Below are 288,358 nucleotides of genomic sequence, written 5' to 3'. Positions count from 1 at the left end.
AGTCTCTACCAAAAAAAGTGTTACTGAAGGTAAGTAACTTATTCTTCAATATACATTTTCATGCCTAGATTTCATCATTGTGCACCGGGAGACCTGTGTATGGTCCAGCTGGATTGGTGGTATATACTCTGTAAAATCACACCATATCCATGTGACCAATCAGGATGAAAGGGGGTCGGTAATAAGAAGGAATGGAAACAGAAAGTGAACAAAAGGCAGAGGACAACGTTCTGCTAAAGCTGATGTCAATGCACATTCAACCATGGAATAAGGCAAATAGAGTGAAGTATAGCCAATGTCCAATCCAATTCAAAGAAAAAAAACACTTTTAATGGTATGTTGTTGAACAATGTACAATACAACTATTGCTTCTGTGGGAGCCTGCTGGTGCTGAAGAGAGCAGCAAATGAGTTGTTAACTTCTCCTCCCTCGAGCAGGGATCACAGTGAAGGGGCAGTGAGTAGCAGCTGTCATCTGGTGATGCTTGTTTGCACCTGTGGCGACCAACGCATGCATCAGCATCTGCACTGAGTGGCAGCTATCATCTGGTGATGTTCGTTTTCACCTGTGGCGACCAAGCGCTTGCATCAGCGCCTGCACTGAGTGCAGCTATCATCTGGTGATGCTAGTTTTCACCTGTGGCGACCAAACACTTGCATCAGCATCTGCACTGAGTGCAGCTATCATCTGGTGATGCTCGTTTTCACCTGTGGCGACCAAGCGCTTGCATCAGCGCCTGCACTGAGTGCAGCTATCATCTGGTGATGCTAGTTTTCACCTGTGGCGACCAAACACTTGCATCAGCATCTGCACTGAGTGCAGGTATCATCTGGTGATGCTAGTTTTCACCTGTGGCGACCAAGCGCATGCATCAGCGCCTGCACTGAGTGACAGCTATCCTCTGGTGATGCTCGTTTTCACCTATGGCGACCAAGCGCTTGCATCAGCATCTGCACTGAGTGGCAGCTATCATCTGGTGATGCTAGTTTTCACCTGTGGCGACCAAACACTTGCATCAGCATCTGCACTGAGTGGCAGCTATCATCTGGTGATGCTCGTTTTCACCTGTGGCGACCAAGCGCTTGCATCAGCGCCTGCACTGAGTGCAGCTATCATCTGGTGATGCTCGTTTTCACCTGTGGCGACCAAGTGCTTGCATCAGCATCTGCACTGAGTGCAGCTATCATCTGGTGATGCTCGTTTGCGCCTGCGGCGACCAAGCGCATGCAACAACATCTGCAATGTTAGACGGACCGGGAGGGTCGGCCGAGGTTACGGGGAGAGGTCTCCAGGGAGAGCCGTCTCCAACGACTGTACAGATAAGTAACTTCCCCCCCACAGACGGACACCACACAAGGTTGAAGGTTAACGAGACTTTATATGCAATTCTTAGGTTACGATGATGGATACAAGGAGGTCTGGACTCAGGGGTCCCCTCGGTTCTAGTCTCTGGTTTAGGAAAGGGGTAGCGGGACAGTCTTAGTTACCAATGAGTACAAAATAGCTCTCAATCCTCGAGCTCGGCGTTCTAGATGATCGGGCCGTGGAGGAGCCAAGCAGGTCCCGAGATGGATGAAGGAAGGACGACGGTCCGCGGCGGAGCCTGCAGGTCCCGGTGGAAGATGACGGTTACAACGGTCCGCGGCCACGCCAGCAGATCCCGACGACGATGAAGGATGAAGGTTACGACGACTGTGGCAGCGCCAACAGGCAGGACGATGGTGCACAGGACAGAGCTATGGCAGCGCCAGTAGTCCGTCCAGGATGAGTTCCTCTTTACGTCTCTCGACTCCAAGATACAACTGCCTTCCTGCTCTGGAGCTGCCCCAGTTATAGGGCTGGTGTGCTTTGATGTCCGGACCCTCGCACTTGGAGGTCGGGAGGTCCGGGATGGGGGAGTCCAGACACCCAGCAGGGGGGTGGAGCCAGCGCCCGGGGAGGCGATGGGCGAGCGGCACTTGGTGGGGGAGAGCCATCGGCACCTCTTTCTCCCATTGACTTGCCAAGTAGTCCGCTCACCTCCTGGGTGGATGGTGGTGCCGGGATGTCTGAGGCCGGGCCAGGCCCAGGGTTGAGGTCGATCGGGGGCCAGGCGGCCTCGTGGTGGAGTGTCCAAGATGGCGCCCCAGGATGGGCGCGTGGGCCGGCAGTGGATCGGACCCACGAGGTCGACATGCTCGAGGGCAGGGGTCCCTGAGGGGACGGAGGACGTGCAATGGTGGTGTGTGGTACTTGCGTGACCGGGCTCGGGCCTGGTTGGGCCGGGGGAGAGCGGCCCTTCATGTGGCCTGTCCAACATGCGTCCCCCCCAGCTGAAGGCGGGGAGAGTTACCCATCCTCTTGGGGACTCTCCTCGTCGAGGCGGAAGAACCGGGACAGGCCATCCGCGTTGGCGTGATCTGGCCCAGGCCGGTGTTCAACTGTGAAGTCCATACCTTGTAGGGAGATGGACCAGCGTAGTAACTTTGGGTTTTCCCCCCGCATCTGCATCAGCCACTGCAGGGGTCGGTGGTCGGTCTGCACCCGAAAGTGGGTGCCGAAAAGGTAGGGCCGGAGTTTCTTGAGGGCCCATACCACAGCGAAGGCCTCCCTCTCTATGGTGCTCCAGCGTTGCTCCCGTGGTAGGAGTCTCCGGCTGATGAAGGCCACCGGTTGATCAAGGCCTTCGGTGTTCACTTGAGACAGGACTGCCCCAATGCCCTGGTCGGAGGCGTCCGTCTGGACGACGAACTCCCGGCTGTAGTCTGGGGCCTGGAGCACAGGGGCGGAACACATGGCGGCCTTTAATTGTTCAAATGCAGTTTGACACTCAGGGGTCCAGGTGACTTTCTTGGGTTGGTTCTTTGACGTGAGTTCTGTGAGGGGCCCCACTATGGTACCATAGTCTTTTACGAACCTTCGGTAGTAGCCCGTGAGGCCCAGGAAGGCTCGTACCTCGGTTTGGGTGATGGGGGGCTGCCAGGCCTGGATGGCGGCAATTTTCAGCTGTAGCGGGGCCACTAGGCCGCTTCCCACCTGGTGTCCGAGGTAGGTTACAGACCCTTGCCCAATTTGACACTTGCTGGCCTTGATCGTGAGGCCAGCTCGCTGAAGGGCTTGCAGCACTGCTCGGAGGTGGTGGAGGTGCTCGGTCCAATGGTGGCTGTATACAGCGATGTCGTCTAGGTAGGCGGCGCTGAATCCTTCGAGCCCCGCTAGGACCTGATTGACGAGCCGTTGGAATGTTGCTGGGGCATTTTTCATGCCGAAGGGCATGACCGTGAAATGGTAATGGCCATCGGGGGTGGAGAAGGCAGAACGTTCTTGCGCCCGGGGTGTGAGGCCGATCTGCCAATAGCCTGCTGTCAGGTCGAAGATGCTGAGGTAGCGGGCAGCTCCCATTCGGTCGACTAGTTCATCTGCCCGGGGGATGGGGTGCGCGTCTGTTCTGGTGACCGCATTCAAGCCCCGGTAGTCGACGCAGAACCGGAGTTCTGGTGTGGTGCCGGGGGCAGCTGCTTTGGGGACCAGTACGACAGGGCTGGCCCAGGGACTGTCTGAGGGCTCGATGACCCCGATCGTGAGCATCTTGGCTATTTCTTCCTGGATGCAGGCCCGTACCCGGTCTGGCACGCGGTAGGCTCGGTGGCGGATAGGGGGGCTGTCCCCGGTATCCACATCGTGCACACACCAGGAAGTGACACCCGGGGTGAGGGAGAACAGGCTGGCGAACTGTGATAGGAGGGCTTGACACTCCTGGCGTTGTTCTCTGGTGAGGGCCTCTGAGAGCCGGACCCCATCCACGGAGCCGTCTTGCTCTTGAGTCCGTAGGAGGTCAGGGAGAGGCTCGGAGTCTTCTTCAACCCCAGTGTCTGTGGCCATCAGGAGGCTGAGCTCTGTTCGCACAAAGTGGGGCTTTAGTCTGTTAGCGTGGAGGACCCGGAGAGGGTTCCGGGAGGATTCCATGTCGATGAGATAAGTGGCAGGACCCTTGCGCTCTATTACTTTGAAGGGCCCCGTCCATTTGTCTTGCAGGGCGCATGGCTCAGTGGGGGACATCACCCATACCTGTTGGCCAGGTTCGAATTCAATGGATGAGGCGTTCTGGTCATACCATTTTTTCATGTCCTCTTGACTGGCCTCTAGGTTGGCCTTCGCTAGTTCTCTGAACCGCCGGGTCTGGTTGCGGAGGGTGAGGAGGTACCGGAAGACATCTGGAGGGTTCTTTAGCGGAGGCATCTCCCAGCCTTCTTTGACGAGACTGAGCGGCCCTCGCACTGGGTGTCCATATAGCAGTTCAAATGGGCTGAAGCCCAGGGATTTCTGGGGGACTTCTCGATACGCGAAGAGGAGGCACGGCAGCAGCACATCCCACTGGCGACGGAGGGGCTCTTCCAACCCCCCGATCATTCCCTTTAGCGTGCGGTTGAACCGCTCAACGAGTCCGTTCCCTTGAGGGTGATAGGGGGTTGTGAATCTGTAGGTGACCCCGCACTGTTGCCAGAGGGACTTCATATATTTGGAAATAAAGTTCGTGCCTCTGTCGCTGACGACTTCTCGGGGGAAGCCCACACGGGAGAAGATCCCCATCAGGGCCCGGCCGACCACCGGGGCTGTCACAGTTCGCAGAGGAACAGCCTCAGGGTAGCGGGTGGCGTGGTCCACTAGCACCAGGATGAATCGATGGCCTTGTTTTGTGCGTGGGTCCAAGGGCCCCACAATGTCTATTCCGACTCTCTCAAACGGGGTAGTGACCACGGGAAAAGGTTGCAGGGGAGCCTTTAGTTTGCGGCCGCTCTTCCCACTGGCTTGGCACGTGGGGCAAGATCGGCAATGCTGGTGCACATCGTTTCTCATTTTGGGCCAGAAGAAGTGGGTCACTAGGCGACTGTAGGTTTTATCTTGTCCCAGATTCCTGCCAGGGGGACATCGTGGGCCAGGTTTAACAGGAAGTCTCTGAAACGGAGGGGTACCACTAGTACTCGGTTGCTCCCCAGCTCGGCGATTCTTTGCTCGCTGTACAGCAGATCATTGTCCCAGTAGACCCAATGAGTTCCGGGGGTATCCCCTGCGCTTTGGGCGAGCGCTTGCTGGCGGAGTCCCTCGAGGGAGGGACAGGTCTTTTGTTCTTTGCGAAATTGTTCTTGCGTGGGCCCCCCTTCTTGAGGCCACTGGTCGAGGTTAGCGAGGTCGGTAGATTGAGCTGGTTCGGCGGGAATGTTACGGTCGGTGTTTTCGGCCGGGGCGACCGGAGGCGGTGGCGCCGGCCATTCGGGTTCTTCTGGCTGGTGGTTGGCACGGGCGGCCATGGAACGGGTGGTGACGCACGCCCAGTCTGGGACGCCCAACATCCCCAGGTGTTCCTTTCGCTCCACGGCGGCCCACGGAGAGCTTTCCAGGTCATTGCCCAGGAGGCAGTCTACGGGGGCATCGTCTCGGACCGTCACTTTCAACATGCCGGAGACCCCCCCCCATTCGAAGGGGACGCAGGCCATCCGACACAGGCTCTCCGAGTTATCGGCTGATCGTACAGGGCAGAGAATGTTCGGTAGATACTGTTCTGGGGCCACCAGGTGACAGCGGACGGCTGTTACACTGGCCCCGGTGTCACGAAGGGCTTCGGCCTGGTGTCCATTGATGCTCACCCATTGGCTGTACTTCTGGGTGTTAGCGGGTAGGGGGACCCGCGGGACCATGTCTTTCCCCCCTAAGCAGGCTAGAGTCATGGCGGCTGGCTCCCACTCTTGATGCTCTTGTTCGTACTCTTCCTGTTCCTCGGAGATCTGTTCTTCCCCTAGGGCTGCAGCGGCCACTTGGCGGGGTCTTGGGCTCTGGTACTGCGGGCAGTTTGGGTCGTTCGCATAGTGGCCGACTCGTTGACATCGGTGACACGTGACATTGGCTCTGTACCCCGGTCGCGCTGGGGTGCTGCCCCGGTTGGCCGGGGGGGTGGTGTTGGTAGCGGGGGCGACCGGGGCGTTGTCTCTTCCTCGCCCTTGGCCCCCTCCTCCTCCTCTGGGTCGGTGCTGACCATTGTTGTTCCGGTTCTGTTCGTAGGACCCATTCCGGCCCACTCTGGTGATCTCCCACCGGTCAGCTTCGGCTGCGAGCTGCCGGGGATCCGTTAACTTGCTGTCGAGGAGGTGTTGGCGGAGTTCAATGAAGCAATTGTTCGACAGATGCTCCCATACCATCAGGTTAAATAGTTGCTCGTAGGTCGTGACGTTGCTTCCTCGGATCCAGCCCTCGAAGGCTCGGCTAAAGTATGTTACATAGTCCACCCAAGTTGTACCCGGGATGCGGGTGCAGTCTCGGAACCTCTGACGGTACATCTCGGGTGTGAGACCATAGCGGGTGAGGAGGGCCGCTTTCATATGGTCGTAGGAGGTCATCTGGTGGTCCGGGAGCTGTAGTAGGGTGTCGCGGCCCTCATTGAGGAATCTTCCCCAGAGACCGGCTCCCCAGTCGCTTCTATCGATCCGGTGTGCAGTCATAGCGATTTCATAGGCTTTAAACCATTGCTGGATGTCGTCCTCTCTGAAGTATTCTCGGACAACATCCTTGGGGATGTGTACCTTTTTGTCTGTGGCCCCTGGGGTGGGGGGTCGCTCGGGCACCCCTGCTTCTTTATTCTGCTTGCGTAGGTTGATCTCGGCTAGGTTTCGTTCGTGTTCGTACGCTAGTTTTTTTTCCTCGAGCTCCCTTTGTCTCTGTTTCTCCTCTCTTTCTTCTCGGAGACGCAGGTGCTCTAAGTTGATTTTTTGTTCGGCCAACTTAAGTTCAACGTCCATTTTAAGTCGGGCCATTTCTAGTTCGTGTAGTCGGGTCCTTTCTCTTTCCTGGATCTCGTCTTGCGAGAGACCCGTTCTTTGCTCTTCCGGGGCCGTGGTCGTTTTTTCTACGGTGCTTTGATCAGGGGTTCCGGCAGCCCCGGTTTCTGCCCAAGATTCTAGGGCATGCTTAAAATCGTCCTTGGTACTCAGTCCGGTGGTAGCGATACCCAGTTCGATGCAGAATTGTTTAAGTTCACGATGGTTGTACTCCCCCAATTTCTCCATTTGGAATTTCTCGGTTGATCCGCTCTCTTTCGTGGTCATTGTGACTCCGTCGTGGGGTGAGCTACTCTCTGTACGTTTATGCGGTGATTCGGATCGCGCCGCTGGCCACCAATGTTAGACGGACCGGGAGGGTCGGCCGAGGTTACGGGGAGAGGTCTCCAGGGAGAGCCGTCTCCAACGACTGTACAGATAAGTAACTTCCCCCCCACAGACGGACACCACACAAGGTTGAAGGTTAACGAGACTTTATATGCAATTCTTAGGTTACGATGATGGATACAAGGAGGTCTGGACTCAGGGGTCCCCTCGGTTCTAGTCTCTGGTTTAGGAAAGGGGTAGCGGGACAGTCTTAGTTACCAATGAGTACAAAATAGCTCTCAATCCTCGAGCTCGGCGTTCTAGATGATCGGGCCGTGGAGGAGCCAAGCAGGTCCCGAGATGGATGAAGGAAGGACGACGGTCCGCGGCGGAGCCTGCAGGTCCCGGTGGAAGATGACGGTTACAACGGTCCGCGGCCACGCCAGCAGATCCCGACGACGATGAAGGATGAAGGTTACGACGACTGTGGCAGCGCCAACAGGCAGGACGATGGTGCACAGGACAGAGCTATGGCAGCGCCAGTAGTCCGTCCAGGATGAGTTCCTCTTTACGTCTCTCGACTCCAAGATACAACTGCCTTCCTGCTCTGGAGCTGCCCCAGTTATAGGGCTGGTGTGCTTTGATGTCCGGACCCTCGCACTTGGAGGTCGGGAGGTCCGGGATGGGGGAGTCCAGACACCCAGCAGGGGGGTGGAGCCAGCGCCCGGGGAGGCGATGGGCGAGCGGCACTTGGTGGGGGAGAGCCATCGGCACCTCTTTCTCCCATTGACTTGCCAAGTAGTCCGCTCACCTCCTGGGTGGATGGTGGTGCCGGGATGTCTGAGGCCGGGCCAGGCCCAGGGTTGAGGTCGATCGGGGGCCAGGCGGCCTCGTGGTGGAGTGTCCAAGATGGCGCCCCAGGATGGGCGCGTGGGCCGGCAGTGGATCGGACCCACGAGGTCGACATGCTCGAGGGCAGGGGTCCCTGAGGGGACGGAGGACGTGCAATGGTGGTGTGTGGTACTTGCGTGACCGGGCTCGGGCCTGGTTGGGCCGGGGGAGAGCGGCCCTTCATGTGGCCTGTCCAACATGCAATGAGTGCAGCTATCATCTGGTGATGCTCGTTTGCGCCTGCGGCGACCAAGCGCATGCATCAGCATCTGCACTGAGTGACAGCTATCATCTGGTGATGCTCGTTTTCACCGGTGGCGACCAAGCGCTTGCATCAGCGCCTGCACTGAGTGCAGCTATCATCTGGTGATGCTCGTTTTCACCTGTGGCGTCCAAGCGCATGCATCAGCATCTGCACTGAGTGCAGCTATCATCTGGTGATGCTCGTTTTCACCTGTGGCGTCCAAGCGCATGCATCAGCATCTGCACTGAGTGACAGCTATCATCTGGTGATGCTCGTTTTCACCTGTGGCGTCCAAGCGCATGCATCAGCATCTGTACTGGGTGGCAGCTATCATCTGGTGATGCTTGTTTGCACCTGTGGCGACCAAGCGCATGCATCAGCATCTGCACTGAGTGACAGCTATCATCTGGTGATGCTCGTTTTCACCGGTGGCGACCAAGCGCTTGCATCAGCGCCTGCACTGAGTGCAGCTATCATCTGGTGATGCTCGTTTTCACCTGTGGCGTCCAAGCGCATGCATCAGCATCTGCACTGAGTGCAGCTATCATCTGGTGATGCTCGTTTTCACCTGTAGCGACCAAGTGCTTGCATCAGAGCCTGCACTGAGTGACAGCTATCATCTGGTGATGCTCGTTTTCACCTGTGGCGACCAAACACTTGCATCAGCATCTGCACTGAGGGCAGCTATCATCTGGTTAAGCTCGTTTTCACCTGTGGCAGCCAAGCCCTTGCCTCAGCATCTGCAATGAGTGCAGGTATCATCTGGTGATGCTAGTTTTCACCTGTGGCGACCAAGCGCATGCATCAGCGCCTGCACTGAGTGACAGCTATCCTCTGGTGATGCTCCTGTTCACCTATGGCGACCAAGCGCTTGCATCAGCATCTGCACTGAGTGGCAGCTATCATCTGGTGATGCTAGTTTTCACCTGTGGCGACCAAACACTTGCATCAGCATCTGCACTGAGTGGCAGCTATCATCTGGTGATGCTCGTTTTCACCTGTGGCGACCAAGCGCTTGCATCAGCGCCTGCACTGAGTGCAGCTATCATCTGGTGATGCTCGTTTTCACCTGTGGCGACCAAGTGCTTGCATCAGCATCTGCACTGAGTGCAGGTATCATCTGGTGATGCTAGTTTTCACCTGGGGCGACCAAGCGCATGCATCAGCGCCTGCACTGAGTGACAGCTATCCTTTGGTGATGCTCGTTTTCACCTGTGGCGACCAAACACTTGCATCAGCATCTGCACTAAGTGGCAGCTATCATCTGGTGATGCCCGTTTTCACCTGTGGCGACCAAGCGCTTGCATCAGCGCCTGCACTGAGTGCAGCTATCATCTGGTGATGCTCGTTTTCACCTGTGACGACCAAGCGCTTGCATCAGCATCTGCACTGAGTGCAGGTATCATCTGGAGATGCTCGTTTTCACCTGTGGCGACCAAACACTTGCATCAGCATCTGCACTGAGTGGCAGCTATCATCTGGTGATGCTCGTTTTCACCTGTGGCGACCAAGTGCTTGCATCAGCATCTGCACTGAGTGGCAGCTATCATCTGGCGATGCTTGTTTTCACCTGTGGCGACCAAACGCTTGCATCAGCATCTGCACTGAGGGCAGCTATCATCTGGTTAAGCTCGTTTTCACCTGTGGCAGCCAAGCCCTTGCCTCAGCATCTGCACTGAGTGCAGGTATCATCTGGTGATGCTAGTTTTCACCTGTGGCGACCAAGCGCATGCATCAGCGCCTGCACTGAGTGACAGCTATCCTCTGGTGATGCTCGTTTTCACCTATGGCGACCAAGCGCTTGCATCAGCATCTGCACTGAGTGGCAGCTATCATCTGGTGATGCTAGTTTTCACCTGTGGCGACCAAACACTTGCATCAGCATCTGCACTGAGTGGCAGCTATCATCTGGTGATGCTCGTTTTCACCTGTGGCGACCAAGCGCTTGCATCAGCGCCTGCACTGAGTGCAGCTATCATCTGGTGATGCTCGTTTTCACCTGTGGCGACCAAGTGCTTGCATCAGCATCTGCACTGAGTGCAGGTATCATCTGGTGATGCTAGTTTTCACCTGTGGCGACCAAGCGCATGCATCAGCGCCTGCACTGAGTGACAGCTATCCTCTGGTGATGCTCGTTTTCACCTGTGGCGACCAAACACTTGCATCAGCATCTGCACTGAGTGGCAGCTATCATCTGGTGATGCCCGTTTTCACCTGTGGCGACCAAGCGCTTGCATCAGCGCCTGCACTGAGTGCAGCTATCATCTGGTGATGCTAGTTTTCACCTGTGGCGACCAAACACTTGCATCAGCATCTGCACTGAGTGGCAGCTATCATCTGGTGATGCTCGTTTTCACCTGTGACGACCAAGCGCTTGCATCAGCATCTGCACTGAGTGCAGGTATCATCTGGGGATGCTCGTTTTCACCTGTGGCGACCAAGTGCTTGCATCAGCATCTGCACTGAGTGGCAGCTATCATCTGGCGATGCTTGTTTTCACCTGTGGCGACCAAACGCTTGCATCAGCATCTGCACCGAGTGCAGCTCTCATCTGGTGATGCTCGTTTTCACCTGTGGCGTCCACGCGCTTGCATCAGCATCTGCACTGAGTGCAGGTATCATCTGGTGATGCTAGATTTCACCTGTGGCGACCAAGCGCTTGCATCAGCGCCTGCACTGAGTGCAGTTATCATCTGGTGATGCTCGTTTTCACCTGTGGCGACCAAGTGCTTGCATCAGCGCCTGCACTGAGTGACAGCTATCCTCTGGTGATGCTCGTTTTCACCTGTGGCGACTAAGTGCTTGCATCAGCATCTGCACTGAGTGGCAGCTATCATCTGGTTAAGCTCGTTTTCACCTGTGGCAGCCAAGCCCTTGCCTCAGCATCTGCACTGAGTGCAGGTATCATCTGGTGATGCTAGTTTTCACCTGTGGCGACCAAGCGCATGCATCAGCGCCTGCACTGAGTGACAGCTATCCTCTGGTGATGCTCGTTTTCACCTGTGGCGACCAAACACTTGCATCAGCATCTGCACTGAGTGGCAGCTATCATCTGGTGATGCTCGTTTTCACCTGTGGCGACCAAGCACTTGCATCAGCGCCTGCACTGAGTGCAGCTATCATCTGGTGATGCTCATTTTTACCTGTGGCGACCAAGCGCTTGCATCAGCGCCTGCACTGAGTGACAGCTATCCTCTAGTGATGCTCGTTTTCACCTGTGGCGACCAAGTGCTTGCATCAGCGCCTGCACTGAGTGACAGCTATCCTCTGGTGATGCTCGTTTTCACCTGTGGCGACCAAACACTTGCATCAGCATCTGCACTGAGTGGAGGCTATCATCTGGTGATGCCCGTTTTCACCTGTGGCGACCAAGCGCTTGCATCAGCGCCTGCACTGAGTGCAGCTATCATCTGGTGATGCTCGTTTTCACCTGTGGCGACCAAACACTTGCATCAGCATCTGCACTGAGTGGCAGCTATCATCTGGTGATGCTCGTTTTCACCTGTGGCGACCAAGCGCTTGCATCAGCGCCTGCACTGAGTGCAGCTATCATCTGGTGATGCTCGTTTTCACCTGTGGCGACCAAGTGCTTGCATCAGCATCTGCACTGAGTGCAGGTATCATCTGGTGATGCTAGTTTTCACCTGTGGCGACCAAGCGCATGCATCAGCGCCTGCACTGAGTGACAGCTATCCTCTGGTGATGCTCGTTTTCACCTATGGCGACCAAGCGCTTGCATCAGCATCTGCACTGAGTGGCAGCTATCATCTGGTGATGCTAGTTTTCACCTGTGGCGACCAAACACTTGCATCAGCATCTGCACTGAGTGGCAGCTATCATCTGGTGATGCTCGTTTTCACCTGTGGCGACCAAGTGCTTGCATCAGCATCTGCACAGAGTGGCAGCTATCATCTGGCGATGCTTGTTTTCACCTGTGGCGACCAAACGCTTGCATCAGCATCTACACTGAGTGCAGCTCTCATCTGGTGATGCTCGTTTTCACCTGTGGCGTCCACGCGCTTGCATCAGCATCTGCACTGAGTGCAGGTATCATCTGGTGATGCTAGATTTCACCTGTGGCGACCAAGCGCTTGCATCAGCGCCTGCACTGAGTGCAGTTATCATCTGGTGATGCTCGTTTTCACCTGTGGCGACCAAGTGCTTGCATCAGCGCCTGCACTGAGTGACAGCTATCCTCTGGTGATGCTCGTTTTCACCTGTGGCGACTAAGTGCTTGCATCAGCATCTGCACTGAGTGGCAGCTATCATCTGGTTAAGCTCGTTTTCACCTGTGGCAGCCAAGCCCTTGCCTCAGCATCTGCACTGAGTGCAGGTATCATCTGGTGATGCTAGTTTTCACCTGTGGCGACCAAGCGCATGCATCAGCGCCTGCACTGAGTGACAGCTATCCTCTGGTGATGCTCGTTTTCACCTGTGGCGACCAAACACTTGCATCAGCATCTGCACGGAGTGGCAGCTATCCTCTGGTGATGCTCGTTTTCACCTGTGGTGACCAAACACTTGCATCAGCGCCTGCACTGAGTGCAGCTATCATCTGGTGATGCTCGTTTTCACCTGTGGCGACCAAGTGCTTGCATCAGCGCCTGCACTGAGTGACAGCTATCCTCTGGTGATGCTCGTTTTCACCTGTGGCGACCAAACACTTGCATCAGCATCTGCACTGAGTGGCAGCTATCATCTGGTGATGCCCGTTTTCACCTGTGGCGACCAAGCGCTTGCATCAGCGCCTGCACTGAGTGCAGCTATCATCTGGTGATGCTCGTTTTCACCTGTGGCGACCAAGAGCTTGCATCAGCGCCTGCACTGAGTGACAGCTATCCTCTGGTGATGCTCGTTTTCACCTGTGACGACCAAGCGCTTGCATCAGCATCTGCACTGAGTGCAGGTATCATCTGGTGATGCTCGTTTTCACCTGTGGCGACCAAACACTTGCATCAGCATCTGCACTGAGTGGCAGCTATCATCTGGTGATGCTCGTTTTCACCTGTGGCGACCAAGTTCTTGCATCAGCATCTGCACTGAGTGGCAGCTATCATCTGGTGATGCTTGTTTTCACCTGTGGCGACCAAACGCTTGCATCAGCATCTGCACTGAGTGCAGCTCTCATCTGGTGATGCTCGTTTTCACCTGTGGCGTCCACGAGCTTGCATCAGCATCTGCACTGAGTGCAGGTATCATCTGGGGATGCTAGATTTCACCTGTGGTGACCAAGCGCTTGCATCAGCGCCTGCACTGAGTGCACTTATCATCTGGTGATGCTCGTTTTCACCTGTGGCGACCAAGTGCTTGCATCAGCGCCTGCACTGAGTGACAGCTATCCTCTGGTGATGCTCGTTTTCACCTGTGGCGACTAAGTGCTTGCATCAGCATCTGCACTGAGTGGCAGCTATCATCTGGTTAAGCTCGTTTTCACCTGTGGCAGCCAAGCCCTTGCCTCAGCATCTGCACTGAGTGCAGGTATCATCTGGTGATGCTAGTTTTCACCTGTGGCGACCAAGCGCATGCATCAGCGCCTGCACTGAGTGACAGCTATCCTCTGGTGATGCTCGTTTTCACCTGTGGCGACCAAACACTTGCATCAGCATCTGCACTGAGTGGCAGCTATCATCTGGTGATGCTCGTTTTCACCTGTGGCGACCAAGCACTTGCATCAGCGCCTGCACTGAGTGCAGCTATCATCTGGGGATGCTCATTTTTACCTGTGGCGACCAAGCGCTTGCATCAGCGCCTGCACTGAGTGACAGCTATCCTCTGGTGATGCTCGTTTTCACCTGTGGCGACCAAGTGCTTGCATCAGCATCTGCACTGAGTGCAGGTATCATCTGGTGATGCTAGTTTTCACCTGTGGCGACCAAGCGCATGCATCAGCGCCTGCACTGAGTGACAGCTATCCTCTGGTGATGCTCTTTTTCACCTGTGGCGACCAAGTGCTTGCATCAGCATCTGCACTGAGTGACAGCTATCATCTGGTGATGCTCGTTTTCACCTGTGGCGACCAAGTGCTTGCATCAGCATCTGCACTGAGTGACAGCTATCATCTGGTGATGCTCGTTTTCACCTGTGGCGACCAAACACTTGCATCAGCATCTGCACTGAGTGGCAGTTATCATCTGGTGATGCTCGTTTTCACCTGTGGCGACCAAAAACTTGCATCAGCATCTGCACTGAGTGGCAGCTATCATCTGGTTAAGCTCGTTTTCACCTCTGGCAGCCAAGCCCTTGCCTCAGCATCTGCACTGAGTGCAGGTATTATCTGGTGATGCTAGTTTTCACCTGTGGTGACCAAGCGCATGCATCAGCGCCTGCACTGAGTGACAGCTATCCTCTGGTGATGCTCGTTTTCACCTCTGGCGACCAAACACTTGCATCAGCATCTGCACTGAGTGGCAGCTATCATCTGGTGATGCTCGTTTTCACCTGCGGCGACCAAGCGCTTGCATCAGCGCCTGCACTGAGTGCAGCTATCATCTGGTGATGCTCGTTTTCACCTGTGGCGACCAAGCGCTTGCATCAGCGCCTGCACTGAGTGACAGCTATCCTCTGGTGATGCTCGTTTTCACCTGTGGCGACCAAACACTTGCATCAGCGCCTGCACTGAGTGCAGCTATCATCTGGTGATGCTCGTTTTCACCTGTGGCGACCAAACACTTGCATCAGCATCTGCACTGAGTGGCAGCTATCATCTGGTTAAGCTCGTTTTCACCTGTGGCAGCCAAGCCCTTGCCTCAGCATCTGCACTGAGTGCAGGTATCATCTGGTGATGCTAGTTTTCACCTGTGGCGACCAAGCGCATGCATCAGCGCCTGCACTGAGTGACAGCTATCCTCTGGTGATGCTCGTTTTCACCTGTGGCGACCAAACACTTGCATCAGCATCTGCACTGAGTGGCAGCTATCATCTGGTGATGCTCGTTTTCACCTGTGGCGACCAAGCACTTGCATCAGCGCCTGCACTGAGTGCAGCTATCATCTGGTGATGCTCATTTTTACCTGTGGCGACCAAGCGCTTGCATCAGCGCCTGCACTGAGTGACAGCTATCCTCTGGTGATGCTCGTTTTCACCTGTGGCGACCAAGTGCTTGCATCAGCATCTGCACTGAGTGCAGGTATCATCTGGTGATGCTAGTTTTCACCTGTGGCGACCAAGCGCATGCATCAGCGCCTGCACTGAGTGACAGCTATCCTCTGGTGATGCTCGTTTTCACCTGTGGCGACCAAGTGCTTGCATCAGCATCTGCACTGAGTGACAGCTATCATCTGGTGATGCTCGTTTTCACCTGTGGCGACCAAGTGCTTGTATCAGCATCTGCACTGAGTGACAGCTATCATCTGGTGATGCTCGTTTTCACCTGTGGCGCCCAAACACTTGCATCAGCATCTGCACTGAGTGGCAGCTATCATCTGGTGATGCTCGTTTTCACCTGTGGCGACCAAAAACTTGCATCAGCATCTGCACTGAGTGGCAGCTATCATCTGGTTAAGCTCGTTTTCACCTCTGGCAGCCAAGCCTTTGCCTCAGCATCTGCACTGAGTGCAGGTATTATCTGGTGATGCTAGTTTTCACCTGTGGTGACCAAGCGCATGCATCAGCGCCTGCACTGAGTGACAGCTATCCTCTGGTGATGTTCGTTTTCACCTCTGGCAACCAATCACTTGCATCAGCATCTGCACTGAGTGGCAGCTATCATCTGGTGATGCCCGTTTTCACCTGTGGCGACCAAGTGCTTGCATCAGCGCCTGCACTGAGTGACAGCTATCCTCTGGTGATGCTCGTTTTCACCTGTGGCGACCAAACACTTGCATCAGCATCTGCACTGAGTGGCAGCTATCATCTGGTGATGCTCGTTTTCACCTGTGGCGACCAAGTGCTTGCATCAGCATCTGCACTGAGTGACAGCTATCATCTGGTGATGCTTGTTTTCACCTGTGGCGACCAAACGCTTGCATCAGCATCTGCACTGAGTGCAGCTCTCATCTGGTGATGCTCGTTTTCACCTGTGGCGTCCACGAGCTTGCATCAGCATCTGCACTGAGTGCAGGTATCATCTGGGGATGCTAGATTTCACCTGTGGCGACCAAGCGCTTGCATCAGCGCCTGCACTGAGTGCACTTATCATCTGGTGATGCTCGTTTTCACCTGTGGCGACCAAGTGCTTGCATCAGCGCCTGCACTGAGTGACAGCTATCCTCTGGTGATGCTCGTTTTCACCTGTGGCGACTAAGTGCTTGCATCAGCATCTGCACTGAGTGGCAGCTATCATCTGGTTAAGCTCGTTTTCACCTGTGGCAGCCAAGCCCTTGCCTCAGCATCTGCACTGAGTGCAGGTATCATCTGGTGATGCTAGTTTTCACCTGTGGCGACCAAGCGCATGCATCAGCGCCTGCACTGAGTGACAGCTATCCTCTGGTGATGCTCGTTTTCACCTGTGGCGACCAAACACTTGCATCAGCATCTGCACTGAGTGGCAGCTATCATCTGGTGATGCTCGTTTTCACCTGTGGCGACCAAGCACTTGCATCAGCGCCTGCACTGAGTGCAGCTATCATCTGGTGATGCTCATTTTTACCTGTGGCGACCAAGCGCTTGCATCAGCGCCTGCACTGAGTGACAGCTATCCTCTGGTGATGCTCGTTTTCACCTGTGGCGACCAAGTGCTTGCATCAGCATCTGCACTGAGTGCAGGTATCATCTGGTGATGCTAGTTTTCACCTGTGGCGACCAAGCGCATGCATCAGCACCTGCACTGAGTGACAGCTATCCTCTGGTGATGCTCTTTTTCACCTGTGGCGACCAAGTGCTTGCATCAGCATCTGCACTGAGTGACAGCTATCATCTGGTGATGCTCGTTTTCACCTGTGGTGACCAAGTGCTTGCATCAGCATCTGCACTGAGTGACAGCTATCATCTGGTGATGCTCGTTTTCACCTGTGGCGACCAAACACTTGCATCAGCATCTGCACTGAGTGGCAGTTATCATCTGGTGATGCGCGTTTTCACCTGTGGCGACCAAAAACTTGCATCAGCATCTGCACTGAGTGGCAGCTATCATCTGGTTAAGCTCGTTTTCACCTCTGGCAGCCAAGCCCTTGCCTCAGCATCTGCACTGAGTGCAGGTATTATCTGGTGATGCTAGTTTTCACCTGTGGTGACCAAGCGCATGCATCAGCGCCTGCACTGAGTGACAGCTATCCTCTGGTGATGCTCGTTTTCACCTCTGGCGACCAAACACTTGCATCAGCATCTGCACTGAGTGGCAGCTATCATCTGGTGATGCTCGTTTTCACCTGCGGCGACCAAGCGCTTGCATCAGCGCCTGCACTGAGTGCAGCTATTGTTGGACAGGCCACGTGAAGGGCCGCTCCCCCTCTGCCCGACCAGGCCGAGCCCGGTCCCTCAAGTGTCACACACCACCACTTCACGTTTTCCGTCCCCTCCGGGACCCTTGCCTCTGAACATATCGACCTCGTGGGCCCGATCCATTACTGGCCCACGCGCCCAGCCCGGGCGCCATCTTGGACACTCCGCCACGAGGCCGCGTGGCCCCCGATCGACCCCAACCCTGGGCCTGGCCAGGCCTCAGACATCCCGCACCACCATCCACCCAGGAGGTGAGCGGACTACTTGGCAGGTCAATGGGAGAAAGAGGTGTCGATGGTTCTCCCTCGCCAGGTGCCGCTCGCCACAACCTCCCCGGGCGCTGGCTCCACCCCCCTGCTGGGTGTCTGGACCCCTTCATCCCGGACCCCCCAACCTCCAAGTGCGAGGGTCCGGACATCAAAGGGCACCAGCCCTATAACTGGGGCAGCTCCAGAGCAGGAAGGCAGTTTTATCCTGGAGTCGAGAGACGCAGTGAAGAACTCATCCTTGACGGACTACTGGCGCTGCCGTAGCCCTGCCTTGCGAACCATCGTCCTGCCTGCTGGCGCTGCCGCAACCTTCGTAACCTTCATCGTCGTCGGGACCTGCTGGCGTGGCCGCGGACCGTTTGTAACCACCATCTTCATCGGGACCTGCTGGCTCCGCCGCGGACCGTCGCTTCCTTCATCCATCTCGGGACCTGCCTGGCTCCGCCGCGGCCCGATCATCTAGAACGCCGAGCTCGAGGATTGAGAGCTATTTTCATCTATTGGTAACAAGACTGTCCCGCTACCCTTTTCCCAATCCAGAGACCAGAATCTAGGGGACCCCTGAGTCCAGACCTCCTTGTATAATTTTACCGTACCTAAAGAATTGCTGATAAAGTATCGTTGAACCTTATCCTGGTGTGGTGTCCGTCTGTGGGGGGGGAGTTACTTGTCTGTACGATCGCTGGAGACGGCTCTCCCCGGAGACCTCTCCCCTTGTCCTCGGCCGACCCTCCCGGTCCGTCTAACATTGGTGGCAGCGGTGGGATCCGAATCACCGCATAATCGTACAGAGAGTAGCTCACCCCACGACGAAATCACAATGACAACCAAAGAAAGCGGATCCACCGAGAAATTTCAAATGGAGAAATTGGACGAGTACAGCCATTGTGAACTAAAACAATTCTGCATCGAACTAGGTATCGCTACCACCGGTCTAAGTACCAAAGACGATTTTAAGCATGCCCTAGAGTCCTGGGCAGAAACCGGGGCCGTGGGAACCACCGACCAAAACATCGCAGCAGTAGGAAAAAACACCACGGCCCCCGAGGAGCAAAGAACGGGTCTCTCGCAAGACGAGATCCAGGAACGAGAAAGAACACGACTACATGAACTAGAAATGGCCCGGCTCAAAATGGATGTTGAACTTAAACTGGCCGAACAAAAAATAAGCTTAGAGCACCTGCGTCTCCGCGAAGAAAGAGAGGAAAAACAGAGACACAGGGAGCTCGAGGAAAAGAGGCTGGCGTATGAACACGAGCGCAAACTAGCTGAGATAGACTTACGCAAGCAGAACAGAGAATTAGGGGTGCCCGAGCAACCCCGCGACCCAGGGGCAACAGAGAAAAAGGTACACATCCCCAAGGATGTCGTTCGAGAATACTTCCGAGAGGACGACATCCAGCAATGGTTCAAGGCCTACGAAATCGCTATGACCGCCCACCGGATCGATCGAAGCGATTGGGGGCCGGTCTATGGGGGAGATTCCTCAATGAGGGCCGCGATGCCCTGCTACAGCTCCCGGACCATCAGATGACCTCCTATGACCACATGAAAGCTGCCCTCCTCACCCGCTATGGGCTCACACCCGAGATGTACCGTCAGAGGTTCCGAGACTGCACCCGCATCCCGGGTACAACTTGGGTGGACTACGTGAACTACTTTAGCCGAGCCTTCGAGGGCTGGATCAAAGGAAGCAATGTCACAACGTACGAACAACTCTTCAACCTCATGGTGTGGGAGCATCTATCAAACAATTGCTTCATTGAGCTCCGGCAGCACCTCCTCGACAGCAAATTGACTGATCCACGGCAGCTCGCAGCCGAGGCTGACCGGTGGGAAATCACCAGAGTGGGCCGAAATGGGTCCTATGAACAGAACCGGAACAACAACGGTCAGCACCGTCCCCGAGGAGGAGGGGGGGGCCAAGGGCGAGGAAGAGACAACGCTCCGGTCGCCCCCGCTACCAGCACCACCCCCCCGGCCAACCGGGGCAGCACCCCGGCGCGACCGGGATACAGAGCCAATGTCACGTGTCACCGATGCCAACGAGTCGGCCACTATGCAAACGACCCAAATTGCCCGCAGTACCAGAGCCCAAGACCCCGCCAAGTGGCCGCTGCTGCCCTAGGGGAAGAACAGATCTCCGAGGAGCAGGAAGAATACGAACAAGAGCATCAAGAATGGGAGCCAGCCGCCATGACTTTAGCATGCTTAGGGGGGAAAGACATGGTCCCGCGGGTCCCCCTACCCGCTAACACCCGGAAGTACAGCCAATGGGTGAGCATCAATGGACGCCAGGCCGAAGCCCTCCGTGACACCGGGGCCAGTGTAACAGCCGTCCGCTGTCACCTGGTGACCCCAGAACAGTTCATACCAAACATTCTCTGCCCTGTCCGTTCAGCCGATAACTCGGAAAGTCTGTGTCGGATGGCCTGCGTCCCTTTCGAATGGGGAGGGGTCTCCGGCATGTTGAAAGTAACGGTCCGAGATGATGCTCCCGTAGACTGTCTCCTGGGGAATGACCTTGAAAGCTCTCCCTGGGCAGCCGTAGAACGAAGAGAACACCTGGGGATGTTGGGCGTCCCGGACTGGGCGTGCGTCACCACCCGGTCCATGGCCGCCCGTGCCAATCCCCGACAAGAGGAACCCGAATGGCCGGCGCCTCCTCCCCCGGTCGCCCCAGTCGAAGACACCGACCGTGCCGTCCCCCCAGAACCAGCTCAACCTCCGGACCTCGCTGGCCTCGACCAGTGGCATCAAGAGGGGGGACCCACACAGGAACAGTTTCGCCAAGAGCAAAAGACCTGTCCCTCCCTCGAGGGACTCCGCCAACAAGCCCTCGCCCAGAGCGCAGGAGATACCTCCGGAACACATTGGATCTACTGGGACAATGATCTGCTATACAGTGAACAAAGGATCGCGGAGTTGGGGGCCAGCCGAGTGCTAGTGGTGCCCCTCCGTTTTAGAGACTTCTTGCTAAACCTGGCCCACGATGTCCCCCTGGCTGGACACCTGGGTCAGGATAAAACTTACAGCCGCCTAGTAACCCACTTCTTCTGGCCCAAAATGAGGAATGATGTACTCCAGCATTGCCGATCTTGCCCCACGTGCCAAGCCAGTGGAAAGAGCGGCCGCAAACTAAAGGCCCCCCTGCAACCATTTCCCGTGGTCACCACCCCGTTCGAGAGGGTCGGGATAGACATTGTGGGGCCCCTGGACCCCCGTACAAAACAAGGACATCGGTTCATCCTGGTACTAGTGGACCACGCCACCCGCTACCCCGAGGCTGTTCCCCTGCGAACTGTGACAGCCCCGGTGGTCGGCCGGGCCCTGATGGGGATCTTCTCCCGTGTGGGCTTCCCCAGAGAAGTCGTCAGCGACAGGGGCACAAACTTTATTTCCAAATATATGAAGTCCCTCTGGCAACAGTGTGGGGTCACCTACCGATTCACGACCCCCTATCACCCTCAAGGAAACGGACTCGTTGAGCGGTTCAACCGCACGCTCAAAGGGATGATTGGGGGGTTGGAAGAGCCCCTCCGTCGCCAGTGGGATGTGCTGCTGCCGTGCCTCCTCTTCGCATATCGAGAGGTCCCCCAGAAGTCCCTCGGCTTCAGCCCGTTTGAGTTATTGTATGGACACCCCGTACGGGGGCCTCTCAGTCTAGTCAAGGAAGGCTGGGAAATGCCCCCTCTAAAGAACCCCCCAGATGTCTTCAAATACCTCCTAACCCTCCGCAACCAGACCCGACGGTTCAGAGAGCTGGCAAAAGCAAACTTGGAGGCCAGTCAAGAGGACATGAAAAAGTGGTATGACCAAAATGCCTCCTCCATCGAATTTGAACCCGGACAACAGGTATGGGTGATGTCCCCCACCGAGCCCTGCGCCCTGCAAGACAAGTGGACGGGGCCCTTCAAAGTAGTCGAGCGTAAGGGTCCTGTCACCTATCTCATCGACCTGGAATCTTCACGGAACCCCCTCCGAGTCCTCCACGCTAATAGGCTGAAACCCCACTTTGTGCGTTCAGAACTCAGCCTCCTGATGGCCACAGACAATGGAGCCGAAGAAGACTCCGAACCCCTTCCTGACCTCCTACGGACTCGGGAGAAAGATGGCTCCGTGGATGGGGTCCGGCTCTCGGGAGCCCTCACCCTGGACCAACGCCAGGAATGTCGAGACCTTCTGTTGCAGTTCGCCGACCTGTTTTCCCTCACCCCAGGTGTCACTTCCTGGTGTGTGCACGACGTGGACACGGGGGACAGCCCCCCTATCCGCCACCGGGCCTACCGCGTACCAGATCGGGTACGGGCTTGCATCCAGGAAGAAGTAACCAAAATGCTCACCCTCGGGGTCATTGAGCCCTCAGACAGCCCCTGGGCCAGCCCAGTAGTACTGGTCCCCAAAGCAGCCGCTCCCGGCACCACACCGGAACTCCGGTTCTGCGTCGACTACCGGGGCTTGAATGCGGTCACCAGAACAGACGCACATCCCATCCCCCGGGCGGATGAACTAATCGACCGCATGGGAGCTGCCCGCTACCTCAGCATTTTCGACTTGACGGCGGGCTACTGGCAGATCGGCCTCACACCCCGGGCCCAAGAACGATCTGCATTTTCCACTCCTGATGGCCATTACCATTTCAAGGTCATGCCCTTCGGCATGAAGAATGCCCCCGCAACATTTCAGCGGCTAGTCAACAAGGTCTTGGCCGGGCTCGAAGGATTCAGCGCCGCCTACCTAGACGACATCGCTGTGTACAGCCACCACTGGTCCGACCACCTCCACCACCTCCGGGCGGTGCTACAGGCCCTTCAGCAAGCTGGCCTCACGATCAAGGCCAGCAAATGCCAAATTGGTCAGGGGTCCGTAACCTACCTCGGACACCAGGTGGGAAGCGGCCTAGTGGCCCCTCTGCAGCTCAAGATTGCCGCCATCCAGTCCTGGCAGCCCCCCATCACCCAGACCGAGGTCCGCGCCTTTTTGGGACTCACGGGCTATTACAGACGGTTCGTGAAAGACTATGGTACCATAGTGGGGCCCCTCACAGAGCTCACGTCCAAAAATCAACCCAAGAAGGTCAACTGGACCCCAGATTGTCAAACAGCCTTCGAACAACTGAAGGCCGCCATGTGCTCCGCCCCTGTGCTCCAGGCCCCCGACTACAGCCGGGAATTCGTCGTCCAGACGGATGCCTCCGACCAAGGCATTGGGGCGGTCCTGTCTCAATTGAACACCGAAGGCCTTGATCAGCCAGTGGCCTTCATCAGCAGGCGACTCCTACCTCGAGAACAACGCTGGAGCACCATCGAGAGGGAGGCCTTCGCCGTGGTATGGGCCCTCAAAAAGCTCCGGCCCTACCTCTTTGGCACACACTTCCGGGTGCAGACCGACCATCGACCCCTGCAGTGGCTGATGCAGATGCGGGGGGAAAACCCAAAACTACTACGTTGGTCCATCTCCCTACAAGGGATGGACTTCACTGTTGAACACCGGCCTGGGCCAGATCACGCCAACGCAGATGGCCTGTCCCGGTTTTTCCGCCTCGACGAGGAGAGTCCCCAAGAGGATGGGTGACTCTCCCCGCCTTCAGCTGGGGGGGACGCATGTTGGACAGGCCACGTGAAGGGCCGCTCCCCCTCTGCCCGACCAGGCCCGAGCCCGGTCCCTCAAGTGTCACACACCACCACTTCACGTTTTCCGTCCCCTCCGGGACCCTTGCCTCTGAACATATCGACCTCGTGGGCCCGATCCATTACTGGCCCGCGCGCCCAGCCCGGGCGCCATCTTGGACACTCCGCCACGAGGCCGCGTGGCCCCCGATCGACCCCAACCCTGGGCCTGGCCAGGCCTCAGACATCCCGGCACCACCATCCACCCAGGAGGTGAGCGGACTACTTGGCAGGTCAATGGGAGAAAGAGGTGTCGATGGTTCTCCCTCGCCAGGTGCCGCTCGCCACAACCTCCCCGGGCGCTGCCTCCACCCCCCTGCTGGGTGTCTGGACCCCTTCATCCCGGACCCCCCAACCTCCAAGTGCGAGGGTCCGGACATCAAAGGGCACCAGCCCTATAACTGGGGCAGCTCCAGAGCAGGAAGGCAGTTGTATCCTGGAGTCGAGAGACGCAGTGAAGAACTCATCCTTGACGGACTACTGGCGCTGCCGTAGCCCTGCCTTGCGAACCATCGTCCTGCCTGCTGGCGCTGCCGCAACCTTCGTAACCTTCATCGTCGTCGGGACCTGCTGGCGTGGCCGCGGACCGTTTGTAACCACCATCTTCATCGGGACCTGCTGGCTCCGCCGCGGACCGTCGCTTCCTTCATCCATCTCGGGACCTGCCTGGCTCCGCCGCGGCCCGATCATCTAGAACGCCGAGCTCGAGGATTGAGAGCTATTTTCATCTATTGGTAACAAGACTGTCCCGCTACCCTTTTCCCAATCCAGAGACCAGAATCGAGGGGACCCCTGAGTCCAGACCTCCTTGTATAATTTTACCGTACCTAAAGAATTGCTGATAAAGTATCGTTGAACCTTATCCTGGTGTGGTGTCCGCCTGTGGGGGGGAAGTTACTTGTCTGTACGATCGCTGGAGACGGCTCTCCCCGGAGACCTCTCCCCTTGTCCTCGGCCGACCCTCCCGGTCCGTCTAACAGCTATCATCTGGTGATGCTCGTTTTCACCTGTGGCGACCAAGCGCTTGCATCAGCGCCTGCACTGAGTGACAGCTATCCTCTGGTGATGCTCGTTTTCACCTGTGGCGACCAAACACTTGCATCAGCGCCTGCACTGAGTGCAGCTATCATCTGGTGATGCTCGTTTTCACCTGTGGCGACCAAACACTTGCATCAGCATCTGCACTGAGTGGCAGCTATCATCTGGTTAAGCTCGTTTTCACCTGTGGCAGCCAAGCCCTTGCCTCAGCATCTGCACTGAGTGCAGGTATCATCTGGTGATGCTAGTTTTCACCTGTGGCGACCAAGCGCATGCATCAGCGCCTGCACTGAGTGACAGCTATCCTCTGGTGATGCTCGTTTTCACCTGTGGCGACCAAACACTTGCATCAGCATCTGCACTGAGTGGCAGCTATCATCTGGTGATGCTCGTTTTCACCTGTGGCGACCAAGCACTTGCATCAGCGCCTGCACTGAGTGCAGCTATCATCTGGTGATGCTCATTTTTACCTGTGGCGACCAAGCGCTTGCATCAGCGCCTGCACTGAGTGACAGCTATCCTCTGGTGATGCTCGTTTTCACCTGTGGCGACCAAGTGCTTGCATCAGCATCTGCACTGAGTGCAGGTATCATCTGGTGATGCTAGTTTTCACCTGTGGCGACCAAGCGCATGCATCAGCGCCTGCACTGAGTGACAGCTATCCTCTGGTGATGCTCGTTTTCACCTGTGGCGACCAAGTGCTTGCATCAGCATCTGCACTGAGTGACAGCTATCATCTGGTGATGCTCGTTTTCACCTGTGGCGACCAAGTGCTTGTATCAGCATCTGCACTGAGTGACAGCTATCATCTGGTGATGCTCGTTTTCACCTGTGGCGCCCAAACACTTGCATCAGCATCTGCACTGAGTGGCAGCTATCATCTGGTGATGCTCGTTTTCACCTGTGGCGACTAAAAACTTGCATCAGCATCTGCACTGAGTGGCAGCTATCATCTGGTTAAGCTCGTTTTCACCTCTGGCAGCCAAGCCTTTGCCTCAGCATCTGCACTGAGTGCAGGTATTATCTGGTGATGCTAGTTTTCACCTGTGGTGACCAAGCGCATGCATCAGCGCCTGCACTGAGTGACAGCTATCCTCTGGTGATGTTCGTTTTCACCTCTGGCAACCAAACACTTGCATCAGCATCTGCACTGAGTGGCAGCTATCATCTGGTGATGCCCGTTTTCACCTGTGGCGACCAAGTGCTTGCATCAGCGCCTGCACTGAGTGACAGCTATCCTCTGGTGATGCTCGTTTTCACCTGTGGCGACTAAGTGCTTGCATCAGCATCTGCACTGAGTGGCAGCTATCATCTGGTTAAGCTCGTTTTCACCTGTGGCAGCCAAGCCCTTGCCTCAGCATCTGCACTGAGTGCAGGTATCATCTGGTGATGCTAGTTTTCACCTGTGGCGACCAAGCGCATGCATCAGCGCCTGCACTGAGTGACAGCTATCCTCTGGTGATGCTCGTTTTCACCTGTGGCGACCAAACACTTGCATCAGCATCTGCACTGAGTGGCAGCTATCATCTGGTGATGCTCGTTTTCACCTGTGGCGACCAAGCGCTTGCATCAGCGCCTGCACTGAGTGCAGCTATCATCTGGTGATGCTCATTTTTACCTGTGGCGACCAAGCGCTTGCATCAGCGCCTGCACTGAGTGACAGCTATCCTCTGGTGATGCTCGTTCTCACCTGTGGCGACCAAGTGCTTGCATCAGCGCCTGCACTGAGTGACAGCTATCCTCTGGTGATGCTCGTTTTCACCTGTGACGACCAAGCGCTTGCATCAGCATCTGCACTGAGTGCAGGTATCATCTGGTGATGCTCGTTTTCACCTGTGGCGACCAAACACTTGCATCAGCATCTGCACTGAGTGGCAGCTATCATCTGGTGATGCTCGTTTTCACCTGTGGCGACCAAGTGCTTGCATCAGCATCTGCACTGAGTGGCAGCTATCATCTGGTGATGCTTGTTTTCACCTGTGGCGACCAAACGCTTGCATCAGCATCTGCACTGAGTGCAGCTCTCATCTGGTGATGCTCGTTTTCACCTGTGGCGTCCACGAGCTTGCATCAGCATCTGCACTGAGTGCAGGTATCATCTGGGGATGCTAGATTTCACCTGTGGCGACCAAGCGCTTGCATCAGCGCCTGCACTGAGTGCACTTATCATCTGGTGATGCTCGTTTTCACCTGTGGCGACCAAGTGCTTGCATCAGCGCCTGCACTGAGTGACAGCTATCCTCTGGTGATGCTCATTTTCACCTGTGGCGACCAAGTGCTTGTATCAGCATCTGCACTGAGTGACAGCTATCATCTGGTGATGCTCGTTTTCACCTGTGGCGCCCAAACACTTGCATCAGCATCTGCACTGAGTGGCAGCTATCATCTGGTGATGCTCGTTTTCACCTGTGGCGACCAAAAACTTGCATCAGCATCTGCACTGAGTGGCAGCTATCATCTGGTTAAGCTCGTTTTCACCTCTGGCAGCCAAGCCTTTGCCTCAGCATCTGCACTGAGTGCAGGTATTATCTGGTGATGCTAGTTTTCACCTGTGGTGACCAAGCGCATGCATCAGCGCCTGCACTGAGTGACAGCTATCCTCTGGTGATGTTCGTTTTCACCTCTGGCAACCAAACACTTGCATCAGCATCTGCACTGAGTGGCAGCTATCATCTGGTGATGCCCGTTTTCACCTGTGGCGACCAAGTGCTTGCATCAGCGCCTGCACTGAGTGACAGCTATCCTCTGGTGATGCTCGTTTTCACCTGTGGCGACTAAGTGCTTGCATCAGCATCTGCACTGAGTGGCAGCTATCATCTGGTTAAGCTCGTTTTCACCTGTGGCAGCCAAGCCCTTGCCTCAGCATCTGCACTGAGTGCAGGTATCATCTGGTGATGCTAGTTTTCACCTGTGGCGACCAAGCGCATGCATCAGCGCCTGCACTGAGTGACAGCTATCCTCTGGTGATGCTCGTTTTCACCTGTGGCGACCAAACACTTGCATCAGCATCTGCACTGAGTGGCAGCTATCATCTGGTGATGCTCGTTTTCACCTGTGGCGACCAAGCACTTGCATCAGCGCCTGCACTGAGTGCAGCTATCATCTGGTGATGCTCATTTTTACCTGTGGCGACCAAGCGCTTGCATCAGCGCCTGCACTGAGTGACAGCTATCCTCTGGTGATGCTCGTTTTCACCTGTGGCGACCAAGTGCTTGCATCAGCGCCTGCACTGAGTGACAGCTATCCTCTGGTGATGCTCGTTTTCACCTGTGGCGACCAAACACTTGCATCAGCATCTGCACTGAGTGGCAGCTATCATCTGGTGATGCCCGTTTTCACCTGTGGCGACCAAGCGCTTGCATCAGCGCCTGCACTGAGTGCAGCTATCATCTGGTGATGCTCGTTTTCACCTGTGGCGGCCAAGAGCTTGCATCAGCGCCTGCACTGAGTGACAGCTATCCTCTGGTGATGCTCGTTTTCACCTGTGACGACCAAGCGCTTGCATCAGCATCTGCACTGAGTGCAGGTATCATCTGGTGAAGCTCGTTTTCACCTGTGGCGACCAAACACTTGCATCAGCATCTGCACTGAGTGGCAGCTATCATCTGGTGATGCTCGTTTTCACCTGTGGCGACCAAGTGCTTGCATCAGCATCTGCACTGAGTGGCAGCTATCATCTGGTGATGCTTGTTTTCACCTGTGGCGACCAAACGCTTGCATCAGCATCTGCACTGAGTGCAGCTCTCATCTGGTGATGCTCGTTTTCACCTGTGGCGTCCACGAGCTTGCATCAGCATCTGCACTGAGTGCAGGTATCATCTGGGGATGCTAGATTTCACCTGTGGCGACCAAGCGCTTGCATCAGCGCCTGCACTGAGTGCACTTATCATCTGGTGATGCTCGTTTTCACCTGTGGCGACCAAGTGCTTGCATCAGCGCCTGCACTGAGTGACAGCTATCCTCTGGTGATGCTCGTTTTCACCTGTGGCGACTAAGTGCTTGCATCAGCATCTGCACTGAGTGGCAGCTATCATCTGGTTAAGCTCGTTTTCACCTGTGGCAGCCAAGCCCTTGCCTCAGCATCTGCACTGAGTGCAGGTATCATCTGGTGATGCTAGTTTTCACCTGTGGCGACCAAGCGCATGCATCAGCGCCTGCACTGAGTGACAGCTATCCTCTGGTGATGCTCGTTTTCACCTGTGGCGACCAAACACTTGCATCAGCATCTGCACTGAGTGGCAGCTATCATCTGGTGATGCTCGTTTTCACCTGTGGTGACCAAGCACTTGCATCAGCGCCTGCACTGAGTGCAGCTATCATCTGGTGATGCTCATTTTTACCTGTGGCGACCAAGCGCTTGCATCAGCGCCTGCACTGAGTGACAGCTATCCTCTGGTGATGCTCGTTTTCACCTGTGGCGACCAAGTGCTTGCATCAGCATCTGCACTGAGTGCAGGTATCATCTGGTGATGCTAGTTTTCACCTGTGGCGACCAAGCGCATGCATCAGCGCCTGCACTGAGTGACAGCTATCCTCTGGTGATGCTCTTTTTCACCTGTGGCGACCAAGTGCTTGCATCAGCATCTGCACTGAGTGACAGCTATCATCTGGTGATGCTCGTTTTCACCTGTGGCGACCAAGTGCTTGCATCAGCATCTGCACTGAGTGACAGCTATCATCTGGTGATGCTCGTTTTCACCTGTGGCGACCAAACACTTGCATCAGCATCTGCACTGAGTGGCAGTTATCATCTGGTGATGCTCGTTTTCACCTGTGGCGACCAAAAACTTGCATCAGCATCTGCACTGAGTGGCAGCTATCATCTGGTTAAGCTCGTTTTCACCTCTGGCAGCCAAGCCCTTGCCTCAGCATCTGCACTGAGTGCAGGTATTATCTGGTGATGCTAGTTTTCACCTGTGGTGACCAAGCGCATGCATCAGCGCCTGCACTGAGTGACAGCTATCCTCTGGTGATGCTCGTTTTCACCTCTGGCGACCAAACACTTGCATCTGCACTGAGAGGCAGCTATCATCTGGTGATGCTCGTTTTCACCTGCGGCGACCAAGCGCTTGCATCAGCGCCTGCACTGAGTGCAGCTATCATCTGGTGATGCTAGTTTTCACCTGTGGCGACCAAGCGCATGCATCAGCGCCTGCACTGAGTGACAGCTATCCTCTGGTGATGCTCGTTTTCACCTGTGGCGACCAAACACTTGCATCAGCATCTGCACTGAGTGGCAGCTATCATCTGGTGATGCTCGTTTTCACCTGTGGCGACCAAGCACTTGCATCAGCGCCTGCACTGAGTGCAGCTATCATCTGGTGATGCTCATTTTTACCTGTGGCGACCAAGCGCTTGCATCAGCGCCTGCACTGAGTGACAGCTATCCTCTGGTGATGCTCGTTTTCACCTGTGGCGACCAAGTGCTTGCATCAGCATCTGCACTGAGTGCAGGTATCATCTGGTGATGCTAGTTTTCACCTGTGGCGACCAAGCGCATGCATCAGCGCCTGCACTGAGTGACAGCTATCCTCTGGTGATGCTCGTTTTCACCTGTGGCGACCAAGTGCTTGCATCAGCATCTGCACTGAGTGACAGCTATCATCTGGTGATGCTCGTTTTCACCTGTGGCGACCAAGTGCTTGTATCAGCATCTGCACTGAGTGACAGCTATCATCGGGTGATGCTCGTTTTCACCTGTGGCGCCCAAACACTTGCATCAGCATCTGCACTGAGTGGCAGCTATCATCTGGTGATGCTCGTTTTCACCTGTGGCGACCAAAAACTTGCATCAGCATCTGCACTGAGTGGCAGCTATCATCTGGTTAAGCTCGTTTTCACCTCTGGCAGCCAAGCCTTTGCCTCAGCATCTGCACTGAGTGCAGGTATTATCTGGTGATGCTAGTTTTCACCTGTGGTGACCAAGCGCATGCATCAGCGCCTGCACTGAGTGACAGCTATCCTCTGGTGATGTTCGTTTTCACCTCTGGCAACCAAACACTTGCATCAGCATCTGCACTGAGTGGCAGCTATCATCTGGTGATGCCCGTTTTCACCTGTGGCGACCAAGTGCTTGCATCAGCGCCTGCACTGAGTGACAGCTATCCTCTGGTGATGCTCGTTTTCACCTGTGGCGACTAAGTGCTTGCATCAGCATCTGCACTGAGTGGCAGCTATCATCTGGTTAAGCTCGTTTTCACCTGTGGCAGCCAAGCCGTTGCCTCAGCATCTGCACTGAGTGCAGGTATCATCTGGTGATGCTAGTTTTCACCTGTGGCGACCAAGCGCATGCATCAGCGCCTGCACTGAGTGACAGCTATCCTCTGGTGATGCTCGTTTTCACCTGTGGCGACCAAACACTTGCATCAGCATCTGCACTGAGTGGCAGCTATCATCTGGTGATGCTCGTTTTCACCTGTGGCGACCAAGCACTTGCATCAGCGCCTGCACTGAGTGCAGCTATCATCTGGTGATGCTCATTTTTACCTGTGGCGACCAAGCGCTTGCATCAGCGCCTGCACTGAGTGACAGCTATCCTCTGGTGATGCTCGTTTTCACCTGTGGCGACCAAGTGCTTGCATCAGCGCCTGCACTGAGTGACAGCTATCCTCTGGTGATGCTCGTTTTCACCTGTGGCGACCAAACACTTGCATCAGCATCTGCACTGAGTGGCAGCTATCATCTGGTGATGCCCGTTTTCACCTGTGGCGACCAAGCGCTTGCATCAGCGCCTGCACTGAGTGCAGCTATCATCTGGTGATGCTCGTTTTCACCTGTGGCGACCAAGAGCTTGCATCAGCGCCTGCACTGAGTGACAGCTATCCTCTGGTGATGCTCGTTTTCACCTGTGACGACCAAGCGCTTGCATCAGCATCTGCACTGAGTGCAGGTATCATCTGGTGATGCTCGTTTTCACCTGTGGCGACCAAACACTTGCATCAGCATCTGCACTGAGTGGCAGCTATCATCTGGTGATGCTCGTTTTCACCTGTGGCGACCAAGTGCTTGCATCAGCATCTGCACTGAGTGGCAGCTATCATCTGGTGATGCTTATTTTCACCTGTGGCGACCAAACGCTTGCATCAGCATCTGCACTGAGTGCAGCTCTCAGCTGGTGATGCTCGTTTTCACCTGTGGCGTCCACGAGCTTGCATCAGCATCTGCACTGAGTGCAGGTATCATCTGGGGATGCTAGATTTCACCTGTGGCGACCAAGCGCTTGCATCAGCGCCTGCACTGAGTGCACTTATCATCTGGTGATGCTCGTTTTCACCTGTGGCGACCAAGTGCTTGCATCAGCGCCTGCACTGAGTGACAGCTATCCTCTGGTGATGCTCGTTTTCACCTGTGGCGACTAAGTGCTTGCATCAGCATCTGCACTGAGTGGCAGCTATCATCTGGTTATGCTCGTTTTCACCTGTGGCAGCCAAGCCCTTGCCTCGGCATCTGCACTGAGTGCAGGTATCATCTGGTGATGCTAGTTTTCACCTGTGGCGACCAAGCGCATGCATCAGCGCCTGCACTGAGTGACAGCTATCCTCTGGTGATGCTCGTTTTCACCTGTGGCGACCAAACACTTGCATCAGCATCTGCACTGAGTGGCAGCTATCATCTGGTGATGCTCGTTTTCACCTGTGGCGACCAAGCACTTGCATCAGCGCCTGCACTGTTAGACGGACCGGGAGGGTCGGCCGAGATTACGGGGAGAGGTCTCCAGGGAGAGCCGTCTCCAACGACTGTACAGACAAGTAACTTCCCCCCCCACAGACGGACACCACACAAGATTGAAGGTTAACGAGACTTTATATGCAATTCTTAGGTTACGTTGGTATGATACAAGGAGGTCTGGACTCAGGGGTCCCCTCGATTCTAGTCTTTGGTTGAGGAAAGGGGTAGCGGGGCAGTCTTAGTTACCAATGAGTACAAAATAGCTCTCAATCCTCGAGCTCGGCGTTCTAGATGATCGGGCCGTGGAGGAGCCAAGCAGGTCCCGAGATGGATGAAGGAAGGACGACGGTCCGCGGCGGAGCCTGCAGGTCCCGGTGAAAGATGACGGTTACAACGGTCCGCGGCCACGCCAGCAGATCCCGACGACGATGAAGGATGAAGGTTACGACGGCTGTGGCAGCGCCAACAGGCAGGACGATGGTGCACAGGACAGAGCTATGGCAGCGCCAGTAGTCCGTCCAGGATGAGTTCCTCTTTACGTCTCTCGACTCCAAGATACAACTCCCTTCCTGCTCTGGAGCTGCCCCAGTTATAGGGCTGGTGTGCTTTGATGTCCGGACCCTCGCACTTGGAGGTCGGGAGGTCCGGGATGAGGGAGTCCAGACACCCAGCAGGGGGGTGGAGCCAGTGCCCGGGGAGGCGATGGGCGAGCGGCACTTGGCGGGGGAGAACCATCGGCACCTCTTTCTCCCATTGACTTGCCAAGTAGCCCGCTCACCTCCTGGGTGGAGGGTGGTGCCGGAATGTCTGAGGCCGGGCTAGGCCCCGGGTTGAGGTCGATCGGGGGCCAGGCGGCCTCGTGGTGAAGTGTCCAAGATGGCGGCCCGGGCTGGGCGCGTGGGCCGGCAGTGGATCGGATCCACGAGGTTAACGTGCTCGGGGGCAGGGGTCCCTGAGGGGACGGAGGACGTGCAATGGTGGTGTGTGGTACTTGCGTGACCGGGCTCGGGCCTGGTTGAGCCGGGGGAGAGCGGCCCTTCATGTGGCCTGTCCAACATGCGTCCCCCCCAGCTGAAGGCGGGGAGAGTTACCCATCCTCTTGGGGACTCTCCTCGTCGAGGCGGAAAAACCGGGACAGGCCATCCGCGTTGGCGTGGTCTGACCCAGGCCGGTGTTCGACTGTGAAGTCCATACCTTGCAAGGAGATGGACCAGCGTAGCAACTTTGGGTTTTCCACCCGCATATGCATCAACCACTGCAGGGGTCGGTGGTCGGTCTGCACCCGAAAGTGGGTGCCAAAAAGGTAGGGCCGGAGCTTCTTGAGGGCCCATACCACAGCGAAGGCTTCCCTCTCTATGGTGCTCCAGCGTTGCTCCCGTGGTAGGAGTCTCCGGCTGATGAAGGCCACCGGTTGATCAAGGCCTTCGGTGTTCACTTGAGACAGGACCGCCCCAATGCCCTGGTCGGAGGCGTCCGTCTGGACGACGAACTCCCGGCTGTAGTCTGGGGCCTGGAGCACAGGAGCGGAACACATGGCGGCCTTCAACTGTTCGAATGCCGCTTGACACTCTGGGGTCCAGTTCACCTTCTTGGGCTGATTCTTTGACGTGAGTTCGGTGAGAGGCCCCACTATGGTACCATAGTCTTTCACGAACCTTCGGTAGTAGCCCGTGAGGCCCAGGAAGGCTCGTACCTCGGTTTGGGTGATAGGGGGCTGCCAGTCCTGGATGGCGGCAATTTTCAGCTGTAGAGGGGCCACTAGGCCGCTTCCCACCTGGTGTCCGAGGTAGGTCACAGACCCTTGTCCAATTTGACACTTGCTGGCCTTGATCGTGAGGCCAGCTCGCTGAAGGGCTTGCAGCACTGCTCGGAGGTGGTGGAGGTGCTCGGTCCAATGGTGGCTGTACACAGCGATGTCGTCTAGGTAGGCGGCGCTGAACCCTTCGAGCCCCGCCAGGACCTGATTGACGAGCCGTTGGAAAGTCGCTGGGGCATTCTTCATGCCGAAGGGCATGACCGTAAAATGGTAGTGGCCATCGGGGGTGGAGAAGGCAGAACGTTCTTGTGCTCGGGGTGTGAGGCCGATCTGCCAATAACCTGCTGTCAGGTCGAAGATGCTGAGGTAGCGGGCAGCTCCCATTCGGTCGACCAGTTCATCTGCCCGGGGGATGGGATGTGCGTCCGTTCTGGTGACTTCATTCAGGCCCCGGTAGTCGACGCAGAACCGGAGTTCTGGTGTGGTTCCGGGGGCGGCTGCTTTGGGGACCAGTACGACCGGGCTGGCCCATGGACTGTCTGAGGGCTCGATGACCCCGAGCGTGAGCATCTTAGCCACTTCCGCCTGGATGCAGGCCCGTACCCGATCAGGTACGCGGTAGGCCCGGTGGCGGATAGGAGGGCTGTCTCCGGTGTCCACATCGTGCACACACCAGGAAGTGACACCTGGGGTGAGGGAGAACAGACTGGCGAACCGTGACAGGAGGGCTTGGCACTCTTGGCGTTGTTCTCTGGTGAGGGTCTCCGAGAGTCGGACCCCATCCACGGAGCCGTCTTGCTCCTGGGTCCGCAGGAGGTCAGGGAGAGGCTCGGAGTCGTCTTCAACCCCATTGTCTGTGGCCATCAGTAGGCTGAGTTCTGTTCGTGCAAAGTGGGGTTTCAGTCTGTTGGTGTGGAGGACTCGGAGTGGGTTCCGGGAGGACTCCATATCGATCAGATAGGTGGCAGGACCCTTGCGCTCGATTACCTTGAAGGGTCCCGTCCATTTGTCTTGGAGAGCGCATGGCTCCGTGGGGGACATTACCCATACCTGTTGCCCCGGCTCGAATTCAATGGATGAGGCGTTCTGGTCATACCATTTTTTCATGTCCTCTTGACTGGCCTCTAGGTTGGCTTTTGCTAGGTCTCTGAACCGCCGGGACTGGTTGCGGAGGGTGAGGAGGTACCGGAAGACATCTGGAGGGCTCTTGGCCGGAGGCATCTCCCAGCCTTCTTTGATCAGGCTGAGCGGCCCCCGCACTGGGTGCCCATATAGCAGTTCGAATGGGCTGAAGCCTAGGGATTTCTGTGGGACCTCTCGGTAGGCGAAGAGGAGGCACGGCAGCAGCACATCCCACTGGCGACGGAGGGGCTCTTCCAATCCCCCGATCATCCCTTTTAGCGTGCGGTTGAACCGCTCAACAAGTCCGTTCCCTTGGGGGTGATAGGGGGTCGTGAATCGGTAGGTGACCCCACACTGTTGCCAGAGGGATTTCATGTATTTAGAGATAAAGTTCGTGCCTCTGTCGCTGACGACTTCTCGGGGGAACCCCACACGGGAGAAGATCCCCATCAGGGCCCGGCCGACCACTGGGGCTGTCACGGTCCGGAGAGGAACAGCCTCAGGGTAGCGGGTGGCGTGGTCCACTAGCACCAGAATGAAGCGATGGCCTTGTTTTGTACGCGGGTCCAGGGGTCCCACAATGTCTATTCCGACCCTCTCAAATGGGGTCGTGACTACTGGAAAAGGTTGCAAGGGGGCCTTTAGTTTGCGGCCGCTCTTCCCACTGGCTTGGCACGTGGGGCAAGATCGGCAATGCTGGTGCACATCGTTTCTCATTTTGGGCCAGAAGAAGTGGGTCACTAGGCGACTGTAGGTTTTATCTTGTCCCAGGTGCCCTGCCAGGGGGACATCTCGGGCCAGGTTTAGCAGGAAGTCTCTAAAGCGGAGGGGCACTACTAGTACTCGGTTGGCCCCCAGCTCGGCGATTCGTTGCTCGCTGTACAACAGATCATTGTCCCAGTAGACCCAATGAGTTCCGGAGGTATCCCCTGCGCTTTGGGCGAGCGCTTGTTGGCGGAGTCCCTCGAGGGAGGGACAGGTCTTCTGTTCCTGGCGAAATTGTTCTTGTGTGGGTCCCCCCTCTTGAGCCCACTGGTCAAGGTTAGCGAGGTCGGAAGGTTGAGCAGGTTCGAGGAGGGTGTCATGGTCGGGGGTCTCGGCTGGGGCGACCGGAGGCGGTGGCGCCGGCCATTCTGGTTCTTCCGGGTGATGGTTGGCACGGGCGGCCATGGACCGGGTGGTGACGCACGCCCAGTCCGGGACGCCCAACATCCCCAAGTGTTCTTTTCGCTCCACGGCTGCCCACGGGGAGCTCTCCAGGTCATTTCCGAGGAGGCAGTCCACGGGGGCGTCGTCTCGGACCGTCACCTTCAACATGCCGGAGACCCCTCCCCACTCAAAGGGGACGCAGGCCATCCGACACAGACTTTCCGAGTTGTCGGCTGATCGCACAGGGCAGAGAATGTTCGGTAGATATTGTTCTGGGGTCACCAGGTGACAGCGGACGGCTGTCACACTGGCCCCGGTGTCCCGAAGGGCTTCGGCCCGTTGTCCATTGATGCTCACCCATTGGCTGTACTTCTGGGTGTTAGCGGGTAGGGGGACCCGCGGGACCATGTCTCTTCCCCCTAAGCACGCGAGAGTCATGGCGGCTGGCTCCCACTCTTGATACTCTTGCTCGTCTGTTTCTTGTTCCTCGGAGATCTGTTCTTCCCCTAGTGCCGCGGCGGCCACATGGCGGGGTTTTGGACTCTGATACTGCGGGCAGCTTGGGTCGTTTGCATAGTGGCCGATTCGTTGGCATCGGTGACACGTGACATTGGCTCTGTACCCCGGTCGCGCCGGGGTGCTGCCCCGGTTGGCCGGGGGGGTGGTGCTGGTAGCGGGGGCGGCCGGAGTGTTGTCTCTTCCTCGTCCTTGGCCCCCTCCTCCTCCTCTGGGTCGGTGGTGACCATTGTTGTTCCTGTTCTGCTCGTAGGACCCATTCCGGCCCACTCTGGTGATCTCCCACCGGTCAGCTTCGGCTGCGAGCTGCCGGGGATCGGTTAACTTGCTGTCGAGGAGGTGTTGGCGTAGTTCAATGAAGCAATTGTTGGACAGATGCTCCCATACCATCAGATTGAACAGCTGCTCGTAGGTCGTGACGTTGTTCCCTCTGATCCAGCCTTCGAAAGCTCGGCTAAAGTACGTTACATAGTCCACCCAAGTTGTACCCGGGATGCGTGTGCAGTCTCGGAACCTCTGACGGTACATCTCGGGCGTGAGGCCATAGCGGGTGAGGAGGGCCGCTTTCATATGGTCGTAGGAGGTCATCTGGTGGTCTGGGAGCTGTAACAGGGTATCGCGGCCCTCATTGAGGAATCTGCCCCATAGGCCGGCTCCCCAATCGTTTCTATCGATCCGGTGCGCAGTCATAGCGATTTCATAGGCCTTAAACCATTGCTGGATGTCGTCCTCTCGAAAATATTCTCGGACAACATCCTTGGGGATGTGTACTTTTTTCTCCGTGGTCCCTGGGGTGTGTGGTCTCTCGGGCACCCCTAACTCTTTATTCTGCTTGCGCAGGTTGATCTCGGCTAGGTTCCGTTCGTGCTCGTACGCTAGTTTCTTTTCCTCGAGCTCCCTTTGTCTCTGTTTCTCCTCTCTTTCTTCTCGGAGACGTAGGTGCTCTAAGTTTATTTTTTGTTCGGCCAACTTGAGTTCTACGTCCATCTTGAGTCGGGCCATTTCTAGCTCGTGTAGTCGGGTTTTTTCTCTTTCTTGGATCTCGTCTTGCGAGAGACCGGTTCTTTGCCCTTCAGGGGCCGTGTTGGTTTTTTTCGCGGTGCTTTGCTCAGGGGCTTCGGCATCCCCGGTCTCTGCCCAAGATTCTAGGGCATGCTTAAAATCGTCCTTGGTGCTTAGTCCGGTGGTAGCGATACCTAGTTCGATGCAGAACTGCTTTAGTTCACGATGGCTGTACTCCTCTAGTTTTTCCATTTGGAACTTCTCAGTTGATCCGCTCTCTTTAGTTGTCATTGTGGTTCGTTGTGGGGTGAGCTACTCTCTGTACGTTATGCGGTGATTCGGATCGCGCCGCTGGCCACCAATGTTAGACGGACCGGGAGGGTCGGCCGAGATTACGGGGAGAGGTCTCCAGGGAGAGCCGTCTCCAACGACTGTACAGACAAGTAACTTCCCCCCCCACAGACGGACACCACACAAGATTGAAGGTTAACGAGACTTTATATGCAATTCTTAGGTTACGTTGGTATGATACAAGGAGGTCTGGACTCAGGGGTCCCCTCGATTCTAGTCTTTGGTTGAGGAAAGGGGTAGCGGGGCAGTCTTAGTTACCAATGAGTACAAAATAGCTCTCAATCCTCGAGCTCGGCGTTCTAGATGATCGGGCCGTGGAGGAGCCAAGCAGGTCCCGAGATGGATGAAGGAAGGACGACGGTCCGCGGCGGAGCCTGCAGGTCCCGGTGAAAGATGACGGTTACAACGGTCCGCGGCCACGCCAGCAGATCCCGACGACGATGAAGGATGAAGGTTACGACGGCTGTGGCAGCGCCAACAGGCAGGACGATGGTGCACAGGACAGAGCTATGGCAGCGCCAGTAGTCCGTCCAGGATGAGTTCCTCTTTACGTCTCTCGACTCCAAGATACAACTCCCTTCCTGCTCTGGAGCTGCCCCAGTTATAGGGCTGGTGTGCTTTGATGTCCGGACCCTCGCACTTGGAGGTCGGGAGGTCCGGGATGAGGGAGTCCAGACACCCAGCAGGGGGGTGGAGCCAGTGCCCGGGGAGGCGATGGGCGAGCGGCACTTGGCGGGGGAGAACCATCGGCACCTCTTTCTCCCATTGACTTGCCAAGTAGCCCGCTCACCTCCTGGGTGGAGGGTGGTGCCGGAATGTCTGAGGCCGGGCTAGGCCCCGGGTTGAGGTCGATCGGGGGCCAGGCGGCCTCGTGGTGAAGTGTCCAAGATGGCGGCCCGGGCTGGGCGCGTGGGCCGGCAGTGGATCGGATCCACGAGGTTAACGTGCTCGGGGGCAGGGGTCCCTGAGGGGACGGAGGACGTGCAATGGTGGTGTGTGGTACTTGCGTGACCGGGCTCGGGCCTGGTTGAGCCGGGGGAGAGCGGCCCTTCATGTGGCCTGTCCAACATGCACTGAGTGCAGCTATCATATGGTGATGCTCATTTTTACCTGTGGCGACCAAGCGCTTGCATCAGCGCCTGCACTGAGTGACAGCTATCCTCTGGTGATGCTCGTTTTCACCTGTGGCGACCAAGTGCTTGCATCAGCATCTGCACTGAGTGCAGGTATCATCTGGTGATGCTAGTTTTCACCTGTGGCGACCAAGCGCATGCATCAGCGCCTGCACTGAGTGACAGCTATCCTCTGGTGATGCTCTTTTTCACCTGTGGCGACCAAGTGCTTGCATCAGCATCTGCACTGAGTGACAGCTATCATCTGGTGATGCTCGTTTTCACCTGTGGCGACCAAGTGCTTGCATCAGCATCTGCACTGAGTGACAGCTATCATCTGGTGATGCTCGTTTTCACCTGTGGCGACCAAACACTTGCATCAGCATCTGCACTGAGTGGCAGTTATCATCTGGTGATGCTCATTTTCACCTGTGGCGACCAAAAACGTGCATCAGCATCTGCACTGAGTGGCAGCTATCATCTGGTTAAGCTCGTTTTCACCTCTGGCAGCCAAGCCCTTGCCTCAGCATCTGCACTGAGTGCAGGTATTATCTGGTGATGCTAGTTTTCACCTGTGGTGACCAAGCGCATGCATCAGCGCCTGCACTGAGTGACAGCTATCCTCTGGTGATGCTCGTTTTCACCTCTGGCGACCAAACACTTGCATCAGCATCTGCACTGAGTGGCAGCTATCATCTGGTGATGCTCGTTTTCACCTGCGGCGACCAAGGGCTTGCATCAGCGCCTGCACTGAGTGCAGCTATCATCTGGTGATGCTCGTTTTCACCTGTGGCGACCAAGCGCTTGCATCAGCGCCTGCACTGAGTGACAGCTATCCTCTGGTGATGCTCGTTTTCACCTGTGGCGACCAAACACTTGCATCAGCGCCTGCACTGAGTGCAGCTATCATCTGGTGATGCTCGTTTTCACCTGTGGCGACCAAACACTTGCATCAGCATCTGCACTGAGTGGCAGCTATCATCTGGTTAAGCTCGTTTTCACCTGTGGCAGCCAAGCCCTTGCCTCAGCATCTGCACTGAGTGCAGGTATCATCTGGTGATGCTAGTTTTCACCTGTGGCGACCAAGCGCATGCATCAGCGCCTGCACTGAGTGACAGCTATCCTCTGGTGATGCTCGTTTTCACCTGTGGCGACCAAACACTTGCATCAGCATCTGCACTGAGTGGCAGCTATCATCTGGTGATGCTCGTTTTCACCTGTGGCGACCAAGCACTTGCATCAGCGCCTGCACTGAGTGCAGCTATCATCTGGTGATGCTCATTTTTACCTGTGGCGACCAAGCGCTTGCATCAGCGCCTGCACTGAGTGACAGCTATCCTCTGGTGATGCTCGTTTTCACCTGTGGCGACCAAGTGCTTGCATCAGCATCTGCACTGAGTGCAGGTATCATCTGGTGATGCTAGTTTTCACCTGTGGCGACCAAGCGCATGCATCAGCGCCTGCACTGAGTGACAGCTATCCTCTGGTGATGCTCGTTTTCACCTGTGGCGACCAAGTGCTTGCATCAGCATCTGCACTGAGTGACAGCTATCATCTGGTGATGCTCGTTTTCACCTGTGGCGACCAAGTGCTTGTATCAGCATCTGCACTGAGTGACAGCTATCATCTGGTGATGCTCGTTTTCACCTGTGGCGACCAAACACTTGCATCAGCATCTGCACTGAGTGGCAGCTATCATCTGGTGATGCTCGTTTTCACCTGTGGCGACCAAAAACTTGCATCAGCATCTGCACTGAGTGGCAGCTATCATCTGGTTAAGCTCGTTTTCACCTCTGGCAGCCAAGCCTTTGCCTCAGCATCTGCACTGAGTGCAGGTATTATCTGGTGATGCTAGTTTTCACCTGTGGTGACCAAGTGCTTGTATCAGCATCTGCACTGAGTGACAGCTATCATCTGGTGATGCTCATTTTTACCTGTGGCGACCAAGCGCTTGCATCAGCGCCTGCACTGAGTGACAGCTATCCTCTGGTGATGTTCGTTTTCACCTCTGGCAACCAAACACTTGCATCAGCATCTGCACTGAGTGGCAGCTATCATCTGGTGATGCCCGTTTTCACCTGTGGCGACCAAGCGCTTGCATCAGCGCCTGCACTGAGTGACAGCTATCATCTGGTGATGTTCGTTTTCACCTGTGGCGACCAAACACTTGCATCAGCATCTGCACTGAGTGGCAGCCATCATCTGGTGATGCCCGTTTTCACCTGTGGCGACCAAGCGCTTGCATCAGCGCCTGCACTGAGTGACAGCTATCCTCTGGTGATGCTCGTTTTCACCTCTGGCGACCAAACACTTGCATCAGCATCTGCACTGAGTGGCAGCTATCATCTGGTGATGCCCGTTTTCACCTGTGGCGACCAAGTGCTTGCATCAGCATCTGCACTGAGTGACAGCTATCATCTGATGATGCTCGTTTTCACCTGTGGCGACCAAGCGCATGCATCAGCATCTGCACTGAGTGCAGGTATCATCTGGTGATGCTCGTTTTCACCTGTGGCGACCAAGCGCTTGCATCAGCATCTGCACTGAGTGGCAGCTATCATCTGATGATGCTCGTTTTCACCTGTGGCGACCAAGCGCATGCATCAGCATCTGCACTGAGTGCAGCTATCATCTGGGGATGCTCGTTTTCACCTGTGGCGACCAAGCGCTTGCATCAGCGCCTGCACTGAGTGACAGCTATCCTCTGGTGATGCTCGTTTTCACCTGTGACGACAAAGCGCTTGCATCAGCATCTGCACTGAGTGCAGGTATCATCTGGTGATGCTCGTTTTCACCTGTGGCGACCAAACACTTGCATCAGCATCTGCACTGAGTGGCAGCTATCATCTGGTGATGCTCGTTTTCACCTGTGGCGACCAAGTGCTTGCATCAGCATCTGCACTGAGTGGCAGCGATCATCTGGCGATGCTTGTTTTCACCTGTGGCGACCAAACGCTTGCATCAGCATCTGCACTGAGTGCAGCTATCATCTGGTGATGCTCGTTTTCACCTGTGGCGTCCAAGCGCTTGCATCAGCATCTGCACTGAGTGCAGGTATCATCTGGTGATGCTAGATTTCACCTGTGGCGACCAAGCGCTTGCATCAGCGCCTGCACTGAGTGCAGTTATCATCTGGTGAGGCTCGTTTTCACCTGTGGCGACCAAGGGCATGCATCAGCGCCTGTACTGAGTGACAGCTATCCTCTGGTGATGCTCGTTTTCACCTGTGGCGACCAAGTGCTTGCATCAGCATCTGCATTGAGTGCAGGTATCATCTGTTGATGCTAGTTTTCACCTGTGGCGACCAAGTGCTTGCATCAGCATCTGCACTGAGTGCAGGTATCATCTGGTGATGCTCGTTTTCACCTGTGGTGACCAAGTGCTTGCATCAGCATCTGCACTGAGTGCAGATATCATCTGGTGATGCTAGTTTTCACCTGTGGCGACCAAACACTTGCATCAGCATCTGCACTGAGTGGCAGCTATCATCTGGTGATGCTCGTTTTCACCTGTGGCGACCAAGCGCTTGCATCAGCGCCTGCACTGAGTGCAGCTATCATCTGGTGATGCTCGTTTTCACCTGTGGCGACCGAGCGCTTGCATCAGCGCCTGCACTGAGTGACAGCTATCCTCTGGTGATGCTCGTTTTCACCTGTGGCGACCAAGTGCTTGCATCAGCATCTGCACTGAGTGCAGGTATCATCTGGTGATGCTCGTTTTCACCTGTGGCGACCAAACACTTGCATCAGCATCTGCACTGAGTGGCAGCTATCATCTGGTTAAGCTCGTTTTCACCTGTGGCAGCCAAGCCCTTGCCTCAGCATCTGCACTGAGTGCAGGTATCATCTGGTGATGCTAGTTTTCACCTGTGGCGACCAAGCGCATGCATCAGCGCCTGCACTGAGTGACATCTATCTTCTGGTGATGCTCGTTTTCACCTGTGGCGACCAAACACTTGCATCAGCATCTGCACTGAGTGGCAGCTATCATCTGGTGATGCTCGTTTTCACCTGTGGCGACCAAGCGCTTGCATCAGCGCCTGCACTGAGTGCAGCTATCATCTGGTGATGCTCATTTTCACCTGTGGCGACCAAGCGCTTGCATCAGCGCCTGCACTGAGTGACAGCTATCCTCTGGTGATGCTCGTTTTCACCTGTGGCGACCAAGTGCTTGCATCAGCATCTGCACTGAGTGCTGGTATCATCTGGTGATGCTAGTTTTCACCTGTGGCGACCAAGCGCATGCATCAGCGCCTGCACTGAGTGACAGCTATCCTCTGGTGATGCTCGTTTTCACCTGTGGCGACCAAGTGCTTGCATCAGCATCTGCACTGAGTGACAGCTATCATCTGGTGATGCTCGTTTTCACCTGTGGCAACCAAGTGCTTGCATCAGCATCTGCACGGAGTGACAGCTATCATCTGGTGATGCTCGTTTTCACCTGTGGCGACCAAACACTTGCATCAGCATCTGCACTGAGTGGCAGCTATCATCTGGTGATGCTCGTTTTCACCTGTGGCGACCAAGCGCTTGCATCAGCGCCTGCACTGAGTGACAGCTATCCTCTGGTGATGCTCGTTTTCACCTGTGGCGACAAAGCGCTTGCATCAGTGTTAGACGGACCGGGAGGGTCGGCCGAGATTACGGGGAGAGGTCTCCAGGGAGAGCCGTCTCCAACGACTGTACAGATAAGTAACTTCCCCCCCCACAGACGGACACCACACAAGATTGAAGGTTAACGAGACTTTATAGGCAATTCTTAGGTTACGTTGATATGATACAAGGAGGTCTGGACTCAGGGGTCCCCTCGGTTCTGATCTCTGGTTGAGGAAAAAGGGGTAGCGGGACAGTCTTAGTTGCCAATGAGTTAAATAGCTCTCAATCCTCGAGCTCGGTGTGTTTGCTGATCGGGCCGTGGAGGAGCCAAGCCGGTCCCGAGATGGACGAAGGATGATCGACGGGCCGTGGAGAAGCCAAGCAGGTCCCGGGATGGATGACGGATGGTCGACGGGCCGTGGAGAAGCCAAGCAGGTCCCGATGCAGATGACGGTTACAACGGTCCGCGGCCTCGCCAGCAGATCCGGACGACGATGAAGGATGAAGGTTACGACGGCTGTGGCAGCGCCAACAGGCAGGACGATGGTGCACAGGACAGAGCTACGGCAGCGCCAGTAGTCCGTCCAGGGTGAGTTCCTCTTTACGTCTCTCGACTCCAAGATACAACTCCCTTCCTGCTCTGGAGCTGCCCCAGTTATAGGGCTGGCGGGCTTTGATGTCCGGACCCTCGCACTTGGAGGTCGGGAGGTCCGGGATGAGGGAGTCCAGACACCCAGCGGGGGGGTGGAGCCAGCGCCCGGGGAGGCGATGGGCGAGCGGCACTGGCCGGGGGAGAGCCATCGACACCTCTTTCTCCCATTGACCTGCCAAGTAGCTCGCTCACCTCCTGGGTGGAGGGTGGTGCCGGAATGTCTGAGGCCGGGCTAGGCCCAGGGTTGAGGTCGATCGGGGGCCAGGCGGCCTCGTGATGAAGTGTCCAAGATGGCGGCCCAGGCTGAGCGCATGGGTCGGCAGTGGATCGGGCCCATGAGGTGATCATGTTCGAGGGCAGGTGTCCCTGAGGGGACGTAGGACGTACAATGGTGGTGTGTGGTGCTTGTATGACTGGGCTCGGGCCTGGTCGAGCCGGGGGAGAGCGGCCCGTCATGTGGCCTGTCCAACATGCGTCCCCCCCAGCTGAAGGCGGGGAGAGTTACCCATCCTCTTGGGGACTCTCTTCGTCGAGGCGGAAAAACCGGGACAGGCCATCCGCGTTGGCGTGGTCGGACCCAGGCCGGTGTTCAACCGTGAAGTCCATACCTTGCAAGGAGATGGACCAGCGTAGCAGTTTTGGGTTTTCCCCCCGCATATGCATCAACCACTGCAGGGGTCGGTGGTCAGTCTGTACCCGAAAGTGGGTGCCAAAAAGGTAGGGCCGGAGCTTCTTGAGGGCCCATACCACAGCGAAGGCTTCCCTTTCTATGGTGCTCCAGCGTTGTTCCCGGGGTAGGAGTCTCCGGCTGATGAAGGCCACCGGTTGATCAAGGCCTTCGGTGTTCACTTGGGACAGGACTGCCCCAATGCCCTGGTCGGAGGCGTCCGTCTGGACGATGAACTCCCGGCTGTAGTCTGGGGCCTGGAGCACAGGAGCGGAACACATGGCGGCCTTTAACTGTTCGAATGCCGCTTGACACTCTGGGGTCCAGTTCACTTTCTTGGGCTGATTTTTTGATGTGAGTTCGGTGAGAGGCCCCACGATGGTACCATAGTCTTTCACGAACCTTCGGTAGTAGCCCGTGAGGCCCAGGAAGGCTCGCACCTCAGTTTGAGTGATAGGGGGTTGCCAGTTCTGGATGGCGGCAATCTTCAGCTGTAGAGGGGCCACTAGGCCGCTTCCCACCTGGTGTCCGAGGTAGGTCACCGACCCTTGTCCAATTTGACATTTGCTGGCCTTGATCGTGAGGCCAGCTCGCTGAAGGGCTTGTAGTACTGCTTGGAGGTGGTGGAGGTGCTCGGTCCAATGGTGGCTGTACACAGCGATGTCGTCCAGGTAGGCGGCGCTGAACTCTTCGAGCCCCGCCAGGACCTGGTTGACGAGCCGTTGGAAAGTCGCTGGGGCATTTTTCAGGCCGAAGGGCATGACCTTAAAATGATAGTGGCCATCGGGGGTGGAGAAGGCAGAACGTTCTTGTGCTCGGGATGTGAGGCCGATCTGCCAATAACCTGCCGTCAGGTCGAAGATGCTGAGGTAGCGGGCAGCGCCCATTCGGTCGACCAGTTCATCTGCCCGGGGGATGGGGTGTGCGTCCGTTCTGGTGACGTCATTCAGGCCCCGGTAGTCGACACAGAACCGGAGTTCTGGTGTGGTTCCGGGGGCGGCCGCTTTGGGGACCAGTACGACCGGGCTGGCCCATGGACTGTCTGAGGGCTCGATGACCCCGAGCGTGAGCATCTTAGCTACTTCCGCCTGGATGCAGGCCCGTACCCGATCAGGTACGCGGTAGGCCCGGTGGCGGATAGGAGGGTTGTCTCCGGTGTCCACATCGTGCACACACCAGGAAGTGACACCTGGGGTGAGGGAGAACAGACTGGCAAATCGTGATAGGAGGGCTTGGCACTCGTGGCGTTGTTTTCTGGTGAGGGACTCCGAGAGTCGGACCCCATCCACGGAGCCGTCTTGCTCCTGGGTCCGCAAGAGGTCAGGGAGAGGTTCGGAGTCGTCTTCAACCCCATTGTCTGTGGCCATCAAGAGACTGAGTTCTGTTCGCGCAAAGTGGGGTTTCAGTCTGTTGGTGTGGAGGACTCGGAGCGGATTCCGGGCGGACTCCATATCGATCAGATAGGTGGCAGGACCCTTGCGCTCGATTACCTTGAAGGGTCCCGTCCATTTGTCTTGGAGAGCGCACGGTTCTGTGGGGGACATTACCCAGACCTGTTGCCCCGGCTCGAATTCAATAGATGAGGCGTTCTGGTCATACCATTTCTTCATGTCCTCTTGACTTGTCTCTAGGTTGGCTTTTGCTAGGTCTCTGAACCTTCGGGACTGGTTGCGGAGGGTGAGGAGGTACCGGAAGACATCGGGCGGACTCTTGGCCGGAGGCATCTCCCAGCCTTCTTTGATCAGGCTGAGTGGCCCCCGTACTGGGTGCCCATAGAGCAGCTCGAATGGGCTGAAGCCTAGGGACTTCTGTGGGACCTCCCGGTAGGCGAAGAGGAGGCACGGCAGCAGCACATCCCACTGGCGACGGAGGGGCTCTTCCAATCCCCCGATCATCCCTTTTAGCGTGCGATTGAACCGCTCAACAAGTCCGTTTCCTTGGGGGTGATAGGGGGTCGTGAAGCGGTAGGTGACCCCACACTGTTGCCAGAGGGACTTCATATATTTGGAAATAAAGTTTGTGCCTCTGTCACTGACGACTTCTCGGGGGAACCCCACACGGGAGAAGATCCCCATCAGGGCCCGGCCGACCACTGGGGCTGTCACGGTCCGGAGAGGAATAGCCTCAGGGTAGCGGGTGGCGTGGTCCACTAGTACCAGGATGAAGCGATGGCCTTGTCTTGTACGCGGGTCTAGGGGTCCCACAATGTCTATTCCGACCCTCTCAAATGGGGTCGTGACTACTGGAAAGGGTTGCAGGGGGGCCTTTAATTTGCGGCCGCTCTTCCCACTGGCTTGGCACGTGGGGCAAGATCGGCAATGCTGGTGCACATCGTTTCTCATTTTTGGCCAGAAGAAGTGGGTCACTAGGCGGCTGTAGGTTTTATCTTGTCCCAGGTGCCCTGCCAGGGGGACATCGTGGGCCAGATTTAGCAGGAAGTCTCTAAAGCGGAGGGGCACCACTAGTACTCGGTTGGCCCCTAGCTCGGCGATTCGTTGCTCGCTGTACAATAGGTCATTGTCCCAGTAGACCCAATGAGTTCCGGAGGTATCCCCTGCGCTTTGGGCGAGCGCTTGTTGTCGGAGTCCCTCAAGGGAGGGACAAGTCTCCTGCTCCTGACGAAATTGTTCTTGTGTGGGTCCCCCTTCTTGAGCCCACTGGTCAAGATTAGCAAGGTCGGAAGGTTGGGCAAGTTCGAGGGGGATACCATGGTCGGGGGTCTCGGCGGGGGCGACCGGGGGCGGTGGCGCCGGCCATTCTGGTTCTTCGGGGTGAGGGTTGGCACGGGCGGCCATGGACCGGGTGGTGACGCACGCCCAGTCTGGGACGCCCAACATCCCCAAGTGTTCTTTTCGCTCCACGGCTGCCCACGGGGAGCTTTCCAGGTCATTTCCGAGGAGGCAGTCCACGGGGGCGTCGTCTCGGACCGTTACCTTCAGCATGCCGGAGACCCCTCCCCACTCAAAGGGGACGCAGGCCATCCGACACAGACTCTCTGAGTTGTCGGCGGATCGTACAGGGCAGAGAATGTTCGGTAGATATTGTTCTGGGGTCACCAGATGACAGCGGACGGCTGTCACACTGGCCCCGGTGTCTCGAAGGGCTTCGGCCCGTTGTCCATTGATGCTCACCCATTGGCTGTACTTCTGGGTGTTAGCGGGTAGGGGGACCCGCGGGACCATGTCTCTTCCCCCTAAGCACGCGAGAGTCATGGCTGCTGGCTCCCACTCTTGATACTCTTGCTCGTCTGTTTCTTGTTCCTCGGAGATCTGTTCTTCCCCTAGTGCCGCGGCGGCCACCTGGCGGGGTCTTGGACTCTGATACTGCGGGCAGCTTGGGTCGTTTGCATAGTGGCCGACTCGTTGGCATCGGTGACATGTAACATTGGCTCTGTATCCCGGTCGCGCCGGGGTGCTGCCCCGGTTGGCCGGGGGGGTGGTGCTGGTAGTGGGGGCGGCCGGAGTGTTGTCTCTTCCTCGTCCTTGGCCCCCTCCTCCTCCTCTGGGTCGGGGGTGACCATTGTTGTTCCTGTTCTGCTCGTAGGACCCATTCCGGCCCACTCTGGTGATCTCCCACCGGTCAGCTTCGGCTGCGAGCTGCCGGGGATCGGTTAACTTGCTGTCGAGGAGGTGTTGGCGTAGTTCAATGAAGCAATTGTTGGACAGATGCTCCCATACCATCAGATTGAACAGCTGCTCGTAGGTCGTGACGTTGTTCCCTCTGATCCAGCCTTCGAAGGCTCTGCTAAAGTACGTTACATAGTCCACCCAAGTTGTACCTGGAATGCGTGTGCAGTCTCGGAACCGCTGACGGTACATCTCGGGCGTGAGGCCATAGCGGGTGAGGAGGGCCGCTTTCATATGGTCGTAGGAGGTCATCTGGTGGTCTGGGAGCTGTAACAGAGTATCGCGGCCCTCATTAAGGAATTTGCCCCATAGGCCGGCTCCCCAGTCGGCTCTATCGATCCGGTGCGCAGTCATCGCGATTTCATAGGCCTTAAACCATTGCTGGATGTCGTCTTCTCGAAAATATTCTCGGACCACATCCTTGGGGATGTGCACTTTTTTCTCCGTGGTCCCTGGGGTGGACGGTCGGTCAGGCACCCCTAACTCTTTATTCTGTTTGCGCAGGTTGATCTCGGCTAGGTTCCGCTCGTGCTCGTACGTTAGTCTTTTTTCCTCGAGCTCCCTTTGCCTCTGTTTCTCCTCTCTTTCTTCTCGGAGGCGAAGGTGCTCTAAGTTTATTTTTTGCTCGGCCAATTTGAGTTCTATGTCCATCTTGAGTCGGGCCATTTCGAGTTCGTGTAGTCGGGCTTTTTCTCTTTCTTGGATCTCGTCTTGCGAGAGACTGGTTCTTTGCCCCTCAGGGCCCGTGCTGGTATTTTTCGCGGTGCTTTGCTCAGGGGCTTCGACATCCCCGGTCTCTGCCCAAGATTCTAGGGCATGCTTGAAATCGTCCTTGGTACTTAGTCCGGTGGTAGCGATACCTAGTTCGATGCAGAACTGCTTTAGTTCACGATGGCTGTATTCCTCGAGTTTTTCCATTTGGAACTTCTCAGTTGATCCGCTCTCTTTAGTTGACATTGTTGTTCGTTGTGGGGTGAGCTACTCTCTGTACGTTATGCGGTGATTCGGATCGCGCCGCTGGCCACCAATGTTAGACGGACCGGGAGGGTCGGCCGAGATTACGGGGAGAGGTCTCCAGGGAGAGCCGTCTCCAACGACTGTACAGATAAGTAACTTCCCCCCCCACAGACGGACACCACACAAGATTGAAGGTTAACGAGACTTTATAGGCAATTCTTAGGTTACGTTGATATGATACAAGGAGGTCTGGACTCAGGGGTCCCCTCGGTTCTGATCTCTGGTTGAGGAAAAAGGGGTAGCGGGACAGTCTTAGTTGCCAATGAGTTAAATAGCTCTCAATCCTCGAGCTCGGTGTGTTTGCTGATCGGGCCGTGGAGGAGCCAAGCCGGTCCCGAGATGGACGAAGGATGATCGACGGGCCGTGGAGAAGCCAAGCAGGTCCCGGGATGGATGACGGATGGTCGACGGGCCGTGGAGAAGCCAAGCAGGTCCCGATGCAGATGACGGTTACAACGGTCCGCGGCCTCGCCAGCAGATCCGGACGACGATGAAGGATGAAGGTTACGACGGCTGTGGCAGCGCCAACAGGCAGGACGATGGTGCACAGGACAGAGCTACGGCAGCGCCAGTAGTCCGTCCAGGGTGAGTTCCTCTTTACGTCTCTCGACTCCAAGATACAACTCCCTTCCTGCTCTGGAGCTGCCCCAGTTATAGGGCTGGCGGGCTTTGATGTCCGGACCCTCGCACTTGGAGGTCGGGAGGTCCGGGATGAGGGAGTCCAGACACCCAGCGGGGGGGTGGAGCCAGCGCCCGGGGAGGCGATGGGCGAGCGGCACTGGCCGGGGGAGAGCCATCGACACCTCTTTCTCCCATTGACCTGCCAAGTAGCTCGCTCACCTCCTGGGTGGAGGGTGGTGCCGGAATGTCTGAGGCCGGGCTAGGCCCAGGGTTGAGGTCGATCGGGGGCCAGGCGGCCTCGTGATGAAGTGTCCAAGATGGCGGCCCAGGCTGAGCGCATGGGTCGGCAGTGGATCGGGCCCATGAGGTGATCATGTTCGAGGGCAGGTGTCCCTGAGGGGACGTAGGACGTACAATGGTGGTGTGTGGTGCTTGTATGACTGGGCTCGGGCCTGGTCGAGCCGGGGGAGAGCGGCCCGTCATGTGGCCTGTCCAACAATCAGCATCTGCACTGAGTGGCAGCTATCATCTGGGGATGCTCTTTTTCACCTGTGGCGACCAAACACTTGCATCAGCATCTGCACTGAGTGACAGCTATCATCTGGTGATGCTCGTTTTCACCTCTGGCGACCAAAAACTTGCATCAGCATCTGCATTGTGTGGCAGCTATCATCTGGGGATGCTCTTTTTCACCTGTGGCGACCAAACACTTGCATCAGCATCTGCACTGAGTGACAGCTATCCTCTGGTGATGCTCTTTTTCACCTGTGACGACAAAGCGCTTGCATCAGCATCTGCACTGAGTGACAGCTATCCTCTGGTGATGCTCTTTTTCACCTGTGGCGACAAAGCGCTTGCATCAGCATCTGCACTGAGAGCAGGTATCATCTGGGGATGCTCTTTTTCACCTGTGGCGACAAAGCGCTTGCATCAGCATCTGCACTGAGAGCAGGTATCATCTGGGGATGCTCTTTTTCACCTGTGGCGACCAAGCATTTGCATCAGCGCCTGCACCGTGGGCCTGTTTCTGTCTTCAGAGGTACCTTAAGGCTGATGCCTGTCGAGTGGTATTCATTTCACAGGCATGAAAGGCAGATATTTAAGGTGCCTTTCAGTTTTAAAAGTGGTTTGATAATGCTAAAACAATCTGTTACTATTGTATTAACAATAATAGCTACATTGTTCTGCGGCTCATCACGGGCTGGAAGCTGTTGAAAAAACACCTAATAAGGCAAGATCAGTTACTGCATTTACAGCTCGTCTCTGCTTCTGAAAGTTTAGCTGTACCTCCATCATCAATGACTGACTTTTTGATAAGATATCCAGTTAGTGTGTTTGCACGTTTGCAGCTGTGTTTCAAATAACTGTCTCATACACTAAAGTGCAAAACAATGCCACGGCTTGAAGTAACACCCAGTTTCAAGAAACCCAAACAACACTCTAGAAGCTGCAGTGAAATGCATCATAGGGAGATAAATAACTATAGACCAGATGTACGACCGTGTTTAGCGGTTGCAAATGAAAAATCCGGTCGTTTGCGACTGCCAAAAAGGGTTGTAGCATTTACAAACCCTATTTTGCAAGTCGAAAACCTATTATCGACTCGCAAAATAGGGTTTGTGCGTCGCTATTAGGAAGGGACGTGCCAAGAGCGTCCCTTCCTAATTGCGAGTCACAGGGGGATGTACAATTGTATGCGACTGCAAATGCGCTTACTAAACAATCGCAGTTACCACCAATTTCAAATTGAAGGGGACCCCTTCCCCTTTGTGTGTTGGCAGTAAAAATATTTTTTAAGTACCCTTAAAAAATGAAAAGAAAGCTTCCAATTTTTTTTCTTTTAAACGCATCCCATTTGCCTTTAAGAAAAACAGGCTGTATTTGAAAAATAAATGCTGTTTTATTTAAAAAGCAAACACAGACTTGTTGGTCTGCTGTCCCCAGCAAATATTTTGGGGGCCCCCTCAGACATTATCCCCTAATATGTTTTTAATTTTACCAACCAACGATTTTAATTAACCATTAACCTTACAAAAAACGAAACCTCAACAAATACTAATGTTATTAAACAACAATTTATTGGAAACAATTTAAGAAAGCTTTATTGCAATTTTCTTTTAAGATCAAATCAATTTTATTTTGATCCGTTGTCACTGGGCCTCTAAAAGGAGTGGAGCCCACAGGCCGGTGCCCCCTTTACCAGTTTTGTAGAGAGGCAGTCCCACGCCAATGCCCGGTAACAAGATGGCAAAGAAAGAGGCACTATTGGAACTCTCTATGAAGTCTCTTACAGAGATGGTGGATTTGAGCTGGTGGGTGTCTTATTGCAGCTACAACCAGGGGCGTAGCTTCATGGGGAGTGTTTGGGGAATTACACCCCCCTAAAATGTATTATGCTGTAGATAGTTGGTTACAGGTGCTTTCATGCGGGTAGGGTGAGGTGTCTGTCGGATTTCACCCTGGATATTTACATGGCCACACTGACGAAAACAAACACACACACACACTCTCTCTCTCTCTCTCTCTCTCTCTCTCTCTCTCTTTCTCTCTCTCTCTCTCTCTCTCTTTCTCTCTCTCTCTCTCTCTCTCTCTCTCTCTCTCGTTGAGCTGGATGAGACAAGTTGCATTCACAAGCGTGCAGAAAGGTGTTGCAATTTCTAGTTTAATGACCTAGTCCAGAAGCCGCAGCAGCCAAGTGAAAAGCATTGGATGAGATTTACTGATCAGGGAAACAGAAATCCCCAATAGAGAGACAAGTGTTCAGGGTGGAATTGTCACCCTCAGAGGGGAAACACCAATGCAGGTAAGTTTCAAGGCCTTGTTCATCAGGGATAGGAACCATGGATACTTCTGCGTTGGAGTCAAAGCGCCAATTGGCACTAATCCAGCAGAAAGAAAGGTTAAGGCACTGCTTGTATTGCTCCAGGGAGTGCAAGAATGTATTGCTACAATTGATCAGCGCAGTGCTGAGGATGTAGGACCCCACCTTGCTGCTCGAAGATTTTATCAGCAGACTGCGGGCGGTCTGGCTGCTACGAGAACAGAAGGATAATTTCTGTCTCTGGAAAAATATGGCGTGGTCACAACGTTGGCGATTACGAAGTGCAGTGTATATTTACACGCACATCAAGCAATATATGAGGTACTACCTGAAGGTAGCTGATCATAGCAGCACTGTCGATACTGTTTATTCGTTGACCTAAAAGATACTTTGTTAAAGTGGGATATTATTATTTTAATCCTGAGGAAGGTTTTTGGCTTTGAATAACTATATGCCATAACCGAAACGCGTCGATGCAATGTTGGGTGGAGATACACTAAGTCATTGAACAAAGAAACTCCTCTGATTGTGAACCTAAATATACAACTTGGAGTAGGATTCAACAATTTGTCTGAACTAGTGTACTCTCCTCTTTTTAATTGGAATTATTTTCCTTGTATATTGTCCCATTTATTCTGTTATTAATTTATGGTGTATCATAATGTACTGTTTTTTATATTGTTTTTAATATACCAAAATAAAATTTACATTTTTTGTATGACTGTATCATGTTTATCATTTGCTGCTCCTAGTCTGTGGTATTGAATTAACTGTATGTATGTATGTATGCTTAGTTTAAAACTGTGGTTAACCTATAAGTTCACCCAAAGGGGAAACTTTATTGACAGTTTACAATTGATCAAACATCAGTTATGGAACTGAGTGGCATATTATCAAGCACAGAGTTAAAATTATCGCCAATTTACTGCAGAAAACTGCTGCTAAAGCGGCGATAATGGGCTTGATAATATGCCCTGGAGAATTCCAATAGAAGCCTATGTTGACACGAAAACCTGGGCTTCTATTGGAACTCTCAAGGGCATTTTATCAAGCACATTATCGCCGCTTTAGCAGCAGTTTTCTGCCACTAAAGTGGTGATAATTTTAACTCAGTTTCTTGATAATATGCCCCATAGTGCCTTTGGCCTTCCAAACGCAGCCAAACTGTGAGGCAACCAACGAGGCTCACAGCACAAAGAACCAGCCAGAATCATCATGGTATCAGGTTACTAGGATTTTTACCACTACCAGGGTCATAGACTGCAGCAGTGGGTAGCAGGAGGGGCTGAACTACAGTACCATTTGCTCAGCTGTGCAGCAAGAACAGGAGCTCTTCTTGACATTGGCTCAGACACATAGTGAATTCTGTAGCAGGTTTCAACCCTTCCAGACAGGCAGGAGCAGATGAAGAAGCAGCCTGATTGGCAGCTCCAAAGCCTTGTGGTTTGGTGGTCTTCCAAGATCATAATGTTCGCTAGCTCCATGCTGGGATTTGGTCTGAACCCAACTTTTATTTCAGCCAGGGGGTTCTTTTTCTCAAAGGTCCATTGCAGGCTCATAATCACTGGTCCCTGCAGTTGCAACAGATATGGTAAGTTAGACAAGGGTCCATCATGAGTCAGTCAGACTGAAGTTAGAATAGTAATTCTGCCTCTCTCACCCCCAATATACGCACTCTCCTAGTTTCAGTGAATTTGGAGTTAGAGTGGTAAATATGAACATTTCCAGCAATAAAAGCATTTCCTACAATGAAATTTAGAGCGGAATGAAAATATTAAATCTGACCTCCCCAAATAAGTGCATTTTCTCTATTTGAAGTGGGTCTAAGTCAGAACAGTAAATATGAGTTCCTCAAAAATATGCACTTTCTCCAATGAAAGTGGGAAAGGAGTTAGAATTGTAAATCTTACACACCCCCCCAAATGTATGCACTTTCCCCAATGAAAGTGGAATTGGAGTTAGAATAGTGAATATGAATCTACAATGGATCGCACACCGCTAGCCTCTCCTCCGGATCGCCCCTGAGCACTCTGGTATATGAAGTGCATGTAGTTTGAAGAGTTGAAACAAAAGTTCATGAGTGGCTCACCAAAGTTGGTGCAAGTAAGTACTTGTGGTTCCCAGGATCTCTAGACCCGGGGCATGGCCCGGGTTTCGGGATAGTTTGATCCCACCCTGTTTCCTGTTTAAAAGGCTCCCTCAAGCCATTTGAGCTGACGAGCTCGTGGAGAGGCACCTGCGCGCCTGGAGAGTTACCGAGAACCGAGAATATTTTGGCAGCCTGCTCAGCAACCCCTGATACTTGTATTGCCTAATCTCTACTGATGGCGAATAACAATTCAGAAACACGTGTCTAGAGATGGCCAGCATCGATCTGCACCTACCTGGCGAAACACTCAAGAGACTTTGTTTTTCAAGAACACACTCTTGGCAAACTGCATTGCCCGTGATGCAGTGGGGCGATCCTGCTGGGAGGTGAAGCAGTGTGATCCCACCCTGTTTCCAGAATAGTGAATATGCCCCGCCCCCAAATATATGCAATTTCTCCAGGAAAGTGGAATTTGAATTAGAATAGGTAAACTGGCCTTCCCAATGATATGCACTTCCCCTAATGATGGTGGGATTGGAGATGTAATAGTAAATCGGACTCCCAACTCCATGTACATTTGCTGGTAAATCTGAATCCCCAAAAATGCATTGTGTCCAATGAAAGTGGGATGATATTTCCCTATGTTAAGTGGGTTTGGCGTTAGTATCGTAAATGTGACCGGACAAAATATGCTCTTTCTCCAAAGAAAGTGGAAATGAATGGAGTTAGAGTGGTAGATTTGCTCCCCAAAAATATGTACTTTCTCAAAATAAAAGTGGAGTTATAGTAAGAATAGTGAATTTGAACCCTCAAAATATATGTACTTTCCACAAAGGTAGGTTATTTACAGTTAGAACAGTGAATCCAACACCCCAATTTTTTTTTTCTTTTCTCAAAATAAAAGTGAAGTTTGGTTTTAGAACAGAAACAAGTACTCCTCAAAATATATGCATTGTCCAAATGAAAGTGACTGGAAACAGCAGGGGTCCAAGGCATTAGAATGACTACAAGAACACAGGTGAGGTTTTAAAGGCTGTGGCACACCAGCTCATGATGGCTGGGACACCATGTGTAGCATGTCTACCTGGGTCACGGGTAGGACATCTGGCTCACAACAGGCAGCTTTAGGGTTTAAAAACATGAAGACATTAGGAAGCTCATCAAACACACCAAAAGGGATGCGAGAAATGCTTGTAATTTGTCTAACCCCTAGCATTTACTAGGATAGTATTTCAACCCATCAGTCTTTTGCCCACCATGCCACCTCGGATTAGACCCAGACATATGCAAATGAGCCTTCGTCATTCCCCATCAGGAACAGTCCAGCCCGAACTGCCAAGAGAGGTCCTCTATGAACAGGATTAGAAGCAACCCAAGACCGGGTTTGCCCTTATAGCTGCTCATCAGTTGGATGTAGCTTTGTTCCAGAGGTGCAGTGAGCAAGGGACCCATGTCTGGGCATATCCTTGGCCACTCAGGGTGTTACATTAAACACACAAAAGGTGATAGGAGAAATGCATAAACATTTTTTTAAACACTGGCAATCACTTGGGGTAGCATTCCAACCCACTGTTCTTTTAACCCACCATGCCACTTCATGTTAGATCCAGCCATATGTAAATCAATCTTGGTTCTCCTCCAATAGGAACAGCCCAGTCAAGATCTATGGGAGTTGGGAGTGATAAAATCAGGACCTTTCTCATTGATGTAGGTGCGGGCCTGGTCGGAGGTATTCCAAGTAATGGTGTTCCTGCCAGAGAGGGCAAGTTTGACACAGAAAATCTCTGTTTCTGGAACATGTTTAAGCGGTGAAGAAGTCAGAGTAAGCGAGTCTTTAAAGATGTCTTCCAGACTACCGCATGTATTGCTCAGGTGTGGGAGATGACGCACCTTGTAGCCGAGAGAAGAAGCCAACCCCAGATCAGGGGCAGAGGCCTTATTATTCCAGGTCTCAGTAACAAACAACATATCTAGTTCTAGTCAGTAACTAACTAGTACATTTCATATTTGTACTTACTGATGGACCATGCATTTATCAGGCTAAATTTCAGTAGGTGGGAATCTTTGTTGGGTGGAATGATTTGATTCCTTGTCCCTTCTGTATTTATTTCCCTTAGGTTTTGGTGATGGGTTCAAGAGGGGCATTTGTTGGACAAAAGCCCCTGTCTTCTTTGATATATATACTTTACTAACACAATGACATTTTAATTGCTGTTTTTGTATTTTATTCAGGGAGTGCTTGCACTTTGGAGGTCTTACCCTGTAAATGCACAGTAGTATTCAATACTCATCACTGTGGGCAGGGCTAGACTGGCCGTAGGGGGCATCGGGTGTTTCTTGAGAGGCTGGAAGGGTGGGGTGCCAGTTTGGGGCCATAGGGAGCCAGTTTTGCAGAGGTTCTGCAATAGCAGCCCCCAGTAACAAAAACAACTTGCACCCCTTCCCGCCGGAGGGACAATCTGACAAAATTGTCATTACTGCTTTGAGTTCCCAGTCCGGCCCTGACTGTGGGTTCTTTTGTTTTACTTGGGCTGTCACGCCAACATGCTGTTGGATTTATATTTTTTTAGTTCACAAAGTAGAGATGGTGGCACAAATAAGTTTTCTTAAAGATGCAACGAAATCTGGGACCCCTTGCCAAAGATATCTTCTATGCAGCATTCTGCTGCTGTCACCTTTTAAACACACCCCTTACAGCACAGTTCTTCTTCTGGTTGCTTTTGTTGACCTTCTTCTTTGAGGGGACAGCTTAAATTTGCTAATACACTTTTAATATGGGAAAAAGTGACACACCGGCAGCACAAGGGACTTGTAAATAAGCCCCCGAGTACGGGAAAAGGCCCTACTCCCAGTTTCCATAACGCTACAGCCCAAGATGCGGCTTCATTATGGGGTTTTCTTTCTAGGACAGCTGGGGGCAAGACACTCAGTTGCCAAACTATTAGCAATGACTGCAGTAAGAAAAAAACAGACCTATTGTCTTTGCCAATGCTCTTTTAATGTTTTTATTCCCCTTTTATTAGATCAGCACCATTGTATCTGGTATTGAAGTGTAAAGTTTAAGGAGCAAAATGATGCAGCAAGGAGTTCGGGCGAGACAAACGTATCAAATAAAAAAGATGCTCATGTAAAGGGCACGTGCTCAAATAGTGAATTAAATCTTTAATTTGCTAATGTGTCAGAGTGCTGTAAAAATATAGAAATTAGACATATAAATGTGGTTTAGTATTTGCACAGATATCAAATGACAATTGCATAAAATTCTCCTAGGGTGCTATATACAACGCATCGATGACAGCGCAGTGCTCAAGCGAGTGAAATGTGCTAGATGTCGTTTGAGACAGTGAATGGCACAAGTGAATAATGAACAACAGGTTTTAGTAGAGTTAAATTGAGCTGTCAGTCATTCCAGAAAAGGGAGGGAGACTTCCTTCACTTCCTCTTGTGCAGAGCAGGGCCACATCATATGTCTTTTCCAGTCCATAAGCATTATAGGTGACAATACTTCGACCTCTCGGGGATCTTCATCAGGATAATGTCTGTGACAATTATGGAAACAACCCTATAAGGAGAAACACAGCTCTCATTTAACAAAGTAATTAATGGTCAGTTGTTGGGATGAGTCATGGTGGTGCAAAGCAAACCCCTAGATAGTGAATAGCCAATAGTGTTACCTGAGTCAGTCATTTTTATGAGAAAATATTTATAAAAAAAAAAATACATAACTAAATAAATAAAAAACAATAATAAAAATGAAAATGTAGGGCTGTTGCCGTGTGCATGTGTGAAATCAACATCATGGGTTTTTGCTTCTATGGAGATATAGATTCAAATATAAATATGTTGATAACATATGTGTACATGAATGTCTGTATATGGGATTTTGCTGCTTTCTAGCATAATATATATAACTGCCTAACTATGCGTGCATCATGCAGCACGCATAGAAAGAGGAAAAAAAACAGGAGAAATGAATAAATTTCTCCTGGCCGCGTCTCCCTATGCCTCCCCTGAGGAGACGTAGCATTCAGATGCATTTCCAGGTTTAAGATATCTCATGAATCTGGAAATGTGTCTGGTTCCATGAGTGTTGCATGGGAACACCCGCAGCAACACCCATGGAACGCCCCTTTCAGTGTGCGAGTAAAGGGGCCATTTTTACAAGAACACGAAAAGCTACGCAGGGTGGCTTTACGTAGCCTTGTAAATATGGGGCAGAAGGTTGCGCTGCCGGTGCGGGCACAAGGGGCTTGCAAATAGCCCCTCAATGTCACTGAAGCTGACAACAGCTCCAAACATGGTTGGGAGGGCCTCTTTACCAGATGCAAGCCGATACTATCCTCCTCCCGTAACTTCCTACTCCTTCACAGACCTCCATCTAGCAATGCAACCTTCCCAGACACACTTCTAGACATAGTTTGAAACCTGATAACACCACACTCCAATCTATGCATTCTTGGTGACCTAAACATTTGGGGGCTTATTTATGAGCCCCTGCGCCACTTTTGCGCCACCGGTGCGTCACTTTTTGTGTCTCATTAGTGGCGTAAAAAATGCGCCATGTTAAACCATATTTACGTAGTGACGCATCTAGGTAGATGCGTCACTTCGTAAACCCCGGCGCCACATTATACCTGCGCCAGGTATAATGTACGAAGGGTGGGCGTTCCCCCGAAAGAAAGGGTCGTAGGAGTGGCGCAACGAAATCTATGAGATTTCGCTGCGCCACTTCTAGGACGCCAATGTGTCAAAAACATACACCTGCCTCATGGCAGGTATATGGGTGACGCAGGCCCTTTCACATGGAGCTTGCCCCATGTGAAAGGAACATTGCTGGAGTTGCGGCAGGCTTCCGAAACAACTCCGAAAACAACAGCTGATGGACAGAATGCAGAACAATGTCATACATTCACCCCAGTACAGAGATCTGGGCCTAAATCCATCGTTTTTTTGCACTCCACACCACCCCAGTTCAGACATGGTCATATGCAAATCAGCCTTGACCCTGTGCCTCATGGGAACAGTCCAGCCAAAAGTGCCAAGCCATGTCTTCCCTGGACCGGAATCAAGCATCCTAGGACCGGTTTCTGGCTATCAGCCGACTTCAGCCAGGATAGCTTGACTCCATTGGTGTGGAGAGCACAGAACTCACATCTGAGCATACCCAGCCCACTCGGGGTGAAAAATGCAAAAACAAAAGTTGATGGACAGAATGCAGAACAATGTCATACATTCACCCCAGTACAGAGATCTGGGCCTAAATCCATTGTTTTTTGCCCTCCACACCACCCCAGTACAGACATGGCCATATGCAGATCAGCCTTGACCCAGTGCCTCATGAAAACAGTCCAGCCTGAACTGCCAAACCATGTCTTCCCTGGACCGGAATCAAGCATCCTAGGACCAGTTTCTGGCTATCAGCCGTCATCAGCCAGGATAGCTTGACTCCAGTGGTGTGGAGAGCACGGGACTCACGTCTGAGCATACCAGTCCCACTCGGGGTGACAAATGCAAAAACAACAGTTGATTGACAGAATGCAGAACAATGTCATACATTGACCCCAGTACAGAGATCTGGGCCTAACTCCATCGTTTTTTTGCACTCCACACCACCCCAGTTCAGACATGGCCATATGCAAATCAGCCTTGACCCTGTGCCTCATGGGAACAGTCCAGCCCGAACTGCCAAGCCATGTCTTCCCTGGATCGAAATCAAGCATCCTAGGACCAGTTTCTGGCTATCAGCCGTCATCAACCAGGATAGCTTGACTCTAGTGGTGTGGAGAGCACGGGACTCCTGTCTGAGCATACCCATCCCACTTGGGGTGACAAATGCAAAAACAACAGTTGATGGACAGAATGCAGAACAATGCCATACATTCACCCCAGTACAGAGATCCGGACCTAAATCCATCGTTTTTTTGCACTCCACACCACCCCAGTTCAGACATTGCCATATGCAAATCAGCCTGGACTCTGCCTCATGGGAACAGTCCAGCCCGAACTGCCAAGCCATGTCTTCCCTGGACCGGAATCAAGCATCCCAGGACAGGTTTCTGGCAATCAGCCGTCATCAGCCAGGATAGTTTGACTCCAGTGGTGTGGAGAGCACAGGACTCACGTCTGAGCATACCCATCCCACTCGGGGTGACAAATGCAAATACAACAATTGATGGACAGAATGCAGAACAATGTCATACATTCACCCCAGTACAGAGATGTGGGCCTAAATCCATCGTTTTGTGCACTCCACACCACCCCAGTTCAGACATGGCCATATGCAAATCAGGCTATGCAACTCCAGCAGTTCGTCACTTTTTGCGCTGAGGGATACGTCAGTTATACTGATGTATCTGTCCTTCCTTTCGACATTATGCATCATATTTACAATATGACGCATCATTGGTGTCGCAAGGAGGGCACACGGAGAAGTGGCGCATCGCTGCTTTCATGCAGCGATGCACCACTTCTCGTAAATGAGGCCCCAGGTTTGACAAACCCAATATGCCCCATCCGAAAACCATCATCACTGTCTTAGACGCACTGAACTTACATCAAATCATCCTCAAACCCAAAACCTTGCTGGACACATCCTAGATGTAATTTTTGCAAATACCGAACTAGTTACCTTTCAAACGATTACTCCAGTCACATGTTCAGACCACCACTTGCTTGCATTCTAACACAAAACAACACAAAGCAACACACCTAAAACAACCTTACATGCATCCTACTATCGACCATTGAACAAACCTAATTTTGAACTCTTAAAAACACAACTAACATCCAATACAGATCTTGGTACAATAAGCTCCGTTCAAAAACTACATGAGTAGCTACAGGAAGCTTTTGATATCCTAATACCAGCAAGGACAACAAAACAGGATTAAAGAAAACAGGCACCTTAGAGAAGTACAGGGATCGAAAAGCAAATTAGAAAGCTGCAAAGTACCTGGCTCAAAACAAACACAAATCAAGACAAACTTCACCTTCAGAAGCCTAACAATTATACAAGTCAGCAATCAAAAAAGCTAAAAAAAAGATACTATTCAGCCAGATTTTAAAATGCTAAATGTGCAAATTAAAAATTCTATCAAATTATCACCAAATTTTTATAAACCAAATGTACTCAATGGAACTCATCCCATTAATCAAGAATTCACAGACAAACTGGCTAATCATTACATAAACAAAGCAAATAGGTTTGACTCCTATTTAAAACAAAGGAAAAGCACCAGCACCGACCACTTTCCAAAAATCCTCTCAAAGAGTAGGCTAACCCAGCCTCTGCATTCCTTCCAACAAATATCACAGAATGAATTTATGGATATGGTCAAAGCAAGAAGGCCTGCGGGCAGCCCTTCTGACCCGGGTCCAGCACAAACTATCAAGAAAATTCTTCTACCTCTGCAGCCACACCAGTAAGAAGAATCATCAACAATTCCTTAACTTCAGGAATATTTACAGAAGAACTAAAACAAACCTGGACTCGCTTAACCCTGACAACTACAACCCAATTACAAATGGACCTTTCCTGGGCAAACTGATAGAACATGCAGCATTAACCCAGATGTCACAATTTATTGAAGATAATTCCATACTTTCAGACTTCCAAGTAGGATTCCGTCCAGGAAGAGGCACCGAATCAGCTCTCATTGCTATATGGGATGATCTTAAGAACACAGTTGAGCGGAACGAGGTTGCTGCACTACTTCTCTTCGTCCTCTTGCATACTTTTGACACAGTTGACTATTACACTCTAATACAAAGACTCTATGAAGCCGGCATAGAGAGGACTGCCATCGAATGGATCACATCCTACCTTCAAAACAGAACAAATGTCATGCATGCCCCCCTTTCTCATCCAAACCATACTTCACAAAAGCAGGTGTCCCTCAAGGCTCTGTCATCTCACCTATGCTTTTCAACATCTACATGAAGTAATTACCAGCACTGATCAATCAATTTCACCTCAAACGCTATAACTATGCAGATGACACACAAATACTCCTTATTTATTTATTTTGAAAGTTTTATAGAGCGCGAACAAGATCCTTATAGATATCAGAGTGCTTTACACACAAATGGGAGAAAAAGACAAAAGAATAATAATTAAACAAGGCATTTTGTGCAAAGATGAGCAAACGGTTATCAATAGAGTCAAAGCAAGGTAGCAAAGGTGCATAGGTGGTCTGGCCGGACATAGTCATAAAAAGAAAAATTATGAGTCACAAGATTTCCTTGGTCTGTATTCATGTGAATTTAGATAAGAGGATCGATTTTACTTCTTTTTTGAAGGATGCAGTGGAAGAGATAAGTCTGGTTTCTGGAGGGAAGGCATTCCAGATCCTGGACGCCATCCCTGAGAAGGAGGGTTTATATGTTTTTTTCTTGTGGAATCTTTGAGGTTTCAAAAGAAGATTTTCTGCGCTTCTTGTGGCTCTTGAGCCACCCAAGATTGTCAATTTCTGAGCAAGGTAACTGGGTGAGTTGTGGTGTATAGCCTTGTGTGTCATGCACGCGATTTTCAGGTGTATTCTAGCTTCGTATGGTAGCCAGTTCAAGGAGTTTAAGTCAGGAGAGATGTGTGAGCGTTTTTTTGAGCCAGTGATGAGTCTCGCTGCAGCATTAATAGAGGATCTTAGGAGTGCGGTTGTCGATATGGGGAGGCCACAGAGGGCTACACTTCCATAATCTACTTGAAGGATAACTAGGGCTTGGACTGCAGTCCTGAAGTCATTAGCTGGGAGGAAGGGTTTCAGCTTCCTCAATGTATTGATTTGGAAATTAGCTCCCTTTGTTGCATTGCTGATATGATGCTGCATATTGAGATTGCAGTCGAGGGTTATGCCTAAAGAATTATCTGAGTCCACGATGGTAGGTTGAACGTTGAGTGCCGTGAGATGTTTAAGCCAAGCCTGAGGGATGGGGACTTTGGCGGGAGGTGCTATTAGGAGGAATTCCGTTTTAGAGCGTTAAGCTTGAGATGATTCTCTGCCAGCCAAGTCTTTGTGTTCCTATCAATCAATCAATCAATAAAAGCCTTTGTATAGTGCACTACTCACTCGGAGGGTCTCAAGGCGCTTGTGGAGGGGGGGCCTGCTACTGCTCGAACAGCCAGGTCTTGAGTTGCTTCCTGAAGGCGAGGTGGTCTTGGGTCAGGCGGAGGTGGGTGGGGAGGGAGTTCCACGTCTTGGCGGCCAGGTAGGAGAAGGATCTTCCTCCCGTTGTGGCTCTTCGGATGCGGGGGACGGCGGCGAGGGCGCGGCTGGTCGATCGAAGCTGGCGGGTGGGAGTGTAGAAGTTGAGGCGGTCGTTGAGGTATCTTGGTCCTTGGTTGTGGAGAGCTTTGTGTGCTTGGGTCAGGAGTCGGAACGTGATTCTTTTGTTGACGGGGAGCCAGTGCAGGTTTCTTAGGTGTGCGGAGATGTGGCTGTCTCAGGGGATGTCCAGGATGAGTCGTGCTGAGGCGTTCTGAACCCGCTGAAGTCTTTTCTGGAGTTTGGCAGTGGTTCCAGCGTAGAGGGAGTTGCCGTAGTCCAGTCGGCTGGTGACGAGGGCCTGGGTGACCGTCTTCCTGGTTTCGGTGGGGATCCACCGGAAGATCTTCCGTAGCATGCGTAGGATGTTGAAGCATGACGTCCATTGGTTTGGGTGCGCTGCCCAGGCCACCAGGAGTCGTCCCAGGCGGATGGCGATGATCCCAGGATGAGGACTTCCGTCTTATCCGAATTCAGTTTCAGGTGGCTGTTCCTCATCCACTCAGCTACGCCTTTCATCCCTTCGTGAAGGTTGGTTCTGGCGGTGGCGGGGTCGTTGGTGAGGGAGAGGATCAACTGGGTTTCGTCGGTGTAGGAGATGATGTTGAGGTTGTGTTGGCGTGCGATGGCCGCAAGGGGGCTCATGTAGATGTTGAACAGCGTGGGGCTGCGTGAAGATCCTTGTGGTACACCGCAGATGACTTCGGTGGCTTCTGATCTGAACGGGGGGAGGCGGACTCTCTGTGTCCTTCCGGCGAGGAAGGAGACAATCCATTCCAGTGCTTTCTCTTGGATTCCGACGTTGCTAGGCGTTGCAGAGGCGTTGCAATAGGGTGTGGTGGCAGACAGTGTTGAACGCCGCGGAGAGGTCCAGGAGGATGAGGGCCGCTGTTTCGCCGTTGTCGAGCAGGGCTCGGATGTCGTCAGTGGCTGCGATGAGGGCGGTCTCGGTACTGTGGTTCGCCCGGAAGCCGGACTGCGAGGGGTGGAGGGATCCATTCGTCTCGAGGAAGGTGGCCAGCTGTCTGGTGACGGTCTTCTCGATGACTTTGGCAGGAAACGGGAGCAGCGAGATGGGGCGGTAGTTCTTGAGGTCGGTGGGGTCGGCTGATGGTTTCTTTAGGAGGGCGCTGAGTTCGGCGTGCTTCCAGCTCTCCGGGAGGGTTGCGGTGTCGAAGGAGGCGTTGATGATGTCCCGGAGATGGGGTGCGATGACGGAGTAGGCCTTGTTGCAGACCTGATAAGGGCAGGGGTCGGTTGGGGATCCGGGGTGGATGGAGTTCATCGTGCGTATGGTCTCTTCGGTGTTGATCGGGGTCCAGGCGCGGAGGGTGGTGGTGGGGGCGCTGGTGCGGTCGTGGGGTGCGTCGGCTGTGTGCTGAAGCTGTTGTGTATGTCTGCGATCTTGTTGTGGAAGTACAATGCGAGTGAGTTGCAGAGGTCTTGCGATGGGGTGATGTCGTTGTTTCCGGCGCTGGGGTTGGAGAGCTCTTTGACGATGTGTAAGTGTTGTGTTGAGTAGTTTGATGTCTTCAGGGGTGTGTATTTTAAGGTGGAGTTGGGTATCGTCTGCGTACATGTGAAATTGAACATTAGATGCTTGAAGCAATGCGGTGAGTGGTTCCATGACTAGATTGAACAATGTTGGGGATATGGAGGATCCTTGTGGGACACCTAGTGTTACTGGAACGGGTGTGGACATAGTATTGTTAATCTTGAATTTCTGAGTCCGGTTATGAAGAAAGGAGGTAAACCACTTGAGTAATTTCCCTGATAGACCCATTCTGAGATTCAACAGATCAAGTAAGTTCTCGTGTTTGACCGTATCAAAGGCTGATGAGAGGTCGAGTAGGATGAGGAGGAAAGTACCGTTTTGATCAAGAATTTGAAGAGCGACATTATGTGTGTCATGGCTGATGGCCTGCTCGGAAGCCTGATTGGTGTGAGTTGAGGAGGTCAAAGTGCTCGATGTATTTTGTTAGTTGGAGGTGTACACACTTTTCTAACAATTTGGCCAGGTTAGGAATATTGGAGATAAGGCGATAGTTGTTCAGGTCAGTGGGGTCTGCTGTGGGTTTCTTTAGTATGGCCAATACTTGTCCCACTTTAAGGGAGTCCGGGATGCATCCTTGTTGAAGTGAGCTGTTAATGATTTTGGTCCAGAGCGGGAGAAGCAATGGGATAAAGTCCTTTACAGCGTTTGCGGGTAGAGGGTCAGTGAGGTGATTGGAGGGCTTCAGGGTGCTGAGAATCTTGCCTATAGTTTCTTCCGTGTAAGTTTTGAAGGTCGACCACGTAGCCTTGTTTTTTAGATCAAGGGGTGTTTTGCTGTGGGGGATAGAGTATAGGCTTAGATCAGTGAGGAGATCTTTCCTGATGTTATCTGTCTTTAGATTAAAGAAAGTAGAGAATTCTTCACAGGTCGGTAGTGTGCTGGTTGTGTTTTGTAGTTGTTGAGGTTCTTCCTTGGATTGAGTTTTGATTAACTCGAACAGTTTTTTTGGCCGGTCTCTTGCTTGGTCTAGCTGGTGGCTAAAGAAATCTGCTTTCAAGCGTTTGATTTTTCTAAAGTAAGCGTTTCTTTTTTTTCTTTAGTGTTTTGAGGTGCATAGTCGAAGGGACTGATCTCCAATTGCGTTCCGCCAGTCTCATAGCTCGTCTGTCTTCGTTAAGCAGCCCGTCGTACCATGGTTTAGAGTTTTTACAGGAAACTCTTTTTAACTGAAGGGTGGCATCCTCGTTGATATTAGAGGTCATCAACTTGAGGTAGTGGTCAGTGAAAAACCTGTAAGTCGGAGGCACCGGTAGGGGGTAGGAGAAGATTGTAGCTGGGAGAAGGTAATGAGTTGGGATTGAGTTTCTTCAGGTCTCTCTTCCACACCTTTGGTTTGGTGGATTGAGCCGGGTTAAGTTTCACATTTTCATTGAGGAAGAATGTGATAATGTGACGGTCAGACCAGTCACAGGGTTGGATTGACTGGAGTTGGATGGAGTCGCCTTTGGAAATGATTAGATCCAGGATTGAGCCTTTATTGTGAGTAGGGCTGTTGCAAATTTGGGTGAGGTCTAGAGCACTGAGGACATTTTTGAGACTATTGACCACAGAGTGGTTGTGATCGTTCCAGTGGAGGTTAAAATCACCAAGGAATATTTGTGTGTTTTGTCGTCCAGAGTTCGTTGTGACCATGTCCATGAGGTGTTCAGTAAAGGTGAGGTTGTCCCCTGGTGGGTGGTAGATAATATGTAGAGAGCATACAGGATTGCCTTCGCTGTTGATGTCGATTGCAGATGTGTTCACAGGAGGAGAATATAGGGGATATGGCTCTAATTCCTGAGAGGTTGCTCCGGAGAATACATGCAATTCCACCCCGTCTTGCCACTCCTATCCAGTCTGATGATGTGGTAATTAGGGGCTACTAGAATGTCAATGAGTGGTGAGGAAGATTCTGTTAACCAGGTTTCGTTGAGTATGGCCAGGTCTAGGTCATGTGCGATGTTGAGGTCCGCTATGTCTGATGCGTGTCTAGGGGCTGATCTACAGTTCAGGAGTGTGCATTTAAGCTGGGGAGTGACAAGGGAGGAGGAGGGGTCCAGAGTGAGTGTGACTTTTTAAAGATTATTCGCAACGATACCTCTATTGTTTTGTGTGGATGACCTGTGAGGGTTGGGGTGGATAGTAGGGATGGGAAGGATGTGTGGGGGCTATGTGGGTCGTGAGAGCGGGGTCATAAGAGTGCAGGAGGGAGCGTATGTCATACGCCGAAAGTGGATTGATGCTTCGCAGAGGGCGGGTGGCAGAATTACTGGAGGGAAATAAGGTCCAGTAAGGAGGATAATGTTTGTATGAGAGTGGAGGATTGGTGGGGGGCTTGTTAGGTGAAAGGGTTCTGGGAGGTGTGGGGTGCCTGGGTTGATTCAAGATCAACTCTTGAAAGTATGAAAAGTATGAAGTTCATCTTTAATTTGGAGAAGAGTGGACATAATCTTGTCCAAAGTGGTGTTTGGAACGGTAGTGGCGGAAGACCGTGGTATGAGTTGAGGAGGATTGGCTCGGTTCGGTGTGAAATCTGATGAAGGCGAGGGAGGAGTAGGGGGGTGATGAGTAGAGGGTTGGGCACATTGTTGGCATGGATGTATGGGTAGTTGGAGTGGTTGGTGTTGGGTGAAGAGGTGTGGTAGGTGTGTCCAGGAGTGTATGCTCTGGTGTATGATTTGGTGGAACGTAGGAAACGTAGGAGAGGGTGTAGCGTGTGTGATTAGGAGAGTTGTAGTGGCATTCTTAAATACCAGCAGGGATAGGTCAAGCCAAAATTGGAGGGGGGGAATGCACTGAGGTTCCGATCTTATGTGTGCAGGAGGGGGTCGGTAGCCGAAGAAACTGAAGATACTATGATTTGGGGACTAGTCGAAAATGGCCGACTCCTTAGGAGAGTTAAAGAATGGCTATGTAGTCCTCTGTCTGTTTCCATGAATTATGAGATAGAGTGTTGTCCTGTTTCGCTTTCTATCCTGGGGCTGAGGAGATAAGTCCTGTTTCAATTTGGATGATTAGGTCATGAGGATGAGGAGTCAAGTCCTATTTCAGTTTTGATGAACCCAGATCAAAGACATTGCTATTACCTGGGCTTAGTAATGGTCAATGGTTGGGGGAGGCAATTTGCCATTGTAGTTTATGACCTAATCCATTTTGTGCCACTGCCCTCCTGGAAAATGTTTAGTTATATGAAAAAGAGACGTTCAAGATAAAGAGAGGCAGTAAATAAAACCAAGGGTACTTTTGCGCAGAGCACTATGTCGTCACGGGAGTCAATTGAAATACATAAAGCTATAGTTGCAGGTTACATCATGTGTCCCATTGGAAGTAGAGGGAAGTGCTGCTGCAGAAACGGGGCGCTGTGTGCATCATCCTTTGCATTACTAGTTCCGATGTGAGGACCCAGTTGAATTGAATGTGATATTGTGTAACTTTTCCTGAGGGGGGGGGGGGGGTGCGTGGAGAGATTGTTCCCATGTCTTCCCAGCATCACCGGACACTCCCTGGCCTCGGAGTCCTCAATCAACCGAGGACTCCAGTTGCGATGGCATCCCCGTTGCGGGGAAGGATCCCACCTCCTAGGACCCCTCCAGTCACCACGATTGGGGGCTGCAGGGGTAAACAAGAGATAATTAGCGGCCAGCATGGAAGTCAAGTCGTGTAGTGAACGGAGGGTTCATCCGGAGTCTGCTGCTTCTGCGGCCCGGTAGTTCAGCCGCCGTGTTCTGCCCTGATATCGGGTCATTGTTGAGTGCTGCCTTCTTTTTACCTTCTACCGCTCGTCCCCAAAATTAGTGTAGTGAAGAGGCAGACAGCAGTAGATTTATTACAGGAAATAAGACACCTGAAACAGCCACCAACAGGAGCAGACAGCAAGGCAACCATCTTCTCCAGCACTGTGTACAAACTCTGCAAGGTTCCCCTCATGACAGCCCTACATTCTAACATTACATACTTACTTTCTAGTAGAATTATATACTAACATTCTACTATGACTTACATTGGAATACTACACAGAGCACATGACTTTACAGCAATGAGCTCATGGTTTCATCCACGAGTCTTGAGACCGGTAGGGGTGAGTAGTTCGCTTCCCACTCCCTGTATAGTATAGTCGCAAATTAACACTGCTTCCACAGGTATGCTACAGCACCCAGAGCACATCACTTTACAGCAATGAGCTCACAATTTAGTCTCACGGTTTAATCCCAGAGTCTTCAGACCAGTAGGGGTGAGTAGTTTGCTTCCTACTCCCTATATACTATAAACATATACTAACACTGCTTACACACGTATACTACAGCGACTAGTATCCTACAGTGCCCAGAGCCCATCAATTTACACCAATCAGCTCAGTTTCATCCCCAAATCTTCACACAGGTAGGCGTGAGTACTTCGCTTTCCGCTTCCGGTATAGAATAAATGCACAATAGCGGTCAGTAGTTTGCTTCCCACTCCCTGTATGGTATAAACGCGTACTAACACTACTTGCACTTGTATGCTACAAAGACCAGACCACATCACTTTACAGCAATGACCTCACGGTTTAGGCTCTTGGTTTCATACCCGAGTGTAGCACCATATCATATCAGCACCATGTCACTCTGAGCAACACCGCACTTTCAGACCGGTAAGAGTGACTACTTCGCTTCACACTCCCCCACAGAGGTTACAGTGCTCCTACCCTCCTTTCCAACTTTTTTTGCCTTTTCTTCCCCTTACTCGCTTCAACAGATTCAAAAAATGGCGGCCAACACTTCCTAGGTGCAACTGCTCACAGCCAATCAGCAGAAAGCTCGTGCTCGTAACGCCTCAGCAAATCAGATGGCAGAATTCCCAAATATCGATATCCGTAAATTTCAATATTTCTCAAAAACGACTGAACGGATTTACACCAAATAAACAAAAGCATGCTTTCTAGACCAAGACCCTTCTCTCTGACAAATTTGGCGTAATTCCGTTCACCCGTTCGACAAGTAGCCTTGTCTAAAGTTTCCTATGGAAATTAACATAGAGAAAACATGTTTTGGGACCCCCATTTTTTCTCCGCCCGCCTTTAACAAATCACCCCCAAACTTTCAGGATAGGAGCTGATATGAACAAAGAATTTGTTTTAAAAATTTCATAAAGATTCATCAAACGATGCCAAAGTTATAAGCAAAACAAAAAATGCTCTTTCTATGTAAACTCAGTCCTAACTATAACTACCTACTGGTGACCGCCAGTAGGTAATATATATATATATATATATATGCACTCCATCCAGCCCCCACAAAATCATCTACGGAAGAAGGCACAGACTCGAGGTAGTCAGGATTCGACATCTGTTTATTCTCTGTGGGCACCCTCAATCCCAGAGGTAAAAGAGGGACACGTTTCGGCTTACTAGAAGCCTTTATCAATCTGGATATATATAAATACTCATAATTGGTGCAATGTTAATTGTAAACATGTATAAAAGGTAGTTACCTTTTTCCTCTGTCTATCGAAAGCTGGACAACCCACTTGAGTTTTACAATTATATATTTTATAAAGCAAATATGATTATTGTCGCATCATTTGTTTAGTTTGATCACTTTACTGCCTACATACAATGACAATTCAATGCAGGACTTTTCACCAATGATGTGATTTTTGTTGGGCGAAATATGGGTGAGCCCATTTTTAGTATGTGCACCGTAGATTTTGACGAGCTCCTGCAAGGGCGCCGACATTTTTAAAGAATCCCTCTTCTCCCAGCAAACTTGTTAAGGGCAGATGTGGGCAGCGACAGTGCCCTGCTGGACTGATTGGATGTATTGGTGGGTGCACCCAGTCTCCCGGCTCCACAGAACATGCAAGTTGTGCTGTTCATGCTACTTTCTTGCCCTTATTATTGAAAACAAATTCAAATGATGAGAAGGCATTGCTGATTTTTTGGGAGGGTGATGGGGGGGGGGGGGGGTCACAACAGGATAGATTTCCTTTGCTCTGACAGTCAGTCCATGCCCCTTTGGAAAAAGGAAAATGAACCGGGATTTTCGACCTCTCCGTTCAGCTTATGCTCACAGAAGTGTAGGATGCTTAGAAGAATCGGACAGACCTGAAACATAAGCTTATACCCTTGAAGGGTATTTATGAGGAATAGGCAATTTCTTAAAACAACAACTGTCTCCCTCACTCCTAAGCAGCCTGTGATTCCACGAGTCACAAGGAGAGTCACACGGAAAGCATTGAATTTACAAGTAGGCAAAGCTTTGAATAAGAGGGGGTTGGCAGAAGGCAAGCTGGAGTCAGGTGAAGGGGGAAATAACACTAAGCTAAAAAATCACTCCGTCACTTAGGTCCTCTTTTAAAGTGCAGGATAAGGCCCAGAGTAAATCTATCATAGAACCCTCTCCGTCCTCTCCGGCCTTAGCACCAGCAGAAAACTTAACACCAGATCCGACTGGTGCACTGGCAGAGGCAGAAGAGGAGGCAGAGGCAGAAGCCATCACGAGGGAACCAGAAGTAGGGTTGCAAACAGGGTCATTGACTCTGGCACAGGCTTCAACCCAGAGCTGGTCCCTCGAGTCAGGCTCAAAGCTCTCTCTCGGACCCTACCGGATCCAATTGTCCCTCTATGACTCCTCCCTCTAATTCCACTAATTCCACCAATACTAACCTCGTGAACCACCAGAGTGGCTCACGAAACAGTACAGAGGCCTTGCTGGAAAAAATGTTTGATGAGATGAGGTCCAGGTTCAAAGTATAAGAAGAAAATCAAAATAAACTGCATGAAAGATTTGAATCTCTGGACTCTAAACTATTAGCTCTAAATGATAGAGTCTCCACAGTCGAAGCAGAAGCTAAGGGCCAGACTAGGAGGGTAGAGCTATCGGAAAAAAATATTAGAGATCTGAAGACAAAGGATAAAAGCATAGAGGAAAATCTGGAGGCTTTAGAGAATCAATCTAGAAGGTGCAACTTGAGATTTCTTAATGTTCCGGAAGGGCGAGAAGGGTCCGACATAAAGAAATTTATAATATCACTTATAGAGGAACAGTTCTCATGGAGTAAATCCCTTGACCTGGAAGACGATATCCAGCGGGTACATCGAGATCCTTTTGGGAAGCCCAAAGAGAGGAAGAACCCAAGGAAAATCCTAGTAAACTTTAAATCCTACAACCTCAAAGAAAGAATCCTGAGTGAGGCTCTGAAAAGTGGGGCATATAACAGAGATGACTGGTCCTTTAGGATCCGATTGGACATTGCAAAGGTGACACAAAATAGACAATGGGAGTTGGGTCAAAAAATGCCCGAATTAAAAGCACTTGGGGCAACAGTCCAAATGAAGTTCCCAGCTTCACTAAGGTTTATGTGGAGGAACAAGATGTACAACTTAAGAGATCCGGAGGAAGTAGATTCCCTCTTAGAACAAATGCGCACCCAGATTCTAATACAATCACACTCTTAGCTTTAATGGCATTAGTGATATAAAGTGACGTATAAATTGGTTAGAAGAGGTAGCAGTAACATCCTCACTGATGTTTATGTATTCAGGCACGGGGCTCGAAGTGGGCCATAATTAAAGCTCAAAGGAAAGGGAGGCTTTCCCAGGGAGGGAGTATGTCTCCTCGTGCCTTTTCCTTTTTTCTTTTTCTGTCTATTTTGCACAATCACAGTCGGTTTTATGTACGCACTAGAAGGGAGGAGGGGGGGCACACGGGGGTTGGGAGCAAAGTAGGGAAAAATACAAAAAAAGTCTTCAGCAAGATGTTAAGCTTAAAGGAAGGGGGGGTAATCAGGGCCAAATTTGAATCAGTAGCATTTCAGCTATCCACCAGAAAGAGATGGAAAAAAATCTGAGAAATATAAATATAACTTCCTGGAATGTCAATGGTTTAAGGACTAAGAGTAGGCATAGGAAAATTTTTGAATATCTGAGATCTTTGGACAGTGAAATTATAATTTTACAAGAAACACATTTAATTAAAAAAGAGTGGGAAGAATTAACGAAAACAATCCATTGGGTCGATTCTTACATATGTACTGACCAGGAGTGCGTTATAAAAGGTGTTGCCATTCTTTTTAAAAAATCTTTGAAAGCTAGAATCTTATCATCTGAGGTAGATCTAAAGGGGAGATGGGCGATAGCGAATGTAAGCATACTTAGTAGCACGCGTACTGTGGCTGGTTACTATGGACCAAATATAGATGACCCTGTGGTAAATAAATTACCCAGACTATTTTTCTATACATTAATAACAATAAGGATAGCTCATAAAATGAGAGGCAGAGTCTGTGGTATCTGAGTCAAAAGGGCTTTAATCCGAATGACTCGAGTCATTGAGAATCGGGTTCCATCACCACTAAGGTTCAGGAAGGGATATCTAACGTTTTATTAACATCCCACATTATATATAGTAGAACCACATAATTGCAATGAATACAGTAGGCGGAACACTCCAGGCGGAGCAAGTGAAAAGAGAGAGATAAGAACACATGGGCGTAAAAGAAGGCGTGTAAGGAGGCGTACACGTGGTTGTTCACTTGATGAGTCATAGGAGTGTCATAGGTGGGTGGATGCATAGAGAAGGTCTGCAGGGTCAGCAGAAACCTTTACCCTGCATGTGCGCGCAACTGATCATGACGTGAAATTGACGTGTAACTGGGGAGAGCTGGGGGGTGACTTTAGCACTAGAAGAGGGGTCTGGAGTCTGGGATGTCAGAACGACCTGCACCTTTGGCATATCTGATATCTTGTGTTTGGAGGATGTATTGTCTGAAGTAAAGGTCTCTCGAGCAGAGGCCGTTCATCACTAAATGCTAGTGTGTGCATATATTTCTTTGTGCATTGCGTGGGGGCCATGGGCCTACTATGCCAACGGGTCCAGTAAATCACTTATATGGAGACAGGAAGGCTAGGCCCTATGCTCTGCAGGCGGAAATATGTTTACCTATTTCACTAGACTGGAATGTGTTTTTGCGGAGGCTGAGCAGATAACTGTAGGCAAAATACCGTCTTGGCAGGCAGGCCAGGATGGGCACCTCTCGGCAGGGAGTAAGGTAGAGGTCAGGGATGCATACCTAAACTGCAGCTTTCAGAGACAGAAGAGGCTCGGAGCCTGAATTCAGGGCCTGGATCGGCTGGGCCACAAAAACGTGTGCTTCGTGATATTTAAACGTGTACCATGTAAATGCATTGGCAACGTAGGCCTCAGTGTAGAATTAACATTACATTCATGGAAGGCCTAATAACTGACATGCTAACATTAGACGGAAATGCAGGGGCATTGTTATGACAGGCACGGGAAGGGAATTACATGCTAACATGGACATACATGGGGCATAGGTACGGGGATAGGGTGCGAGTGGGGGGACACACTGACTACATAAAATTTCTGTTTCCTCATTCCCTCCTTGTCCCCTACTGCGCCCTTTAGGATATATCTATTTTCATGAGACCATCTATTTGTTCATATAGCATCATTTGCTCGTCTTTTTTCATTCGAGCACGGGAACGTGAATGTGGACGGGGAATACAAGCAGTGGTACACAAGCCGCAAATCGCTGGGCCACATTGCAGACAGAGACAGCAACTGAATAGTATAAGCAGTATCATAACTAGGAATGACAACACTTTCCAACCCCAGGCTGATATCACACTCCAGAGCCAACCGGACCAAGTCCAGGTGCCAGGATTCTGGTGTATCTGGTGAGCTATTTTATGGAGTCTTGTTATTGCTGCATACACTGATGGTGCGTTATTAGGAATGAAAACACAACAACTGGAGCCGATCACTCTTTAAGCTCCGCCCCTATCGGCCAGGATGACGTCAAGAACAAGGCGGTTCTGAAGAACAACAAGTCTCATAGCAGACTGCTCTTCGGTTAAGTTACCTAGGGCAGAAGTAGTCTCGTTCACTACTGCTTCAAGAGTTCTTGTTAATCTGCGTATTAATTTACTGTTTTGGACGGGACCCACAAAGAAAAAGAATCCTTTATTGAAATCTGTATATTGCTCCCATGTTGTCTCAGTCTGATCGACAATTGGGGACTCGATCTCCCTCTTGTGTCTGACATGTATGAGTCGGGAATCTCGATGATAATTGGATGGGGCTAGAAAAACAGGTGGCAGTAGGAACGCAATATAACACGTTCCACCCCAATCTAAGGGCAGACGTACATAAGCTGTCTGACCACAACTAAAATAGGAATGGCGGGAAGCTTTGAAAGTAGACTTTCCTTTATCACTAAATTCGACCACAGTATTACAATCACTGTGCCCTAAGTGCACTGAGCCATTTTTCCTAACGCATAATTCACCTTTTACTGGTAAGACTGTTATAAACGGTAAATCTGTATTGGTCTCGGACTGGACGTTCAGAATCATGAGGTTAAGGAAAAGATTTCCTAATTCGTACACTTCATTTTCTAGATCGGTCCCTTTCCTTTGGGGAAGACCGTCTTCGTCTGGGAAACATGCTTTATTCATAACCGTATTCAGGTCTCCCCATATCCAATCGCCCTGGGAAACTGTGGACTTACTGTCTAGTGATGACATTAAAGCAAACCATGCTCCGCACGAACCATTGTGCGAAAACGTATAAGGAAAGAGAGGCAGAGCTCCCTTCATTTTCTGGTAGGGTGGGAGTCGGCCACATACCCAGCAATCGGTTACATTGCTGGTCTGGTGAGAATGGTGTAACATACGGATGAAAGTGTTGTTGCGCAGTGCTAGTCGATAGGATAGTTCGTGAGGTGGCAGGTCACTGAATGTGTGCTCTACAGTGTCATTGAAAGAAGAATGTACATGTGAACTAAGAGGAGGAAAGAAAACATGTAGCATCAAGCTTATACATATAATCGATATACTTAGAAAAAACATAATGATCAGAGTTACTATGCATCTACTGCGTAGGTTCTTGCAGTATTTTTCTTTCATTTTTGTACGCCTATCTCTCTGACTGATTGGGTCTACGATCTTATACATGTCAGGAACCTGTCTAACCGCTTCACCCGAGGGGGACTTAAACAATTAAACGCTGTCTGACTTACTAGACCGTAGTTTCATTTTATACTCCTGTTGCGGAGTCTTTTCTAGCAAAGGGAGTTTAGTGTCAATATCGGAACAGTTCTCAGAAACCTTCGCGAAACAGTCCTTAGAATCCTTTACCTAGCCAAGTCCATGGAATTGTTTTACGTGATGGGCGTGGAGCCAGCCCTTGCGGCCCTCGACCTTGACGGCGGTCCTCGTTGTTAACAACACTAACTTCGGCTCACGCCAGCGGGGCTCCAGAGGGCTTGAACGGTCAAAGTTGCGGATGCAAACCAGGTCTCCTGGAACGATTTCGTGGCTCTTCACCTGGGTGTTGTCGGGGAAGGCAGCGGCAACCTGTGAACGACAAGAAAGTAGTGCAGACATCAAGGAAGCCAGGTAATCTGTCAGCATGTTACTGTCAACATCAGTGATTTTGCGCGGCATAGGCGTACCCCACATATTCGGCGGTCTACCAAAAACCACCTCGTACGGAGATAGTCCGGTTCTGGAATGAGCTACCATACGCATGTAAAAGAGGGCAACCGGCAAGGCTACCATCCAATCCACGCCTTTTTCTGCACAGACCTTCGCTAGTCGTGTTTTTAGAGTCTGATTGTGTCTCTCTACGAGGCCTGCTGCCTCTGGGTGTCGTACGCAATGGAATTTCCACTGGTACCCTAACAGGAGAGAAACTTGTTTCATTAATTCAGAAGAGAATGGCTGTCCATTATCTGAGTACACGACACGGGGCAAGCCGTATCGCGGGAAGAATTCACGGACCAACTGCTTGGCAGTGGTCACAGCAGTGTAATCTGGGACTGGGTACGCTTCTGTCCATCTAGATAGGGCACATACAACTACGAGGACATACTTGAATCCTCGACATCTGTCCATCTGAATATAATCCATCTGGAGGACTTCAAAAGGGTGGTCAGGAGGATGAAATCCACCTTGTTCCACGGGAATGCCTTTGCCTGGATTGAACTGACAACAGATCATGCAGGTACGCACTTTCTGTTTCGCTGCTGCACGTAAATGCTTGTTGAACCAAATGTTCTGTATACTGTCTAACATGGCTTTTTCTCCTAAGTGTGCTGGACTATGTGCTGTATTAATGATAGCTTGAACCATGGAGTCGGGGAGAAACCATGTGGCTTTGCCTTTTGTCATCCATCCCTGATCGGTTTGGACCCCTCCTTGTTCAGTCCATTTCTTGATTTCGTCTGAAGTGGCATGTGTCTGTATGTTGAGTACATCTTGTGAGGGATCCCTGACTGTCATGCACTTCGTCAGTGATGGTACTTCAGTCTTTGTCGTGTCAGCTGGAATGTCTGTTTGAGTCTGTGCTGTAAGTTTAGCTGTTCGATCTGCCAGGTCGTTACCCTGGGATATAGTGTCAGTGACTTTAGTATGTGCTTTGCACTTCATGATTGCTATTTCTGTAGGCAAGTGTATTGCATCTAACAGAGCTTGAATGAGGGGACCATGCTGTATTTTTGCTCCATGGGAGGTCAGAAAACCTCTCTCTTGCCAGAGGACACCCAAGTCGTGAACGACTCCGAATGCGTACTGTGAATCTGTGTATATGTTTACTTTCAGGTTCTTGGCTCGTATGCAGGCTTGGGTCAGAGCAATGAGCTCAGCTGCTTGGGCAGACAAGGTGTCAATACGTCGTGTTTCTATGACTTCAGTATCGGTGGTCACTGCATACGCGGCCACTAACTCTCCTGTGTTTGTTCTCATACATGAACCATCCACATAAAGTGTCAGGTCTGGGTCGGGCAATGCAATGTCTGTCAAGTCCTGTCTTGGCTTCGTCACTGGGTTAATGACTTCCACACAGTCATGTAGTGTAGGGTCTGCTGTGATTGAGGGTAAAAGTGTAGCAGGGTTTAAAGTATTGCAACGTCTGATTTCTATGTGTGGCTGGAACAGTGTCAGTTCATATCCGGTCAATCTCGCTATGGTCAAGTGTTGTGTCTGTGTCCTGTTCAAGAGAACTTCCACTGAGTGTGGAACCTGTACTGTCAGGGGATGTCCTAACACTATGGAGTCGCTTTGTCTAATTGCTAGAGCTGTTGCTGCAACTGATTTTAGGCACGCAGGCAGAGCCTGGGCCACCGGATCCAATGTACTAGAAAAGTAAGCACAAGGTTTGTGTTTTCCTGCTTGATCCTGTGTGAGAACAGATAAGGCTGTGCCATCGCGTTCAGTGACAAAAAGTGTAAAAGGTTTGCTGTAACATGGTGTCGCTAAAACTGGTGCTTGACATAGAGCTTTCTTCAGTTCATCAAATGCAAGTGTATGTTCTTGTGTCCAAGGGAGGACAGTCGAAGTCGCTGCCTCCTGTGTTGTCAACTGTATGAGTGGTTTGGCTAGATATGCGTACTGGGGAATCCATTGTCTGCAGTAAGAAGTGAGACCAATGAAGGCCCGTACTTCCTTTTGTGTCTTGGGCTGTGGAAGATGTGCAATTAACTGAATGCGGTCAGGTGTCAACTGTCTACCCCTCTTGGACAGCAAGTGACCAAGGTACACAACTTGCTGGACACAGAATTGTAGCTTTGAAGGGGACACTTTGTGCCCCTTTTCTGCCAGGAAGTATGAGACTGTCAGTGATGCACGTTTGCAGTCTCGTTCTGTCCGTGCTGTGATCAACAGATCATCAACGTATTGGAGCAGTGCAGTGTCAGTAGGCATGTGAATACTGTCTAGTTGTCGTTTTAGTGCTTGACTGTAAATACTGGGGCTTTCTGTGAACCCTTCAGGAGCCCTCGCAAATTTGAAGCTTCGGCAATTTAAACAGAATCCAAAATGATACTGGCTTTCCGGATGGATTGGGACACTAAAGAAGGCGTTCTTGAGATCAATTACAGTAAAGAACGCTGCTTCGGGATCAATTGCAGTCAATAATGAGGAAATGTCTGGGACCACTGGGTACTGGGGTATTATGCATTTGTTCAGTTCTCGGAGGTCAATCTCTAATCTGTAAACCGGTGGTGCATTTGGGTCAGTTCGTTTAAGAATCGGAATGATAGGAGAATTACATACATTGGAGTCAGTTTCTACAACCACTCCTTGTGCAATGAGTTCGTCAACAATTTTCAGTAAGGCTACTACAGCCTCAGGTGGTAACTTGTATTGTCGGATTCGTGGCAGTACAACTCCTTGCTTGAGTGTGACACGGTATGGTGTAATGTGCATGTAACCTACATCAGTCGGACCATGCGCCCATAAATGCTGTGGTACATTCTGAAGTCTGGGATCAAAATCTCTCAACACATGATGACCTTTAAAATCACGTAAAAACAATCTCACTCCTTCCGGAGAACAACAAATCACTGCTCCTAGTTCTTTCAACGTTTTTATACCAAGCAAGTTTTCTGGACATGATTTCGTAAGCAGCAAGTCTGTAGTGCGGGACAATGGACCAACTTCTAGGGAAACTGGCTTTGACACTTCGTTAACAATAGACTTTCCTGAAAATCCCAGGGAAATATTCCGTGAGCCTGAGAGGGGTGCCCCTGGAACCTCGTCGTGACTGATGGTAGTTCTGCTCGCCCCTGTGTCAATCAGAAATTTTCTGTCTTTCCCCAATACATGACTATGTACATAGGGACCCTCTTGATCTACAGGAACCTCGATAAGGGGCAAGCCAACCTCCCTCTCTAGGCTGTTTCATGAGTACTGTTGATAATCTGGGTAATCTGACTGTGCGTACTGGTACATTTGTTGCGTGACATGTTGTGTGGCAGCTATGGGTTGGGGTACAGCTACTGTCTGTTGCGCGTTCTGTGGAGGTTGCGTGTTCTGCGAGATGTGTTCCTGTCTAGGAGGACGCGGTCTTTCTTTCGTCTTGCCTGTAGCTATATTGTGTTTCAGGACAGCACATTCGTTTATATAGTGACCTGGCTGTTTGCAGTAGTTGCAGTTCCCTTTCACAGGTGCCGCGCCTTTTCTCTGGCCATCGGCGGCTGGAACTGATTGAGCAACTAGTACTTTCATTTTCGTGTCTTTCATGCGTCTCTTTTCATGTTCCTGTTCTTCTCTAATTCGGTTCTGATGGTACTGTAACATTTGTAACATTTGGGAAGGGCTATTAGCTTGCCAGGTACTTTCAACCTTCAGTACTCTATTTTTAATCTGGGGTAAGGAATTCTCTACTAATTTGGTCATAAACAGATGTGGGTAAGATTCACTACTTGTCTTCAGGCCGCTATTAATAAGAAAACATTTTTCAAATCTAGAATAAAAATCACTAGTGTCTTCATCCTGTTTCTGTTTGCAGGCTGAAATAGCATCCCAATCTTCCTTTTTAGTAGTCAATAATCTCGGCAAAACCTGAATCAATAGCTCGGGTAATTCTTTAGCTTTATCCCCAAGACCAGTACCAGGGGTTCGTGTATTATCCTCGTCTTCTAATTCTGCCCAGTTAATCTTTTTCTCTCCCACCTCCCATTCTTTTTCTTTCAGTTTTTCGTAAATGCCTGCTGGTAACAGGACTTTCAACATTTTAATCGTATCAGCGTATGTATACTCCCCCATGCGGAGCATATCTTTTAATTCACGGTGGAACCCTGCTGGGTCTTTATCATGACAGGGCAGTAATTTCTTCATTTCCAATAATTCCATTTTCGTTAACGGTGTGTATACGTATACTCGTTGAAGCACACCCGCGTCAGTTCTAACGGGATGAACCTCTCGTAGGGGATTCTGTCTGTCTATGTATAAGGTCTTTCTTTCTTGGTGTGGAACAGGTGTGGAACAGAAATCAAGTGTGGGGTCAGGAATGTCATGTATTTATGTTGGTGATCTAGAATAACATTAATTAATTCGGTGCCTAGACCTCTCCATCTTGCTAGGAGTAAATCGTCCAATAATTTATACAGGTGACCTGGATCAGAATGCTGACTCTCGTACAATGTGATGAGATGTTGAATCATGTAAATACCAGCTAAACGCTGTTCTTCCGGAGGAAGACTCAAAAATGTTTGCGCTACTATGTCATCCTTATATATGTTAGAATTGCCAGCCCATTGGACTGCTGATCGGGCTAGTTCCTGTTCATGCATAGTACTAAGTTCGCTACTCCCTACTCGTTTTTTCAGTGCTTGGTCCGTGGCTTGGAATATGTGTTCAAGGGAATATCGTTCTGGTATGGGAGAGAGAGAACGTTTTTTGTATTCTAGACATATGGGTCTATCAAACGGTCTTGCCCTACCTACGTAATGTATTTTACTTGTGTCCTCAGTTACTGAATCATCGTCCTCTGAGACTTCGTCGTCCTCTTTCTCGGCTTCCTTCTCGGCCTGTTCTTTCTTGTATATCTCAAGAATTTCTTTACGAATTTTCCTGTACATTGCTTCTACACAACTCTGTTTATCATGTTTACCAGCAGCTATGTTGTCACTCCAGTTTGTCATGACTTTAGTTACTTCTTTATTTGGCTGGTCTTGTTCCCTGATCAAACAATTAACCAAAAACTGTAAGAGCATACGTTGCAGCTCCACTTTTCTATGTGCCATGGCCTCGTGAATACTTTCTGGTCCCTCCCCCGTTCTAATGAAGTGGTATATTTTGTCTAAATGGTCCCCATGCCTGGTAGAATAATCAAATAGTCTGCAACGCGTCTTAATCGTATTGAGTATATGATCATTGGACCCTCACCTGGTACTGGATCATATATAGAATCCGTAAGGAACTGTCTAAGGGATTGGTATGTCGCTGGTTTTGGCGTGTGTTGTAGTGCTAAATCTCGTAGTGATGATCGTTTTAATGGTGGTGGGGTGGAGGGACCCCCTCCCGCTGCTCCTAGACTTGAGTCACCTAGGCTTGAATCAGCCTTTGCTGGCAGCGCTGTTGCTGTCAGCGTTGTCGCTGGTAATGCGGGTTGATCTTGTACTACGGGTGCTGTGCGAAAAGGATTGGTAGGGGGGTCGGTGGCAGGAGGAATAGTGGGGGAATTAGTATTATTGATAGGGTTGGGAGGAGGATTAGTAGCAGGTGCATTTACATTTACATACTCTGGAGCAGCGTCATCTAAATAGGAGGAAAGAAAAATGTCCGCAGCGGTCTGTTTATGACTACGGAGTTTAGTCGGAATCAGTGGTGGCGGCAAGTTACTGGGTACTTCCGGGGTCACTTTAGGTAGGCCCTTGGCGAGGAGGGGATACATGCCTTTAATAAGGGCATTTCTTTGTCTGTCTAATTGTTCTGCTTTAACCTGTTCACCTTCTTCTAATAGTTCTTTTTCTTTGGCTTTTTCTGCTGCTTCTCTACTTCTCTCTGCTTTCTGGATTTCTTTCTCTGTTCTTCTATGCACTTCTTTACGCCACAATTCTATGGCATCTTTCTGGGATTGTCTGGCTTTCTTTTTCCACAGTGCTTCCTCTACTCTCATGATGCAATCAGCATCCCATGTCCCTGAGACAGGCCATCTATATTTCTCCTCCAGATCCTTCGTGTAGTCTACCCATAAATCTAAGTACAGTATGGCATCTAAGCCGTGTTTATGATACATAAAATGTCCAGGAGTGTCCCTAGGCGGGACGGGAACTGCCTCTTCGAGTATCCCTTTCCTGGTTCCTATCTGACGTAATTTCGAAAACAGCGGCATGTTTGAACTATCTTGAACGAAAACACAATAAGCACAATAATAGACTGCAAACAATCATTCATACCACGACATTAAAACATTGCGAACAGATACTACCTAGTACATAGGATAACACAATCCAAAAAAAAACTTGAAATACAACACTGGAATACTGGATGCACTGCTAGAACAGTACAGTCATTCCGGTCTCATAAAGAGACACGTCATACCGCATCCATCTACATGGACACGTCTTTACCGGATCTGTGTACCCAGACCCGTCTTGACCGGGCTCAAATAAATGAACCCGTCTATATGCGTTCCCAACAACGGTACTCACCGGGAAGCAAAATTGAAGGCCTCGGAAACTCGATACTGGACTGGACTGCTACGGCTTCTTGCTGCTACGCATGCGCCTCGGAACAGGTGGGCCTCCGGATACCTCAGACCTTGCTCTCTCGGCTTGGGCTCTGGTCGGGACAGTCCGCAATCCTCACCGCCTTGTGTGGATGCCTGGTCGCAGTCTCCGTCTCCTCCGTGGGCCTGAGGGAGTTAGCAGGAAAACCCGCGAATGTGCACAGAATGGGTCCGTCACGGCTGTAGAAGGGGTCAGGAAGCTGCGCTTACATCGCCGGCGCGTGGGGAAGGGGACTAGTCCCTGTTCGGGCGCCAGAATTATGTGGTAAATAAATTACCCAGACTATTTTTCTATACATTAATAACAATAAGGATAGCTCATAAAATGAGAGGCAGAGTCTGTGGTATCTGAGTCAAAAGGGCTTTAATCCGAATGACTCGAGTCATTGAGAATCGGGTTCCATCACCACTAAGGTTCAGGAAGGGATATCTAACGTTTTATTAACATCACACATTATATATAGTAGAACCACATAATTGCAATGAATACAGTAGGCGGAACACTCCAGGTGGAGCAAGTGAAAAGAGAGAGATAAGAACACATGGGCGTAAAAGAAGGCGTGTAAGGAGGCGTACACGTGGGTGTTCACTTGATGAGTCATAGGAGTGTCATAGGTGGGTGGATGCATAGAGAAGGTCTGCAGGGTCAGCAGAAACCTTTACCCTGCAAGTGCGCGCAACTGATCATGACGTGAAATTGACGTGTAACTGGGGAGAGCTGGGGGGTGACTTTAGCACTAGAAGAGGGGTCTGGAGTCTGGGATGTCAGAACGACCTGCACCTTTGGCATATCTGATATCTTGTGTTTGGAGGATGTATTGTCTGAAGTAAAGGTCTCTCGAGCAGAGGCCGTTCATCACTAAATGCTAGTGTGTGCATATATTTCTTTGTGCATTGCGTGGGGGCCATGGGCCTACTATGCCAACGGGTCCAGTAAATCACTTATATGGAGACAGGAAGGCTAGGCCCTATGCTCTGAAGGCGGAAATATGTTTACCTTTTTCACTAGACTGGAATGTGTTTTTGCGGAGGCTGAGCAGATAACTGTAGGCAAAATACCGCCTTGGCAGGCAGGCCAGGATGGGCACCTCTCGGCTGGGCAGGGAGTAAGGTAGAGGTCAGGGAAGCATACCTAAACTGCAGCTTTCAGAGACAGAAGAGGATCGGAGCCTGAATTCAGGGCCTGGATCGGCTTGGCCACAAAAACGTGTGCTTCGTGATATTTAAACGTGTACCATGTAAATGCATTGGCAACGTAGGCCTCAGTGTAGAATTAACATTACATTCATGGAAGGCCTAATAACTGACATGCTAACATTAGACGGAAATGCAGGGGCATTGTTATGACAGGTACGGGAAGGGAATTACATGCTAACATGGACATACATGGGGCATAGGTACGGGGTAGGCATGGGCGGAAAATCCGTTCCGCTCGCGGATTTTGCGGATTTTCGGGAAATCCGCAATCCGCGAGATTCGCGAATCTCCCGCAAAATCCGCAAATCCGCGAGCAGCGGATTTTGCTCGCACTGCTCGCACTGTTCGCGTGAGTTCGCGCCCCGCGAATAAGTGCAAAATTGCAGAAATACGATCTTAGCAAAACTGAAAGTAACTACTTACCAGGTTCAAAAGTTCAGGCTCATCATTAGTAGCCATTTCCTGTAGTGCTTCCTGAGGGGCCCCTCCAGAGTTCAGTTGCCAGTTGAAACTATTATGTGACCCTGCTCTGAACCTCAGAATAGTTACACATATGCCACAAAGGTCCTGAATTACAGCTAAGGGAGACAAGCAGGAGCCAGGCTGGAAGTTAAAATCCATTAATCAGCCCCTAATTCATTATTGTCAGTTGGGGCAGGGCAGGTGTTGTAACTAATTTTGCAACAATGAAAGCACTTAGCAAGTGCAAAAGATCACTAATCAGGGCGCACTAAGGAAGCAGGTGCCAGCTAAAAAAATATTCTGTGACACATTAATCAGCCCCAAATTAATTCAGGTCACTTGAGGCAGGGAAGGTGTGCTTTGCTTTGCCGAAAATAATGTACACTGGACAACCAGAGGGTGTGGTGATGAAACAGAGGGTGGCATGGGTGGGCCAGAGGGTGGCATGAGTAGTCAGAGAGTGGCAGTGGTGACAGAGAGTGGCAGTGATGAAGAAGAGTGTCCCAAACAGGCTGGACACGTAGAAACAACAAGTTCGCAAAACTTGCGACCCGACAGGTAAGTTCGCAAATTGCGAAATTGTAAAAACCCTCGCGAACTGGCAGAAACACGGGCGAACACAAAAAAAAAAAAAATCCGCAAATTCGCGGGAATTCGCGGATTTTGCGGATTGCGAATCCGCAAATCCGCAAAATTCGCGAACGCGAGATCCGCAAAATTCGCTCATGCTTAGTACGGGGATAGGGTGCGAGTGGGGGGACACACTGACTACATAAAATTTCTGTTTCCTCAACCCCATTCCACTCGAGTCACTGTACTCCCAACTGATTGCGGCGACTTCCCCAATAATCCTGGGTGGAGATTTTAACATCATCTTAGATCCAAAAACAGATCCGCAGCCTAGAGGTAACCAGGCAAGCTTGCCAAAAATGAGAGAATCTTTGGGAGTGTACAGGAGGGATCTAAGCCTTACTGATGTATGGAAAGAGAAAGGCAACAAACAAGACGAATTTACCTTTATTAATAAAAAGCTTGCCATACAGTCAAGAATCGATTTTTTCTTAATAGATCAGGGGTTAGTTGAAAATACATCAAATGTAATCCACCTCCCCGCCCATCTCTCAGATCACTCTGCTGTCCAAATTACGTTAAGAATAAACAATAACATAACCACTCCAAGATGGACACTAGATCGCTCAGTTCTCTTAGACCCTGTAATCATTGATCAACTTAAACAACAGACCGAGTCATATTTTCAGGATAACAATGGGAGCGCTTCATCTCAAACAGTATGGGATGCATATAAAGCAGTTATCAGGGGCAAGATCTGCAGTCTAACTATTCATAAATCAAGGGAGGGTAAGAAAGAGATACAGAGAATAGAAGAGAGTATAAAAATAATGGATCAGCAGATATTCCCAAATATTTCATCCTTTAGAAATCAAGATCTCTGCAAGGAAAGGCTTAAACTAAAAGAAAGTCTAACAACAATACCAGAAGGTAAAATCAGAGAGAGATGGGAAGTTAGTAAACTTGCCCATTATGAATATGGAGAAGGCTGTGGGAAAATGCTTGCTTGGAAGATTAAAACTGACCAGGCTAGAGACAAAATCAACAGTATAGATCCAACAGATAGCTCCCAAAATGGGTCTGAAGATGAAGTAATAAAGGAGGAATTCTCAGCTTTCTTCTCTAATCTTTATAAGGAGGACTGCAACCCAAAAATTGATGAAATAAACAATTTTCTAAACGAACAAAATATTCCCGTTCTATCCTCTGAAGAAAAAGAAACTCTAAACAGCGAAATATCAATAGAAGAGGTAGACGTAGCTGTAAAAAAATTAAAAAGAGGTAAGGCAGCAGGTCCTGATGCCCTCCCAAATGATTTTTATTTGAAACTAAAAGACACACTGGTTCCCCATTTAACAGCGCTATTTAATAAGATATTTTTAAATAATGAAAGAATCCCAGAGACGTGGAATGATGCAACCATCTCCATTCTCCTGAAACCAGGAAAAAACCCGAAAAAATGGGAGTCTTACCGCCCAATATCTATTTTAAATTGTGACTACAAGATCTTTACTCAAATCATGGCTACAAGATTAGGGAAAATTGCAGGGAATCTAATTAACTCTAATCAGAAGGGCTTCGTGGCAGGAAGACACCTTCAAGAACTTACACATGAGTTGATTGGAACAATAGATATCACCATTACAGAGAAAATTCCACTATCAATAATCACAATAGACGCTGCTAAAGCGTTCGATAGAGTTAACTGGAGGTATCTAAGTGAGGTCTTGAAGAAGTTTAATTTGGGGAAAACATTCTAAAAATGGTAGAAAACATCTATAACTCTCCTAAAGCCAAAATCTTAATCAATAGCAACTTAACCAACAATATTCAGAGAGGTAGAGGAACCCGCAAAGGGTGCCCCCTCTCTCCCTTGCTTTTTAACTTTTACATTGAGACGGTTGCAGAGAGCCTCAGGAATCTCCCCTCAATCCTCCCGTTTCATTATCAAGGGTGGTATAAGAAAGTAGCTCTTTATGCAGATGACCTCATGATTTTCACCTCAGACTTAAAAGAGGCCCTTAAAACAACAGAGGAGACCCTGATTGAATTTGGGAAGTTATCTGGGTACCAGACAAACCAAATTAAAACTGAAACCATGAGTTGGAATGAGGAATTCATATCATCTTTTCGCAAGGAGAAAATAAGATATTTGGGTATAGATATCGTAAAAGATCTCGACAAAATCACACATACCAACATTCATAGAGTAGAAACTGAGGTAAAAAACTTCTGAAAGTATGGAGTGGTCTCCCTTTAACATTCCTGGGGAAATCAAACATCATAAAAAAGGCAGTCTTGCCAAAATTTACTTTTATTTTTAGCACTATCCCGCTTGAGTTCAAAAGAGAAACCATAAAAAAGATCCAGGGAGAACTAACTAGCTTCATCTGGTCCGCTAAGAGACCAAGAATCGCTTGGCATAAAATAAGGAGAAGGAAAGAGCAGGGAGGTATAGCTTGTCCAGACCTCCTAGAATATTGCAGGGCCTTTCAATTTAAGAACATCAGGATGTTGTTAGGCCCGTATGAAACCTACCCATTATATCTACAGAAACTAACAAACAATAACAGCCACTTTTTATATAAATTTGGTCACCCAAAGTTTAAAAAAAAAATTACATTGAAGACCTTGAAATCAGCCGCCAGGTTATGGTACTGTGTCAGATCCACATTGGATATCCCTCTTTACAGCGAGAAGGCCCCGATTTGGGATTCCCAGACCACACCAGGCTGCCTTAAGGACAGCTTGGCGTCCCCCCTAAAAACAGCAGGAATAGTAGAATGGGGCCAACTCTTATGTCAGAACAAGCTTCTTGATTGGGAAATACTATCGCAATGTACACATTTCACATTATCGAAATTTAAGTATTACCAACTGTTGAGCTGGACTAAGTCTCTCAAAGAAACTAGAAAAGGTAACATCTCCCTAGAAATAAAGATGCAGGTGGAAAAGTCATTCACTAAGGAAATATCATATTGGTACTGGGCCCTTATATCAGCGGGGGAAGAGGACTTCCGGGTTCCAGAGAGTATCTGGGGGAAAGACCTGCCGACGCTGGATACAAGTAATACATGGCAAGTATCTATGAGCAAATGCTGGTCGATTGTAACTTCTGCTGCCCTCAAAAGAAATCATTTACTCACTATTCGTAGAGCTTATTGGACCCCGAAGAGGCTGTCCAAACTAAATGGATCCACAGTGAGGAGCTGTCCAAAGTGTGGATTACAGATGGCAGACGACTTGCACATGTTCTGGCAGTGCCCCAGTCTCGATGGCTTCTGGATGCACGTGGGTACTACATTAGAAGGGGTAATGGGAAGACAGCTAACTGTGAGTATGGATCTAGTCATTTTTGGGGTGTCGGGCATTAATGTAACAAGACCTTTTTCTAAAGCCCAGGAAAATCTAACTTTTGTGCTGATCCTCCTAGCAAGGAGGGGGGTATGTATAAAATGGATAAGCCCAGTCCCCCCGACTCACAGTGAATGGCTCGCGTCAGTTCTCAAAGTGTATAATTTAGATTAAAAAAATAGGCTGGCTTCTAAGAAATATAAATTTTGGGATATATGGGAAGAGTTTCATGGGGGTTGATTGAATGCTTGGTTATTCTTTTATTGCGGTAACTGTATGTTTGGTCTATAGTTTACCAATTGTCCAATGATTACGCTATCGCAACATTAATGGAGGAAGGCTTGCAGGAGTAGCCATAATGGCTAGCTCACCCCAGATCGAAGTAAGAATCCATCTCCTTACAAGTTTATGGAAGTAAGGGGTTCCCTTTCTCTGATACGCTGGAAAGATCTAGACGTGGGAGAATATAACGAAAGCGTGGAGCAAGAGAAGGGACCCTGATAATCTCCAAACTTTAACTCGTTGCGTAATGAGGACAAAAAACAAAAAAAAACTCTTTCTGCAGTCTTATACAGATCCATCCTTGTATTCCATTCCTGCATGGTTTGTGTTTCAAAGGTCCCCAATGCTTTACCACAACCCTCTCCGCTACCACCAGGCCCAATTTACAGAAGAGTAATTTCACTCGTGGGAGATCCACATCCGCGAGTAAACCTAGAAGAATATACTTGGGTTCTGCAGGCAGTGCTGGCCCCACTATTTTACCCAGTTCAAAGAGTTTATTTTGCCAAAACGAGTGTAAGGCTGGGCAGGTCCAGGGAGTATGAAAGAAGTCCCCCTGCTGACCCCTAAACCTCAGAGGATCCAGGGACATTGCTCTCCCCATTCTATGCAGGTGTGCCCCATCATAATAAATTCAGTAAAGGATTCTGAACTGGATGAGTGTCAACCTGGATTCAATTGCTACTTCTCTCGGGTGCATCAGTGCAGCCTCCCAGTCCAAAACGTCTAGTTCCCCTACTTCGTTTTCCCATTTGTGTCTAAGTTTTTTCAGGGTGTCGGGTATATTATTAACAATTGTTTTGTACACAAAGTAGACTTCCTTTTCCACTAATTCCACCATTTAGAGCCTGCCTTGAAAGTGTGCCTATTCGGGGAAATCCACGTTGATGCTCTCTGCTCCCCAAGCATGTTTGAGCTGTAAATATTTGAAATATTGCATAGCATGAAGTTGGAAATCATGCAGGAGGGCAGGGCCGGACTGGGAAGCGAAATCGGCCATGGCAAACGGCTCGGCCGGACCCCCCTGGGGGAGAGGGGGGTGCAGCCGAGCTGTTTGCTTGGGCCAGATACGGCCGATTTTGGTACAGGGGGCGATATTGCCGAACCCCGGTAACAAAAACAGCCCCCAAGGGCCCAAAACTGGCCCACACCCTGGCAGCCCACTGGGGAAATGCCATGTGCCCGCTAAGGCCAGTCAGGCCCTGCTGGAGGGACTGAAAAGATATAAGACTGCCCCTCTCAAGTAGGTCAACCTAGTTGGAGATACGGGTACAGTCCCAGGCAGCAAAACCCTTCTGTTTTCCAAATCCTTTAAAATTCATCTCCATCCCAAGTGGGGATTCTTCAATGATTTTGTGTGCCCATCCTATACATTTGTTCATCTTAAACCATGCCATGAATGTCATTTGAGTTGCCTGTAAAAAATGCCTCGTCCCTTTCTAACATGTAGTTGAGTGGTCGCCATCTGAATGGCCCCTGTCATTTATAGCAATCAGATGGAGGCCCAATAATGGGCCCTTACATCTAGAAGGTCAATACCTCCATTGTATGGATTTCATTGTAATGACCTAGGGCCCACTCTTTAGTGTTCGTTGTTCCATAGCAGCTTCCTGAGTTCATCATCAATTTTGACGAACCCTTCATCAGGGAGCCTATAGTAAGCGTTTTGCAGGCGGTACAACAATTTCGGAAGAGTGAACATTTTAAACATGGCTGTTCTACCTAATATTGCTAAGGGCAGCTCCTCCAACAGTTTTCATCTATATGGAATTCTGCCAGAGCTTTCCTTACATTCCGCCCTAGGCACCTCTCCTTATCTAATGTTGCATAGATTCCTAAGTACTGGAATTCGTCCCCATTTACTCGCAATCTCCCTGGGAGATCTGATAGGTCAAGGAACCCACCAGCAGGGAAGAGGACAGACTTATTCTAACTTATAATGTATCCGAAGTAGGCATTATATCTTTCAAGGACCTTAAACACTGTTGGAATCGACTCCTCCAGCTGGTGAGGTATAACATGATGTCATCTGCATATAACAAAATCTTTTCCTCTCCAGTCGGGGATCCAGCTATGCTAAAGCCCTTGATGTTTCGATGTGCACGAGTTATACATGCCAGCAGTTCCAATATGAGGGCATACAGGAGGGAATAAGGGCAGCCCTATCAGGTCCCCCTACTCATGGGGAAATCCACTGACAGTACTTCATTGAACCGTACTGCAGCAGTGGGCACCCGATAGAGCAGTTCTACCCACTTTAAAAAGTGTGGACCAAATCCGGTCCTTCTCAATGTTTGCGTCATAAAAGGACAGTGAACTGCATCGAAGGCCTTTTCAGCATCTAGGGAAATAAATACACAGTAGTCCCGCCAGGACTCGACTTCCGCCAACCAGAGTCTGCAAAGGTTACCTCTGGTGGAAGGCCTGGGCATAAAACCAGACTGATCTTTATGGACAAGAGCGGAGATGACACCTATAACCCTAGTAGCCAGAATTGTAGCCAGGATCCTGGTCTCCATGTTGAGTAACGAGATTGGACTGCAAGATCCGCAACTGGTTCCTGTGTATCACCACTGTCGTGGCTTTGTGCAAATCTGGTGGGAGCACTCCCTCCTCTCGGGCTTCCAGAAACATTTTAACTCCTTCCATGCTCATGACGAGCTGAGCTCGTCATGAGCCACGGCGCTCCGGTGCTCATGACGAGCCGTGGAACGCTCGCATGCGGGGATAATTCCCCTGCTGTGCTAAGCGTTCCACGGGATCGGGTGTGGTCATGACGAGCTGAGCTCGTCATGAGCATGCGGGTGCCGTGCGCGCCCCCCTCCCCCCCAGCACAGCGGGAAAATAACCCCCGCAGCGAAGGGGTTAAGCAAATGGTGAACCAAACATCCACCTACTTCTTAAAAATTCTGCAGGAGACAGTTGTATCCCGGGGTTTTACCTGAATTTATCGTCGCCACAGCTGCCTGCACTTCAGCAAGGGAGGTCTGCTCTTCCAAGGCCATGCAATCCTTTGTAGGGAGTGCCGGCACGTCCACTGCATTCAAATATTCTTTTATTTGTTGTTATTCCACTAGTGGGCGATCCTTATAAAAGGCCCCATAGTACTTTGTAAATTCTTCTGCTATCTCTTTATCTGTTGCACAGGTTTTACCCTCCATCCCCTCTATTTGGTGCACCCACTGGGCCTCAACCTCACAGCGAGGTAAGAGAATATTGATCATCTGTGTCTGACTTTGAGGAGGTTTTGCTATGCAGAAGAAGGGTGTTGGCTGTGATTTTCCCATGGTGTCCTTCTTGTTTTTAATTTTTTCATATAATCTATTTGGATATTTCATTTCCGGAGGCTTGGGGGTGTGGGGTGTCTGAGCTGTAGTACTCTGGGTTGAAGAAGTCTGTCTTGGTTCTTGTGTAATGCTTTCGATGAGCAGTCAGCATCTATTTTGCGTGTTTTGTATTTCTAGTTGCTGCTTTGTTTTTGTGATGTAGTAAATATATGTCCTTCTCATCACAGGTTTTTCTTTACGGGCTTAGTAGGGTGCAGACTTAATTTCTCATTTTCCTGATGTTGTCATTGTTCCATGTTGTTCTTTCCTTGAGGTTGGACTTATTAGAATTTTTGCAATTGAATAGGTTGTGGAGACTGGCAGAAAGCCAGTTGTAGAAGGCACTTACGTCCAATGGTTTCTTATAAGTCTTGGGTTTTGCTAGGTGGGCATTAATTCTAGGGTGGTCAGTTTTTTCCAATTTCTATATGTGCTTTTGCTGCTTTGTGTTATTTTTGTGTTTTTTTCTGCCAGCTGGAAGGTTGATTTTGATTGTAATGACATGATGGTCACTCCTGATTACTGGCAAGCTGCTGGTATTAAGGCATTTCCTCGAAGGGAGAAGATGACATCTACCATTTGTCTGGCTGAATCAGCAGTCCCTAATGCAATTTGACGCTGTTTGCAGCCTGGGGATTTGATGTGATGAAGGCAGCAGTAGTTAGAATGTTGGTCGCCAACCCAGATGTTAAGGTCCTGTATGATATACCGGCTGAATGATGTATTGAAGTCTTTGCTGCGGCATCCTTGGAGGCATCCTTACATTTCCTATTATTTTGAGGTGTATGTAGATTAGGAGGAAACACTGGGCAGAGTGTTGAGTGGGGTAGTACCTTACATGCATGGATTCATAGTCAGTGTTGGAAAAATCTTCGATAAGAGTTGTTTTCATGAATTTCTCTAAGATCACAGCTAAGCTTCCTCCTGTCTTGCCAGTGTGGTTACTGCTCAGGGTGCTGTATTCAGAAGGACAATGGCTTCACAATATGTGGGGGCAGGATTGTCACTGAGGCAAGTTTCTGGTGGTGCTTCAGTGAGTAGTTAGAATATAATCAAGCAGCTTTTAGGTTTGGCGTTAGGCAAAATCTTTTGAATTAAAAAAAATATATGTGTGTATATTAACATCTATATACACACACACACACACACACACACACATATATATATATACTAGCAGCCCGTCCCGACGTTGTCTGGGTATGAATTGCTGCGGCCAGTAGTATATTGTTTTGAAGGATTTCGTTTTGATAGCATTTCTTATCTGTGACAGGCCTGTGAAACGCTCCGATTCACAGTGCACTGCTGATGCACTTAAGAGTGCGCGTTCAGTAGTGTGTGAACTCGAGTTTCCGTACTTTCTTTTTCCTTGCAATATTATATAGAGCGAACTCGACAACATGGCATGAGCACAATTTACATTACAGAAGAACACATTCATTTGTGGTAGGCACGGGGAGACAAAGCCATGTGCCTGGAATCACAGGATGTTGAGCTGATGCCGAGATTCGAACGTAGCTCCCTAGCTCTAAAGTTCGCAATTCTAGAACTTGTGGCGGGAGGTGTGTCTAAAAGTGTATGTCGGTGCTGGCCATCAATGAGAGAGACCTGTGCATTTATCAAATCGGTGATGAAAAAATATGAGTATGTTGCTGGAGATGTGGACCGCCGTGCCACTAATGTACTTACCGGGGGAGGGTAAACACCCATTATTCCACAACTTTCTTTCCGCATACCATCACTCCGCATTCTTTCATTACGAAAGTACCATAACTCTGCAATGCCATTATAACGCATGGCATTACATTTTATATGTTTTTAACACACATACATTTACAAATAAATTTTTGTAAATGCATGAATGGTAAAAGCATGTTTTTAAAAAATATTTGGATACGGTAAGTATGGGTATAGGGGTATATGTTTTGAGGTACTAAGGTATATGTTTTGGGGTGTTTGGGTATTTTAAGGGTTCAGATTTAGTTTGGGGTTATGGGGTACAGGGGTAGTTTTAGGGTTTAGGGATAGGTATGGGTTTTGGCGTACAGGGGTACTTTTAGGGTTCAGGGCTAGGTTTGGGTTTTGGGGTATAGGGGTATTTTTAGGGTTCAGGGGTAGGTTTGGGTTTTGGGGTACAGGAGTATTTTAAGGGTTCAGGGCTAGTTTTGGGTTTTGGGGTACAGGGGTATTTTTAGGGTTCAGGGCTAGGTTTGGGTTTTGGGGTACAGGGGTATTTTAGGGTTCAGGGCTAGGTTTGGGTTTGGGGTATAGGGGTATTTTTAGGGTTCAGGGGTAGGTTTGGGTTTTGGGGTACAGGGGTATTTTAAGGGTTCAGGGCTAGGTTTGGGTTTTGGGGTACAGGGGAATTTTTAGGCTTCAGGGCTAGGTTTGGGTTTTGGGGTACAGGGGTATTTTAGGGTTCAGGGGTAGGTTTGGGTTTTGGGGTACAGGGTTATTTTTATGGTTCAGGGCTAGGTTTGGTTTGGGGTACAGGGGTATTTTTAGGGTTCAAGGGTAGTTCTGGGTTTTGGGGTACAGGGGTATTTTAAGGGTTCAGGGCTAGGTTTGGGTTTTGGGGTAGAGGGGTATTTTAGGGTTCAGGGGTAGGTTTGGGTTTTGGGGTACAGGGGTATTTTTAGGGTTCAGGGCTAGGTTTGGGTTTTGGGGTACAAGGGTATTTTTAGGGTTCAAGGGTAGGTTTGGGTGTTGAGGTACAGGGGTATTTATAGGGGTCAGGGCTAGGTGTGGGTTTGGGGTACAGGGGTATTTTTAGGGTTTAGGGATAGGTTTGGGTTTTGGGGTACAGGGTATATTTATAGGGTTGAGATGGTTTAGTGTTTAAGGGTGTTGGAGTATTTTAAGGAGTAAGGGTGGGTTATGATTATGGGGTGCAGTGGTATTTAAAGGGAGCAGGGTGGACACTCGGAGCTGGAATGTACAGAACCTGGGAAGAAAAAACAATGAAATATTGGGCACAACGCTCGCTTTTTTTTCTTCCGTAATCCCACGCCCCGCACACGCCCACGCCCCCAGCACACGCCCCCAGCACACGATATGAGACATGGCATGAAGGGCGGAACGTACTACATGCCCCCAGCGTTTGTCACGCCCCCAGCACACGCCCACAGCACAACGCAGACACGCCCACAAGGGACTACTTTGCTGGCACGGTTCTTTTACCTTTTAAATGTATATGGTGGGCGTCTGCATAGCCTATGTCCTTCTGCTGCAACTGCCCTTTCCAACGCTGTATTGGGTGTTGTGATTGGTGCTGTGGTTCTTGAGATTACCCGCCTCAAAGGTTTGGGGTCTCTCTTTATTATATTAGTATAGATATATATTCCAACACAATCATCTTTATCCACGCTGAAGACAGAGAGCACACAGGGATCCCTGCAAAGATGTTTATTGCAGACCCCTCACCCCCCAACAGGCGCGTTTCGCCTCACGGCTTTGTCAGTGTCGGTTTGTTGTGCAAAAAGTGCGGCTATATACACACACTAGCAGCCCGTCCCAACCTTGTCCGGGAGCAACAGGCTTCCCCCACCCCCGCCACCCCGACATTGTCCAGCAGCCCGGCCCCTGCCCAGCCCGTCCGCCGCCTGCCCCGACCCCCGCCTGCCCCAACATGGGTCCCCTTACCCCAGCCGCCGCTCCTCCTGCCTGTCCGCTGCTCGCACCGCCGCTGGCCTGTCCGCTGCTCCTCGCGTCACCGCTCCTCCCCCGTGCCATGTCCGCCGCTCCCTTACCTCAGCCGCCGCTCATCCAGCCTGTCCGCTTCTTGCACCGCCGCTGACCTGTCCGCTGCTCCACATGTCCCTGCTCCTCCCCCGCGCCATGTCCGCCGCTCCTCGTCGCGCTCCAGGACGCCACTCCTCCCCCCGCTCCTGACGTCAGCACGCACGTCGCGGACGGCGCTACTTCGGAGGGACGACTTTTTTTTTTACTGTAAAGTTTTTTAAATAATGTTTTTTTTAAATTTATATAGCCTATAACCATCTACACACCCTGACGATTCCAACAGTGTATCAGGTGTGTGGATTGGCGCTGTGGTTCCCGAGTTTACCCACCTCAAAGGCTGAAAGTTCTTTCTTTATTATAGTAGTATAGATATATACATATATATAGTAGCCACTCTGTACTTATAGTTAGGACTCCTAGAGATAGGAATTACTCAAGAGTTTTGCTCGTTAATATCTTTGACCCTGGTCGACGAATCTTCACGAAACTTTGCACACCTATTCCTTTTTCTACATTGACAGATGATTCAGAGGTTTGCTGAGATTCATCAAGGGGGTGCAAAGAAAAAATGAAGGTCCCTAAACTTATTTTGGTACCAATTCACTTTTCATAGACTTTGTACTCACACATAGCACAAAAACGTCTGAATGGATTTGAATTAAATTTTGCAGGAAAATAGATTATGGTGTCTATAAGGCATTTTTATTAAGTGTTTTCTGTTGTAGTAATTTTACGGTATTTCGCAATAGTGCTCGGTACAGAGTGATGACAAGGTATTCTGCGATTGGTTAGTGACTGCTTTTACAAAAGTTAAAGGTAGCCATGTTCTTTGGAGGAAACCTTGGCTGTGTTTTGGGTTATGTCCGTAGATATAGGTAAGTATTAGGTTTTGTATTTTTTCCCTACCTATTACCACTTTATTAAAGTCGTAATAGGTAGGGAACTGTATTTATAAGTGTCTATATATATATATTTATGTTTATGTACTGAGTAACACAGTACTTTCTAGGAAGTATTGAGGTACTTAAAACAAAATTAAAAGAATGAATATGTAAAACAATTAGAAATACACCGCTCTACACTATGTTTTACATATATAGTGTACTACAGTGTGTTTTCAATTTTTTACATAATTAATTCTGTGCCAAAAAGTCTATGCAGTATAGCGTTAATCCCTATAAATTATGGGCTACTTAAATGTTTTTTTTAAAAGAACTGTTTTCCGTAAAGTGATGCAATATTATATAGGAAATTTTAAATACATTTCTCTATTATCTCTTTAATGAAGTGGTAATAGGTAGGGAACAACAGTAAAACCTACTACTTACTTATATCTAAGACTCTAACCAGAACGCAGTAAAATTATGCTGAAAACGAAATGGCTTCCTTTTACGTTTTGTGAAGACAGCTATTAGCTAAACAGATACTGCCTTGTTTACATTGTGTACTGTGGTATACCGCAAAGTTATTGCTGTATGCCATGGCACAATATATAATTAAGAACTTTCAAACGTATAACTTTAACTTTACTTAAACTATTTACACCTAGTACCAAAAATTGCCATTTACACCTCATGATCTATATTACATTTACTTCCGTTCACACACTTTCACGTTACATCTGTTTCAATTACACCAGTACCCTCAATGCCACTCCACTCTATGTCACTCCACTGTATGCTATTACACTCTACAACACATCACTCCACATCACTCCACTATACACCATTCCTATCTACGCTAATTCACTGTATGCCACTCCACTCTACCCCACCACCCTACTCCACTCTACACCACTCCACTGTATGCTATTACACTCTTTGCCACTCGATTTTACGACACTCTACTGTACACCCCTCCACTATACGTCACTCCACTCTATGCTATTCCACTGTACGCAACTCCACTGTATGACACTACATTCTACACAATTCCACTCTATGGCACTCTATTCTATGCCTCTCCACTGTACGCTATTCCGCTATATGCCACTCCACTCTACGTCACTCCACTGTATGCCACACCACTATACGTAGCACCATTCTATGCCACTGCACTGTACACCATATGCCACTCCATTCTACAACACTCCATTGTGCGCTATTACACTGTACGCCACCCCACTCTACACCACTCTAATGTACACCACTCAACTATATGCTACTACACTCTGTGCTATTCCACTGTACAACACTCTACACTACGTCACTCCACTCTACGCTATTACACTATATGGCAATCCACATCTACATCACTCCACAATACACCAACTCACTCAACGTTATTCCACTGTACACCACTCCACTGTACACTACTCCACTGTATGCCACTCCACAGTACTCCACTCTATGCCAATACACTCTATGCTATTTCCCTCTATGCCACTCCACTCTACACAACTTCACTATACCTTATTACACTGTAAGCCACTCCATTCTGCCCCACAACACTTTACCTGGCTCCACTCTACAACACTCCACCCTATGGTATTCCAGGGTACACTACTCCACTCCGCCTCCCCCCATTCAAATCAGAGGCCACCGAAGTCATCTGCGGCGTACCACAAGGATCATCGCTCAGTCCCACCCTCTTCAACGTTTACATGAGCCCCCTCTCATCCATCGCGCGACGACACAACCTCAACATCATCTCCTACGCAGACGACACCCAGCTGATCCTCTCCCTCACCAAAGACCCAAACACCGCCAAAACCAATCTACACGAAGGAATGAAAGAAGTAGCCGATTGGATGAAGAACAGCCGTTTAAAACTAAACTCGGACAAAACGGAAGTCCTCATCTTAGGATCACCCCCCTCTGCCTGGGACGACTCATGGTGGCCACCAGCCCTGGGTACAGCACCTATACCTACAGATCACACACGTAACCTGGGCTTCATCCTAGACTCCTCCCTCTCGATGACCAGACAAGTCAACGCCGTCTCATCTTCATGCTTCAACATCCTACGCATGCTCAAAAAAATATTCTGTTGGATCCCCACCGAAACAAGAAAGACAGTCACCCACGCACTGGTCACTAGTCGACTGGATTATGGAAATACCCTTTACGCCGGAACCACAGCCAAACTACAGAAAAAACTGCAACGCATCCAAACGCCTCAGCCAGACTCATACTGGACATCCCCCGTCATGCTCACATTTCCTGCCACCTGAAAGACCTCCACTGGCTCCCAGTACACAAGAGAATCACATTCCGTCTCCTCACCCACGCACACAAGGCTCTCTACGACCTAGGACCTAAATGCCTCAACACACGACTATCCTTCTACACACCCACCCGCCAACTACGTTCATCCAATCCAGCCCTCGCAACAATTCCGTGCATCCATAGATCCACCATGGGAGGAAGATCCTTCTCCTACTTAGCGGCCAAGACTTGGAATTCTCTCCCCACTCACCTTCGTCTTACGCAGAACCACCTCTCCTTCAGAAAGCAGCTCAAAACCTCGCTTTTCGATAAGTAATGCACCCAACCTCCCTCAAGCGCCTTGAGACCCTCTGGGTGAGTAGTGCGCTATACAAATCACAAATCACTGAACACTCCTCTGTATGCTATTCCACTCTTCACTACTCCACTCTATGCCACTCTGTGCTTTTCCTCTCTATATCACTACACTGTACCTACTCCACGCTATGCCACTTCACTCTAAGCTATTCCACCCTATGCCACTCCATTCTACCCTACTCCAGTTCTTTCAAAACAACCAAAACTTACACCATCCAACAGCAGAACTGTTAAATTACAGTTAAACCTTACATTTACAGTCATGGCTCGGAAGTCTGGTCATGTGCCCCCACCCCTTTTATGTTGGGTCAAGTTTGCGCTTATTTTCATTTCAAAATTCTTTATTTCGGCTTTGTTGCCATAAAAGAAACAGTGCATATACTTTACAGTTAAAAAAAGAACAGGAATAGGACAATACAGCATGGAACTTTAAAACCATTAGCTAAAAACAATTCATTCCATATTAGAGACAATCAATACACAAACAACAATAAAATTCTGTGGTGGACCCCCCACAAATTGCTAAAGAATTAGTCAATTCTATCTCTGGAGTTGATCCCAGTTACAATCGGTATCCCAGTTTTTTCCTTTGGAAAAAGATAGAATGTAAAAATCTACTAACACTAAATATTATAGGTTGAGTTGTGTTAGTTGAAAGAATTCTCAAAGCCTGTGTACATGATCACACGCCTAACACTAGGCATATTGGTTTAATCCATCTTTTCCTGGCCTGTGCATACACTGGACAGAAAAAGAGGATATGTTGCTCATTTTCTATCTGGTGGCTTCCGCACATGGGGCAAAATTCATCTATCACTGTAGTTGAAGTTTTTGAGCCCCTAGCCCAACGTGCCAAAGTTGACCTTGTTAGGAGATTTCCATATCTGAATTTTAAAAATAAAGTTTTGGCAAGTGGGGGCTCTATTTCATCCAAAAAAGTCTCAAATAATGGTTCATCATTGAAAGTGAGGAACTTTGTTACTAAGGTCCCACCAGTTGGAGCACTTATGATCATGTTGACAATAAAGGTCCAGAAGGCCCTTTTTTAAATTAATTTCGAGTTGGATGGTAGTTGGTCCGGGTTCTCCCAAAAATGTTTCAGACCTATTTTAATAAACCAAGTTTTAACATGTTTGAACCACGTCAAGTCAAGTCAAAGAATTTATATAGCGCACTACATACCCAGAGGGTCTCAAGGCGCTTAGGGAGGGGAGGAGGATTACTTGTCAAATATCCACGTTTTAAGTTGCTTTCTGAATGCTAGGTGGTTCTGGGTAAGGCGAAGGTGAGTGGGGAGTGAGTTCCATGTTTTAGCAGCCAGGTATGAGAAGGATCTGCCTCCCATGGTGGTCTTGTTGATGCGAGGTACAGTGGCGAGGGCTTGGCTGGAAGAACGTAGATGGCGGGGGGGGGGTGTAGAAGGACAGTCATGAGTTGAGGCACTCTGGTCCGATGTCGTAGAGTGATTTGTGTGCGTGGGTCAGCAGTCGGAAAGTGATCCTCTTTTTGACGGGTAGCCAGTGGAGGTCTTTCAGGTGACCAGAGATGTGTTCGTTGCGTGGGATGTCTAATATGATCCTGGCTGAGGCGTTTTGGATTCGTTGGAGTTTCTTCTGAAGTTTAGCGGTGGAACCTGCGTAGAGGGTGTTTCCGTAGTCCAGTCGGCTCGTGACCAGAGCATGGGTGACTGTTTTTCTGGTTTCGGTGGGGATCCAGCGAAATGTTTTTTTGAGCATGCGAAGAATGTTGAAGCAGGATGAGGATACGGCGCTGACTTGTATGTTCATTGAGAGTGAGGAGTCCAGGATAACGCCTAGGTTCCGTGCGTGGTCTGTCGGGATGGGTGCTTTTCCAAGGGCTTCCGGCCACCAAGAGTCGTCCCATGCAGAGGGGGATGTACCTAAGATGAGGACTTCTGTTTTATCTGAGTTCAGTTTCAGACGGCTGTGTTTCATCCATTCGGCAACTTCTTTCATTCCTTCGTGTAGGTTAGTTTTGGCGGTGCTGGGGTCATTGGTGAGAGAAAGGATCAGTTGAGTGTCATCCGCGTAAGAGATGATGTTGAGGTTGTGTTGGCGGGCGATGGCCGCGAGGGGGCTCATGTATACGTTGAAGAGGGTGGGACTGAGTGAGGACCCTTGGGGTACGCCACAGATGACTTCAGTGGCCTCGGACTTGAATGGTGGGAGGCGGACTCTCTGGGTTCTTCCGGTGAGGAACGAGGTGATCCATTCAAGAGCATTTCCTTGGATTCCGATGTTTTTGAGGCGCTGTAGAAGGGTGCTATGACAGACTGTGTCAAAGGCTGCGGAGAGGTCGAGGAGGATGAGCGCGACTGTGTCTCCATTGTCCAGTAGAGTTCGAATGTCGTCTGTTGCTGCGATGAGGGCGGTCTCAGTGCTGTGCTTTGCTCAAAAGCCAGATTGTGAGGGGTCGAGGGATTTGTTGGCTTCGAGGAAAGCGGCGAGCTGGTTGTTGACAGCTTTCTCGATGACTTTGGCCGGGAATGGAAGGAGCGAAATGGGGCGGTAATTTTTGAGTTCGGTGGGTTCCGCTGTGGGTTTTTTCAGAAGGGCGGTGAGTTCAGCGTGTTTCCAACTTTCTGGGAAGGTGGCAGAGTTGAAGGAGCAGTTGATGATGTCTCGGAGGTGCGGTGCTATGACGGAGTCTGCTTTGTTGAAGATGTGGTGAGGACAAGGGTCTGTGGGGGATCCTGAGTGGATGGAGTTCATCAGGCGGATGGTGTCCTCAGTGGAGATTGGTTTCCAGTCGATAAGGGTGTTCAAGGGGGGAGAATGTTCAGCATATGGTTGGGTGGGCTGGTCTCCGGGTTGGTTGTCGAAGCTGTTGTGGATGTCTGCAATTTTGTTGTGGAAGAATGAGGCTAGGGAGTCGCAGAGGACTTGAGAGGGGGTGATGTCGTTGGAGTTGGCCGAGGGATTGGTAAATTCCTTGACGATGTTGAAAAGTTCCTTGCTGTTGTGGGCGTTGTTGTCTAGTCGATCCTTGAATGCTGTTTTCTTGGCCTTTCGGATTAGTTGGTGGTGTGTGCGGGTGGCGTTTTTGAAGGCGTCCTTGGTGCTAGTGGTTGGGTCTTTTTTCCAGGCCTTTTCAAGGGAGCGGCAGAGTTTCTTGGATTTGTCATCGTTGAACCATGAGGCCTTCTTGCTGCCAGGTTTGCTTTGACGTTTTTTCAGTGGTGCTAAGGTGTCGGCGGTGTTGGATAACCATAGGGTGAAGTTGGCGGCGGCTTGGTCTGGGTTAGAAGAGTGGGCTGGGGTGTTTAGAAGGAGCGATGAGGAGATCTGGTCGATGGTGATTTTGTTCCAGTTTCTTCGCAGAGATGGTTGGGGGTGGTTGATGGGTTTTGGTTTGTTGTAGGTGAAGTGAACGCAGCTGTGGTCAGTCCAGAGGAGATCCGTAGTGTGGCTGAAGGAGACATGCTTGCTGGAGGTAAAGATGGGGTCGAGTGTGTGACCTGCGATGTGGGTGGGGGAAGTGACCAGTTGTTTAAGTCCGAGGTTGGCGAGGTTGTCCAAGAGTGTGGTGGTGTTGCGGTTGTTGATCTTTTCAAGGTGAAAGTTGAGGTCTCCCAGAAGGATGTAGTCTTTCGAGGGGAGCGCGTGTGGAGTGATGAAGTCCGTGATGTCTTCACTGAATTTTGCGCGGGGTCCTGGTGGTCTGTAGAGGAGGGTGCCTCTGAGTGTGGTCTTGGGGTCGATGTGGATCTGGAAGTGAAGGTGTTCGGAGTTGGCGAGGTTGGCGTCAGAGCTGGTTGAGATGCGGATTGATTTTTTATGGATGATAGCGATTCCTCCACCTGTGTGGCCGGTACGGTCCTTGCGTGTGATCTTATAATCTTCAGGGATGGCAATGGTGATGTCTGGGGCGGAGGAAGCGTTCATCCATGTTTCTGTTAGGAAGGCGACGTCTGGAGAGATGGTGTCTAGTAGATTCCATAGGTCAATGGCGTGTCTGTGGACCGATCGGGTGTTGAGAAGGATGCATTGTAGGTGGTTGGGGTCGGGAATCTGTGGTGTGGTCGTAGCGGAGATGTTGTCGGTGCCGCTGAATTTAGGTTATCAAGCTCCATAATTTCTTTTAGCCCGTCCCTGTAGTCTTGTAATTCAGGTACCCGCCATAGCCTGACCCACAGCAGCAATGGGCGTATTATAATGTGGTGGTCCGTCCTTTTGAGGTTTAGGTCAAATTGGAGGGGGACTAGGGGAGTGCCTCTCGGGACCCTTACCAAACTTCTCATAAAATTGTTGTCCAGGACACTGAAGGTGCCCTTGGACCCAGGGCCCCAAATTTCTGCACCATAAAGCACTGCTGGTTGTACTTTGAATTTATAAAGTTCAATCGCCGGGGACACGGCTTTGCTAGTGCTCAGGCTTTGTTCCCTAAGGATGGGTTTTACATTCTGGGAAAATGTCATCTTGCTTTTTTCCATTTGAGCTTTCCAAGAAAAATTGGAGTCTAATATCACCCCTAAGTATGAAAAATGGGGGACCGATTCTAGTTTTGCTCCTTTTAAGGTTAGACAGCCTTTGTCTGATTTGGTAGGATTTAGGGCCATACATTTGGTCTTTTTCCCATTTATCTCCAGTCCCTTCTTACTGCAATATTCACTGAAGGAGTTCAATAGTGCCTGGAGACCTCTTTTAGTTTGGGAAATCAAGATAGTGTCATCAGCAAATAATAGGGATGTTACCTTTTCGCCGTTCAGTTTTGGGGAATCGTTTTTGCATCCCTCTAAGTGTGAGGGGATGTCATTCACGAAAAGAGAAAAGAGCGTGGGGGCCAATACGCACCCTTGGCGAACACCACGCTCAATGGGGATTTTTGGGGTTAGTTCTCCATTTGGGCCCCAACGAATTCTCGCGAAATTACCTCTATGAAGCTCTTTGATCTGAACAAGTAAATTGTTAGGCATCCCTACTACACTCAATGCTTCCCATAATAAATTGTGAGGCACTAAATCGAATGCTGCCCTTAAATCGACAAAGGCGACATATAAATGACCCCTTTTGATCTTTACATATTTCCAGTAAAGGCAGCAAAATCTAAAGATCTGGTCTATTGTGCTGACTTTGGATCTAAATACAGCTTGGTATCTGGTTAAGGTTGCATTTTCCTCCAGCCAATCACTGACACGGAATAAGATGTGTCGTGCATACATTTTCTGGAGTATATCCATTAAACTGATTGGCCGATAATTAGAGGGGTCCATTCTGTCTCCTTTTTTGAAAATTAAAACAATTTCGGCTCCCTTCCAACTTTCTGGAGAGTCTGGGTTACGGGATAGCTTATTGCACAAATAATTAATGTAAGGTACCCATACTTTTAAGTCGTGCTTGTATAAGTCTCCCGGAATCTTGTCTAGACCTGGGGCTTTACCAGATTTTATTTGGCTTATTGCCAACTCTGTTTCGCCTAATGTAAAATCCAGATAATCTGTTGGAAGTTCGTTGCTTGGGTCATTCATATCTATGTGGGGATCTTCATATTTTTTATATAGGCTAGTAAAGTGGTTAACCCAGGTTTGTTCGTCCAAATAGACGTCCTTAACCACTCTCCCTACATGATTTCCATTGGCTACTAGCCTCCAAAAAGCTATGTTATCACGTGATTTGGCGGCCAGCAGCATATCAGCCCATTTTTCTTCTTCCCAAGCTATTTTTGAAGCCTTTTGTACAGATTTATAATTGTTCCTAGCTGTTTTAATATCTAAGGGTGACTTAGATTTAATCGCTAATAAAAGTGCCCTTTTGGACTCTCTGCAGGTTCTGTCGTACCAGGGTTTGCTGTGGGACAAATTATGTGTCTTTTGCTGGTTTTTCTTAGGCATTTTGGTAACTAAAAGTTTTGTGCCTATTAAAACTCCGTAAATAAAAAAAAAGGTGGTCAGTGGGACACCACAAATCATAATAAGCAGCTGGATCAGGTAATTTATTATTTATTGCTCCTCTGAAGAAGCAACTCATAAGGCCTAGCAAGAGTTGTTTTGTTATTTTTGTCTTTACCTTGTCGGTGATTTTATTGGGAGCTGCAGGGAGTACATCACCCCTTCCCCAACCCCACTCCAGCACATTTTAATAGAAAACTGCAATTCTCTTGGGCCATTAAATCCATGTCCAAAGGAGAACTTACTTTAAAGCACTCCTACCTGGTGCTCTATGCTCTTCAGCTGTAGTGCAAGGCTCTCTTGGCTCTCTTGAGGTTGTTTTAAGGATTGCATTTTTGGGCCATAACTTGTTAAAAGCAAGACTCAGAAACATGTGGGTTTTATTTTTTATCTAAAATAAAATATGTGTCTCTCACTATTTATTTAATATTTTTCACCCACAAAAGGTAATAATAAAATATGTGTTAAAAAAAGTCAGAAGCAATGTTTTATATTAAAACTTTAGTAAACATTTTTGTAATATTCAATATTTATAGATATTGCATTGTGTGAATTACTGAAACATAATTTAGAGTAAACATATTGGTGATTTTTGGAGATAGATGATAGATCTGCTTCATATTTATTGATATGATCGCCCCTTGATGAAGCCAATAGGCTCACATTTTATATTTTGTTGTTGTGACTCTTTAACAAAGTCATTAAATCTGCCAGGACCTGCAAAACCAACCTCACTCTGTGCATGCCAGAAAGTAATGCATGACATGGGGTTAGCTGCTCGTAGGCCAGGCCCTGCATCCAACTCTACACCGCATGTGGTCGCGTGCGGCAGGAGTTAGCTGCCCCTGGGGAGTTAGACGCCAGGCCTGTGCGGCCAACCACAAGCCGTGCACATCCAATGGTAATAAAAAATCTTACTTTACATTAAAAAAAATTCACAGAAAAAAGGTCGAAGTAAGCTATAGTTAGGTCAACATTTCAGTGACAGTGTAACGTTTAAAAAAAACAAGGAAATTCACCAGTTATAGTTATCTCAAGTAACTATAACTGGCGCGTTAATGTAACTATAACTCGCACCCACCCATGCATAGCTAATTTTCCCAAATATTACATTACTCATGATATGTTATATAACATCACTGATAACATCATTGCAACATTTAAAATGACATAATTGATGACAAAAATGTGCATGGCGAGGGCATGAGTTATAGTTACTTGAAATACTATAAATTGAGAATTTCACTGTTTTTTAAGTTTAAAAATTGTTGTTGTCACTGAAATTTCCAACTAACTATAACATTACTTTAACCTTTTGTTTTAACAGTGATATATATATATATATATATATATATATATATATATATATATATATATATATATATATATATATATATATATATATATATATATATATATATCCATACTAATATAATAAAGAGAGAGCCCAAACCTTTGAGGCGGGTAATCTCAGGACCCACAACACCAATCACAACACCCAATACAGCGTTGGAAATGGCAGTTGCAGCTGAAGGACATAGCCTATGCCAACGCCCACCATATACATTTAAAAGGTAAAAGAACCGTGCCAGCAAAGTAGTTCCTTGTGGGCGTGTCTTTGTTGTGCTGTGGGCGTGTGCTGGGGGGCGTGACAAACGCTGGGGGCGTGTGGTACGTTCCGCCCTTCATGCCATGTCTCATATCGTGTGCTAATCCCACCCTGCTCCCTTTAAATACTCCTGCACCCCATAATCATATCCCACCCTTACTCCTTAAAATACTCCAACACCCTTAAACACTAACCCATCTTAACCCTATAAATATACCCCTGTACCCCAAAACCCAAACCTAGCCCTGAACCCTATAAATACCCCTGTACCTCAAAACCCAAACCTACCCCTGAACCCTAAAAATACCCCTGTACCCCAAACCTAGCCCTGAACCCTAAAAATACCACTGTACCCCAAAACCCAAACCTACCCCTGAACCCTAAAATACCCCTGTACCCCAAATCCCAAACCTAGCCCTGAACCCTTAAAATACCCCTGTACCCCAAACCTACCCCTGAACCCTAAAAATACCCCTGTACCCCAAAACCCAAACCTAGCCTTGAACCCTAAAAATACCCCTGTACCCCAAACCCCAAACCTACCCCTGAACCCTAAAAATACCCCTATACCCCAAAACCCAAACCTAGCCCTGAACCCTAAAAATACCTCTGTACCCCAAAACCCATACCTATCCCTTAACCCTAAAACTACCCCTGTACCCCATAACCCCAAACTATATCTGAACCCTTAAAATACCCAAACACCCCAAAACATATACCTCAGTACCCCAAAACATATACCCCTATACCCATACTTACCTTATCCAAACATTTACAAAAAACATGCTTTTACCATTCATGCATTTACAACGAATTTCGTTGTAAATGTATGCATGTTAAAAGCATATACAATGTAATGCCATGCTTTATAATGGCATTGCGAAGTCATGGTACTTTCGTAATGAAAGTATGCGGAGTGATGGTATGCGGAAAGAAAGTTGCGGAATAATGGGTGTTTACCCTCCCCCGGTAAGTACATTGGTGGCACGAGGGCCCACATCTCCAGCAACATGCTCATATTTTTTCACCACCAATTTGAAAAATGCACAGGTCTCTCTCATTGATGGCCAGCACTAAGCATGGGCAAATTTTGCGAATTCGCGATCCGCGAATTTGCGGATTTGCGAATTCGCAATCCGCAAAATTCACGAATTTGTGCGAATTTGCGGATTTTTTTATTTTTGCGTGTTCGCCGGGTGCTTGCCGTGTTCGCGGGGCGCTTTGCGTGTTCGCGGGGTTTTTTTTTGTGCAAGACCGCGATGCGCCCTCTGGTTCATCACTGCCACACTCTCGTTTTTTGTGCCCTTCTGCCCTCTGCCCCACTCGTTCTTGTGCCATTTTGTCCTCTGCCCCACTAGTTGTTGTAAAAATAAAGCAGGTGCTCGAGCACCTGCATTTTATCTATTAGTGCTTCCTGTTGAAGCTAACTTAGTAACTATTTTAGAATGGTGCTGGCAGCTTGCCGGCGCCATTCTAAAATAGTTACAAGCTGGAAGCTTGAACTTTTGCCCCCCGGATCCGTTCCGCTCGCAGATTTTCGGCAAATTCGCGGGAATTCGCGGATCGCGAATTTGCTGAAAATCCGCAAAATCTGCGAGCGGAACGGATTTTGCGCCCATGCTTAGCCAGCACCAACATACACTTTTAGACACACCTCCCGCCACAAGTTCTAGAATTGCGAACTTTAGAGCTAGGGAGCTACGTTCGAATCTTGGCATCAGCTCAACATCCCGTGATTCCAGGCAAATCGCTTTGTCTCCCCGTGCCTACCACAAATGAATGTGTTCTTCTGTAATGTAAATTGTGCTCATGCCATGTTGTCGAGTTTGCGCTATATAATATTGCAAGGAAAAATACAGTAGGGAAACTCGAGTTCACACACTACTGAACGCGCACTCTTAAGTGCACTGTGAATCGGAGCGTTTCACAGGCCTGTCACAGATAAGAAATGCTATCAAATCGAAATCCTACAAAACAATATACTACTGGCCGGCAGCAATTCATACCCGGACAACGTCGGGAGGGGCTGCTAGTATATATATCTATATCTATATATATATATATATATATATATATATATATATCTATATATATATATATATGGTCTTTCTGGTGCGGGGTACCACGGTGTAGGAGAGCTGGGCTGATCGTAGGGTCCTTTGGGGTGCGTGGAATCTGAGTCGGCTGTTCAAGTATGCTGGTCCGGTGTTGTGGAGGGCCTTGTAAGCGTGGGTTAGCATCTTGAAGGTGACTCTAGCTTCGATGGGGAGCCAGTGGAGTGTGCGCAGGTGCCAGGAGATGTGGCAGTGGCTTGGCAGGTTGAGGATGTTCTGTAGATTGCGGGTGAGGTTTTTGTTTATTCCGGCATAGAGTGCGTTGCCGTAGTCAAGCCGGCTGGTGACCAGGGCGTGAGTGACGGTCTTTCTGTGTTCGAGGGGGATCCATTTGAAGGTCTTACGTAGGAGGCGGAGGGTGTGGAAGCAGGAGGACAAAACGGAGTTGACCTGGCAGTCCATTTTGAGCTCTGAGTCCAGGATGATTCCCAGGTTGCGTGCGTTGTCCATGGGGTTGGGCGGGCTTCCGAGGGCGGGGGGCCACCAGGTGTCGTTCCAGGCATCTGGGTTTGGGCCCATGATGAGTACTTCCTTTTTGTTTGTGTTTAGTTGTAGGCAGCTGTTTTTCATCCATTTGGCAACACCTTCCATGCCTTCTCAAAAGTTGTTTCTGGCGGTGTTGGGTTCTTTGGATAGGGAGAGGATGAGTTGGGTGTCGTCTGTGTATGACACAATATTGAGTGCTCTTGATTTTGTGGTGGAAAAAGGTGCTGAGTTTGTTGCAGATGTCTTGTGAGGGAGGGATGTCGGTGGACTCGCTGGTGGGTTGGGCGATCTCCTTGATGATGTTGAAGAGTTCTTTGCTGTTGTGTGCATGAGTGGAGATTCTGTCTTCAGTCGCTTTTTTGTTTTTGTTTTTCTGATGAGTTGGTGGTGGGAGTTGAAGGCGGCTCTGAAGTTGTGGGCTTCTGTGGATTTGGTGTTCCAGCAGGCCTTTTCATAGAGGCGGCAAGTGCGCCTGGACTCTCGAAGTTCGGTGGCGAACCATCTAGGTTTCTTGGCATGGGTGTTGTTGTTTATCTTGAGGGGGGCTATGGTGTTGGAACTGATTGAGATCCATCTGTGCAGGGTTCGGGCTGCGGTGTTGGAGACGTCGTTTTCCGCGATGGTTGGGGTGGAGTTGCTGAGTGATGAGGTTAGCTGGTCGTCGGTGATTCTGGTCCAGTTTCTTCGTGGGAGCAGGTGCTGGTGTCTGTGGATGGTGGGTGTTCTGAAGGTGAAGTGGACGCATCGATGGTCAGTCCATGGCAGTTCGGTGGTGTGGCTGACGGTGATGGAGTTCCTGAGTACTGCTGAGTGTTTGGGTTCGGTCATGATCTGGCGGAGTACAATGTTTTGGAGGTTGTCCAGGAGGGATGTGGTGCTGGGGTCCAGTTGGTTGTCGAGGTGGCAGCAGCGGCGGGGAAAAATGGGCTAAAAAGGCAAAAGGAAAAAAGCAAAAAGAGAGAGAAAAGTCCAAATAAGGCAACAAAAGTGCAAGAAAGAGTGGAGGAAAGACACAGAAGACACAGGAGAAGGAAAGGGGGAGATTGAGATGAGGGTAAAAAACAAGTGAAAAAAAGAGAAAAGACATAGGAGAGTGAAGGGGGAGCTTAAAATGAGGGGAAAACAACAGAAAATGGAGGTTAAGACCCAGAAGGAGAGTGAAGGGGGGAGATAGAAGTGAGGGGAAAAATGAGTAAAAAAGGAGAGAAAAAGCGGAGCAAGAGAATGGAGACAGAGGTCCACTGGACCACCAGGGATGAGGCCCAGGTGAAAACTGCGGGTGGAGGAGGGCCTCGAACACCAACACTCAAGAGTCCAGGGGATCGGGGGAAGGCCTCACTTAACGGTGGAGCAGGGAGGGAGAGCAATTTCACTGACAATGAGTCACACAGAACATGCACTCGCCACAAACAAAGATGTAGTCTTGCTTCAACTTGTTCCATAACATTTATTTACTCAGATGACAAATTAACCAACGCATTTCGGCGCATACCACGCTTTGCTAACGGGTGGGACAGGTTTGTTCCCAGCATACTTTTAAAGTGCAGTCAATTTCAACAGGATAAAGGATGGAAATAACATACATCTTGCATTGAGCCGTAATTGGGTCGGCCATTTTGACACGTTTTTACATTTCATACATAACTAAGACTAGCTCTAAGACCACGTATCTAAGGAAGTATGCCCTTATTGGCTATGTAGCTCCTAAATACACTAACACAAAGCATTACAAAATGTTAAACAAATGTACATTGAAACCAGCATCACATTCTCAGTTGCATATATGGAAGTGTGATAAAAATGGATAAGAAAGTAACAGCATATAATTAACGAGCAAATTAAATATGACATAGCTATTCGCACTTTAGGACAGAAACTGATGATTATGTGTATAGATCTCCTAATTTTGATTCAAACCCGATGGGACCTTAGTGTTAAGTTCCAATATGTACCTTGATTTAAGTTGACGTAACTGGTCCCCACCCCTATTTTTTCTTTTTATAGAGTTTTATATAGCGCGAACTAGACCTCAGACTTCGGGTATCAGAGCGCTTTACATAAGCGACAGTTTTGTTACACGAGGACACATTCATTTTTGTTAGGAACGGGGAGATAATGGGCCAGCTGTATCAACATTGTATTTTGCGAGTCCTTAATAGCGAATTTTACCGATTCGCTATTATGGACTCGCATAATGCAATGTATGTAAGTTTCACAAATAAAATTGCCATTCCTACGCATTCCTTATTTGCAACTCGCAGTTTGCGAGTCGCAAATAAGGAATGGCTGCCCATTCATTCCTATGGGGCTAGAGACCCATAGAAATTAATAGGAATTGCATGCGCAATTTGCGAGTACCCAATAGGTGCCAAATGGACACCCTGTTGTTCCCCTGAAATATGCATGTGTGCACATGTGGCGCACATACATGCCCTAAGGGTATGTATGTACATGGCACCTAGAAAAATGCAAAAAAGAGAATTTTTCTTATAAGTTGCAAATTAATTTGCGATTTCTTAAAGCCAGGTCACAATTTTTTTTTTGCTTCCTGCATTCTGTTTAAAGAATCGCAAATTGCGATTCCTTAAATGCATTTGCAAAATAGGTAATCGCAAAAATTGCGATTCCCTATTTTGTGAATGCCTTTTTGAGATGATACATCCCAAAAGGCTTTTTACCGTTCACAAACGGGCCAATTCTGCGAATTGGGCCGTTTGTCAGCGGTAAAACGCTTGATACATCTGGCCCTAAGTGATTTGCCCAGAATCACAGGATGTTGGGCGTCGTTGCAGAGACTCGAATCCAGTTCACCAGCTTCGAGGTCGACCGCTCTAGCTTTTATGTTGTGTTATGTTATGTTAACAATTTCTAGAGCGCACAAATATCCGTGGGTGTCTCTGCACTATGGACTGTAAGGAAAAAGCGGAGGGGCCCCTTATTGCTCAAATAGACAGGTTTTTACTTGTTTTCTGAAATATAGCAACGTGGGACTGGTCTTAATTTGTAGGGGTAGCAGATTCCATAGTTTAGCTGTGGCCACTATAAATCTTCTGTCACCCCAGTTGACTTTGTTTGTTCTGGGAATGATCAGAAGGTTGGCCTCTGCCTGAGTGCAGGGCTCTGCACTCAGGCAGAGGCGCGTTAAATTTGGTTCTGCTTTTTATGGGCAGCCAGTGTAGCTGGACCACCACATTAGAAATTGATTTGAACTTTGGAGTGCCTGACAGTATCCTGGTGGCTGCATTCTGTATCCGTTGCAGCCTGTTCAGAACATTTTCTTGGGCATTGTTTAAAAGACCATTGCAGTAGTTGACTTTTGACATAACTAGTGCACTGATGAGTGTTTTTCCAGTGCTAGTCTGGAAGAAAGGTAGCAATTTCAATTTCTTTATCATCCTTAAGACACAAAAGGATGAGGAGACCACTGCGTTGACATGCGGTTTGAAGGATAGGCTCTCATCAAATATAACCCCTAAGTTTCTGGCCTTCTTGACAGGGGTAGGGAGTGATCCCAGTTCAGCTGGCTACCAGGTCGGAGACCATCCAGTGGCAAGGTTATGGAAGACCATTACCCCGGTCTTATCTGAATTTAATTTGAGGCAGTTGTTTGCCATCCATGAGTTTATGGCCAACATGCCATCACGAAAGCTAGCCGCCACTGCCTCCCGTCTTTATGCACCGCTAGCACCAGTTGCATGTCGTCGGCATAAGACGTGAGGTCTATTCCAAGGGATTTAATTACTTGTGCTAAGTCCGTCACATATATGTCGAACAAAGTTGGACTTAGCGACGATCCCTGCGGAACTCCACCGGGGAGAGAGAAAACTGATGAGTCATAATCACCCATACTGACTGACTGGGTCCGATTAGAAGGAAAAGAGGACAGAAGGATTTGGGGATTTCGTCTGATGCCTATGGCTGAGACACGGTTGATCAGGGTGGCATGATCAACTGTTCAAAAGCTGCTGAAGCACCAGGACTGCTGCACCTCCTCTATCCACCACCATTCTGATTTCATCTGATGCTTTAATGAGTGCAGTCTCCGTGCAATGGCCTTTCCTAAAGCCAAATTGGGTGTCATCTAACCGCTTATTCTCTTCTATAAACTGCACTAGCGGGATGTTTATAATTTTTTCAAAAATGTTCAATGGGAAAGGTAAACGTGCGATTGGCCTATATTTTTTGGTCTCTCCTTGGTCAAGATTGTTTTTCTTTAACAATGGCTGAATGAAGGCCTTTTTCCATATGGAAGGGTAGGTGCCTGAGCAGAACATAGAATTACAGATGCTTGCTAGATTAGTGCCTATCAAGTCCGGATCATTTTTAGGATTGGGCCAGACGGGGAGCCTGATTTGACTGTGTTGACCAGATCAATGACCTGTTTCACCGGCTCTGGCCTGAATTCCATGAAACTGGGGGAGTCTCTACTCCTGTTGTTGTCAGCTAGTTGATTCAAGTCCCCAGTAAGTGTTAAAGTTGGAATAGATTTGGCCCACCTTGTCTTGAAGAAAGCTGGCTAAGGAGTCACAAAGTGATTGAGACGCCTCCTTATTGGAATTCATTACTAGCCCTGCCAGGTTGGATACTACCTGAAACAGTTGTTTAGTGGAATTTGGTGCTGTGTCTATTTTTCTGATATACTAGTTACTTTTTCTATGATTATAAGATGTTTATACTTTGTCAGAGCCGCTTTATATCTTGTTTTTTCCGAGTTGTCATATTCTTGGCGCCAGCGTCTATCTTAATTCCTACAGTGTTGTATCGCCAATCTGAGTGCCTCAGTAAATCATGGCACTGAGGGAGTCTTCCTGTTTTTGGAGGCTGTTTTGTAAGGCTACATCCTCAATCGCATAGAAACGAAGCATATTTCTAATGCTATCATGTTTTTCTCCAAAATGTCGTGCTACCGGGTATTTTTTACCTTTGTTGTGCATGTCTCTCATGTGTTCCTGCACCCTTTTCTTTACTGGGAACCTCGTGCTCCCCACATATGATTTCTCACGTGGACACATCAATACGTACACACAAAAATCAGACATGCATGGCAGGTGTCTGTTAGGCTTGTGTGGAGTTCGCAGAGTTCTACTCTGCGGAACTTGGTGAAGTGCGGCAAAAACTTCGCCATGCACCATGGAGTTCCGCCAGCAGCGGAGTTCATTAAGTCGCTTCTTGCTCTGATTCTAAGCACTGGGAGTTTGTCCCATGCAAACAGCACTCCACATTGCACCCGAGGGCAGTGCTGTTTTCAGCTGCTCGAGTAGACATTCTACTCAAGCTGCAGCTTTCTCAACGCGAGCAGCAGATTTCTCAGCACGAGCGGTCACGACCTGCCACAACCGCCTGTGTTGAGAAATCTTGCTGGGAGGAGATCTAGCCTTCCTTTTTTTTCTCACAAACTCTCTCTAACTTTATATTGGCAAACCACACGAGATAAAAAACTCCGCTCCGTGTCACTTTGCAGAATTTTGTGGAACACTGTGCGGAGTGGAATTTTTTACCCACCTCTAGTGTTTGTCTGTTGTCCTATTTCTCTCGGTTATTGGGGAGAAAACCCTTTTCACATTGGAACTGTACTTAAATGTTTAGCATATACTACATGTATGAAATCCCTTCACAGAATCTGATTGGGATTAGTATCAGTCACCTCATTTCTACAAAGTTTGTCACTTTAGGAAGTGTCCTTCCTAAAAGTAATCCTAGCATGATCTTCAACTACATCATCCAGAGTGTTTTCTGTTTTCAGAATCTCTCAACATCTGCTCAAACATTTCCTCAATCTCACTTCTTTATTATTATATGTGGTGATAAATCTCATAGTAGGTGTGTTCACAGATACAGGCCTAGCTTTAGGAGCCAGATATATATCTGGATGAAGTGGTCTAGCTGAAAGCCCCTATAAATCAGTATAGTATAGTATCTATCTATCTATCTATCTATCTATCTATCTATCTATCTATCTATCTATCTATCTATCTATCTATCTATCTATCTATCTATCTATCTATCTATCTATCGTCCTCACTCTATCTATCTATCTATCTATCTATCTATCTATCTATCTATCTATCTATCTATCTATCTATCTATCTATCTATCTATCTATCTATCTATCTATCTATCTATCGTCCTCACTCTATCTATCTATCTATCTATCTATCTATCTATCTATCTATCTATCTATCTATCTATCTATCTATCTATCTATCTATCTATCTATCTATCTATCTATCTATCTATCTATCTATCTATCTATCTATCCATCCATCTATCTATCTATCCATCTATCTATCTATCTATCTATCTATCTATCTATCTATCTATCTATCTATCTATCTATCTATCTATCTATCGTCCTCACTCTATCTATCTATCTATCTATCTATCTATCTATCTATCTATCTATCTATCTATCTATCTATCTATCTATCTATCTATCTATCTATCTATCTATCTATCTATCTATCTATCTATCTATCTATCTATCTATCTATATATCTATATATCTATCTATCTATCTATCTATCTATCTATCTATCTATCTATCTATCTATCTAGCTAGCTAGCTAGCTAGCTAGCTAGCTATCAAGCAATCTAGCTATCTGTCAATAGATATTATAATATACTGATGTATAGGGGCTTTCAGCTAGACCACTTCATCCACTGATCTGGTGTTATCATTCACTTTTTTTCTTCTACCCACAACAGCATACATCACGGGGCAATGCGTTGTCCCACTTCAGCCATTCAGCTAACTTCACTGTCACAGGGCCTCAGCCTCAAACAAAGTAGTTATTTTTCTGCAAGAGACTACTATGGAAATTTATGCTTTTTGAAACATATTTTTCTTTTTACCAATGTTTTTATTTTGTTATGGCAAGCCAGCCTGGATTTTCCACAATACTAAAATTTAACAAAAAATATCTAAACAAACCAAGATTTGACAAAGCCAAAAGGCTGGCATCCAACACCAGACCTATTGGCTTTGACACTTTGTTGTTCATGGATCTTGCATCGATAAGCAGGCGGTTCAGCATCTGTGTTACTATTTCCATGTTACGTTGGTGCAGAATGGTGGTGGGGCTTGGTGTGGATGGAGGGATGGGACATGAGAGATGGTGTGGTAGAGATGGTGTCTGGGATGATATCCCAGAGTGAGGGCTGGAGAATTGAGGAGAAGAGACCCAGTGATTATAGCTATGAAGGACTTACATGGAGAGGCTGTGCTGAAGATGCAGTAGTCCACACCTGTGAAGTGGAATGGTGGAGGGTCAGTTGTAAAGGTACAACAGAATCTAGTAATCATGTGTTTATGCTGTGCTCTGATCCTTAGCTTCTCCCTTTTAGTCAGTACAGCCATATGGGCATCAACAGTGAGGTATGGGTTGGCCATCTTGGTCTCTGCATGAGATCATCATTTTTACTAGAGGTGCACATCTTGAGTCGATAAGTAAATGTCTCTCTGACTGCCTCGTTTGTTTTCCAATTTAGGGGCCGATTCCGATCTCGGTTAGAAGGGCACCGAATCGGGTTCGGCATTAGCGGATCGGATTCGGAGGCTGAGTTTCCATCCAGTTCATACACAGGTCCGGACGTCGAAGTACGGTGCGAACAAGCGCGAAATCTCCGTCCGAATCGTTTCCGGGTCCGAACCGCTCCATACGTCTCGGCAGTAAGCTAATCATGGCACACAATGGAGGCGAATTCCGACCGAGCAACTACGATGCTCGATTCCGACAGCCGGATTGAGTTGGAGCTTCCGGCTCACAATAGCTCCCAGAGATGGACTTTGGGGGTCCGCATCGGACCCCCTGTTACTCGCAGCCTTACAACTCTGACACAGGGGGAGACCCATGGGTCTCCCCAACACAGGCAGGTATGGTGGGGATGGCACCAACGCGTACCCACTGTGGGGGGCGCACTTGTCCGCAACGTACCCATTCAGTCAATGGGAGCCCATGTATGCATCGTACGATCGGCTCCCATTGACTTCTATTGAAGTCCGACCGAACAGAGTCCGACAGCATACGGCTGCATCGTACTCGCTTGGTCGGACTGCAGGAGTCTGGATCGGTCGGAAAACACCCAGGATCTGGCCCGGTCGGAGTGCTTTCCAACCGAGATTGGAATCGGTCCCTTAGTGGGGTTCTCCAGCACTTGCTTTGTTATGTAACCTCTGTTATGAGATAAACGTATAAATTCACCTCTCCGTTCTGGCAGCCCACACATAAATGAAAATTCAAAGGAACATTTAACCTTCTACGAAACTTTTGAGTTTAGAAAGTTTGCCGCGATTTCACTCCTAAATTGTACTTTTGTTGAAAATTAATAAATCTTACTTACTTTAGCCAGCCACTATCAAAAACACTCCTTTATTGGCTGGAGCTGCAGCAAAGGGGAACATTTAATTGCCTTGTCTGTAGAAGAGAAGTGTGCCCATGAAGAGGCATCAGCTTGTTAATCAGTATTGTGGCTATTGATTCTACAGGGACTAGACAGGGCTGTTGTCTCCACGGCCTCAGGTGTGAAACACTCCCTGCTCTGAATCAAAGACAGTTATGAGATGCTCCATGGGTTAGTCCAACAGTAAATACCATTTTAGATTTCTGCTTCTCGCACTGCTCAAAAGCAGAAGAAGGGTTTGGTTGGGGGTGGGCAGGCGGGTGGGCGGGTCGGGGAGGAGTGGCTAGCCCAGTGTTATGGGCGCTGACTGTTTGGTCGGCACCAGGGCCGACAAAACCAGTCATGAGCACTCTCCTGTTTTCTCATGTAGGCTACATGCAGCCTGCATGGAGGAAACGGCCTTCCCATAGACGCCTGTACGGACTGCGTCCTAGCCAATGGCAATGATGCAATTGCAGCGTTGTGATTGGCATAGGGGAGGAGAGGGAGGCTGCATACTTCTGCTTCCTGTGAGCAGAGAGAGAGAGCAGGAGATGCAACGCTGGACTGGAGGCAAAGGTAAGGTTTTTTTTGTTTTTTAAAATAAATTAACCTTCACCCCCTCACCGCGTGACCCACCTCCCCACGCGACCCCCTCCCCACCACTCGCAAGTTATGCCGGCCGTGACTGCTTTCACAGGACCTAACAACACGCAAAACCAATACAGCCTCCTTGAGCATAATTAGCCACAATGGTGCACAAATAAAAGAAACAAACAGCACAGGTATATCCTATAGCTGGATGTCCATGTGCTAGCAACAGCACTGCTCAGCATCACAAGCCACACCCCCTTATAACTGCATGTTTAAAGACAGAAAATACACCCAACATCAGATGTGAAATTAAATGGTTTATGGTATTCAGAAGCACTTGCTCCCATGAGGTATTTAACACACATATACATTTGCTGGTAAATGGGCACTGGTAGCAGCTGAAAACTATGTAAGCAACTTGGATGCGCCCTCCAGTCTCAGCCATCAAAAAACCTACGTTAAAATGGACACACTGACTATATTGACCCCAGAACCTTCTCAAAAGAAAAATCAGACTACAAGGGCCATATTATGAATACGGGGCGTTTTCCTTGCTTGCGCCATGGCACACCTTCAAAAGGTGGGCCATGAGCAAACAAGGAACACACACCATATTACAATGAATGGCCTGCCACCCAAGAGAAATATGGAACAGTTGTTTAAAATCTGCTCTGTGGGTCACAAAGCAGGCGCACCTCACCTGCCCTTTCAAGGGGGAGTAGAGCTCTCCTTGTCCGCAGGGGCAGTGAGTGACTGCACCCTCCATCAGCCCACAGGGGGACATTGGGGAGGGTGCTAGGTGAGCCTCTTAAAGGCGAGTTTGCCTCTATGTCCACTTTGGTAATAAGGCCCGGATGCAGAGGCAAAGTGATTCCCTCATTTGTATGGGCCACACCATCAAACAAATGAGAGAATGTTCTGTCATGATAGCACTGTCTCTACAAGTGTCTGTGACCCCTTCTGTAATACCAAAGAGCTCCGGGCCACACAACATGTGCGCACATGCCGGCTGCACCCGAGGGGCACTTTCTGTTCTACGGCCCCAGAGTGTGATGGAAGAGCCATGACTAGGTCTATGAAAAGTGCTGTAATGACATTTAATGGTGGGTTGTTCTTTACACAGATTGATCGTGCTTCCAGGGGTTTGGGTCTCTACAGCTCCAAGGTGGGCTCCAGAGAGTGTTCTACTGGTGACTTACCAGCACCCTAAGGGTTTGGGTCGCTACAGCTCCACGGTTGGCTCCAGAGAGTGTTCTACTGGTGACTTACCAGCACATCATGGATTTTGGTCTCTACAGCTCCAAGGTGGGCTCCAAAGAGTGTTCTACTGGTGACTTACCAGCACATCAGGGGTTCGGGTCGCTACAGCTCCACGGTGGGCTCTAGAGAGTGTTCTACTGGTGACTTACCAGCACATCAGGAGTTCAGGTCTCTACAGCTCCACGGTTGGCTCCAGAGAGTGTTCTACTGGTGACTTACCAGCACATCAGGGGTTCGGGTCGTTACAGCTCCACGGTTGGCTCCAGAGAGTGTTCTCCTGGTGACTTACCAGCACATCAGGGGTTCGGGTCTCTACAGCTCCACGGTGGGCTCCAGAGAGTGTTCTCCTGGTGACTTACCAGCACATCAGGGGTTCGGGTCGCTACAGCTTTACAGTTGGCTCCAGAGAGTGTTCTACTGGTGACTTACCAGCACATCATGGATTTTGGTCTCTACAGCTCCAAGGTGGGCTCCAAAGAGTGTTCTACTGGTGCTTACCAGCACCCTAGGGGTTCGGGTCTCTACAGCTCCACGGTGGGCTCTAGAGAGTGTTCTACTGGTGACTTACCAGCACATCAGGAGTTCAGGTCTCTACAGCTCCACGGTTGGCTCCAGAGAGTGTTCTACTGGTGACTTACCAGCACATCAGGGGTTCGGGTCGCTACAGCTCCACGGTTGGCTCCAGAGAGTGTTCTCCTGGTGACTTACCAGCACATCAGGGGTTCGGGTCTCTACAGCTCCACGGTGGGCTCCAGAGAGTTTTCTACTGCTGACTTATCAGCACATCAGGGGTTCGGGTCTCTACAACTCCAAGGTGGGCTCCAAAGAGTGTTCTACTGGTGCTTACCAGCACCCTAAGGGTTCGGGTCTCCATAGCTCCAATGTGGGCTGCAGAGAGTGTTCTACTTGTGCTTACCAGCACCCTAGGGGTTCGGGTCTCTACTGCTCCAAGGTGGGCTCCAGAGAGTGTTCTACTGGTGCTTACCAGCATCCTAGGGGTTCGGGTCTCTACGGTTGGCTCCAGAGAGTGTTCTACTGGTGACTTACCAGCTCCCTAGGGGTTCGGGTCTCTACAGCTCCAAGGTGGGCTCTACAGTGATTTACTGGATGTTAACAGTGATCCAGGGCTCTTGCTCTTCCAGTCTCACGCACAACACCAAACCTCACCATTAATAATTTCACACTTCAATTAACACCATTGTCTCATTCAAGCGTTAGAAGATTGGTTAACTATATGCTTGACCAGCTGAAGAATGCTTTGTGGTCTTAACTAGAGAAAGCGCTATGGAAATCCCACAATATAATGCCATATGAATGCTAATTAGCAATAGGAAGAATACTGCAAAGGCGGACAAGCAGGTAAAAACTATGGAATGAGAAAGGACAGGAGTGGTGAAGTGAGACAGACAGAGGACAAATAAGGAGACTGCTTCAAAGGGTAATAGCAGGCAGGGGCGTGGCCACGGAGGCGACCAAGATGGCTGCCTCTGCTTGAAGCTCCGTCGGTCGGGCTTGCTGGGTTCCATCTAACCATGCTCTAATCATCTTCTAAGCCCAGCAAACTTACTCTATCCTTCAGCGGACCTGATCGGCACACATACTGTGTTTGAACGGAGTTGGGCGAGGGCGTGTGCTTTGAGAATGGCAGAGGGGATCGAGGGCCGCGCTGCCTTCTCCCTTGGTGAGCCCATCTGCACCCGACTGGCCGGTGAGTCTTGCGCCTGCGGGGCCCGTGCTGGTTGCTAGGCCCCTCCGTGGAGTTTGGTGGGCCCTCCTCTCCCCCCGTCCTCCCCTCGGGTTAGGCCGGTTGGTTCCCGGCATTTAGGGCTTGCTCGTGGCTTTCAGGCCTGTTGCGCAGTCCCGAGCCGGGGACTTTATTTGTGGTCCTCCCGGGTGGGTGGGGGGGGCCTGAGTTGGGCTGTCCGGGGGCCGCGGTGGGGCGCGGCGGCGGGTCCTGCGGGGGTGAGCACCTCCCCTAGCCTGTGGCAGCCCCACTGGCTCTCTATGGCCATTGAACAGGCCGCAAATCTACCCTGAACGTCAGCCCTCCTGCACTTACCCCGGCTGCCGGTGTCTGCCTGACGCGAGTCTCCCGCTGCAGGCCGCCGCCTTCACATCTCCCTGGACTACCCGCCTTGGTCGTTTGGCGGATGATACAGGCGGTTGCGAGGCGCATGGTGGAGCGGCGCTGACTGGCCTTGATCTATCCGGGGGCGAGACTACCGCTCCACGCTGTGGTGCCATTGCTAAGGCGGACGCGGCCTTCTGTTCCTGATCCTAGGCCCGGGTCACTGCGATTTTTGCGCCTTGGCTGATTCCTACCTGGAGAGTGGACTGTGCATGACCTGTGGGGTTAATTCTACCTATAATAGCAAAAGGGAGCTTAGAGGGAAAAGCGGGTACCTTTAGGGAAAGCCCTCCACTCAATGAAATTCAAACAAAAGAAATCCCTGTACCCAGGACTCAAGTTAGCAATCATCTAACGGGCTTGAGAACATTCTCGACTAGAATCTTCTATCATAAAATTCTGGATATACCTCTTCTTAATTCTATGTTTAGGTATCTATTGTCTCTAATGCCCTACTGTCCATGCCAAACACCATGTTTGTGAACACTAATAGGGGGGTTCACTGTGTATTCAACTCGGCACAGCCTATGATGTCAGCCCTACTAAGGCCATACATACATCCACACACAGACACTTGAAACAGAAAAAATGTGTGGCGGAGAGGAAGGCACCTCTCGGGCGAACACCCTTGGGGAAATTGGTCAGATGTTTACCAATACTTTACCCCTTTCTCATCATTGGTAGCCATTCCTTTTCCAACTAAACAAACGTGTCATAACAAAAATTAGTGAAACAGATAAAGATAAAGGTGCAGAACAAGGAGCTCAGAGCATAGCCCCTAGATGTGACAAAACGATACAGAGTGAAAGTAAAATCAGCAGTCACACCAACTATACCACTTTATTACCGAATGAGGTATGCACTGCTGAGTTAAAAAGGCTGGTAGCTTACTGTCGCATACCACTACCTGCAACCGACATGTTTCACTGCCCAATACATTTTATGGCAGATTCATCAGGGTTAACACTCTGTTGCTGCACCAGCTTTGGACATCTTTAAAACAGGAAACTGCCTTGTTCTGCACCTTTATCTTTATCTGTTTCACTAATTTTCTATTTTGCTATTATATGTCTTGTACGGTGGCTCAGCCGTGAGAGCGTTTATCTTAAAAATACAATTTGGGAGGTTCCTTTTTATATGAAATACCTGTTCTGGACGATACAAAATCCTCCACAGTTCATGTGATGTGATAACGTGACTACACTATAGTATTTGGCTGTTGTTCATCTGGATTCTTGACGACTGGGTTGGAATTCTTTCCTGCTCAGATTGGGAGATAAGAAAGAGGGTTCCAGATGGATAAGAACCGCCTGGCCTTCACTAATGACCAGATAGCAGCAATCTTATCAGGGACATCGTTGTTCCCTGGTGCCCCGCTTAGAGGTACTACTCTGCTCGAGAGGAATGGGAGAAACTATCAACCCTAAAAAAGAAACAAGTAAGGATTGCACTACATGGTGCATTAATGACAGAATACTATACAGCAGGTGCAGCGCCCCCCAGTCTTTTAGTTAGGATCGAGCCATGAATCTTCCTGGATGATAGTAAGTTCCGCCAGGATTGGAGCTTTATTGCTAATAAGTGTACTAGGGACTGGCAAATTTTAATTATCAGTACTGCCCAACGATTGAGTGAGGACCTCCTAAAAGAGATCATTGAGCTAGAAGAAACTATAGCTAAGCATACCACTCTTTTGGATAGTAAGGAGCACTTACAGAGAATCCAGGACGATCTGACCGACTATAAAAATTACATGGTCAACCAGAAAATCAAAGGGTTAACAAAAAATTTGGAGAGGTACACACACGAGTGGGCTTTCCCGTATGTAAAGGAGGAATATTACCAACAGAGATCAGAACAGCAAAGTGCAGGAACATGGCAGAGAGGCAGAGGTGGTAGACAACAGCTCAGACGTACCCCTAACAACTGGACGTTTGATAATACCTCGAGCAAAGAAGAAGAAGAACCCCAGCAGGGCAATAGGGTGAGATTTAACCAACAAGATCGCCAGAACGAAGATTTGGGCGCTTTATTACGCTCTTTTTTAGGGCAAGGCCAGGGAACCAATCACAATAGAGGAAGGGGGGCCTCAGGAAGAGGGAGAGGCAACTCAGTACCCCAATGGCAGACCCACTCACCCAGGGTGACTCGCAGCCGAGGCCGCACACTGAATTAAATGAGAGCATTGTTGTTAATCTGTCAGATCATATTTTAACACCTGAGGAGGAGAAAGTTCTCAATAAGGGGTTGGGCTTTGTCGCGACTCCTAGACATGATGCTTTCAAATGTCGCATTGAATTTCACGAAACGATGCGTAAGATCAAATTGAAGAAATTCTTTGCGAATAAAGAAAAAACTCTGATACATTTCGAGGGACCAACCTAAAAAACCTTCGACATTTTGTCCACCCATGGCCACATTAGGTCCAGAAGTGGCTGTGTTTGAGGAAAGGGTCCTCCGTGATATTGAAACACTTGAAAAATCCCAGGAACATTCCAGACAAACCAATATGACTACAGACGACTGGAAGGCAGTAAGGTCACTGGAACAGAATAGTCTGTTGACTATAAAATCAGCAGATAAAGGGGGTGCGGTCGTGGTATTGAACACCAGGGACTATGACGCAGAGGTACAACATCTATTGAGTGTACGTGCAAATTACCGCCCCCTAAACAAGGATCCTGTTGATGACTTATCAAAAATGATTCATGAAATGGTGAGCAGAGCCAAGACCAACAAATGGATTTCTGTGAAAGAGGCGGAGTTTCTGGTGAATGATACCCCCAGGACCCCCGCATTTTATATCTTACCAAAGATACACAAACCTACCCGTCCTCCACCCAGCAGGCCCATAGTGTCGGGGATACAATCTATTCGTGAGCCCCTCTCGCAATATGCGGATTATTTCCTCCGTGAAGCAGTGGTTAACCAGCAATCCTTTGTAAAGGATACCACTGATGTTTTAAACATCTTGGAGAATGTCCCATATGACCCGGACGTACAATGACTGGCAACCATTGACGTTGAGTCTCTGTACACGAGTATCCCCCAGGACGCTACGCTGGTGGCAATAGGGCGTGCCCTGGGGGATCTTGAGTGGTTCTATGACGTTCCACAATCTTTTGTCATGGAATGTGTTGAAGTGGCTTTGACCCGCAACTATTTCATGTACAAAAACCAGCTATATCTGCAGACCTCTGGTACTTCTATGGGGGCCACTATGGCCCCCAGCCTGGCTTGTATATACATCGGCCAGTTTGAGGAGCACATCGTCTATCCTGATACCAACCCCTTCCAGAGTCAGATTTGTCTCTGGAAGAGATATATAGACAATGTGCTCTGCATATGGTCGGGCTCAGAGGAGTCGTTGCTGGAGTTTTTTACTTGGTTAAACTCACAAGATCAGAGCTTGAAGTTCACCTGGTCTTATAGCCGTACCAATGCTACTTATTTAGACCTAGATATAGAGGCATGTGGAGAGGGCTCGCTGAGCACACGAGTACATCAAAAACTGACTGATAGGAATTCTCTCCTATTGTATAATTCATACCACCGAGGGCCCTTCGGGATAACCTTCCGGTGGGTCAATTTCTCAGATACCGAAGAAATTGCTCGGGAACAGATACGTTCATTGAGCAGTCCGGTGACCTTACTAAGAGGTTGGAACAGCGTAATTATCCCCGTATGGTTGTCAAGAACGCAAGAAAGAGGGCGCTCAATACCCCTCGTAGTGCTCTTCTTGAGCATACCAATAAAGAAAAAAAGGACTGCTTACCAGTAGTGATGACCTATGAGCCTATGGCCACCAAGATTAGGCAGTCAATCAGAAAACATTGGGACTTACTGAGCAATAAAGATTTTTCCATGCCCCCACCCATATTTGCCTTTAAACGGTCGGGTAATCTTAAGGACAGGCTTGTCCACAACCGGGACCGGGTGCCTTTAAGAAATGAATCAACAACGGTACCGAAGGGACATTACCCTTGTGGAATGTGTTCGGTGTGCCCCTTGACCAAAAGATGCAGCAGTGTTATGTTATCCACAGGAAAGGAATGGTTCTTAAACCAATTTAGTAACTGCAACACCATCAATGTAGTCTATAGGTTACTATGCAGCTGCGGCCTACAATACATTGGACTCACTACGAGGAAAATAAAGGTCCGCATACAGGAACTCCTAAGTACCATCAGGGCAGGAAAACTGACGACCAAACTGGTTCAACATTGCCATCAAGAAAAACACAGCTTCACATGGACAGTTTTGGAGACAGTGAAGGGCAACCCGAATAATATCGAATCAATTTTGATCACAAAAGAAGCAAAATGGATTTTCAGAGAGGGCAGTGACAGGCGGGGCTTAAATGAAATTATTGAGTGGAATAAAGTTAAATAGCTCGCTTAACTTCCTAACATGTCAATCTCTGATATGTACTCTGACAACCCCCTAAATTGTAATGCTGTAAGGTCTAACAACTATGCATTGCTCTGTCGTAGGGCTTAAATATGAGAATGTAGACATTAGAAGTACAGGCTGGTAATAAAACATTGTGTATCACTGTACTTATTGTCCTTGGGAATAACAATGTTGGCCCGCAATACAGGCATATATGGGAGGAGAATATAACCGGCCCGTCACTACGGTGGTGCGCCATCCCCAAGACTGTTTCTATTTACTACCAATATACACTGTTTGGCATTAGCATAATGGCTTCTTTTTCTAGGCAAAAAAAAATGTTTTTCCTCCTTCCTTTTTTTACAAAATTAACACTGAGGATTTTTTGGGGACAGCATCATGCGGAAAGCTTTTTACAATCCAATAATTTGGGTATATCCTGATGTTTAATTAATAAATACATTTCGAGACTAATGACCAAAGTAAAGCTTAGGCGATTCCTTAACATACACCCACTCTAAGCCCCCGCATTAGTATGTTAGTGAATAGGGTTAGATCCATTGCGTAAAACGCTCCTCCCATCACGATCATGTGACGGGTTGTCCCGATCACATGATCGGCTGGTCTACAATCCGGGAGATCGCGCATATACTTTAAAAGGCGCGAACGCTTTCCCGGTGGCGTTCCTGGGATGATTTATGGTCTCGTTACGATACCTGTACGGTAAGGAGGGGGCTCTTTGAGGATGCTTTTTCCCTGTGTCTAGATTTACATCGAGGGAAAAGTCCATATGACACCTAATTCTTGGGCGAGGGTGTCGCTGTCAGAAATGCACGGCGTTGCTTTACACCGCTTTTTACTATGATAGGCAGTGTTGAAGTATGAAATAAACCAGAAAAAAGGGGGTTGTAATGTTAACAGCACACCGCAGAACTTTAATTTAAAACCGCTATGTACTAGGACATGCTGGGTCCTGATATACAACATAAACCATGGTAAAACTTGGTTTAGTCGGACATTAACTCCTGGCATAACTAGGTCCGACGCCTATGCGACAACTAGTGTTGAAAGAAACATGTATTTTCCTTTTGGGTACAATATGAAAATCAAGGGGGATTACGATTTTATTGAAACATAAGAGTACATCATGATAGTGTGACTGTCTCGGTAGGTCATTCCTGCACTAACTATATCTGAATGACTTACAGATTGATACTACAATCGACAGTAAGGCGGAGAATTGCCTAATCAGCTGGTACGAGTGAACATGGCTGATTCAGGGTAATGTTGCCCTTTATTCCTATTTGCAGTTATGAGAAACTTGTGGAGGATAAATTTGTTTCAGAATGGGTCCTAATTGTTTTTAAATTGTGTCTTTTCAACTCAGAGGTTTCTTGTTTTAAAGATGTCCAAAGCTGGTGCAGCAACAGAGTGTTAACCCTGATGAATCTGCCATAAAATGTATTGGGCAGTGAAACATGTCGGTTGCAGGTAGTGGTATGCAACAGTAAGCTACCGGCCTTTTTAACTCAGCAGTGCATACCTCATTCGGTAATAAAGTGGTATAGTTGATGTGACTGCTGATTTTACTTTCACTCTGTATCGTTTTGTCACATCTAGGAGCTATGCTCTGAGCTCCTTGTTCTGCACCTTTATCTTTATCTGTTTCACTAATTTTTGTTATGACACGTTTTTTTAATTGGAAAAGGAATGGCTACCAATGATGAGAAAGGGGTAAAGTATTGGTAAACATCTGACCAATTTCCCCGAGGGTGTTCGCCAGTGAGGTGCCTTCATCTCCGCCACACATTTTTTCTGTTTCAAGTGTCTGTGTGTGGATGTATGTATGGCCTTAGTAGGGCTGACATCATAGGCTGTGCTGAGTTGAATACACAGTGAACCCCCCTATTAGTGTTCACAAACATGGTGTTTGGCATGGACAGTAGGGCATTAGAGACAATAGATACCTAAACATAGAATTAAGAAGAGGTATATCCAGAATTTTACGATAGAAGATTCTAGTCGAGAATGTTCTCATGCCCGTTAGATGATTGCTAACTTGAGTCCTGGGTACAGGGATTTTTTTTGTTTGAAGGGTTAATTCTACCATCTGCAACACCGGCGCTCCCTGTGTGCCCCTCTGGCCCACCGACGCCTTGGCGCTGCTTCTGCCTGTTAATTAGATTATTGTGAATCATTTACCGGGCCCTGCTTCCTATCTCGTGTGCAGGGCGTTAGTGGCCGCCATTGGTGTGAACCTGCTACTGATTGCCATTTCCCTTTCTACATTATGGGGAAGAGGGATCCAAACCAGCGTAAGCTTAGCTTTGACAAGGCCTCCCTAACCACCACGGATGCCCTCCCCTGGCTCCTCCATGGGCGGTGTGGGTACTGCTGACTGAGATGATGCAGCGTCGTTGATCACCACCATGATAAGCAAGATGAGGGCCGGCTTCAAGTCCCTTGACAGCCGTTTCGACAGTCTCGAACAAAAATTGGCCGACATGGGGTCTAAGGTGCAGGCTCACGACAGGCACCTAGACGTGGCGGAGACGACCTCGACTGGTCGCATGGATACCTTCGTGGAAAAGTTACTCATGGATCTGTTTGGCAGATACGTGTTCGTGGTGGAGCGGGCTCATAGATCTTTGGGTCCCCGTCCTCGACCTGGCCTGCCTCTGCACCCCAGCATTGCAAGACTTATGAACTTCCGAGATCGTGATGCTGCTCTTCGGGCAGCGCGTGAGATGGGTGATATCCAGTGGCAGGGCAGTACCTTATCCTTTTTTCCAGATTTCACCCTTGTTGTTCAGGAAGCAAGACGCAAGTACAACGGCGTTAAGGCTGCACTGAGGAATCTAGGCCTCAAGTATGGTATGCTATATCCAGCACGGTTAAAGGTGGACGTTGCTGGCAGGTTTCACATCTTCGACACCCCCACGGAGGCACAGGAGTTCTGCCAGAACTACAGGAAACAAGGGTCAGGCTCAGCCAACGCTTCTGGCTCGCTTTCTCCTGTACACGGCGATTCCCAAGCCAGCGCTCATGGACCCGGGGACTGGCTGAACACTCATTATTCCCTTTTGTATCCTTTTTGCTGAACTACACGATTTTGTATAATTCAAGTGTTCATTCGCAATTTGATATATAAGTTTGCCTGACCGACAAGGCGTTGCTGCCCCCCATGGCGCATGCCTTTGATTACTTGACTTTTGTGGTTTTTTTGGGGATTAATGTATTGCTCATCCCTTCTGTCAGTGTCATGTTCTTTGAAATGTTACGCAGTAGGGGTTCATTGGGTTTGCCTCTTGGGGGCTGCCATGAGGCTGGGTGGCGGGTGGTGGGTGGGTTTTGTTTTGGGTTTTTTCACACATGATCGTTACATTGCTACCTACGCACATAGATTGGGTTGGAGAAGCGTGCGCTTCAGATCATTTTGGATGTTACTCATTGGATGGCCAAGTTAGGCCTTCAGCCCGGGGCATTCGGGCTTTCATTGCTTTCATAGAATGTTCGGGGGCTGAATAATACAAAAAAATGCAAACAAGTCCTCAACTACATCAACAGACACAATATCGATGTCGCTTTTTTACAAGAAACACATTTGTCCTCCTCAGACTCCTCTCGGGTGGCCAGTAGTTGGGGTACACACCGGTTCTTTTCAAATTACGGCAGTTATTCCAGAGGTGTAGCCATATTCGTACATAAGCGAGTCCAGTTTGCCCTTTCTGACACCAGTTCAGACACAGATGGCCGCTATTTGATCGTCACTGGGACGCTAATGGGACACAAACTTACACTAGTAGGGATCTATGGACCCAACGTCGATTCCCCATCTTTTTTCCAAGACCTACAAGTGCGCTTACTAACGCTCGAACACGGTTTATTGGTTCTAGGGGGAGACTTTAATTTACTGATGAATCCCACTAGAGACAGTACGTCCTCCTCTCCGGACACTAAACCTAGATCATGCCTGTATCTCCTTGACATATGTACACACTTCTCCCTAGTTGACATCGAGGAGAAGCTACACCCACATCTGCCTGAATACACCCATCATTCCGGGTTTCACAATACATGGACCAGAATTGACTATTGGCTCCTTTCTCCTGGGGTGACCGGTTGGGTAGATAATCTCCTCACACTCCCCGCACACTATTGGACCACTCCCCAATAGTTCTTAAATTAAAGGTCCCCAGATTGGGTGGATATGAGCGACAGTGGCGATTTCCCGGGAGGGCTCTGTCTGACTCTGTATTTACCGAGGAAGTCCGGCAAGCCATTGAGGACTACTTTGACCTTAACACAGGGTCTGTGGACTCTTGGGCGATTTTATGGGAGGGGTTCGAAGCGTATATTCACGGTGTTTGTATTGCAAAACATGTGGGCGTGCTGAGAGACATACGTTCCACGTTGTCCCGCGTTGAAAAGGACATTATAGCACTGGACAGGGAACTGTTGTTAGACCACTCGGGTGAGAAGGAAGCTAGACGTTTGTCCTTGATGGTTCAGTTTAGAGACGAGGCGGACAGGGAGCTGAGGTTTTTAACCAAACAATTTGTGGCGCAACATTACGGGGTGGGTGACAGACCCGGTAGACTATTGGCTCAACTTCTCCACCCCTGTACACTACTTCATACATCATAGAACTTGAGGACCCGCAGGGCGATATTCTACGCTCCACACCAGACATTTGCAACACCTTCCTGTCATACTATAAAACTTTATATACATCCACACTGTCGGGGGACTCGAGTGACCAGGGCGATTACCTAAACAAAATTGCCATGGTTTACCTGGAAAAATACATGCAGGACTTTCTAGCCGTGCCCATCACTCCAGATAGCATTATCGAAGGTATAGATGCGTTAAAGGGCACCTCGGCGCCGGGACTGGTCAGCTTTTCTGCCGAATCCTATAAGGCCTACAAGGAGGACTTAGTCCCGCGACTAGTCGGAGTCGAAGTCTCCGCAGAAGCTCTGGAGTCGGGCTGTCTTCCTCCCACACTCAGAGAAGCAGTGATTATTCTTCTCCCCAAGCCAGGTAGGGACCCCAAATTATGCAGCTCGTACAGACCTCTCGCTCTATTAAATCTTGACTATAAGATATTAGCGAAGGTGATTGCCATCCGGCTTTCATTGTTAATGGATGCTATCATATCCCCGGCACAGTCAGGTTTTGTACCCCACCGCTCCACTTCTTTGAACCTGAGGACCCTCTTTGCTGTTTTACATCGAATAGATCCCTCTACTCCTGCTTCCGCGATCCTCCTTGACGCTGAGAAGGCGTTTGACTCCTTGGAGTGGCCTTTCTTCCTGCCCATTATGAAGCGCATGGGCATACCAGAATGCTTCGTCTCTACGGTTGCCCTTTTTTACACTGCACCTACCGCTAGACTACGGCTTAACGGCACTATTACTGAGCAATTTTCCTTGTCGCGCGGCACCAGGCAGGGCTGTCCCCTATCCCCACTACTTTTCACCTTAGCTATGGATCCTCTAGTCCGACACTTTCAAGAGAGACACTTACACCAAGGACTCTAGTTTCGCACGGGCCCTCTTCTCATCTCCCTGTACGCGGATGACACTATCCTATATGTCAGAATGCCCCACATCAATCTTAAACCACTTATTTTTGGAAATAATTCAATTTGGCAAATTCTCTGGTCTCCGCAATAATTGGCACAAATCAGTTATTTTTCCGCTAACGCCCAGTGCATTCACATGGAACAGCGCTTTCCCCCTTGAGTGGAGTCGCGAGTCCGTTAAATATTTAGGTGTACACGTTCATCTGAATACCGCCGACATAATCAGACTGAATTACGGAAGTGCTGTTGGCTTATTAGAGAGCCAGATTGAGAGGTGGATTCGTATCCCTCTCTCTATGGCTGGACGTATTGCAATAATAACAAGCATTTACAATGCAATGGTCTCTGCATCATTAAAGGTAGAGCTATTGGCATTGCTCATGACATTTCTTTTTTTCTTCTTTAAATCATAAATAAATGGCATTGTCATTTACATTGCCAATACACAGCACTCTGCCCTCAACAGCACACAGCACTCTGCACTCAACAGCACACAGCACTCTGCACTCAACAGCACACACCACTCTGCACCTGCACTCACTGCTCTGCACACTCACTCTGCACTCACTACTCTGGACTCACTACTCTGCATTCTGCACTCACTACTCTGCACTCACACTCTGCACTCACTACTCTGGACTCACTACTCTGCATTCTACACTCACCACTCTGCACTCACTACTCTGCACTCACTACTCTGCACTCACTACTCTGCACTCACTACTCTGCACTCACAACTCTGCACTCACTACTCTGCACTCACTACTCTGCACTCACACTCTGCACTCAATAGTCTGCACACTCACTACTTTGCACTCACTACTCTACACACTCACTACTCTGCACTCACTACTCTGCACTCACTACTCTGCACTCACTACTCTGCACTCACACTCTGCACTCACACTCTGCACTCAATAGTCTGCACACTCACTATTCTGCACTCACTACTCTACACACTCACTACTCTGCACTCACTACTCTGCACTCACTACTCTACACACTCACTACTCTGCACTCACTACTCTGCACTCACTACTCTACACACTCACTACTCTGCACTCACTACTCTACACACTCACTACTCTGCACTCACTACTCTGCACTCACTACTCTACACACTCACTACTCTACACACTCACTACTCTGCACTCACTACTCTGCACTCACTACTCTGCACTCACTACTGTGCACTCACACTCTGAACTCACACTCTGCACTCAATAGTCTGCACACTCACTACTCTGCACTCACTACTCTACACACTCACTACTCTGCACTCACTACTCGACACACTCACTACTCTGCACTCACTACTCTACACACTCACTACTCTGCACTCACTACTCTACACACTCACTACTCTGCACTCTGCACTCACTTCTCTGCACTCAATAGTCTGCACACTCACTACTCTGCACTCACTACTCTACACACTCACTACTCTGCACTCACTACTCTGCACTATCTACTCTGCACTCTGCACTCACTACTCTGCACTCACTACTCTGCACTCTGCACTCACTACTCTGCACTCACTACTCTGAACTCTCTACTGTGCACTCTGCACTCTCTACTCTGCACTCAGCACTCTCTACTCTGCACTCTGCACTCACTACTCTGCACTCTGCACTCACTAGTCTGCATACTCAGTACTCTGCACTCACTACTCTACACTCACTCTGCACTCACACTCTGCACTCACACTCTGCACTCACTACTCTGCACTCACTACTCTGCACTCACTACTCTGCACTCACTACTCTGCACTCACACTCTGCACTCACACTCTGCACTCACTAGTCTGCACACTCACTACTCTGCAATCACTACTCTGCACACTCACTACTCTGCACTCACTACTCTGCACACTCACTCTGCACTCACTACTCTGCACTCACTACTCTGCACTCTACACACTCACTCTGCACTCACACTCTGCACTCACTACTCTGCACACTCACTCTGCACTCACACACTTTGCACTCACAACTCTGCACTCTGCACTCACACTCTGCAAAGCGCGTCCACATACCCTAAGCGGCTCGTGCACCTGTCTGTCTCCCTTGGGAGGCATTTTAACAACAATAGGTCTTGTGCCGAGACCTAATGCATGTCACAAAAAGGCAGTTATGTAATGTGTTTTACACAGCTCAGAAAAGACTACATCAGAGATGTTGCCCTGTAGTAAAAAAATAATACTTGTACTCTGAAATGCAAAACATGAACCCCTTTATTAAATAGTCTTGCTTAAACCTTTGACTGCCATATAGCGTTTACCTCTATAATGAGCAATTGAAGCCAGGGAACCCTCCTGATACTTACATACCTTAAAAATATTATTACGCCCCTAAGTCTTGCACCATTTCTTTTATCCATCTTACCCCAATGGATGAAAAAGTTTTTGTTGTGATGTTGGTGGGAGACCGGAGTTTGAAAGTGCCGGTCTCTTCAGGGCACTGGCAAACTCTTGTTCAGCATAGCTAAAAACCATAACCATAGCCAATCGGTTCAACAGGAGAGACCTATTGACTGTCCCAATGCTTGTTTCCACTGGAAATGTTTAAAGCTAGTATTAATGTTTGAGTGGAGCATGTACTTTTTTATTTAATTGCTTCACTCGATTGCATTTGAGCTTTTGGTTTCAGTAACTACTTTCCACTTATGTCATTTGCTTTAACTAGACAGCTGAAGTATTAATTTACACAATGATAATCATTTAGGATTATAATATTTTTTCATGAACTTCCTTCAAAACACACCTTTCTGCAGTGTTGTGTCTCCATTGGCGCACGCACCGGAAGTCAGGCAATATCGCCTGTGACGGGGGCGGGGCGGCGTCCGGACCAGAAAAGGAGGCAGGCGGACTAAAGGCGTATCGCGGCCCGGGGCTCCTGTGAGCGGTGCAGAGCCCCGGGGCCGCCAGCAGGAGGTTATGCAAGTGTTGCGGGGCTCCCTTGACCAAGAGGAAGCCCCGTGAAAGGAGCTGGCAAGAGCCGCAGCGGCGGAGTCCCCTGAGATTGGCCCGGTAAGTTAAAAAGGGCTGGGGGGGTCTTGGTGAACTTGTGTGTGTGTCTGTGTGCGACGGGGGGGGGAGCACTTGTGTGTGTGTGCGCGTGTGTATGTGTGGGGGGTGTCTGTATGTGCGTGCGTGCATGGGCGCTCGTGTGTGTGTGTGTGTGTGTCTGTGTGAATGCACGACAGCAGCTGCCCACAGCGAGCGCGTGCGCATTTCAAATCGCCTCTAAGGCGATGCGCGCAGCCAGGATTGTCTCCTGGAAAGCAGACACGGCAACAATAGGTTCTCGGCGAGAACACGCTTCCGCGCGCTTAGCCAAAACCTAAAAAGGGTGGTCCTCCCTCGGTTTCTATATCTTTTTAATATTATTCCGATAACTCTCACCAAGGTTTTCTTTTCCCAATTGCGCTCCCTATTATTGCGTTTAGTTTGGGGTGACAAAAATCCACGCGTCACGTGGCATGTTTTTACTCTCCCATAAGAAAGAGGTGGATTTGGTGTCCCTGATTTTCATCTTTATTTTTTAATTGCGCAGTGTTCTTACACGCATTCCTGGTTCCACCCAGATGCCCGCATATTGTATTTAAAACCCAAGGCAGATCTGGTCCTCACCGGACGTCTCTCTACTGTATTACCGAAGGGCTTCCCTCGAGGCCCACGAGACATACAGACCATTTCGTCAACCAGCTGGGCCTGGGACAGGCTCCGCAGGCTTCTTAGACTGGAACAGTTATATTCACCGGCCCTCCCTTTGCCCAATACTTCATGGTTTCCGATTACCGGGGAGACGGTAGTCAAACATACACTGGACAAATTCCATATTCACACCATTGGTGACCTTTTTCCAGAGGGCCACGCTTTTTCCGTATCTGAAGATCCCTGCTTCACGGACTGCACATTTATGGACTCCTTCGTCTTGACCAGACTGCGGTCCATGTTGCGAGCTTCGTTCCCTACATTTCCACTGGCTCCTGACTCTGTTCCCCCGCTTACGCTCCTCATTCGACATATATCAGGGGCACACATGGTTTCTAAATTATATAGGCTGTGCAGCGCCGCTATTCCCAATTTGGACGCTAAAGTTTGCGCTGCGTGGAAAAATGATCTGGGGAAAACTATATCAGATACTCAGTGGGATCAGTGTTGCAAAGTTATGAAAGAAGTTTCTTTGGACAGTAGGCATAAACGTATACATTTCTAATTTCTCTGAAGGTTATACCACATCCAGACTTCATTTTCACCAATCCGACAGCGCTTGCGTTTACTTTGCCGCTCCTTTCACCATTTCGAAAATCTTTTAACTTTTAAACTGCACTTCGTCGTTATAGTGCCACATTTACTGTATTGCGCTGCTGTATTTTACTTTCCCTGCTGCTGCCCTGATAGTTAGCCCTTCGCTCTTACCTGCACATTAAGAGGATCTTTACCCCGCATTTTGCGGGATTCAGGCCGATTTAGGGCTTATTTGGTATCGCGTAGCGGCGATTTGGCCGCCATCTTGGGAGAAGGAACTCGGAAGGTGCCGTCTACAGGCGCCATCTTGGTCGCGGGTCCAGAGGCTGAATCCTCGGACTTTCGCGCCTAATGGGGGATTTAACACAGGACTTTCAAGCGTGCAGCGCGCGCTCCAAAGGCAAGCCCGTCTGCGCCCGTCCGCGCTCCGGCCGTGACCAGCGCCAGCCTTGCTGGCAAATCCACATCAGCTCATTATGCCTACACCAGGGAAGAGCTTATTCAGGTACGTCAGCAACCTGATCTGCCCAGTCACTCTGCAACGGCTATAACTACGCTATCTTGCGGTTTGCTCAATGTTAGGTCCTTGTGCACACACCATCTGGAAATATCACTCCTAATCGACACGTACGGTTTGGATGTGCTGTTTGTTACTGAAACTTGGACAAGAGCTGATAGTAGGGTTGATCTTGGTCTGGCTTGCCCCCTTGGATATAAGATCAGACATAATCCCCGAGTGGATGGTAGAGGAGGAGGGGTGGGGTTCATCTTTAAGGAGGCACTTGGTCTAACGGAGTTTGAGGTTAAAGATGTCTGAGGCATTGAATTGATGGGCTTTTCGTTCAAAGGCCACAAGGGCGCCTTGTACTCAGGCTTGCTCTGCTATAGACCTCCGGGCAATGTCACGACAGTCTTGCACGACCTGGTGGATCTTATTTAGGATCTATCGAATACTCATGCTAGGCTTGCGATTTTAGGGGACTTTAATCTCTGGCTGAATGGACCCCTAGACAGCTTATAAAGAACTATGTTAAGCCTGTAGTAACCTTCATCTCCAGCAGTTGGTGCTTTCCACAAACCATTCGAGGTGTCATGTCCTTGATCTTGTCTTAGCAGACGAAACCCGGGTTAAAATCAAGGACATAACCGCACAATGCTGGACAGACCATGCCCTCATCCAGTTCTCGCTGCAACTCCCAAATGACCTTCATACCGATAACAGTTTAGTCAATACCAAATCTAGACGGCAGTGTTCTAAGTTCTTGAAATCTTCTACACTGCCCAGTCTGTTGCCAACCGGTTTCGCGCTGGAGAAAGGAGTAGAAGAGAACTAACTGTGTTTACAGATAACAGAATCTTTGCATGTTGCGATTCCTCTAAGGAAAGTAAAGGATAGATCTAAACGCGCAGCCCCTTGGTACTCCAAAGAACTCTGTCAGCTGAAACTGCGTTGTAGACAAGCTGAGAGAACTTGGAGGAAGCAGCATTATATGGAGTCTGATAAAATCCTTCTAAAGCAGTTACTCCAGGGCTACAAAGCACAGATAAAAAGTGCTAAAGCCAAATATTTAGAGGATGTGCTGGCACACTCGGCCAATAAATCACAAACCCTATTTAAAATTGTTAATAATCTTTCTAACCCTGCCTGCGCCACCAATAGCATTCCGGCCTCTCAGGCACTATGCGACTCTTTAGCCTCAGCTTTTGAGGACAAGATTGCTGCCATTCTGACTGGACTTTCTGCATCAAATGCCCTCAACACTTACAATACCGTAGAGCTGTTACCGACACAGATTCCAGCTGTCACAAGGGACTGTACTGTACATGCGGTGTTGTCCAGTTTCACCCCTCCTTCATATGAGGACTTTTGTATCTTGGCCAATAGTGTATCATCGGGTTCTCCACTGGACCCATTGCCACACAAGTTTTGAAAGTTGTTCCAAACTGAGCTCTTTCTTTTTCTGTATTCGATCTGCTGTCAGTCTCTTAGTACTGCCACTGTCCCTGACAGTTGGAAACTGGCGGTAGTATCCCCTTTGTTAAAGAAAGCCACACTGGATCCCCTTTGCCCTGCAAACTATAGGTCCATTTCTTTACTGGCTTTTCCAATTAAAATCTTGGAAAAATTTGTCACCAAATCGATATCACACTTTATAGAGGCGAATGCCTGCCTAGATGTGGCACAGTTCGGTTTTCGGCCAGCTCATGGCACAGAATCAGCATTGGTAGTTGTCTTGGACGACTTACGGTCGCGTGTCGACAGTGGCCGAGCAGCATTTCTGGTGATGCTCGACATGTCGGCCGCATTCGATACTGTGAACCATTCTACACTGATCAGGAGATTGGAAGATAATGGGGTAACCGGCCTGGCCCGGGACTGGCTAGTATCCTACCTCCACAATAGACATCAAGTAGTGAATTTGCCTCCTTTTATGTCCGATACTAGATTGGTGGGGCAAGGTGTCCCCCAGGGGTCAGCAATCAGCCCCATTCTGTTCAACCTTTATCTCATCCCCCTGATCAAGCTGATTAAATCCTTTGGCATTACAGTAATAAACTATGCTGATGACACGCAACTTATCTTCTGCTCTGAGGGTAAGGATGCTGTCCCTATAGAGACCTTTCATCGTTGTATGATAGCCACGGTGGGCTGGCTGAGGGATAATTCCCTTCAGTTTAATGGGTCAAAGACAGAGGTGCTGCACTGTTCACTTGATAAAATTCTGAGCCCTCTGCCAATTGATTTCTGGACCCCTACCACCACGGCTGCTGTTGAGTCAGCGAACGCTGCTCGCAATTTGGGAGTTATTTTTGGTCCTCATTTACAACTGGACGCCTATGTGAATAAGACCATTAGAACATGCATGATGCTGCTAAGAATGCTGCGCAAAATCCTCCCCATGTTGCCTGCTCCGGCCAGACCTGAGGTAGTGCGTAGTATCATACTAAGTAGACTTGACTACTGTAACGCACTGCTTCTAGGTGGCCCCAGCTCTCTGATTAAACAACTGCAGCGGATCCAGAATATGGCAGCCAAGTTGGCCCTGTCACACGTGCGCTCCGCTTCGTCATCCTTGGCACTCAGGGACCTTCATTGGCTGCCTATAAATCAGCGGATTTGCTTTAAGGCCTCCTGCATTGTTTTCAGAGCACTACATGGACTGGGGTCTATTGCACTTCAGAATTTATTTAAATGGTACTCGGCAGCTAGACCCTTACGTTCTTCCTCTGCTTTTTTGGTGGCAGTTTCTCGAATTCTACGGACACGGATGGGTGGTCGTTCCTTCAGTTTTACTGCTGCTAAGTTATGGAATGCTCTCCCACTTTCTTTAAGGAAGTTGAATGAATTGTCTCTTTTTTAAAAGGGTCTGAAGTCCCACTTTTTTCCCAGGGCTGTGTGATCCTCCTCTGTATGTGCCGTGATTTGGAGTCAAGCGCCAGGATACCCTCTGGGTGACAGTACGCGCTGTATAAGTATGCTATACATAAATACATACATACACCCCAGTGCGATCACATAGAATAGATCCCAGCCGTCCCCATAATTGCCCCAAGTGTGGAGCCCCCTTTGCCGATTTTGCCCACCTTTCTTGGACTTGTCCCCTTTTGCACAACTATTGGTCACAAGTACACCGCACTTTCAGTGACATCCTAAGTATCGATTTGACCCCCATCCCAGAGATTGCGCTGTTGGGCTATGTCTCCAAGTTTCCGCGCACTGTTCGTAGGCTTGCTGCGTTGGGATTCATGCTAGCTAAGCGTGAAATTGCATTAGTGTGGTGTGACAGAAGGCCGCTGAGGTTGAAGTCATGGCTCAGGAGTCTGGCTTTTTGCAATATCAATTGTGTGGAATACTCTACTATGGTTCCCTGTTCGTCTAGACCCACTGATATTTGGGGGCCATACCGCTCCTACATTGCCAAGATCACTGCTGACCGTCAGTCACAGATAGACAGTCAAATTGTTCCTGAGGGTGTGGGTTGAAGGGTCATGTGTTATGAAAATATACATACTGTTTTTATCCTTCTGACGCTTTTAGCACTGGAGGATTATTATCGTAGAGATCTGATTGTCGCAATGTTGCTCCCAGGTTCTATGCAATTATGGTCATATATGGTCCCTTTCTTTTATGCTTGTTTGGTTTACATCTCATGTAATTCGTTCTCTTTACTTTGAGACACTTGTTCTGCACGCCCCTCCTATGGTTAATCTCACTGAGCGCCATTTATCTGAATCATAGGTCATGTATTATTTTTTGTGTCGTGTGTGCACGCTCTCCCTCTTAGATGTTTGTGCTTTGTTATGCTATGTAACCAAAGATACACCATTGTTTGCTTATTTGGAAAATGATAACGTTTTTTTAAAAAAAAGGATAATAGCAGGGAAGAGGATATGATAGATGAGCAGTGAGCAACGTACAGATGAAGTTGGCAGAAAAAGTAGTTCAACTGCCACAGAGATGCAAGAACAAGGCAGAAATTCAGATAAAAGAGAATCTGGAGAATGGAACTGAGAGAAACAGAGATGGGGTGATTGAAGAGGAGGGAGGAAAACAAACCTGGGTGAGAGAGGTGGCAGTGACACAGTTAGAGACTGAGATGGGCATTGTACACCTAACAGTGACCCTAGGGTATGCTACCCTCCTTTCATTTTGTGAGTATTTTGACCATTGTGTTGGCAATTCTTGGCATACTTTGGGCATTCTAAGTATCGTGCAAACACTAGCCCTTCCCTGAATATTGTAATCAATCTAGGCATTACATTGTGCCTCTTTTGCATCCTGTGGGCATTCTAAGCCATATGGTGGCACTGGCATAAAGTGGACCTCCTTAGTGTGTTTAGAGCTTTCAGGATATTAAGGAATAACTGTCATTAAATACTACAACTTTGCATACTGTGGCCTTCAGGGCATTGTGGTGGCCCTGGCATATGGTGGTCATCATGTCATATGGTAGCCCATCCTGCCTTTTTTGTGCAAAATCAGGTTTTTAGGGGGGCTCATGCTTAAGTCACCCTTGCAGGCTTACTGTGGGCATCCTGTAACATAGTAACCATCTCTCGCATAATGGTGGCCCTTACATTAAGGGGCTCTCCATAGCATAGCAGCATCTTAGCGGCCACCCCAAGCATAAGGAAGGCATCCCTAATGTCTGTTCGCTAACACTAGCTATGATGGATTACCCTTGTGAGTGATTGTGATATTGGACCATGGGAGGCATTTGGCCCAAATTGGATGAAAATAACAACCTGGTAGGTTGACAAACAGACTTCTAATTTATGAACAATGCAAGTGCATCTTATGCCAGCTGGAACCACTTATTCAGCCGCTCTTCTCACAATACCACAAAAAGCCAACAATTCTGACCATATCAACTTGCAATTGTTTGTGTTGCTGAGTTTATCCACCATTTTTGACCATCTTCAGAAACGTATATTCTAATTTCTTGCAACTTCTCATCCATATCTACTTCCATAGTCCATTCCACCTTGCAGATCCCCCGACCCAAACACAACTCGCCAGCACGCTTGCCAGTTCCCATTTACCATGCTTTGCCATATGGATGCCCTGCATTGGTAATCAGCATTTATATTCTGTGCCCATGGCACTTACCTGTCCCTAAGGCTGTTCTCATGTGACTAATGAACCCACTTTGATATGTGTGGAGTCGCCTCACTGGTCCCTTTGATCGAAAGCAATTCTGAATTGAAACTCTGTTCCCCCAAAGGTAAGTACAGAAATGATGCACGCCTCACTAACAAGCTAAGCTTCATTTTCAATTACTTAATGTCTTGCTTCCTCATCCCTAAGCGTAAAGTCAATACTTTCTTGGCATTTCCAAGGCTTAGCATCAATACGACATCCAGAGCAAAGGCACCAGCATTTGTCGCTATCCATGTTCTGTCACTTGAATCACACACAGCTATTGCACAAACTATGGCCTGCTTCCCTTCGATAAATGATGCCTCTCTGAAAATCTCTCCACAAACTTTGAGTAATACTCTGCGACTCCCAGCCATGATTTCAATTGTTCCTCTTCTTTTGGGCATGAAGCGCTTAGAGTTGCTTCCATCGGCTCCAACTTAGGCCTTACTCCCTCTTCTAATATAGACTGTCCAACATATTCGCCTTCTGCCATACAAATGTGCACTCTTCCAAACCCATTTCCAACCTCTTGCTTTTAAATTGCCCAACTATTATCTCAACAAGAACTCAAAGGCAAATGGCGGTTGGGTTGTTTGGCGCACACACACACACTCAATGTACAATAAGGTAAAAACATCTGCAAAGTATCACGTGTGCTCGAAGAGGAAGAAAAGCCACCAAGTCTTCTTCAATAGGAACAATGTCCACAAAATGAAAGGAAATTCCAAGCACTCCAAAATAATCAAGAATGACTAGCTTTATATTTAGTCTTCTTATGTTCTTTATTTGTATACAGTAGTCAGCAATTCCTTGTTGTTCTCTCCACAAACTAGCCAACACGTGTTTCGTCTTTGAAGGTAACTCACCAACAGACTTCATCAGGGCTAACAAAATATAGGTATCACAAATCAAATATCTTTGTAACGTTGTGTGTGTAAAAGGGATTCCGCTCAGGAGAGTACTTCCGTCTCGCGTCTCAGCAATCGTATCAGCGTTTCGGTCAGTTAAAGTGTAAGGCGAATAGTAATCCACCCACATTCATATTTGCTTTCATTTTCCACTAGACACATAGGTAGATTATAACCCTTGTCCACTTCAGATGCCACTCCATCATTAATCACAATATTTGAAGCAATCAATGCTTATTCCCCATCCACAGCATTGCCAGAATCACCACCATGTTCTTGCACATTGCTCACACTCCTGCTTTTGGTATGCATCATTTTCACATACCCATGCAAAAAGCCCTCTCTTGTTGCATGTGTACACTTAATTTATATTGCATGAAAATTACCTGATGTTGCTAAATGTCTCCTACTATATTTCCGACTTCTTATCAGTCTTTGTGCTTGCAGCTTCTCATGTCTTGTCTCACCCGCCCTTATTTTTTGACACAGAATTAACATTTTCTCTTTTATCCCTCAGCTAATTTTTTCTCCAATTTCTTCCCAGACTTAATTCTCTAAGATAATGGGAAGTGTTATCAATTCTTTTGGCAATACCAACTGCTTTTTCCAGTGCTGGCTGTTTTAACACTCAACAGTTTATACTGAATTTTCATATTTTAATTACGGTTTACTAATTTGTCTGTAGATATTTCTTACATTTGCACGTTGCAGCTAATTTACAGAACACTGTAAAATATTGCTGCTCGCTCTCACCCTGTTTCTGTCTCTTGACAACAACTGGTGCCTCTCAACCAATGTCTTCAAAAGTTTACCTTAATTTTCTTTCAATGCTCTCATCACTCTTTAAGTCATCCTCATAAGACCTAACTATGGTATGGTAACATGAGGCACTCAGGATCTACACTAAACATGGCAGTGGCTACAAATCAAAGGTAAGGATCAACAAATACCAGATCCACCTACACCATCACAGAAGCCTCAAGTCACAGACTAGTACAACTAGCACAAACACTGCAGTTTCACAAGAGGGGAAGGAGCACTCTGCCTCTCGTCTCAGCACAGTTCATCCCATTCGATTCTGATAAATTCAGTATGCTTACTACAAAGTTGCTATAGTTTTTCACCAAAGTTGGTGCAGGTAGTGCTGTTAGCTCTAGACACATGTCTCTGGGTTTAGCCCTAAATCAGTAGATAGCAGAAGTAATAGTGTTTTAGAGAAAAGTCATCTGGGGTTGGTGAAATGCTGCCCAAGTCTTCAGAGGTCACAGTACCACTCCACAGGCACACAGGTGCATCCCAGGTGAGCTTGTCAGCTCATTGGCACAAGGGGGCCTTTTAAACACAAGGGGGAGGAAGCACGCTGCCTCTCATCCCAGCACAGTTCACCCCATAGTATTCTGGTAAATGCAATTTGCTTACTTCAAAGTTGCTGTAGATTTTCACCAAAGTTGGTACAGGTAGTACTGTTATCTCTAGGCCTGTTTCTGGGTTTAGCCCTTCATCAGTGGAGAGCAGAAGTAGGAGAGGGCAAAGAAAAGCCATATTTGGTTAATGAAATGCTGACTTTCTTCTACCAAACATTGCCAGTAGAGTACAACACATGCCAGATGCAGGAAGTTGGTTAGAAACAAACATGCATCAGGCTAACACCTGACACAGAACCCAAGACCCAAACCACACAGGGAACAACAGTAGCACAATACACTACTTACTCACCATTCACCATAGGTGACAGAAGGGAAATCAGGTGGCCTACAACCGACTGCAGCAGGCCCGCCTTTATCTGTCAATTATGGAAGTATAGGAATACATGCATTCCCAACTTGTAACAAGGAACTGTGAACACTGCCACCACCTTTGTGAACACCTGATTGGCTGATCTGATGCAAAAGAGTGGAACAGCAAATGTTGGGTCCCCACTGCAAACTGCAGGTAACATCTGTGGGACTGCAGAACTGATATATATGCAAATATGCATTGTGCCGGTCTAACAACACCATCCAATATTGGTAATCCAGAGCAAAAGGAGACAGATCCAGACTGAGCATTTTGAATTTCGGCCTGAGGTCCAAGAAGTGTTGGAGTCCTCTGTGCTTCTTGGTTATGAGATGGTAGCACAAGTAATACCTCATGCCTAGTTCCCACTCTGGCACTCTCTAGATGGCACCCTTTGCCAGGAGTGGATTGACTTCCTGCATTAGGATGGTAGTGATCTGTCATAACCTGAGCTGAGGCGGGTGAAGCACCTTTGAAGGATCTGCAGTAGCCCTTGATCTGAAAAATGGATATCCAGTTGGGAAAGATAAATCCGATCCTGCCCCCTTCTAACTGACTGTGGTACTGAAAGGTACCAATGCAAAAAGGGAGGAGGCAGTAGAGGGTTGCTGCCCCTTTGGTATGACCGGCTTCTGCTTCAGCCTCTCCCATGCTCCCGAGAGCCACAAAAGATCTGAACTGATTGCTGAACTGGCTGGGAGGGCTGCCATTGTCTGAATTTCAGGTTCTGTAAAGAGTAAGCATGGGCGAAAAATCCAGTGCGCTCGCGGATTTCGCAGATTTTCGGTAAATTCGGAAACCCATGAACTCTCGCGAATTTGCCGAAAATCCACAAATTAGCACGCGGCGGATTTTTTTGCCTGGTGATACAATATTGCTGTGCGCGTCGTTCCCTTACTGTCATTCAGCGTTTGCCGAGTTGTTTTTCTCGATATTTTGCGAGTGCTGCGCCATTTTGGATCTTGCTGCGGGAGGTTCGCGCGAGATTTTCCTCGCGATCACACGCAAAATTGTACTAGCGAGCCGCACACTTTGCGAGATTACACATCGCGCCCGGAAACGGAAATACGTCATGCAAACAAGATGGCCGCGCCCGTGAACGACCGTGAGGGTAACTTTGCGCCGTTGCGCTACAAGCGGCTCGCTAAAACGCACAAAACCTTGCAAACTAACACACCGCAAAAAAACAAATCGCATATTCGCACGAATTCGCTGCTTCCGAATTCGATCTCGCGCAAATTCGCGCCCCGCGAATCCCGCGACATTGCAGATAAACGAGTTTTGCAAAACTGAAAGCACTCAGCAGGTGCAAAAGTTCAAACTCATCATTAGTAACCATTCCCTGTAGTGCTTCCTGAGGGGCCCCTCCAGAGTTCAGTTGCCTACTTGCAACTATTCTATGACCCTGCTCTGACCCTCACAGCAGGCTCATAGAATAGCTACAAGTAGGCCACAAAGGTCCTGCGAAAAAAAATTGCACTGCAACAGAAAGCAAATTACAGATAAGGAAGCAGGTGCCAGACTGGAAGTTTAAATTCAGTGACACATTAATAAATCAACCCCAAATTAATTCATGTCAGTTGAAGCAGGGCAGGTGTGCTTGCTTTTCCCCCCCCATAATCTACAGTGATGAACCAGAGGGTGGCAGTGATGTACCAGAGGGTGGCATGGGTGAACCAGAGGGTGGCAGTGGTGAAACAGAGGGTGCTGTGAACCTGTGATAATGAAACAGACGTAGAAACAAGATAGTCGCGACCGTTGCGAGCCGACAAGTAAGTTCGCAATTGCGAACTGGTGCAAAACCCTTGTGAACTGGCAGAAACCTTTGCGAACACAAAATAAAAAATTGCGAGAGTTCACGGATTTTGCGGATTGCGAATTCGCGAATACGCAAATTCGCGAACACCAGATTCGCAAAATTCGCCCATGCTTACTAAAGAGTCCCTGAAGTTTCTGTATTGCTGATGAAACTGACTGGCCAGCAAGAGCAACCCCAGGGGGGAAGTCATAGCACAGCTGTTTTTAAAACTATCTAATTCCAAGTCAACCTTCAACCAGAGAAGTCTCATAGGACCAGTGTGGCCCAGCAGTGCAACAGGTTGAGAACTGGTCACAGGGGGTCATTCGGTGCGGGGGACAGACCTACCAGTGAAAGTGCGACCGTTGGTCCTAGAACTTGGTGGGGCCTGAAGGCACTCCAGGGGGAGTGGTAGTATCTTGAAAATTTGCAGCATGGTCTCTATGGAGGCCTTTTTCAACTGGCAAGTCAACAACAGCCTGAGAAATTCTGAGTGTGCCGGAACCAGCCTCAGACACGGTGGACACTGGAGAAGAATGACCCTTAAAGTGCTGATTGAGTGGCTTCTCACTTGACTTTTCAACTAGCGAGACGGAGTCAAACCCCACTTGGCCTTCTTGTGCCGGTGGCACACCTTAGACTTCGACGTACGGGAGGACTTCCAGCAGAGCTTTAATGCAAAATGGACTCTTGCTGTGGAGCAGGAGTTTCCCAAAGACTAGGAGTGGGACTGTGCTTTGAACACATACATGTGCTCGACTACATTTAACTTTGCTTCACACTCTGTGATCAGCAGCGGGTGTAACAGGGCACACTTATCGCCTTACTTCGAGTTGTGACTGACTTCAAGCACCAGAGACACATGTTGTGGGTCACCATTACCGACATCTGTTTTCTTCAGTTGGGGCACGGCTAGGCTGTTGCGGTGGCAGACATTTTAATTCCCTGGCACATTGTCCAATGGTTTTTGGAAATTGTCATGAGACAAATTTGGGAAGGGAGCTCTGGATCCATGGGAAAGGGCGCAGAAAGAAAGGAACTGCCATCAGCGTAGATGAGTGGCGTCTATATGGAGCTCCACTTCCTCGCGTCTAGGACAGTGCTAGGCGGCTGTGGGGGTCATACAATGCCATGCGGCGGGTGCACGCTATTGCTTTGAAGAACTCTGGCTCCAGTAAGGCCTATTAATATTCAATATGTGAGGAATCTGTGGATAGAAGTATCTATCAGAAACGTGTACTGCTCTAACAAACACCTAAAACAACATGTTTTTTTTCCATGCCTCTTTCTGTTTCCCATAATTAAGTATCATACAGAGTCATATTGATCTCCCCATCTCTCACACATCTTTCACAAGAAGCTCTTCATATCACTCTTTCCTGCACATTTCTCGTACACTCTTTCTTGTTCTCTCACACGATTTTTTTACACATGGGAAATGGCCTTTACAACGCGGGCAGAGCCACACGTGCCGTTTCTACAAAGCGCAACCAAGCTTGCCTTAATCATGCATAGCCTTAACTACACATATGCGTGGTTAAGGCGGTGCACAGTCTAGATATCTGCATGGGTAAGAACAGGAACAGGAAGTGTTGGGACAGGAAGTTCAAAGCAGAAAGATAAGAGGGGCTGGGTCTGGGGACCTGGGGCATAATTTTAGGGTTGAATTCGTTTTTAGGGCTTGGGGGGGGGGGGTTATAGTACAGGGCAGGGTTTTAGGGCTTCCGGGCTGGGGGGAATCTGGGTAGTTTTAGATTTTAGCGATGGGAGTCGTTTTTAGGGCTTGGATTGTTTATAGGGCAGGGCCAGTGATTTAGAGCTCAGGGCAGGCAGGGTAGTTTTAGGTATTACGGATGAAGGATAGTTTTTCGGGCCGGGGGTCAGGTTGTTTATAGGTCAGGCACCACAGTTTTAGGGCACAGTAGTTTTCGGTTTATGGGGTGGGGTCGTTTTAGGGCTCTGGGGGGAGTCTGAAAGTGTATAGGGCAGGGGCCTGGGTTTTAGGGCTCAGGGCGGAAGGGCTGGGGTGTGTTCTTTACCACACATCCCTTTATCAACCACGCCTTTACCATGAAATTGCATGGTAAAGGCATGCGTGATAAAGGAATGCATTGTTCAGATGCATTCGTTGTTCGAACTGCGTTGTAGAGGTACATGTGGTTTAGACATGCGTGACTCTGACCTACAACCCTCACACATACAGCCTTTCAAGTCACTCTCTTAAACACACACACATCTCCCTCATACATGGCTCTCCCCATGAAGCTAGCTGTACACCGCTCCCTCAACTCCTTACAAATGTTTCACAAATATTGCTCTTCTTACTGCTCGCACACTTCTTAGGCACACAAAACTATTATCATACATGCACACACCAACACTGTCACGTCGTGACTTGAATGATGACAGACAAATGATTATCTTTAAAGGAGCTTTATTCCTTGCTTCTTTCTTCGTATCTGTCCCTACTCTATCTGTCCCTTTCCTGTGTCCGCTCCTCCTCTTCCTCTGGCCCCCCTAGCTCCGCCCACTCCCAACTACTAGACTGTAGCACAACATTACATCTCCCCCCTTGTTAACGAAAAGAACTTAGCGTCCAACATATTTAGAGTTCCTCGATCAGCCACACGGGTCCGCGGGCTGTTCGTTTGAGCTATGGAGACATATCTCAGCCGGTGGTGTGTGACTTTCTGTCGCCTTGACAAGAGCACCCTTTATTACAAGGGTCCTTCTTTGCACTTGCACGAAGTCTCGGGTGATGTGCGTATGTTCAGATTCCTGGTGGTTTTCACTCAACTTCGAGGTGATCCACTCACCTTCAGTGTCAGAGGTGTCTGTGAAATACTCAGCGTGATATCGGCAGCTTGTCATCCTTTGTGACTCTTGTTCAAGTGACACTCGATCTCTTTTCTGAGGGGATGCTGTTCTGGTTCTCTTCCGAACACCCGCATGCACTTTTACTTCCTTTTGTTTTGTCCGGTTGGAGGCAACACTGTCCTCCTGTTCAAAGTCCTGGATACCAGACGGTAGTGTAATATCTGAAGAGGTCGTCTTGGTATGGCTTGGAGACTGATTTGCTGCCTCTGGTTGCCTCACCCACTCCCGCTCGCGCCTGGAACAGGTGAACCCTGGGACCGGCTGGGTATCTGTGTGTTTCGTTCTCATCCGATGATGACCTGTCTCTATTGACACGTCTAGTTTCCCTTGCAGATCGGCTGGTTGGTCCGTCTCTATCGGGGTGCTAATGGCCACTATGTCAGTTTTCCTTTTATAGGACTTTCGAGTCAACCTCGCTGCCCCTATCCGGGGTGATGGTGTAGCATCTGTGTCTTGATGCACCTGTGGCTGACATGACGGGTTGTCTGGTGGAGTGATTGAGTGTGCATTGACATGGGTGTGAGACGTGTCGCTCTTGACGGGAAGAATGTCCCTTGGTTCTCTGGTGTGTTCGGGTGATTGACGCCGTGGCCGTTGTTGGGACCACAATTCTGTCGACTCGAGGGATCGGACTGACATGTTTTCTGAATCAGAGGAGTTCTCTGTCAATTCTCTTTGAGAACGTTCCTTTGAGAATGTCCTAACGAGTGGACTTCGGCACTGGGTAGTCTGTGACAAGTTGCTTTGCACGCCAGAGTTGTCTTTGAGTTGCTTCTCCGGGTATCTTTCTCGAGGTATCTTCATTGTCAGATCACTGGAGAGGTTGTTCGATAACCACGTACTCACGTCTTGAGTTTGGTCCCAAGGTATTTTATTTCTGTCTCTCTCGCATGATGATAATGACCTCCTCTCCGTTTCTTCATTATTTTGAGTGTCATGCATGCGTTTGTCTTCTCCCTTTCGTTGTCTGGATGAATCAGTCCATCTTATGCGGTTCACTTCCACTTCACACTGGTGTGGTGTACTGACATCAGTGTTTCCGGTGTGGCGTGTTCTCCTGTTTGACGTCTCCTTGGACTCGTCTATCGAACAGTGAGATGCTTGTTTGTGGTCGTGTACCGATTTCAAGTGTTGACTTGATTGGTTCAGTCTTCTATGTTTTGTCTTTCTTGCACGTTTGTTGGACAGACTGTCATCTGGTCCATTGGTGCGATCCGACCCACTTAGCACTTCATCTGCTTCAGACCCGTTTGCACCATCTGTTGACTGACTCCTTGAGGTTGAATAACTCCTTAAGGTTGTATCAGTGCCGCTATCGCAATCTCGGCTCATCCTGGTCTTTCGTGTTGTTGACTCGGAGTATTTCATGACGCTTTGTCTCTTCTTGTGTCTTGGCTCTGATCTGCCTTCACCCTCCCTTTTTCTGGTTTTGTTTGATATGTCTCTGACTTCGACCCTCACTCCAACCTCGGCCCCTCTGATGATTCTCCTTAGCGACCACTGCCCCTGAAGAATCTTGCGCTTTGTGTCTGCATTTGAGCAGCCTTCGATTATCCGAAGCCGAACGGCTTCTTCATTTGTAAAGGTGTTGAAGTAGCAGTCGGGTACCAATCTTTGCAACCGGGCAATGAATTTTGTCAGTGACTCTCCTGGTTCCTGCTGTGCTGTGGTGAAGGCGATGCGAGCATGATCCACGTCTACCGGTGCATGGAAATGGGTACGTAGTTTCTTTTGGAGTCTCTCATAGGTCTCTGTATCCTTTTCAGGGAATGTTCTGACTAAACGTCGGCCCTCGTGACCTATCAGCTGGAGAAGTAGTGTCAGACATTTTCTATCTCTTCGTTCACCGATCGCGTCGAGGAAATCGTCCAATGATTCCAGCCACCGGTTCCATTTGGGGCCCAAACTCTGACTGTCAGTCTGGGTCACCGGGGGCGGTACTTCAATGCAGGGATTGGACCGCTGGGTTGCTGTAACCACCGCCATGAGGGAGGAAAGTTTCTGTCTGCTACCGTCGCAGGATTGTTCACTTTGCTTCCCGTCTTATTTGCCGACCTTCTTCTGCTGAGATCCGGTGTCTGATCGTTTCCTTTGAGTCTGGTGAGGTTCTCCACGCCTGGGTGACTACTGTATTCGGTCCACCTTTCAGTATGGTTGTCTCAGTGAGTCAAGCTTGGATTTCATGACCATGTGTGACTCAGCAAATCCCCACTTTCTTTTGAGTTGCCTACTAGCTGCAGGTGATTTGGGGCTCTTCCGCGATGATACGTGACACCAGTGACATCTCGTTCTTGTGTTCTTTCGGCCTGGTACAGGTTATCCAGTGGTTTCAATGATGAGAGAATGCTTCCTTGATGTTCGTTTACTCATGTTTCTGGATTAGCTCTTCTTACTGTTGATCATTTATCTTCGCGTGGTGCTGACAGTTTACTTTGGTGCTGGCAGTTTTACTTTGATACCTGCCTTTATCTCGCGTTTGTTACCTTCGGGATCTGCATTTGCTTGGTGCATTCAGGATTTGCACTTGCTTGTGCTCGCTGACTTCGGAACTTTTATTCGTCCGTGCGTGGTATGCTTAGGTTTGTATTGGCTCGTGCTTCTGGTGTTTTGGATTGCTCGGAGGTGCGTATACTTGAGGCGTATGTTTGCTTGTGCTTGTTACGCTGTATATCTTGCTTTTCGCCAGTGCTTGTTGCTAACGGTCACTCTTGTTCTTTCCACTTTCGTTGCTTACAGCTACTTCTGTTCATTCCTTTTTTTTTCTTTTGTCACCTGTATTAATGCGTGTTTGTGTTCACCGTTTACTTTGCTTGTCTCTGGCATTTGCTGATGCTCATTTCATCGGGCTGATGAGTGCTCCTTTATTCCTTTTGCCACGGCTTGTTCGCTTGCGTGCATCAATGTTTGCTCCTTCACGTTTGCCAGTATCTGTTCATTTTAAATTGCCTGTGCTTGTTTCTCTAACTTGCCAAGGCTGGTCCCTTTATTGTTCACTCGCAGGTATCAATGCTCGTTTCATTTCTGTTACCAATGCTTGTTTTATTTCCCGTACTAATGCTTGTTTCATTAGTGTTTCCAGCATCTGCGTGTGCTTGTCTTCATTTTGCACTTCTTGCATTTACTCGTGCTTATTTACTTGTTTAGCTTCTCTCATTGGCTCGTGCTTGTTTTCTTATTCTCTCCCTTGCATTTGCATGTGCTTGTCTATCTTGCATTAACCAATGCTTGTTTTGTTACTCAGTGCTTGTTCTCTATGATTACCAATGCTTGTTTTATTGTTCTTGTCAATGCTCATTTCCCAACTTCTGCTGGCCTGACCTAAAGATGGCCGCTTGGGCATTTAACTGGGGTGTCTCTACAGGCTGCCTGACTCTAATATGGCCGCCGGTCATTGAAGTCTCAGTTCACACGAGACTTCCTCACAGTCCATTCACCCGGATCAATTAAAGCAGGACTCACCGGCATCTGGTCTCGGGAGCAGCACTTTCCAGGTCTCCACACCTTTTTCCCATCTGCCACGTTCAGGTAAGGTTGGGGTGAGCTCCCACCTTGCTTTTCTGGGTCCCGCGCTCCCTCGGCGGCACCTTGCCAAATCTCACGCATCGGGGGTGAGATCCCGATGTCGTGAAGCGTTCGCACTCAGTCTTTCGGGCGCGTGATAGCGCTGGTCAGTGGGGCCTTCCTGGGGGCACCTAACAACATCAGGGGGCACTCTTTTGTGGCTTGTGAGGCAGGCAGAGTCGGGGTGGGCTCCCGACCTCTGCTCTTTTCAGTGCATGCCGACTTGCACGCTTCAGGCGTGAGTCGCGTTTTGGCGCGATCAGGCGCTTCACTTCTCAAGCGCCCCGGCGCTTGTTGCTTCGACTCCTCTTGGGCTCCACGCAGTCTCCTGAATGGGGGAAGGGGTCACCTGCTGCTGGCCTCTCGATTCAGGCGGCAGCCTCACTCTTTGCAGCAGCACTTCTCTTTTCTGATGCTGCTTGGGACAGGACGCTCCTGCAGGGTTCAGTGGGTGGTGGACACACCAATCCCATCCTCGTCGCCAGTTGTCACGTCGTGACTTGAATGATGACAGACAAATGATTATCTTTAAAGGAGCTTTATTCCTTGCTTCTTTCTTCGTATCTGTCCCTACTCTATCTGTCCCTTTCCTGTGTCCGCTCCTCCTCTTCCTCTGGCCCCCCTAGCTCCGCCCACTCCCAACTACTAGACTGTAGCACAACATTACAAACACCTCCTTCAAATTCTCACTTGTGCAAACTTTTCATTCTTTTTCTTCCATCCACAGCTTCCAAATGCCATTCTCCATCTCTCTTTATCCCACACATGATTCCACACATAGGGCTCTTAGCATCACTCTTGAGAAAATGCACATCTGATACTCCTATCTCTCCTGCAGAGACACGTCTCCCCATCTCACACATACATGATCTCCCTATCACACTCACATGTATATCAAACATGTCTTGCTCACATGCACTTTTTTTACCACACACATAGATGTCCCTATAATTAACACACACATATCGCACAATCTCTCTATCGCTCACTCTTGTGCATGTACCACACAAAAGCAGTGGAAGCGCTAATAGGGAGGTCGGTGGAGATGCGGCTGCCCTTGGCTTGTTTTTTTCTCAAAAAGACACCCTCCACTTGGCACCCCGGTAACCTCAGAATAATTGTTTTTTTTTGCAGTTTTATATAGCACAAACTCGACTCGAAGGTCTTGGAGCGCTTTACATGAGCACCAGTTGGGTTACACAAGTATACATTCAGTCAGTTGGTCAAAACATCTTCATTCAACCCTCAACTGGTCATAAAAGCTACAAAATAAATACAAAGTTCATATTAGAATTATAACAAATTAAATCATTAAAAACCTAAAATAACAACAACACGGATAACACAATTAAACAAGCATTGGAAATGCAATAGGTCTCGCAGCATTAGAGTTAGTGCTTTTAGAATTGTTTATGGGTTTTTTTTGTAAATCTTTAGCATTTTTGTTTCCTGTAGCCAATGCTAAAGAATTACAAATAAAAAAAGCCATAAACAATTCTAAAAGCTCTAACTCAAATGCTCCGAGACCTATTGCACTGTGTGAGGGTGAGGGGTTGAGGGTGAGTGAGGGTGAGGGTGGGTGAGGGTGAGTGAGGGTGAGTGAGGGGTTGAGGGTGAGTGAGAGTGAGGGTGAGTGAGGGTGAGTGAGAGTGAGGGTGAGTGAGGGTGAGTGAGGGTGAGTGTGAGTTAGGGTGAGGGGTTGAGGGTGGGTGAGGGTGAGGGTGAGGGGTTGAGGGTGAGTGAGGATGAGTGAGGGTGAGTGAGGGGTTGAGGGTGAGTGAGGGTGAGTGAGGGTGAGTGAGGGTGAGTGAGGGTGAGTGAGGGTGAGTGAGGGTGAGTGAGGGTGAGTGAGGGTGAGTGAGAGTGAGGGTGAGTGAGGGGTTGAGGGTGAGGGGTTGAGGGTGAGGGGTTGAGGGTGAGTGAGTGAGGGTGAGGGGTTGAGGGTGAGGGGTTGAGGGTGAGGGGTTGAGGGTGAGGGGTTGAGGGTGAGTGAGTGAGGGTGAGGGGTTGAGGGTGAGTGAGGGTGAGGGGTTGAGGGTGAGTGAGGGTGAGGGGTTGAGGGGGAGGGGTTGAGGGTGGGTGAGGGGTTGAGGGTGAGGGGTTGAGGGTGAGTGAGGGTGAGGGCGAGTGAGGGTGAGGGGTTGAGGGGTTGAGGGTGAGGGGTTGAGGGTGAGTGAGGGTGAGGGCGAGTGAGGGTGAGGGGGTGAGGGGTTGAGGGTGAGGGTGAGGGGTTGAGGGTGAGTGAGTGAGGGTGAGTGAGGGTGAGTGAGGGTGAGGGGTTGAGGGGGAGGGGTTGAGGGTGAGGGGTTGAGGGTGAGTGAGGGTGAGGGGTTGAGGGTGAGGGGTTGAGGGTGAGGGGTTGAGGGTGAGGGGTTGAGGGTGAGTGAGTGAGGGTGAGGGGTTGAGGGTGATGTATGTTTGCCACCAAACTCCCCAGGCCACTAACGCTCGGACGTCCCATGCAGCTTAAATGGTGCGAAGTGAGTTTATAAGCGCACGAGGCCAAGGTATTATGGGGCTTATTTAGAAGCCCCTTGCGCTGCCGGTGGGTCTCTTGTAATGTGGGGAAAGGTGACGAACCGGCGGCGCAAGAGGCTTGCACATAAGCCCCCCATGTATGTAATACATTCATCCCAGAATGCGTGTGCTCAAACACCGGCAGAGCAAAAGCTGAACTGTAGAGGGAAGAGAGGGGAGGGGGGAGGAGAAATGCGACACGGCGGGAAGGGGAGGGGGCGGAGCGGGTTAAATTAAACAAACAAGACGGACGGAGGAGAGGGGAGGGGGGAGGAGAAATGCGACACGGCGGGAAGGGGAGGGGGCGGACGCCGGAGGGTGGTCCGTAGAGAATTTGGAGATTATTGAAAGCATGGCGGCGCCCCCAGATGTTCTTGTTCTGCGTACAGTGTTGTGGACGCGCAAATATCAGTAACTGCAAAAAATAATAGTTGCTACTTGCAAAATGCTTTAACACTATGTTCAAGAAAACATACTGTAGCACTAGTCAATAAATGTAAAGGTAAATAAGAGTTGTTCCCGCCATATTTCATCAAGGGGTCTGATGCTACCTACCTGGACACTGTGTTTCATACACCTTCAGTGAATTGACATCAGATGTTTAAGCCTGAAATAGGACTGTTCCTAGAGTCCACATCAAAAGGAAGTAACAAAATGACATCATCGCGCAGAGACGTGTGTAACCCCATTGATCCAATCCGAAGCAGTAACTAGACCTCTCACTGCTGGTGGTAGACTGTGACAGGATACTATATTGTATTGACCTTCTGGTAATTCAAGAATGATTATGAGCATGCACAGTATTTTGTGAACAAGGTCTAGTTTGTGATTTCTAGTTAGACAGGAAAAAGGATGCATAAAAAACATTGGTGATCGTCTAATAACCAGTAAGCAACAAAATGGTTTTTGATTTGAAATTTTACGCACTTTTTGTGGTCTAAATATTTTTAATGGATTTTGTACATAGCAAAAATGACAGAACACAAGTATCAGTATTTACATTGCCCCTTAGAAGAGGCTAACATAGCTAGCTGTATCCTGTAAATAATAGTGGGCGTAGGCTGTCCAAATAATAGAATACTGGAGGGAGCAGGGAAAATTCAATATCTCTCGTAAGCAATTTTCCCTCAAGGTAGTCTGATGTAGTTTGGTTAAGAAGCTGAAGAGAATACAACAATACTCTGAACAGTGAGTGGGGAAGTAAACAGCCGGAAATACGTGAATTGCTCACGGCAGCAGCGGCGGTGTTGTTTTTGGCATATGCGGCGCTGCGGGAACGTTTCGGGGCATTATTTCTTGTGAGAATATAATGTACATGTGTCAGAAGCGGGAGCAGAGGGAGTGGGAAGATGGAGAGACGGAAGGGTGTGGGCAGAGAGAGCAGCGGTAAGAGCAGGAATGGGGGGGGGGGGGAGTAGGGAGCAGCTGAGTGGAGGAAAGGGAAAGGGGCCAGAGAGGCGCTGCCAGTGGAGCCAGCAGAGAAATTTAGAGATCGGGGAAAGGGAATTTACACAAAACCTGACCAGAAGGTGTGGATAAGTGAAGAAAGGGAGCGAGCACTGGGAAGTAAAACAGAAAGGGGTAGAGTTGTACCGAGAGTGGAAACAAAGGAAACGGGGATGAGAGACGGGTAGGGAGAGGCGGCGGGCAGGGGAGGGGGCGGAGCGGGTTAAATTAAACAAACGAGACGGAGGGAAGAGAGGGGAGGGGGGGAGGAGAAATGCGACACGGCGGGAAGGGGAGGGGGCGGAGCGGGTTAAATTAAACAAACAAGACGGACGGAGGAGAGGGGAGGGGGGAGGAGAAATGCGACACGGCGGGAAGGGGAGGGGGCGGAGTGCGGCTGAGGGAACTGATGTGCACGCGCTTTTAAGCTCAATGCGCATGCGCATTGAGATTAAAAGTCACGGGCACTGCAAGGAATCGCCACGATTCCTTGCAAGTTGGGGAAAGAGTGGATAAGTCCCAATACTCTCGCTTGCTCGATGCGCATGCGCATCGACAGGCGAGACCTAAAAAAGACAGGTTTACATCGGATAGGTTTTCCTGAGTTTTTTAGCAGCAATCTTAAAGCTAAGTGTTGCATAACAAATTTCTGGGGAAGCAAGCGATTGTAAAAACCTTAAACCCTCTTTATATAAGGTAAAGTGACTATGCAAAAGTGGTGGACGTAAAAATCGAGATCTTATCCGGCCATGCAATGTGCAAAACAGCAAAAAGTGTGCAGCGGACTGAGTAGAGACAGCATCACATGGACACTTCGTGCCCAAGGCGACCCTAGAGCTGGCCAAATGAAAGGCAACTAAATAATTAATCAAATTTAGTCTTAACTTTGTCAGATCAAATCTGTGCTGCTGCTTTCCTATCCAAGTTAAATAGCAATCAATTCCGTGACCATTAAAATGTGAATTAAATGTATGGTATCACTTGAGGCGGGAGACTTTCAATTCTACTTTCCTCTCTAAAAGAGGCAAAAGCCTCTTTAACCCTTTGTTTTTTCTGAGGGTCTGTGGCTTCTGGGAAGTCAAAAAGTGCTCTGAGATCCAAAGTGTAGAAAACCTTTTTTACGTAGGCCATCCATGGAATGGCGTTTATGTTATCTAAGTTTAAACAGTCCCTCAGAACTTTCCTAGAAGTACTGGCCCGGTCAGTGCTCCGTGATTTTACCCATAATAATAAAGGGACTATATCAGTATGTTCTTCTAGGAATCTCATCCCTACTTTAGCATGTGTGATAAAACTTGTGGTAGATTTTGGTAATGCTAAAACTCTACAGAAAAACTTATTTTCTGCTATCTGCAACTTTCTTGTGACTGTATATTCCCACACTCCTGCCCCGAACGAGCCATGAGATAGGCACTTCCTTTTGTATAGTTGAAGCATCTCCCTAATCGGTTTAGATCCCAGCCTTTTAGCGAACCTCAAAATTGCATCAACAGCTACCTCCATCTTTTGCGATATTTTGACTAACTAGACTTTCCGAGGACCCACTGGTCTCAATAAGGAGATCAAGGTAATTAAAAGTGGATACCTTTTCTATTGGGGTCCCTCCTACGTTAAAACGCTTGGTCTTCGTGCTTTTGGGACCACAGGTCATTATAAAAGATTTCTGATGATTTACCTTAAGATTTTGGTTGTTAATAAAATAATGAAAACTCTTTAATAAGCTTTGTAAATCATTAGCAGTTAGCCCCAGGAGAACTGTGTCATCCGTGTACAAAAGAATTGGGACTACATAGAAAGGATACATTCTTTCTTTTTTTTGACAGCCACGGGGATATTAAGGGACATATTTACAAGGACGTAGTTAAAATTATCGCCGCTTTAGCGGCAGGAAACTGCCGCTAAAGCGGTGATAATTGGCTTGTTAATAGGCCCTTGAGAATTCCAGTAATTCCAATAGAAGCCCAAGTTTACACCAGAACATGGGCTTCTATTGGAATTCTCAATAGCCTATTATCAAGGCCATTATTGCTGCTTAAGCTGCAGTTTCCTGCCGCTAAAGCGGCGATCATCCTAACTCCGTCCTTGTAAATATGCCCCTTAGTGATTTGCCCACAATCACAGGATGTAGAGCAAACACCGAGACTCGAACCTGGTTCCCCATTACCAAAGTCGGCAGCTCTGGCCGTTATGCTTGCATTTTACAATGGAAAATCAAGTATTTCATGTGATAAAGCAGCCGCAAGTTCCACTATGAGCTATTGAGTGACTGCTTTTACAAGTGAATTGTTTACATTTCAAAAATTAAAATGCAGATTTCTCTCCTAGCAGGAAGGAAAATTGAGCGCAGGGCATAAGATGTGCAGTGGAGGCAGAAGTGAAGGAGGCATCTCTAGGGGCATAGCTATCAATATTGCAGCGTCTCCAGGGGCACAGCTACCAATAGAGCAGCATCTCGAGGGGCATAGCTACCAATAGAGCAGCGTCTCCAGGGGCATAGCTACCAATAGTACAGCGTCTCCAGGGGCATAGCTACCAATAGTGGAGCGTCTCCAAGGGCATAGCTATCAATGGTGCAGCGTCTCCAGGGGCATAGCTACCAATAACGCAGTGTCTCCAGAGTCATAGCTACCAATAGTGCAGCGTCTCCAGGGGCATAGCTTTCAATAGAGCAGCATCTCCAGGGGCATAGCTACCAATAGTGCAGCGTCTCTAGGGCATAGCTACCAATAGTGCAGCATCTCCAGGGGCATAGCTATCAATGGTGCAGCGTCTCCAGGGGCATAGCTATCAATAGTGCAGCGTCTCCAGGGGCATAGCTACCAATAGTGCAGCGTCTCCAGGGGCATAGCTTTCAATAGAGCAGCATCTCGAGGGGCATAGCTACCAATAGTGCAGCGTCTCTAGGGCATAGCTACCAATAGTGCAGCATCTCCAGGGGCATAGCTACCAATAGTGCAGCGTCTCCAGGGGTATAGCTACCATTAGTGGAGAGTCTCCAGGGGCATAGCTATCAATGGTGCAGCGTCTCCAGGGGCATAGCTATCAATAGTGCAGCATCTCCAGGGGCATAGCTACCAATAGTGCAGCGTCTCTAGGGCATAGCTACCAATAGTGCAGCATCTCCAGGGGCATAGCTACCAATAGTGCAGCGTCTCCAGGGGCATAGCTACCAATAATGCAGCGTCTCCAGGGGCATAGCTTTCAATAGAGCAGCATCTCGAGGGGCATAGCTACCAATAGTGCAGTGTCTCCAGGGGCATAGCTACCAATAGTGCAGAGTCTCCAGGGCATAGCTACCAATAGTGCAGCATCTCAAGGGGCATAGCTACTAATAGTACAGCGTCTCCAGGGGTATATCTACCAATAGTGGAGAGTCTCCAGGGGCATAGCTATCAATGGTGAAGCGTCTCCAGGGGCATAGCTATCAATAGTGCAGCGTCTCCAGGGGCATAGCTTTCAATAGTGCAGCATCTCGAGGGGCATAGCTACCAATAGTGCAGCGTCTCCAGGGGCATAGCTACCAATAGTGCAGCGTCTCCAGGGGCATATCTACCAATAGTGCAGCGTCTCCAGGGGCATAGCTATCAATAGTGCAGTGCCTCCAGGGGCATAGCTACCAATGGTGCAGCGTCTCCAGGGGCATAGCTATCAATGGTGCAGTGTCTCCAGGCGCATAGCTATCAATAGTGCAGCGTCTCCAGGGGCATAGCTACCAATAGTGCAGCGTCTCCAGGGGCATAGCTACCAATAGTGCAGCGTCTCCAGGGGAATTGCTAACAATAGTGCAGCGTCTCCAGGGGCATAGCTATCAATAGTGCAGTGTTTCCAGGGGCATAGCTATCAATAGTGCAGTGTCTCCAGGGGCATAGCTATCAATAGTGCAGTGTTTCCAGGGGTAGAGCTACCAATAGTGCAGCATCTCCGGGGCATAGCTACCAATAGTGCAGTGTCTCCAGGGGCATAGCAACCAATAGTGCAGCGTCTCCAGGGGCATAGCAACCAATAGTGCAGCGTCTCCAGGGGCATAGCTATGAATGGTGCAGCGTCTCCAGGGGCATAGCTATCAATGGTGCAGAGTCTCCAGGGGCATAGCTATCAATGGTGCAGCGTCTCCAGGGGCATAGCTAGTAATGGTGCAGCGTCTCCATGGGCATAGCTATCAATAGTGCAGCATCTCCAGGGGCAGAGCTATCAATAGTGCAGCGTCTCCATGGGCATAGGTACCAATAGTGCAGCATCTCCAAGGCATAGCCAGCAATAGTGCAGCTACTCCAGGACACAGCTACCAATAGTGCTGCATCTCCAGGGCACAGCTACCAATAGTGCAGCGTCTACAGAGGCAGAGCTACCAACAGTGCTGCATCTCCAGGGCACAGCTACCAATAGTGCAGCATCTCCAGGGGCAGAGCTATCAATTGTGCAGCGTCTCCAGGGCATAGCTACCAATAGTGCAGCGTCTCCTGGGCATAACTACCAATAGTGCAGCATCTCCAGGGCACAGCTACCAATAGTGCAGTGTCTCCAGGGGCAGAGCTATCAATAGTGCAACGTCTCCAGGGGCAGAGCTATCAATAGTGCAGCGTCTCCAGGGGCATAGCTACCAATAGTGGAGCGTCTCCAAGGGCATAGCTATCAATGGTGCAGCGTCTCCAGGGGCATAGCTACCAATAATGCAGCGACTCCAGGGGCATAGCTACCAATAGTGCAGAGTCTCCAGGGGCATAGCTTTCAATAGAGCAGCATCTCGAGGGGCATAGATACCAATAGTGCAGCGTCTCCAGGGAATAGCTACCAATAGTGCCGCATCTCCAGGGGCATAGCTACCAATAGTACAGCGTCTCCAGGGGTATAGCTACCATTAGTGGAGAGTCTCCAGGGGCATAGCTATCAATGGTGCAGCGTCTCCAGGGGCATAGCTATCAATAGTGCAGCATCTCCAGGGGCATAGCTTTCAATAGTGCAGCATCTCGAGGGGCATAGCTACCAATAGTGCAGCGTCTCCAGGGGTATAGCTACCAATAGTGCAGCGTCTCCAGGGGCATAGCTTTCAATAGTGCAGCATCTCGAGAGGCATAGCTACCAATAGTGCAGCATCTCCAGGGGCATAGCTACCAATAGTGCAGCGTCTCCAGGGGCATAGCTACCAATAGTGTAGCGTTTCCAGGGGCATAGCTAACAATGGTGCAGCGTCTCCAGGGGCATAGCTATCAATGGTGCAGCGTCTCCAGGGGCATAGCTACCAATAGTGCAGCGTCTCCAGGGGCATAGCTTTCAATAGTGCAGCATCTCGAGGAGCATAGCTACCAATAGTGCAGCGTCTCCAGAGGCATAGCTATCAATGGTGCAGCGTCTCCAGGGGCATAGCTATCAATAGTGCAGTGTCTCCAGGGGCATAGCTATCAATAGTGCAGTGTTTCCAGGTGCAGAGCTACCAATAGTGCAGCATCTCCAGGGCATAGCTACCAATAGTGTAGCGTCTCCATGGGGCATAGCTACCAATAGTGCAGCGTCTCCAGGGACATAGCTTTCAATAGAGCAGCATCTCGAGGGGCATAGCTACCAATAGTGCAGCGTCTCTAGGGCATAGCTACCAATAGTGCAGCATCTCCAGGGGCATAGCTACCAATAGTGCAGCGTCTCCAGGGGCATAGCTACCAATAATGCAGCGTTTCCAGGGGCATAGCTACCAATAGTGCAGCGTCTCCAGGGGCATAGCTTTCAATAGAGCAGCATCTCGAGGGGCATAGCTACCAATAGTGCAGCGTCTCCAGGGCACAGCTACCAATAGTGCAGCATCTCCAGGGGCATAGCTATCAATAGTACAGCGTCTCCAGGGGCATAGCTATCAATAGTGCAGTGCCTCCAGGGGCATAGCTACCAATAGTGCAGTGTCTCCAGGGCCATAGCTACCAATAGTGCAGTGTCTCCAGAGGCATAGCTATCAATAGTGCAGCGTCTCCAGGGGCATAGTTATCAATGGTGCAGCGTCTCCAGGGGCATAGCTATCAATAGTGCAGCGTCTCCACAGGCATAGTTACCAATAGTGCAGTGTCTCCAGGGGCATAGCTTTCAATAGTGCAGCATCTCGAGGGACATAGCTACCAATAGTGCAATGTCTCCAGGGGCATAGCTACCAATAGTGCAGCGTCTCCAGGGCATAGCTACCAATAGTGCAGCATCTCCAGGGGCATAGCTATCAATAGTGCAGTGTTTCCAGGGCATAGCTATCAATAGTACAGCGTCTCCAGGGGCATAGCTATCAATAGTGCAGCGTCTCCAGGGGCATAGCTACCAATAGTGCAGTGTCTCCAGGGCCATAGCTACCAATAGTGCAGTGTCTCCAGAGGCATAGCTATCAATAGTGCAGTGTCTCCAGAGGCATAGCTACCAATAGTGCAGTGTCTCCAGGGCCATAGCTACCAATAGTGCAGTGTCTCCAGGGGCATAGCTACCAATAGTGCAGCGTCTCCACAGGCATAGTTACCAATAGTGCAGTGTCTCCAGGGGCATAGCTTTCAATAGTGCAGCATCTCCAGGGGCATAGCTACCAATAGTACAGCGTCTCCAGGGGTATAGCTACCATTAGTGGAGAGTCTCCAGGGGCATAGCTATCAATGGTGCAGCGTCTCCAGGGGCATAGCTATCAATAGTGCAGCATCTCCAGGGGCATAGCTTTCAATAGTGCAGCATCTCGAGGGGCATAGCTACCAATAGTGCAGCGTCTCCAGGGGTATAGCTACCAATAGTGCAGCGTCTCCAGGGGCATAGCTACCAATAGTGTAGCGTTTCCAGGGGCATAGCTAACAATGGTGCAGCGTCTCCAGGGGCATAGCTATCAATGGTGCAGCGTCTCCAGGGGCATAGCTACCAATAGTGCAGCGTCTCCAGGGGCATAGCTTTCAATAGTGCAGCATCTCGAGGGGCATAGCTACCAATAGTGCAGCGTCTCCAGAGGCATAGCTATCAATGGTGCAGCATCTCCAGGGGCATAGCTATCAATAGTGCAGTGTCTCCAGGGGCATAGCTATCAATAGTGCAGTGCTTCCAGGGGCAGAGCTACCAATAGTGCAGCGTCTCCAGGGCATAGCTACCAATAGTGTAGCGTCTCCATGGGGCATAGCTACCAATAGTGCAGCGTCTCCAGGGGCATAGCTTTCAATAGAGCAGCATCTCGAGGGGCATAGCTACCAATAGTGCAGCGTCTCTAGGGCATAGCTACCAATAGTGCAGCATCTCCAGGGGCATAGCTACCAATAGTGCAGCGTCTCCAGGGGCATAGCTACCAATAATGCAGCGTTTCCAGGGGCATAGCTACCAATAGTGCAGCGTCTCCAGGGGCATAGCTATCAATAGAGCAGCATCTCGAGGGGCATAGCTACCAATAGTGCAGCGTCTCCAGGGCATAGCTACCAATAGTGCAGCATCTCCAGGGGCATAGCTATCAATAGTACAGCGTCTCCAGGGGCATAGCTATCAATAGTGCAGCGTCTCCAGGGGCATAGCTACCAATAGTGCAGTGTCTCCAGGGCCATAGCTACCAATAGTGCAGTGTCTCCAGAGGCATAGCTATCAATAGTGCAGTGTCTCCAGAGGCATAGCTATCAATAGTGCAGCGTCTACAGGGCCATAGCTACCAATAGTGCAGTGTCTCCAGGGGCATAGCTTTAAATAGTGCAGCATCTCGAGGGGCATAGCTACCAATAGTGCAGCGTCTCCATGGCATAGCTACCAATAGTTCAGCGTCTCCAGGGGCATAGTTATCAATGGTGCAGCGTCTCCAGGGGCATAGCTATCAATAGTGCAACGTCTCCACAGGCATAGTTACCAATAGTGCAGTGTCTCCAGGGGCATAGCTTTCAATAGTGCAGCATCTCGAGGGGCATAGCTACCAATAGTGCAGCGTCTCCAGGGGCATAGCTATCAATAGTGCAACGTCTCCACAGGCATAGTTACCAATAGTGCAATGTCTCCAGGGGCATAGCTACCAATAGTGTAGCGTCTCCATGGGGCATAGCTACCAATAGTGCAGCGTCTCCAGGGGCATAGCTTTCAATAGAGCAGCATCTCGAGGGGCATAGCTACCAATAGTGCAGCGTCTCTAGGGCATAGCTACCAATAGTGCAGCATCTCCAGGGGCATAGCTACCAATAGTGCAGCGTCTCCAGGGGCATAGCTACCAATAATGCAGCGTTTCCAGGGGCATAGCTACCAATAGTGCAGCGTCTCCAGGGGCATAGCTTTCAATAGAGCAGCATCTCGAGGGGCATAGCTACCAATAGTGCAGCATCTCCAGGGCATAGCTACCAATAGTGCAGCATCTCCAGGGGCATAGCTATCAATAGTACAGCGTCTCCAGGGGCATAGCTATCAATAGTGCAGCGTCTCCAGGGGCATAGCTACCAATAGTGCAGTGTCTCCAGGGCCATAGCTACCAATAGTGCAGCGTCTCCAGGGGCATAGCTATCAATAGTGCAGCGTCTCCAGGGCCATAGCTACCAATAGTGCAGTGTCTCCAGGGGCATAGCTTTAAATAGTGCAGCATCTCGAGGGGCATAGCTACCAATAGTGCAGCGTCTCCATGGCATAGCTACCAATAGTTCAGCGTCTCCAGGGGCATAGTTATCAATGGTGCAGCGTCTCCAGGGGCATAGCTATCAATAGTGCAACGTCTCCACAGGCATAGCTACCAATAGTGCAGTGTTTACAGGGGCATAGCTTTCAATACTGCAGCATCTCAAGGGGCATAGCTACCAATAGTGCAGCGTCTCCAGGGGCATAGCTACCAATAGTGCAGTGTCTCCAGGGGCATAGCTTTCAATAGTGCAGCATCTTGAGGGGCATAGCTACCAATAGTGCAGCGTCTTCAGGGGCATAGTTACCAATAGTGCAGTGTCTCCAGGGGCATAGCTTTCAATAGTGCAGCATCTCGAGGGGCATAGCTACCAATAGTGCAGCGTCTCCAGGGGCATAGCTATCAATAGTGCAACGTCTCCACAGGCATAGTTACCAATAGTGCAGCGTCTCCAGGGGCATAGCTTTCAATAGTGCAGCGTCTTCAGGGGCATAGCTTTCAATAGTGCAGCATCTCGAGGGGCATAGCTACCAATAGTGCAGCGTCTCCAGGGGCATAGCTATCAATAGTGCAGTGCCTCCAGGGGCATAGCTACCAATGGTGCAGCGTCTCCAGGGGCATAGCTATCAATGGTGCAGTGTCTCCAGGCGCATAGCTATCAATAGTGCAGCGTCTCCAGGGGCATAGCTACCAATAGTGCAGCGTCTCCAGGGGCATAGCTACCAATAGTGCAGCGTCTCCAGGGGAATTGCTAACAATAGTGCAGCGTCTCCAGGGGCATAGCTATCAATAGTGCAGTGTTTCCAGGGGCATAGCTATCAATAGTGCAGTGTCTCCAGGGGCATAGCTATCAATAGTGCAGTGTTTCCAGGGGTAGAGCTACCAATAGTGCAGCATCTCCGGGGCATAGCTACCAATAGTGCAGTGTCTCCAGGGGCATAGCAACCAATAGTGCAGCGTCTCCAGGGGCATAGCAACCAATAGTGCAGCGTCTCCAGGGGCATAGCTATGAATGGTGCAGCGTCTCCAGGGGCATAGCTATCAATGGTGCAGAGTCTCCAGGGGCATAGCTATCAATGGTGCAGCGTCTCCAGGGGCATAGCTAGTAATGGTGCAGCGTCTCCATGGGCATAGCTATCAATAGTGCAGCATCTCCAGGGGCAGAGCTATCAATAGTGCAGCGTCTCCATGGGCATAGGTACCAATAGTGCAGCATCTCCAAGGCATAGCCAGCAATAGTGCAGCTACTCCAGGACACAGCTACCAATAGTGCTGCATCTCCAGGGCACAGCTACCAATAGTGCAGCGTCTACAGAGGCAGAGCTACCAACAGTGCTGCATCTCCAGGGCACAGCTACCAATAGTGCAGCATCTCCAGGGGCAGAGCTATCAATTGTGCAGCGTCTCCAGGGCATAGCTACCAATAGTGCAGCGTCTCCTGGGCATAACTACCAATAGTGCAGCATCTCCAGGGCACAGCTACCAATAGTGCAGTGTCTCCAGGGGCAGAGCTATCAATAGTGCAACGTCTCCAGGGGCAGAGCTATCAATAGTGCAGCGTCTCCAGGGGCATAGCTACCAATAGTGGAGCGTCTCCAAGGGCATAGCTATCAATGGTGCAGCGTCTCCAGGGGCATAGCTACCAATAATGCAGCGACTCCAGGGGCATAGCTACCAATAGTGCAGAGTCTCCAGGGGCATAGCTTTCAATAGAGCAGCATCTCGAGGGGCATAGATACCAATAGTGCAGCGTCTCCAGGGAATAGCTACCAATAGTGCCGCATCTCCAGGGGCATAGCTACCAATAGTACAGCGTCTCCAGGGGTATAGCTACCATTAGTGGAGAGTCTCCAGGGGCATAGCTATCAATGGTGCAGCGTCTCCAGGGGCATAGCTATCAATAGTGCAGCATCTCCAGGGGCATAGCTTTCAATAGTGCAGCATCTCGAGGGGCATAGCTACCAATAGTGCAGCGTCTCCAGGGGTATAGCTACCAATAGTGCAGCGTCTCCAGGGGCATAGCTTTCAATAGTGCAGCATCTCGAGAGGCATAGCTACCAATAGTGCAGCATCTCCAGGGGCATAGCTACCAATAGTGCAGCGTCTCCAGGGGCATAGCTACCAATAGTGTAGCGTTTCCAGGGGCATAGCTAACAATGGTGCAGCGTCTCCAGGGGCATAGCTATCAATGGTGCAGCGTCTCCAGGGGCATAGCTACCAATAGTGCAGCGTCTCCAGGGGCATAGCTTTCAATAGTGCAGCATCTCGAGGAGCATAGCTACCAATAGTGCAGCGTCTCCAGAGGCATAGCTATCAATGGTGCAGCGTCTCCAGGGGCATAGCTATCAATAGTGCAGTGTCTCCAGGGGCATAGCTATCAATAGTGCAGTGTTTCCAGGTGCAGAGCTACCAATAGTGCAGCATCTCCAGGGCATAGCTACCAATAGTGTAGCGTCTCCATGGGGCATAGCTACCAATAGTGCAGCGTCTCCAGGGACATAGCTTTCAATAGAGCAGCATCTCGAGGGGCATAGCTACCAATAGTGCAGCGTCTCTAGGGCATAGCTACCAATAGTGCAGCATCTCCAGGGGCATAGCTACCAATAGTGCAGCGTCTCCAGGGGCATAGCTACCAATAATGCAGCGTTTCCAGGGGCATAGCTACCAATAGTGCAGCGTCTCCAGGGGCATAGCTTTCAATAGAGCAGCATCTCGAGGGGCATAGCTACCAATAGTGCAGCGTCTCCAGGGCACAGCTACCAATAGTGCAGCATCTCCAGGGGCATAGCTATCAATAGTACAGCGTCTCCAGGGGCATAGCTATCAATAGTGCAGTGCCTCCAGGGGCATAGCTACCAATAGTGCAGTGTCTCCAGGGCCATAGCTACCAATAGTGCAGTGTCTCCAGAGGCATAGCTATCAATAGTGCAGCGTCTCCAGGGGCATAGTTATCAATGGTGCAGCGTCTCCAGGGGCATAGCTATCAATAGTGCAGCGTCTCCACAGGCATAGTTACCAATAGTGCAGTGTCTCCAGGGGCATAGCTTTCAATAGTGCAGCATCTCGAGGGACATAGCTACCAATAGTGCAATGTCTCCAGGGGCATAGCTACCAATAGTGCAGCGTCTCCAGGGCATAGCTACCAATAGTGCAGCATCTCCAGGGGCATAGCTATCAATAGTGCAGTGTTTCCAGGGCATAGCTATCAATAGTACAGCGTCTCCAGGGGCATAGCTATCAATAGTGCAGCGTCTCCAGGGGCATAGCTACCAATAGTGCAGTGTCTCCAGGGCCATAGCTACCAATAGTGCAGTGTCTCCAGAGGCATAGCTATCAATAGTGCAGTGTCTCCAGAGGCATAGCTACCAATAGTGCAGTGTCTCCAGGGCCATAGCTACCAATAGTGCAGTGTCTCCAGGGGCATAGCTACCAATAGTGCAGCGTCTCCACAGGCATAGTTACCAATAGTGCAGTGTCTCCAGGGGCATAGCTTTCAATAGTGCAGCATCTCCAGGGGCATAGCTACCAATAGTACAGCGTCTCCAGGGGTATAGCTACCATTAGTGGAGAGTCTCCAGGGGCATAGCTATCAATGGTGCAGCGTCTCCAGGGGCATAGCTATCAATAGTGCAGCATCTCCAGGGGCATAGCTTTCAATAGTGCAGCATCTCGAGGGGCATAGCTACCAATAGTGCAGCGTCTCCAGGGGTATAGCTACCAATAGTGCAGCGTCTCCAGGGGCATAGCTACCAATAGTGTAGCGTTTCCAGGGGCATAGCTAACAATGGTGCAGCGTCTCCAGGGGCATAGCTATCAATGGTGCAGCGTCTCCAGGGGCATAGCTACCAATAGTGCAGCGTCTCCAGGGGCATAGCTTTCAATAATGCAGCATCTCGAGGGGCATAGCTACCAATAGTGCAGCGTCTCCAGAGGCATAGCTATCAATGGTGCAGCATCTCCAGGGGCATAGCTATCAATAGTGCAGTGTCTCCAGGGGCATAGCTATCAATAGTGCAGTGCTTCCAGGGGCAGAGCTACCAATAGTGCAGCGTCTCCAGGGCATAGCTACCAATAGTGTAGCGTCTCCATGGGGCATAGCTACCAATAGTGCAGCGTCTCCAGGGGCATAGCTTTCAATAGAGCAGCATCTCGAGGGGCATAGCTACCAATAGTGCAGCGTCTCTAGGGCATAGCTACCAATAGTGCAGCATCTCCAGGGGCATAGCTACCAATAGTGCAGCGTCTCCAGGGGCATAGCTACCAATAATGCAGCGTTTCCAGGGGCATAGCTACCAATAGTGCAGCGTCTCCAGGGGCATAGCTATCAATAGAGCAGCATCTCGAGGGGCATAGCTACCAATAGTGCAGCGTCTCCAGGGCATAGCTACCAATAGTGCAGCATCTCCAGGGGCATAGCTATCAATAGTACAGCGTCTCCAGGGCATAGCTATCAATAGTGCAGCGTCTCCAGGGGCATAGCTACCAATAGTGCAGTGTCTCCAGGGCCATAGCTACCAATAGTGCAGTGTCTCCAGAGGCATAGCTATCAATAGTGCAGTGTCTCCAGAGGCATAGCTATCAATAGTGCAGCGTCTACAGGGCCATAGCTACCAATAGTGCAGTGTCTCCAGGGGCATAGCTTTAAATAGTGCAGCATCTCGAGGGGCATAGCTACCAATAGTGCAGCGTCTCCATGGCATAGCTACCAATAGTTCAGCGTCTCCAGGGGCATAGTTATCAATGGTGCAGCGTCTCCAGGGGCATAGCTATCAATAGTGCAACGTCTCCACAGGCATAGTTACCAATAGTGCAGTGTCTCCAGGGGCATAGCTTTCAATAGTGCAGCATCTCGAGGGGCATAGCTACCAATAGTGCAGCGTCTCCAGGGGCATAGCTATCAATAGTGCAACGTCTCCACAGGCATAGTTACCAATAGTGCAATGTCTCCAGGGGCATAGCTACCAATAGTGTAGCGTCTCCATGGGGCATAGCTACCAATAGTGCAGTGTCTCCAGGGGCATAGCTTTCAATAGAGCAGCATCTCGAGGGGCATAGCTACCAATAGTGCAGCGTCTCTAGGGCATAGCTACCAATAGTGCAGCATCTCCAGGGGCATAGCTACCAATAGTGCAGCGTCTCCAGGGGCATAGCTACCAATAATGCAGCGTTTCCAGGGGCATAGCTACCAATAGTGCAGCGTCTCCAGGGGCATAGCTTTCAATAGAGCAGCATCTCGAGGGGCATAGCTACCAATAGTGCAGCATCTCCAGGGCATAGCTACCAATAGTGCAGCATCTCCAGGGGCATAGCTATCAATAGTACAGCGTCTCCAGGGGCATAGCTATCAATAGTGCAGCGTCTCCAGGGGCATAGCTACCAATAGTGCAGTGTCTCCAGGGCCATAGCTACCAATAGTGCAGCGTCTCCAGGGGCATAGCTATCAATAGTGCAGCGTCTCCAGGGCCATAGCTACCAATAGTGCAGTGTCTCCAGGGGCATAGCTTTAAATAGTGCAGCATCTCGAGGGGCATAGCTACCAATAGTGCAGCGTCTCCATGGCATAGCTACCAATAGTTCAGCGTCTCCAGGGGCATAGTTATCAATGGTGCAGCGTCTCCAGGGGCATAGCTATCAATAGTGCAACGTCTCCACAGGCATAGCTACCAATAGTGCAGTGTTTACAGGGGCATAGCTTTCAATACTGCAGCATCTCAAGGGGCATAGCTACCAATAGTGCAGCGTCTCCAGGGGCATAGCTACCAATAGTGCAGTGTCTCCAGGGGCATAGCTTTCAATAGTGCAGCATCTTGAGGGGCATAGCTACCAATAGTGCAGCGTCTTCAGGGGCATAGTTACCAATAGTGCAGTGTCTCCAGGGGCATAGCTTTCAATAGTGCAGCATCTCGAGGGGCATAGCTACCAATAGTGCAGCGTCTCCAGGGGCATAGCTATCAATAGTGCAACGTCTCCACAGGCATAGTTACCAATAGTGCAGCGTCTCCAGGGGCATAGCTTTCAATAGTGCAGCGTCTTCAGGGGCATAGCTTTCAATAGTGCAGCATCTCGAGGGGCATAGCTACCAATAGTGCAGCGTCTTCAGGGGCATAGTTACCAATAGTGCAGTGTCTCCAGGGGCATAGCTTTCAATAGTGCAGCGTCTTCAGGGGCATAGCTACCAATAGTGCAGCGTCTCCAGGGGCATAGCTATCAATAGTGCAACGTCTCCACAGGCATAGTTACCAATAGTGCAGCGTCTCCAGGGGCATAGCTTTCAATAGTGCAGCGTCTTCAGGGGCATAGCTTTCAATAGTGCAGCGTCTTCAGGGGCATAGCTACCAATAGCGCAGCGTCTCCAGGGGCATAGCTATCAATAGTGCAGTGTCTCCAGGGGCATAGCTATCAATAGTGCAGTGTCTCCAGGGGCATAGCTACCAATAGTGCAGCGTCTCCAGGGGCATAGCTATCAATAGTGCAGTGTCTCCAGAGGCATAGCTACCAATAGTGCAGCGTCTCCAGGGCATAGCTACCAATAGAGCAGTGTCTCCAGGGGCATAGCTATCAATAGTGCAGTGTCTCCAGGGGCAAAGCTACCAATAGAGCAGTGTCTCCAGGGGCATAGCTATCAATAGTGCAGTGTCTCCAGGGGCAAAGCTACCAATAGAGCAGTGTCTCCAGGGGCATAGCTATCAATAGAGCAGCGTCTCCAGGGGCATAGCTACCAATAGTGCAGTGTCTCCAGAGGCATAGCTACCAATAGTGCAGCGTCTCCAGGGCATAGCTACCAATAGAGCAGTGTCTCCAGGGGCATAGCTATCAATAGTGCAGTGTCTCCAGGGGCAAAGCTACCAATAGAGCAGTGTCTCCAGGGGCATAGCTACCAATAGAGCAGTGTCTCCAGGGGCAAAGCTACCAATAGAGCAGTGTCTCCAGGGGCATAGCTACCAATAGAGCAGTGTCTCCAGGGGCATAGCTATCAATAGTGCAGCATCTCCAGGGGCATAGCTACCAATAGTGCCGTGTTTCCAGGGGCATAGCTACCAATAGTGCAGCGTCGCACCACCCCTTGTAAGCCACTGGGCCTCGAGGGAGCAGCGCGCGCAGGGGGAACCTTCTTGGGAAGTCAAAGGAGCCACCACTGAGGTGCAGGAGGGATTCATAATTATTCCTCGAATATTCAGCTGGATGAGAGATGGCGGCGCCTGCCCAGGTTTCGAGTGACGGCTGTGGTCGCGATTTTTATTTTACGTGTAGCTTAAAACATACATATTCTAAGCCAATGAGTATTTTATTGATATGTTTCAGGATATTTTGCCACTACTCTTTTTAGAAATGAAAAAATGATTCCCAAAATGCAAATTCTTCAATGTAAACACAAGACTTTTGTCACACATGCACTTTTGTTATCTAGGGAGCGTGTATGTAGTTAGGCGCCTGTGCACAGTGACCGCACTCGAAGTTAATGATGGCGAATTCAATTGTGTCATCTACTAAATGTGTGCAGGAGAACAGAACTGATTAGAGCAGCTGTTTTATATATAAATATTGGGCCATATGAACCCGCCACTCGTTATGCAGTCCTTCTTTTTCTCCCTTTATGTATACATTTGTAAGTGAAATGGTCCGGCCTGGAGGCGCCCCTGGGGATGCAGCCTCCGTCGCGGCACGCAAGCCTTGTAGAGCCCCCCCTCGCACGCACGCACCTCTCGCTGCACCCCCTGCAGCCCCACCCCCCTCCCTCTCTCACCCGGACGCACGCACCTCTCGCTGCACCCCCTGCAGACCCATCCCCTCCCTCTCTCACCCGCCCGCACGCGCACTCACGCACCTCTCGCTGCACCCCCTGCAGCCCCCACCCCTCCCTCCTCCCTCTCTCACCCGCACGCACGCACCTCTCGCTGCACCCCCTGCAGCCCCCACCCCTCCCTCCTCCCTCCCTCACCCGCACGCACACGCACCCCTCGCTGCATCCCCACCCCCTCCCTCCCTCTCTAATAATCACTCTAATGCAGCTTTACTCTCCGGAGCGATTACAGGCCGAGCCCTTCGCATTGTGTTTGCCCCATTAATGAGCTCAGGGAGGACGTGTATTTTTGGAGCCAGGCTGTGCTCGGGGGACCCCGCGCGCCGCCATCTTTCCCGGGCAGCTTGGACGGTCGGGCGCACACAGATGAGGAGTCAGGCAGGAAAGGACACACGTGCACAAAACATGCATGCACATGCGGACACAGTACACATACACATGTACACACAGGCCACACAGATACACTGGCGACACCCACTGAGGTACGCGCGCGCGCATGCATAAAGACATGGCTACCGAGGTCCCCGCAGGCTGTGACACCTGCAGCTCGAGCCGACCTCTGAGCCAAGAGCGCAGGGCCTCCTGGGAACTGCAGGTTCACTTTCAAGATGGTGGTAGGAAACTCAGCCATGCTGCTGGTTACAGGCCATGCCTGGGTGGAGAGAACACAGGGCACCTGGAAAGGATGGCTCTGCCCTGTCCATCAAGCCAACATAGCTTCTTCAAAACACAAAGGCCTCATTATTTGGCGCAGATACACTGGTGTGAGACCGTTGCTGAGCTAGTACCACATGTGAATTGACTGAGTTTTAGAAAATGGGGTGAAATTCGTGAGCGTGAAGAGGTTTGAATATGTTACTGAAGAAGTTGTACCAGGCAGGTAAGGGAGACGGCTCACTTACAATGTTCAAGTGTCAACCCGTGGTCAAAGAGATTTGAGGTATATAGCTATTATGATGTATATAGAGATAACTCTAATCACTAGTATATGCTGTAGACCTTTGTACTCTACCATTCCTTTGTGACTCTTAGAGTATATCCATGTGTATCCCTTCCCTATGTATATAGAGATAACTCTAATCACTAGTACATGCTGTAGACCTTTGTACTCTCTACCATTCCTAAGTGACTCTTAGAGTATATCCATTCGTATCCCTTCCCTATGTATATAGAGATAACTCTAATCACTAGTACATGCTGTAGACCTTTGTACTCTCTACCATTCCTATGTGACTCCTAGAGTATATCCATTCGTATCCCTTCCTTATGTATATAGAGATAACTCTAATCACTAGTGTATGCAGTAGACCTTTGTACTCTCTACCATTCCTAAGTGACTCTTAGAGTATATCCATTCGTATCCCTTCCCTATGTATATAGAGATAACTCTAATCACTAGTACATGCTGTAGACCTTTGTACTCTCTACCATTCCTATGTGACTCCTAGAGTATATCCATTCGTATCCCTTCCCTATGTATATAGAGATAACTCTAATCACTAGTGTATGCTGTAGACCTTTGTACTCTACCATTCCTATGTGACTCTTAGAGTATATCCATTTGTATCTCCTCCTTGTGTGACTTTACATCTTGTACATTTGCAATTTTTTCTGTTTGTATCCTTCATGTAACGCATGTAATCCTAAGTCCTTATGTTTTTCAACTGGTTCTTATGTAAAGCGCTCTGACACCTTCGGGTAAAGTTTGCGCTACATAAAATCGCATAAATAAAATAAAGAAAGAAAATAAAGTTGCCCAGAGCCAGTAGCTGCATTCACAGTACATGCGCTCAAGAATCAGAACCGGACAGCAAGTGAGCAGAGCTAAACAGCACAGACCAGAGGGAAGCCTGCGAAAGAGGCATAAACACAGAGAGACAGCAGAGGGGAACAGATGCAGTCTCCTCTAATGGATGTGTCACACCTTAAAGTACAGCCTTACTTATTGAGCGTGACTCTCACTTCAAAAGTGTGACTAATTGGGTGGTAGTCCCACACCTTAGTACGGTTTCTCTAAATAGATAAGAGTCTCAGCACATGTAGCCCCCGACATCACCATAGCCATCCCGAACGGCTACAAAATCACCCGGAGGGACCGCATCAACAAAACAACAAAACAGAAGGAGGGATCGCCATCATCTACAGGAACACCATCAGCGTCACGACCAACACCGAAGACACCATCCCCAACGCCGAACACCTACACTTCCAGATCCACACCGACCCCCAGACCACCCCTCAGAGGAACGCTCATCTAGAGACCCCCGGGTCTCTAGATGAGCACAATTCAGCAAAACCATTGCCGACCTCATCAGCCCACACGCCCTAGCCTCACCAGAATACATCCTCCTAGGAGACCTGAACTTTCACCTGGATAACAACAACGACAACGCCACCGCCACCCTGCTCGACAACCTTGCCTGCCTCGGACTCAAGCAACTAGTGGACTCCCCCACGCACCTCGCCGGTCACACCCTTGTGGGAAAACAGCCAATCTTTAACGAATACCAAGGCTGTTTGGCGCAAGGCGCCTCTAATCCCCAATATCGATATTTACCAAAATAAAGAGACAGGCGCTGGAAACTGAAAAGCAAGAACAGGTTTATTACTCCAGGGGAGAACATGTCGTCGCAGACACATAGAATGTCTTTGGGAGATGCTCTAACAATTTCTCTGCTGCTCTCCTTTTTATACATTTTACAGTGACTTTCTTGGTGGTCAAACATCCTAGGAATTCCTGCCTCCAGCCGGTTCCCACACAGACCCACCAGCTGTCGTTCCCCCTCCCAAATCTAACAGATGATTGCCATCTTGCAGCTGGACATTCCGAAAGGACATAAAAGTGTGTGGGATCGGTCAGATCTAAAGGTTATGCAAGCATTTCTGTTCGTGCAACAAGTCTTGCTGTGTGGGGGCAATAAAGTACGTCCGCAAGGCTTGGTTTACTGCCTGGGACCAGATCAAGTGGCCAGGTGCAGTCGGGGGTTATCAGGAGGCTTTGCTCATGTGCAGGGGATGAAAGGACAAATGTGTTTTAGGGTGGGAAGTGGCTCTGGGGCTTTGTCAGGCTGACAAGGTTTTATGACCTTAGTGCATTTGATCATGCTGAATCAGGGCACCGGGGATGGTTGCTGGGTCAGGGTGAATCATAGGTGACTTGCAAAGCGCGAGATGGCCGCGGCACCTAAAATGGATGCCGTTTACGTGTGGACAGTGGCTTCTTGTTAGGCAAGATGGCGCCGGTGATGTTCATGCTTGTCGATTACTTTTTAACAGTCGCCCCTTTGAACATTCCCAAGACATCTTGCTAGTCTATTCTGATCAGTGTCTACAATCTTAGGTGCACAAAGGCTTTAGACATAGGGAACACACGGGCGGTGTGCAATTGGGCTGTCTATTGCAGTCTTTGATGGCCTATTTGTAGTAAGGGCAGATGAAAACAATCCTGCTATCAGTAAAGACAGTGTCGTCAATAACCTTATGCAGTCAATGTGACAGGCGAGGAGGCAGTGCATACAAAATTACATTTTTCGTATCATACGTTTAGACCTGGAGATGGGCATATTTCTTAGATGATGCAAAAAGTTCATTCAAATACAAACATGTTATTATACAAATTGTTCTGGTAGGATAAGGACCATTAAGTGCATTATTTGAGGCCTAGATCCATGGGGGTCCAAACTAGAACATCATTTTGGGTATGGGCTGCACACCTTAATCGCGTCAATTTTTTTGTTTGTCCTGAGTTTCACAAAGCGTGCACATTGGTGACGCGCCCAGCTCCAGTGGCACGTGATACATCAAGTTTCAACGCAGGGACACTGTGAAAGTGCCCCAAACCATGGCACAATTGCTGCTGCTTTTGCAGATTTATTAATCCATTGTCATCCTTTAAATCATTTTTAATCATTTTTAATCCATCTTTTACTTTCTTCACTCATGTTTTCGTTCTCAATCCACATGCAAGGAAATGCTAATTTTCATATGTTTCTCATATTCATGATGGGCCATCCGAACCTCTTCAATCAAGAATACGTACTAAGGCATATTTCATCAAGAGCAGTTTATTAAAAAACCCAATGCATTTCGGGCCTCTGCGGGCCCTTCGTCAGGGGTAACTGCAAAATCAATTAAACAAACATTAATATACAATGCTTTTTCATGCACGTTGCGTATTCTCAGGACTCTACTTAATTTATTTGGGGGTCAGCCTCCTTTCCTTTGTTCCTAATAGTCGATTATTTTTGCAGGTGACCTATTTTGAAAATACTTACTCCCTTTTAATTGGTGGGACACTAGCCCAGTCGTACTTATACTCACGGTGGGGTCCCCCAACATCTAGCAACGATGGTCCAGGCTGAGGTAAAGGAGGGATGTCAGTCGGACGTGCGACGGTACAATTCCTATCTTTCTATTTGGATGGAAGAAGAAGGGGTAAATCTAAAACATGACAATATCTCTAACTTCTGGGTGGAGGAGGATTTGGATGAGCCCCAACCCGGGGTACTTCTTTATTTCTCTGTTTGGTCAGTACATAAATCAACTCACAGGTGCGCATTACTTTGGTCGCACACTTGGGATATCGGTTGGAGTCGGGCTCGTTGTACTGCAATAATCCTTCAAGCTCCTGATGTATGCTACCCTCCCATTCACTAGCTTCAGAGAGAGACTCGTTTCTAAGTAAGGTATGTGCTATATTTCTATTCGTCTTTCGCATGTAGGTACCATGTTCAGGCCTATTTTTCTCATCCCATTAACCGTTCGACCAACACTTCAGTCATACAAAAAGCATTCTCCTATCGACCCAGGCGTACACGACACATATGCATTTATACCATACAATTCAGGACACACACGCATTCATACCATACACTTTTTCATGCTCCCAGAGATATCCTCTGCATACAACGTACCATCTCACAGTACTAGCCTATTTTTCGCGTGGAACACAGTGCGTTTAGGCCTTCTCCATTCTTCAGCTAAAACTCCGATGTAACCTAAAGAAAAAGAAAAGAAGGGGAGGGGGGCAACATTCAAAGCACATCAGCGCGCGTTTATAACGAAAATATTTTTACTTACCATGTACCTGACTTATCTCTTGGGATGCAGTCCTTGACATCTCGGCATTAAAGCCCAGAAGAACTGTTAGTGCGGCAAAGATAACCAATGATAGGATGCTCACTACATAGATCGTCCGAGTGCGGTATTACGGACCGTGTGTAGAAAAGGGTCAGAAGCCAGAGGTACTCATTATAAGGTGAGGGGTGATGGATCCATGTTTTCATTTGAAGAAAAACGATCTACAGTGGCCTGGGACCGTTCCTATTCGTGGAGCAGGGAAACTATAGGAGGTAGCAAGTTTCGCTGGGTGCGTTCGTGCTTTCAATGGTATGCATTTTTGCTACACAGTAAGACCACTAACAGACTTGTCTAATGTCTGCATGGAGATCAGTTTTGCAGGCGGGTGGACGACACAGCGCAGTTCTAGTTCGATAGCGCGGGAGCACAGTTGTGCCAGAAAATCACAGATTCGTAATTGCCAAGGCTGGCAGACCTATTCATGGGGTCCATAAACACGGACTAGACCATGCCTGAAATGTTTGTGCAAGACGTACCAATCTATAACACACAAAAGAAACGGTGCCTTTCTAAAAACCAGTAATATGCGTTTGTGCTCGACTGCTAAAATACAGTGCCTAGAAATGTTTTTCATATATAATCTAAACAGATGACCGCTGCCTTAGGAGGTTAAGAGAGGTTAAAACAGAGCAGGACTTTCCTAAAAATGTTCATTCTAATCATATGATTTGTGCAAGGACATCAAACGCTAACATTTAAAACAAGCTTTCTTGCGATGTTTTTCAAGCCCTGGCTTTGGCCATGCAGGCAAATAGGTTTTAGAGAAGATTGTTCTCTCCTTTTTACTTAATACGTGTATAACTTACTCCTGCCTAATGTTAGACTGGATGGCATTCCTTTGGTGAGGCTTAGGATCATTTGAAAAACTCCTCTGAAACACGTGGTGTGTAAAACAAAGATTACGATGTTTAGGACTCCAATGACCAGAATGCACCTGGAGTTCATAGCTAACAAATTTTGGGCTAATGTACTTCTTTGGGATTCTTACAACAAAAATTCCTAATTTGAAAAAGGCGCGCTTTTGCCCCTTCGAGGGAGCTGCTAAGTAAAATAGGTTCGATCTACTGTCCTCTTCATTGATATATCTAAATGTCAGGATCTTTACCGATTGCTTTCGTTGTAAGAGTGCAAAATACAACAGATCTTGACTATTCTTTTGACATTGTTTCTGCGTACTGTATCTTTTTAAATTTTTATAATCGAGTTACTTCATTTTACTGGCCATTTAAATTCGAGTTTTTCTTTGCGTATTTGTTCCTCAATGAGTCATACATTATGGGACAAATACCATACTTTTTATTCGACAAACAATTCAAGCTAAAACAACCATTTTTCAATAACTTCAGAAAAGACAGGCATGATGGACATCGGTCAAACAAAAAATCTCAATTAATCCTAAATTCAGACAAGGAGTCTGCATTACCTGTCCTTTACTATTTGCAAATAGTAACCATTATTCAAAACCTACCAATGAATCAATATTTATGATGCTAATTCCATATTTCTCGTGATGGGCTATTCCTAGCGTTTCCATTTTAGCGGGATCAAAAGATTCCATCAGTGGCCTACTGATTTACTTGATTTTTCCTAGTGAGTTTTATGCCATAGTTTGCTAAAAGCTACAGCTGCTAATCCATATTTCACATACATGTCCTTTTTATTAGGGGTGCCCTCCGGTAGAGCCGGATGACTGACCTCTAATAAAGGGTCCGGTTGAACCAATTACCAATCAGTGGGGAGAAGATAGGCATGACGTATAATCGGACAAATGAAGATATCAAACAATTGTGGACACTACCTATCCTTCGCTGTCTGCAAAGAGAGAGAATATTCCTATTCTTCGTTGTTTGCAAGCAGGGAATATCTCAAAGAGAACGAACGTACCAAATAGCTAACGAGCTAAATGAACCAATAAAGCGTAATATTAGTATTCAATCCAAACAATTCCAATACAAACAATCAATCAATCAGATGGATAAACCATCCTACCAATCAGACGTAAAAACGTCCTACTTAACCTTACCCGGACTACGTGGACAGTTCTTCACCTTCCCCTTCCAGAGCCCGATCGTTCTCTTACTCCAATTTTACCGCAGCACTCCTGTGGGATCCCAGTCAGGACCACAGGTCACTCGAGAGAGGTTCGTTCGGAACCGGTGAAGTTCGGATGATCGGCTGCCCAGACAAGGGTCTCTTTTGGGCAGGTGCACTTTCCCGATCGTTGCAGTCGTTCACTCCGTCATTAGGACCTCTCTACCGGACCCACATGTCTCTGATGGGCCCCACGTTGTGTGCCAATTTGTGGGAAAACAGCCAATCTTTAACGAATACCAAGGCTGTTTGGCGCAATACGCCTCTAATCCCCAATATCGATATTTACCAAAATAAAGAGACAGGCCCTGGAAACTGAAAAGCAAGAACAGGTTTATTACTCCAGAGCAGAACATGTCGTCGCAGAGAAACAGATGTTTTTGGGAGATGCTTTACCAATGTCTAAGCTGCTCTCCTTTTTATACATTTTACAGTGACTTTATTGGTGGTCAAACATCCTAGGAATTCCTTTCTCCAGCCGGTTCCCACACAGACCCACCAGCTGTCGTTACCCCTCCCAAATCTAACAGATGATTGCCATCTTGCAGCTGGACATTCCGACAGGACATAAAAGTGTGTGGGATTGGTCGGATCTAAAGGTTATGTAAGTGATAAGATCAAGCATTTCTGTTTGTGCAACAAGTCTTGCTTTGTGGGGGCAATAAAGTTCGTTCGCAAGGCTTTGTTTACAGCCTGGGACCGGATCAAGTGGCCAGGTCCAGTCAGGGGTTATCAGGAGGCTTTGCTCATGTGCAGGAGATGAAAGGACAAATGTGTTTTAGGGTGGGAAGTGGTTCCGGGGCTTTGTCAGGCTGACAAGGTTTTATGACCTTAGTGCATTTGGTCATGCTGAATCAGGGCACCAGGGATGGTTGCAGGGTCAGGGAGAATCATAGGTGACTTGCAAAGCGCAAGATGGCCGTGGCACCTAAAATGGATGCCGTTTACATGTGGACAGTGGCTTCTTGTTAGGCAAGATGGCGCCGGTGATGTTCATGCTTGTCGATTACTTTTTAACACCCTTGACGCCATCTTCTCAGCCAGCAACCACATCGCCTTCAACCACGCCACAGGACTACACTGGACCGACCACAGCTGCGTACACTTCACCTTCAAGAGGACCTCATCCCACTACCACATGCCCCGGATCCCCCACAGATGCTCGAACAAAATCACCACGGATCAGCTCACCATATCACTGAGCCGGAACCCACCTGCCGACACCAACATACCCGACACCAACTTCGCAGCACTCAACCTCGCACAATGAATCACCAACTGCGCCGTCGACCTCGCCCCACTAAAGAATACCCACAGTAAGACCACCACCAGGAAACCCTCATAGTTCGCAGATGCCCTCAAAGCCGCAAAGAAATCCTGCCGAACCCTCGAAAAAACCTGGCGCCAAGAACGGACAACGGAAAACATGACAGCCCTCAAAATCGCCACCCGCGAATACCATCAACAGATCCGGAACACCAAGTGGACATCGCTCAAGGAGCGACTAAACAACAACACCCACAACAGCAAGGAACTCTTCAGCATTGTCAAAGAGTTCTCCAACCCCAACACCAGCAACAACGACATCACCCCTTCACAAGACCTCTGCAACTCCCTCGCCACCTCCTTCCACCGCAAAATCGCAGACATACACAACAGCTTTGGACCCCAAACTCCACCTCCGGACACCAGCCCAACGAACCACACCATCACCGTCAACGCCTGGACCCCCATCAGCATTGAAGATACCATCCACGTCATGAGCACAATCCACTCCAGATCCCCCTCCGACCCATGCCCCCATCACATCTTCAACAGAGCCATCACCACCATCGCACTCCACCTGCGGAACGTCATACACAGCTCATTCCCGTCAGCTACCTTCCCTGAGAGCTGGAAGCACGCAGAGATAAACGCCCTCCTGAAAAAACCCACCGCAGACCCCAGGGACCTCAAGAACCTCCGACCCATCTCACTTCTCCCCTTCCCAGCTAAAATCATCGAGAAGACCATCAACAAACAACTGACTACCTTCCTCGAGAACAACAACTCGCTCGACCCTTCTCAGTCCGGATTTCGAGCAAATCACAGCACTGAGACCGCCCTCATCGCAGCCACAGACGACATTAGACCCATAATGGACAATGGAGAAACAGCCGCCCTCATCCTCCTAGACCTCTCAGCAGCCTTTGGCACTGTATGCCATCGCACCCTAGTACACCGCCTCAACAACACGGGAATCCAGGGGAAGTCTCTGGAATGGGTCACCTCATTCCTCACCAGCATAACCTAGAGAGTCCACCTCCCCCCTTCCACTCCTCAGCCACTGAAACATCTGCGGTGTACCTCAAGGATCATCACTCAGCCCAACACTCTTCAATATCTGCATGAGTCCCCTCACCGCCATCGCACAAAAACACAACATCAACATCATCTCCTACACCAATGACACACAGCTGATACTCTCCCTCACCAAGGACGCAGCCACAGCCAAAACAAACCTCCAGGAGGGAATGAAAGAGGTAGCAGACTGGATGAAGCACAGCAGTCTCAAGCCCAACTCGGACAAGACGGAGGTCCTCATCCTCGGACAATCCCCCTCTGCGTGGGACAACTCCTGGTGGCCCTCAGTGCTGGGCACAGAACCGACACCCACGGACCACGCACGCAACCTGGGCTTCATCCTAGACTCCTCGCTCACAATGACCAAACAAGTCAACGCCGTCTCATCCTCATGCTTCAACACCCTACGCATGCTCCAAAAGATCTTCCGATGGATCCCCACCAAAACCAGAAGAACAGTCACCCAGGCCCTCGTCAACAGCCGACTGTACTACGGGAACGCCCTCTATGCTGGAACCACCGCCAAACTTCAGAACCGTCTCCAACGCATACAAAACGCCTCCGCACAACTCATCCTCAACATCCCCCGCCGCAGCCACATCTCAACCCACCTGAGAAACCTCCACTGGCTCCCTCGTCAGCAAAAGAATCACGTTCAGGCTCCTCATCCACGCACACAAAGCACTCCACAACATGGGCCCAGAATACCTCAACAGCCGACTCGCGTTCTACACCCCCACCCACCAGCTCCGATCCACCAACCTCGCCCTCGCCATCGTCCCACGAATCCACAGAACCACAGCCGGAGGACGATCATTCTCCTACCTGGCAGCAAAGACCTGGAACTCCCTTCCCACCCACCTACGACTGACCCAGGACCATCTCAGCTTCAGGAAGCACCTCAAGACCTGGCTCTTCGAGCAATAGCAGTGCCCCGCCCCCCCCCACCACCCCCCCCTAGTGCCTTGAGACCCTAACGGGTGAGTAGCTTGCTCTACAAATGATTCGATTGATTGATTGAGTGATTGATAGCACTGTCTTACTAACTGGATGTGAGTCCCACGTGTCAATGCACACTCTTACTTGTTTATTAAGTCCCTTAGAGCACAGTGTCACTCATTTGGAGTAAGCCCCATACACCAGAGCACAGTAGGTTTATAGAAGGGATGAGAGTGCACACATTCTTGCAGTCTCTCTTTAGTAGCAAGACTCATGGATTGAAGGTAGTCTATCTAACTGAGTGTCAGTTTCACCTCTTGGAGCAAATGCCAATCACTGAGTGCTACCTAAGTCTTGTTGAACAGTTTCACTTCTAGGCACGTATAATATAATAATTATCTTACATGGTTTTCCCCATCCTGATTACCCCTTTCTCCCGTGGTTGCTTCCTTCCTCTGATGATGTAATGCCCTGTCACCTGAACAATCTAACTGTCACCCTGTGTCACTCAGCCGACGGGGAGTTGTGGCGGTGTAAATAAAGTACTGGAAGGTTTCTACTGCAGTGATTTCTCCTCATTAGAACATTGGCGACGAGAGTGGGATTTTACAACAATACAATACTGAAGCCTTGGTCTCACTCATTTGGTGTGAGTACCGCACATCAATCGAGTATCACACAAATGATGTGAGATACTCTTAGAGTCCATATTCTATATTCTCAGAGCTGTTACCAGTGGATTTAGGTTCAAACCCCTCAGATTCCACTCCTGGGGACTCCCGGCATTTATATCTAATTTACTGAGGTCTTGCCTGTGGAACAGGTTGTAATGGATTTATTAGTGGAGAGGGAAGGAGTGAAGCAGGTGAAAAGCCAGAGGCAGAGTTTAAAAAGACAGTTCCACTTGAAAAGAATAATGACAAGTATTGAAAATGCAATAGGTCTGGCATTTGCTTGAGGTAGAGCAATTGGCATTGTAAATGACCATTTCTTTTACCCATAGACATAGTAAACAGAAACACACCTGATGCACACATTATGACACTGAGAGTTATATTTCTTAAAAAGGTCTGAAGGGATGCAGCCAGATAATGCAGGCAGCCCTGAAAGGTAGATAAGTAGAAGTTGAAATCTTGAATCTGCTCTGACAGGGATGTGGGTTAAGGGCAGCTGCATTTGTACTCATAAGTGGCTCTAGATAGACATGAGGTGCACTTACATAGGGAAGCATATAGGTGAGAAAACACAATACGTGCATTCACCGGTAGGCACGGGATGGACAAGAGTAGGGCCAGAAAGCCTGGTACAGCTACCGTAGGTAACAGAAAATGCAGTCATTTCCTCTGACAGGTAAACCCCAGACGGGTGCACAATCTCCCGCATAAACTTCCCTGTCACGCTGAACAACATTCCTGCTGCATTAGTAACAGTAGTAAATTGATGAACCAGTCAGGAGCACAACCTCATCATAAGGCCTCATGTTAAATTGTGACAGCTTTGCCATGTTTAGTCAACTGAATTTGGCTTCATATGCCTAAACTACAAGTTCCATAATGCAATGGGTTTTTCCTTAAAACAAGAAGGCTTATGTTTTTGAGAAAAAAAAAACAAGAAGGCTTCCAGCGGACGTGGTCACAGGAGTACACTAGCCAGGGATTACCTATGTTGCCCACCTTGGTGCACTAGCCCTGCAATCAAAGTTTGACTAGGCGTCGTGTTGGGGCGGGTGAGAGGGGAGGGGGTTTAGCCCTGAAGTTCTCACCACCATCGGTGGGTTGACCATCCTTGCCCCTGGTGTGTGTGCCTGGAGCGGTGCTGCTTTTATGGATAGGGCCTTTGGCCTCCAGTGAGCGAGGGAGATCACAGGGAAGGGCAGTACGAAACCGGATGGGTCGGTCTCGGTAGGAAAGGTGCACTTAGCTCACTTGTCAAGGGTGCACCTGCAGCATTCCCTTACCCAAGGCGGGCCCGGGTGTGTCACCTTGGAACCTCCAACACTGGGTTGACCCTGTTAGTTAAACTGTCCTGACAGTGGAACATGGAACCTGCCCAGTCACTTTATACATGTATACAGACTGTTACTGTAGAACATGCACAACTCTACAGGTCTCAGGCTTCACTCTGACTGCCCCGATGTTTACTGCCCTCTTGCGGAAGCAGTTCTGAGAACTGCCTGTGCTACTTAAATACAAAACATAACACTACTGATAAAAAGTGCTGGTGCTGTCCCATTAAAAGCACTACTAGCCGCCACTGCTAAACATAAACAGTGGCATACCACAGGAGGTGATGGCAGTGGGAGGGCAGCGCAAGGCCCACCATAGATAAACATATAAAGTGGAGTGCTGGGGGGTAACATCCCCAGCCGCCACAAGTGAAGGGGAGAGGAAGAGAGCAGCACACTCAGCGCCTCCTCCAAGCAGGTCGCGGCACCTGTGGACCACCTGCTTGCAACCAGCCCTCCGTGGGCTATGATCGACAACGCAGCGAGGAGAAAAAGTACAACCGAAAGTACGAAAGGAGGGAGGCGGGAAGAAAGACAACATGGACAATGGGAGAGGGGTGGGAACAAAGGGATTGCAGACAGCGGGAGGGGCAGGAGCATGGTGAACCTGGATAACAGGAGGGGGCGGAATCAAAGAGAATGCAGACAACGGGAGGGGGATGGGAACACAGGGAGTGTGGACAACAGGAGGGTGGCAGGAGCATGGTGAACACAAACAACCAGAGGGGGGTTAGAGCAAAGTACAACACAACAGGAAATTCAAAAGCAAGCAGATGCAAAAAAAAAAGTAGTGCGCTTCCCAAAATATATCGAAAGGATCCATGTAGCAGGGGTGGTCTCCAGGGTGGGAACAATACAGCCACAAGGCGGGACAACAGGACTCTATTCCCCAATGAAAAGTATGGAATTTATAAAGCCGGACCAAGCAGCCCATCAAAAGCAGTGGGCGTGTGGTGGGTGTCTTCAGTCTTCCCAGAGAATTGCAGCATTCCTCACAGAGCAGCGCATGCGCGCTGCCTCAAGGCTCGACCTTGAAAAAAGGTAAGGCTATTGCTGAAAAAAATAACTGCGTTTTGTTCATACCCTATGCCAGGGATAAGTATACTCCTGATCATAGGGATTAGAAGAGAACGAAAAAAAGAACAGAAGGGGCAATGAAACAGACAGAGAGGAGGACAGTGGGATAGAAAAAAACCTACATTAACGCAAAGGAGGAAGAATGGGAAGAGACAACTAGGGGACAGGAAAAAGGAAAAGAGACAGTGGAGGGCTGAGAAAACACAATACTCATCCCTGCTATTATTATCATTATGATGATACTTTGCCCAGACAAAACAAGATGTAAGCAGTAAGATAGCAGCACACAAGCCTAGAAGTTACAGGGTTGAAGCCAGCTGTGAGGCACATTTGGGGATGCCCAACGCCTGTTGAACGGGCATCCCCACAGGACCAGCCTATGCGCAGGGTGTGGGACAGCAAGGGGCAGATGAGAAAAGTTGGGAGAAAAATTATCCAAAGGACCCCCCCCCCCCCCCCCCCCCCACACCTAAACAACTTGATTGAGAGTGCGCAAGAAGAGACGTGGACAGCCTGAGTAGAGTCAGAAGAGTAGAAGACACAATAAACTAATCTCACATCATGATATCTGTATTTTTCTTAAAAGTAAGTGAAGCAGCAGTTAAGGGATTGGATAATGAAGCAGATACTGGCAGGGGTAAATGAGACAGCTCCCAGGATGGGCTAGAAAGCCAGGATTAGCACAATGGCCACAAAGCCTTCAACGTGTTGATCGTCCGATCGCTGGGGAGTAGTGGAAGTGGGTAAGAGGATCGTTACCAAAGATGGAACTGGCTTCCACAATACAAGCTGACCTGCCCAGGGATTGTAGTGCATGATTACAATTGCAATGTATCTGTGGATTTAACAGCATGGTGAACATCTAAATAGATTTCCACATTTGCATATATTTATCACTGAATCTGTCAATGGTTCCTTTGGCTTTTCTTATTATCTTTTTTGTCTTTACCTTTTGTATTTACGGAGACGATACTCAAATCTTGTTTTAGTTTGAAGGAGATTTTTTTTTCACAACAAACTTTATTGTCTGCACTCACATGGTATGCATAGCTCTGTCATCCAGAGGCAACTGCCTTCATCAATGAATCGCGAGAATCGTCAGTTACAGTTTAACAGATGAAAAACAATTGAAGCAAAAAAACCCGTAAGGCATGGCAAACACAGGATGCAGTAAATGTTCAACCCCCTTGAAGGAGATTTTAATGTCTGTGCTGACTCTTTATTCACCTGCCTTCCTTTCTGGCGACAGACCCACTCAAGTTTCCCGTGTGAAAAACTTGGGCAAAAAATTTGAAACTGCTCTTACGCTCTCCAAGCAGATTCACGCAGCAGTCAGATCTTGCTGTTCTCCTACGTTCACCCTGAGTACAAAAATGCACTGAGTTCATGCTTTCATTTTATCACAGAATCAAGATTTTAAATGCTTTCTCCACTCAGTTGGACTACTGCAATGGATTGTATCTGGAGCTCGCTGATAACATGATTTCATTACTCCAAAACTCAGTGGCCGAGCCAGCTTGGAACCTTAAAAAGACTGACTCTGTCTATTCTGTATTGTCCAGACTTCACTGGGTACCAGTAAAGCTGCAGCTTCTGTTCAAGTCAGTCAGTATTGTTCACGAAGCCCTATTTGACATTTTTTTTTTATCCCAGCAAGTTTAGTTATATCAGCCTAAACAGCTATTACCCACACCTTTCGTGTTATAGTTCCTTCCTACAAATATAAAATCATCCGAGATAGGGCCTTCTCAGCAGCCACTGCCAAGCGATGGAATGCTCTACCCATAAAATTAAAGAAGTGTTTCAGATTTTCTTGGGTTTAGAAAAAACTTTGAAAACATGACTGTTCCGATGTTAACATTGGGCCAATTTAGGCTCTGCGGCTGGCTTTCATGGATTTTTTGTAACTGCCTTCCACCTAAAGGTCTAGCCTTAAGACACCTGTAAGTCATAATGTGATTAACGTTTAGATAAATAATACCTACTTTACAATCTAATAGTTCTTGCATGAAGAAGAAGGCTAGAAGAACAAGTGGCTTACAATCGGCTAGTCTCTTTCTGGGATATACTCTATCTAATCCCAGATTCCTAATCTTTAGAATATCCCTCTGGCACTAGACTGGGCCTGGAATTTTTTTCCTGTGCACCGCTAGGCAGCTCCGTCTTTGCTCCACGTTGACTCAGTACCGCCCCGGAAGTGACAAAGAGAGCCACCTTTAATCTCTGTGTCGGAACTGCAATGTGCAAATCCGTGGGCACTTCACATTCTTGGCATTGGTGAAAAGATCGAGCCAGGGTTCTCCTAAGTGCCAGAAGGTGCCCTGCTGTACCTCTAGATGCAAACGTCTTTCGTGATTCGTCAGATGCAGGCGTCTGAGCTAATCCGCCCTAACATTCAAAGCGCCCGCTAGATGGTTCATAACCAGGGAAATGCCCCGACGCTCCAGGCCTCTTGGCACAGGACCCAAGACCCCACTTTGCCTTGCTATTTGGAGTACCCCATCGCAGGGGTGCGGTCCATTAAAACCTGCACCAGCTCCCATAGAAAGATGGCAGGGAAGCTGTCTACACCAGATGAATGGTCCGCAACTCCAACAGACCGATATGGACCTGTGTTTCAGTCGAAGACCAGAGCAATCTGATCTCCACCTCCCACAGGTGGCCACCCCATCTGAGGAATGATGCATCCGTCACCACTGTCAGCACTGGGTGTGGAAGGGAGAGGGGTCTGCTCTAATTGCGGTCTATCAGCTACTAGTGCAGACCATGCACACTATTCTCCCAAATCTGAATGACTAAAAGGTCAAGAAGCCACAGAGCCTCTCTCACTGAGATCCAGGGCAGAGCTTGAAACATTGGGATCATAGCCTGAATGCCCTGGAGTCATAGCAATGAGTAGAAAACCTGGAACTATACCGTCTCCAGGACAGCTCCAAGGAATGGAGGCCTCCGTAAATGTGTCATGTGTGATTTGGGCCCATTGATCATGAACCCAAACGATGTCAGGAGGTTTGCCTTCATCTGGAGGTGGTCAGTGACTAACTGTGGCAAGCCCGCCTTCAACAGCCAGTTGTTGAAGTAGCTGAAAACTGATATCCTCGACCTTCGAAGATGAGTAGAGACCACTGCCATCACTTTCATGTACACCCTAGGGGAACTGGTGAGGCCAACGGGGAGCATGGCAAACTGAAAATGTTCTTGTCCTACCTTGAACCCCAGTTATTATCTGTGTGACTGGTAGATTGCTAAATGGAAATATGTGTCCTGCAGGACCAAGGTCCCCATCCAGTGGCCTGGATCCCAGGCATACAGAATCTGGGCCAGCGAGAGCATTTGAATTTGTCCTTCCATAAGAATGCATTATAAGGGCGAAGATGGCTCCTTTCGAAAGTAAAGCTCACACCTCATGCATTAGAATGGAAAGGTGCTTCTCTGAGATCCTCTCTGGTGCGGTGGCCTCAAAGAAGTGGTAGGACATAGGCATGTTGAAGGATATGGAGGATAGTAATGGATTGCTACCCCTGGGAGAAAGGACATGGTTCTGCATCCCACAGGGTGGCTGTGCATGACTAGTGGAAAGCTAACTCCGCTTGGAGCCTGTTGCCGCTGGGGGGGGGGGGCGCATTGGGAGAACTGATGCCTGAGATGAACTCCTCGATGCCTGCAAGATCATCATCTTGACCTCGAAAGGTCAGGGGTGACTGCATTAGGGGCTGGGGAGATTGGTGTTGCCTCTATGGCACCCACCTGGAGTAGCCTCAGAATTTACTAAACTGGGGAGGAAACTGTTTGTCAAGTCTCCGTCAAACACTGCAAGGCAGAATCAGGTTTAGGTGTTAGCTACTGAAAGGCAGGTCCATAAGGGAAGCCTGTACATCTCCAGAGAAACCTGTCATACGTATCCACGCATGGTGACAAAGCACCACACCGGTGTCAACTGCCCGTCCAAGACAATCAGTTGCCTCAAGAGCAGAACGAATCACATAGTTGGCTGCATCCTGACCATCTTGAATGGTTTGAACCAAGGAGGCCTTAAGTTCTTCTGAGACCACCAGCAAAATCTTGCTGGCCATTTCCCAGAGGGTGAGCGTATATCAGCCCAATAAGCACACGGCATTGACTGACCTCCATGCTTGGCTAGCCGAAAAGAAAATTTGCTTCCCTAAGTCCCCAATACTATTCGACTCCGTGTCCAAGAGGTTTGTAGGAAATGAGGTGAGGTTCACCTTTTCCGTGGAAGCTTGGACACCAGACTCTCTGGAATAGAATGTTTTGTAAAGAAATAAGGGTCACCAGGAGCCAGTCTGTGGCCACCTGCCTATTCACAGGCAGGCAAGAACACAGCTTAGATAAAGTGGCCGTCAAGGTGTCAATGAGAGCTTTATTGAACAGAAGCAAGTGTTTGGATTTGGCGGGCTCAGGTTGCAAAATGTAATTAAAGGCTTTTATCTTGACTTTAACAGAAGACAGTTGCAGGTCCAGGACCTCCAATACTCTTCAAATTACTGCAACAAAGGAAGCACTCTCTTCTGTCGTGGCTCTAAAATGCAAATTTAACCATTATCAGGGGAAGTATCAAGCCCATCGGCCTCCTGTAAGTCCATGTAAAATGGTCACCATCATAATGTTGGGGCAAATCATCCCCATCGTCAACATCATCATCTCCGAGTGCTGGAAAGCTCTGGTCAGAGATGGAGCCAAAAAAAGACAATGGGCCCTCTGAGGATGCTTCTGAGGTAGTGGAAGCATAGAATGAGGTCCAGGCTGTATGGTGACCAGGTGCGCAATAGTGAATTTGAAGCGCCACTTTAAGTTAGGGTTTAGCCAAAGTCGGTTCGGGATCAGATATTGGAGTCAGCACAGAATTCTCCTCGGGAGCTGGAGACATCACCACCAGCAGCATCAGCACTGGTGCCGATGAAAGTGTAGATGACGCAGGTCATGGAGTCAGGGTGGAACTCTACACAGGAGTCGTGCAGATTGCAGAGTCTGTGAAGGGTTCAAGCGGTTCAGACGGTATGAAGGCTGGCAGTAATCTGGCTGGCTTTCACTTCCAGATCCTTTGAGCTTGAAGGCACGCTAGAGTTAGCCAGGATTGTGGCACCAATATGCAGCAAGACCTTTCTAAAGGCCTCTATCTGCTGAGGTGTCACCAATGGTTTGGGGAATTTAGGGTGGACTGGGATCAACTGCAAGATTGGTCCTACAACCAGCGATCAGAAGGGAGATGATTAAAACTGTGATGCCCTCTTTGGATAAAGAGTGGTGGGATGTGGTGAGGTCCTGCCCACTTCACCGTCTTGTGTTCTCTTTTGGTCTTCAACTTACCAAAGGACTTTGACTGCAAAGAAGACTTCTCATGGTAATGACCTCGAGAGTGGGTCCATGCCCTCGATGTAATGTAATGTAATGTAAAGTGATACTTGTATAGCGCATTACTCACTCGCAAGGGTCTCAAGGCGCTTGTACGAATACCGCTGTGGAACCCATCCTGGCTTTCCCTGTGAGGCGTCCACTCCTGGGCACCCCCAAGGTGGGGGCCAGGCATCCTTAGCGTTGTGGGGGCCGTTGTGGAGATTAAGCAAGCTATTGCCCAGAGTTGCAGAGTGGGACTCCATGATTGGAATATGGCAAAAAACACAGTTGATGGACAGAATGTAGAACAATGTCATACATTCAACCCAGTACAAGGATCTGGGCCTAAATCCATCGTTTTTTTTGCACTCCACACCACGTGAGTCCCTTTCTCACTGCACCATCGGGATTCAAGCAGGCCGGGCCGAGGACGGCTGAAATGCCAGAAACCGGTCCCCGGTAGCTTGTCTCCTTTCTGGTGAAGAATTGGCTTGGTAGTTTAGTCTGCCCTGTTCCCATGATGCACTGGGCCAGGGACAGACTGATTTGCATATAGCCAGGTTCTGAGCTGGGATGGTGCAGTGAGATAAATAACGGTGATGGATCTTGCCCTGATCTTTGGACTGGGTGAGAGTGGTCTGCTTAATTCAGACACTCTGTTCATCACCACCCCCTTTTCTGAATCCATGATAGAAATAGGCACCGAGGCGAGAATTATCAGGTCCGTGGAATTTTTGAGCCCAAGACCCGCAGAGGCTGGGAATTGAACCCTGGTCCCGGGCTAGACCTCTGCATCAGGGTCTGCCGCTCTAATCATTGAGCCACACTTCTCCAGTGCAGTGAAAGCAGGACTTATATCTTTGTTTCCTGGTCCCGGTTCGACTTCGGGTGAATGAAAGTGCACCATTCCATGAGTTGGAGTCATACCCAGAGCCTAAAAATCAAAAAACACCTCATGCTTGTCAATGACCCACATCTTTTTTCTGCAATGGTGGCATGGTTTCAAGCCTGCAGTTTTCATTATTCCCTTGCACACAGGATTTCAATTTTTTGTGACACTGGAAAGTTGGCAAAAGTGAACCCAAAGCTTTGGATCCACGTTTTAAAGTGCAAAAAGAAAGGAACTGACATTGGCGCGCTGGGGTGGTGCTTATATGTGGCTCCGTTCTGTCACTACATACTATGGACGGAGTCGACGCAGAGTCACTAAGCAGCGCCCAGGACCACAACTAGGAAAAGACTTGTATTTCATCTTAGATTGAGAATCTCAAATAAAGTTCTATGGTTAATCCACCATCATAAGCAGGGTTCGTTATAAAGCTTGTCCAGATTTCTTTTCAGAAAGGCATGGCTTTTGTTTCTATTTAGCCAAATAAGCCTAGTTTTGACATCTTCTGTTACATGCTGGAGCCCAGGATCCCACTGTCATTTTTCACACAGGGGGCTCCCGGCAACTTGCAAAACACACCGCCGGGTTACCAGGAGCATGGAGATGCCAGAACCGTCTGGATGGTGCAGGCACAATGTTCCAGCAATACACGCAGGCTATAACTGCAAGGAGCACTCCTGTTCCCTGAAGGCATGCAACTATTGGTAAGGTCTTGACATAACTTTTGATACAGATGCAAATGGAACCACGCTGCAGTACAGAGATTTCAACCTTCAAGTAATCACAATGCCCACATTACCAATGACAAAAATAACCCATGCCTCCTTATCCTGCTCAACCTCTCGGTCGGCTTTCACACCACCGACTACCAAGCATTTATTCACATGCAGGAAATATGTATAAGGTTCTCTAGGACAGTCCATTAAGGATCACCCCCCCCCCCTAGCTCACCAACCACCATCCATATACTAGTTCAGATGGGAAACTCTCTGGTTCCTCAGGAGTACCCTCAGCCTTTGCTCTGCTCTGCTCTGCTCTAACAGGAACAACCAGTCTGAACTGCCATGGCAGGTCCCTCCCTGTGCTCTGAGTGCCACAAGAGCCAACCCATACTTCACTGAAGAGACCTTACTGGGCTGAAAAGTTGGAGTACGCTGGCGCAGCAGGGCCAAATGGCCTTCCAAATGACCTTTTAAAGCAAGATCCGGATTTTTGGGCTAATCACCTTGCTCCTCTTTTTAACCAGCTACATTCAGAGAATAAGATACCAGCTTCCTGGTGAGAAAGTTTACTTCATCCAAAAAAATGCAGCCGAATAGAACTTGGGAATTACAGGCTCACTGCCTTAATTGATGTAGAGGCAAAACTGTTTGCATCCTGCATTTTACAACATTTACAGGAGTGGACGGAGGAAAAAAGAATAATCCCAAAATTTCAAACAGGTTTTAGGCAGGGCATAGGCACCATTACAAATATGGCAACATTGGCCATCTTAATTGAAAAAGCTGCAAATAAAAAACCAGGTCTACTAGCTTGTTACATCGATTTGAAATCTGCTTTCGATAGAGTGCCGCAAGATCGACTTTGGCTGAAATTGAAAGAATGGGGATTACCGCAGGTATTGATAAACACAATAATGGCTCTATACAGCAAAACATGGGGCAAGGTGAAGATAGGAGACGGCAGCAGAATATCATCAAAGATAAAAATAACTAATGGCTTAAAACAAGGCTGTGTCCTTTCACCATGTCTATTCAATCTATACTTAGCAGATCTCAATAATTATCTGCTAATGACAAATGGCCACACGCCCAAACTGGAAAATTAGTCAATTCAGTTCCTGCAGTATGCGGATGACATCGTGGTTGTGAGTCAAAACCCAATAGGACTGCAAAGAGTCATAAACAAACTGACTGATTAGTTCGACCTTTTAAGCTTGGAAATAAACAAGACAAAAACCAAGGTGGTTCGACTAGCAGGCCCCAGAGTCAGAAAATATAAATGGTATGCAAAGGGAACGCAAATTGAGGAAACCCGCTCATATAAATATATAGGCATCAAATTGGGCAGAAGAATGACTTTTACGGAGCAAAAAATTGATATAAAAGCGAAAGCCCAATCATTAATCTTTGCTTATAAACAGCTCTAAAAGAAACTGCAATGTACCTCACACGGCCATCTCTTGAAAATAATGGTAGCTCAATTGCTTCCAACTTTGTCCTACGGTCTGGAAATTTGGCACGGTCAAGAAATCTCCATTTTAAAAGAACTGCAGACAAAAGCATATAAAGCAGTTTTTAATCTTCCAAAAGGAGCATCTCCAGCACAGGTACGCCTGGAATTTGGCCTCCAGAACCAGGATCACCAAAGAAAAGCAACATTTGTAAAATTGTGCTGGAAACTTAGAGCATCAGAACCTGGATCGCTGAACTATTTATGTTGGACTAAAATTCAATCTTAATTTGATCAACAAAAAAAACTAATTCATGGGGCGATTTCTTGCGAACTGCCCTGGCTGTACTAGATATGGATGAAGTCAGAAATCGAAAGCTGGATAGAACAACATTTAATAAAGCGTGTAACGTCACGGCCAAGAAACTGTCATTTATGGAAGACAAAAGAAGATTGACCAAACGACGCCACGCATGGGCGGTAATAAACTTGTATACTATACTAAAACCGCAACCCTACTTAGTGGCTAATTTTCGGCTATCTTTAAATAAGAGGTTCACGGCATAAAGATTGGGTGACCATAATACAAAGGATTTAGTCCCTACCTGGAAAAGAAAACAACAAGCTGAAAATTGCAGTCTGTGCGGATATCATAAAGAATCAATATGTCATTTGATGTGCGTTTGTGACCCTTTAAAAGAACGAAGGAAGCTTCTAATAGCACCTTTTAAGTACTTACAAATTCGTACCTGCAGGCAGGCGGTAACAAGCTGGATGAGGGGCTCTTCCAATATTTTAATTTGTCATGGTGTAAAATTCATGACCCAAGTGGACACTCTCTCATTGAAAGCAGATAATGAATAAATGCAGGGGGTGGACCTGCTTAGGGATTTTTTAGAATTGGTAATATTTAAAAGTTTTACTGAAAATTTGATTTTTTTAAATTGCGTTTGTTACAAATTTTACTCTATGCTTTATGGTTGTGATAAACCAAATAAAGTTGCCTTTTGACTGACTGACTGACAATCTATGTTTTCATCACACTTTGAGTAGACAAGGTTTTTAAATAGGTATTAAAGATATCCAACAAGGTTTGCTTTGATTTTACAAGTTCCTAGAATCTATGTCAAAATGAAAATGATATTTCCATACAGAGCAGCGGAGGCCCAAATTCCTATAGGAACTTTTAAGGTACCAGTAAAACACTTCATGGAGTATGCCTGACAGCAACAGAGGCTCAAGCCCCAGGAGGCACTCTGAGGCTGTGCAGAGCACAATCTGCAATTATTATTGCATCCCAGCTCCTTTAACGGTTCAGGTTATGACTTATCAAATGTTTCTGTTTTAGACTAGAATCTGCTTCACTTTTGTGGAGATGTATGGTTACTATGTGCAATGTCAAGTCCAATGGACAAAAACACATAGGGTTAAACAGAAAATGAACAAGGGCATGACAACTTGGCTTCAATAAGTCATGTGTAGGATTTTGTTCGAACAATAATTCAAATACTCTTTAATTTGCTAATGATGGAGCCGGGATGAACTCTAGCTTTTATACATTCAGTGAAAACCACAAGGTACAATCAAAGGTTCTTGCTCCTCAAATTCCTTATTTTTTTAAAGCTTTGCTTGAAATGGAAAAGAATCAACCAATATACAACTGAGGACCTCTTCATGGTTATTATGTCACCTCCCTCACGATGACCAAGCAAGTCAACGCCGTCTCAGCATCCTGCTCAACACCCTGCGCATGCTCCGAAAAATCTTCCGATGGATCCCCACCGCAACCAGGAAGACCGTCACCCAGGCCCTTGTCACCAGTCGCCTGGACTACGGAAACACCCTCTACGCTGGAACCACAGCCAAGCTCCAGAAAAGACTACAGCGCATACAGAACGCCTCGGCAAGACTCATCCTGGACATCCCCCGCCACAGCCACATCTCTGCCCATCTGAAAGATCTGCACTGGCTCCCCGTCAGCAAAAAAATCACATTCCGACTCCTCACCCACGCACACAAGGCTCTCCACAACGCGGGCCCCAGGTACCTCAACAACCGACTCACATTCTACACACCAACCCGCCAGCTCTGCCGGCCTCACCCTCGCCACCGTCCCACAAATTCGCAAAGCCACCGCCGGAGGAAGATCCTTCTCCTATCTGGCAGCCAAGACATGGAACTCCCTCCCCACCCACCTCCGGCTGACCCAGGACCATTTCGCCTTCAGGAAACAACTCAAGACCTGGCTATTCGAGCAGTAGCGACCCACCCCATCCCCAGCGCCTTGAGACCCTTACGGGTGAGTAGCGCGATCAACAAATTCCTTGATTGATTGATTGATTAAATTTGCCAGAAAGGACTACATACCTCTTCCCAGTACGTCTGTACTTATATAAGAATTGAAACAGGATCTATTTTGTAAGTTGTTCACTTCCAACAATTAGGGGAGCATCTTCAATACCCCACAGTGTGATTACTGATGAGGGCACCTTCACCGCAATAAAATAAGTGGGACTGGAATGGGACTTAAATAAACATATTCCAATAAGATTGTATATGTAATCTTAAAAAGTTAGGACACATGTATCCATCAGTTAGCGGCCATTATAAACCTCTGCACGATGTAGATAACATGTGATAAAGGCATTTTCGCAAATAAGTATTTTACATTGGTTACAAATTACCTGCCCATAACAAGATCTAATAGATAGAGATGCCTTTCAATGGACACAAGCAGAGAAACGTCATATATCTAGAACTCACTCTGTGAATCTAATTCACCATTTGGAGGAGTGCAATGCATTGGTCAGCACCTTGCTGTATCCCCCTGACGCCTTCCCACTGAGTTCACGTTGCAAACACTGTGTGATTACAAAGACACACAGGAGTTGTCCTTATTATGCAAGGCTGGGGTGAGGGGACGTCCAGATCTGGGACACTGTGGGTGCACACTGCCGACCTCTGACTGTATTGACACTGAGGTATTGTATACGTTATGCCGCAGTATTGGTGGTGTTGTTTCAAACATCACCAAAATATTGTTTTCAAAAAGATGTAAATAAATATATGTGCACCCTATATGTGTTAATTTATGAATCACACATTCATGTCAACTTGCATCTCACTCCAAAACAGGAAAAATAAGGTTTAGGAATATTCATCCCCCCTGCCCAGTAAAAAAACACTAACTATGGCATGGACAAATTCATTTAAGAGCCTGTGCATTGTTAAACTATTGTCCTTTGCATCTGTTAGATATCAAGTTAATGCAGTTATTCCATCAAATAGGCTTCTGTTGGACATAATAACGAAAATGTACTATGGGCTTGCAGCATGCTTTCCCTCCCCGAAAAATTGGAGGTTTGTGATAATGTTCCAATTATATTAATGTTCGGAAGCGGGATCATAACTAAAGGAACTACGACAATTATATATATATATATATATATATATATATATATATATATATATATATATCCCACTGAGAAATGTGAAAAGAGCACTGCAAAGTATGTTTATGCATCACATGTATCTTTCCTATTATAGAGGAAATTAGCAATTGCAGCCACAAATGGGTCTCTTTTGTATCCTCACCCTATTGAGGATATTTTTTAGTCCTGATCTGTCCATTGAGCACCTAAACATGAACCTTGCTGGTGCTGGACCGCATGACCACATTTAACTCTGTACCTATTATTACTATCCTTATAAATCAGTGGTAGGACTTGCTACCTTACCAACCCCTTGTTTCTCACTAATTTGGGTGGTGGGAGCATTGATTATGCATGGTTGGCTATACTGTCCAAGCCCCCAAGCACTCCACTACACTCCAGTTATGTCTGTGGAGGGTCAAGTGTGATGTCCAAACAGCACTGAATGTATGTATGAAGCTTATATAGCGCATGACTTACCCTGGGGCATCTCCGCACTTGCTTAGGGAACCCATCCTGGTATTCCCCTGTGAGATAACCCTGGCAGGGTATCCACAAGGTGAAAGCCAGGCTTTCACCTTGGTACTACTGACCCTCATTCCACCAATGATCCAGGCATTGCAACTTAGTCCACTTTCATGCATATCTAATTTACGCATCTGCGGTTATATGTCAGCATTGACTTAAAAACTGGCAGGGAGAGGGATGGACTTCTTGTGACATCACTTCTTGTTGCATAGTGACATCATTGTGTCACAGTTAGATTTGATAGAACTGCTTATGTGATCTGGGCCCCATCATTGACCTTCTTGCAGAATGTGTTTCCCGCGATTAAAGGCATTGCAATAGCAATCACTGGGCAGCAGGGCTCAAGGCCTGAGGGCTAACTGTCCCCCAAATATGGCTGTCTTCTACTACTCAACCAGGGGGGTACGATCCCATTTTCGGTGCTAGCATTTGCACCAATGATACATTTTCTAAACCCTGCTTGAAATATCCTTCCTTGAGAAATGAAAAACAATTTATTCTACCAATAATGGCACTGGTAAAAAAATGTAAAAGCAACCCAAGAAAAAACAGTATGAAAACGGAAGGCATTGTGGTGATAAAGCACACAAATGATTGCACCTCGGAGGCAGAGGGCGCCAATTGGTTGGACTTCAATTCTGGTGCACCTTCATTTTTAAAAAAAAATGGTTGAGTTTACAATGCAACCTCATGGTTTTCTGAAGGACAGCCACAGAAGATGTGCACTATTTGGATCATGGAGCACATTATCACTGTCCTAGCAAATGGTGTTGTTGAAGTAGGACGGACGGCCAGGGTCTTGCTGCTGATTGGTTGGAGCCCTACATTTTTTGTGATTAGACCTCAGTGAAATAATGCACAGGAAAAGAGAATGCTCGTTGCTGTGTCCTTTCCTTGAAGATGGAGGCTTTCGTCTCAACAAGAGGACTGATAATAACCAGTGGAGCTTCCTGGAGGGATCTTGTATTTGGTCCTTTGGAATTACAAACATAGTAGAGGCAGGCTGCCATTTTCTAACACTATCAGTGTTGTCAGAAAAACCAGAAACCAATGAAGGACAGACCTCTGTCATCCAGTCAGAGATGCAGTTTATTCTATTCACGCCTATGCCTAAGAGTCAATCCAGGTAAGACTAGGCTCTACTTGAAGGTGTTTTCTTAGGCCAAGCCCTTCGGTTATACTAAACACGGTCACATCCTAGTTCAGAGAATCTTATGTAAATACACCAAAACTAAGGGGGTCATTATGATGTCAGTGGATCGCCACCGCCCGACGGTTGGTGGCGATCCGCCCGACATCTTTCCCCGGCCGCTAGCCATTTACCCCCCGCCATATTACAATGGCGGGGGTACAGCGGCAGACGGAAAGACCATCCGCCGCATTACCACAGGCAGACAATTGTTACAATTGCCTGCCGTGCGGACCTGGGCCATAATATGGTGGCGGTGCCCCGCCATATTATGATGTAGGCGGTTCAATGCCTTTCGATGGAAAGGCATGCGGTCTTTGGCTTTGGGGGCCCGTTATGGGCCCCTGGGGTCTAGGGGGTGCACTTGGGGGGTACCCATGGTACCCCCCTTCATTGGCATGCACAAGGTGGCAGGCACCCCACGGTGCCTGTCATATTGTGCATGCCAATGCACAACATGCAACTTTTACATTGCAGCGCGTGCTGCTTACAGCACTTCCTGCCGCAATGTAAAAGATGCGGGATGCAACCGCCAGGGTGACAGTTGCATCCTGATTGACCCAGCGGGACTGCAGCACCTCTAGTGGTTAGTCCCGTTTTCCGTTACAGTCTGCCCGCAATCGTAATGGGCCCCTAAGTTTACTTACACCTCTGCTCTCAGTCAACACCAAAGCGTAGGCTGTTACAGAATGTGTGGATCCTTAATATTGATGGCAGAATATCAATGGGACTGAACACCAAAATCTGAATATTGTGGACAGCACTATATCGAGGAACAGAATATCGATAGTTTATTTTTAACAATAATATTGGAGTTTAATATCTTTATTACTTAAATACTGCAATATTTAATATTGTTTTAGTAGTGTATTTTGTTTACAATGTATACATATTTTTAACAATGTTTCTTCTTCATTTAATATATTTATATTTTATATAATTCATGCAAATTTGAATGTCATTTTTATTTTAAGAAGGAAAAAATATATTTTTCCAGGTTGTTGAGTTATATAATGGGTTTGTGTGGGTAGTGGTTTTAAATTGTGTATTATGTTAATTTATTTGTTCAAATAATGTTAACATTTTATATAGTTTTTAAATATTAATGAGTATTTTGGTTGTACAAATTTGTATTTTTAATGATTTTTGTTTATTGTTCTTATGTTTTTTAAAATATTTTTATTATTGTTTTAGGTTTTGTATTTTATGTTTTTTACAAATTGTACCATTTATTATTTCTGGTTGCTGGATTTTTGTGGCAGTATTGGGTGGGGAGTGTTTTAAAATATTGTTTATTTCTTTATTAAAAATGTTTACTTTATCATTTAATTATGTAAATTAAATTGTATAATTTTTTTGTTGTGTACTTTCTTTGGATTTTTTTTAGATTTTTTTGTTATGTAATTGTATTTTGTTTGTTATTTTTCAGTATTATATTATTTATTGATTTATTTGTATAAATGACTACTCATGCTATTTTTGAGTTAGGTTTAATAGGGTTTTGAGTTGGGTAATGTTTTAAAAATAGGTTTTTCATTTTTATAGTTGTAATATTTGTGTTTTCACTTTTTTAATGATTTTTAGAATTATAACAATTTATTTCAAGTTTTTTTATTTTTGGGTGGGTTGTGTACATTTAAAGCAAACAGTTGTTTGTAAAAGAAAATATATTTTTGAATAATTGTATTTTTTTTAACAGCCCGCCCACCCGCAAAACAGCACGACACGTCACAGAGCATAAAATGACAAAAACTTAAAGTTATTATCATTTTATGTTTCTCCTCTTCACACTGCTTAAAAGCAGTGGGGCGACACTCCTCTACCATAGCGGAGGAGCCGCCCATGAATTCACTACGATTAGTTAGCATAATTCATCTAGAGACTTTAACATGGCAGTTGATGCAGTTGGGCCACGAGGGACAGAACAACAAATGTTGATTTAATATCCATGTCAACAGGTTAACAGCAGTCGGAGTCTATGGGACCAAAGAGGTCTGTTGCTAGGCATTTCCACACCGCAGTACGCATTTCTGAGATCTTCAGTAGGTCCAGAGGTGAGGGGAGCTCATGCTTTGAAAGATGCAGCAAGTCTTTAAGACACTGACAACCATGTTGGTTAACATACAGAAGCAAGCTTCTGCCATAAAACATTATTGTCGCAATGTCCACCTTGTGGTTCTCGTGCCACATCTGCATGCTCTCCTGGAGTCCACAGGCTCACTATTCAAGTTGTTCAAATGATAATTTTCTCACTTGCCAACTATTTACTAAAACATCAGATTCATCACTCAACGGTGAAAGGTTTTCTATACAAAAACATCAGGTAGTGCACAATTGGCCCATGTTAGTTCAGGATGAAAAGCAGCCCGTCTCTCATAGCGTATGATCTTACTACGCGTCTCTGGTTTGTTTTTTACACTAGCATCCACTAACAAACCATTCCAAAATGAATATTGGGCTCTGCCAAAGCCATATCCACGGGTCACTCGTACCCCATTCCTAGTTTTGTAAAGTTCTTAAATGGCATGCTGCAGGTAATAAAATCTGTGGCAGGTACCTAGATATAACCTAGGATCAGTTCATATTGAAAGGCTTCGATGTACATGTAAGTGGGTCCATCTTTTCAGGGTCTACCTGCGTTCCATCTACTGAAATTAAGTATCCAAGGAACATTTGTTTAATGAGCTCTATTGTCAATGCTGTACCATTCAGGTATTAAATATCATCTGCAGCCATCTTTCCAAATGACCAGTATACCATTGCTGTTAGTGAAACAGTGTTGCACCGGTCAAATTATTCTCCGAATAGTTTCTTCAAAACTTTAAAACAGCTGACAAAATGCTAACATTGTGATGTGATAGCGAAACTACCTAAAGTGAACTGAAAGCGTGGTTTTTAAATGTGACTGAGGATCACGTTCAAGCTGATAGGATCCCTTGTACACATCCAGCTTAGAGAATATCAGGTTGAGTTCAAAGAGTTATTCAGTCATGTCACCGATGTAGAGTTCAGGATGCCTCTCCCTTTCGATACCCAAATTCGGCAGCCACCTTTACAAAACACATACCTACCTTGTGTGTCTTTTTCTTTTTTGAGGATGGTCCCAAAATGAGACATCCAGGGAGTGAACTGACTTGCTTCTTCAAATGTATCTTGCTTAAGAATGCTCCTTATTTGTTCCACTACTTGTAGCTGCATGTGTCAGGGAGAATAGCGTCTTTCCTGTGAAGTCGATTTGCTGAACTTGTAGCTTTACTGGGCCCTAGATCAGTGCACTGAACTTCTTTAACGCTGTGTCTACAGCAGTCGTTTTGAAGGGCATTGCCATAAAGTCTTTGGAAGGACCCTGCTCTCATTGCCTCATTTCATGCATCTCATCTTAGATTGGAATTAATGGGTATCATAGTATGTCATTCTGTTCGCCCAAATTTGTAACCAGTCTTGCATCCCACTGGAACACCTCTGTTTGACAGGTCCATTGCCATAGGACAAAGGTGAGGGATCTGCTGTACAGGCTCATCATTTATCTTAGAATGCTTCAGTTTAGTTTTGACTTGCTTTACATGATTATGGTCCTGGGTGTTTTCTTAAGTGTTTAGCATTGTTGTTTTCACCAGAAAATTTGAAGTGATTAATCATTTTGCAAACAGACCAGAGGAAAGTAACATATATTTCCTCTCTTATTCCAGGTGAGATTATCAGTGATATAAAATATGTCACAACTCGCATTTTACAGAAAAGAAATGCAAAAAAAACAGATCGTGGACAGAATGCTGAATTAATCAAACATTCACCCCCAATCACAGATCTGGGTTGAATCCATGTATTTATTTTTTGCACGCCATTCCAGTTTAGACCCAGCCATATGCAAACTAGTCTTGACCCTGTTCCCCATAGGAACAGTCCTGCCTGAACTGCCAAATCAGGTCCTCCCTGGACCAGAAACAAGCATTTTGGGACCGGTTTCGGGGTAACAACCCTCATCAGTCAACTAGCTTGAATCTTGTGGCGTAGCGAGCACGGGTCCCATGTCTGGGCATACCATTCCCACTTAGGGCAACACATTTTTAAAAAGAGATGATGGACTGAATGCTGAATTAATCAAACATTCCCCCTCAGTCACAGATCTAACTTAAATCCATAGTTTTTTTGCACATCACGCCATTCCACTTTAGAACCAGCCATATGCAAATCAGTCTTGACCCTGTTCCCCATGGGAACAGTCTAGCTCGAACTGCCACACCAGGACCTCCTTGGACCAGAAGCAAGCATCCTGGGACCAGTTTTGGGGTAACACCCCTCATCAGCCAGGGTAGCTTGAATCTGGTGGCGTTGTGAGCACGGGACCCACGTCTGGGCATTACCCTTCCCACATAGAGCGACAAATGCAATAAAAACAGATGATGGACGGAGTGCTGAATTAATCAAGCATTCACCTCCAGTGACAGATCTAGGTTAAATCTATCCTTTTTTTGCAAGCCACTTCAGTTTAGACCCAGCAATATGCAAATCGGTCTTGACCCTGTTCCCCATGGGAACAAACCAGCCGGAACTGCCAGACCAGGTCCTCCCTGGACCAGAAACAAGCATCCTGGGACCGGTTTTGTGGTAACTCGCATTCTACAGCACAAGGCTTACCATATTTCCTGCTTTAGAAACATATAAACTTGTTAAAGCATGACACACATTGATGATGTGTAAGTTTTAAGAGATTGATATCAGTAGTTATCAAATTTGGGTGTGAAGAGATTTGAGTGGCGTTTGGCAAGTACACAAGTAGCTATGTGCTGTTATGTTACCTTATGTAACATAACAGCAACGAATTGTTGTAACACAACAGATTAAAATCAATAATTGTCTTTCTAAACCTAAACCAGTCTCCTTGGGTGTTCCCCAGGGCTCTATCCTCTCTCCCTCTTTATTTAACCTCTTTATGGAACCCCTCACTCTCATTCTCAAGCAAGCTGGGATCAACTATCACCTCTATGCCGATGATACCCAGCTCTACTATAAAGTCGATTCCCATTCAGACATTCTTCACCTCAATGATGCCCTGATTAAGATCCAACAATGGTTCCATCACAATCATCTTAAACTCAACCCCAAAAAGACAGAAGTCATCCTCTTTGCCCCTAAAAATAATCGCCTTCCTATACATCACTGGTTCTCTAATCTTAAAGCCCTTAACTGCTCTGTGTCCACCTCCAGCTCAGTTAAATCTCTCGGAATAAGTATTGACCAAAACATCAGCCTCTCGCCCTACATAAAAAACTCAGCGATTGGCGCTCCCTTTTCTCTTCATCACCTCAAGAAAATCAAACCCTTCATTCCTTTTGATGACTTCAAATCTGTTGTCCAATCATTAGTACTCTCCAGACTGGACTATGGAAACGCCATTCTTGCCGGAACTCCGAAAGTCCATCTAGCCCCGATCAAGTCAGTCCTTAATCTCGCGGCTAGGCTTATCTCTGATTGTAAGAGGTTTGATCACAGCTCTCCTGTCCTCAAAGATCTCAAATGGCTCCCAATTGAGGGCAGATCCCTTTACAAGAATGTGTGCATTACACACAAAGCCTTGCATCTTCGAACCCCACTGTATCTATCACAAAAACTCCACAAGGCGGGCTGTGCCAGAGAATTGAGAAGCAATAATTCTCTCATGCTGGTACCTCCCTTGGTTAAAAAGAAGTCTACCCAATCTTGTGCTTTCTCCGGAAATGCGCCTACAATTTGGAACACCCTTCCCAAAGATCTTCGTTGCAACCCCTCCTACTTCAGCTTCAAAAAAGGCCTCAAACAACATCTCCTGAAATTCTGGGGTCCTTAATCCCTCCACCTTACATGATCTCTCAACTTGCCCATTTAAGCGCTACACTCCTCTCCACATTACACCTGACTTACACTACTTCCACCTCTCTTCCTCACTTATACTCCTACCCTCCTACTATTTACCCCCATACTACCTCCATCTACTCCCTCATGCTTTGTACCACCTAGATTCTGCCCTGCCGCCATACTTTTCCCCCATCATTCCTTGCTACCTATGCTTGCACAATTATCCTAGTCATATTTATGGACTTCCAGTATTTCTGACCTTCCTGTCAATGTATTTACTGTTCTGCGAACTCTGTTCATATTGTCTTTTACTCCCTTTTCATTTGTATGATCATAATACTGTAATTCTGTTTCGACTTCAACCCCTTGTAAAGCGCTCTAATACCTCTCGGTTTAGCCAGCGCTATATAAAACTGCTTACATTAAATAAAATATGTTGATTGCTATTAAAAAGACGGACATCACAGACTGCCAAGTTACTGGGTATATGATGTCCCACTTTTCATGACAGTGTTAGAGATACCAAATAAGTTTTACTATATTTCCATTGGGTTAGGCAGTTCCACTTTTCTCTTCTTCTGAGGCACATTCCCACATCCTTCATCATTTTTCTGCTCCTCATGATCTTCTCCCTTTTAATTTCCTCTGCATTTTTTATAATCCTCTTGTTTAATCCTTCCATCCACCTCATTACAATCATTTGTACATCTCAATAATTCTTTCCTTCAAGTACTTCCCCAGCTCCTCTTTAATGATGCCCCATTACAATCTTTTCATCCACATATCTTAGCCGTCTCTTCCCTTACTTTCTAGCTTTCCTACTCCAGCAACCTTCCCCAACCCCATTGCTTCCTCCTTTCCCCAATGCACACTACCTGCTAATACTGTTGCTACCCTTCCCCTCATTTTCTAATTAATCTTTAAAATCTTCTTCCCCGCCAAGCCTTCCGCTTGCCTTTCCCACCAGTCTATACCCTTCGTCTAGCAATATAGGCGTGTTTGAGAATGGAACAGCCTCCAGGTAATTTAGCATAGGCTTATTGTAGATGAAAGAATACATATCATAACAAAACACAGTGCCAACACTGACAAAAATTAAAATAACCCACACCTCTCACTTCCCTAAAATACAACAGCAATAGAACACTTACACAAAGAACAGACACAGCCATAAGCGTCACTTCCCTCCATTTTAAACCCTTATGTATTCCTTTAACTTTTTTATCTTCATCTCCCCTGGCCATCTTTCACATGCCACTCGCTCTTCTAGACCAATGCTTTCCAGCTTTTACATCTTGGTTCCAATCACTTTTCTAACTTTCTTCCTCCCCAAGATCCCCATTCATCCTACTAATAATACATTTTCCACTGGCAGTGCTTCTTTCCTCCACCCTTCCATACAATTTCCCTTCTCTACTCCATTTAATACTCCTTGGCTCATTCCTCTGATTCCATCTTCCTACTCCACACTTACCTCCAGACACTTTCATCAAGCCATTTCAATTTTTCCACAACCTCTTCTTCCTTGCCACCTGTTTCCCCGATTCTTCACCAACTTACCTTCTCTATCCTCACTCCCCCTCATTCTCTTATAATCAATAATCTTCCTTGCGCTATTCTGTTGCACAGTTCAAACCAGGCGCGCAACACCCATTGGACTCACCGGGCTTCTCCCCCCCCCCCCCCCCCCCCCTCGTGTGTGGCATCCCGGGATGAGACGGATCCCGGGCACACACAGAGCTGCACCGAACGTTTTACAGGTCTTTAAAAGACCATTTGAATGTTAATTAGGCCTTGCAGTTGTTTCAAGCCTTCTAAGAGCCCCTGCAGCTCCACTCTGCCTACTGATTTAAGGTTCAGCCCCCCCCCCCCCAACATTTTTTCTTAGCCCCCCGAAATTTGGCTCTAGTTGCGCCTCTGGTTCAAACTAATGGATAAGTCTACAGTGGGTGCTAATATCAGTTGCCACTTCTCCTTTTCCACACTCTTAGTTCTTCTCCTTGTCCATTTTAGGTCGAAGCCTACCAGAGTGCAGCTGTCTGGTTTGCTAAAGACTTCTTGTGGACATTCTGAAAGTTTCCCTAGGTATGCATTCTACCCATTGCTTACCATCGGCTTTGTGTTTTGTAACTCACAGTTCCTTGCATTCTATTTGCTGGCTTGGTTTTAGGCTAACAAAGCAAAACCAAAGGGGATGATGGACGGAGTGTTGAACATTGCAAGCACTCACCCGCAGTCAACTGATCTGGGTTTAATCCATCATCATTTTTTAGCTCACTCCCCCAGCCCAGTTCAGACATGGACATATGCAAATCAGTCTGACCCTGTGCCTCATGAGAACAGTCCAGCCCGAACTGCCAAGCCATGTCTGATGTCTGATGGCTTCTTCAGGAGCACGAGACTTTGTGCCTGTTTCCAGCCTGTGGGAACTATTGTGGAAGCCAGTGAATCATTAAGCATCCTATTTACCCACTAATTGATTACCTCTGCTGCAATAATTCGCACACTAATGGGCCAGGGGTCAACTGGTGAGCTCGATTTAAGACTGAATGGCTGTTATGGACTCCTCCAAGGAGATGGGATTAAAGAAGGAGAGGGAGCACTCCACCTCCTTGGTCACTTCCCTAGAAAGGGTTAGTCTGCTGAGTCCCGGAGCAGAGCCTGCTAAGCTAGTTTGGATGTTAGAAATCAAAAGAACTAACACTACACCATTTTAGAAAAGGTAGAGCATCTCTGGTACAAGCCAGAAGGGTCATAAAATTGTTCACTATTCTAAAGATTTCACATATTTTATTATCTGCCCATTCTATTCTATGTTCAATTTAGGCCCTTTTGGCTGTCTTGAGTGAGGCATGATATTTCTTCAAGGCCATCAACTATAACTCTTTCTGTGTCAATTTGTACCCCTTGCGCCACAATCTCTCAGCCTTTTTATCATGTTTTTTTTCTCAATGTGAGCTTCAGTAAACCGGGGGACTGAAGGCATGCTTCTTTCAAATTTCCTGAACTTAATAGGGGCGAGTGAGTTAATTGCTGCAAGGATTCAGTTATCCATCCTTGGAGCATCTGTCTCAATTATTTTTTTGATAAGCAAATTGTATTAGGTTTTCACAAGTCAACAGAATAGGCAAGAACAAAAGGAAACAAAAACACCAAAAATAAAGCTTCAAGCCAATCGACCCATACCCTAAACCAACAGGTTTAGATTACATGATTCGCCAAGGATTCCAATGTGGAACTTACACAATAGTAGTCCCACCATTTACCCCAGATCTTAATTTAAACACTTTTCTGGATGCCCCCTTCCAACATAAATGGATTCCCGTAGTTTTACACACCAGTCCATCTCAGGAAGGTTGTTTCCAAGCAAGGGCAATGTCTCTCTTGGCAATCAAAGACACTACTCCAATTAAGGATCTGTCCCCTAGACCTTCCAGTATCCCCAAAAGGGCCACTTTAAGTGTTAATTGTATAGGGGCATCATGTAGGTGTGGTGGAGATATTTCAACTGAATCAGCCTCAGCCAGGCCAATATTATCAGTTTCCTGGGGGGCATACAGGCCTCCCTGCATTCAAACTCATCTTAGACCCAGCCCTCCCACCGTGACCGTAACAAATTCAGGGATCAGAGCTTTGTTCACCAATGCTCGGTATAGTTGGGACATTCCCTTATCGCCTAGTCTCCCAAGAATCAGCCGGGCTTCGTGGGGATTGAAGTCAGGGAAGTCCTGAAGTGAAGGAGTCAAGAGCATGCAGGTATTGGTGAAACTGGGGGGTGGATAGAGAGGACTGCGATTGTACTCCGGCAAAGGAACATATGTTGGACCCGCACCAAGCATCAGCTAAGGTAGAAATGCCTATGAGGTTCCTTCGGCAGAATCCCTAGAGTCAAGTTAGTTGTTTCAGCCAGCGGCCCCTCCAGATCGGAGTTTGGCCTGGTAGGCTGCTGTATCACAGCGTGAAGCGAAGAGCTCCCTGCCACACTAAAAAAATCACTTTAGTCAACTCCAGTAGCGTAGACGGGAGTGGGAGCCCATATAAGTAATGCATCACCCCATCTAGCTCCTGGTCGCTAAACCCTAACTGGTAGAATGGGTCGTTCCAGCCCCCGGTCAGCCAGTCGTTTATGACCAGAAGATAGGACCCCCAGTAGTATAGGCGAATGTCCACTGCTCCAACTCCAGCCTCATAAATGGATTGACATCATATGCTCTGGGCTATTAGGAACAGGCCCCTCTGCCAAAGAAAGGTGCTAAGTAAAGATGCTATTTCCCTGAACTAGGAATTAGGAATATGGAGCGGGTAGTTCTGCAGTATGTCAGGAACCGAGGGAGACTCATCATTTTTATTAGTGCAACTCTACCAAGGCTGTTTTTAGTGCTGTTGAAGAGATGTATCAAGTTGAGGGCACAGGTGAGTTCGGGCACGGTTGCCATGTGTAACATAGATATTTGAAGCTGAGTCGCCGGAGAAGGACGCCCAAGCTCCAGTTCACCGACACAGTGTAACCTTGCAGGGAGACTATGAGGGCCTTTGTTGTGTTAAGACACAAGCCAGAGGCCTCTTTGAATAAGCGAAAATTGTTGAGGGCCTGAAGTTGTCGGGTTCCCCAGAGAGAGAGGAATGCCATCAGCATACAGCATGATTTTGTTCTCTGAAGCACTAGCGCCATCCTTCCAGCTGAGAATCACAACAGACCAGCCATGCTAGGGGCTCCCCGGCCAGGGCAAAAAGCAGTGGGGAAAGGAGGCAACTCTTTTGGGTGCCCTGTTCAATCGGAAATGTATTGGATAACTCTCCATTAACGCGGACCTGGGCCAAGGGGTGGAAATATAAGCAAGGTCATCGCCTGAAAACGGAGGTCAAAGCCCATGAGATGCTGGACTGCCACCAAGTAGTCCCAGTCTCCAGTATCAAAGGTCCTTTCAAAGTCTGCAAGAAATAGTGCTAGGACTCCTGTCAATTTACCCATGTGGTTCAGGTAATCATCGGATATAGTTTCGGGTCTATGGTGTGGCATGAAGCCGCATTGATCGGGGTGGATCAAGGCAGAGAGGGCCGAGTGAAGCCTGGTCGTCAACATTTTGTTTTTGTTTTTATTAACTTTATTTATGATTTTAACAAAATTGCAGCAGTTACACATTTTCAGGTGATATAGATAAGTGGCAGTTTACAGCAGACTACACATATATGAGCTGGACCTACCGACTAATGGCAGATCAGTTCACTGTGAATTTGAATGCATATCTCTTATCCTTTGCATCTCTTTGCGTCTCCCCATCAGTCATGCCCTTGCTGGTGCCTGAATCATGCGGGTCACTTGCGTCCGGTTCAGATTTCGAAAAGGCATCATACAGCTCCTTCCATTCTCTAAGGTCCTCATCCAGCTTGTTAGCTCTACGGCTTAATTTCATATGGGCTTCTTCCACTAGCGTCCAATCCCGCACGTCCCCGTACCGCTTGTCCACATCTGGGATATGCTGCTCCATCCATGTTATAGTGACCCTACGCTTCGCCAACAATAAAAGTAACTGCAAAAACTTTAAGATATTGTGGGCTTCTTGGGTTTCCCGATATGTCCCAAAAAATAGTGCAGTGGTGATTCCTCAACCCGAAAGCCCGGGCCCCTCTGCACAATCCCCACTACCTGGGTCAAGAATTGATTCACTCCGGATCGCCAAAAATTTAGAGTTGATTTTAATATGTACGTTAATTAAGGATATGGGGAGGGGGCGTGGCTTGGCAATCCAACATGGCAGACGTTCCTTAGCGAGGCTCCCGTAGTCCGTTAAAAATCCTTCATTAATCCTGCTCTATCCACTCATCCTGCATGATATCAGGACTCAGCGGAGTCATGAGCAACCCTACTGTTGCCTATCGATGGTTCCAGTGGGCATGAATCCGATAGTCGGCAGCCATGGTGTGGCTGCACAGCGTGCGGCCCCAGCGTAGTGGATAAGATGCGCCACTGAAGGAGATATGCAACCTGCCTGTCCAGAGACACAAGTAGGGGCGCCTGTGCCGAGAGAGGTGAGGCTGTTGGGGGTAGCGGCTGAGGGTTTGGAGCCAGCGGCCCCCAGCTATACCCTGCCGAAATCTTGGCTAGTCGGGCTGCGGCGTAAGAGCAGGCATGGGCCCTGTAGATTATCTAGGCCCCGCAGCGAGGCAGGCGACGCTTCCGGGCCTCCCTGGTTGGTGCGGTGGGCGACAGGAGTGCAGAGGGCCTTGAGGATGGAGCAGAGGTCAGCACAACATTCTGCGTCCTGCTGGGCATAGAGATTAATGTTGGGTGGTGGCGCTGCTGAGCCGTCCCCTACCGCAGACCATTAAAGCAGGTTTGGTGGCCATTTCGGGCTGCGACGTAGATAACGTTTGACCCACTTTGGGGCCTGCGGTGGGGTGAGTGGCGGAGGTGCCCCCCCCTTAGATGCCGCGAAAGAGAAGGGCGCCCTATAAAATTCTGAGGCCCTGCAATGCGCGGCTCATTGAGGCCTCGGTGGCCGGATCGGGCCACAGTGTGCACACCCCCCCTGGACTTGGACACTCTTGGAGATCCCAAGATCGAGAAGATCCTCTGCGTAACACCTGGTGCTGACCACACAATTAACCCCAAATGAACTGTAGAGCTACCAGACCGGCCCATGATCGGGAGCCAGAAGTGGATACGGATCGTCCCCTCTCTCCCTCTTCTCCTGGCTCCTTCTTGGCAATCCCAAGTTGAGGTGGGGTGGGACCTCGAGCTGCCGCCCTGTGCATGGACAGATATTGGGTCTCCCTATTGGAAGTGGAGCCTGGACACCTGCTCCTTTCCGGGGGTGGCCATTGACACATGCGACTGGTGTCAGCGACCTACCTCCGGGATATTACAGGTTTGGCCTGTATGTTGGCACCCGCTAGGGGAAGTGAGGGTGCCCAGCTCGCAGAAGTGGTCAAACTAGGTACGATGCGGCTTGTGGGCGTGGTGCCCTCCCCTGACCGCCCCCCTTGCATGCCCACTCGGAAGAGCAAACCGGTGCTATCGACCTACATAAACTGTGGAGTATTGGGTCATAAATGTCTTTGCACCCAGAAGACTTTCCATCTCACAACCATACAATATGGCTATGGATAAGCCACCTGGCATGTCATCCAAGCAAAGCACGATGGACAAATATACTGGCTGGGTTGCCGAGGCGCCAGCTCAGGGCAACCAGGAGGCGGCCATGTCTGACACTGCAGCGCTGCTGGCAGCGATTATGCAGTCCCGGGAAATGCTCAAGTCTATGATTGGCACAGTGGACTATGACATCATGCTGCTCCGGCAGGTCCTAAGAAATGCGGTGCAACGTATCGTTGAATCAGAATCCTGGATCTCAATGGTGGACGACACAGTACATACACTCCAGAAAAAGGTATCAACCTTGGAAACACTCAAGAAGGGCCAAGCGACGCAGGTAGAGGATGCGGAGGGGCGTGCCTGCAGGAACAATCTCTGCTTAGTTGGATTCCCTGAGGGCTGCGAGGGTGGCAGAGTTGACTTCCTCACCAAATGGCTCCCACCCAGTGCAGTCTTCCCATGCTTTATAATCGAGCACGCACATCGGGCACTGCTGCAGAAGCCACGGCCGGGTGCCCGCCCTAGACCAATAATAGCGAGGCTTCTCAACTACAAAGACAGAGACGTTATTTTGCAGCAAGCCAGACTAAAAGCAAGTCTTACATTTGCTTCTCAACATATTATGATCTTTCTGGCCTATACCAAGCTGGTACAGCAGTGCCGACAATTATTTGTGGAAGCTAAGGCTTGCCTTTGTGGCCTTAAGATCCAATACTCCCTGTTGCTCACGGCCCGTCTGAGAGTGGCCTATCAGGCACGTACACACTTCTTTGAGACACCGGAGGAGGTGTTCCGCTGGACGGATGAGGTAGTGAAACTCAAGCCTCATACTCCACCCAGATTTTACTCAGATTCCTCATCTGGGGCGCCTAGGTATAGATCCCTGGAGCTGTTGGCAAGTAGCGCCACCAATCGCGCTCCAAGAAAAGATCCAAAACCTGCAGCAAGTCCTGTAGGTATTTGGTAAATGATCAGCCGGAACCCGCAGCATCCTAACTGATACCCCACCGAGATTTGTATAAAACTTCTACAATTCAAATGACAAGAACACTTGGGCTACAATTGTACATATATTCTTTTGCCATTAGCTGTTATTATGCGCAGGGGACTTCTATTTGGGATACATTGGCTGAATGCTGTTCCTACTTCCAGTTGGGGGTTTGGCACATATCATGCCACGATAGATACTTCAATGTTTACAAGGTATTGGGGAGGGGGTTGGGAGATTAATGGGAAGTTCTTATTTAATACTAGTGCCATAACCAGATATTGCACCCGTGGTCTCCAGGTCGACCAGGTCACCTAGGTACATACATTCATCCACATACCTCACGGCCAGATATGGCATCTAACTTGACGAGATCCGAAAGTCTGAACTTCGGATCCTTAGCTTGAATGTCCGCGGCACCCTCAACAAGATCAAACGTGGAGTTGTACTCTAACAGGCCAAACGCTATAAAGCTTACGTCCTACTCCTACAAGAGACCCATCTACTGGACAATAAGACACCATGCCTCGCAAGATTTGGATTTGTTCAAACCTTTCATTCTGGGTTCACTGTAGGACGTGGTCTGATCCACAGGGCAGATTGATAGTTAACACCCCAACACTATATGGTGAACCCCTTGTTCTAGGAAGTGTATACGCCGCCCCCTCTCTAGCGTGTAACCTCGTAGAGCGTTTGACAACGGTCTGGACTGAGATCCCACCTGGCCTGACGATAGTGGGAGGAGACTGGAACGATGTAATATGCCCAGTGGGAGATAGATGGTGCAGCACTGGGCAATTGACAGCAACAGGAGAATCAAAATTACTGCCCTTGACTCAGGGGATGTGGTGGGTGGACTCTTGGAGGACAGTACACCCCACAGAACACGAATACACATACTTCTCTGGAGTGCATGAGTCCTTCTCCTGCATAGACTACATATTTCTATCCGCACCCCATACCCAGACTAAAGCCAGTTGAAATCCTGCCCAGGGGCCTGTCTGACCATTCGCCAGTATCCCTACAACTATGCCTAGACCCTCCCCATTCCGCTGGCGGCTCTCGCCATGGCTGCTGCAAGGTGATCAATATAGGCTACATATTCATACATCCATCACCGACTATTATTCACACAACATAGGCATAGTTAAATCCCCTACAACCTTATGGGAAGCTATGAAGCCTTAGGGGGGTGGACATCGCTTTTGGCGATGCGAAGCGCCGACAGCACCGTGGGAAGCTATTACAGGCTAAAGCCCGGCTAATTGACTTAGAGCGCAGAAGCAGAGAAGAGGACGAAGGCGCTGCGCGCAGACAGTTGCTTAGTACACAGCAAACACGTGCTAGTGAGTTGCTGGATGAAGCTAGGCTCTACTGACTTGCACCCCGTAGCCGGATTTACCAGAGGTGCAATAAGTCTAGCGCCTTTTCATCGCTTGTGTCAGCAGACACTACTCACACAGACCTTACCAGGTATACGTGGCTCAGACGGGAAAATACTTACAGATCCATCGCAAATCGCAGCTAGTTTTGCCAATTACTTTACAGATCTATATCCACCCCTGGAGACCTTGTCTGCGAATACTATTCACAAGTTCATTGCAGACCTTCTCCTACAGACTATCTCTGACTCTGTGCGCGAGGCCCTCAACGCTCTACTGTCGGTTGAGAAGATGCAAAAAGCAATAATGGATATGAGCTAAGGCAAGGCACCCGCCCCAAATGGCTTCCCTTGTGAATTTTTCAAACAATGCCAATCTCAACTGATGGAGCCATATCTTGCAGCCCTCCACTCCGCTATGGACAATGGCTACCTCCCACCAGACAGGAGACACGCAGACATAGTAATTATCTTAAAGCCTGGCCGGCTGCCTGAACCACCCTATTTCTATCCTTAACATTGAAGCCAAACTCCGGGTAAGGCAATTGCTAATCGCTTAGTCCCACATATTACAAACCTGATCCACCCCGACCAGGCAGGCTCAGTCGTGCTACACAGCATATATTGGCCCTCGCCTTCTAAATTTGTTACACCTTTTATATACCAACATCACGGCATCAGTCGGAGTGGCCAACTCCATTTCTGGAAGCTTTGCTATTGGGCGGGAAACTCGTCAGGGATGCCCCCTTTCCCCATATCTATTTGTGTTAGCCATGGAGCTGCTGGCGGCGTGGGTGAGAATAGATGCTCAGATCTATGGCTTTGAGTGGTCGCTGAAGGTTTAGGGCCACATAGCGCTCCCTGCGGACGACGTGCTCAGAATTATGGACATTTTGGGCAAAAATTCTGGCCTCTTCATGAATCGGGGTAATTCCTGTCTGTGGCCCCTGGGTGGAGGGGATCAGTTGGGCGGATGGTCGCAGGCGGTGACGGTGGAACCCCAGCGGCTTCAAATATTTGGGAGTGTTCCTCTTGGCTTCTCAGTCCATCTCATGAGTCAGGAATCTGGCCCCCCTGTGGAAACGGACAGGGTCTCATAGCTTTGCCAGTGCTTGTTTGTAGAAAGATCTTACTGGGTCCTATATTTAGCCCTTGTGTATGCTTGAAGGAAACATTTTCGCAGTCAGTGGCCCTCCTTCTCCCCTCTGTTATGTCTCATATCTATGCCAGCACCTTTCCTCTTTTAAGATAAAGTCCTTTCTACCCTTAACTTCACCTTTCTGACACCTTACTTTCACCCAGTCTGCCTCATTGCTCCCCACATTTTCTTTCGTGCTCCCTTCTCTTTCCCTCCATGCTCCTTTTTCCCTTTCATCCCTTTCCATTCCCTCCTTTCTTCTGACTAATTTTCCACCAATCCTTTCATATTTCCCTTTACTCCCACTGCTTTTCCTAATCCCACTTCCTCCAATGCTCTTTTATCCAAATTTCTCCCTCATCTTGTCTTCCTCACTCACCTCCATTAATCGCCCTCACACCAACTCCTTCCCTCACCCATCCCCTACAGCATCTAATTTCACCCTTCACACCCACTTTCCTGCTCTTTCCCCACTTAACTTTCCACTTCATCCATTCACTGACTCTCCCTCCCCTTTCCTTTCTAACTTTTGTTCTGCTTGATATTTCCCCTGTGGATGCTTGCTTCCAGTCCCTCACATCTCTCACCCTGTCACCCATCTATTTTCCTCTCTCCTTCAATTCTTTTGTCTTCCTATATTCTCGCTCATTTTCTCTTCACCCAGTTGCTGCATTCACCCACTCTTGTATCTACCATTCCCTTCTAGCCAATTACCTTTTGCCAGGCTCTATTCTCTCGCTAATCCTTCTCCTCTACCCTCCTTAGAGTTTCCCCGTCACCAATGTCTCTACTTTACTCTTTCGCCTTCTCCATTTCCTTTGTCCTCCTTAAACAACATCCTTTCCTTTTTCCATACATCCTTTCACCCCTTCCTTTAGGTATCCCCGTCCATCCATTGTACCATCCAGTCCATTTTCTCCAGCCTTCAAACACTCCAGTATTTCCCTCACTCCACCCCAGTCTTCAAGCCTCCCCTTCCTTTCTCCCCATGTATTTCCTATTTCACTTTCCATACCTATACCCCCTTCCATCCCACTGATTATCCATTCCAATCCCTCGTCCCCAGTTCCTTCCTATTTCTCCCCTCTCACAATCACCTCCCCTCTTTCCTCCTCCTCTAGGAACCAATCTCGTCTGCCATTTGTGCTATTCCTCCCCTCACACATGCCCTCCTCTTTCCCCCCATCGTTCGTCAGCTACCCTCTCCTTCCCATGCTTTATCCCCCCACTTCATTTCTGCGTCCGTTTTGTTTTTTACAATCTGCCCCCTCCTCTATAAACCTTTCTTCATCCTTTACATCCTTTTCTTGCTCCCTCTCAATCCCTTCTATATCTCACTGCCCAGGCTCTCTTCCCGTCCCCATATTCGCTACCTCCCTCCCTCATCACCTTCGATCCCTCTCACGTCTCCCTTCACCCCTCCTTTCTTGCCACCAATCCTATTGTTTCTGCCGGCTTCCCCCCTTCACCTCCATCTTGTCTTACTCTCACTCTCATACCCTTTTCCTTCCATCCCTTTCATTGTTTCGCATTATATTTATGCCCATCCCTTCAGCATCTACCCTTTCCCACTCAGCGACCTGAAACATTTCTTCACCTCTTTACCCTTTCTTCAAACCTTCACCGTTCGCGTTGTGGACTCTTCCTTCCCCACAAACCGTCTCCACCCCTTTCCCTCACAGTAATCGGTCTCTCCTTTCTCGTCACGCACCCGGTGCTCTCACATTGTATTTTGCCCCCTCCCTTCATGCCTCCTCCTGCCTTTCCTTTCCCCCTCTCGGGCTTGTCAATCTCTCCAATCATTTGCCCCACTCGCACGGCACCATCTGCTGTTGTCCTCCTTCCCCTCACAACGGTCTTATTTGCATAGCCCAATGAAAACGGCGTTGCTGGGCTTCCTCTCGATTTGCATAAGCCAATAGTTGTTGCCTTTCTTATTTGCATGGACCTATCGCGTGCTGTCCTTTGCCCCACGCGCCCTTAGGAGTCTCTTATTCTCAATACTTCTTCCTCCTCCCTGAAGGGCGAACGTTGACCCCCCCTCCCTCACTCCCCATCTCCACTTTGACTGGCACGGTTACGTTCCAATGGGTGGTCAGAGAACTGGGACAGACACTCCACCAATGGGAGGCCGCACGAGGAATCCGGAGGCGTTGCTACAGAGATGAGTAACCAGCTATGAGGCAGAGGGGAAAAGAAGAGACGCCAGGGCAGATGGAGGGCGCGGGGTGGGAAAACGGACATCAATAGTTTAGGAAAGGGAAGAGGGCAGAAGTAACTGGAGGCTGTTAGTAGTAGAGGGTAAAGAAAGAGAAAGCACCTGGTTGGTTGGACAGAGGAGAGTATAAAGAGGAAGGAAGAAAAGTGGGGAGGGGGAAGGGGAAAATGGATAAGCGATAAAGAAGGGAGAGAGGAAAAGAAGGGTGAAGATGAGGGTGATGGAAAGAACGCAGGTTTATGGTAGAGGGAAAGAGGGGAAGAAATGGAAGGAATGACAAGGGAAAAGGAAGAGGAGGGCAGGGTAGGAAAATGTAGATAAAGGAAGGAAAGATGTTAGGAGAATGGCAGAAGACATAAGGGTGAGAAGGGACTATGATTAAAGCTTGTAGTGGAGCAGGCATGGGTGGAGAATGAGGGATGGTCTAAGTTGAAGCATTGGCAAAGCCAATAGGGTTCACCTATGCATTGGCTTTCCAATGTGTCTTATCCACGTTTTACAACAGCGTGGCTTCTGTTCAGCATAGGTAAAAGTTATTGGCGTAAAGTAGACTGGAGTGTCGTGGAGTGGCATACCGTATAGTGGAGTAGCATAGAGAGTCGTGGAGGGAGTAGAGTAGAAGGGCGTCGGATGAAGGGACGTAGAGAGCAGTAGAGTGAATTGGCATAGAGTGTCGTAGAGTAGAGTGGAGTAAAGTGGTGTAGAGTGAGTTGTGTTCAGTTGAGTAGACTGTCATAGAGCAGTGTGGCATAGAGTAGAGTAGAGTGGCATAAAGTGAAGTAGAGTGTCATAGAATGAAGTGGCACATAGTGTTGAGGAGGGGCATAGAGTGGAGTAAAGTGGCATAGAGGGAGTTGAGTAGAGTGGAGTAGATTGTCATAGAGTGGAGTAGAGTGTCGGAGTGAAGTGCTGGAGAGTGGAATGGAGTATAGCAGAGTGAAGGGGCAAAGAGTGGAGTGGTGTAGACTGGAGTAGTGTGTTGTACCGTGAAGTAAAGTGGCGAGAGTAGCGCAGAGGGAGTTGCGTAGAGTGTCGCAGAGTTTTTGGGCATACACAGTTGTAGAGTGGATGAAAGTAGTATGGTGTGGAGTGGAGTTGCATAGAGTGTCATAGAATAGAGTGTTGTGAACTGTTGTAGAGGGAGTAGAGTGAAGGGGCGTGGAGTGTCTTAGTGTAAAGTAGAGTGGCGTAAAGTGGAGTAGTGTCTTAGAGTGGGGTAGTGTGTCAAAGACTAGAGTGGAGTAAAGTGGCATAGAGTGAGTTGCGAAGAGTGTTGTAGACGGACATAGTGTGTTGTTGAGTGGAGTGGCATAGAGAGGATTAGAGTGGAGGTGCATAGAGTGGAGTGGCTTAGAGTGTAGAGCAAAAAGAAGAGATGATGGACGGAATTCTGAACAAACCAAGCATTCCCACCCCAATCACGTATCTAGGTTAAATCCATCATTTTCTGCTCAGCACGAAACCCTAGTTTGGAATAAGCGCTAAGCAAATCAGTCTTGACCCTGCTCCCAATGGGAACAGTCCTGCTTGAACTGCCAAGCTAGGTCCTCCCTGGACCAGACACAAGCATCCTGGGATGTGTTTTGGGATATCACCCCTCATCAGTCAGGCTACCTTGAATCCAGGGGCACAGTGAGCACAGGACCCACGTCTGGGCATAACTTTCCTTCTTAACCCGACAAATGGATGAAGAACAACAGATGATGGACAGAATGCTGAACAACAAACATTTCCCCCCAGTCACAGATCTGTGTTAAATTCATTGTTTTAAGCTCACCATACCACCCCAGTTTGGACCAAGCCATATGCAAATCAGTCTAGACGCTGCTTCCCATGGAACAGTCCAGCACAAACTGCCGAGCCACATACTCTCTGGAGCAGAAACAAGCATACTGGGACTGGTTTTGAGGTATCACCCCTCATCAGCCACGCCAGTGTGAATCCAGTGGCAGAGTGAGCACGGGACCCACGTCTGGGTATACCTTTCCAAATTAGGGCGACAATTCCTGCCTCGGCGGGTCTTGGGCTCAATTTCCTCGGACCTGATAATTCTCGCCTCGGTGCCCATTCTAATCATGGGTCCCACTCTGCAACTCTGGGCAATAGCTTGCTTAATCTCCACAGCGGCCCCAACAGCGCTGGGATGCCTGGCTTCACCTTGGGGGTGCCCAGGAGTGGACATTTCACAAGGAAAAGCCAGGAAGGGTTCCACAGCGGTATGCGTACAGTGCCAGGAAACCCTGGCCGGGGTATGAGTGCGATTTACAAGTACAAATTCATTTCATTTTCTTGATCAACTTCAGAGTATTTTTATGTTTTACATTTTCTACTCATTTTATAAGAATTGTTTTTTATGATTCTTACATTGCTTGCTTTATTACTTTTATTACATTTTTTTCTGTGTAATTTCTTTTATGCCTTTCAACCAAATAAAGAGTTTTGACAGACTGACTAAGTGATTTGGTGCCAAGATCATATCTTATGCAGATGATACCCAAATTCTCGTCTCCTTTGAGGATGGTGAAGATCTTGTCTATGATTCCATCAAGCTTTGTCTAAGTACCATATTTGAGAGGATGTTTCAGAAACAGCTGATGTGTAACACCAATAAGACAGAAATAGTCTTCTTTGGCACTCCAACTCCTACTAACTGGTCGACATGCTGGCCAGATTGATCTGCTCCACCTGCTTCTCATACGGAGGCGGCCAAGAACGTAGGAGTTAAGTTTGATAAACGGTTGTTTTTCCAACCTCAGATTAGCTCAGTAGCTGGAATGTGTTTTGGACTCCAGCGGGCATTGAAAACGTTTTTGTTTTTCTGTCTTTTCCTGCCAGGAAACGGTTATCCAGGCTCGTATAACCTCTCGCTTGGACTATGCCAACGCATTATATCTTGGATTTCTGGACTTTGCCATTCATAGGCATCAGGTGGTACAGAATGCTGCGGCACAACTCTTATTGAATCTTCTGCGGAGTGCCAGGATTTCTGTGCACCTTCTTTCCTTGCATAGGCTCCCGGTAAGGAAGAGAATCTTGTTCAAAACATTGCTGCTGCTGTTTCGTGTTCTTCATAACATTGGATCAAGTTACTTCGCCTGCTGAGTTCATTTCTACAGCCCTGCCAGAAATCTCCAGTCTTCGAATCAGGCCTTAGCAAGCATACCAAGAGTAAGGAAAGCAAGGACCAGTGGGCGCTCTTTCTCCTTTCTGAGCACTTCTGTATGGAATACAGTCCTGCTGCATCGCAGGCAGGAAAGCTCGGATCATACCTTCAAAAAGAAGCTAAAAGCATGGCTTTTCACCCTGTAATATTCATCTTGCTGCTAGACTATCGCCAAAAACTCCAAGGGAGCATCGGTGTGGTCTATAAATCTGTATTCATCATCATGATCAAAGTATTACATGCTTGGAGAATAGTCACAGCAGAGCGGCCAGAAGTAGAAGAGGCACTGTCAAATGAGGGAATAAGTAGCACCCACACATCTGAGCAAACTCTACTGGGGCAATGGTCCGCTGCTCGTAGTTATGGAGGGCAAACAGAAGCCAGACCTTGGAAGGTTGGGCCCTAGGCAATTGTCCATTTTGGTTATGTCTTTAAATGGCTCTGCAGTCGAGTAAAGGCTGAACCAGTGGTGTGGCTCATCCCTAAGTGTCGAAGAACATGCAGAATCTTCAAAATATTTGGGATGTAAATTATACAACAAACAAAATGTAAGAAGATGATAAAGACTTTAAAATGTAGAAAATGTCTCTTTAACATATGTAAGTGTTTCACTTTAGTACATTAGATCACAATGTTGTATTGACTAAATTCATTGCTTTTTCTCAATCCCTTTTAACACCAGAGGACAGATTATTTGTACAATTCTGTCAGATGAACAGAAAATTGTGGTAAATAATTACAAATGGCAGGTTAATCTAATACAATATGGTAAATAATTACAAATGGCAGGTTAATCTAATACAATATCGTTAAAAATGGTATCTAGTGAAGGTAAAGGGAGAGCCCCGTGTTAATATCACTGGCTTTCTCAGACGTTACATAGCTATTCAATGCAATGGTCTAAGTGCATTAAAAAAAGTATGGATACTGTGATTTGATTACAATGGGGATGGAATAATTGAGCGTGGAGGCGGAGTCAAAGGTGTGGCTTAAAAGAACAGAAATATTCTGTAACTATCTTGTTGATCTTTCACCATTAGGTACCTTCATATAAAATAACTCACACCCTAAAGGAAAACTAAAATTAAATACAAATTAAACTATTCAGAGGAAAATGCACTACTTAACGTTAAAAAACCTCTATGAGTCAATGTGATCACTACAGATGCTGTGTGTGTAACCAGTGGTCCATGGAATTGAATCCTTGTTGGCATAGCGGACAATAGTGATTTGTGGATTTTTAGTGCCAGGAGGTCCTTGCCTGTCACAGAAGGCACTGTGAATGTATGAGTCATTATTTTAAACTTGCATTACAAAGAATATAAGATAGGCGGCCACAAATTACACAAATAAATGTAAGATAAAGATGAAAAAAGTCCTTTCAAAGTATACATTTTTGTAATACGCAGATAGTACCTAGTGCAAACGTTTTTTATAACTGTCCATTAAAGCACACACTCCACAGTTTATCTTAGAACACTCTAACAATACCTCACAAAAAGAATAATTCTTCGGTATCAGGAAGCTTCAAGTGACTCCATCTATTAACGGCTATACCAGCTTCCAAGTAGTGTTTCCTCGTGTAGATTAACTAATAGCACATATTTACATTTCTTTCAGGCAGCAAGCACCCTGTCTAGAATGCTTGATTCTTGTGTACCTGTCTGCCTCTCCCTTGGGATACCACCACAGGAGAGTCCTTCCCATCTGCTTTAGCTCTGCCATCAAAGCTGTCTGAATTAACCTTTATATATTAGCCCAAAGGAGAAAATGACACAACAATTAAACAACTACGACAAATGCCGTCCGCTGAAACACCAATCACGGCCAAAGGACATTAATATTAATTTATGGACAGTAGGGGTAAATTACGGGCCGGTGGTCACCCTATCAGGAGACAGGGAAAAGTACTAATAAGGAGTGCAATATTTGGATGGATACATTAGAGAAAATACGGACCACAGATGCAATTGGGGGGAGAACACAAGGGTGAGAGCTGGATAAAACATGCACTTTCATAGAGGGGACAAAATGAAAGTGACAATAAATCAACCAATGGTAAGCAATGGTCGGGCTGTCTTTCACTACTAGCCAGTTGTGTTCTCTGGTAGGCTCGACCTAAAACAAGCAAGACGCCCAGTACAGGGTTATATCCATATCCTATATGCTTTACACAACAATTAATACAATTAGAAGGTACATCCGAGGGTAAATACACTTCTAAATCATACTGCCTATTGGATATAACAAAAAAAAACACAGCAATCTCAATGTTCCTTTTTGATGGGTCAAAGCAGCCCATTCTCCACAGTAGTCCCAATCCTGGAATTCACAATCTCAGTGTTTAAGTGAGAAGAGATCCATTTCAAAGTCCCATACCAATAATTTTTTCAGGTGGAGGGGGCACTTCTCTCCCAGACGGGATGAGTACAAACCTCCCACAATATAGATAGATAAAGCACTCTGTTGATGTGAAAAATGATGTCTTCTGGGAGAAGAAAGTGTGGAAAGTCACACTCTGAGTGCATCACACCTACTCAAGAATGGGCTTCAGAGAGTGTAGGGAGGTGGTGTATTATGTGCCGATGCTGGTTAGGATTCACCATGCAATACACACAATACCTCAAAGATGCTCCGTGGATTAAGAATAATAAATCCATAGCTCAGTTCTAGTAGAGTGGCAAAGAGCAGTCAAACTTTACAAGAGGAACATGTGTTAAGTATTTCTGACTGCCAGCATGGGTGATAAGTAATTGACACGACCCAATAGAAATCCAACTCCAATTTATAAAAACAAGGTCGATTTTTATATTAATTTAGACACAAAAATGAACAAGATCAGATACATATAACCGGAGTTATGGATTTAAGAAGATAATTTAAATCACAGCAATTCACTACAGCAGAACTTTTGGATTGTGGTCAATGGGAAAAATTTGTAGTGACAATTGGTCACTTGCAGGTTGAGTTGTGTGCAACCCAACCCACGTAAAGTTGATGCAGGTTGTAGGACCAAGCCACAACAGTTAGTTCGATTTTACCTGACTTGAGAATCCCAGGTGCTGAGTTGTTTTACTGTCCTTGGTGCTGACGCGGGAGCCGCAGGAGAGCTTGTTTTACCACTTACACAATGCTGGGGGGGGGGGGGGGGACAGGGTGCAAAAAGTCAACAACTAAGCCACTGCTGACATCGGCTGAAAGTTTGTGGATTTCCCTCAAGGTGCAGCATCGAGTAAAGGGGGTGGTTGCCAGATTGGAAACCAACAAGCCTTGGCAGCGGTAAGGCCAGCAGGCAGTTAATTCGACATTCAGAGGTCCTGGGGAACATGGTAGCCACCTGAAACTTTGTGGAGGTCAGGACTACATTTTCCACAATGCACTGGACCATCTACTTCTGGGTGATCGTTCAGATGGCCAGCAATTCTTTGGTTCTGGTATATTGTTTTTACCTGCCGTTGCAGGAGATTAGTACCACTGGTAAAGGGCAGTCTGGTGATGCCTTTGGCTCTCAATGGGGTCCCAATGTCTGCGGGATCCGAGGTTTGTTCCAGGACGAGCCACGATCATACAGTCTAGGAAAGTTTCCACAGGTGCACAGTATCATGCCTTTGGTTTGTGAAGCTCCTGTTGTCGCAGACACAGGTCTCTTCTTTTGTCCTTGTTAGTCAGGACAGAACAGATGTTCTGGTCTCAGGGATAGCCCTTAAATCCTAGATTGAGGGGCATTAGGGGTGTTCAAGCAAGTGGTTAATGGACTACTAACCCCAGCAGCTAATCTACCCCTGAGGTGACCACATGCGGGGGTGAAGGTCACCTCTTCTACCCAGAACCCACCATTTTACCACTTTAAAAAAATGGTAGAAGTCTTCCTTAGTTGTACAGACCAGGTAGCCCACCCTAGTGGTGTGGCTAGCCTTCTGGGGGTGTACACCTCCTGAATATCTAATTTTCCCACCTGCTTGGGTGCAGATGTGCCTGGGGTCAGTGGAAGGGCTATTTTCTCCTTTGAGAGGCAGCCTGGTTGCATATCAGAGCTGGTGCAGCCTTTGAAGGTCACCACCTTAATGTGCCACTTCACTAGCCATCCTGTCAGGGAGGAAGGGTTGACCTCCTTCCCATCCATGCCTTTGTTTCTGACTCCTGGGAGAGTTCACACTGCTTGGCAGGGGATCAGATTCCTGTCTTGGTGGGTGTAAGCTTGGGCTGGCAGCCAAAGCACAGGAAAGACTGGATCAACCAGGTGGGCAGCCTCTAAAGTAGCCACCTGCATGCATGCTACATCTTCCTCTACATGAGATTTGTGTCAGTGATGATGAGGCACATTGTTTGATCCCAGACACAACATATTTAGGTGGCACCATAATGGAGCTGCCAATCTTGGGTTTGCCCGGGTGTCCATGTTATCCTATGGACCATCTATCATTTATAGTGTCCTTTAATGTTAAAGGCCACTATAGGGACATTGTCCTTGCACTTGCATGTCCACACCTTTAATGTAATGCACCCTGCTTCCTGGGATTAGGAGTGACTGGCATATAATAAAAATTGTGCATTGACTTTACCACACATGGTGAGGACAAAGTCGAGTTTGAGCAGTTTGCACTGCTACTGCAGTCTGCAATGGCAGACCTGCTGTCAGTAGTGTAATTGAGTCACTCAGGGTGGCACAAACAGTACTTGAAGCCCTAGTTATTATTATTATTATTAGTGCATTTTCTATAGCGCGCAGCTACCCCAACGGGGTGTCCCGGCGCTTCAGCCGCTGTGCATGATCATGTCCTGCCCTGGACACGAGTGGTCGCTCCCCCTGCCTCCTCCTCTGCTGAGATCTGTATTGCAGCGCCTGTCTCCACTTGTGGCATTAGCATCGTAGCGCTTAACTGCAGACCGGTATTGTAGCGCCTGACTCTGTTTTATGATCTCTATTGTAGCGCCTACTGCAGATTACTCACCCCTAACGCAGCGCTTGACTGCACAGCCCTTAGCCATATCGTAGAGCTTGAATTAATATTATTTTTTAGCAGCGCTAGCGCGCACCTCGTTGCTGTGTATGATAACGTGATTTGCACATTATCAAGCGCCCACGCTACCACTGCTCCTGAGTTTGTTGTTGTTGCTGCCATTTTGTCCGGAACCCCTGGCCCTTCCTCCACCTCGCTCCCGCCTCCCAGCTGACCCGCCCACCCACTGAAGCTGTAGGCCGTCCTCTCACTCTGGTACAGCTGTGACCGTCCTGCCCTGGACACGAGTGGTCGCTCCCCCTGCCTCCTCCTCTGCTAAGATCTGTATTGCAGCGCCTGTCTCCACTTGTGGCATTAGCATTGTAGCGCTTGACTGCAGACCGGTATTGTAGCGCCTGACTCTGTTTTATGATCTCTATTGTAGCGCCTACTGCAGATTACTCACCCCTAACGCAGCGCTTGACTGCACAGCCCTTAGCCATATCGTAGAGCTTGAATTAATATTATTTTTTAGCAGCGCTAGCGTGCACCTCGTTGCTGTGTATGATAACGTGATTTGCACATTATCAAGCGCCCACGCTACCACTGCTCCTGAGTTTGTTGTTGTTGCTGCCATTTTGTCCGGAACCCCTGGCCCTTCCCCCACCTCGCTCCCGCCTCCCGGCTGACCCTCCCACCCACGGAAACCATAGGCCGTCCTCGCACCCTCTTTGAGCTGTGACCGTCCTGTCCTGGACACGAACGGTCGCTCCCCTTGCCTCCTCCTGCGAAGACCTGGTATTGTAGCGCCTGACTCTGCTGAAATTTCATCGTAGCGCTGACTGCTAACCTGTGATTGTAGCGCCTGACTCTGCCTCTGCAATTACTATCGTAGCGCTTGAGTGCAGACCATTTCCCATTTAGTAGCGCTTGACTGCACTGTCTCTATTTAAATCATAGTGCCTGCATTGTTAGTGCTTTTCATATTGCTAGCGCGCACTTCTTGGCTGTGCTTGTTAGAAATACTTGATTATTTAAAAGCGCCTCCGTTTCCCCTGCTGCAAAGCTTGTTGTTGTTGCTGCCTTGTTGTTGTTGCTGCCATTTTGTGTGCATCCCCTGGCCCTTCCCCCACCTCGGTCCCGCCTCCCGGCTGACCCTCCCACGCTCCGCCCCCTCCACTCTCCACTTAAGGCAGATGTCCCAACGCGCAGCGTCCACGTGCTACGGCCGCGCCGAAGGTGCGCCAATGGTAAGCCCGTCTACGCCCGTCCGCGCCTGGACCGCGCCCAGCGCCAGACCCCCTGGCCCTCGTACCACCCACCCCTCCCGCATTACATACGACGCCTCCTCCCTCCTAGCCCTTAACCCCGGCCGACTCTCCAACTGCGCCCAAGCCGCTCCTGGACACACCCATGGATCCTTCACATGCTACTCCTGCAAGTTCGACGGCTCCAAGAAAAACTCCTCATCCACGAACACACAACAGATATCTGACTCCAATCACCTAAAATGCATCCTGCTCAACACCCGCTCAGTCCACAGACACGCCATCGACCTCTTTTACCTACTAGACACCATTTCTCCCGACGTCGCCTTCCTAACAGAAACATGGATGAACGCCTCATCAGCCCCAGACATCACCATTGCCATCCCGGAAGGATACAAGATCATCCGTAAGGACCGCACCGAGCAAACAGGAGGAGGCATCGCTATCGTCCATAAGAACTCCATCCGCATCTCAACCAGCTCAGACGTCAACCTTGCCAGCGCCGAACACCTTCACTTCCAGATCCACACCGACCCCAAGACCACACTCAGAGGCACCCTCCTCTACCGACCTCCAGGACCCCGTGCACAATTCAGCGACGTTATCACTGACTTTATCACCCCACACGCCCTCCCCTCCGAGGAATACATCCTATTGGGAGACCTCAACTTTCACCTCGAAAAGAGCAATGACAGCAACGCCACTTCCCTTATGGACAATCTCGCCAACCTCGGACTCAAACAACTTGTCACTACGCCCACCCACATCGCAGGTCACACACTCGACCCTATCTTCACCTCCAGCAAACATGTCTCCTTCAGTCACACCACAACTCTCCATTGGACGGACCACAGCTGCATACACTTTATCTACAATAAGACCACAACTCACAACCATCCTCAACCTACTCTGCGAAGAAACTGGAACAAAATCACCATCGACCAGATCTCCTCATCGCTTCTTCAAAACCCCCCTGCCCACTCCCCAAATCCAACAGCGCCGACATCCTAGCACCGCTGAAAAAAAGGCAAATCAAACTAGGCAGCAAAAACGCCTCCTGGTTCAACGATGATCTTAAAAAATCGAAGAAACTCTGTCGCTCCCTCGAGAAGGCCTGGAAAAAAGAACCAAACACCAGCACCAGGGATGCCTTCAAAAACGCCACCCGCATACACCACCAACTAATCCGATCTGCCAAGAAAGCCGCATTCAAAGACCGACTAGATAACAACGCCCACAACAGCAAGGAATTATTCAACATCGTCAAAGAATTTACCAACCCCTCAGCCAACTCCAACGACATCACCCCCTCTCAAGCCCTCTGCGACTTCCTAGCTTCGTTCTTCCACAACAAAATCGCAGACATCCACAACAGCTTCGACAACCGACCCGGAGACCAACCCTCCCAACCTTCGGCAGGACCTTCACCCCCCTTGAACATCCTTAATGACTGGAACCCAATCTCCACTGAGGACACCATCCACCTGATGAACTCCATCCACTCAGGATCCCCCACAGACCCTTGCCCTCACCACATCTTCAACAAAGCAGACTCCATCATAGCACCACACCTCCAAGACGTCATCAACTGCTCCCTCAACTCCGCCACCTTCCCGGAAAGCTGGAAACACGCAGAACTTAGCGCCCTTCTGAAAAGACCCACAGCGGACCCCACCGAACTCAAAAACTACCGCCCCATCTCGCTCCTTCCGTTCCCGGCCAAAGTCATCGAGAAAGCGGTCAACAACCAGCTCGCCGCCTTCCTTGAAACCAACAAATCCCTCGACTCCTCACAGTCCGGCTTCCGAGCCAAACACAGCACGGAGACCGCCCTCATCGCAGCAACAGACGACATTCGAACTCTACTGGACAATGGAGACACAGTCGCCCTCATCCTCCTCGACCTCTCCGCAGCCTTCGACACAGTCTGCCATAGCACCCTTCTACAGCGCCTCAGAAACCTCGGAATCCAAGGAAAAGCACTGGAATGGATCACCTCGTTCCTCACCGGAAGAACCCAGAGAGTCCGCCTCCCACCATTCAAGTCAGAGGCCACTGAAGTCATCTGCGGCGTACCACAAGGATCCTCACTCAGCCCCACCCTCTTCAACGTATACATGAGCCCCCTCGCGGCCATCGCACGCCAACACAACCTCAACATCATCTCCTACGCCGACGACACTCAACTGATCCTCTCACTCACCAAAGACCCCAACACCGCCAAAACCAACCTACATGAAGGAATGAAAGAAGTAGCCGAGTGGATGAAGCACAGCCGTCTGAAATTGAACTCAGACAAAACAGAAGTCCTTATCTTAGGTACCTCCCCCTCCGCCTGGGATGACTCTTGGTGGCCAGAGGCCCTTGGAAAAGCACCCATCCCGACGGACCACGCACGGAACCTGGGCGTCATCCTGGACTCCTCACTCTCTATGAACAGACAAGTCAACGCCGTTTCATCATCTTGCTTCAACATTCTTCGCATGCTCAAAAAAACATTTCGCTGGATCCCCACCGAAACCAGAAAAACGGTCACCCATGCACTGGTTACAAGCCGCCTGGACTACGGAAACACCCTATACGCCGGTATCACCGCAAAACTCCAGAAAAAACTCCAACGCATCCAGAACGCATCAGCCAGACTCATACTAGACATCCCGCGTAAAGACCACATCTCTAGTCACCTGAAAAACCTCCACTGGCTCCCCGTCAATAAGAGGATTACTTTCAGCCTCCTAACCCACGCTCACAAAGCACTTTACGAACTTGGACCCGAATGCCTCAACACACGACTTTCCTTCTACACCCCCTCCCGCCAGCTACGATCCTCCAACCAAGCCCTTGCTACCGTACCTCGCATCAACAAAACCACCATGGGAGGTAGATCCTTCTCCTACCTCGCAGCTAAAACCTGGAACTCACTCCCCACTCACCTTCGTCTCACTCAGAACCACCTAGCATTCAGAAAGCAACTTAAAACTTGGATATTCGACAAGTAATTCCCCACCCTTCTTCAAGCGCCTTGAGACCCTCCGGGTATGTAGTGCGCTATATAAATCTTTTGACTTGACTTGACTTGACTACTCAGATGAAGGGAAATTAACAGAAGAGGAGAGTTTTTAGAGCTCTGCGAAAGGGTAGTTCTTCATTGATTATACGAAGAGAAACAGGCAGTTTGTTCCATAGGGCAGAGGCACTGACCTGAAAAGTTTTGCCCCTTGAGCGAGCTCTTTTGTATCTAGTAGTAGACAACAAATGTTGAGAACTGGAGCGGAGACACCTTGCATTGCTGTACGGTTGGAGGTAAGAGGCCAGATAGGCCAGCCTTTACCCCTAAGTGAACGATGTGTAAGGGTGAGAGCCTTAAATTCGGCTCTTCTTTGGATCGGTAGCCAGTGCAATGCCAGCGGTGGGGGGAAATATGCTCTCACAGAGAGATGCCACACACTAACCGAACCGCTGCGTTTTGGACGATCTGGAGCCTGTCTAAAAGGCCAGAAGCCAACCCTAGGTAAAGACCATTCGCATAATCTAGATACGAGGTGATAAGGGCCTGGACAATCGTTTTCCTTGTGTTAGGGGGAAGGAAATTAATAAATTTCCTGATCTTTGAAAAACAAGAGGAGGACACTGTTTGGACCTGGTTCTTAAAGGAAAGAGTGGTATTCCATCTAACCCCCGGGTTCCTAACTGAGTCCTTCGGGAGAGGGGCAGAACTCAAATCGAGTGGCCACCAAAGGTTAGAGTCCAAAGGTGATGACTGATGAAAAAATAAGACCTCGGTTTTTCCGGCATTGAGTCGGAGGAAGTTGTCATCCATCCACTGAGCAACTTTACGGAGATAATTTTTTAATGGGTCAAAGGTAGTGGCAGTGGGGGTGTCATCATAAGCAAACAACAATTGAATGTCGTCTGCATATGAAATGGCCTTAATTCCCAGCTCCGAGATAAGCTCTGCAAGTGGGGAGAAATACACATTAAATAATAGCGGACTCAATGCCGAGCCCTGGGGGACTCCCCATTTTAGTGGGCGATGATTGGACTTGAAAGGGGGAGTAGACACAGCCTTTGTCCGATTGGCGAGGAAAGAGGACAGCCACTCCAGAGCCTTACCTCGGATACCTTTAGACCTAAGGCGGTCAATCAGGACGGGGTGAGAGACGGTGTCAAATGCTGCCGATAAATCAAGCAGCACCAACACCGTTCTAGAGCCCCCGTCCAGTTTCCACCTTACAGAATCGGCCATTTCAATCAGTGCCGACTCAGTACTATGGCCAGTCCTGAATCCATGCTGAGAGGTATGGAGAAGGCCATGGGTCTCGAGGAAACCGGCCAGTTGCTGGTGTACGAGCTTTTCTAGCACCTTAGCAGGGGCGGGCAGTAGCGATATAGGCCTATAGTTGGCCGGTTCCTCGGGGTCAGCATTAGCCTTTTTGACACCCATGCCCTGGGTAACAATTGGTACCATATACTAGGGACTTATAAGGGGGTTAAAGTCCCCTTTGCCATTTGGGGTTACCTATTCAAACATATCAGTTTTAGGGAGAGAGCACTGGCACTAGGGCTGGGCTGGAGGCTCCAGTGAACTTTCAGAGTCATAACCATCAGCATTGGGGCAAAAAGAAGTGAAAGGATGACCATACAAAAAGGGCACATTTGAACAGAAAGGAGGCTTAGACATTCATTGTTTTCATTCATCATATGGGCTAGACCATCTTGGAGCTCTTGCAACACAACTTGTGTTCCGTAGTGATTTTCTTACAGTGGGCGGCAACAGACCACAAGAAGTGGTTTTGCAGTGGTTCCTGAAAGGGAGTTTAACCACTTTAAGATGAAGTTCAGCCGGTGCCAAAAAGCTGTATCTTACGAATATGGCTGTGACCTTTCGAGTACCCAGACCATGGCTTAGCACTTCACCTATTTCTGAGCCTTGCTATTCCTGTTAAACAAGCTTGTTCAGTTTCTTTGTTCTCAGTCTTTTGTAAGACTAAAATATTCCTGACCCCTGATCAGGTAAATGTGTCTATAACAGCTTCATTGGGTCTGTCTTGGCTAACACAGGCGCTTGATTGAGAATTCTCAACTTCTCTTGAATGGCAGGACTCCATAAGACCTCACCAGCGGTTTTCAACAAGCGGTGTATTTAGTGGGCACAGTATAGCACTCTAGTCCAATATAAATCAAGTGAATTGCCAGAAAAAGCTGTCATTAATATAGTGTACTGGGTACAGGCCAAGAAGAACTAGTTGTTCCTCAAAAACAAGGTAATGCCATACAAAATACAGCACTAATCCACTGGCACGGGATCATGGCACCAAGGACTTAATATTCCCATCTCTCCCACTTTCCCTTTAATTCTGTGTAAGAAAAGTGTGGCAGGTTTCAGTCACAGTACTGACTCTTTGGTGTCTAGAGTTCATGTGCTCAGTTTTTAGTTTCTATTTCCATTGTCAGTCTCACCAGTGCTGGCCTTTTATTACTTCACTGGCCATTCCGCAGAACACATCTGGTCTCTCCTCCCTCTTGTAGGAGAACCATATGGTAGCTGAGTGTGAATAGGCACTTTGGCTCTGGACAGAGCAGCTGCAAGGCTGCTGCTCAGAGCCTGACTGTCAACAGTGTCTGGTGTTTTTAATGGCCACATCCCTCTATCAGGTAGGTGTGTGGCTGGCAGGGTCAGAGGTCACGGAGGCACCTCTGGAACTTCACAGGCAATATTAGGGCACAAGTTGGGGGGACACACGGGTAGACGGCGTCCATTCACTATTTTCACAGGGTGGACTCTATCCACCCTGTAAAAAGTGGGCCCCACTGAAATATGCTGAAGTGTAATTTTCAGACACGGGGACACATTCAGCAGCACCTGCATGTTGTCTACTTTAGGAGCAGAGTAGGGGGATTATCAGATTCCAGCTGGGCCCATAACAAAGGCCAAATTTAAGGGGCCATCAGGGTTTCCTTTGTTCCACTATCCGGTTGAGAGCTATCTGAGCCTCATGCCTAGATGCAAATGCAGGGAAGGGGCCACAAATACACACAGCTTGTTACCACTTCACAAATACTTAAGAGAAGCATGCTTTTTTACTTTGTGCAGTCCATGTACATAAGAGATAAGCATGCACTGTAAGAATGGAAGATGTGTTGTTCTGTCTCAGTATTTACACAAATAACAATTTAAATACCACTATTTCTTTAATAGCACTACCTATCCCAATGCAGGGTGTCAGAGCGCTTTACATCAAAAGTACACCTTATACATTGACAATAAATCATATAAATGTGTAAATCAATGTATAGGATGTCTTACATAAGACACTAAGGGTTACGAGGTGGACGAGTCACATGTCCTTTATAGCTCGCTGTGCTATATTAGAAAGATTACAATTTGTGAACTGCAAGAAAGAAAAGGATCTCTGTGTTAAAAGCAGTAACTCACTTACCTAGCTGCATAAAATAAACATCTCTCAATTGCATGTTAGATGATATGTTTGGCTACTTTGATTCATAACTGGAACTAACGAAAACACAGATCTCTCCAGCAAATGCGTTACCCTCCAAAGTTATTTACCTTTATTGTTCCTTGGGATTTAGTGTGCACACAAAGATCTCTGCAGCAGGTGCCTTGACCCTATATAAGATATTTAAAAATGCACACTTTGCAACCAATTAGGCAGAATAGATTTATTGTCATATTTGTCCTTGTTGTCAATTTCAGGTGGCAAAGTTTAAAATAAATAAACGTCCCACATTTTGTGTCTGGGTTGTGTCACTTTTATGGCACAACTCCAACGCAAAAGCTCATTTGTTTAATCTCGTAAAAAATATGAACTCTTGTTAAACCTGCGAAACATACCTGTGAGGTGTTATGATCTGATTTCACTTCCTGTGAGGTCATGGGTTGTAATGCCAATTCCTGTGATGTCACTTCCTGGCATGCCACGCTGTGATGTCGCACTGTGATGTTATGAGCCAGGATGTCACTTGCATATTGCCTAACTTGGACAGTTCTGCCACTCTGACTGGGCTCACTTCAGCAGTACCACGATTCTGTTGCTTCCAAACCACAGCTGCCCAATCCGTTTCAGGCACAGTTCAGTAAATATGCATAGTGGCGTAACAAACCTTGAGGGGGCCCCCCTGCAGGGTACGTAAAGGGGCCCTCTCCGGACTCAATCTAGAGTTCCCCAGCAGAAGTGCGGAGCTGACGGGGCCCCCTGGATGGTGAGGGCCCCCCGCACCGCGGATGCTGCAGGGGCCTGTGTTACGCCCCCTGGCATCTAATCCCTCTGATCTTTTTTTTTTTTTGCACAGTCATTGGTTTGGAATCTGCGGTTCCTTGGCTTCTTTATTGATGATTTTTTCAGTAAATGTGCGCTTCCTTACCACTCAATTGTAAGTCCTAGAATGACATGTAAAAGAAATGTTACTTTCGTTTTATTCATTAGGTCAGTTTGCCTGGGCTAAGAGCACTAACTGTCCCCCGTATTACAGTATTTGTGTAGGAAATGTTGCACCCCATATTTGTGCATGCTCGACAGGTAGCTGCGTTCATTTCTGGATCAACTGTACTTTCAAAACTGGTGATTTGTTTAGGGAAATTACTGCTTAGTATATTGGCCATTTAAATTCTACCACAGTGGTTTTTGGCTTGAAACAGCCGCTAGAAAGTTTTTTTTTGTGTGAAATTCTTCATTTAATGATGAGAATTGAGCATCCACTCTCTGCATGAGACATTCATTAAAATATTATCGGGCAGATTTACAAGCCCCTTGGGACACTTTATGCCACAGTTGGTCACTTTTGTGACGCAGTGGCGGCGTAAATAATGCGCCACGTTGCAACACATTTACAAAGTGATGCATCTGGGGGCGATGCATCACATTGTAAAGCCCTCCGCCACATTATACCTGCGTCAGGTATAATGTATGCAGGGTGGGTGTTCCGACATAAGAAAGCCTTATAAAAGTGACGCAGTGAAATCTACAAGATTTCACTGCGCCACTTCTACGACGCCACTGGGTGAAAACCGTACGTCTGCTTCAAGCAGGAGTAAGGAGTGATGCAGCACAATAGGAATGGGCATTCCTGAGAACTGCTGAAGTTGCGACGTGCTTGCGACATGACTAGGAGCGGTGAGAGACGACCGGCGCTTCATAGTTTACTTTTGCACCACGTTTGGCGTATATGGAATAAAAAAGAGTGACCACACCGGCACTAACGTGTAATATCCCTCATTGAGGCGGGAAGATACATTGGATACCCAAACTGTGAGGGAATCCTCAACACTACTTGGCAGTGGGAATTTACTATCATTACGAGTGGATTAAATTCTGACGTCGCCACATAAACAATTTGGCAACATGGATACATAGACTGAGTGAGCTCACCACCATTGAGAGTGGATTAATTCTTACGGATTCCAATTTGCGAGATGGATACATAGATCCTTGGTCGATTTTTGATGACGACCACTTGAATTACCATTAGGGAACCGGTTTACGTCAGGTACGGAGGGTGCTCTCTAGTCCTGAAGAAGACCCGCAAGCAGAGGCTATCAGTTACCCCAAGGCATTAAGTCGGGTCGAAACGTCGACACCCTTATTAAGATCCCCTGGACCACTATAAATCTAGTGTTAAAACGTGTTAAAAAATGAATGAGATTCTGATACACTAGATTGTGAATATTGAAAGTGGACAGGTTATACTGTTTTATAAGTATTGAATCTGTATATTCACTTGTATAAATTGTCACCAACTCTTTCCTTTCTTTCTCTCAATCACCTGCGCCATCTTTCGAGCACTAACTCTATGCACGTTTTTCATGAGCACCTTGTTATGCGTACCTTTAAAAACATTGTAAATATTGTAAAAACCTGATAAAATTGGAATTTGAAACCTTTGAATTCTAAGAGGTTATAAGCATGGTTTAGTAAAAATAAAAAATATTATATTTTTCTATAAACACGATACAGTTGTTGGGCTCTGTGACTGTATGAATAAGTTTGGATCTTTTTCAAAGAGGGCTCTAAGTTAGTAAATTAAGGACTACCTTTGTGATATAATCATTGCATTGAATTAAGTCAAGGACCACTGTTTTTGTTAACGTACTGTACCCAGGTCCTAGACCGTTTTGGGATACCCCATTTTTTATAATGCGACATGACTCCAGCAATGCGTTACCTTCACGCCAACAGATGCGTGAAGCATCTGTCAATCCTTGCGCCAAGGTGCGTCGCATTGTGAATGCGACAAATCCATGGTGGTGCAAGGTTTTTTTTGAGTGCCGCAAGTGAGCTGACGCATCTCTGCTATAACGCAGAGATGCGTCAGTTTCTTGTAATCTGCCCTTATATTCTTTAGACATTAGTCCTCAATTCTTTAATCCCTCAGCAAGCCTTCATCCTTGAGATTGCTGGTAGGTGCTCCTTTTATCTGTAGACTGTGTGTGTGTGGAGGGTGGGGGGGTGGGGGGGTAATAAGTATTAGGAGACTGCGGCTAATCATTTTCTTTATTTCAGGATAGCATAGGCATGTTTTAAAAAGCATTGTTAAAGCCAATAAATCTCACCACTGCAAGAGCTAACTGGCCTATCAATGTCTTTTAGCCATGTTGCATGACTAAAAATTAGGAAAAAAGAACTATGATGCGTCCATTGCTGACCACGAGGGACAGTTATCCATTCTCTTAGAATGGGATTATTTATGCATTCACCCCCAAAAAAAATTCAGGAGCTAATGACAATAACACTTTGTCAGCAAACATTAACAAACAACAAATTAAAAAATACATTTAAGCATCAAGTGGTGAGGGAAGAAGAGGGGGCAAGTAGAAGGAAACAAGGTACCTCCAAAAGCAGCAAGCTGCGGAGTGGCACTGGGCACGGGAATCCGAACTGGGCCATGCTCAAGTATAAGGACAAACGGAGCCATGCTGGCTGGAAGATGGCCACCACAGAAAGGCTTTTTGAGATCCTCACGAGACCAATGGTCTACACATGTTCTGTTGTTTGAGTCTCGTGCTGTTTTGTAATGATTGGACATGAAGTTGTAAAATGATGGTAATGATGTAACTAGTCAATTGATACGCATATTATAATTCGATAATAAAGAAAATTAAAGAAATAAAAAAGTGCAAGAACAAATTCGTAGAGAAAGTGGTCAGTACTCACTGATCAAAGAGAAGCAAAGAAATGAGAGTGACAATGAAGTAAACCAGTGGTAAGCAATTGGTGGGCTCTAAGCCCTGTGTAAGTAAACAAAATGCAACACATCCCTGTCTCCGTCGAGACTTAAAGTTTAGGGCCAGGGGGAGGGGGGGAAGGAGAAGTGTCAAAGAGGTGAAAGTACCAATAAAACATACCAAAGGTCATACAAAAACCTACAGCAGTGCCCCCAAAACATTTAGGGGTGCAAGGGTGAAGGCAGGAGGGTGTTTAAAGATGGGGCAGGACTGTGTCCGGACTGAGGGGAAACAGCCTTTACCACGCAGGACCTTTACTATGCAAGGTTTACCATGCAGATAAGTATTTGTACTTTTATCACCCAGTATTTTACCATGCAAGAAAGTATTTTTAAATACCATGATTTTTAAGTTATTATTAAAAAGTGTGATTTTAGGATTTAGGGATGGGTAGAGTTGGAGGTAAAAGTGTTTATAGGGTTGGGGTGGGTAGAGGTAAAGGGAAGTAAGGTTGATTTTAGGGTTCAGGTGTGGCTAGAAGTAAAGGGAGGTAAGGGTGATTTTATGGTTCAGGGGTAGGTAGATGTAGGGAGAAGTAAGATTGATTTTAGGGTTCGGGTGGGTAAAGGTAAAGGGAAAGTAAGGGTAATATTAAGAGTCAGGGATGGGTAGAGGTAAAGGGAGAAAAGAGTCATATTAGGGGTCAGGGGTGGGTAGAGGTAATGGGAGTTACGGGTGCTTTTAGTGTTCATGGATGGGTAGAGGTAAACAGAAGTAAGGCAGCGGCAGCCCCTCCTTTAGGGCAGAGAATCGTTGCCCTCCACCTGCTGAATTTATTACCATTTTTCTTTCCCTTTCCCCAGCCCAAAACTGTGTTCAGCATTCAGAGATAGTAGAGGCAAAGGGAGGTAAGGGTGAATTTAGCATTCGGGGTAGAAGTGAAGGGAGGTAAGAGTGATTTAAGGTTTCAGGGATGGGTAAGGGTAAACGTAGGATTCAGGTGTGGGTGGGTATAAGGTTGATTTGAAGGTCTGTGTGGCTAGAGGTAAAGGAAGCTAAGGGGGAATTTTGGGTTTATGTGTGGGTAGAAGTAGACCACTTGGCAGCATTTGACACAAACGTTTGTGAAATCTGCTTCATCGTCCCTCCCACATGTGAATAGAGGGGAAAGCCTGGTCCTGGCTGAGGTGATTTTTGGAAGATAGGGAACAGACAGTTTGGCTTAAGCCATAATATTCTGATGCCAAATAACTTAAGCATGAAGTGCCTTAGGGCTCAGCCCTGATCCCCACACTTTTTAATATTTACATGACACCATTAGCTTATCTTATAGATTCTTTTTCCATCTGTGTCATCTCATATGCCGATGACACGCAACTCCTACGGACTTACAATAATAATGAGCCTAAAACATCTACCAACTTTGCTGCTTGCGTTTCAGCTGTGATGAGATGACTGAAGGCTAATGTGTTGCAGTGCAACCCTGACAAAACTGAGGTCCTTCTACCTCTGCCAGGCTGGTCCTCTTCATGGCCCTCCGAATGCACCTCATCTCCCCCTCCCACTGAATTAGCCAAGAACGTGGGAGTTCTTATAGACACTAAATTATCCCTTAAGCCCCAAATCACTGCCACAATCAGAACCTCATGCTGGATTCTCAGAATGTTAAAGACATTTTTTTTAAATTTCTGCCCTGGGATGCCCAGAAAACCGTGGTGCAAGCTCTGATTCTGTTGAGACCGGACTAAGCTAATGTCCTGTAACTTGGTTTACCGGACTACCTGTTACAAAAACTTCAAAAGGTACAAAACATGACCATATGCCTCCTGTTTAACCTGCCTAAATGCGCCTCATTATCTCACTGTCGCAACCCGCTACACTGGCTGCAAGTGAAGAAGAGGGTTATCTCTAAAGGACTGACAGTAGCCCATTCAGCCTTTTACACGACCGGCCCTGAATGCACACAGGACCGACCGACTGACTCCCTACTGCCCCAATAGATCTCTAAAATCTCAATCATCCCTTCTGCTGTGTATACCTCCGACCAGACAAAAAAATGGGGCGGCTCGGCCTGCTCATAACTAGCTGCCAGGCATTGTAATGCTTTTCCGGATGCCTTGAGAAGCATCCAAGTTATAAACATCTTTCGCAAACATCTGAAAACCCACTTGTTCAAAGCCTGTGTTGATTTGCCTGCCATTGGGTCTAGCGCCAGAAGACTCTAGTAGCAGCTGTGTGCGATATAAGTCCCCTTTCATTCATTCATTCATTCATTCAAGTAAAGGGAGGTAAGGGTGATTTCAGGGTTTATGTAGGGGTAAGGGGGTATGGGTAAATTTAGGATTCTGGGATGGGTAGAGTTCAAAGGGAGGTAAGGCAGATTTTATGGTTCAGGGGTGGGTAGAGGTAAATGGAGTTAAGGATGATTTTAGGGTTTACAGATGAGTAAGCTAAGGGCAATTGTACGGTTCAGGGATGGGTAGAGGTACACTGAGGTAGGGGTGATTTTAGGGTTCAAGGATGAATAGAGGTGAAGTAAGGATGAAATTAGGATTCAAGGGTGGGTAGAAGTAAGGCAGATAAAGGCCAGTCTAGGGTTCATGGGTGGGTAGAGAAAAGACAGAAGGTATGGATGATTTAAGGGTTAAGGGTTGGGTAGAGGTAAACAGAGGTAAGGTTGAATTTAGATTTCAGGGATGGTAGAGGTAAAGTGAGGTATGGGTGAATTTAGAGTTCAAGGTAAGGGTGGGCGTAGTTCGCGAAGTAGCGCTACGCGAAGCTACGCGAAGTGCACTTCGCACTACGCGAACTTCACGTAGTACTACGCGAGCTGCGTAGTAGCATGTTCGCACTGTGCAAGATGTGTTTTCAATGATTGCCCAGTGCGGACAAGCATCCGGCACTGTGCAATCATTGAAAACGGCTTCTTGCACAGTGCGAGCTGTAGTTTCCTGCTGCTCGAGTAGATTATTACTCGAGCTGCAGCTTTCTCAACGCGAACTGGTAGTTTCTCATTGAGAGCGGTCGTGAGCATGCGCAACCACTCACAATGAGAAACCTTACCTCCCCGCGTTGAGAATCTTGCCGGGATGTCATTTTGCTTGCTCGCGGTCGCGAACATGACGTTCAGGACCGCGAACAAGCAAAAACTGAGCGCTGCACTACGCTACGCTGCACTACGCGTGTTCGCACTGTGCTACGTGCAGCTCGCGTAGTGCAAAGTTGCGCAAACTTCGCAAACTCCACGAGCGCAGCGTAGTGCTTCGCCCAGGGTTAGTTCAAGGGTGGACAGATTGTAGGAAGGTATGGGCGATTTTAGGGTTTAGGAATGGGTAGAGATAACGAACAGAAGTAATACTGATTTTAGGGTTCAGAGATGGGTAGAGGCAAACGAAGGTAAAGGGGTTTTTAGCGTTCAGGGATGGTAGAAGTAAAGTGAGGTACGGGTGAATTTAGGGTTCATGGGTAGAAGTAAACTGAGTTATGGGTGCTTTAAGAGTTCAGGGGCAGGTAGAGGTAAAGTTGATTTTAGGGTCTATGTGCGGGTAGAGATAAAGGGAGGTAAGAGTGAATTTTGGGTTCAGGTGGGCATAAGTAAAGGGAGGTTAGGGTGACTTAAGGGTTCATGTATGGGTAAGGGTGCATTTAGGATCCTGGGATGGGTAGAGTTCAAAGCAAGGTAAGGATGATTTTATGTTTCTGGGGTGGATAGAGGTAAAGGGAGTTAAGTATGATTTTAGGGTTTAGAGATGGGTAGATGTAAAGGGCAGGGTGGTTTCAGGGTTCAGGGAAGGGTAGAGATAAACTGACAATGAGCACAGTGTTTTTAGGATGGTAATTTTTTCGAAAAAACTTCTGTGTTAAAGAAAACAAATGCTTTTCTGTTGATTGTTTTTTTAATTCTAGGAAACCTTGCTGAGTTTAACAATGTTTTATCTTTTCACTGAATTCCAATTCATTTTTATTAAGCATGGGCGGAAAATCCGTTACGCTCACGGATTTTGCGGATTTTCGGTAAATTCGCAATCCGCGAGATTCGCGAATTTCCCGCAAAATCCGCAAATTCGCACGCAGCGGATTTTTTTTCTTTGCGGTGTAAGTTCGCAATTGCGAACATGTAGGTGCGGCGGGCAGCAACAATCTCGCACTCGCGAAATTACAAAAATTGCAATTCCGCACAAGAAATCTACTAGCAAGCAGCATAGACCTTCTGAAAATGATTATTTTTATCAGAATAACTCCTCAGGTTGACATTTGCTGCACTTTTTTAGATTTGAGGCCTTTTGATTTTCTTTGGATAACTTTTGGATTAGAAATCAACTTTCTCATATAAGCTTGGTGGGGCATTAAAGTTGCTGTAATGCTGCTCTGCAGAAAAACGAGTTTTGCAAAAGTGAAAGCAGGTTCAAAAGTTCAAACTCATCATTAGTAACTGTTCCCTGTAGTGCTTCCTGACAAGGGCCCCTCCAGAGTTCAGTTGCTAGTTGCAACAATTGTTCAGTTGCTAGTTGCAACAATTGTATGACCCTGCTCTGACCCTCACAGCAGGCCCATAGAATAGCTACAAGTAGGCCACAAAGGTCCTGGGAAAAAAAATTGCACTGCAACAGAAAGCAAATTACAGATAAGGATGCAGGTGCCAGACTGGAATTTTAAAACAGTGACATATTAATAAATCAACCCCAAATTAATTCATGTCAGTTGAAGCAGGCAGGTGTGCTTGCTTTTTCCCCCCATAATCTACAGTGATGATGAACCAGAGGGTGGCATAAGGCATTGATGTACCAGAGGGTGGCATGGGTAAAACAGAGGGTGGCAGGGGTGAAACAGAGGGTGCTGGGAACCTATGATGATGAACCAGACGTAGAAACAACATAAACGTGACCGTTGCGAGCCGACATGTAAGTTCGCGATTGCGAACTGTTACAAAACCCTTGCGAACTGTCAGAAATCCTTGCGAACTGGCAGAAATCCTTGCGAACACAAAAAAAAAATCCGCAAATTCGCGAGAATTCACGGATTTTGCGGATTGCGAGTTCGCAAATTCGCAAAATTCGCGAACGCCAGATTCGCAAAATTCGCCCATGGCTGATTTTTATAAATGTATTTTCATATGAACTTTTATATATATAATGTTGTTAGTATGCTTTTATGATTGTTTGTCCACAATCAAATAAAGCTTTCTTGACTTGACTTGAGATAAACTGAGGTAAGGATGATTTTAGGAATCAGGGATGAGTAGAGTTAAAGTGAGGTAAAGGTAAATTTAGTGCTCGATGATTGGAAGTAAAGGGAGATGTGGGTGGTTTCAAGGATTCAATATTGGGTAAGGGTAAAATTAGGATTCAGGGGTAGGTAAGGTAAAAGGAGAGAAGGGTGATTTTATAAATCAGGGACAGGTAAATGGAGGTAACAGAGAATTTATGAGTCAGGGGTGGATTGAGGTAAACAGAGGTAGGGGTGATTGTAGGGTTCAGGGGTGGGTAGAGGGGAGTTTAGGGCTCGGGAGTTGCTATAGGTAAAGTGAGGTAAGGGGAAATTTAAGGTTCAGGGTGGGTATAGGTAAGGGTTATTTTAGTGGTTAGGTGTGGGATTACCTCAATGAAGGTAAGGGTTAAACATAAATCTTTTGAAAACACTGCATGTTTGATGGTGAAAACAACATGCTCTAAATTATAAAAGAGGTAACCAACAAATAAGTTAATGGGACACGGCGTGAACATTAATTCAGAAAAACACATAATTTGTGACACCAATCTTAAACAAAGGGAGTATGTTTACAGCTTCATCATCAATTAAAGTGACAGGCGGCCAAAATGTATGCCTCGGACATTGCTCACATGCCACAAAGTTTTGTTTATTGCAAGTTGTTTGCATTCAATTACAAAAAATGTACCATAATCTGAACGCAAGCAGCGTGGAAGGACACTAATCAAGAAATCAATCAGTACTTGTTCCATGCTATAGAGAAGAAAAAAAACACATGTAGACAAAGTGAAGCCGACATGCACTGGTGCGCTCACCAATGAAAAGGAAGAAAATAAGAGTGACAATGAAGTCAAACCTTGATAAGGAATAGGCGAGCTAAAAGCTCTTTTCTAGAGTTTAAAAAAAAAAAGAACAGATGTCTCAAGCAAGAGTGCATCCGCTATCTTAGGTCAGACCTAAAAATGTCAATACACCAATTGTGACTCTGTATGAAGAAGGAAGTGTTCAAGCTGGACTCTCAGTTGCACTGTATTCCATCCTTCGATAAACTTGCCCACCAAAGGCATTTTTGCAATTTTCCTGTAGGTAACTGGTCCTGTTGGACTCAAAGAAAAGTGTTTTTAGTAAGGGTCATTTCGTATCTAGCTATATATCAATTGGAAGCCCCGCTCTGAAGGGACAATGATAGTTGCTGGGTTATCAGTGATCATTGTGGACATAAAACCTCGAGAATTAATCTGTAAAGAATTTTAATAACAGAGGTTTGGACACTTTCTGTCGATTACAATGGGATCACAGAGGGGTTCTGGTGTGCAGTGGAATTTTTCATGAAAAGTTAGTTCTGAACTATTTTAGTGCTCTGGTACAGCTTATCCGCAAAATTAAACATATTTAATTTATGTTCTTTTTGGTGACATATGTTTTCCAAAGCACAGGAGTTGCTGAGCCTTTTTAGTAGAAAACTTTAATTTATTCTTATATGTAGGAATCAGTTGTTATTGGTTTGCCAGACAAGCGAGTAACGTGGTGCTTGCTTCACCGGAAATGGAGAAGAGCTCCCAAAGATCCCTAGCTGATGATTTAGCTCAACAGACGACTCAGCTTCTACACCCCCAACCGCCAGCTCCGCTCCGCCGACCTCGCACTCGCCACAGTCCCCCGCATCCGAAGAGCAACCTCCGGCATCAGATCGTTCTCCCACCTCGCCGCCAAGACCTGGAACACCCTCCCCCTATGGCAAACCCAGGACCTGCTGACCTTCAGAAGACTCCTCAAGACCCAGCTCTTCGAACAGTAGCAGCATTCCCCCCACAAAGCGCCTTGAGACCCTCAAGGGTAAGTAGCGTGCTTTACAAATGTGTTGATTGATTTATCCCCTTAATGAGTAAGGTGCATCTTTTTCACACCTGGGATGCCCTTTCTGTGCACGTTTCTTGCTGTTCTTTCTGGAAAGGAAAGTGTCCTTAGTTTTTCGACACTTATGATCTCACAGGAAGTTAGTTTCAAATTGTTCAGTTCTGGGGTAAACCCATTTTGCAGAGTCAATTTTTTTATAACTCGTTTTAATTTGAGCTGGCATAAGCGTGATTGGGGCATTTTGTTGTTATATACTCTGCCACCAGATCCATTACTTTAATCCTGCCATAATATTTAAAAAATAACTACTGCAAGAAGTAATGTGTGTACACTTCTTGTATTGGAATCGTCGGAGGGTCTTTCTTCGCGAGTGAATCTCAGTGTGATGGACTCAGCGCCATAGAGTGGTCAGTTGAACAAACTTCTAGATCTTATTACAATGTTTACAGGAATGTTATTTACTTGCCTCAAATCTAAATCAAGTCCTCTTAAGTCAGTTGCTTTTGTCTCCTTCTGCGAGAAACCTCAGGATGCCGAATGGGCTGGGATTGGGTGAGCTTATATTCCATTTGTTCAGCCTATAGATTTCTGTCTCATTGGATAAAATAAAGTTCATCTACCTAGTTAGCGTTCTTATGGTGAAACTCTACGTACACATATGCAATTTCCTTCTACTTTAAAGGTTGCAGTGGAATGGTATTACATTGTTTGAGTTTTCTGTCATTACAAAGAAGAAATCCCCTTAGCAGCATGCCCATAATATCTGGAAGTGAACAGAGAACCCTCTCAACCATGTTTCTGTCAGGTCGAGAATGTCCAATTTTTGATCAATTGTGACATTATTGATGCCAATGGAGCGAGCTACTAATGATGTTAAATAAGCAGAAAGGTGAACGTGCTTTTTTCCAGTTGTTTTTAACCAACTGCAACTCTTGGCCTGGCAAAAAGAAGCATTTATATCTGAGGCAACTAAGGCATGTTGTGTGTGTGAGAAATGTTGGTTGATTCACTTAATCTCTACTAGAAGCCTTATGATAGCTTGTTTGCATCGCACATGTTAATTCTAATCTTGGCGACCACCTACTTCCCCCTCTGCTGTTGCTGCCTCATGGCCCTCCTTCCTGTACCCCCTAGTGATCAGAATTCTGTACGCTGTTGAAGCCAGGGTGATGCTCGTGATGTCTACTTCTGAATCACTGCTACAGGATGCATCCTCTCCACTCTTTTGCCTGCTGCTCTGTCTTATTATAATATTGCCAGAGATGCAATTTTGTCCAAGCGATCTCAGGATGTGTATTTTTTTGTGCCCCATACCTCTTGCTTTCTTTGCACCGAACATCACAGCCACTGCAAAGACTGCCCCTACCACTTTCTGCAGACTTTTGCATCGAATTGCTACAACAGTCTCTGACTTGTGTTTTTTTAGGGTGATGGTCATTGGCCCCATGCCTCTCCTCCCTGAACACAGCGTTCCACCTGCTCCACGTTAACTGCTGTCTTTCTGTTGCCCTCCAGCCATCTCTAGGTCTGCATCAATCATGACTTACAGTTTGTGATCCAGGTTGGTAACATCCAGGCGTGTGGGCTCTTGTGGTACTATTTGTTACTGGTTCCAGTTAGGAGCAGGAAGAAGATGGTGATTCTTGCCTCCTCTGTTTTCCTCCTCTGTCTATTTAGCTTCCTCTTCCTATGTTCCCTCACTGTTTTGTTCCTCTCTTCTTTCTCCATTGTATATTTTCATCCTTCTCCTCCCTCATTGCCTCTTTTATTCTTCCCACCATTGTTTCTGTAATCAAGAGTTCTCACCCATGGACCATTGGTTGGGATGTATGACGTTACAACGCATGCTTTTACCACGCATGCCTTTACAACGCGGTTTTAACATCGCAAACCTTTACAGCGCATAGCGCTTAGAGGTACTGGATAGTGAAAAGTTTAATTTTCTATTCCAACTCCAGTCCCCGTGGACACTAGGGAAGGTGTTGGATAGAAAATTAAACTTATTCCCTATCCTAGAGCGCCCCCCAGCGCAATGCGTTGTAATGGTTTGCGTTGTAATGGTAGTGCGTTGTAAAAGTTTCTTTGTAAAGGTTGTTCACCATTGGTTGTGGTTATACACATTTTCTCAGCTGAAACCCCATCTTTTTGCGTTTTTCACTTCCGGCAAAAGTGTTTTCTCAAATTCTGCTCTTGGCCATTGTGGCCTTAGTTCCTTTCCACTCCACATGTAAAATGATGACCCCAGGTAAGGTGTCTGCGGCTATTTTCAGGCCAATAGTCCAAAGGAGTTATACTTATAGAAGAGTTGACCCAAGATCCATGTTGCAAAGTGAATAATAATCATAATACGTGTTAACAACACATATATACTGCTTATAAGTCCTGTTAACAACAGACATTGCTATTACCCAATTGAACAACCTCTGATTGTTGGAAGGCTGAATTGGCCTTGCCAGGTTCAGAACCCAAAACAAGGTGATCATCGCATATTGAAGTGTGAAGTTGCCTTGCTGAGCCATCCTGCCACTTGTGGGCTAGTTAAGAATGGCCAAGAGGTGGACCGTTCCACAAGGAGGGAGAATCGCAGATTGAGACTCGACCTATTTGAGGGAAACAGGTCAACTAAATGAGACAAGCCGTGAGACTCAAGCACAGTGATTGAGACTCTGATCGAAGACTCACAGTCACTAAGGCCCTGATTAAGGTTCTGGTGGTCCACGGTCCTCCAGACTCACGGGGGTGCGGTAGTGGCGTCTCCCACCCAACCTATTAGGAGTCGGGCAGTCGGACCACCACAGCCCTGCCACAGCCACCAGGGAACTTCAGTTTTCTGGCGGTGTTGCAGTGACATAGAGGCATCCATATGCTTGGCGGGACCGCCACAGTCCCTCTAAACATATTAAGAGTCTCCTCTCCCCCAGCATTTTCATGGTGGTTCCTCCTCCATGTAAACCCTGGTGGAGAGGAAACAAAGAGGGGTCTACAGGGCCCATATTGCCTCTGCACCCTGTGGATGCACACAAGCGCGCACAACATGTGCCCCCCTGTGTGCATGCACACCAGTTCCTGCACGGCATGGACTTTTCAGTACGTGTTTTGACATTCCCCTTGCGGTGCCCGTTTTTAGGGGTACTGCCATGGGAACGGCCAAAAAAAGCATGCCAGACAGGAGGAAATTCTTAATCAGCCCCTAAGTATGATTGTACCCGAAGAGATGAAACTTGCACCCAATAAGTGAGACAATGCTCAAAGACAAAGGGGGTCATTAGGATGGCGGGCGGGCGGATCGACACCGCCAGCCCTGCCGTGGCGATCCGCCTGCCATGCCAACCATTATTTTCCCCCACCATAATATAATGACGGGGGTATCGCAGCGGACGCAAAGTGCGTCCACCGCTTTTCCGCCAGTCGGCAACAGCCACTAATAAGGTGGTGGTGCCTACCAGTCACTGCCATCCATATTAGGATGGGTGCGGTAACTGGCCTTTCCATGAGGATGACGGGGATTGACTACGGGGGCTCATTGCGGGCCCCCTGGGGGGCACCCATGGTACCCCCTGTAGTTCCCTGCAGCAAGTGGCTGGCACCGCGTGGTGCCTGCCACATGGCACAGGGAAATGCTGTGCATGCCCTTTTACCATTGCAGACAGTGCTGCACTAGCAGCACCATCCGCATAAATGGTCAGGATACGCCGCCAGTATGGCGGGTGTATCCTAAGTGGGCAGGTGGGACCACCGCACGTCTGGTGGTCGGTCCCATCACCATTATGCAGGCGGACTGATGTCCACCCGCCATCATTATGAGCCCCTTAGTGACTTGCACCCAGTAAGGTTCTGAACCCTTGTATTCATATATTTTTTATAGGATTTCTTTAAAGTCTTTACAAAGGAACACAAAGATAATACAACTCATTAGTTTGTATGTGAAGTCCTGCTTAGCATTAAAGTGTTTCTCAAAAAGATGGTCTGCACCCAGCAGAAGTCCATGGATTGGGAAGACATTTACAGTATATGGTTTACATGTGAATAGGGGACAGAGAAGGTAAGGAAACTTATCTTACATTTCCTCATTATAAATAACTGGGATGCCACCCAGTCCAAGGACTCATCACTTAATCGCTGCTCCTTGCACGTCACAAGTCAAACTTTATTGATATAGCCCTCAGACGAGTCCCACAGTACAAAACAATACCACTGAAAAATGATTTAAAATTCTGTAAAAATACTAGCATATTACTGCATTTCTAAAAATATTTTTAAAATGTAAAAATGCAATTGCTAACGTTCATTTGAAGGGGAGGTTATGAAAGCATAGACTTCCTTCTAGCAGCGGATACACCAGTTGCTAAAAGGAGAACTAATAACCGCTTTATAGAATGAAATTATGCATGATCCCTGAATAAAACATGATATAAGGTCTGGAGCCTAACCTTACGAAGGGGGCATAATCGCTCATCCAAAGGAGGACCCTTCATGGAGCCCAAAACCATCTCTAATGGCAATCTATCAGATCTTAATAAAAATTATTATGGTGTAATAGACTTGCATCTTACCTACTACAGCTGAATTAGCAATTACGTCAACGTTTTTTTTTGAGGACTGACAATGTGAAGTATTCAATTTATAACTTAAGTGCAGAACTACTCTTTTCAGGGCTAATTTTAGCTGGCTATAAGATCAGTTTTTTTATACATTTGTTGAGAAATCCAAAATTGACATTTTATATATAAGATCCTGAGAGAAAGTATTATTGGAGCTAGTTTCGTACAAATTAATTTTTTTAACGCCACCGCAGTGTTCCAACATTGGCATGCAGTTTATATTCCCAATACACTACTGATGCGAACAAAGGGCATAAGCACGTGAGAGTCAAAACTTTAGTCCAAGGGCCTATAGAGGAGTTGAAGAATTAACCCAAGATATTTCCTTCTGTTTTTTAAGGAAATACCCACCTATCAAGGGTACATATTCGATTCCATACAATAATGTTGGGAGGGATCTTTGAGTTCTAAACCATAATTAACCACTTAAATTGTCAACTAAATGGAAAATAGTTATTTAATGCCCAGCTTTGCACATTTGCTTTAGAGCTGCGTTGTGTTATATGGGATTTGAACTTCGATTATTGGGGAATATTCTACTCGGGTAGGGATATGCTTTACACATTCCAATTTGTCAGTGCCCAGCATCCAATTGATGGCCTTTTGCCTGCATTAAACATTACTCTTTTACTTTTATGTGCATCTATCTTACAAAAATGCTTAACAGTAAAAGGATGTAGTACGTGTAGATTACATTGCAAACTTATTGCTGTAAGGCCAAACATAATTAAATCATGGGTGTAAGAAATGGAGTGGCAACTAAAAGTTCCTTATTGTGGAAAATAATTGTTTACATGAGAAATTATTTTCAGTAAGGTATGCAAATATAATAAGAAAAGCAATAGGGCTAAAATAAACCCTTGTTTCAGTCTTAAGTTAGTGGAGAACATCTATCTCTTCTAAACAGCCCTGAGCATTAAGTATAGGAAAGAAGGGCTATTAGCCAGCTCAGCAGAGTGTGGGGTCTTCCAAGGCTAGATCATTTTTTCCCAAAGAAGGGATAGATCAACCCAATCACCTGCTGTGGAACCGTCTGTTACCTTCGTATATGCACATTGTTCCCTTAGGTGTATGTATGTATCAAGGATTGAAGGCAGCTATATTATAGATATTTGAGCAGTTAGATTTAAAACCAGATTGCTCACATGGAATAATGTTCTCCTCTATCACCCAGTCTTGCACTTTTCAAGAATGCTTTTTACTAAAATCTTCCCCAGAATATCCAATAGGGTTATCTATAAATAATTTTGCAGAACATATGTTTTAGCTCTTCCTTTAGAGGGGAAGAACTATACTTCCAGACCAAAATTTTGGGGTACTTTCAGCTCTATAACAATAATTAAAAAAACAGCTGAAAACATGTTGCAAGTGGAGGTAGTTATTCAAATCTGTTCTGGATCCATTGTCGCAGACTATCTTACATTCCGAATGTAGTTGCAAATCTGTGTAGCAGTAGGTGAATAAATTACGGTAGGACTGAGATACATTTATTGTCAGTTCTTCCTCAAGAAGACCAGGCAGAACATAACTGTAAAGCGCACGTTTACCCAAAATATCTGGGCTCTGAATAACAGATTTTAATTGTTTCCCAACTCAATGGTACTCATTTATCGACCTCAGAAGGCTAAAGGCTGAGTGAACTTGCCAGCATTTGAATCTGTGACCATAAGGTCAAACACGGACCCCTACAGTGGGCGTATTAGTCCACTAAGCCACCAGACCTAGCTAACATAAGTTGTGAAATTTAGTGTGCTTGCTGAGTTACGGTGATAGCAAATAATGTGCTCTCATTGTGCATGGCATTGCGATAATTTTCTAGAAAATATCTTTTTCCTCAGCTGCTTTTTCCAGATTGTGCCAGAGCTGATCAGCTTGTCTTCATTTCATTTTTTCGTATTTATTTCTTCTCAACCTTTGTAGGTGTTTTACCTTGACTGATACTGTAAGAGATGAAGGATGCACAAGTTGAGTAGGTATTGAATCATTCAGTTCTTTAGATAATTCATGGTCCTTTTCATTGGTGAAAATGATCTTCTTTTTTCTCACTATGGATCTCTGCTCAATAGCTAATAAGGCACTGGGACCCCGATCATATTGCGACTGCCACCGTGGCGGTCGCATCGTCCATACTTTGCATCGTGGCGAGGATGTGTACAGCAACCCCCGCCACAATGCAAATACGAGGCACTTGCATATCTCTGCACTACATGGCAGGCACCATGCGGTGCCTGCCACATGGTGCAGGGACATGTATGGGGGCAGACTGGTCCGAGGGCTGGGGAGGAAGGGGGGGCCCGCTACGGGCTCCTGAATCTGTTTCCGCCTTTCTTTTCGTGGTGGGTTGCCGCAGTGAAAAGAACAGCGGAAAGGGATATTATAATCCTACAGCGGTGCCTGAAGACACCGCCGCAATGTTAGCCTATAGTTTAGTTCCGCAAGGCGGTCGGAAAGGACCGCCTTGCGGAATCGTGGCAGCCGATCTTTGTGACTGCCACGCTGCCGCATTGATTTCCCCTGCCATCGTAATGTGACGGGGGTTAAATGGCAGTTCGATGGCGGAGGGACCGCCACCGCATGGCTGGAGGTGGCTACCCCTCCTTAGAGATTTACCCCCAGATGCATCAAGCACCTTTTTCGCGATTTCTTATTAGCAAAAAATAAGGATTCGCTAATAAGGAATAGCAAAATGCTATGCATGAAGATCGCGATTTCTTAAAATTCCTTATTTGCGACTCACAAATTGCGAGTCGCAATTAAGGAATGCCTCCCCATTCAGTCCTATGAGTCTAGAGGCCCATAGGAATGAATGGGAAGTCAATCTCAATTTGCGATTCTCAATTAGAGAATGGCAAATTGAGATTGCAATTTCGAGGGTGCCAGGGTGTCAAAAGGACACCCTGTGCATCCCTGAAATCTGCATATGGGTACATCTTGCACACACACATGCCCTAAGGGCATGTTTGTGTGTAAAATGGAACTTTGAAAAATGCACTTTAGTTCAACTTCATGGTAATTTGCGCCCCCTATTAGCGAAATCGCTAATTTTTTAACTTTAATGCATTGCATTTAAGGAATCTCAATTTGAGAATCCGTAAATGCAAGAGCAATTTAAGTAATCACAATTTTGCGATTTCTTAAATTGCGATTTTTGCATTTGGGATGATGCATTCCAAATGCAAAAATACCGGTCGCAAAGGGGCAGATTCTGAGAATCTGCCCCTTTGCGAGCGGTTTTCAGCTTGATGCATCTGGGCCTTAGATATTACATGCCTTTCAGAGATCCTAATTTAAACCCTCAGTTGTAAGTGATATCATCTAATATTGAAGCTCCTTATGGTCTGCATCTGGTAGGGTTAGCAGGCATATCCAGTTCAAAACGTCCATTAACTATTAAACGCCCTTTCTCCCTAAGCTTTGGGAATAATAGAGTGCCTTGTTTGGCTGCCTTAGAATTCTCTAGCAAGATTGCCATAGGAATCAACCAAGCCTCATCTAGATCCCTGTCTCTAAAAACATTAAATAAACTGTTAAATTCGTTTGCATTAACAACCCCTAGAATTAATATCCTATTGGGTGAGGGTGAGAATTTATTATAAACAAGCACTGGCGTTGCCAATAGGTCTCGCAGTAGGAAAGTTGGAGCTATTGGTTTTGTAAATGACATTTTATATTTATGTTTTGTGATTTACAATGCCAATACTTTTAACTTTAGCAAATGTGACACTTTTAGCATTTGTAATGCCACATGTTTTGTATTGACGTGACTTAGATGTATTGATATTACAAATAACAATGGCTTTTAATTTTTTTAAATAATTAATACTTAAATAAAAGTGATTGTAATTTATAATGCCAATGGTCCGAAGTAGATAAAATAGTGGCAAAATAGAACAAGTAATGTTACAAAAGGTGAAAAACAAAGGAAGCTTTTTTAACATATAAATTTTGTTTTAAAGAGCAGCAAATTGGTAGGATGATGTTGTTTGTGTGGCTTACATCTGTTTAGGCTTATGCTGGGACACACGAGTTTGCAATGCTGCTAGTGTTTTAAAGCATTGTAAAATACTCCGGTGAGGAACGCCTTTGGGTGAGGCTGTGTGTGTGATAGAAGCAGTGTAAGCGTAGTGTGCGACATACAAGGGGGAGTGAGCCTGTAGCAATTTGGTTATTAGCACAGAAAAAGCATTGTGAAAAAGTGTAATCTATTCTGCAAAGCTTGTTTGTAGTATAACCGAAAAGCACTTGCTGGCGCAAGTGAGGCGGCATTTCATTGTACTTAGCAACAAAGCCTCTTTAAGATGCACATCATCTTTTAAACACCCAAGAAGAAAAGCACTTGCTGGCGCCAGCGAGGCGCCACTTCATTGTACCTACCAACAAAGCCTGTTTAACATGCACAGCGGTTTTTAACACCTATGAAGTTATTGAAGTTAGCGAGTAAGTATATGTGTATGCCCTGAAGCTTTTTTTAGCGTGAGCTGCCACACACGACACGGGGGGGCATAAAGCTCTCTTATCGCAATAGACGTTGTGCGCGTGTCCCTGATACTTTGCAATACAGCTAGCTTCCTACTTTTTTAAGCACCCAGCAACTTGATAAATAACTTTATTTGCAAGGCTTGTTTTCGATATAAGTGAAAGGCAATTGCTGACGCTGTATGCGCTGTATAAAAGGAGGCAAATTACCAAACATTGTTTGCAAGGCTTGTTTTTATATAACTGAAAAGCAGTTGCTTTCACAGTATAACCTGTAGGCTCTGTTTCAAAGGAGGCAAAGTTACTAAGTTTGTTCAAAAGGCTTGTTTCCGTTTAAAGTGAACAGCAGTTGCTGGCGCCAGAGAGGCGCCACTTCATTGTAGTCACACGCTGTAAATCTTGCAAAGCCAGGTGGCCGCGCACGAGTAAGAACAAAACTGAAATGTAAAGCAAGAGGAAATAATAGCAGCTTTATGTGATTTCCCTCATGAGCGAGGAGGGGGTGCGAGGGATGAGTGAGGATGGGGTAGCAGGGGAGGGAACATGGCCTGGGGGAAGCTGGCTGGCGAGGGGGAAGAGAAATCCAAGTAAGGCTGTGGAGGGGAGGTGCTGGAGCTGGGGAACAGATGGCCGTGAAAGTTTATGGCCCAAAAGCGCGTGCCTGTGGCCATGTGAACTCGAAGAAAACCGCACCAAAAAAAACCTTGGTTTCACGAGTATTTTGAGCACTTGAATTCTCGCTCCGCTCAATGCGCATGCGCATTGATAGGTCGCGAGACCTAAAAAAGAGACCAACTTAAAAAAATCAGCCGCATTCATATCATCCTTATTTCCTGGTGAGAAATAAACATTAAATAAAAGGTAAGGTAGTTTCTTATCTATAAACGGAACATTAAAGGTGGGTACTATTCCCTGTATTAGAGTGTCATGTAACAATATTACTTCATAAGTCCACTTAAGATTGACAGAAAGAAGATAGACACAACTTCACACGCATGAATTCTACTGCTAAATGAAGCCAGGCTATTAATCACATATTCATTTTCAAGACAAAAATCAGAGTTGCACCAGGTATGCTGTAGGCAGATTATATCTGCTTTGGTATTCACTAAAAGTTGTCTTTTTAAGATATTGTATGAAGCACGGCCAGATTCCAGGAACAGACTAATACATTTGGGCTATAAGAATGGATACTTGGAAACTGAAGGGTTACTTATGTTAAGAGCCCCTGCTAATCCAGACCAGTTTTCTTGTCTTTATCTGTATCCTTTAAATTGTTTTTCCCAAATTAGGGCTGTAACAGTGCGTCCATAATAACCACAAATATAATATATGAATATTTAGTGGCAACGAATCAGATGAAAGGCCAACGGTTGAAGTAGTATTAACATTTTTGTTTACTCTAGGTAATAACATTCCATCTTTCCGAAAGAGTTCTGTATTGGACGATCGTCAATTTGTTGGCTTTGAAAATGTTCTCTTGAATTTAAAATAATTGGAGATATTAGAGCAGTGTGATATTCTTCCTGTGAAGATGACTAATCTAGGGGCCCGATTCACAGAACTAACTTAAGACAAAATCCTAAACTTACTACTTTGGGTATTCACAGAAGATAGGATTTTGTCTTAAGTCAATCTTAAGTCTGTCTTACGTTTGTCTTAAGACTAACTTAAGACAAAATCCTAACTTTTGTGAATACCAAAAGTAGTAAGTTTAGGATTTCGTCTTAAGTTAGTTCTGTGAATCGGGCCGTAGGTTTTTGAAGAGTTACTAATTTAATGTCTGCTGCGACTGTGGGTGCATATGGAGGAGTAATAACATCCGCAGATTATTTAAAGGTATACTTCCTGTTCAAAAAATATTGAAAAATCTCATTTTTGTGTGTTCTAATGAAATTTGGAAGGCCAAAATGGTACCTGTTAATTGGGAAGTATGTGATGTTAAATTGTCAAGCACTTGAATTGCTAAAACTCACCTTTCATGAAACTCTCACTCTGAAGCAAGAGAGTTTAATCTAGACCCAGTGGGAAACTTTGTAATTGACTCTGAAAATGTAGAATCATGCACAGAGTTCCCTTGACAAGGAGTGTACCCTTTTTCAGGAGATTCCATGGTTCCAAGGAGTCTCAATTCAAGGGAGGCAAAGACGAACTTACCCAAGAAGGACCGGCCCCACCTGATCATGGAAACTTCTTAACAAAGACTATCTTCCTTTAGGGTTCCACAGAAACAGCCTATGGATCTTGTATGCCGCCCACAGGTATCCAGCCTTATCCAGGTGATTCTTCAAGGGACTGTGCTATCCCAAGCTATTCTATGACACCTGATTGTGTTAGCCACACTGGATCCAGTCTGTGAGCCAACCTGGTCTCTGCCTAGAAACTCCAGGACTTTCTTCATTGAGGGTATTGTAGAGGATCTTGGTGGCCATTGCTGTTAATAGGTTTTTGGAGGTGTTGATGCTTGGTGGTATGCTATGTCTTTCTCTAGTGTAGGGGAAGGATGCATTGTTTTGGATGCATGCTAACTAGGATGACATCCCTGTGGTGCCTCTAAATGTTTTTTTTGCCTATGATGTAAGCAGGCTACTAAATTAAAGGCTCCTGTGCATGTGCCGGGCAATTTGTAAAAAAAGACCAAACTGATCATATGTGTGTTTGAGTGTTCGTTTGTGCACTGATACACGCAATCAGCGCCACCACTGCATCAGCACTCATTTCAGACTTGACCCAGAGCAAGAGATAGAAAGGCAGAAAAGGAAAAAGGAGGAGGAAGAGAAACGTTGAAAAACAGTGACATAAGTAACAAGCAATAGGTCTCGCATTAGGAAAGTTTGAGCTATTGGTACTGTAAATGACACATTTTTTATTTATGTGTTGGTTTGGAAAATAGTGAATTGAATAGCTTTGTCATTACAATGCCAATAGTTTTAACTTTCGCAAATGTGACACCTATAGCATTTGTAATGCAATATGTGTTGTATTTACGTGACTTAGATGTATTGATATTACAAATAAACATGGCTTTTATTTTTCTAATAATGAATACTTAAAAGTTATTGTAATTTATAATGGAAATAACTTTTGTAAATAACTTTTGTGAAGATTATGTTCATTGTATTTTATTGTGATGAAAATCCAAGAACAGAAGTGAACTATTAACATATTTTTGTGACATTTGTAATGAAGCTTGAAACATTTAGAGAACATATTTGAACCAGTTGTTGAATGGTTGCAAAGATTGATGCTGTAGTGGCGCGGAGTGATGTTGTGGTGGCGACAAGTGATGCTGTGGCGTTCAGTGATGCTGTAGTAGCGCATAGTGATGTTGTTGTACCCCTGAGTGATGCTCTGGTGGTGCTGAGTGATGCTGTGGTGATCCGATAGATAGAGTGAGTGCGATAGATAGATAGATAGAGTGAGGGCGATAGATAGAGGGAGGGCGATAGGTGGAGTGAGGGCGATAGGTAGATAGAATGAGGGCGATAGCTAGATAGATAGATAGATAGATAGATAGATAGATAGATAGATAGATAGATAGATAGATAGATAGATAGATAGATAGATAGATAGATAGATAGATAGAGTGAGGGTGATAGAGAGATAGACAGATAGATAAAGTGTATTTATGTTGCATTGAGTAGAGTGTAGGTATGAGGCATGTAATTATATGGCACTGAGTGGTAATATGGGGAGTGTATATTGTATTCAGTAGAGTGTAATTGTGTGCCGTGTAATTATGTGGCACTGAGTGGTATTTGGAGTGTATATTGCATTGAGTGCAGTGTAATTATGTAGCGTGTAATTATGTGGCGCTGAGTGGTAATATGGGGAGTGTGTGTTGCATTCAGTAGAGTGTAATTATGTGGTGTGTAATTATGTGGCACTGAGTGGTATTGTGTGGAGTGTGTGTTGCATTCAGTACAGTGTAATTATGTAGTGTGTAATTATGTGGCACTGAGTGGTATTTGGAGTGTATGTTGCATATAACTATGTGATTAAGGAACAGTGAGCAACCCAAAATACCCTTGAGGGCTTGGGTGAGTAAGTAGAAAGGTATAGGTGCCTTCAAGGGGATTTGTTTAACAAAATATAATTAAACGTGATTCAACTAACTCTTTAGGACTGGTGAATGGTCCTTATTCTTGAAAGGACCATTGACTTGTCCTAAAGAGTTAGTTGAATCACGTTTAATTATATTTTTTGCAGTGTAATTATGTGGCACTGAGTGGTATTTGGAGTGTATGTGGCATTGAGTGCAGTGTAATTATGTGGCGTGTAATTATGTGGCACTGAGTGGTATTTGGAGTGTATGTTGCATTGAGTGCAGTGTAATTATGTGGCATGTAATTATGTGGCACTGAGTTGTATTTGGAGTGTATGTTGCGTTGAGCGCAGTGTAATTATGAAGCATATAATTATGTGGCACTGAGTGGTATTGTGTGGAGTGTCTGTTGCATTGAGTGCAGTGTAATTATGTGGCGTGTAATTATGTGGCACTGAGTGGTATTTGGAGTGTATGTTGCATTGAGTGCAGTGTAAATATGTGGCGTGTAATTATGTGGCACTGAGTGGTATTTGGAATGTACGTTGCATTGAGTGCAGAGTAATTATGTGGAGTTTAATTATGTGGCACTGAGTGGTATTTGGAGTGTATGTTGCATTCAGTGCAGTGTAATTATGTGGCGTGTAATTATGTGGCACTGAGTGGTATTTGGAGTGTATGTTGCGTTGAGCGCAGTGTAATTATGTAGCATATAATTATGTGGCACTGAGTGGTATTTGGAGTGTATGTTGCATTGTGTGCAGTGTTATTATGTTGCATATAACTATGTGGCACTGAGAGGTATTTGGAGTGTATGTTGCATTGAGTGCTGTGTAATTATGTAGCATATAATTATGTGGTACTGAGTGGTATTGTGTAGTGTGTGTGTTGCATTCAGTAGAGTGTAAGTATGTGGTGTTTAATTATGTGGCTCTGAGTGGGATTTGAAGTGTATGTTGCATTGAGTGCAGTGTAATTATGTAGCATATAATTATGTGGCACTGAGTAGTATTGTGTGGAGTGTGTGTTGCATTCAGTAGAGTGTAATTATGTGGCGTGTAATTATGTGGTACTGAGTGGTATTTGGAGTGTATGTTGCATTGAGTGCAGTGTAATTATGTGGCGCGTAACTATGTGGCACTGAGTGTTATTTGGAGTGTATATTGCATTGAGTGCAGTGTAATTATGTGGCGTGTAACTATGTGGCACTGAGTGTTATTTGGAGTGTATATTGCATTGAGTGCAGTGTAATTATGTGGCGTGTAATTATGTGGCACTGAGTGGTATTTGGAGTGTATGTTGCATTGCGCACAGTGTAATTATGAAGCATATAATTATGTGGCACTGAGTGGTATTGTGTGGTGTGTCTGTTGCATTGAGTGCAGTGTAATTATGTGGCGTGTAATTGTGTGGCACTGAGTGGCATTTGGAGTGTATGTTGTATGGAGTGCAGTGTAAATATGTGGCGTGTAATTATGTGGCACTGAGTGGTATTTGAAATGTACGTTGCATTGAGTGCAGAGTAATTATGTGGAGTTTAATTATGTGGCACTGAGTGGTATTTTGAGTGTATGTTGCATTGAGTGCAGTGTAATTATGTGGCATGTAATTATGTGGCACTGAGTGGTATTTGGAGTGTATGTTGCGTTGAATGCAGTGTAATTATGTAGCATATAATTATGTTGCACTGAGTGGTATTGTGTGGAGTGTATGTTGTATTCAGTAGAGTGTAATTATGTGGTGTGTAATTATGTGGCACTGAGTGGTATTTGGAGTGTATGTTGCATTGTGTGCAGTGTAATTATGTTGCATATAACTATGTGACACTGAGAGGTATTTGAAGTGTATGTTGCATTGAGTGCTGAGTAATTATGTAGCATATAATTATGTGGCACTGAGTGGTATTGTGTGGAGTGTGTGTTGCATTCAGTAGAGTGTAATTATGTGGTGTTTAATTATGTGGCACTGAGTGGAATTTGGAGTGTATGTTGCATTGAGTGCAGTGTAATTATGTAGCATATAATTATGTGGCACTGAGTGGTATTGTGTGGAGTGTGTGTTGCATTCAGTAGAGTGTAATTATGTGGGGTGTAATTATGTGGTACTGAGTGGTATTTGGAGTGTATGTTGCATTGAGTGCAGTGTAATTATGTGGTGTGTAACTATGTGGCACTGAGTGCTATTTGGAGTGTATGTTGCATTGAGTGCAGTGTAATTATGTGGCGTGTAATTATGTGGCACTGAGTGGTATTTGGAGTGTATGTTGAGGTGAGCGCAGTAATTATGAAGCATATAATTATGTGGCACTGAGTGGTATTGTGTGGTGTATGTTGTATTCAGTAGAGTGTAATTGTGTGGCACTGAGTGGTATTGTTTGGAGTGTATGTTGCATGAGTGCAGTGTAATTATGCAGCATATAATTATGTAGCACTGAGTGGTATTGTGTGGAGTGTCTTGCATTCAGTAGAGTGTAATTATGTGGTGTGTAATTATGGGGCACTGAGTGGTATTTGGAGTGTATGTTGCATTGTGTGCAGTGTAATTATGTTGCATATAACTATGTGGCACTGAGAGGTATTTGGAGTGTATGTTGCATTGAGTGCTGTGTAAATATGTGGCGTGTAATTAGGTGGTACTGAGTGGTATTTGGAAAGTATGTTGCATTGAGTGCACTGTAATTATGTGGCGTGTAATTATGTGGCACTGAGTGGTATTTGGAATGTATGTTGCATTGAGTGCAGTGTAATTATGTGGAGTGAAATTATGTGGCACTGAGTGGTATTTGGAGTGTATGTTCCATTGCAGAGTGTGTGAGGGTGCTGAGTGTGAGGGAATGGTGGCATGCTGCGCTTTAGATGAATATGTTTAAAAGTAAAGTGTGCCATACTGCGATTGCTACAATAGTAATAGTAGTAATTGTGGATGCGTTAACAATTGATGTGTGCACTGATGGCTGGTGGAGTGTGTGCCTGTAGAAATGGTGCACTGATGGCTGTCGGTGTGTGTGCCTGGTGAAAGCGTGCACTGACGGCTGGTAGTGTGTGTGGGCCTGGCCGGCTGGTGGTGTGTGTGCCTGGTGGAAGCGTGCACTGATGGCTGGTTGTGTGTGCCTGGTGAAAGTGTGCACTGACGGCTGCTGGTGTGTGCCTGGTGAAAGCGTGCACTGATGGCTGGCGGTGTGTGTGTGTGTGCCTGGTGAAAGCGTGCACTGATGGCTGGTGTTGTGTGCCTGGTGTAAGCGTGCCCTGACGACTGATGGTGTCTGTGCCCGGTGAAAGTGTGCACTGACGGCCGGTGGTGTGTATGCCTGGTGAAAACGTGCACTGATGGCTGGTGGTGTGTGTGTGCCTTTTGAAAGCATGCACTGATGGCTGGTGCTGTGTGTGTGCCTGGCCGGCGGGTGCTGTGTGTGCCTGGTGGAAGCATGCACTGATGGCTGGTGGTGTGTGCCTGGTGAAAGCGCGCACTGACGGCTGGTGGTGTGTGTGCCTGCTTAAAGCGTGCACTGACATCTGGTGGTGTGTGCCTGGAGAAATCGTGCACTGATGGCTGGTGGTGTTTGTGCCCAGTGAAAGCGTGCACTGACGGCTGGTGGTGTTTGTGCCCGGTGAAAGCGTGCACTGATGACTGGTGGTGTGTGTGTGCCTGGTGAAAACGTGCACTGACGGCCGGTGGTGTGTATGCCTGGGGAAAGCGGGCACTGATGGCTGGCGGTGTGTGTGTGTGTGCCTGGTGAAAGCGTGCACTGACGGCTGGTGGTGTGTGCCTGGTGAAAGCGTGCACTGATGACTGATGGTGTCTGTGCCTGGTGAGAGTGTGCCCTGACGGCTGGTGGTGTGTATGCCTGGTGAAAGCGTGCACTGATGGCTGGTGGTGTGTGAGTGTGCCTGGTGAAAGCGTGAACTGACGGCCGGTGGTGTGTATGCCTGGTGAAAGCGTGCACTGATGGCTGGTGGTGTGTGTGTGTGCCTGGTGAAAGTGAGCACTGACGGCCGGTGGTGTGTATGCCTGGTGAAAGCGTGCACTGATGGCTGGTGGTGTGTGTGTGTGTGTGCCTGGTGAAAGTGTGCACTGATGGCCGGTGGTGTGTATGCCTGGTGAAAGCGTGCACTGATGGCTGGCGGTGTGTGTGTGCCTTGTGAAAGCGTGCACTGACGGCTGGTTGTGTGTGCCTGGTGGAAGCATGCACTGACAACTGATGGTGTCTGTGCCCGGTGAAAGTGTGCATTGATGGCCAATGGTGTGTATGCCTGGTGAAAGCGTGCACTGGTGGTGTGTGTGTGCCTGTTGAAAGCATGCAATGATGGCTGGTGGTGTGTGTGTGCCTGGCCGGCTGGTGGTGTGTATGCCTGGTGGAAGCGTGCACTGATGGCTGGTAGTGTGTGTCTCTGGTGAAAGCGTGCACTGGTGGTCTGTGTGTGCCTGTTGAAAGCATGCAATGATGGCTGGTGGTGTGTGTGTGCCTGGCCGGCTGGTGGTGTGTGTGCCTGGTGGAAGCGTGCACTGATGGCTGGTAGTGTGTGTCTCTGGTGGAAGCGTGCACTGACAGCTGGTGGTGTGTGCCTGGTGAAAGCGTGCACTGACGGCTGGTGGTGTGTGTGCTTGGTGAAAGCGTGCACTGCCGTTTGGTGGTGTGTGCCTGGTGGAAGCGTGCACTGACGGCTGGTGGTGTTTGTGCCGGTGAAAACGTGCACTGATGACTGATGGTGTCTGTGCCTGGTGAGAGTGTGCACTGACGGTCAGTGGTGTGTATGCCTGGTGAAAGCATGCACTGATGGCTGGTGGTGAGTGTGTGTGCCTGGTGAAACCATGCACTGACGGCTGGTGGTGTGTATGCCTGGTGAATGCGTGCACTGATGGCTGATGGTGTCTGTGCCTGATGAGAGTGTGCACTGACGGCCGGTGGTGTGTATGCCTGGTGAAAGCGTGCACTGATGGCTGGTGGTGTGTGTGTGTGCCTGGTGAAAGCGTGCACTGACGGCCGGTGGTGTGTATGCCTGGTGAATGTGTGCACTGATGGCTGATGGTGTCTGTGCCTGGTGAGAGTGTGCACTGAGGGCCGGTGGTGTGTATGCCTGGTGAAAGCGTGCACTGATGGCGGGTGGTGTGTGTGTATGCCTGGTGAAAGCGTGCACTGATGGCTGGTGGCGTGTGTGTGTGTGCCTGGTGAAAGTGTACACTGACGGCTGGTGGTGTGTGCCTGGTGTAAGCGTGCCCTGACGACTGATGGTGTCTGTGCCCTGTGAAAGTGTGCACTGGTGGTCGGTGGTGTGTATGCCTGGTGAAAACGTGCACTGATGGCTGGTGGTGTGTGTGCCTTTTGAAAGCATGCACTGATGGCTGGTGCTGTGTGTGTGCCTGGCCAGCTGGTGGTGTGTGTGCCTGGTGGAAGCGTGCGCTGATGGCTGGTAGTGTGTGTCTCTGGTGAAAGCGTGCACTGACAGCTGGTGGTGTGTGCCTGGTGAAAGCGTGCACTGACGGCTGGTGGTGTGTGTGTCTGGTGAAAGCGTGCACTGCCGTTTGGTGGTGTGTGTGCCTGGTGGAAGCGTGTACTGACGGCTGGTGGTGTTTGTGCCCAGTGAAAGCGTGCACTGATGTGATGACTGATGGTGTCTGTGCCTGGTGAGAGTGTGCACTGACGGCCGGTGGTGTGTATGCCTGGTGAAAGCGTGCACTGATGGCTGGTGGTGTGTGTGTGTGTGCCTGGTGAAACCGTGCGCTGACGGCGGTGGTGTGTATGCCTGGTGAATGCGGGCACTGATGGCTGATGGTGTCTGTGCCTGGTGAGAGTGTGCACTGAGGGCCGGTGGTGTGTATGCCTGGTGAAAGCGTGCACTGATGACTGGTGGTGTGTGTGTGCGCCTGGTGAAAGCGTGCACTGACGGCCGGTTGTGTGTATGCCTGGTGAATGCGTGCACTGATGGCTGGTAGTGTGTGTGTGTGTGTGCCTGGTGAAAGCGTGCACTGATGGCTGGTGGTGTGTGTGTGTGCCTGGTGAAAGGTAGAAGGAAGCGCTAAGGACTGTGTGTGAAATCCAAGAAAGAGTTCAGAATGCAAAGGCAGAGGGCAGCTCGGGTTACAAGCTGCCTTTGAAGAAGATCAGGCAGCACTTCGCAACCATGCCAGCATTCCTAGGAGCAGATGGTCGTTCACGTTAGAGGTGTGATGCCCTGAGGACATATGGCACTGTGGGGAGCCTGGGAGACACACGTAGACGCTAAGTGCCTGAGGAGATAAGGAGCGGAAGGAATTCCTGTGAAGTGTGATGCCAAGGCTCGGGAGAAAAGCGCGTGCACGGGCACATGAATTGTGCGTAATCCGACTCCCTAAGACCTTGGTTTTAAGAGTTAGTTTCAACACAATAGTTTCGAGTAATAAATTACTCGACCTAAAAAGCAGGGATGAAATAACCTGCAAAGGTGACATAAAGAGACATGACGTGTAGGGTGGTGGAAGAAATAGGCATGAGGTCCAATGAAGACTAAGCATCCTTGACAACCAGCAGCCAGGGCATTCAGAACTGCCAGTGGCAGACTTCGGAGAAAAGCTATGTCTCCCTGCGTTTATTTTTTTAATTTTTTTTTTACAAGTTAAGTACTGAACCTGAACCTAGAGTGAAAAATCAAGCTTTAGCAGTACCTGCACTTCGCACAGTCTTGTTAGTTTAAGTTGTTGACAGTCACTTAAGAGTTTTAAAAAGTTGAAATAGTTAACTTTATGATTCAGACACAAAAGGTTGAAATTGACATCTAAGATTCTGTAGAACACCAAGAAGTAAATATTTTGCCAAACATCGTAAAAATCAAATGTTTGCACATTGTGTTTCCTAAGAATGTGCTGTAGTCAAATAAATACATATTTCTTAGCCTCTTCATATGTTTTCCTGAACATCACAAAGATTGATGCAGGTAAATTTTATAGTATTTCTGTGGGTGGCAACGTTTGAAATACCACGCTGTAAGTTGGCAAACTGTGTACTGGCAATTTTTTAGGTCGAGCCTAGAGCAGCGCATACGATGCTGCTTGCTCGACTTTTAGTAAGGGGGTTTTCAAAGTGCTACTCCACAGGCTTTTGCCGGCCACCAGCTTGCTGTTACGAGCACAAGCGCGCTCGACGTGCCCTGCTGCCATCTGACTTTCAACAGCGCGTGAATCCCCTCCCCTACCTCCTCCCACTCCCTCCTTATCAGCTTCATTTTTTTCGAGTGCTGATATTTACAGACTTTGTGTGTTTCCCGTACTTCAAGGCAAGCGCGTGCACATATACTTTTTGTATTTGCTAATAATTGCGTCCGTTTATTTGTAATTCCCGTACTTCAAGGCAAGTACTCAAATATGTATATCTTTCTTGTTTAGTGTAGGCGATGGCGCCCTTTGGGACAGAGATAAAGTTCTGTGTAGTGCGCCTGTGCTCTTTGCTCGTCGGCTTCCCCTTTTATTTGCTGTGTTTACTTTGCGGCAGTTCTCACCCCTGAGGCAGCTGATCCATTCAGGGCCCCCTGATCCTGCTTGCTGTCCAAGCACAGATCCGTAATGCTTCATTCGGTTTGTATTATGTCCTCTGCCCAGTTACATAAACATTTGCTCTTTGTTCAAGAGTTTTTTTTAATAATCTGATTCCCTTAAGTCACCACAAGTGTGAACTATCTCGGGCTGGCAGATCTTTGTGTATTTGAGAAGCCGAGGGGACCACCATACAGCATGCAGACAGTGCGCAATGTATTTAAATGAAAATCCCAGGATTACCACACACCTGCGGCTAATAATGTGTACCCATTTGAAATTGTTTCGATGGGTCTCCATTGTGCCCCAAATAGATAAAACCTAAAATATTTTTGTGTCAATTAAGTGTGATTTGTAAGTAGTTCTTGAATGTCTCTTCAGGAGGCTCAGAAACTGCCTAGCACCAAAGTGCCTATTGAGATTAATGTTCCCAGTGACTATACTGACCCTGGCGCAGCATCATCGCATCCACAGTGCTGTTACAATGGCGAAGGTTTTGGGCATCGACGTGCCCGGGACTCCTCTGGCATTCATAGAAGACAGCAACAGTGGCGAGCTTGAATTTTGGAGAAAGGGGCCAGACCGCAGACAGATGTAGCATACTTTTCAATTATATCACTCCGGAACATTTGCCCCGTGTGTATGGTAGTTTCAGGCTTTAGTCTGTTCCTCACAGACACAACACAGAAGTGGGGACACACACCTAAATGAGATGGCCCCACAGTGCGTTATTTATTTATTTATTTAATTTTATTGCTATATATAGTGCCAACAAGACCCTTTCGGGTGACAGTGCGCGTAACAGAGTGCAACAAGTATTGGCAAAGCCAATAGGTCTCGCCTTTGGGACCTTATAAGTGTTTAGCCATGCAACAGTTGATGTTTTTGCACCAAGGATATTGTGCCGCATAACTAAACACTTATAAGGTCCCAAAGGCGAGACCTATTGGCTATGCCAATGCTTGTTTAGCTTATTAATTGATTCCCGGATGCGAAAATCTAACTTTTGCAATTGAACTCTCTCAAACTTTCACGCTATCAGGAATCCTCATATATGGTCCACCTGGTGCCCCAGCGCAGTTCATACAAGCAATGCCTGACATTCTAGCTGTACAATGCTTGTAGAAGGCGAATTATTAGGTACTGGGAGATCTTAATCGTCATTTCTAAAATACTAAATGTCAATAGTCCGACTAGATTTAGAGTTTATTCCGGCCACGAAGAGAGTTTTGCAGCCTACACACAAAAAGGGCACCTGCTTGACCCTATTTTTTCAAACATCTCAGAGTTAAGGGCAAGCGCTCCACTTCTTCTGTGCTGGTCTGACCATTATATGATCCCTTTTTACCTCAATACAATTGGAGTTAAACTTACTCTTACACAGCAATCTAGGCTAGGCTGTGTCATAGTTGGGCTAAGCTAGACGAGGGGAATTAGGACTGAATGCTCTCCAGCTCTGTTCCCATATTAACAGGAGACGCGGATCAAATACATTCCACTTTTGAAGACTGTATAGAAAGAGCAAATAATTCCTAAAATAATTCAGAAAAATAAGCCTAGGCAAGTGCAGGCCCCCTGGTTCACGAGTGAGCTAGTAATCCTAAAAAAAGAATTGAAGAGAAAGGAGAGAATCTGGAGAAAGCATTACGATACAGCTAGAAAAAAGTTTCTAAACACAGAGTGAAACAATACTATTAATGCTATCATGAAAGCTACCATAGCGTTTATCAGTACTGAGATTGAAAATTCGGTCAAATCAGCTAAAGAACTTTTTAAAATTGCAAAGTTACTTATGAAGCTTCGCATCTCCATCAGCAGGTCCATTACCTTTTGAATCCAGATGAAATGCACTTGTTAATTTCTTTTTGGAGAAAAGTAATACAAATCTGTTCAACTCTGCCCAGGGTGGTATTTCAAAATTCCAACAACACCTCATCCCCCAGCTAGAGAAGGTGAAGATGCATTTGACATCCATCTCAAAGATGTATACAGTAGACGTTAGAATCTTACTGACATCAATCATGTCAGGATACCCCTGGACTCCGCACCCCCCAATATTCTTTTCAAAGGTGGAAACGTTATCTGTCCTGTTCTGCCAAATATAATTAATCAGTCCTTTGAAAGTGGTGAAGTGCCATGAGCCTGGAAGCATGCCATACTAAAACCACTTCTTTTTTTTACAAAAAACTCACTAGATCCATCAGCCCCAGAAAGCTACAGACCAACTTCCCTGCTTCCAGTCATTAGTAAACTGCCTGAGAAATGTGTTAATAAAAATGTGTCCTCATTTTTGGAGAATCAAGTAACTCTACACTACATCCAAATTGGTTTCCGAGCAGGTCATAGCACTCACGAATGAACTCAACGCGATTTTATACACAAAAGGGTGAGTAGTAGTTATATTCCTTGATTTAAGTGCCGCATTTGATATGGTGTCTCATTTGACACTCATCAGGAGACTGGAAGAGGCTGGCGTAGCTGAGAAAGCCCTTAAAGGGTTAACCTAATTTCTGAAACACAGAAGTTTTCAGGTTTGGGAGGAAACATTCTGTTTGAGAACCCAAATCCTGGACGAAGGGGTGCCACAGGGCTCATCTCTGAAGCCCTACTATGTTTAATGTCTGTGTCAAACCGCTGGCAGACATCATAATTGGACATGGCTTTTCAACGATATCATATGCTGATGATACCCAGATGGCCATCTCCCTATTATTTTATTTTATTTTTATTTTTATTTTAAGGCTTTATAGAGCGCGCACATGACCCGTGAGGGTATCAGAGCGCTTTACAGATACATAGAGTAATACAGGGTCACGGCAGGTCATAGCACAACAAAAAACAGGTAAAAACGATAAGAATTAGTACATAGGAGAGCTTACAGAAAATCAGGGGGATGAAGGTGGGACAGGGTAGCAAACAGATACTGTACCTTGGGGATAGGATAGGCTATACAACAGGAGAAATAAAATGCAATGAACAAGAAAGGTAATGTACAAGGATGCAGGATAAGGCACTAGTCTCTCAGGTGGCTGAGGGAATGAGATTAGCCAAGGAATTTATCCATGAGAAAGGCGTTGGCCTCTTTTTTGAAGCGAGCAAAGGAAGGGATTATTCTGATGTCGGGAGAGAGGGCGTTCCATATTCGTAGTGCAGTTCCGGTGAAAGCCCGATTGTAGGTGATACCTGACACAACAGCTCTTTCCATCCAGCTTAACACATGTCTCAGAGATGTCACTGATTGGATGTCCAGGAGCAGTCAGTGGAGATAAGACTGAGATGATGGTAGTTGCCAATAATCCCTCTCTTTGGAAGGAACTGCAGTGGCCCAACTTTCTAGGAAACGTACACCCTCTCTAAAACTGAAATAAAAAGTCTGGGTTTCTGGATAGAAAGCCATCTTTTCATGGAGACCCAAGCCAAGAAACTAGCTGCTGGTTGCTTTGTCTACTCAGTACCTTAAGGAAGGTTTTCAGTTGGCTTCCACAGACTACTTGAAGAACAATTGTTCAAGGCCTGAGGCGTTCACTCCTTGACTATGGCAACTCGTCTACCTAGGAAGTCCTCTGTATGTGGTCAAGCGCCTCCAAATTGTTCAGAATGCTGCTGCCCGGATTCTTTTGAAGATTCCCATGCTTGTATTCTTTGATAAATCTACATTGGATGCCGGTCCCGAAGAGAGTCAAATTGAAATCTCTCTGTCTGGCACACAGAGTGACCTATAATAAAAGTTCTCCTCTAATTCAACAATTGTTAGCCCCCTCAAACCACAAAAGATCACTACGATCCAAAGATCGGAGACTCCGCACTGTACCAGAAAAATAAAGAAGTCGAGGAGCGGAGGGCGTTCTTTTGCCTACTTGCTACCAAAGCTTTGGAACTTTCTGACTTTATCGTTGAGGAGGATTGAGGAAGAAACAAAATTTCGAAAACTACTTAACCTGTACTTCTTCGAATGAGCGACTTGTTTGATCCTCTGTACGATGGACCTGTTTTTAACGCACGGAGGACCGTTGGGTAGCCATGTGCTTAACAAATCCCTAGCATAGCATAGCATTGTACAGAAGCTAGTTTGGGAAGGTTACCAATTTGAACCAGACTTCAGCATTTATCGAAGGAAACCATCTTCTGTCTGATTACCAAACGAGATTCCGTATTGATTGTGGAACAGCAGCAACTTTGAATGCAAGTTGGAAATCCATCAAAAACACAGCTGACTCAAATAGAGCCTTTTCATAGATTTCTCCATTGCTTCTGATTCTGTGCATTCCTACACTAACCTGACAACTTAGGTTTGCAGGGTCCCTTCCAGCCTTCTCTTCAGTGCCCTTTCCCTCCACATCTGGTGTCCCACAAGGTTCAAACATCGCCCACTCCCCTATGCTGTGTAACTCATCCCTCTTCTGGACCTCATACCTCATTGTTCACGTGTTGCAGGTAAGTCAACACAACACAAATCATCTGTAAGCTAGAATAAACAGCAGACCTTGACTCCTGTGCCACACACCCATCCAAGGTCACCAGTGGATGCTAATCAACCACCTCAAGCTAAACTAGTGGGAAACTGAGAAGCTCACACGTGGAAAGTGGACCGAATATTAGCCCGCCAATATCTAGCCTCAAGAACATGGTCCACCCTTAGTCACCTAAACTGAAGTGAGGAATTTGACAATGATTATGTGCACCGACCTCTCTCTACTGCGACACGTAAACCACATTATCCGAAGACCTTTCTACAGTCGCCATATCATGTCCTTTCCAAGTTTCCCACAAAGAGGACCCATCTCCTTGGTGCTTTTGTGTCCTGATAATGCTTCTGGCCTTTGCGTCTTGGCTCTATGTCTGAAGTTTTGTTTATACAGTTTTTCTGAAACAAAACTGCTTTTGGTAGAGATTTCAATTTCTTCACATTCTTTTACATTTATAAGCTTCCCAGACTTCACAAAGAATGTTACGTTTAAAAAAGACTTGGGCCCATATTTATCAACATTTCATGCAACGCAATAGAGCATGCTGTGCTGCATGACAGGGTGAGGGCAGGAGTGCGCCGTATTTAACATTATACAGGCATTCCTGCTCTCTGCCTTCACTGGTGCATAAACTTCTTCTGCCTAGCACTGACACAGCACTGGTGCAAGGGTGCCTGTGTTGCAGGCAGTGTAGGAAGGGGCACCTTCATGCACAAAAACAACCCTTAGATGCATTTTCCTCATTCTAAGTGTGCTGCACAAATGCAGCAAACTTAGAAAGAGGAAACAACGTGGAGAAATAAAGATATTTCTCCCTGTTGTGCCTCTGGTGGGGAGGCAAACAATTCTGAGGCATTCCCAGGTCTACCAATGTTGGTAAATTTAGGAATGTCATAACTGACTGGTGCTTCGTCGCACACCAACTTCGAGCCGCACTGCCATATAGGCATTAGTCGTAAAAATCAAGAAACAAGACTCCAATTTTTATCCAAGCAATCCATAGTAATGCATGTTTATTCCAAGTAAATCATGTTAATTCCAATGTTTTTTAGTACTTTCAAAGTTCACTTAGAAGCAGTGTGTTTTCAAACTGTAAATGCTAGAGAAATGCCCATCCAGGCTGTCACTAAAGCACGTTCGAATACACGTCTCATCCTGTGTAGCCATACAGATATTAACCCAACCCATTTTGAGCAGAGAACTATTCATCAGGGATAACTATAGTATAAAAAAAGATCTATCCGTAACCAAAAATAATCTCATGGCCATAAACATGAGTTAACCTGTAGCTCTTATTTAACTTTCAGTCCGCAGCAGCGGCCGGCATGACTCGCGGGTAGGTGGGCGAGCAGGGGGGATGGTCTCGGGGCAGTGGGGTCGTTCTGGCAGTCGTGATTGCGGTAGGGAAGGGGGGAAATCACTTACCTTTCCGGCAACCCGGTCCTGCGTCGCTGCTCCTGTTGTCCTGCTTACGATTTCAGGAACAGGAAGCAGTCAGCCAGGCTTCCTCACCTAAGCTAATTGCAGCATTGTGATTGGTCTGAAAGCCTCAACACGGTGCTCAGCCAGGGGCTGGACGGGTGGGCATGTTCTCTATTCAGTGTAATGCAGCCTGCATGGAGAAGTGGAAAAGTGCGCATGACTGGTTTGGGCAGCAGAGAGGACCGACCAAACTGTCACTGCGCGCTTAGGAGTGGGCAAACCACAGGCAGAGCAGCCCCGCCCGCCTGCAAAGCAGCCAAACATAAAATGAAAATCACTGAAAGTTATCATGTTATGTTTTTGCTTGTGCACTGCTTGAAAGCAGTTGCGCGACGCTCCTCTGCCATAGCGGAGAAGCCGACACAGTCGGTCCGTGAAGTCAATACGCAGAAACCTCCACCAACCATATTCCATAAAATTGCACCACGAAGTACAAGCTTATTTTAAATCGAAAATTGTTGTGAAAACAAACAAAGTGGCGTTCGATGCTAAATCTATGTGCTCTTACACCATGAATAAAATGTGTGCAGAAACCAAATTTGAGAAATCTGTGAATGTGCCATGGGTTGGTACACCGATGCCCCACCATGGCACGCCTCCCTGCCACAGAGGAATGCAAGGCAGCGGCTTGTGCTGCTTTGCGCTACTCTAGATTTATCAAGACACTCAGGGCAACGCAAGGTCTCCTTGCGTGGCACAAGGGCGTTGGAAAAACTTGATAAATATGGGCCTTGATCTAGTTGTGAAGGAAAACCCCTTGCAACTTTGCACATCCCTAAATCTCAAAAATGATGTTCCAGAGTAGACATCGTGTAGCCCCTAAGAAATCACTATTGGGTAAGAGTAAAGTCAAACTCGAGGCTCTTATAGCAAGTCATACCGCACTTATGTTGCCATATTAGCACTATAAACACCAGGGCCCTTATATAGGAGGCCTTGCGTCAGTTTTGCGCCGCCGGTGCGTCACTTTTTGTGACGCACCAGTGGCGTAAAAAATGCGCCTTGTTGCGCCATATTTAAAAAGTGACGCATCTAGGTAGATGCGTCACTTTTTAAACCCCTGCGCCACATTATACCTGCGTCAGGTATAATGTATGCAGAGGGGGCGTTCCCCCGCAAAAAGCCTCATAATAGTGACGCAGTGAAATCTATGAGATTTCACTGCGTCACTTTTAGGATGCTGTTGCGTCAAAATCTTGCGCCTGCCTCACAGCAGGCGTAAGACTGACGCAAGCCCTTTCACATGGGGCTTTCCCCATGTGAAAGGACGCATTGCTGGAGTTGCGTCACTTTTGTGACACACTCCAGCAATGCGTCACTTTTGCGCTTACAGATACGTCAGAAATACTGACGTATCTGTAAGTCCTTGCGACCTGATGCGTCATACATTAAATATTACGCATCATTGGTGTTGCAAGGAGTACGCAGTGAAAAGTGACGCATCGCTGTTTTCACGCAGCGATGCGTCACTTTTCATAAATGAGGCCCCAGGCTTTGTCATTACCCAATATACCGGCCTAGGAAAGATGGAAGGTGGAGTTGGCCTGGGCGGGATTCGAACTCTTGACCTCCAGATCACAGCAGATGCCGCACTGAGCCACCTTGCCTAAGTAACTTCAAAGAAAAAAGGCTTTAGTTGTTGTGAGGGTGCGGTTAGAACTGAGATATAAGTGCCGGAGCCGGCCGTGGAAAGCAGCTTACGAAGCATCTTTGGGTATTTTAACGGGAGGCGACTGCCTGTCCTGGAGAGAAGCCTCATGCCACCCCACGTCACCGCTGGCGCCTTACACAGCCGCACCACCTGTTTCCAGGCGGATTAAATATTCGTCCGCCTGCTGCTGGCCGAGTCAGGACACAACCTGTCCATGTGGCGGCCGGCTGCGCCTTTTAAAATGTCAGTCACTGTCCCCACCTTGGAGAGGTGCCTGGGCCTGTCTCGCATGGCCCATTCAGACTTGGGGGGTATGAACACTACAGCGCACCTAGGGCCCGATGTAGGTACCTCATTACCGGTCGGTAAACCCGAAATTCGGTAAATGTCAGGCTTACCGACCGGTATTGAGCCATTTCCAATGTAGGTGATGATTCGGTAAATACAGAATCGGTATTTACCGATTCTGTATTTACCGAATCATTATTTACTGAATCGGTAGATGTTATGTAGGAAGCACATTTAAGCGTGCTTATGTGCTTTAAGGATTCGTTATTTACCACCAACTACAAGTTGGTGGTAAATATCGAAAACCTTAAAAAAAGCAATTTTGTGCTTTTTTGACTGTGCCATGTGGCAGACATACATGCCCTTAGGGCATGTATGTGTGCCACATGTGCACACATGCACGATTCAGGGGTGCAACAGGGTGTCAATGTGACACCCTGCCACCCTTTAATGTGTTCCCCCTATTACCTAATCGGTATTTACCGATTCGGTAATTCCCATTCATTCCTATGGGCCTCCAGGTAATATTCGGTATTTACCGATTCGGTAATTCCCATTCATTCCTATGGGCCTCCAGGCCCATAGGAATGAATGGGAATTACCGAATCGGTAGGTAAATACCGATTCTAAAATACCGAATATTACCGATTCGGTAATATTTACAGAATTTTTTGCTACATACCATTGACCGATTCTGAAATACCGAATCGGTAAAATTCTGTATTTTAGAATCGGTAAATGGCAATTGCCTACATATGGCCCCTAATTCCCCAGGGTCTACTTTTTTGTTCTAGAAAATATTTGCCGTGTCTGGTTTGCTGGTATCTAAGTATTGTTGTTATGTCCTTCCAAGCTCATGTTTGGCAATGTGTGTAACAAGCAATTGCAAATATCTGCTACTGGAGTGTAAGTAGGGTGACCAACTGGCATGAGCGCAAATTCAGAGCGGTGAGTGTAAAAATTCAGGACAAAGGGTCAACATTCGGGACAAAAATTCAGGACAGAAGGTCAAAATTCAGGACAAAACTTTGGGACAAAAGATAAGTTTACAGACCTATAAAAGGAGGTTGTGTTATATTATGTGAGTAAGTAAATAGGCAACCACTAAAGTACAAGTCAAATAAGTTTACATTAGGTTGAGACAATTGTGCACTTCACGTTTTTTCAGTGTGCGTGCAACTTTAAGCAACTGTGCAGGTCTTTTTGTGGTATTTCTCATGCTAATAATCTATTTATATGGTTACTAATGAATTGCTGAATGGACACCGACATTCAGCAATTCATCAGTATTTTGCTACGTAATTGTATTGGGGTTCGGACACGGAATCTCCATGATTTTAAAAAAAAACATAGCTTGTGCAATGTGGTGCACATGTTAAGCGCTCCAATGTCCTTGGGTCGAACGCACGCTATATAAAACCATCGAACATAATAAACAAATAGTGTGTTATCTGCGTGGCTTTTTGTCCCACCTTTTCACACTTCTTGTTGATGGTTTTATTTATATTTCGTTTTATGCATTTGCACGGTAGTACTCAGGATCATGAGTTTTACAATGGGGATACTGAAACAGGTATTAAAATGCCCTTCCAGCGCTTTGAAGTATAGTGAAGACAAAATGTCATTATATAAAAAACACAAAATAAACAACAGATCTGTATGCTCTACTCCCTCGAATAGAAACGCGATATATTAATTTCAAACAGCGGGTGTTCAACTTGTGCCTCTCGTGCACCTTATTATAATGAATGAATGAAATGAAATGAAAAGGAGTTTTATAAAGCGCGAACAGTTGCCCTGAGGCGTCCAGGCGCTGGTGGGTAGAGGATTGCCGCATGCTCTTTGAAACCTAAGTGTGGATGAAGCTGGAGCGATGCTGGTGGCACCAGCCAGGCTGGAGTGGTTTGTGTGCATCCCCGCCTGGTCCTTTTATTACCGAGGGCCCCTCGCATTCACAATGGGCGGGGTGGGGCAGGAGGAGGAGTGCGGGGCGCCCCAGCAGGGAGCTGAGGCCTCTCCCAATGAAACTGCTCTGCTCCCTGCCAGGCCCAAAATTACAGACAAAGGGGCTTATTATCAACAACTAGCGATATTTATCGCTAAATGAGCTTAGCGATATTTTTTTTATCGCCGCGCATCGCCGGATTTTATCGCGGAGTTAACGTGCTATTAGCAACGTTTATCTCAAATGCCATAAAATATCCGGCGATAGAGGCTCAATGCGTGAATATCGCTGGAAATCCAGCGATATTCAGGCATCATCGCCACTAGGGTCTTAACCTGAATATCCACCTCCCATTGGATATACAGGCTAAGAATTTTTTTTTGCGATATTCGCGCTTAGCGTGACTTTTTTTATCGCTTCGCCTGCGTTGATAGTAGGCGACAGCGATGTTAGCAACTGCTTTCAGTCGGTAACAGGTTGGGTACGCCCACTTTGCATGTCATTAGTGAAAAATATTGCTGACATCCAAAGTGGGCCCCAAACCGGTCGCTATCGCCTACATGCTGTCGCTATCAACTGCTGATAGCAACAGCTTGCTAATAGGGCGATAAAATGATCGCCGCTTTCGCAGGAAAAAGTCCTGCTAAAGCGGCGATAATGCCCTTGATAATATGCCCCAAAATGCATCTGTAAAAGGGATCCTCATGGACAACGCACATGAGGTCCAATTTACGGACGGTCCGTGAAATTTATGGCGGTGGGTCACCCTAAGTGTAAGGATCAACTAACTTCTCTGTTAAAGCACCTCAGTCCTGCCCCACAGAACCCCGTAATGTGTTCCAGTCCTGGGTCTTACGCTTAGCTATGTCTTTGCACTCTCATCCTGTCCTGCAACGACCCCTTACCATCCCCACTCACCCTCACCCTACAGCGGCAACACACATATGAGATTAAATATGGAATAATTAAAGAAGAGACTGCCCATATAGACAATTTCACAAAGCAAAGCACACTTTTTAGTTTGAATTGTTTTAAGAAAAAGCTAGCACCAATGTCGTAAAGTAAGGATAACATCTCAGACAAAGACAGTCACCCCACAAAGTCAGACAAACATCAATCAAAGATCGATGTTCAACAATCACAAACTTTCAGATGGTTTAGCCTTTGTGAACTTTATGGGTATTGCGCAACTCAAACTCTACACGATTAAATAAAAATAAAAAAATACATAAAATTATAAAACGTTTTATTACTTGTTATGAAAATCTACCAACCACTACAGTATTAAAAGTAGAATTCATCTCAAACAAAAATTCTAAAGTGTCTTTTGCTGGCTTGTCTGTTAGAATTCTGAACAAGTTTAGGTTTCAGGCCCTTTAACGTTGTTTCTGTCTCCGGGCAAATGAACAGGAACAGACATAGCTTGTTGAGTGTTTTGGTAGTGAATGCATAGCTCCCAAGAGCTAGCGTGTCTCCACCCACACAAGCTTCCCAATTTGTGATGGCTCACTGACCTACTGAGGACTTTCGACTTTCTTGTAACATAATTCATTTCAAACTCAAAAGAGTTCTGAGACGATAGATTTCTACTTTGTATTTTACTGATGTTCGTACAGGCGCTCTTGCAACATGATTTTACTCTGCGCTTGCGAGCCTTTTTAAGGTGTAGTAATTGGTGCTTATTGTGTGACATTGGGTAAGGCGAGCGCCTACACAAAACTTTTGTGAGTATACCCTTTGGCCCCTGAAGTTTCTTCCTCTTGATTCCGTGCACGTACCCCTGGTGCTCAAGCCTCCGTGCATCCATGCCAGAAGCCGGATGCACTGAAACGCTCATTTCAACACTCTCTTCGAGCATACCATGAGTTACAGTAAGAAGGCACCGATTCCACGTAACACTGCAGGTGCAGTGTTTTTATGTATAGATCTTTAACGTTAGCCTTACAGACATCCAAATTCATCCGGTAAAGCAGCTGGTAGGTGTAGGAGGCACTACTGGCATTTGTTCATCAAGAAAGCAAATGGATTACAATTGCCATGGACTTAATTTGTGCCGGTGTTTACCTAATCTTGGCTCTTGCAAGTATTTCTAGACAACTGCATTTATTATGACAGTCCACCACAGGGTAACACTGTCTGCTTTTTCGGTATCAGCAGTGTTTTTTGTTGTTGTTTTTTTTACAAATCCATATACTTCGATAACATAATGAAAACCAACCCATCCAGCTCACTCTTACAGTCTGAAGTGGCCTGAATATGTCCAGACTGTCACAGTTGCGTGAGGGTGGTGGTCAGTAGGTAGAGCATTGGGCAGAGCAAGCAGGAGCAGTGTGTGATGTGAGTCACAGTGACCTCATGAAAAAATGCCTTGGGACCTACTAATTATGTATTTACAAAATTAAGCTGTGGACCCAAAGGCACAGAAGGTTGGGTAAAAAATGTCATGTATGTTGGCTAAGGCTGGATGGCTGTAACCCGTAGAAGACAAGTAAATGGTGGCGATAGGCTTACACATCAATTTGCAATTGTACCTTGTCGAGCTCAAGGCACAGTACTGAGCTCATTTTGCACATCTGCTAAGGTGTTGCATTGCCCCCTAGAGATGGTCCCTGCAGATGCATTTCACTTGGGCAACAGTAGTACCTGGTCCTGGCTTTCTGACCGATCGAGTAGCCAGTATTCTGTAGAGTCCATCTCTCTGCTTTCCTGCTGTACTGCTGTCCACTTCGCCCAACTTGGGTGTTCAAAACTGAGAAATGGGGGCAAGGGATGTCTACTATCTTGGGACAACTGCTTCAGACACCTGGTAATCCTCCAGCGACTAGTACTCAAATGTGGTGCTGCAGAATCAGGGCTTCCGGATGAAAGTAGCTCCAAGGAGAGTAACAATGTGAGCTATATTCATGACGACTTTTATCATGGACAAGGTAATGTTAGACATCAATGACCCACGTGCCTCTTTCTGTAGTATACAGGACTCAGGAAAGTCCCCACCACATCTTCAAACTGGGAACATTCCCCAATCGCCACAACTCTGACCCACGTCACCAACTCCTCAATCACGTCTGCCAATGTCCTGAATGAATGGAAACTTGCAGACATTAATGTTCTTCTCAAGAAGCCCACAGCTGACCCGGATCCACTGAGCAACTTCCGACCAATCTTCCTGCTCCCTTATCCAGATAAAGTAATTGAGAAGGCCATCAACAAGCAACATACAACCCACCTCGAATGTCACCATCTTCTAGAAAAAAACTCAATTAGGATTCAGAAAGAACCACAGCTACGAAACAGCAATCATCGTGGCCACCAACGGCATTCATATCACCATGAACCAAGTAGAAACAGCAACCCACATCCTGTACAACTGGTCCGCAGCCTTTGAGACTACCTCCCACAACCTCCCCCTCATCACAAGACTCCATGCGATTGGTATACAAGGATTTTCACTCAAATGGATCTGTTCCGTCTTCATTGTAAGAACTCAGAGGGTCAGGCTGCCACCCTGCACATAACATAAACTGATATGCGCAGTCCCACAGGAATTGTCCCTCAGCCCCAGCCTTTTTAACATGTAAATGACAGTTCGCTGACATCATCCGATCACAAGGCATCACAGTCATCTCCTACCCTGATGACTCCCAACTCCTCCTCTCCCTAACAGACAAGACAAACACAGGCAGAACCAACTTCAACAACTGCCTGATCATGGTAGCAGACTGGATGCAAACCAACTGCCTGAAGCTCAACTCCGACAAGACAGAAGTATGGTCTTCAGCAACAAGATCATCCCATGGTACTCCACCTGATGGCCGTCAGAGCAAGGACCAACATCCACACCCACAAACCACAAAAGAAATCTAGAAATCATCCTAGATGACAATCTCAACATGAAAAGTCAACGCAGTGTGCATCTCTTGCCTTCATATCCTATGCATGCTGCCAAAGATCTTCAAATGGTTGCCTCAGACCACCAGATGGACCATCAAGCAAGCACTCATCACAAGCTGGCTGGACTACGGCAACAGTCTCTACGCCTGAATCTCCCAACAACTCCTAGACAGACTTAAGACCATCCAGCACACCGCCGCAAGATTCATACTCTACCTACCATGCCGCACCCTCATCACACCGCACAACAGGAAACATCATTGGCTCCCCACTCACAAGCGCAGCCGATTCTCACACACACATACAAAGCTCTACAGAACACAGGACCAGAATAACTGAACAGCTGCAGATACTAGGGGTCGCGTGGAGCAACATTAAGGCACAATGGCCGTATGAATGATGGGCCATATTGATGTACTTCTTCTGCTGAAACTATGATGCACTGTTGTACCTGACTTAAGACGTTTTCCTATACTCTAGGTTCACTTCAGATTAATTTATCCGTGAGGGTCTATCATTACCCTTTGAGGACATTTGGGCCTGCAGATCGAACGGCACAGACCGGGACACTTTCCTGTACAAGTGACTCTAGGAGATCCAATTATTGGTCCTAGGACATCTTGCCTAAAGCCCACGAATCTGATTGAGAGGATCTGCTGTGCTTTAAGAATTCTTTGATGTACATTCATCCTTTGTCTGCACAAAGATTGGGTGAAGATGTTTTATATATGAATTCTCGTGGCCTACTATGACCAGTGACTCCTTGTACTTAAATCTCACGACAATATATTTGAGCCCTGACGAAGTTCCATCGGAACGAAACGCGTTGGCTGATGCTGAGACCTTTTTAAAAAAAGAATTTGAACAATAAAGTATTTTTGAAGACTTTTGGAGACCAGTTGAGCATTATTCTCTTGTGCACCGTCCTTTTTGGATAAACTCAACAGCTGCGTACACTTTCACCAACCCACCATACACCTGCACTCTGCTTCACTCGCACACACTCCCTGCATCCGAAAAAGCAAAACTGGAGGTCACTCATTCTCCAACATCCCACCCAAGACATGGAACGACCTACCTCAACACATCAGAGGCTCCTCCTTACTTCTTGAGTACTGCAAGAAGCTGAAGACCTGGCTCTTTGTATAAGCACCTTGAGGAATGCACACCTCCCCAAGCGCCTGTATACCCTCTTGGGTGATTAGGGCACCATTAACCCCTCCGCTGTGCTGAACGTTCTGTGCTGGTGCGGAAAGTTCTATTGCGCAGGCGGGGCCGCGACATTCAGCAGACGTGCGCAGCACTTTCAAGGTAGTGCACGTGACGTCCGCTGAACGTGCGCCGCACTTAACGGGTTAAAAATTCAACATAACAATGTTGAGGGCACTCGACTACCTTGTTAAGTAAGCAGATGCACAACCTTCTGTCACTGGAGCACGAGTCTGTGGTAGCCTCAAAGTAGGCCCTTGCTAGTTCGGTCAATGCAGCACCCGTTTACTGCAGGCAGATGTGCCAACCTCTTCCCTCAGTTGAGCTGTTTGTCCAAGTGATCTAGTTGTTGAGTAATGATGTCTCCATGCTAGTCAAGAGCACCTACCTTTGTCTTTTTCTTTTCCCCCATAGCTAGGCGTGTCACTACGAACCAGATGGCAGAGGAGGGGCAGGGATGCAAGACGAGGAACCCAGTGATAGAATGGGTTCAAGAAATGCTGGACTCTTGGAACAAGACCTGGTCTCTGGAGCGAGCTACCGGTGTGCTCTTCACTCAGAAGGGAAAGTCTAGTGAGGGGCAGTGGGCCTGTTCGTGGTTTAAATACAACAGTGTCCAGGATAGCTGCTATACTCCAGCAAGATTTCAAACTCTTGCAGACTTTGCTTGAAACCTCTCAAGAGTCAGAACTCATGATAAATCTGCAGTCCCATGGTGTCCAGGGCTCTTTGTGACTTACATTGGTTCTCCTGCCCTTGTGCAAGACTTGTGAGCAGTGCAGCTCTTTTTTGAGTGTGTACAGCAATGCTGAACCCCAAATGTTCTTACTAGAGAATACATGTGAGTTTGTGGAAGTGCCTGATTGTTTGGGTATTTTAGTCCTGTAAATGTTTTTGTTTTTAGAAATACTTTTATTTATTTTCCAGTATCAGTATCCATACTAGATGAAGGTACAGGATTCTCCAATATTAGTAGGAACACACCCCTTGTGTTTGCCATATACTGGCATACATCCTGTCTGCAACTATAATACTAAGAGACAAACAAAAGAGGTTTCTGGTAATGCGTATTCTAAAACAAATCGTGATGTGCCGTACCCGTCAACATATGCTTAATTCAATCAACATACATGGGAAGGGAACATATTATAAATTAATAGAATAATGTCAAATATATATCAGTAAAGAAAACGTTGTAGGTTATTGCACCGTGTTTATTTCAGTTGTGAGTCTCCGTTTGGCTATAATCGGTCCTTGAAGGATTTTAGATGGAACACGGAGGAACTTCCAGCTGATGGCTTATAATTCCAGGTATCTTGGTCTTTAATACTAGAAGAAAAGTAAGTGGTATGCAGAACTGTCTGTAGTCTTACAAAGGATCCCCATATTGCCTAATGTATCTGAAGTTGATCCCTTTATGTACAGTGAGCTCATAGGCCGCCATTAGCATATAGTCATAGACCAGTCCATGTGGGTGAGAGGAGTAGTCGATTTCACAATCTGCACATTTTTGCCACCTTTTTGCACTGGTTGGTTGTTCCTGGGACCTCCATGGCGTAATGGGGTAGGGCCAGTGATGATGGTGGTTTCAGTGTTACTGTTGTCATACTTTCTACGGTGGTCCAAAAGTATTCCCAAAATGGGGCAAGAATGGGACTTGGCGTATATAGTGTTCATGATACCTTTGGCTGGTGCACCACTTCTCCAGCAGTGGGAGTTAGGGCTCAGGTCTGCTTTTTTACAGATTATATGGAGTCCAGTACCAGTCCTGCATTATTTTGAACTTGAGGTGCACTTCCCTCAGAAAGGTATTATACTCCCTGGTTTCATCCTTTTATCTTCTGGATAATTCTTATTCAGAAAAATTATTCTATCAGAAAACCATAGATTTCAGATGTCACTCTTTTATAATCATTCTATCCAAAATGTGGCCGTCTCTAGGGGTGTTTAGACTCCCAGCAACTAGAAAGATACCTGGGAAATATTGCAATTGTGGTTAGCTTAAATATTGACCTGGAGGAATATTAAACCCCTCTCGCCGTGTTTTGAAGGTGTTTAAGACACTATTGTCCACAATGTCTTTCATGGTCAGAACCTCCCTGGACACCCAGTCCATCAAGTATATTGAGTCACTGTCAATCATTATTCCTAGATTATTCCAGAACAATGCCTCAGCATGTTATAAACAATCAATCTTCAATATTTTGCAAGTGTGATCCCAGACTTTGACTGTTTTTCTTAGGATAGAAATGCTCGCATCATGTGGCAGCTATATCTTGCTATACAAGAGAACAGGTCTGGAAAAACCGCAAATTGTGTGTCTTTCTAAGAGCACCCAGTTAAGAGTATCAAAGTTTTGGTTGGTGAGTCGGAACAGTTTGTGCACTCTCTCATAAGAGGCAATGTGCAGCAGTCAAAGTCGTTGGGACTCAGTGTTGCTATATCATTCAGACATTTTAAGTCTGGGCGGTGAAGTGCCTAATATAAAAGAGTTTACTTTTTTAAATACATTTTTGATCTTAGTTTTTGTTATACGCAGATGAAATTCCAGAAATGTAAATACATCTAGGCTCCACAAGCATCTCTATAGTTTGGATCCTTGCGCCATCATGATAATTGTAGTTTTTCCCATTTAGTGAAGTCTCTAATGGATTGATCTTGTAATCTCAAGACATCATCCAGTATCAGATATGGAAACGTATGACTCAGTAAGATCCCCAAGTATTTCACTCACCTGGGAAGCCATTTGCAGTGGTGCCCACCTGTCAAGGCCTACTTAGTGGTGGCCTTCAAAGGCATTGCCTCCATCTTCCACTAGATATGTCTATATCCAGATAAACTTGAAACCAGGTTCAGAAAGTAATGTGTTGAGGTTGCGGGATCAGACATCGTAAGCAGAATATCATCTGCATAGAGCAGTAGTTGCAATTCCCTTGCAGAAGCCACAACGCCCTTCACCTCTTGTGCTTGTCTAATTGCAACCGACAAAGGTTGCACGGGTAGCAAAAATAGCGGAACCGATAAGGAACAGCCCTCACGAGTGTCTCTACTTATCCAGAAAGGAGTTGATAAAAAAGTATTACAATGTTTTGACACTGTGGGGATTTGATACAATCATTGGCCCTCCTGTTAGAAATGAGGGCCAAGCACCACTTTTCTTAGTACTCTGAAGACATAGCCACATTTCACTTGATGCATTTGTATCTCTGTCTTGTTGAGCATGCCACAGAAGTTATAGAAGTTCGTAAGTGATAGCGCAAGGCTTGGCCTGGAACAAAGGCTTCTAGATTGCGGTGTGGCAGAAAAATTACTTTCTGCTATCACAATGCTATTATTTTGACAAGGACTTCAATATGTGAATTTATGAGTGAAATTTGAACCTGGTGCAATCAAGTGGGTCTTTTCAAGATCAAAGAAATAATTGCTTTATTGAATTTATAGTAGAAACCACCACTTTCTTCCACATCCTTGTATACTGTACACAACAAGTTGACCACTATTGCAATAGTGGCCTTCTAGAAGTAAATTGAGAAGCCATCTTTCCCATGGCCTTTTCCAGTGTGCATAGAATTAATGGTGTCCTTGATTCCCACCATTGCCATGGGGTTCATCCATCAACATGGCCAGTCTCAAGTTTGCAAGAAAGATATTTTCCTATTCTAGTGATGCACCTTTTATAGACAAGTATAGGTCTGAAAAAAGGTTCTGAATATTTCCACTGGATGTCAGTCTGTTCGTATCAGTTCTCAATGCTGGAATTGTAGAGTTGCGTTTCAACTCCTTCAGTTGAAGAGTCAATAGACAACTATCTTTCTTGCCTTGTTTACAATACTTCAGGCAGATTTACAAGGTCTGGCGCATTTCGGCAAATCAGCAGGGATGCGCCAGAACACTTGCGACACTGAAAACCACCTGTGCGCCACCACTGATGCGTAATTCACGTAAATTTTGGCAGTTCTGCTAACCTCCTGTATATTACACATATCGTGGTCTCTGTGGTCAATATTGTGGTAAATATCGGGCATTTGATCCCCCAAGATTTTTGACTGTATTTGTATAAGTTATATATTTCTACTTTGCATATCTCTTGTTTTTGCTACTTTTGTTTTCTCTCTTACATCTGACTTGTAACACGCTCTGTTACTCGCAAGAGTCTTGTTCGCGCCATATAAAACCTCCAAATAAATAAATGTGGCGCGCCGTGGCGCACGTATGTGTAGATGAGTGTTGCATTCCCCGGCGTAAAGGTGGCGCATGTTAGGCATAGGGCGCCCCTGAGCCTTGCAGGAGCGCAACGCGGCACCTGCAAGGCTCAGGGGCGCCCTATGCCTAACATGCTGCATCACTCCTTACGCCTGCTTGAAGCAGGTGCAGGGTTTTGACGCAGCATGGCCGTAAAAGTGACTCTGTGAAATCTTTTAGATTTCACTGAGTCACTTTTACGAGGTGTACCTGCGAGGGAACGCCCACCCTGCGCTGGAACGCTCACATGAAACGTGACGCATCTCCCGAGATGCGCCACGTTGTAAATGGGAACGGTGATGGGTCAAGCCCTGATCTGTTGACTGGGTAGGAGTGTTCTGCTTAATTCAGAGACTCTGTCCATCACCACCCCCTTTTCTGAATCGTTTTGTCCACCATAAGCGTGGAAGGGTATGCTCAGATGTGAGTCCCTTGCTCACTGCACCATCAGGATTCAAGCAAGCCGGGCCGAAGACGGCTATAATGCCAGAAACCGGTCCCCGGAAGCTTGTTTCCTTTCCAGTAAAAGAATTGGCTTGGTAGTTTGGTCTGCCCTGTTCCCATGATGCACTGGGCCAGGGACAGACTAATTTGCATGTAGCCAGGTTCTGAGCTGGGATGGTGCAGTGAGCTAAAAAACGGTGATGGATCAAGCCCTGATCTGTTGACTGGGTAGGAGTGTTCTGCTTAATTCAGAGACTCTGTCCATCACCACCCCCTTTTCTGAAACGTTGAAAATAAGGCACAACGTGGCGCATGGTTTACGCCGCCCTGCGTCACAGAAGTGTCGTAAGGCGCTGGTAAATCTGCCCCTTCATCTTTAGATTATGTAACACCACTTCTGCCTTGGAGGAAAGGAGGGTACTAAGGTTGTAATTGGCTTACATCAGTGTTTTGAGGACTTTCAGGGTCAGGTGTTATGGTACTGTTCTGTAAGAGATTGCATTTTTCTCTCCAAATCATTTTGCTTGGCTGTAGCCACCATTCGTGCCACCACTGCGTCTCTTAATCATAGAATCTCCTATCTCGGTTTTGGCTGCTGCCTAGGAACCCCTAAAGAGAATGCTAAGCTTTCATTCAACTCCAAAACGTTTTTAAAATTTCACAGTTTTTAAGTGTTCATTTGTATGTAATTTATTGTAGTGTGTTTAATTGTATATGTTTGGTATTTTTTATTTGTGTTTTTAGTAATATAAATTATTTGTTATGACATTGTTAAAAATTGCTTTTTTAGGTGGTTTTATGTATATAAATAATGTTTTTTATAGTTTTTTAGTAGTGGGATGTTGTGTCTTTAGGGGATGGGGTGGGGTGTTTTAAAAAAAGTGTATATTTTAAAATAAAATTTAAGATAATTTTAATGATATGCAAATTAATATTTCATAATTTAATTTGTTAATTTAATGTGTAATAAAAGTTTTCTTTTAATATGAATAAATATATATATAGTAATGGTATTTGGTGTAAAATATTTTTTTTAATTTAAGAAAAAAAATATTAAAAGAATTTACAAACTAAAAAAATAATTATTATTTTAATGGAAACATTTTTTTTAATTTATCTTTTTGATAAAGTTCCTGTTTACATTTTCTAGAATATAATCTTATGTAATATAAAAAATGAAATATAGGTAAAATAGCATAAATATATATTAATGATATAAAATGTAATCAATTTTTTTTAAACTTTACATTTAAATCAAAATTTGCAAAGAAACTTTATAAAAAAATATATTTATTAAAAAGTAAACATTTTAGAAAATAAAACCTATGGAGGCGGTCACTGGACTGCCAGACTGGTGGTCCACTTGCCGTATTACAACTACGGCAGTGGTGCTCCGACAGCGGTGCTTTTCTAAGGCTCTCCGATGATCTTCAGAAAGTCACTGCCA

This window comes from Lissotriton vulgaris, chromosome 7, assembly GCF_964263255.1.
Source record: "Lissotriton vulgaris chromosome 7, aLisVul1.2, whole genome shotgun sequence".
In the NCBI taxonomy this organism is placed as follows: domain Eukaryota; kingdom Metazoa; phylum Chordata; class Amphibia; order Caudata; family Salamandridae; genus Lissotriton; species Lissotriton vulgaris.
Note: the sequence above shows the minus strand (reverse complement) of the source record.